The sequence below is a fragment of the Mytilus galloprovincialis genome, chromosome 10 (genome assembly GCF_965363235.1).
Source record: "Mytilus galloprovincialis chromosome 10, xbMytGall1.hap1.1, whole genome shotgun sequence".
Taxonomy (NCBI): domain Eukaryota; kingdom Metazoa; phylum Mollusca; class Bivalvia; order Mytilida; family Mytilidae; genus Mytilus; species Mytilus galloprovincialis.
Window position 1 is genome coordinate 78,325,183 of NC_134847.1, and position 288,358 is coordinate 78,613,540.

Here is a 288,358-nt window from a genome sequence, read left to right on the forward strand (position 1 = left end):
ACACAAAAACGATGTTATGTGGGGCTTTATCTGCGGGGACAACAACATATTTGTCATGGAGGTCGGATAGGTGTTTTGCAACATTTGGCTGTTTAAAGATTGACGTAGCATGGGCATTGATGGACCCATTCAGTTTCTTAATTCTGATTTGTATCAACGACCTCACTGCCTTAAATTAATCCATTCGGAAAGAGTGTCTACGTCTTCCTTCTCGCGTTTAGCCCATTGCCTGGCATAATCCTCGACTGAATCCATCAAAATTTTAAAGTTGTATTTCCAATTGATGGATTTAGGCTCACGATATTTGGGACCTTTCGATAACACATTTTGTAGAGAAGTGTTATTAACAATGTCAGGGCAACGGTAATAACGTGGCCAGCGTTATAACGTGACCAATGTTAAGGTCACCGGTAATAACGTGGCTAATTAAATGTAGATCAAACTGGTTGACCATTAGAAAAGCAAGAAAATATTGTACAGCATTGTACAGTCTTACGTATTTCATAAAAAAAATAAGTGTATTTTTTGTTTATCTATTCACTTACAAAGATAGTTTTTTTGGGTGACACTTGCACTCTATGTAAATTTAGCCAAAATGTTCTCCGAATAAGTATCAATATAATTCTGGTCAAAAATCTAAAAAAAAATTAATATGAAATCTTATCTCAGTAAAACTGTGTAATCAAGGTTTAACTAATATTGACATTTGTCTGATGCTTAAACAATGTGATTGATAATATTATCATGCATGCAATGATTTATGTAAGTAACAAACCTCATTCTGTATATATCTTTAGATTTAAATGCTAAAACATTAAAGACGTTTGCTACTCAGTTTCATAATAACAAGCTTTTTATAGCACTAGAACATATTGATAGGAGATTATTAAAGGAAACAAAATAGCCAAAAAGAATATAAGTCAATGGGCTTGTTTTCGAGATATTAGCCATTGAAATTTTGGAGGGAAATGCTCTCTCTTGATTTTTCATAGCTTTATCATTGATACCTTTAAGGTCTCAAAAACTATTAAAAAATAACAAAGAGTTTATAAGACTTTTACAGATGGCTTACAATTGTATATGTAAAAGATGTATAAAAAGAAAAATGAGGGTCAATGGGCAAAACTTTTTAATGCACTCAAAGGGATAAAACCAGAGGATTACAAAAATTCAAAACATGACTAGCAAACATCCTCAAATAACAAAAGACAAAATCAAAAGCTCAAAAACATCAAAGAATGAAAAACAACTGTCATATTCTTTGACTTTGTACAGGCATTAGTTAAAAAGAAAATGGTTGATTGAACTTGCTTTTTTTTAGCTAGCATGGTAATGGTGATACTACACAAACTTGAGTCATAAGCTTTACAAACTTGTGATGGAGTATTGTAAAACCATTTGTGAATATTTGAACAATTTTGATCATCTCAATTTTGATCATCTTCTCTATAAATTAAGATGTATTTTCAAAAATAATTCTTTATTAGACAAGATTAAAAATATATATAAATATATAAATATGTCATTAGTACACAATCATTCATCTTCTAGAGTAATTTTGTAATTCAGCACAATGAATTGAAGATAGACTTAAATCAACCTCTTTTGAATGTTACAAGATATTCAGGAAAAGCCTGTGAATCATGGAAAATGATATACATAATTTGATTATTCATATCATTAGTAACTGAGTCATATAAAATATGACTTCCAGCAGCATTTGGTTTGGCAGGAGGAACTCTCATTCCGCCTAGGCCATTACAATATTCTCCTGTCAGTACTCTACACAGGTACATTCTCTTGTGTCCACTAGGGTCAGGCCTAGAGTAGGTGTCTTGAATTGAATATCTTACTTCAACAGCAAAATAAACACCAGCTCCAAATGCAACAGCTGTAACAAAGAGAAACTTTAAATATGTTTTTAATAAAAAATTCAAGAGAGACCCTTAACGACTCTAAAATTCTTCTCATACAACTAATTCAATACTCTTGAATGGCATGGCTTAATTATTATTTTTTATTTCCAGTTCAAAATGTAATTCATTATACTGAAACTAAGGTGACAACTCCCTCAGGCTAATTTGATATAAAGCTATTTGCTTCTCTTCAAACACCTTTTCCTTTATCTGTATGACTGTGACCTTCAACTTTAACCTGTTACCCCAAAGTCAATTAAAATCGTAAGAAATCAAAATATTGGTCTGCTTTGAACACTATTCTTATAAATGATAATACTAGCATGGATATATTTATTTAACAAAAGTGTTTCACAAAAGGAACAAGTAATGTTTATAAATTAAAAATACAAAACACATTTGGTATTTACCATTTTTTCCACAATAACTCCTGTTAAAACCATATCTATTTATACTGTCCAAGGCATCTACAGAAAATCCATGCCATAATTGTTTTTCATTGTTGACAGTTTTAGGATTGGTGGCATCCATTGATTTCTTCTTTGCTACAAACTGCTGGTATAAAGTTTTGTTTTGTATTCTTTCAATCTATAAATAGATAATAAGTACACAGTTTGTAATACGTATTTAATGTTATACCCCTGTGAACAAAGTTTGGGGGCTGGGAATAAAGGACCAGATGTCTGTCTGTCAAAGCCAACTTAGTTAACCTTGGTTAAATTCACTTCAATAAAGTCTTGAGTATAGATTTCCAATCTTTAAACACATTAGAAATGTTTATCCTGTAAGGAACAAACTTGTCATCTAACTAATTCTTTATGGTTTTTCCCATCTACATGGAATTTACAATCCTAACATGTTGATGTGTATGAGGCTAAGGGTTTTCAAGTTCATTGGGTTTTTACTAGTTTTGAACCTTTGCTATAAAAAAAAAACTTGGAATATCCTAATATGCAGATTGGCATGTGGTTCATTGGGGTTTGATCAAGCGAGTCCCTTTTAATTCTAACTCATATCTAAATTTAACATGTACAATCATGTAATGTTATAGGAACTTTTATCTCTCTTCATGAGCTTTTGGGTTTGGTGAAGGTTGTGTGATAACTTTATAATATTTGAACTACTACCACATCACAAGAAATATATTTTCATGATTTAAGAATCTTACAACCAATATATCACGTGTATAAATTGGTGTTGAAAAGCGGTTATAAATTTTTAATTTGGCATGGAAAGGGATACAGTAACTTTCCTGGAAACAAATGCATAATTTAAAAAAGAACCAGCAGTATAGAATGTCAAAAGACTTTTTCTTCCCTTAAAAAGAAGTTGGCAAGGGTGAAGAGTAACCACTGGCTTGAGACTGAGACAAAGCTAGAGACACAAAAGTTTCTTTAAATACTTTGTTGAAGGATCCTCAAAAATTTACAAATTTTCAGAAGTTGCAACTTCTTGCTATTAATTCTCCCAAGGCTTGATACAGTTGAACATTGGGAAGTTTTTTTTAGTGTAGTTTAACAATTGTGAATATGACATCCAACTCAATAAATACATTGCACTGAATTGCAACTTGACAATGTAATGATCAATTATAATTCTCAAACTATACTGAGTAATATAGGTGTATAACTGATGCAAAAATGTTTGCATTGTTTAAATTGTAATGAACAGCTAAGCATAGCAAAAAGATTTTAGAAAACTTACCTTGATAAAAGTTACTTTTGTACCACCAGATGTAGTTGTAAACTTTTGTGAAACATCCTTATATTCTTGGTCTGTAGGTTTCAGCTGAACAATTTTTAAGTTCTCTTTGTCTCCCATTTTCTGCCAAGATAGTGGCAACTCAAAGGCATGATCTGTGGTAAAAACAACATTTAAGGCATGGTAAGCACTGAACTATTATTAACAGAAACACCGTATCAGGATAACAGGATAATAAAATTTTTGAATAAAGCAAAAATCACGAACTTATAAAATTTTAATTGATCACCTGATAAACAATTTAACAGTAACAGATGATTCCAAAAGATGATAAAAAACCAAAATATGTGACACTTATAGTTATAAAAATCTTTAAAATATTGTGAAATTAACAGGAAACTAAATTGTGGAATATAATTTACCTAGTATGAAATTGTCAGCAGAAATAGGTTGTATGTGCTGATGAAAAGTATATTTAAAAGAACAGAAAACAATAAAGACATAACTGCAAACTCATTAGACAGACTGAAAGGCAGATCCAAACTCATTAGACAGACCGAAAGGCAGATCCAAACTTCTTTATAGCTGAAATATACTCCTACAGACTGTAATACGAAATTAGTACTCACCAACAAGTTTTGACTTTCTTAGCACTTGAACTTTATCTGTCGGATCATCTGCAGGATATTCCTCATACGAGTTGAAATCCACCACATATCTATTACCATTCTGGTCATAAAATGATGCATCTGTTTTCTGATCTTTTAAAGCAATCTCCAGAATAAGGTTAACCTCAGGTGGATATTCCACTAGTTTTTTCTCTCCTTTATCTTCTGACATATAATGCCACTGTACCATATCAGTTACTAGTTTGGCCTTTTGCCTGGTTTGTTTGGCCTGTTCTGCTGTTCTGATAATATGGTTTGCATGTTCAATTGCATCAGAGACATGTTTTGTAAATCCTCTTAGAGTTATCTCTCCTTTGCCTGTGTCTACAGTAATTTCAACCTTATCAGTAGCCTCTAGTTTCTTAACTTCGTTTATCTATTTTAAAAGTACCATGCAGATAACACATATTAAATTTCAGTGTTTAAAATAATATATTTTAACATACAGGATTTGTAATAAATAATACAGCTACTATATTTGACAGCTTTAAATGTTCAAATGTCAAGTACTGTAAATTATTGTGTGCATTTATTATTGTACTTGTTTGGCTTTATAAATATTTTGATATGAGCATCACTGATGAGTCTTATGTAGAAGAAACGTGATTCTGGCGTACTAAATTATAATCCTGGTACCTTTGATAACTATTATTGCTTTTTTTTTTAAGTGTCAACTAAAATGAGAGATTATTTTTGTGATTTTATTCAGATATATGCATCAAATGTCAGAATGCGAGTTTTTATTTTTGGGATACTCACCCAGTTACATTATTTGCCTGAATAAAAACCCAGCAATTGAATAATTTCTATAGGAATGTATGCAGACTTTTGCAAAACCACAAAATCAAATATTCATTAAGTTTTCTTCAATCCACAAAAATTGGTTCCCCATGAAATAAATAAATCCACAGTATGAAATGTAGATTGTTGGAATATGTTTTCTTTACCCTATACTACTGGTCCATTAATTTAACATTTAATCTAACCATCACAATTAAGAATTCTTCATTACCTGATCTAGAGTAAATTCATTGATGATTTTAACCCTGATGGTTTTCGTTATCATGTCATCTTCTACAGATTTCTCCAGTAATTGAATAGCTCTATCTGCTGAACTTTTATCTCTAGCATAGATCACAAAGGAAACTATTGTGGCCATTTGATTGTTTTGTGACACTTGAGTTCCAATTAGATGGCGGTTATGTCTTGATAATTTCAGTGATTGTGCTCCTGCAATTCAAACAATATATTGCTGACTAGCATTGATTAAAGGAGTAGGTCCGGTAAGGACCGATTTTGGCCTCAAATTTCAGTTTCGTCTGACGAAAGATTTTGACCACTTTTTAAACACTTAAGTGTCTATTTCATATGATGCAATTAATTTATGTGAAAGATTTTAACTTATTTAGTCATTAAAAACGATCCGATTCAGGCTCAAATATGAGAAATCTGCCAAATATGCGAAAAAATGTCACTTTTCAGATGGTTTTTGTCAAAAACGAAAGTGGCCGCATCCGTGTTCATCCTCAATCTTTATATATGTTATGTATTATCATCAAATACAACTTCCATTTCAATATTTTGGATGAACACGAATGCGGCCACTTTCGTTTTACACGGAAACTGTCTAAAATTTAACTAAAATGCTGGAATTGTGAAGATTTCAGTAATTTAGCATGAATTAAGGGTGCTAGTTCTCAATATATGTGCATTGTATTGTCAAAAAGAGCCCATATGTATGTAGCAGAACCTTTCTACTATCCAATAAATGACTAAAAGTTTACATTTTAACAATTTTGTAAAACTGCTATATTTTGGGGCCAAAATGGGGTCTTACTGGACCTACTCCTTTATTTCAGTATTTACAAAAAAAATAAAATTTAAAAGCCAAGTAAAACTAATAAGAAATAAATTTGCACCTTAAAAATAAGGGTGTGCGACTCATACATTTTATTTCTAAAGGCATTTATTTCTAAAGGCATGTATTGTTGTTACAAAGACAAAATGTTAGAATATGATTTCAATAATTTTTATCTATTAACAGTAAATCTACTTAATTACCTCCAAGTCCTGTCCACTTCTAACAGTAAATCTATTTAATTACCTCCAAGTCCTGTCCACTTCTAACAGTAAATCTATTTAATTACCTGCAAGTCCTGTCCACTTCTAACAGTAAATCTATTTAATTACCTCCAAGTCCTGTCCACTTCTAACAGTAAATCTATTTAATTACCTCCAAGTCCTGTCCACTTCTAACAGTAAATCTGTTTAATTACCTCCAAGTCCTGTCCACTTCTAACAGTAAATCTACTTAATTACCTCCAAGTTCTGTCTACTTAATTACCTCCAAGTCCTGTCTATTTAATTACCTCCAAGTCCTGTCTATTTAATTACCTCCAAGTCCTGTCTACTTAATTACCTCCAAGTCATGTCTATTTAATTACCTCCAAGTCCTGTCTACTTAGTTACCTCTAAGTCCTGTCTATTTAATTACCTCCAAGTCCTGTCTACTTAGTTACCTCTAAGTCCTGTATATTTAATTACCTCCAAGTCCTGTCTATTTAATTACCTCCAAGTCCTGTCTATTTAATTACCTCCAAGTCCTGTCTACTTAATTACCTCCAAGTCCTGTCTATTTAATTACCTTCAAGTCCTGTCTACTTAGTTACCTCCAAGTCCTGTCTACTTCCTCCAAGTCCTGTCCACTTAATTACCTCCAAGTCCTGTCTATTTAATTACCTCCAAGTCCTGTCCACTTAATTACCTCCAAGTCCTGTCTACTTAATTACCTCCAAGTCCTGTCTACTTAATTACCTCCAAGTCCTGTCCACTTCTAACAGTAAATCTATTTAGTTACCTCCAAGTCCTGTCCACTTCTAACAGTAAATCTATTTAATTACCTCCAAGTCCTGTCCACTTCTAACAGTAAATCTGTTTAATTACCTCCAAGTCCTGTCCACTTCTAACAGTAAATCTACTTAATTACCTCCAAGTTCTGTCTACTTAATTACCTCCAAGGTCCTGTCTATTTAATTACCTCCGAGTCCTGTCTATTTAATTACCTCCAAGTCCTGTCTACTTAATTACCTCCAAGTCATGTCTATTTAATTACCTCCTAGTCCTGTCTATTTAATTACCTCCAAGTCCTGTCTATTTAATTACCTCCAAGTCCTGTCTATTTAATTACCTCCAAGTCCTGTCTATTTAATTACCTCCAAGTCCTGTCTACTTAGTTACCTCCAAGTCCTGTCTACTTCCTCCAAGTCCTGTCCACTTAATTACCTCCAAGTCCTGTCTATTTAATTACCTCCAAGTCCTGTCCACTTAATTACCTCCAAGTCCTGTCTACTTAATTACCTCCAAGTCCTGTCTACTTAATTACCTCCAAGTCCTGTCTACTTAATTACCTCCAAGTCCTGTCTACTAAATTACCTCAAGTCCTGTCTACTTAATTACCTCCAATTCCTGTCTACTAAATTACCTACAAGTCCTGTCTACTTAATTACCTCCAAGTCCTGTCTACTTAATTACCTCCAAGTCCTGTCTACTTAATTACCTCCAAGTCCTGTCTACTTAATTACCTCCAAGTCCTGTCTACTTAATTACCTCCAAATCCTGTCTACTTAATTACCTCCAAGTCCTGTCTACTAAATTACCTCCAAGTCCTGTCTACTTAATTACCTCCAAGTCCTGTCCACTTCATAAATTTGCCAATGTACCCCTCTTTCGACTTGTTAACACAGTTTTTGACAGCTTCCATGAAGTCCTTCATCATATCTTTCTGGAATATAACTACATGTACCTCCTTTACATGTTGATTGGTCTTGTTACTATGGAACTTTTCAATAACCTTGAACATCTCCTCTGCAATGTCACTTACTTTTACATTAGTATTGGTCGATGTGCCTATTTAATATTTCATTAAATAAAAATACTACCACATATTACACTCTATTCCTAACACATAGGACTACAGCATTTATATCCAAAATCAATGAGTGGACTTACATAATAGAATTCAACAGGATTTGGTTTCAAGAAGTACTGTAAAAACATCATGAATTGAAAATACTTTCTCACATAGAATCATCCTTTCCACACGCTTGTTTGACTCTTTCAGTCTATTTTTATATTAAAGATAGATTACAATACATCAAATTTTGTTAAAAAGTTCATTTAAATTGAGGTCCAAAGCACCTGCCATATAGATTTGAACTCAGACCCTCAGTTTTGAACTGCTGAGACAATTCCACCACCAAGGTCCACATGGTACTAGATGTAATTGAACAAATCAGAAAAATTTACTACAAACTCATTTTTTCAGTCAATCAATGCTTAGGAAATTATTAGTAGAAATCAAAACCACCAAAAAAGTAACATGTGTTAATGGTATACATGTATATAAAAGGGAACTATCTATAACAATTATATAAGATATGACATAATTTTCTTCATTTATAATTACCTAAAGCAGGAAATGCTACTGAAGCCATCTGTATTTGTTCAGCTTTGTCTAGTGCAAGTTTGATTCTATCCTTGAGTTTAACAGAGAAAGCTGAGGCAATAGAACCACCAAAGCCAGAGGGATTCACTCCGGTCATATCTAGATGGATGACAGCTTTACACAATAATCCAGAAGTATGTTTTGTTACAGCTATTCCATCCTTCTTCATAGCTTTTCCTATAATACAAGCAGGAATTGAAATAATTAATTGTATTGCACATGCTGTATTATATATGTGACATTATAAAGGGAAATAACTCAAGAACAGTATAAAGTGACCCATACAAATTCGCAAGTGGTCTAAGTTTTGCAGTAATTTAAGCGTTGTGTATAATATTCATAACATTAGTTTATATTAAAGCCAAATTAAGCTTATTTCATTTAATGCATGGACTTTCTATAATTAAATAATAATTGTCAGTGGAAAAAATCTGTCTAAATCTGAGTCTATTCCATACAAGTCCTCTCAATTTATTTCACTCTTTCTACAACTTTAAAACTGATATAGAATATGAACATGAAAACATTATCTTACTGTTATCAGCGAGTTGTTTATCCAGCTCCTGTCCTCCCTTCTGTTTAATAGCGTTAGCAACAGCACCTGAAACAGACAAAATTCTACCAAATAAAATTGAGAATGGAAATTGGGAGTGTGTCAAAGAGACAACAACCCGACCAAAATAAAAAAACACAACAGCAGAAGGTCACCAACAGGTCTTCAATGTAGCGAGAAATTCCCGCACCCGGAGGCGTCCTTCAGTTGGCCCCTAAACAAATATATACTAGTTCAGTGATAATGAACGCCATACTAATTTCCAAATTGTACACAAGAAACTAAAATTTAAATAATACAAGACTAACAAAGGCCAGAGGCTCCTGACTTGGGACAGGCGCAAAAAATGCGGCGGGGTTAAACATGTTTGTGAGATCTCAACCCTCCCCCTATACCTCTAACCAGTGTAGAAAAGTAAAAGAATAACAATACGCACATTAAAATTCAGTTCAAGAGAAGTCCGAGTCTGATGTCAGAAGATGTAACCAAAGAAAATAAACAAAATGACAATAATACATAAATAACAACAGACTACTAGCAGTAAACTGACATGCCAGCTCCAGACTTCAATTAAACTGACTGAAAGATTATGATTTCATCATATGAACATCAGGCACAATCCTTCCCGTAAGGGGTTTAGTATCATACCATCATAACATATATGAGAAGAACATAACCCGTGTCATGCCAACAACTGTTTTTAGAATAAATGTGTTTAGTTCCGATGCAAAGACCTTATCAGTGACTCAATATTAAAAAACCAAAATATGCAATCTTTAATGACTTGACAACAGTATCGTAATTATATCCCTTCTTAATAAGTCTATTCAAAGGTTTTGTAAGTTTATGAGGTGAATACTGACACCTTTGTGCTTTATAAAGAATATTTCCATAAAAAATTGGATGTATTATTATGCATAATAAAATTGGAGTCTTAGGCCCACCTGCCAGGTTAACGATAATAACATGCAAATTGGTAAATTTTAATGTGCAACTGATTCTAAAATTGAAAAAGGAAATGGGGAATGTGTCAAAGCGACAACAACCCGACCATAGAGTAGGTATTGATTCTAACATGGTTATCTCACAATAATTCAGTGAGTATCATAAGATTCATAACCAAATATTAAACAATTGATCTGGTTTTGATTAAAAATCTGACATTTCTAAATTCGATTATTGTTTCTTATAATAATATTACCAATGCTAAAATCCAAGTCAACATTAGTTCCATTTACAATGGCATCTACTTTGACAGCAGTTATGTCCCCTTGGTAAACTTTAAACACCATACTTCCCATGTTGACATTATACTCTTTATTTGAATCTAATGTGTCCTGATCCTGTGGAGTACCATGTGTCTGAGGCTTTGGTTGCTGTTGTTCTTTCTTTACAGTTTTGCCTTGAAAATAAACAAACAATAAAGGGAGGTTATACTTTATACCAATATCTGGTCTAAATTTTGTCCATTTAGAAATTATTTTTGATGTATTTATGAATAAAAGTTCAATTCTTACAAAATAATGTAAAACAGGTACTTTATTCACCACTATGTCAAAGAAAAAGATGTAACTATGTAAAGCAATTACTCTAATAACCACTATGCCACAGAAAATCATGTAATTATGTAAATAAACTTCTTCCCAGATGGAGCGCAGCAGGATACGAAAACAGAGGTCCAATGCTGAAGGTGTAATACCACCAAATCATGGTACGTCACTTCTGGTTGTATACAAAAGTAGGTCGAAAAAATATTTCCTTGAATTTGACAGTTGTAGGTAATTAATCTTACATTTTATTGCAGTAAAACATTTCTGTGTCATAAAAATATGTCTTGGGTATTTCAAAACACCATTATTTTTTATTTGGGATTTCTATAGAATATTTTGTAATCTTGAGGTTACAAGGTGACTAAACCATGTACACAGATGAGATAAGGGGAGAAATTTGATTGGGTAACTTCCAACGATGATTATTTTCTTATATGCAATGAAATGTTATGTGAATTTTTTTCTATAGTATTGGACAGGATAAAACTTTACTCGTGCCAAGTATTTCTTTATTTGAAAACAAAGGTAAATTTTACACATTTTTTGGAAAAGTGCAAATTTAACAAAGACTAATAGGGGAAAATCAATTGTGGTATTACACCTGAACACTTTGGCAAAAATGGACACAATATGCAAGCTTGATACTGACTTTGGATTGTTATTAAATAATTGACACATTATAGGTTTCTGAAACAGAATTTGTTAAGTCAATGAGTTTGAAATTGGTTATATGATTTGAATTTATATTCAATAGAAGATTTCTTGCTTTAGTACTTGTGCAATTATTAACACTTTGCTGTTGCACAATACTTAGTGAACCTGTGTATCTGTTTTCAGACTATATACATACAATTAGCATAATAATTTTTTTAATTACACAAACGTTATAAGCTTTCATTGACCCCAAACTTTCTTTAGACAATTAACAATCATCTGACCTTGACCTCATTTCCATGGTTCATTGGTCAATGTTTAGTTTTCAATAAAACAAGGTGCACATGCTGAAATGTCTTGCCTTCTTTACAAATCAATGATATTATGTTGATAGTCCTAAATATAAAACCTTACTACAACTATCACATAAATTTACATGATTCAAGATAATGAGGTCAAGGTCATATAAACCAATTGAGAAATACATGTACACCTTTAAATCATTCCATACACTAAATATAGTCGATCTATTGCTTATAGTTTCTAAGAAACAGATTTAACCAAGAAAACTAAACATTGACTAATGAACCATGAAAATGAGGTCAAGTTCAGATGAACCATTCCAGGTTACAATCCTTCCATACAACAAATATTGTTGACATATTCCTCATATTTTAAGAAAAACAGACCAAAACACAAAAACTTGAACACTGAATATTGAACCCTGCAAATGATGTCAATGTCAAATAAAACCTGGGAGACTGTCATGTACAACATAAAATATTTCCATACATGAAAAATAGTTGAGCTTATAATATAGCATATAATATTTGAAAAAGATCAAAACTCAAAAACTTTACTTTGTCCACTCAACCATGAAAACAAGCTAGGTCAAGGTCAGATGACACATGCTAGTTTGACATGTACACCTTACAATCATTCAAAACACCAAATATACTAGACCTATTGTTAAAGGTATCTGAGATACGTACTTGACCAACAAAATTTAACCTTGTTCACTGATTCATGAAATGAGGTCGAGGTCTAGTAAAAACTGTCTTGACGGCATGAGGATCTTACAAGGAACGCACATACCAAATATAGTTATCCTATTACTCATAATAAGAGAGAAATTAACATTACAAAACATCTTAACTTTAAATGTAAATAGGTCAAAGACAATGGACATGTGACAGGTGTAAAACTTTGTAACATGAGGCATCCATATACAAAGTATGAAGCATCCAGGTCTTCCATCTTCTAAAATATAAAGCTTTTAAGAAGTTACCTAACTCTGCCATCACTATAGCCGCCACTAGATCACTAAGAACAATAGGATTTCATAGAAACTAGAAATATCATGTTATTCTATTAAAAACTCAAACTCATATTCATTTCATAATTATTTAATCTAAATATTTCATCATCAATGATAAAACAATCAAATAGAGATACTGGATAATTTTAATAAACATTAATTAACTACTGTTTATTCTAATTATTGAGGTTAAATATTTTTAAGCATCTAAACAACTAAGAAGACTTATTTAACAACAATCACAAGTTTACTAAATTTCATTTTTTTCTTTCATTTAAAATTTAACTTTTAGAGTTGTTTTTGTTTTTGTTAGAACATATATGACATATGAGTTATCTCCCATTGTGTATCATTTGCTTTACAAATAAATTTTACTCAGAATACATGGACATAAATAAGTAAATAGAACCATTTCCATAACAAAGTTTAGCTTTTCTATCTTAAAAAAAAAAGATTTAATAATGGTTTTTTTTGACAGATTTATGGTCCCCTATGGAAAATAGAATAATTAAAGAAAGACAAGTGGTAAATATATACAATCCTTTTAGAATTCAATTATAAATTCACTAATTGCCTTATCACAGTAAGGTATATGGCATATGTATGCCACTCAGACAACCATGCATTCATAAAAGACTAAAAAGCATGAAAAAGTAAACAATTATACTATTACAGAAAATACATGAGGGTCTTGATTATGCTGTATATGGCAATATGCAAGGTATACTATAAACAATTCTTTTAAAATGTTGTATATTATACAAATTCACAGATATTGTGTATAACATGTGTATGGATATCAAAAGACATGGATTATTTTATAGGTTGTTATTCATAGCTTTTTCCTTGGAAAAAATTTATCTTCTGCCACATGGAGTCAAAAAAGGAAAATAGAACTTGTTATTAAGTGTTAATTATCACATATCATAAACCTTCATGACAAGATATAAACAGAAATGATCACAAATGAACCAATTGAATATATTCATATACTGAAATAAACTGAATTTAGTTGTTTGACTCGTCCTAATTCACATTGAAATGGTAGATGTGGTATGCATTAGTCAATGTGACATATTCAAAGTAAGCATGTTCAGTCACAAATGTTTAATTCTATAGATAAATACAAATGATATTCTCAGAAATGCCTTGCAATTTCTATTAGTTAATCAAAAGTATGGATTCTGATGAAACCTACAGGAACTGTAATTACAAATAATTAAGAATACTATTAAACACCAATTCCCCTACCTTAAATATATATTCCCAATAAAAAGCAAAGTGAATCAATATTAGAAAAAAGGAAATTTGTCAGCACAATATCACATAATTATGACACAATATATGTATTCCAAGTTTGTAATGCCCTTTAGTATAAAGATTTTCACAAATCTCTATGTTTTGTAAAGTGGTTATCTTTCATATAAAAGACACAATATAATAAATATCAGGATTTTTCATGAACTAAGTATTAGTACTTTCATGATTATATAAGCCAGTATTCATTTACTATGTATATAACGTCACTAATGTGACCTATTGTTTATGTTAACTATTGTATAGGTAAGGTTGACTTGTGCACAATGTCTCATTACATAAATAATAATAAAAAAGGTCATTTCCTCCATTGCAACAGAGATCAAAACTCTCACACTTTTTACCTGAAAATCTTCTTTTCTTCTTATAATTATATTATTGCAGTCTGATGCATACAAAATTGAAAAAGTTAATTAAAGTTCATAGGCCAATCAAGGAGTGGATAGGGGTTGGGGTGAATTGGGTGGTGCCCCCCCCCCCCCTTTTTGTTTTGCTGTTTATATGGGGAACCCTTTAATCACTTCTTCAACCAATAAAAAGTGGCCACCATGAAATAGCCTAAATTTGGTGCTTAAAAGTGGCGTTAAAACACAAAAACAACAAATCAAATGTTATATGATTTACATATGATAATTGATAATACTACCCAACGGCTTTGTTTATTCTATATTGAAATTGAACAAATCATCCAATATTAAAAGATATGCAGTTCTTAGTGGTTACATGAAACCTACAATTCAACATTTTTTAAATATAAAAGTTGAGGAAAGGTTAAATGTTTATTGGGAGCAGTGACTGGGAGCTGTATTCATTGTTCTAGGGATGGAAGTTACGGAAGGGGCAAAAAAAAGTTGCTGATTTACAAGCTTAAATATATAATTTCTTATTCTTTTTACTAGGTACTTGATATAAATTCACAGTCAAATTTGTATGTAGAGTATATATGAAAGAAAATCAATGTCTTAACAATACATCAAGGCTTAGGGAAAGACCATTTCAAGGGGATATGTTTTTTCCTTTAATAAAAAAATATTTTGATACCCTGCAATTTGATGACAAATAATATTGTAATCAAGCAGATGACAAAAAAATATACAATGTATTCTGAATCCAGATTTTCATCATACCTTATAGTGTTATTTCAAAATCAATAAATTGATAAAAAAAAACTATAAAAAAAAAATTCATGACCCTACCACCCCTCATCCCCACTTGAAGCGAAGGTAAGCGAACTCTTTAACCAAATGTCATCATCACGTCTTATCTCAACAATTTTTACAAGCTGGTTTATCTTTCTCACAAAACATCTGCTTGCAAGACGGACAAATAGTCAATGTATAAATTTTCTGTTGCAACATGCTTGGAGGGGAATCTTGATAAAGTGGAAATGGCGTCATCTGTGATTGGTTTAAGCATTGCACATAGTGAGTTCTTAACAATGTTGTGTCCCAGATAAGTTTTGAAGGATCCAATCCGTTAGCAATTGCCACCATAGATGCTGCAGCAAAACATCCACAATCTGCGTCATTCCTCTGTCTTTGGAATTGACATAAATCCACAACAACTTGACCCTTGCTATCTCTGTCCACAATAGCAAAGATAGCTCTTTTGGTATCACCCTGTAAATGTCTTTTCCAGCTATCAAATACTCTGACAGTATAAGGCGGACAACGTATATTAGATAGAGTTATCCAATGTTGACCACTGACATTTATAATTTGTATAAATTGACCTTTTGGTTTCTTATATCCTTCAGCCAAAGCTACAGTAACTGGTTGAAATCCATCAATATTAGCATGATTATTTTTAACTAGTTGCATGGCCAATTCAATCTCAATGTCTTCTAGCCAATAGTTTGGTTTCTTTATTTTCTCCCAGTTTTTTATAGTATTTTGTGATTTCGACTTCCTTACAGGTACCTTTGCTGGATTAAGATGTACAGGTGTAGACTCAACACGTTTTATAGGTCTTTTCGGACCCATGAAAGCTAAAGCCTGTTCCATTTTTGATCTTTGGTCTGAATCAACTCTATTTAAAACCTCTGACCTTCTGGAGGGTCTTGGACGAGTATACTCATCTTCATCTTGAGATGTTGGAGAACGAAAGGGAGCTGTCTTTGGCATTTCTTGATCTCTGTAGGAAATAACTTTCTTTTTTATCAGATCATATGGGTTGAATGCTCTCATCCTTGGTTCAATAGCATTAGTCACCTCATCATCAGAAGAGTCATCAGATTTCATTACTCCAGTGTTATCAGCATGGTTCAGATACCAACCTAACAAAATATAAAAACAAATGCTCAATCAAATTTGATTATAATTCTTTATCTAAATTTATTTGCTAATTCATTCCCTGTTCAATTCTTTTATAATAATTTGTAATTATAAAATAAATAATAATCATAAAAGTGAGCATTTGTTTTTATATATACGACTAGGTACCATGTGATAGCATAGCTTATGTAACTGGTCTTTAAGTGTGCTGCATAGTACTGTAAATCCAGAAATTATTGTGATGTTCTTATTATTGCGAAAAATGTGACAGGGTTATAAACGCAATAACTAAAACTCGCATTTTGAGAAATTTTTATATGAACCAGACAAGATTTTTCTGAATATCACAAAAATTAAAATCAGATTTCAGTCTATTGTGACAAAATCGCAATAATAATTAAATGCAATAATTTCTGAATTTACAGTAATATGTAGTGACTTGTTATTGAAATGACACATGCAAGGCAAGAAAGTTCAAAATACATGAAAGGCTCAATAGATTAAAAAAATATATAATATTAATCAGAAACTACTATTTCTATCAATGTCTACTTAGCATTTGTTCCAAAAAGGAAAAATGTACATCACACAAAACGAATGGATCTTCTAGTATTCTATTCTATTGGCCTAGGTTCAATAAACAATTCATTAAAAATAGAAAAAGCAGCTTTTTATTTCTCAGGTATCTGTGTCTGTAGGATCGACCTTAGTTTATTTCTTTATTTTTTCCCCTAAATAGAATTTTAAATTTATAGCAGATCTACCAAATTATATTTCATATCTATACAAAACGTGTCAGTAGTGAGAGCAAAATACCAACGAATGTATAACAGGGACAACTATGGTATAATGACATCAATTTGCCTTTTTCAGCTTTTATTGTCATGTTGGAAATCATCCTTGTTGTATAATTTGTTTGTCTTTTCATTAACATTTGTTTTAAATTTTATTTGGTAATTTTTTCCATGGTCAACTTTTGGGAGGTCAAGAACCTTACAAATGAAATAATTATTTAATCTGTAAACAATACTGACCTCTCCTGCCCTGGTATCCTGTTGGTTGTTGTGAATAGTCTCTGTCTTGTCTTCCACCACTTCTCTGTCTGTTTTGTTCTTCATCTTCAAATGCCTTCAAGAAGCAAGTAAAATATTTACAAATCATGTCAACAGCTAGCCTAGAAGAACAGACAGTTGATCAGTATGGTTATACTTGAAACTTTGGCATAAAATAATGTTTGGCATTAAATGTATGCTGTTTATTAATATCATCGTCTATTTGTTTACCAAGAGCATAAGGAAAAGTCAAATAATTTTTCAGTGAAATTATCTAAAGGGAAAATTCTGAAAAATTAAATTTTTAAAAGAAACCATTAATCATGTTAATAGATATTATTTTTTCTGATATTGAATATGAATCTCATATAGAATCAAACTTTTTTAGATGGTCAGTGAAAATCTAATTGTTGTGGCCAGTTTCTTAAATAAAGCCAAGAATGAAAATTAAAAGCATTGGTATGTTTTACCTTCACTGTTTGATGATCTTTATCATACAATACAAATAACACCTCAGTCACATTAGAACTCTGGTTCTGACTGGCAAACTGTTCTACAGATGAATACATGTGTTTGGCTACTATGTCTCTGGGATATCCAAGTTTGCCTGTACCCATGGCAGGTAATGCTATAGATCTACAACCATTACTATCTGCTTCTTGTAGACAACCATCAATAAACTTCTCCAGTATCTGTACAATAAAGACAATATCTCAATTAGCAATAAGAGATCCACATTGCACTCCAGAACTTCTATATAGAGTTATTAAATCTGACTGAACTTTGAATTTTTGAAGCATAAAATCACCAGGGTTTCCTCAAAATTTCATCAAATGATTAAAATTTCCACAAATTCAATTGATATCTTATATCAACCTAAGTAAATGAAACACCTTAAACATTAGGGCAATTACCAAGGTAGCTCGGCTGCCAAATATATAAATATATATTTATACTGTGGATTCATTTATTTTTTGGAGTTACCAATTTTTGTGGATTGAGGAAAACTTGCATTTTCTTGAATATTTGATTTGTGGATTTGCCAAAGTCTGCATACATGCATATTGAAAATTTGTAACTCGATCGCTGTACATTAGAATTCATGGTTCCCAGGTAACCACAAAATCCATGAAAAATTGTAGTCGGACAAATAATAATGAGTCCACAGTATGAAAAGCATCTGTAAGCTTTGAAATAATAAAATCCTACTGCCATTGATCCAGTGAGCCATGACAGACATAACTACAAGGATTCCTGGCCTAACTTACTTTAACTGAAGATCCATCCTTCCTCCATTGATCCAGTGAGCCATGACAGACATAACTACAAGGATTCCTGGCCTAACTTACTTTAATTGAAGATCCATCCTTCCTCCATTGATCCAGTGAGCCATGACAGACATAACTACAAGGATTCCTGGCCGAACTTACTTTAATAGAAGATCCATCCTCGCTCCATTGATCAAGTGAGCCATGACAGATATAACTACAAGGATTCCTGGCCTAACTTACTTTAATTGACGATCCATCCTTCCTCCATTGATCAAGTGAGCCATGACAGACATATCTACAAGGATTCCTGGCCTAACTTACTTTAATTGAAGATCCATCCTTCCTCCATTGATCCAGTGAGCCATGACAGACATAACTACAAGGTAAGTTATATCCTGATGTAACAGCTACTTCTCCATAGCCAATACCCTGTGGATAGTTCTGTTTACATTCATCTTGTAGTGCCTGTCCTCCAACTTTAAGCAATGCAGCAGAAACTGCTCCCTGGTTTAGCTGTAAGTCCTTTGAAGTGGTGTTAACAATAGCATCTACCTGAAATACAACAAACAATATGTATCACAGAGTCACACAAGTGATATTAAAGCTTTGTTAGGTTAAAGTACAACTTCCCAATGAAAGAGGACAAGTTAATATCAACCTCCCAATGTGAGAGCAGAACTTATCAAGCTTACTATAAAGACAATAAATGCTAAGGGGAGACAGAAAATAGACTTAAATTAGTAAAATAACGATATTATTGCGTTTTTGGTGATTTTCTTATTTAAAGAAATAACATAAAAAATGTGGTGCACACTGAATAACGGGCGTAGCAGGATATTTTACAGTGTGCACCACATTTTTTATGTTATTTCGAATAGACTGACAAAATATTACAGTTAATATTTCTTATAATTTAATTCTAAATTCCATTTTAAACCGGCGTAAATCATGAAAAGATGATGACAAAATTGTGTCTATGATATGATAAATAAACGAACTCAGCAAATTAGAAGATACGTTACATCCAAAATTAAATTACATAAAAACATTTACCACTCACAATATGACATCACTGATAACTTTTGCCCTATTATCAGATACATGTGAAAATACCTCCTGGTCCACCTTATTGAATAAAATTGAGAATGGAAATGGGGAATGTGTCAAAGAGACAACAACCCGACCAAATAAAAAACAACAGCAGAGGGTCACCAACAGGTCTTCAATGTAGCGAGAAATTCCCGCACCCGGAGGCGTCCTTCAGCTGGCCCCTAAACAAATATATACTAGTTCAGTGATAATGAACGCCATACTAATTTCCAAATTGTACACAAGAAACTAAAATTAAAATAATACAAGACTAACAAAGGCCAGAGGCTCCTGACTTGGGACAGGCGCAAAAATGCGGCGGGGTTAAACATGTTTGTGAGATCTCAACCCTCCCCCTATACCTCTAACCAATGTAGTAAAGTAAACGCATAACAATACGCACATTAAAATTCAGTTCAAGAGAAATCCGAGTCTGATGTCAAAAGATGTAACCAAAGAAAATAAACAAAATGACAATAATACATAAATAACAACAGACTACTAGCAGTTAACTGACATGCCAGCTCCAGACTTCAATTAAACTGACTGAAAGATTATGATTTCATCATATGAACATCAGGCACAATCCTTCCTGTTAGGGGTTTAGTATCATACCATCATAACATATATGAGAAGAACATAACCCGTGTCATGCCAACAACTGTTTTTAGAATAAATGTGTTTAGTTCCGATGCAAAGACCTTATCAGTGACTCAATATTAACGCCAAAATATGCAATCTTTAATGACTTGACAACAGTATCGTAATTATATCCCTTCTTAATAAGTCTATTCAAAGGTTTTGTAAGTTTCTGAGGTGAATACTGACACCTTTGTGCTTTATAAAGAATATTACCATAAAAAATTGGATGTGAAATACCTGAACGTATTAGAAGTCTGCATGTTGAGCTATATTTACGAATGATGTCTTTATACCGATGATAAAATTTAGTAAATGTTTTGACTAGTTTGTGATATCGAAAACCCTGGTGTAATAATTTTTCAGTAATACATAAATTTCTCTCGTTAAAATCTAAAACACTTCATATTTGCATGGTTAATGCATAGACTTTTTAATTGTCCCACTTCAAACCTTGACTAGTTTGAGGGCCCCAGACTCCCCTTTTTCAATATCTTATATTCCATATCATATTCATCACTTAACACATATATCCTTTACAATAACTGGTTATCTGTCTTATAATTGTCTACTTATTGTAAACCGTATATTAAATGATACAGACCTTTTTTTCTTAAATATTAGACTCATGAAAAAATAAAAGTTTAAAATCTTACTTTCATTTTTGCTAGCTCTCCTTTGACTATTTTGATTTGTACATTCCCAGTAGAGATAGGGCCAGCCTGTGCAGTAAATCCATCTGAAAAGACATGAAAATTACTGAAGCTGTAAATTGATATCATTTTATCATATCAAACAACAAACTGTAAAAAAAAAGATGCAAATGTAAATGGTTTTCAGACCAATCAAATTAGCTCAAAAAACAAAACAAAAACTGATATAAAAACAAAATAAACAAAGTAAACCATTATAGGTCAAGGTACGGCCTTCAACACGAAGCATTGGCTCACACCAAACAACAAGCTAATAAAGGTCCCCAAAATTATGTTCTCTTAGACAAAAGTATCAATCAGTACATATATCCAACAGATTTGTTGTAAAGACTGCAGTAACACTCTGACCAAGTGCAATGCCGAAAAATTATTTTGTTATAAATCTTGCTATTTTTTTTTATAGATATAGGAAGATGTGGTATGAGTGCCAATGAGACATCTCTCCATCCAAATAACAAATTATAAAAGTAAACCATTATAGGTCAAGGTATGGCCTTCAACACGAAGCCTTGGCTCACACCAAACAACAAGCCATAAAGGTACCCAAAATATGTTCTCTTAGACAAAAGCATCAATCAGTACATATATCCAACATATTTGTTGTAAAGACTGCATTAACACACTGACCAAGTGCAATGCCAAAAAATTATTTTGTTATAAATCTTTCTATTTGTATTTTTATAGATATAGGAAGATGTGGTATGAGTGCCAATGAGACAACTCTCCATCCAAATAACAAATTATAAAAGTCAACCATTATAGGTCAAGGTATGGCCTTCAAAACAGAGCCTTGGCTCACACCGAACAGCAAGCTATAAAGGGCCCCAAATAAGTAAAGTAAAACCATTCAAACAGGAAAACCAACAGTCAAATCTATATAAAAACAAGAAAAGAGAAACATGTATGAACTACATAAACAAACGACAACTACTGTGCATCAGATTCCCTTTAGTCTGAATATTCCATATTTTGTCATGTCAGGGCCTTTTATGCCTGACTTAAAGGTATGAGTTTTGCTCATTGTTGAAGGACATACTGTGAGGTATATTTACTTATCATTCAGACTATGTCGAATTGTTGTCTTATAAGCTATATCATATAACATCTCCTTGCTTTGTATCAACTAGAACACACCCGCTAAATTGCAGGCATTCAGAGCTTGGTTGAAAGTATGAAAACTGTTGTAGTGTGACTTTTTTGTAAAAGATTTTATCACTGGAGAATTTTAGGAAAGGTATCAAAAGTCAACGGTACATCGTGGCAGAACAATTTATTTTAGCCCTCCTCATTTTTTTCCAAATCAGTAAATTTTTTTTATTTTCTATTAATTTTCCATATACTGCATGTGAACACACATATATTATATTATTTATGTAATAAAAATAGAAGAACTTAGAAGAAGAGGAAAATATTTCATCTTCCAATTATGGGTCCCAAAGGGCATAAACATTACAACGTCAATCATTTTCATTGCAATACAAACAATAAGATAAAAAAGGATTAATGAGAATTATTTAAGTTCTTAACGAATAATTTTGTAGATAAAGAATCTATAATTATTTTTTATAAATATCTAATGCATTTTAATGCAAGTGTGGTTGATATAGATAACAAACAAACAGCCCAAAAAGAGAGAAAAAAAAATAATAGATATCCATATATGTATAGTACATAATAAGTTGAATCAAATAAGCATATAAAAAGTAGCTAAAAAGAAAATAAAAGTTAAGCATGTAATATATGAACGCCATTGATGATAAACTTGGAATATATAGTATTAATAGCAAATACAATGTGCACTTTATTTATAGTATATGTAAAGCAAAAAAATATGTCCTGTCCCCCAAGCACCTTTGAAAGAGAGTTATAATGCCCTTTAACGTCAGGTGTCAAACAGTCATTTCGGCTACAGGTAGCGTCAAATTGGTTAAAATTTTACTGTGATTTATCAAAATATACTTATTACGATTTGTCAGAGGTCTCAAATAATTATAGTTACCATCATTTTTGGATAAAAATTAACGTGATTCGTCAAAATCAGTCGATGTTTTTATCGTCTTAAAGAAAGTGTACATTTTATCGTCATACACCAAAAAATACCGTTTACGTCATTTGGCATGAACTTTTACTGTTATTCGTCATGAAGGTTCCCTTATTACAATCTTCATCAAAACTATGTGTAATTTTTTTTTAAACCATCCTTAACGGAAGTCTAGTCTATTACTTAAAAGTCCAACCGATGACGGAAACAATATCCGGACGCCTTTAGGTGTCATACCACCAATTAAAAGTCCCTATCTGTTCAACCAAATTTTGCAATTTTCACAGCTTTCTAAATATCCCAGAGGAACCAGTAATGACGCACCTAACGTTGTATTCGTCTCTGCATTTAATCAACCATTTAAAAGAAGTAGAAAAACGGAATGGAATAAAAGATTGATTACTTGTAAATATATTTCAATCATTAAACAGTAGATTTTTGAAACATTAAAAGCAATAAAAATCATGTTTGCTAACATTACAAACGGACTGTCAAAAAATGATGGGTACCAGTAATGACGCACTGTAAACAAACCAGTAAAAAACACTTGCTCGTACCTGATAATCGAAAAATTGCTTCAATCTGGATTCTTTAAAGTTAACACTGTTCAACAAATTCTATTTTATTTAGAAATTTTTAAATTTTCATACAATTTAATGATCATAGGGAAAGTAGAACAAAATTTTTAGCTATTTTTTTTTCTTTCAATTTTATAATAAAATTGTACAAAATTTATGAAACTGATATATGTATTCCATATATTTGAAAATAAAAAGTAATTGCATTCATAAAACACCAATGACAACAATACATTATCAATGTTTACCTCATACATTGAATGAAAAAAAAATCGATAAACCATAGAAAATCATATAAGCGACGATCATTTGTTCTACTGTGATTCCCGCTTAAATGTAAAACCATATCACATGACAGTCATGTGATTTCAAAAACACAAAATGGGGAAGCATGCGGTTACATATTTTTATTGGCCAAAGAGGATGCAGTACTGATAATCATCCAGGGAAGGGTAGAATGTTTTTGACCTTAATAAAATGGCGGAAATTGCATTATCTTTAATATTTCAAGTAATAATAACATTTCTGGGCAGAGTTTTAGGCATCTTTGTTGTAGTCAGATGACCTTCACCAACATGTTATGGAACGGTAAATCTTGATGACGTCACGGCTTTTGTTTAGAAATATAAAACCGAAAACTAAATCGGTGCGTCATTTCTGGTCCGCGTCAAAACAGGTACCAAGACGATATTTTACCGTAAGTTTAACTTCATAGAAACTAGGTATATCCTGAATTGTACAGGTGTCACCTTTCTGCATGCCAATTTTCAACATACATTCAAAATCATATAAGAAAGCAGAGAGCTTCCGAAAGGAGGTACCACTAAAAATAACCCCTGGTTTTCTGGAAATCTTAAATTAGTATACTATGGAGCGCATTAATCCTCAATTTTTAATGCAAACTCATAGACAGGTAAATTTTGGCTCAAAATGGTCTTAATATATTTCTCTTTCAACAAAACTTTCATTTCTGCAAATTTGTTAGTTAGTTTAGGTGAACAATGACATCAAATGCACTTTTTTTTGTCCGAGTAGGCCTACTTTCACATACGTTCTAAATTTGAGGGAGTAATTGGTGGTATGACACCTAAATTATCGTTTTTCTCCTAAAATAACCAAAACGGAATAATCATAAGTGAGGATGACAAATGGGACTATCCATGGTACATATAGGACACAAACACATGATGATTAATTTATTGTGGAAGGAAGAGATGCAACACACAAAATGATGTCTTCTTGTTTAAACGTATAGTTAAGGAAAAAGTTCAATCCAGAGTATTTCTATCTTTACAATTTTTGACATTTTATCTAAATATTGTCTGATGATCAAGATATTTCTTTGTGATCGTGCATAACAGAGACTGTCGAAGGAAGCCATTCCATCACTTTGAAAAAGATTAACTAAGAGTCATCTGATATTTTTAAAACATTAAGTAAATTTACCTGAATAACCAGCACGTGATGGTGTTTTTCCTCTTCCATCTTCTCTCTTCCCAAATACCTTGTCCCCAGCCTTCACAAATAGGTCTACAGAATTCTCATTGACATCACAAAGGTACACTCTCTGAACTGTGCTGCCCCTATTACTACTTAAATAATCATGAACTGCCTGGGCAATCACTCTGGTTGCCTGGTTTGCTGGGTAACCAAAGATTCCTGTACAAAGAGCTGGGATTGCAATACTGGTGTGCTGAGCTTGTTCTGTCTCAACTATTGCTGTTTCAACACATTTGTGAAGTAGGTCTTCTTCTCTATTAGAACCCCCCTGCCATACTGGGCCTACAGCATGGATAATCATCTGACATTTTAATGTTCCAGGTCCAGATCCGAAACATTCCCCCTCAGATAACTGACCGTGATAACTTATATACTGGTCACATTCATCTTGTATTCCTTTTCCACCTATAAAATTACAGAAAAAATTCAGTTAAATGCATCACTTCAAAAGCTAAGTAAATTGTCATTGATAATTAAAGGGTTTTCTTTCAAGCTTTTCTTACAAATCATTGACACTATGTAAGACTCCAAAAGGCCAAATAGATATGCTCAGAACACAATTTTGCTCCTCTTTGTTTGTCTATTTGTTTTGTTCACGCATTTTTGTCAATATTATGAAATTTGATGCGACTGTCTTACAAGTTAGAGTTTTAGCAAGCTATAAAACCAGTAGCAATCCACCATTTTCTACATAAGAAAATACCTGTAACAAGGTAGGTTGTTATTCATTTGTTTGATGTGTTTAATGTGTTTGAGCTTTTGAATTTGCCATTTGATAAGGGAATACAAGAATATGTGTCTATATGAATGTGACATCCCTGTGTTCAGTAAACTGTTTAAAAGTAATCACACTTATGCTTAAATTTATCCTAACCAGACTAAGGTAAACAGTATTCAGAAAATTAAAACAAATTTTACATTTAATGAGTTACTATGGCAACAAACCATAATGAAATTTGAATTTTTTTTTAAATTCTTGATTTTCCTTGTTTTAATTCAAATTTTAAGTATCTTTTAGATTGGTAAAATATGTGTGCACCCAAGAAACCAAGAAAATCTTTTGGTGAGATTATGTCAACACTTATAATAAGGATTCTCTTAAATTAATTTGTTGTTTCTTGGCTGCACACGTTGTATCAAATAAGTACTTTCTTATCCACAAAATGAAGAGCTGCTACTTACCTTTATTAACCAGCACCTTGGCAAGACCCCCACTATGATTCAAATCTTTATTAGCTGCATTGACAATAACATCAACATCCAGACCAGTAATATCACCCTTGACCACAATGACCTCTTGACCTCCAGCACCACAATACACTGCCCTCTCATCTGCACCTGCACCTCCTCTACGTCTAATTTGACCTGATGACCTTTTGTCTTCATCACTATCACTACTAATAACAACTCCCGCCTGTTTGCTAACTTGCTTCAGTTTTGTCTTTCCTTGGTTACTATTCATTAACTCCTGTAAACCTGGTTTGTCCATAGAATGTTTGGTTTTATATATTTTCTGTACTAGAGTTTCCACTTCATCTTCAGCATCCTTTATTCCCTCTGCATTCCCTTTAACTAGTATACCATCACTCTTAACAGCAACAATGATGTTTCTTTTCCTTAAATCTTTCTCCAGATTTTCTACATCATCTTTCATTTCCTCCTGAAGAAATTTCAACTGAGAAGGTGGTAAATCAATGGTTATCTCTTTTTCTGTATTTGTAAGAAAAAAATCTTGTAGCTTTTCTTTAATTTGTCCAGCTTCACCTTGTGTGTTACAATATACAGTTATTTGGCCTTGCTGGTTTGTGACAATCTCAACTATAACTGATTTTCTCTCAAGTTCATTCTGGATTGCCTGTACATGTTGCTTCCATTTTTGAGAATTTAGCATGGATTTCTGTACATTGTCAACATCCACCTTGACCTCTACCACACAGTCTTTTAAAATGTCTGCTGCAGCTACGGCTTCTTCATCAGACATTGAATACATAAGAATGGAATTATTCTGGATTTCCCAAACTCCAATCAGGTTACTGCTCTTGTGTTTTGCTGCTATTGATTTCTTTACATCCTGTCTTTTTAAAAACTGAATGTATCCTGGTGATTTCTTACCAAGTGGTGCTGATGCTATGTTATCCAACATTTCATACATAGTAACCTTGGCTTTGCCGATGTTTCCAGGTATTCCTGAAAATGTAATAGCTTGCTTTTTCATGTCTATCTTAACCTCCATTTGCTTAAACTCTTGTTTGATTTTGGTTGCAAAATGAGTAAATGACAAAACCAACAACTGGTGACGTTTTAGACTGACTTCCTCTTGAACTAATTGACTTTTTCTATCAAGATCTTCTGACACATCATGAATTATTCTTTTAACTTTATCAGAGACTTCTTTTACAGGGTCCAAGAGGCCAGTAATTATAATTTCACAAGTATGTTGATTCTCCAAATTAACTGTAACACCATCAGGATCAGATATGTGAATTTCCCGTAGTTTTTGCATGACAGGACCCCAAGCTTCTTGTAGTGTAGAGTGAACCTCTGTCACTAACAAGTTCACAAATGAATCAACAAGCATTCTTGTATCTTTTTCCCATGTTTTTGCTAGTTGTCGACAATCTTCTGTTTCCTTTGTTATCGTGCATTCTACAATTATTTTGTTTTCTTTGGGTGATACTGGCCAAGTTATTTTAGCATGAGATTTTTCCAACTGTTTTTCAAGTGTCACCTTTTTATGAGCTGAGTTTTTCAAAAAATGTATTTTATATTTGTTAATGTCAGTAATAACTAAAGGTGGCAATGGTTTGAACTTTGGTCCTTCATTATCAGCTGGGATGCCCAGACAATCATAGAAGACTTGTACTTTCAGTGTGCAGTTGTCAATGGTATGAGATCTCTTACAGGCCAACAGAGCATCTACAATACATGAATATGTAAACTGTAACATTGTAATTAAGCATCCGAAATATTTGAACTGACTGATTCCCTGTCTATACAAATCAAGTATGATGCATTGCATGGGTTCAGACAATACTAAATAATTGAAATTGAAATTTGCAACCACTTTTCAAACTTTATGCAACATGAGCAAGTCATTTACACATCCTATACTTTTCTAATACGATTCAGAATAATGTCCAATCTTTAAATCAAGAGTATTGACATAGTGTTAAAGATTACAGACAAAAAGTCACAAGACAAAAAGTCACAAAATTGAAAGGACAATAAAAGCTTCTAGGAGAGCCTGAACAAGAATGTGTCCATAGTACATGGATGCCCCATTCGCACTATCATTTTCTATGTTTAGTGGACCTTGAAATTGGGATAAAATCTCTAATTTGGCATTTAAATTAGACAGATCATATCATAGGGAACATGTTTACTAAGTTTCAAGTTGATTGGACTTCAACTTCATCAAAAACTACCTTGACCAAAAACTTTAACCTGAAATTTGCACTATCATGTTCTATGGTCAGTGAACCATGAAATTGGGGTCAAAACTCTTATTTGGCATTAAAATTAGAATGATCATGTCATAGGGCACATGTGTAACATGTGTACTTGCTAACTAGTAAGTATTTATTAAAATTTTCAAAATAAGAAACACAAATGTTTTTCAAGGGCAGCAACTCATATATAAAGTCAACTTATACATTTTTAGTGTAGGTCATATTAGTTTTGTTGTATAAATTGTATAGCTGATCATTTTGGCTGCTAAATCCAGATCTAGATTTTATCTTTTCGTTATAGTTTTTGAAATAATCGGCAAAAGCATGAAAATTGTTTTTAAATCTTTTTGAAGGACCATCTCTCCTTAATTATTATTTGATATGGCTTTATCTACCTTCTGCATTTTCAAAGTATATAACACAACAATTGTCATCTCTGTTCATCTTTACATCAGCGACGCCCTCTACACCAGATTTCCTTTTATTATCAAAGTAATATTCCAGTCCACTTTCTGTTGTTTTCTCACTGAAAGCTCTGACTACAATACAGTTTGTCACAACCACAGGGTGAACTGTTAGGTAGCTGCCATCTAATGCTCTCTTCTTACAGGCTGTCTGGATATCTTCAATGTCTTGGAAAAGAAATACAATCCATGTGGTGAAGATCAAAATATCTCAAAAACTTTTTATTTTACATGTAGTATATATATCGATGAAAAAGAAGTGATTCATTGAACCGAATCCTTACATGCCCAAAAAAATACCGATACAAAAGAACAGTTCTCTTCTTCATCTCAATCAAAGAATAGATTTCCTAAATCCCACAACTCACATTGCACATATTCTATATATCCAAGCATTCCAAGGTACAAGCATGACAAGGGCAATAAAAAAAAAGCTACTTTTTTCAATTTTTCAAACTTTTTATAAATACCTTAGAAAAATAAATAACGGCTTCAGAGGAAGTGTATTGTGATTTCCATTATATTTTACATTTCCATAGATTACTGATATATATATAACCTATGGTAGAAGTTTAATTAAATTCTAGCAATATTAAGAGCGCTAACAATGCAATTTTCCATATAATCAATATTTCCAAGGGGCATAACTCCTTCAAAATGAATTGATCAGCCTTGATTTTTTTATTTTTCAAAGACATTGATGAAGTAAACATATAATATAAATTTCATAAATATCTGGCTCAAATTGTAAACATTAGAGCTCTAGAATGCAATTTTCCTTATAATTAATATTTCCAAGGGGCGTAACTCTTTAAAAAATAATCGATTAGCACTGATTTTCAAACTTGTTTGAATATTGCTTATATAAACCAATGATAAAACTTTTATAATATTCTAGCAAGAATTGTACAAGTGAGAGGGCTTACAATTAATGCATTTGTGCACCTTATCAATGTTGTCAAGGGGAATAACACTTTTTTTCTAAATTGATCAGCACTGATTATCAAACTCATCCAAGACAAATTGTTGAAACAGTGGCAGATCCAGAACTTTTCCTAAGGGGGGGGCCCGCTCCAGTCATGCTTCAATGATTCCCTATATAATCAACCAAATTTTTCCCACGAAAGGGGGGCCTGGGCCTCCCAGGCCCCCCCCCCCCCTGGATCCGCCTATGATAAATCTAGGATATATTTAAGCTCTAACAAGTCCAGAAAGACGGACAGACAGATCTCTTTATTTTTATGTCCCTAATAACTGTCCATATATATTAATGGTTAATATTACAAACCTATCAGTTCACAAAATGTAACAATAGCCTTCCCAGAATCCTCATCACCAAAGTCTACTTCCTCCACATCAAATTTTGTCCTGGCTTCAAGAAAGTTTATTATTCCGTCTTTGGTTGTGTTTGGGCTAAACCCTTTGACTAATGCTTTATTTGGATATCTTTTGAGTGGAACATGTCTTTTTACTTGTAATTTGGCACTATCTACTATATGACTCTTTGACAAGACAGTATCAACCGCTGAAATAATAAATTTAATGTTTATCAGCAAACCATTCCTACACATTTTTGTTTCAGATCATTGATTAAAGATTAAGGCTTCTAACTTGAATGTATAACAGTATTTCTCATATACCTTATATATTAATAAATAATATTAATTATAATGATAATTCTAATGCAACAACGTTTGTAATGTTCACTTTGATTGGATCACAACACTAATTTGCATGGCTTCAATTGACAATTGATCCTATGGAACATACATGCAAGAATAGATGTTATATAACAGAATTTAAATACATGTTTTAACGTTGTTTTCTGTCAGTTTCATCAGAATGGAGATAACAATATTGTATTTTAAGCTCCAGCCGCATCAATTGGTGATTTGATGGTTGCAAATACCCGTTTACTGTCCTCGCGTCACCAGTTAACTTAATTTGTGACCATCAAATCACTGATTGATGCTGTCTGAGCTTAAAATACAATACAGTTATCTCCTAAATATAGCTGCTTGATATCTGCCATTAGCTAGATAGGTCTCAGTTCTATCAAATTGTATGCAAGTTTAATCATTATGTTCTATCTAAACTAATAGTAGCCAGTATTGAAGGCTTTAAGTTGATGTAATAAATTCAGACCAACTTTTGTTTACCTTAAAATCATTGGAGGTCATCTTGAATGTCAAGTATACACATAAAGGAAAAATGGTTTAAATTGATAACATTTGTTAGGAAAATATGTTTATGAATCTTACCAGGCTTACTGAAACAAATAGAATATGCAATATTAGTACAGTGTAGGAAAATATAACTTTATTTGGTGAACTTTAAAAACAGAGAGAAAATAAGGATCTCTGAGCTTTACCCTTATTTTGTAGCAATTACAAATTTGATATCCATTATATAAAATTATAGGGGTCCTGAAATATTTTTTCAATTATTCTGACCAAATCCAAGTCTCATTAAATCATACAGAATTTTGTTTACTAGGTTAAACTTTTAACTAATTTTCGCGACTTTCACAAGTAGAAAAACATCGCGAATTTTAATTACATCAAATATGTAAAAATTGAATTTTTCTAACTTAAGGGGGTTCGCGGGTCTAAATCATTTATTTAGGATTTCTCTATATTTTTCTATAAATGAACTTTATCTTATAGTTAATAGAAAAATAAAATAAAAAAGTGGGGTCACCGTTCATTTGCCCTCAAAATCTGCCTTCGAAAGAAGCATACATTTTTGTAAAGGTAATTCTTTTCTGTTGAAGGAATAGGAGAAATAAAGGTAGTATCGAGATAAAAAAAAGAAATTTATTACAGAAATCGCTTAAATTTTACAATAATTTAGTTTAAGTACAGCTTATATGGAAATTATATTAAAAAATATAGGTTATCGATGAGTTAAAAAAAATATTTCAATTTTAAAGCCAAAAAAAAAGCATATTTCCACCAAAGGGAGATAATTTGGAACTTTTTCAATGATGCATACATTTTAAAAGTCACCTGGGGCCAACACAAATTGATTGTTTTGAATGATTTTTGTACCATATGATAAAGTAACAACTACAAAAGGTAATAAATAAAATTTGAAATGAAAAACAAATGTTTAATTTTTTTCTGAAATTTTTATACCCTCAAGCCTCCCTTAACTACAACAAATAAATTTGAGAATCACAAAAATTAAATCGCTGTGAAATGAACTAGATAGGGCTGCAAAATAAAGTTGTTTTACCTTCTTCAGTTTCAAATGTGACAATATACATATTCTTGTCTTCTACAAATTCTATAGTTTCCACATCTGCTTTAGCACCTTTCTTAGACTCAAAGTAATACATGATAGTGTCCTGCGTTGTATTTTCCTTCATTCCACGGACCTCTATTGAGCATATGGGAACTTGTTCACCAGTATTTTGACTATAGTCATCTGGTTCTTCTTCAGGTACATCTGTTGTAGATTCTGCACCAACAATGTGGGCTTCCACATTGATAACTTTTTTATTGAATAAAATTGGTATTTTCTGTAATACTATGTCAACAGCTGAAAAATACAGATGTCAAATAATCAAGACACTTTTAAATATGCCATACTGATATATATTTTCACCTTTTATTTTTATTTTTCAGGAAACAAATTTAAAAAAAAATATATAGCTTTTGATGTGCATTAGGGCTTGCAAGTAAAGAATGATTTTGGTAATCAGTTGGGTATAAGTACTTATTGAAAGTGAAAGTATATAACAATTACCAGGGGGTTGAGTCGTTGAGATTAATAAAACTTTTTCTGTTATAAGCGATGAAACCAGCAAATTTCAGGCTTTGTTTAACCCCGCTACATTCTGTATGTATGTGTCTGTCCCAAGTCAGGAGCCTGTAATACAGTTGTTGTCGTTTGTTTATGTGTTACATATTTGTTTTTCGTTTAATTTTTGTACATAAATTAGGCTGTTAGTTTTCTTTTTAGAATTGTTTTACATTGTCATTTAGGGGCCTCTTATAGCTGACTATGCTGTATGGGCTTTACTCATTGTTAAAGGCCATACGTAGACCTATAGTTGTTAATTTCTGGGTTATTTTGGTTTCTTGTGGAGAGTTGTCTCATTGGCAAACATACCACATCCTCTTTTTTTTTATATTTGAACAGCTTGAGTGTTGAAAATGCAAGTAGATTCAGGTGAGCGACTCAAGCTGTTCAAATATAAAAAAAAAAAAAAGAGGATGTGGTATGTTTGCCAATGAGTAAGTTTTATAACATTTTGGTTGAAACAAACTTAAGTTAGTGAACAGGAATGAAAATTCAGCAATTCTTCCATTTGAAAAGAGGCATAACTCTGTAAGGGTAAAAGTGAAGCCTACCAAAGCCAAGCTTAATCTGTGTTTTGTTATAATTAGCATTCTGTATAAGTTTAATAATAGTTGGTTGAGAGGTAAGCTAAAGTTAGAGAACAGCAATCAATTTAACAGCCAACAATGATTAGTAATAGATACTGAGTGATGAGAATAGCTCAGACTGACCCTTTACAGCCAAAGCACAAAACCAAAAAAAAAGGCTGTCAGATGTCCAGCAAAGGAGTAGGTCCAGTAAGACCCTTTTTTGGCCCAAAAATATAGCATTTTTACAAAATTGTTAAAATGTAAACTTTTAGTTATTTATTGGAAAGTAGAATGCTTCTGCAACATAGACATGGGCTGTTTTTGATAATAAAATGCACATGTATTGAGTACTAGAATCATTAAGTCATGCTAAATTACTGAATTCTTCACAATTTTAGCATTTTAGTTAAATTTTTGAAGGTTTCCATCTTAAATGAAAGTGGCCGCATTTGTGTTCATTCTTAATATTGAAATGTCAGTTGTATTTGATGATAATACATAACATATATAAAGATTGAGGATGAACACTGATGCGGCAACTTTCATTTTTGACAAAAACCATCTGAAAAGTGACATTTTTTGGCATATTTGATTGATTTTTCATATTTAAGCTTGAATCGGAGCAATTTTAAGGACCAAATCAGTTAAAATCTTTCACATTAAACAATTGACATAGACACTTAAGTGTTTAAAAAGTGTCCAAAATCTTTCGTAAAATGAACCTTGAATTTGAGGCCAAATTTAGCCCTTACCGAACCTACATAATTAAACATCCAATACTTTATATATAGAATCTAATTAATTCAATGACAATCTAACTATACTGACAAAAATATCTCACATGAATTTTTTGAACCATTATTAAATTTACCTTCATCTTCCTCAAAGGTAACAATGGCCGTCTTTGTATCTTCATCATACTCTACATCCTGTACATCACCTCCACCAAACTTTCTCCTGTTCTCAAAGAAAAATCGTAAACCATCTTCTGTGGTATCTGATGGTAACTTGGTCACTTTAAGCATGTTTGTTGTTGTCTGGGCAGGTTCATCTGAGAAAAAGATGACTTACATAAAACTTGTGACATGTACCACTGTAAACAATAATCCAAGCATCTACATAGTCATTTGATTGTGTTCTAGTTTCTTCAGTATGTTGTATGTGCAATTATACTTTCTCTCAATAAATATAGAAATTGAAATAGTAGTTTACCCTCAATATGTTATCATGTTCCTCTGAGATCAATCTAAAACAGGACAACCTGGATACAGGTTCATTGATAGGACTAGGATAGTAATATGCAATACTGAACTCTAACAAGGACATATTTTAAAATTAAACTATAAGGACATTTTTGTATTGAAATATTTATATCTAAAGGAGTGAACACAATGTTATCTTTGAAACAACCAAAATGTATAGATAAATGTTAACATAATAAACTTTTACCCTCTATTTTTTCTTCATCTATGTCTTCCTCTCCATCTGACTTCACATCATTTTCCTCCTGTACAGTTTCAGAAGATGAAGATTGATAAGTTGTATTTCCCTGGTTTTCATTTCCTTGTCTGTATTGATTAGGATTTTCCTGAACAGGAAGCTGTTGAACTGGTTGATGAAAATCAAAATTTGATGGAGGATGATAGCCATATCCTGAATAGGAACTATAAGGACCAGGTGGGTAATATCCTGGATATTGACCCCACTGGTCAGCATGATGGGGCCTGTATTGGTCCTGTGGGAGATGTTCGTTTCCAGACCTTCCAGGATGATAGGGATTCATTGGCATTCTATATGGATAATACCCATGGGGGTAAGGGTTATGTGGATTTGGATCATATAATGGAAATCCATGGGCACTAGGGGAATCCTGTGAAGGGGGTACTGATGGATCTGTGGGAGAATACGGTGGTGGCTGTATTGTCCCTGGTGACACATGCTTGGGTGATCTTGCTGACTTTTCAGGTATAACTTCATCCTAAAACATTACAAAAAAAAAGTTAGAAATATATATTTTCTAAATCATTTGATAAAACTTTCTGAATACTTTTTCTCATCATTAATATTATTTACTTTTAGTATATATATATATATATATGTAAAATAAAAGGTGAAAATCCTTACTTTCCGAAGAAGAAGAAAAAGAATTCTTCAATCAATTCTAATGTTGTGTTAAAGTTATATAATAATTGGTTAAAGTGAACCTGAGATGTTGTTCAAAGTGTTTATTGAATGGACAAGCAAGATGGAGTATACCATAATATGTCCTGTCGTTGAAAGAAGTATACAAGTATACTTTTAGCCACCGCTTTACAAGCAGAGCCAAATACAATGAAAGTCCCAACTATGTATTGGCTTCCGAAGCTACACAAAACCCCTTACAAATATAGATTTATTTCGTCTTCAAGCCATTGTTCAACTACTAAATTGTCTATCCTTCTTACCAGCACACTTGGTACAATTAAAAACCTGACAATATTGTTCAAATAAGGCCTTCGAAAATAGTGGAATAAATTACTTTTGGAGTGTCAAGAACTCGTTGGAAGTATTTGATAAATTGCATGCTTATATTGGTGATTTTGAATCTGTTCAAAGTTTTGATTTTTTTACCCTGTATACCACATTGCCTCACATGCTCATTAAGAAAAAATTCACACACCTAATTAAATGGGCATTCAAAAAATCAGAATGTGAATATATATGTTCAAACTCTGTTAGGTAATTTTTTAGTAGCAATAAACAAAAAACTATGTTAATTGGACATGCTTTGATACTATATATGCCCTTGAATTTTTACTAGATAACATTTTTGTTCGCTTTGGGGATTCAGTATATCGTCAGATTATCGGAATTCCAATGGGCACTAACAGTGCACCACTTATTGCGGACCTGTTTTTGTATTGTTATGAGTTACAATTTATGACAAAAATAAGCAAAGACCCATCGAAACAACATCTGATAAACAAATTTAATAATACTTTTAGATATTTGGATGATATTTTGGCTCTCAATAATGACGACTTCAGTATGTATATTAACGAAATTTATCCTGTTGAACTTACTTTAAATAAGCTAATACTAACAATGACCACTGCCCTTTTCTCGATCTTGATATCTATATCACTAATGGAAAGCTGAATACTAAAATTTATGATAAAAGGGATGATTTTTCATTTCCTATCGTTAATTATCCGTTTTTAGATGGTGCCGTTCCCTTGTCACCATCTTACGGTGTTTATATATCTCAACTTGTACGATTCGCTCGTGTATGTAACAATGTTTTAGATTTTAACGAGTGAAATTTATGTATTACTGAAAAATTATTACACCAGGGTTTTCAATATCACAAACTAGTCAAAACATTTACTAAATTTTATCATCGGTATAAAGACATCATTCGTAAATATAGCTCAACATGCAGACTTCTAATACGTTCAGGTATTTCACATCCAATATTTTATGGAAATATACTTTATAAAGCACAAAGGTGTCAGTATTCACCTCAGATACTTACAAAACCTTTGAATAGACTTATTAAGAAGGGATATAATTACGATACTGTTGTCAAGTCATTAAAGATTGCATATTTTGGCGTTAATATTGAGTCACTGATAAGGTCTTTGCATCGGAACTAAACACATTTATTCTAAAAACAGTTGTTGGCATGACACGGGTTATGTTCTTCTCATATATGTTATGATGGTATGATACTAAACCCCTAACGGGAAGGATTGTGCCTGATGTTCATATGATGAAATCATAATCTTTCAGTCAGTTTAATTGAAGTCTGGAGCTGGCATGTCAGTTAACTGCTAGTAATCTGTTGTTATTTATGTATTATTGTCATTTTGTTTATTTTCTTTGGTTACATCTTCTGACATCAGACTCGGACTTCTCTTGAACTGAATTTTAATGTACGTATTGTTATGCGTTTACTTTTCTACATTGGTTAGAGGTATAGGGGGAGGGTTGAGATCTCACAAACATGTTTAACCCCACCGCATTTTTGCGCCTGTCCCAAGTCAGGAGCCTCTGGCCTTTGTTAGTCTTGTGTTACTTTAATTTTAGTTTCTTGTGTACAATTTGGAAATTAGTATGGCGTTCATTATCACTGGACTAGTATATATTTGTTTAGGGGCCAGCTGAAGGACGCCTCCGGGTGCGGGAATTTCTCGCTACATTGAAGACCTGTTGGTGACCCTCTGCTGTTGTTTTTTATTTGGTCGGGTTGTTGCCTCTTTGACACATTCCCCATTTCCATTCTCAATTTTAAATTGCTAACCGGCTACATCTCAACATTATCAAGCTACAGACCAAATATAAAATCATTTACTTTCATAGACGCCAAGAAAAGTTTGATAAAAGTTGTGTACCTCATGTCTTTCCCACAAACAGACAGACACACAGACAATCAAGCAGACACAAACCTACTTTAATCATATATGACGTACTAGTTAAAACCAGGAAAGAAGCTTGAACTTATTTACAGTGTTCATATATTAGTATATACACTACGTACTACATTGTCTAAAGAGATTTAATTTGGATATTTCACGCCAAATAAAGCTAATTTTTCTGACACTCATTGTTGAACAGATATGTTATTTTTCTGATCTATAGGGCAATCAAATATGATATATTTTACATTTTCTCAAAGTTTAAATCAACATCTAAGTCACATTATAAAATCAATAATGGATGCAATCTATAACAAACCTGTAGCCATGCATCTGGGATATCACATGGCAGTTTACAATCACTGATGTCCAATAGACCTTCTGGACACTTTTTTATTCTTACTTCTTCTATATATTTCTGAGCATCTGGAAATAATAGATAAAATCTTGTTATGCAATCATTTTCTTAAAGATCAGTAGTGATCAAATTGATATGATGTTTTGTTATTTTTGGGACATTAATATCCTTAAATATGTTCAAGAAACCTGCATTTCTATATTAACACAATCAACTTATCACTACTTGTGAACTTAATTAGACAGTTCATATCAACCAATTTGTTATGAATCCACAATGAAAGTGTAAATGAAGCAATGCCTTTCTTAGGAAACTTCTGTTAAGAATGATTGCATGCTTCAGGCAGTTCAGAGATATTCTTACAACTCTCTAGATTTATGAAAGCCTTAGCTAATACAACATGTACAATACCTGTAACATTCGCAAAGCCATATATATACAGGAATATTTATTTATTTTTTCTAACCATTTTGCTTTAGAATATTTTATGTTAGATTATCATGATTATGAACAATACTTTGAGATTCATTAAAATGTCTTTTTATTTCTAGTTTTCTCTGTAATTTAAGTCATCAAAGCAGATATTCAGTCAGTTATTACTTTCACTTTTTGATAGTTTAATATTCATATTTATTATAACTATTTCCTGAAATTTTTGCTATTACCTTACTTATTTTGTGACAACTTTCTTTCTTACCTTACTAGACTGAGAGAATGTTATTTTTAAGAAGAGTGAGAATACAAGAAAGTCATAATCGAACATCATTGTATAGTCACTGTTACATAAAATTGGTACTATGTTCTTGGTTGGAAGATTTTAAACCAACAACCACATTCATTCGAGATGATGTTTTTCAATTGCCTTTTAATGTCAGGCATCAAACAGGTACATGTATTTTTCAGCTACCTTTAGCGTCAAATTAGTTAAAATTTTATCTTGATTGTCAAAATATCCTTAACATGATTCACCAGAGGTCTCTTATAATTATTATTACCATTACTTCAGGGGGGAAATTAACCTGATTTGTTAAAATCAGTAGATTTTTTTTTATCATCTAAAAAAAAATTTTAATTTTATGGTCATCCACTAAAAATAACCGTTAACATCATTTAGCAAGAATTTTTACCTTTATTTGTCATGAAGGTACCCCCATTACGACCCTCTTAACTGAAAAGCTTCAACATGGAGTATATTTAGAGAATAATACATGGAAAGGGTATTATTCTTAGGCCCAAGGGCTGATATTGGTCGAGGGTGATACGGCATGTGATACGGATTTTGCCATGTATTATACACTTTATTATATGTTTAAACAGGAGAGTATAAAGGAATCGCTTACTGATCCAGAGCACCTGGACAGGAATTACCTTCGGATTTTTGTTTGCCATGTTGTATAAACTTTATTAGAAATAGGAATTACTTCTCCATCCGAGGCACGTTGGTTACCTTACAATTTAGGTCCTGTTGCCCATAGAAATATTTTGTTTATTGTATATTTTTGTTATTTGTTTGAGTTTTGTATGATACTATTTCAATGAGTTCTTTTTATCCTCCTTTAGTAATATGGTTGTACTGTATAAAACACATTTTAAAAAAACCTGTAAATAAATAATAAAAAAAGTAACAATAAATCAACAATTTAATAACAAGAATATAGAATAAAAACACTTTAGTCAGAATCACTACTGTCATAAATGACCCATTTTCTTTTTTTCTGGGTTTGTCTCTGATAATTTTCTTTTTCTTCAATGGGATTTCCATAATTAATTATAACATTCCCCTTTACAGTAGCACCTTGGAGAATGGACGGCACGGAATAATTCTCAGAGATACGGACAGACATATCAGTGTTTTTTTTTAACTAAGTTGCTAGATTTCTTGCAATTATCTACATGTATATCATTATGAATATCAAGTACTTCATAATTTTAGAAGTTTTCTATGTCAAGCAGTGTGTTTTCTATCATTTCTTGCGACGCTCTTACTAAAACCATGTCATCATCATCATCAGGAATTGTATCAACATTATTCAAGTTAGCAGTATTATCACCTGGTTGAATAGTATTCTGATTAATATCTGTAGTACTATCTTGGTTTGAAGTGAATGTACATAGCACCTTTGACATATCTTTTTGTTGTTGAAACGAAGCACCTGTATTTACTACTAAACATATGATAAATATATGTAGCATACATGAATATATAGAATAATAGGTAGTTTCGTTTTTGATACTGTCTATATCATGTGGAATATCTAGACGAGCCCGTTAGGGCGAGTTAAGATATCCCACATGATATAGTCAGTATCAAAAACGAAACTACCTATTATTCTGTTTATCGGTAATTATGACGTCACACAATGTATTGCCTAATATTTTCAGTGATACAGCCAGTACATTGATACTCGAAAATATTACGCAGTAAGATCAAAGGGAAAATATACGAATTACTGATAAATCTTAATTCCGAATAATTATGACATCTAGAAAGGCTATTTTATTTTTTGCTGTAAGGCGTCAAAGCAAAAAATAAAATAGCCTTACAAGACGTCATAATTATTTGGACCTTAAGGCATCAAAGCAAATAAACAGCTGTGCTGTGAGCACATGATACCCCCTTCATGTTTTCAAAGAAAAAAGTTCAATAACTTCTCAACGTCACATCAGAAAATTATAAAAATTAACAGGTAGCTTACCTCAATAGATATAAGCAATTCACAAAATTTTCATGAAAATGCTCATAGCTTTTTTAAATTATTGTCTTGTGTGTGAAGTTTTATGCAATAATCATAAATTGTTTCTAAGATACAGCATGACATATGAAAACCCCCTTTTTTTTTTACAAAAAACTCAATAGCTCTATTAAAAACAAAATTTTGAATCATCACCAAAATGTGTGCAGATAATAAGATTCATAAATCTAAGAAGTGTAAAGTTTGAAGCAATAATCATAAATCCTTTTTGTGATACGGTGCGACAGACAGACAGACAGACGAAAGGACAGATGGATGGACAAAAGGACAAACAGACATTTGTATACGATATGTCCCTTCAAAATTTACACGGGCATATAAAAAATTCCTAATAAAATACATTCATATTTACAGTTCTCATATGTTGATTGCCTTACAATGCCATACTTAAATTATACAAATATGTCAAATATTTTAAAATTATTCTTTTAAAAACTGTCAAAACGAAAGTAGAATGTTATTTTTGTTGAAAAGCTATTTATTAAGACATCTTTACGATCTCAGTTTAGTTATAAGTCAACAAGTTTTAGAGGTGATTAACACACCTGTCACAGACTGCAACTGAATAATCCATTCTTTATCCCTGGATGGTAGTGTAGCGGTTCTTGTCGCCAAGTTTATCCTTTTGGATTCGGGAAAACTTTTCTGTATTTGATGAAATTGAATTTCATTGTTGAAACCTCTAACTACAATACATTTTTCACAAATTATCTGTCGTATTTCAGCATTGTCCATCTTCTAAAATAGAACTTCAACTACGGTGATGTTTTTCCCATGTTTCCCATCGTCTTCCACTTTCGTTTTTAAGAAGTGGCGAGAAACTTAAATAACTTAGTTTCGTCCCCGGAAATGAAAAATAAAAACTAGACCAGTTTAAACAGATAATTTTAATACTTCAGTAGCATTATACACTATGTATCAACATTATAGGTTATCTGAGTTTTTTCTTTTCTTCACATAGTTGGTCGTAACTCAAAACATTGCCAAACATTTTCTGGAAAAAAGGGGGATGGGTCAGATTTTTTTTTAGTAATGTATGTATACATGTATGTTCTGCACGTTCCTCCTTTAGTAGGTATGGAGCAACACCATTGGTTATGGCGTAAGAAGGAAGACATTTAATACACTGTAATATATCCATGATATCCGGCCTAACATTTTGTTTTAATTCTAATATAACGTGCTTCTTTCGCACTTTTGAAAATCATTGAGGATTGGAAGAAAGCTATTGATGATAATCAATATATTGCTGCTGTGTTGATGGACCTCTCGAAAGCCTTTGATTGCAGTCTGCACGGTTAGCCACTAGTCCGATGCCCCAGACTAGTAAAATTTCATTCGGACTAGTAAGTTTTTGCAAAACTTTGTTTGGCCAAATAAGAAAAATGTCAGAATATTGGTCTACGGACTAGTGGTTGAAAGAGTTTTTGGTGCAGACTGTGATTGCCTTCCTCATAATTTATTAATTTTAAAACTAAAGTCGTATGGGTTATCTGAAACAGCTTTAGGCTTGATAGACAGCTATTTAAGTAAAAGAAAACAATATGTAAAGTTGGATAGATATAAGTACCTGGAAAGATATATATATATATATAGGTGTGCCGCAAGGCTCTATATTAGGACCTGTACTTTTTAACATTTTTTTTAATGACATTTTTCATTTTGTTTCAAGCAGTTCATTGTATAATTATGCAGATGACAATACTTTGTCATATTCACACTCTGATATTATAGACACTGTGGTAAATATTTTAGAAAAAGAAAGCTTAGAGCTAATAAATTGGTTCAGTCTAAAACATATGAAGGCCAACCCTGACAAATTTCAGGCAATAGCCATAGGCAAGAAAGCTGAAAATAAAAACATTTCATTTAATTTAGATGGTAATATTATACATTGTGAAAAAGAAGTAAAATTAATGGGTGTAACAATTGATTATCAACTTAAGTTTGATGCCCATATTTCCAATATTTGTAAAAAGGCATGAAGACAATTACATGTACTCAAACGTATTGGTAAACATTTAACAAAATTAGGTAGACTTACTATATATTATTCATTTATAATGTCAAATTTTAATTATTGTTCTGTAATATGGCACTTCTGTGGTGATTGTAACACCAGAAAAATAGAGAAAATACAGGAGCGTGCCCTAAGATTTATATACGAAGACTATTGTATTTCCTATCAACAACTGTTAATTAAATCAAAATTACCAAGCTTAGAAATCAGAAGAATTAGAATGATAGCAATAGAGGTATATAAAATTATTAATAAACAATGTCCAAAAAGAAAGATTTTTGGACGTCCAAATGAAATCAATGTCGAACAATTTGATATTTTACAATATTCCAGAAACTGAAGTTGAAAATTGTCCTGATATTATACTTGACTTTTGCAAAAATACAATGAAGCTCGAAAACTCAGATCAAATTCAGCTGTCAGATGCTCATCGTATTGGTAGAAAAGGCGGGAAGACCAGACCAATATGAGCCAAATTCTCTTCTTATGTACACCGTGAACTAGTGCGTAAAAACGCTAAAACATTGAAAAATTCTTCGTTTGGAATATCGGAACAGTTACCAACAGATGTTCAAAATCGCAGGAAAGAACTATTACCGCTCATGAAAGAACTCATAGACCAAAATGTAAAAGCCTACTTTGTCAGGTACAAAATTCATGTTGGCGGCCAGGAATATAAACCGTAGCGGTTACCCAGAGAACATGCTTTAAAATATTTATCATGGAACATTAATGGCTTAGAGTCTTGTTATGATGACAATGATTTCTTGAACTTAATAAATAGTTATGATGTGAAACATGGTTAAAAAAAAGACATTTTGATAAATATTGAAGGTTTCACTATGGTAACTTCTGTTAATAGATAGAAAAATATAGGCCAAAGAGAAGAAGGAGGTATTGCTGTTTTTTGTAAAAATAATATTTTTGAAGGTATTTCTATTGAAAAAGAATATGATCATGGTATTGTGCTTATAAAGTTTTCTAAGTTATATTTTAATTTGAATGATGATTTATATATATATGTTTTGTTTATACATGTATACCTCACGAAAAGTCTAATTTTAATCGAATTTGTGATAATGATTTTCATGATGATATAGAAAATATTTTTTTAGAACATAAATATAAAGGTTCAGTTATTGTTTGTGGTGATATAAATAGCCGCACTGGCGAGCTAAATGATATTCTTGAGACTGATAATTTAGAAAAGTATATCGACTGCGTTGAGCCCGATGTATCTCCTACAATTTCAAAACGATGCTCGACGGACAAAGTAATAAACGCATACGGACGCAAATTAATACAACTATGTTACAATACAGGACTAACTATTGCGAATGGTCGTCTCGGTAATGATTCTCTTGCCAATGGATCTTATACTTTTTGTTCATCTAGGGGTCAAAGTGTAAATGATTACTTGCTGGTTTGTCCCGAAAATTATGGTATTATCAAGAACTTTGGTGTAATAGTCTTTAATGAATTTTCTGATCATGCTCCTTTATCATACGAGATAGGTCTAAATAACAATATCAAGTGCAACAGTTTGCCTTGAGTGATCACAAATACCTTAAATGGGACTCTAGTAAAAACCAAGACTATATTCAACTGCTATCACAACATAATGAGTTACTTAGTTCGTTGGTCAGAAACATGAATAGTGCCGATGATGTTAATAATGCAGTTAACCGTATTTTATTTGACAGTGCTTTTGCTGTTTTTGGTAAAACTGTACGGAAACGTAGCGCAACATATGTGAAACGCCATGATAACGATTGGTTTAACCAAAACTGTTCTTCTGCGAGACGAGACTTTAACTCTGCTAGAAATTTTTACCAACGTCATCCAACTGATGCTAATCGCCAGCATTTTATTTTAGCCCGAAACAAGTACAACCGAACAAAACGGTTGGCGGTGACTAACTATAAGCGAGCTAAAGGTCAGGAACTATGCGAATTTGCCAAATCTGACCCTCGAAAATTTTGGTCGGCATTTAACCGATGAACAAAAATAAATGTCTTGCTGACAGTGACTTACTTATTAAACATTTCGAACAGTTACTTGGTGCAAACCCTCCTGATATCTGCGAAGAAGTTATCAATCTGATTGAATCTAACTCGTTTTTAAATGACATTGTTATAGATTCGCTGGATAATGAAATCTCCGAAAATGAAATTCTGCAGTCTATCTCAAAACTTAAAACTGGAAAAAGTGCGGGAAGTGACAATATTATTAATGAAATGTTTATTGCCGGGCCGAACTTTTTTGCTCCGATTTTGAAAATGATTTTTAATTTCATATTCAATAGGGGAATTTTTCCTGATTTTTGGACAGAAGGAATCCTTATAAAAGTTAAAAAAAAAAAAGTGGAGACTTATCCGACCCAAATAATTACCGTCCTATAATTCTAGTAATTGTGATGTCTAAAATTTTTACATCTATTTTGACTAACAGATTGATCAATTGGGCCGATGACGAAGAAAAGCTTATTGACAATCAGTTCGGATTTCGACCAGGCCGGTCAACTGTTGATGCCATATTCATTTTACATGGAATCATATCACACATATTACACCAGAAGTCTAAAGTTTATTGTGCTTTTGTCGATTTCCGCAAAGCCTTTGATAAGGTAATTCGGAGAATTCTCTGGTACAAGTTATTACAAAGTGGAGTCAGTGGCAAATTTATAACAATTATTAAAGCAGTATATGAAACCGTGCGTCTACGAATTAGAACGAAAGACGGCTTATCTGATGCGTTTATAAATTTTCTTGGAGTGAAACAAGGGGAACCACTCTCTCCTCTCTTGTTCCTATTTTTCATTAACGATATAATCAGTGATATACAAGTTGATAACAATGGTGACATATTCGAACTTAATGGTTATCTCATATATTTGATATTATTTGCTGATGATACAGTTCTGCTAGCAAAGTCTCCCGATGCATTGTAAATTTTATTAGATAAACTTTCATTCTACTGTAGGAGATGGAATATAACTGTAAATACGGACAAAAACAAAAATTGTCGTATTTCGAAATGGTTGGAAGCCCGTCACTGACCATTTTTATTTCGAAGGCCAAGAACTTGAAATCGTCAAATCATATATATATCTTGGTATGCTGCTACATTTTAATGGTAAATTTGTTCAAACTCAAAAAAGAATGGCACAACAAGGAGCTAGAGCTCTATCATCTTTAATCAACTCGATGAAAAGAGTATTCATTGGTCCAAGTCAACAGTGTTTTTTATTCAATAGTATGATTGGATCCGTTCTGAACTATGCGTCCGAAGTGTGGGGATTTCATCGGGCCAACGAAGTAGAATATGTCAATAATCGTTTTTGTCGATATATACTCAACTTGGGTAAAACTGTACCAATTTTGTTTTTATGTGGTGAACTCGGACACTTTCCGATGTGTATTTCAAGAAAATATAGAATTGTTAAATATTGGTTGCATTTAATTAAGGACCAACCAAATATTGTGTATGATGTATATAAAGTTTTATGTATTGATGCTACTAATGGCAAAACAAATTGGGCATCCAATGTAAGAGACCTTTTGTTTAGTTTAGGTTTGAATTATATATGGATTAACCAGGATCACATAAATGTGTCATTTGACCTTATTAAATCACGTATCAACGATCAATATTATCAAAGCTGGTATGCTTATATTAATGCTTGTGAAAAACTGTCTATCTATAAATGTTTCAAACTAGATTTTTGTATAGAGAATTATTTACAATATGATTTTAATACCAGTATACTTACAAAACTACGTAGTGGAAGCTTGAAATTATATTTAGAAACAGGTCGCTATGACAATATTCCTAGAGACAATCGTATTTGTAGATGTTGTAAAATGAATAATATTGAAGATGAATATCATTTTGTGTTGATTTGTCCTGCATATAGAACACTTAGATGTAATTTTTTGCCAAAGTATTATTGTTCATGGCCAAATACACGAAAGCTTATTTTTCTGTTACAAGCTGGGTCAAAAAGCTTAACTAAAAATCTATGTAATTATCTTAAAGCTGCATGGAAACTAAGATTGCAAATTATCAGTTAATATATTATTCATATTATTATAAGTTATCTCTGCATTATTTAATTTGTTTAATTGTTCTCTGTATTCTGTCATATTTGTCATATATGTATATATGTATTATGCTAAAGCAATGTTGTTGCTAATGCAATAAAGATTCATTCAATTATATCTACATGAACTTATTTTAGTGCTTTATAATAGCTATTGCATGAATGTTAGTTTATCTACATTTTATGTTTGCTTAATATATGCTTTAATTGTGCTTATTGCTGTGCTTGATAACATTATTTATTTTGCATGATGTGCTTTATGTTTTATGTGTTTTATGTATTGTGCTTGTCTTATATGTATGTCGGATAAAAGCTCTACAGAGCTTAGGTTGTATTGTTATATGTATAACCGACTTTAAATAAATCTTTTATGCTTTATGCTTTATGCTTTGCACATGAATAAACCCATTCTCTTCCAAACTCTTAAATGATGCACATGTTGTTACTTATTCATTTATTATGACTGTAATGTGTTGCAATTCGGAAATTGACATATTTGATATAGATACGACATCCGTTCATGCTGGCTGTTTAAAATGTTAAAACTACAATAAAGTATAGCTTGCATCAATCATTTCATAATTAAAAACTTGTGGCGGAAATCAATTATCTCTGACTGGTAGATTTCCGAGTCGGATACAGCATCGGATCCAATATCTTCTTCATTTGAACTAATGACTTTATGAAATATTGAAATTTGTGACATTGTGAACATAGCGTTTCAAATTTGGTGACTTTTGGAAATATAATAATATATTTAATGTTGTATTTGTCATCATTATACTGTTACATAACCCGCCCGTGCAAGAGCTGTATAGCAGTCAAGGTCGTTTTAAAACTTCCATATATATAACTCGATCGTTTAAACATCAACCCAACAATGTTAGATCGGTAAATTTGCTTTCGCAATTTTTTTGTTCTCAGTCCCTCGCCGGGATTCGAAACCATGTATCGTGACACCAAATCGCCGGCACTGTAACCGGCGCGCTAGACAACACGACCACCTGGGCTTCATTATGTATATATACATATGATGTTTAGACGAGTTGTATATATATATATATATAAGTACGTCTGAGTCAGTGACAACTCTACAACAGATGTATCCATCGGATCGCCATCAATGATGGTGATACATGGCTGTGTACATAATGTATATACAACTCGTCTAAACATCAACCCAACAATGTCACAGTATAGCATGGGTTCGAATCCCGGCGAGGGAAGAACCAAAAATTTGCGAAAGCAACCCAACAATGTTAGATCTGTAAATTTGCGAAATATATATATATATACAACTCGTCTAAACATCAACCCAACAATGTTAGATCTGTAAATTTGCTTTCGCAAATTTTTGGTTCTTCCCTCGCCTATACAACTCGTCTAAACATCAACCCAACAATGTTAGAGCTGTAAATTTGCTTTCGCAAATTTTTGGTTCTTCCCTCGCCGGGATTCGAACCCATGCTACTGTGATATCGTGACACCAAATCGCCTGCACTGCAGCCGTCCCGCTAGACCACACGACCACCTGGGCTCTCAAAAAAAGAGCTTTCGCTGGCCATGTGTTACCTTTCCACGTCAGTTTTAATCTAGCGGCGTACTACAGTACATGATATATAAGGCATGAAGATGTTATTGTTACAGATCAGCTAAATTATCTATAGTAAAGGATCCTACAAATTAATGTAAGATACAGTCACAGAAAATAATTATATTCATAAGTACGTCTGAGTCAGTGACAACCCTACAACAGATGTATCCATCGGATCGCCATCAATGATGGTGATACATGGCTGTGTACATAATGTATATACAACTCGTCTAAACATCAACCCAACAATGTTAGATCTGTAAATGTGCTTTCGCAAATTTTTGGTTCTTCCCTCGCCGGGATTCGAACCCATGCTACTGTGATATCGTGACACCAAATCGCCTGCACTGCAGCCGTCCCGCTAGACCACACGACCACCTGGGCTCTCAAAAAAAGAGCTTTCGCTGGCCATGTGTTACCTTTCCACGTCAGTTTTAATCTAGCGGCGTACTACAGTACATGATATGTAAGGCATGAAGATGTTATTGTTACAGATCAGCTAAATTATCTATAGTAAAGGATCCTACAAATTAATGTAAGATACAGTCACAGAAAATAATTATATTCATAAGTACGTCTGAGTCAGTGACAACCCTACAACAGATGTATCCATCGGATCGCCATCAATGATGGTGATACATGGCTGTGTACATAATGTATATACAACTCGTCAAATTATCAACCCAACAATGTTAGATCTGTAAATTTGCTTTCGCAAAATGTTTGTTCTTCCCTCGCCGGGATTCGAACCCATGCTACTGAGATATCGTGACACCAAATCGCCTGCACTGTAACCGGCGCGCTAGACCACACGACCACCTGGCCTTCAAAATGAAGCTTTCGGTGGCCGGGTGTTACATTTCCACGTCAGTTTTAATCTAGCGTCGTACTACAGTACACGATATATAAGGCATGAAGATGTTATTTTTTTACAGATCAGCTAAATCATCTATAGTTAAGGATCCTATGCTAGGCGCTGTTGTCGTAGAAGTTAGAAACAAAAGGTACAGGTTCCAGCCCTTGCCGGCCGGGGAGGACATCGTAAGGTTGATTTTCCAGGCACTTTATATATATATATTATATATATAAGTCTGAATATTACACCAAACAGTGTTAGAGTTAGATTTTCTATTGACAAATATTTGTCCGTCCCTTAGCGGGATTCGAGCTCACACCTTTGATACACTACAGCACCAATCGCTTAGTCTCATGTCCAGCGCTCTATCATACAAATAGTGTCCCATATTACTTATTTTAACCATAGTGTTTTATTCATTTCCTTATGCAATGCATGCATAAATATTATTCATAAATGAAATAAATTGTGTTTACCCGTCACATATTGGTGTATTTATATCATAATCATTTAGTTACTTATGAATTATTTAGATGCTTTTATAAATGAATATGCCATTGTTTTGTCATTAGGTTGCATATTAAATGAATTTATTGAATTGAAATGAAAAATAGTAAATCACAAACACAAAAAAATCTTTTTAATCGATATATATGTTTATTTTATACATGTTTTCGGTTGGATTATCTGTTATGTCTTACATTGTACATAATTATCGTTTTTAGTCAAAATTATAAAATTGCATTTCCGTACCATTATTGTCATGAAAATTGTTTTTGACGAGTATTGTAAAAATATTGTATAAAGTTCGAGATTGCATGTTAGTTACGTAAGCGCGTCACTGTTTTACTTATCCTGTGGTGTTTATCGTTGATGGAATATGTTCGTTGTTGTTCTGCGCGGTTTGCATGTTATGTCGACTGTTATATTATATTTTTTCGTGCGTTTCTCTGTGATGAAAGTTCTTGCATGTGTTTGTGCTGTATTTATACCACGTAGTTTTGTCTTAATAGCGATATTTTTGACATTGTCATAAAGCGGGGGGTTTGGCTAGCCATAAAACCAGGTTCAACCCACCATTTATTCTTAAAATTTCACGTTACAAGTCAGGAGTATGGCAGTTGTTATAAAATAGTTCCTTTCTATATGTGTGTTTTTGTTTCACTTCAGTGTATTAATTCTGTCTGTAGTGATGATTTTTCTATTGTCAGAACTTCCTCGACTTTTCATTTACGGGACTGTTTTCATAACTTTTATATTTGAGTCACGGAATGAAAACAAAGCATCAACAAAAGCTTATAAGGAAATAGAATTTGGAATGCTGGCGTGTCATCGGAAAGTTCAAGATCAGTTTATATCCGAATACAATATAAAAAAGGAGATGTCTTCATGTGTCCTAGTAGCGAATAGCTTTGATATACAGTTTGAAATTGAATCTTACGTGGAGTATTCAAGCGAATGGTCAAGTTATATGTGGTTAATATTAGAAAGAATCGAAGATAAAATCAAGAGAAATAATTATGACCTAGTAAGTAATGCGGGACAGTTGACAGACGCATTACTTGAAAGCAGCTCAAGAAGGACAATAGGAAATTTCTATACTACCTTGTTTTGCAACCAACTGAGTGAAGATGATGTATTTCGGATTGATATATATTATGAAAGCAGACACATTGATTGCGAAGTGAGCATATTTCGTTCGTTGTTCCACATTTTACCATTTTCAATTCTTGGATCTTCTCCTGATGCTGAGCCAATGAACTATATACTGAACATTATCTGGGGGAATATAAACATTAGTCTTGATCATTTGAAACTGTTAATGGAAGTTTTAAAAATTTCCATGATCATTGGTTGTGCGTCTAACTTCATAATCCATATGATTATGAGTGAAAAACTTAGATTAGCATTAAAAAGGAGATTCAGGTTGTTTAGATATCCGCAAAGTCGAAATGATGCATGAAGCTAGAACACAAGCAAGTAACACTATCATGCATAATTGAACATTGAAAAATAGAACAATCAACCTGCTTTTGTTTGTTTTTTTCACAAATACTCTACATGGTATCATTGTACGCCGTTCGATAGCCTTTGTTTAATTATCTACTAACCACATCTATTTGAATAAAACACTGAGCTCACGCACAATCTGTTTTTGACATGTTTTTTCTTAGGCTTTGTCATGAATTTTAGGTCCTCGATGCTCTTCAACTTTATACTTGTTCGGCTTTCTAACTGTCACTGATGAGTCTTATTTAAATGAATCGCGCGTCTGGCGTATCAAATTATAAGCCTGGTACCTTTGATAACTATTTGTTATCTATCTGCAAGACCAACGTGAAATAAGAAAACTTAATCTAGTAGTGTTATAAGAAACTTCCCAAAATGTACAAATGTATATAAGTAAGAAACAGATCCCGAAATTTTACACATAAAATTGAGAATGGAAATGGGGAATGTGTCAAAGAGACAACAACCCGACCAAATAAAAAACAACAGCAGAGGGTCACCAACAGGTCTTCAATGTAGCGAGAAATTCCCGCACCCGGAGGCGTCCTTCAGCTGGCCCCTAAACAAATATATACTAGTCCAGTGATAATGAACGCCATACTAATTTCCAAATTGTACACAAGAAACTAAAATTAAAATAACACAAGACTAACAAAGGCCAGAGGCTCCTGACTTGGGACAGGCGCAAAAATGCGGTGGGGTTAAACATGTTTGTGAGATCTCAACCCTCCCCCTATACCTCTAACCAATGTAGAAAAGTAAACGCATAACAATACGCACATTAAAATTCAGTTCAAGAGAAGTCCGAGTCTGATGTCAGAAGATGTAACCAAGGAAAATAAACAAAATGACAATAATACATAAATAACAACAGACTACTAGCAGTTAACTGACATGCCAGCTCCAGACTTCAATTAAACTGACTGAAAGATTATGATTTCATCATATGAACATCAGGCACAATCCTTCCCGTTAGGGGTTTAGTATCATACCATCATAACATATACGAGAAGAACATAACCCGTGTCATGCCAACAACTGTTTTTAGAATAAATGTGTTTAGTTCCGATGCAAAGACCTTATCAGTGACTCATTATTAACGCCAAAATATGCAATCTTTAATGACTTGACAACAGTATCGTAATTATATCCCTTCTTAATAAGTCTATTCAAAGGTTTTGTAAGTTTCTGAGGTGAATACTGACACCTTTGTGCTTTATAAAGAATATGTATATTATGATTGAAAAATCATTATTGATTTTTATATACTGCAATATATGTATATTATGATTGAAAAATCATTATTGATTTTTATATACTGCAATATAGTCAAGCAATTTCTTACTAAAAGATAACATTCTGTTAGAAAATAAAGAATATTTATTTACAAACCTTTTTGATTAATAGCTTTCTCTTTTTAATAATCTTTTGATTTTCAAATATCTGGGCCTCGAGCATCACTAAAGATACATTGCTTATCGACATGTGAATCTGGTACAGATACAAATAGGTACTGTTAATGTAATGACTACTACTGGCCAGACTAGTTCGATGCTTCTGCTGGTGGACTGATAGTCCCAGAGGGTACCATCAGCCCACGGTAGTCAGTACTGTTTCGGTACTGTAATTAAATACGCATGTTGTGTTATTGCAAATTGCTGTAACAAATGTTAGACTTTCATTCAAATGAGGCGAAGTCTCCTTATTTGAATTTTAATCAATAGACACTACATACGACACCCTTACGAATTGGTTGAACAACGTCCATTATCACTGGACTAGTATTCATATTTGTTGAGGGGCCAGCTGAAGGACTCCTCCGGGTGCGAGAGTTTTTCGCTACATTGAAGACCCATTGGTTGCCTTCGGCTGTTGTCTGCTTTATGGTCGGGTTGTTGTCGCTTTGACACATTCCTCATTGCCATTCTCAATTTTAATTCGATAAGTCGGTGTCTCAACTTATACTCAAGATATGTTTTCGCGGACTCAGAACAACTATCATGCAGGTAGGAGGTTTAGGTAGCTATGAAACCAGATTTAATTGACCTTTTACTTAGTAAATTGCCTATACCAAGTCAGCCGGAATATGACATTTGTATTCGTTCCCTTAAGTTAAAAAAGTATACGTTTGATTTTTTCAGTTTTTTGTCAATTTTATGGACTTTTTCCTTTTTGGAATTTACTTGGATTTCGGTATTTTGATATTCTTTTACATCTTCTTTTACATCTTTAGGTACCAGTGAAATCGTGTTAACTGTTTTTAACCGAGTGCGTTTTATTAATGATTGCGAAATTTTGACTGAGTGAGACTTGGCATTGCGGATGATGCAGCATATCTTGACAAGGTTTAGGCCTTTTTTTTAACACGCGGTCTCATTCCTCACGACTATTAACGTTTTGATTTGGTATACTTCCAAAACGGCTTTGTATTGTTGTTGTTCAAATATCTTTTGGTTGACATATTCATATTCTGCTTTCCTGCGTTATTTTTTGCATTCCTGTTGGTAGGAGCTGTAGTTGGACCATTTATTTGTTTTCCTGGCTTTTTACGATACTATGAGCCTGTTTTTTCTTCAACATTTTTTCTCTCTTTATGTTTTATCCATGTGATGTTGTATCTTGATCTTATTTCTTATTTCGTGTACCTAAGCTCCTTCTTGACGTTTTTCTTTGACCTTTTCCCATTGGTGTTTTAGGATAAATATATTTTAGGTCTATGATATCTTGACTTACATCTAGAAATTGACAATGAGGGTCGGTTGAAAACAAAACTTTACGACAAAAGAGATGATTTCAGCTTTCCAATTGCGAACTTTCCACTGATTTCTAAGAAGCAACATTCCAGCACCACCTGCATACGGTGTATATATCTCCCAATTGATACGATATTCCCGTGCTTGCATTTCCTATCATGATTTCCTTGATAGAGTGTTGCTACTCACAAGGAAGCTATTTAACCAAGAGTTCCAAAAGGTGAAGTTGAAGTCATCACTTCGTAAATTTTACGGACGCCATCACATGTTGGTTGACCTTTATGGAATAACCGTTTCACAAATGATATCGGATATTTTCCTTACGACGTAACTACAAACCCCTTCCCTTTCATGAATGTGACCTACCGAATTAGACTATTTACCGGATTTGTTATCACATAAGCAACACGACGGGTGCCACATGCATGTGGAGCAGAATCTGACTACCCTTCCGGAGCACCTGAGATCGGCTCTTGTTTGTGGTGGGGTACATGTTGTTTATTCTTTAGTTTTCTATGTTATGTTATGTGTACTATTGTTTGTCTGTTTGTCTTTTTCATTGTTAGCCATGGCGGTCAGTTTATTTTCGATTTATGAGTTTGACTGTCCCTCTCGGGTATTTTTCGTCCCTCTTCTTTTAATGTTATTCCATTTTGCTTTTCTATACATGTCATACATGTACCATTTTCTTGGCTGGATTTTTTGGTGGTGGACTTTGTTTCAAGGTCGCTGACAATAATATCATGGTCTGCTATGCCCGGTACGTTGTTTGAAGATTTACCCATAGTTTGGTTTGTTACAAATACGATATCTCGGAGATTACCTTCACGAGTTGGTAGTTATTGTCTCCTTTCAATCTATTTAAATATATTGTACTGCCGCCTTAATTATCCATTATAGAGACAATAACCGTGCAATTTAACGATTTGAGAAAAGTAAATATCTAAGTTATAGTAGAGACATATAAAAAAATAAAAAAAAGAAATCTCTAAACCCCAGTAAGTTTGCTGAAGCGTAAGATGAAGTTTTTGCTATGCCTTCCGACTTCAGAGGCCCAAAAGTTGGTTTGTACCAAGAGTAAATTGTTTTGAAAAACAAACAAACAATGTTTGCCAATGTTCTTCAGACTTTATAAACCTTCTAAGCAGAGAGTTGATATTACCAAAAATAATGTCAAAGAACATCTTATCCTTTTCATAAAATGAGCTCATCAAAAGATGCAGACATTGTTGACAAATATTCTCTATCAACTTAACGAATAATACATGATTACTATACTATATATAAAAATATTAATTTTCGCGAACCATTTAGGTCACGGAAATTCCAAAATATGGCATCAGTAAGGAGAGTTGTGCAAATAATGTGAATACACAGAACCCCCATCCAAATTATCTTTAGCTAAAAGTATTCATCATTTTCTATTTTATATGTACCAGCAACATTCCATTTTTCTATAATTTCGATTGAAATATTCCAAAATCTGAGTTAAAATCGATCGAATGCCCCAAATAAACATTGTCTGATTGGTTGAAGTACTGTGGCGTCAATGATTAGCATAATAAGCCTCGATGTAAAGAATAAGCCTCGATGTAAAGCACACGCACAGGAGAGTTTTACAAATAATGTGAATACACAGATCCTCCATCCTATTTATATTTTTCTGGAAATGTTGCAGTGTTCATCATTTCTGTTTTGATTCTGCTCACAACATTCCATCTTTTCTATAATTCCGATTTAAATATGTGGAACCCGCAATAAAAATAGATGGCCTCAATGATCTAATAGCAACGCAAAAAATTCCGTTACCCTGAGTTCTACGATGTTACATTAGACTGGGATCCGGCCCAATCTAGCTGCGCGTCGTAAGGTCAAGATTAGCCAGGATCCCAGTCTAAATTATGTTACATAAACCCAAAACCATATCACACAATTACAGAACTTTGCGCTCAAATGTAATTCTTGGGGAAGTATACGGGTAACTTCGTTTACGAAAATTTATACACACTTTATCATTAACAGATTACCTGGCTTTTGCATATTCACTATTTTTTATTCTGAACTGTAGTCGAATTCAATTCTATACATTTTTTTTTACATGAAGCAATAGGAGTAAGAATATTTATTTAGCGCCAATTTAACCAGCATCACAACAAAATTATTTACCGGTATTTTTGTGAAATTTCAGTTCTATAGGTTATCAATTAGAGAAATGTTGGCAAGTATTACTTATTTATGTTAAGGTTCTACTGATGTGATTCTCTAGACCTTTTTGACGGTCCGTTTTATCCCTTTTATCTCAATACTATCTCCGATGACAGGAATGTCAACTCGACCTATTCGTGTCGAAAGTGAAAATCCACTCTATTTGATGAAATAATTTCTTCTTCAACGGTTCATGCATTATTTTTGTATTATTTGATAACCAATCACATTCACGTTGCATGTTTGCATGAAAATGGTTATGTACATGTATTAGTGAATTGTAAGGGCGATGCAGCATGCGAGGTCAGTGCGCGATCACGTGACATTATTATATGTAAACAAACATGCTCCCCGTGTAACACGTGTCTGAATTATCCTTTTAAAGTGTTATGAATCTTTCAATCACTATTTTATGATATTTTTCTTTTTGTTTTTAGGTTTGCATATCAGTAGTCCAAGTGAATTAGAAATAGTTCCGAGTTGTGTGTGTGTTTTTTTTTAATAGTCTATAGAATTAGAAGGTAAGTCTACATAAGTTATATTTACATGTAACTAAAGTCTAAAAAGATGACTCCACTTTCCCTCTATATTTAAAACCCGCTTACCAATTTAAACAGCATTTGCTCCCCTTGAAAGCTAATTTGCCCCTTCCCCGTCATTTCCCTTTAAATTTGCTCAAAAGTCATACTTATAGTCCATTTACATTAACGGCTGATTTGTGATTTTACCAAATTTTCATATTGAACACATTTGACCATTCAGTATGAGTTCCCATGTTTTTTTGTCTTATATGAAGGAGGTTTTAGGTCATCTTTTTCTAAACACCTTATTGCTATTTGTCTGTCTGGATTGTTAAAACCACAAAATCAGATAGTGATGAATATGCAAGTTTTCAACAATCCCGGAAATTACACTTTATTTAATTATCGCTATTTAGTCCAATCTGGGCAAAACATTAATACACTGTATGTACAACTTTCTGTTTGGGTCATGCGACTGAAAATAAAGGTTTTTTACTAGAGAGCTGAGGGAGGAAAAACTTTAGAAAGCGATCATCAAGAAACTTTAATAGTTAATAATCCACTATTTTTCGAAATTGAAAATTGAAGTAAAAAATTATTTTGTTTTAAGTATTTACAATAAGTTAAAACGGGTCTCATTAAAAAGTATTGTGCATGGTGAATTGTTTCAACGGCCCCCAGATAGCTTCAACTGGATGAAAAAGTTGTGTAATTTTAGAATTCATCCGGTATGGAATAAATAGCGATTAGGTGTATTGACATCCACGAAAAAATATAGGAAGTAAGATACATGTAACTCCCCTTTAGGTTTTGATAAATATTGGATATGACATTAAGAAGTTATAAAACTGTATTCTTTGAATATGTTTCTAGCGTAACATGCACGCTTAGTACTGCTTTTTATACGTCCGTCAAAGACGGGACCTATTAAGGTATACAAATGTCAGGTGTCCATCTGTCTGTCCAGCGTAAACATGTGGCACCGTAACTTGAGAACGACTTATCCAAATTTCATGAAACTTAATATAGTTGTTTCTTATGATGGTCACATGATCTGTATACTTTTTGGTGAAAATAAGATTAAAACTTTTTGAGTTACGGCACATTGTAACTTAAACAGGGGGGTGTTTTTTTCACATGTCACACCGTATCTCAAAAACAATTCTTGATTATGGCTTAAAACTTTAAACACTTCTTAGTTACATTAATCTAAATATCTGTATACTTTTTGATGATGATTCAAAATTTCATATTTGAGTTATTAAGTATTTATCATGTTTTTTCCAAGTCCGGATCCATAATTAGTTTCAAAAACCGGAAGTGTGCCATTTGGCCACAGACCACAATTAATTTCTCTATCATTTCTTTAGAACATTTTGTATCATTAAAAAAATTGCACCATGCACTTTTGTCAAATTTTTTGTGTGTCTTATGTATAGCACTAGTCCAAAAATATATCCAAAATTCAGAAAGATTGAAGCAATCACTTTTACAAATTTAGCCGATATACATCCATACCCCTATGGACAAGTCAAGAGATGTTCCGAAAACTGTAAATATGACCTTTTTGCACTTGGCCTAATCACTCATTCCATATCAAAATGAGTTTAAATACAACATCCAAAAAATTATTTTACCTCTCATCTTTCATTTCCACCCAATAAATGTATTATTAAAGTACTTTGCTTTGAGCTCAGTTCATTGTTATGCAATTCATTCTTTGTGAAATAAAGATTTGACAGAAGACTCTCATGTACAAGGATTTGTCAAAGTAGTACCACCTCTATTTACAATGTAAGTATTAGGGAGATAAAAGCATTCTATTTTGATTTGAACCAAACATATTATATAAAAAAAGAACAAATTTACCCAAGAATGCTACTCCCACTACTAGCAATATGATGCTAGGTTGTTTTAATACATCTGTAGACTTTACTGCCTACTTATGACTCAGTCCTGAGTGTAAATGGTCCTTCAACTATGTGGGGAAAAAATTATAAGGCCTATCTAGGCTTATCAATTTTGAAACTATATTTCATTGTACATATTTGAAATTTTTATACAACCACAGAAATTTTTGCAGTTGAAATACATGTAGGTATCTTGTCGTCGTCTTCCCAAGACGGATGGTTTCCAGATAATAACTTCAGTATAAGTAAAAAGGAAGCCATTAAATTATAACATAATATTTATAATCATAAAAGGAAGCTTGGGATTGATTTGGGGCGGTTATATATATATAGTCCCTAAGGTTTATGAATAAGGGTTCCAAAGGTGCCCAAAACAAGCATTAATCTTGTGTCAGTACAAAAAGTTGTGTATAAGTATTTCAATTGTTTTGAAACTGTACCATAATATTTAATACCATAAGTAGAAGTTTGGGGTCTATTTTGTGGGTTATGGGGCAAACAGTCGAGGAATTGAGGGCCAAAAACAAACATTTTTGTAGATTCAAGGCAATAAATTGGAGTTATCTTTCTTTGTCCAGAATGGTTGTTGAATTAATATTACCTAAAACCATTGCTTTATGAAATCTTCTTTGAAAATTGGAGTTATCTGTCTCTGTCCAGAAAAGTAGTTGAATCGACTTGAAATAATGCTATGTATACAATATACAATGCAAAATTCACTTTACTACCAACTGATAAATTTAAGCAGTCTTTAATAGCCATTCAGTGATTACAAGCACTTTGATTATCATTCTAGGGTTATCCCCTTTCACAAATGGAAAAATTTCTCAAGTTTGTCTCAACTAAATTTAGTGAAATGTGTATACAAATGCTTATTACCGGTACCTCTAAACTTGGTTTAAGTTCAATTTTTAGCAGCTTCACTTTTACAGTTCTTGATTTATGTACCTTTATAACGTTATATGCTAGCGGAGGCATCATCACCATGACTGTATGACATTTACACTTTAATACTTTATGATGTATTAAAATGAGTAGTTGAATAATTACTGTTGCAAACTCCATTAAAAATTTGATTTGACATCATTTTTATACAACCGCAAAAATTGAAAACTTTTTGGTTGTACATTGGTATCACGTTGGCATCATCGTCTTCATCCAAAGACATTCGGTTTTCGCACTCTAACTTCAGTAAAAGTAAAATGGAAATATATGAAATTTAGACACAAGATTTATGACCATGAAAGGAAGGGTGGGATTGATTTGGGGTATTTTGGTCTCAACAGTTTAGGAATAAGGGGCCAAATTAGCATTGTTCTTGGTTTTTGCTCTATAACTTAAGTTGGTTAACAGAAATCTATGATATTTTAACATAAGGTCTATGGCCACATAAGGAGGGTTGGGATAGATTTTGGTAATTTTAGTTCCAACAGTGTAGGATTTAGGGGCCAAAAAACAGGCCCCAAATAAGCATTTTTCTTGGTTTTTGAACAATAACTTTAGTATAAGTTAATTGAAATCTATAAAGGTTTATGACCACAAAAGGTAGGTTTGGATTAATTTTGGTCCCAAGGAATAAGGGGCCAAAATTAAACTTTGTTTGATTTCATCAAAAAAATGAAATACGGTATTGTGCTTCTTTGATATGCCAAATCTAACCATGTCCAAATTCTTAATTTTAGGTCCTGTTTTCTAATTGGTCTACATTAAAGTCCAAAGGGTCCAAAATTAAAATAAGCTTGATTTTAATAAAAATTGAATTCTTGGGGTTCTTTGATATGGTGAGTCTTAACATGTACTTAGATTTTTGATTATGGGCCCAGTTTTCATGTTGGTCCAAATCGGGGTCAAAAATTATTATACTAACTGAGTATTGTGCAATAGCAAGAAATTTTCAATTGCGCAGTATTCTGCAATAGCAAGAAATCTTCAATTGCACAGCATTGTTCAATACCAAGAAATTTTCAATTGCACAGTATTGCACAATAGCAAGAAATCTCCAATTGCACAGTATTGTGCAATAGCAAGAAATTTTTAATTGCACAGTATTGCACAATAGCAAGAAATATTCAATTGCACAGGATTGTCCCTTTTTCAAATTGGTTTACATTAAGATCCAAAGGGTCAAAAATTGAACTTTGTTTTATTTCAACAAAAATTGAATTCTTAGGATTCAAACGCATTGATCTCAGGAATTTCTTCACTGTCGTTCCCTCAATAACTGCATTAAACAGTTTCTAATCATTATTCATTCGAAACCATTTTATTATACCAATGTCTCACACACAACATATTATAGTATACTGTTGTCTATCAGTCCATCATCCACACTTCAGACAATAACTAGAAAACACTTCCCCCTACTTTCGAGAAAATTTGTTGAAATGTTTATATCTATTGACATAAGCTCCACATCGATTTTATAAATTTTAGAATTTTCATTATCATGTTATGAAGAGAGATTTTATCCTTAAAAAAGAGAGAATTTTCCAATTTTGAACAATAACACAAAAATGCATCCATCACCTTTAATTAAACTTTGGTGAATTGTTTACACCATTGACCTAAGGTCCCTTTTGATTGTAATAAATTTCAGATTATACATTTCTGTGTTATGAATTTTTATATATGCTAAAAAAAGAAGGGATTTTATAGTTTTTGGACACCTTTAAGTACAGGAGTTTCTGGCTACATTGAAAACCCATTGGAGGCCTTCAGCTGTTGTCTACTCTATGGTTGGGTTGTTGTCACTTTGACACTTTCCTCATTTCCCATCTCAATTATTCACATAAACACTTCCACATCATTTTATAAAACTTGGGTGAATTGTCTATGTCTGTTGACTTCAGCTACATTCCAAAATTTAAAACAAGATTAACAACTACAGGTCCCCAAATAGCCTTCAACAATGACAAAAGCTCATACAGCACAGTCAGCTATAAAAGACCTTAAAATGACAAACATAAAACAACTGAAATGAGAAAACAAATAGACTAATAATTGTACAAAACAAAATAGTTCAACCTTTAAGCAAGCTTAAAAGGAATCAAGACATATCATGCGCTTACAGTGCAGCTATTTATTAACAAACTCCATATTCAAACACTCAAACAACTAATTCACAGAGAGGGGTGGAAGTTGAAGCCCCCCTTTTTTTTTTATCAGTCAATGCATTTGAATGAAGACATGTACACATCAACTCAATTTGTTAATACACATTTCCAGTCTAGCTTTCAATACATTTGTAACGACCTTTAACCCCACTGACAATTTGCGTCTGTGTCCATACTTGTAGTCTTGAAACATATATTTTATGTACTTATGTTGTGTACCATCTTAATGAAGTATTATAGTGTTATTATTATTCGCCTTTGTATATTTTTTACCTTTACCATTGTTTACTGCATGTTTATTCCATTTTTGGTAATATTCTTTTGGCGTGACTTGGTATTTATACACTCCAGTGTTATTGTACTAAGGCAATTTATGGTTTTCTTGCCTCTCATTTTTGCTTTAGTTTATTGAATAGATTGTCTTTATATTGTTTTATATTTTTAATGACATAGCTATTTGTTTTTCTAGTGAATGCCATGGACAATAGATTGGATACAGCTATACAAGTAAAATAAATAGCAGTTTTTTCTGAATTTTTATTCAAATATTACAACTTAAGTAAAGCTAACGTATATCTAGAAAATAATATGTATGTTTATATATATATATATAAATGCACCTCATCTTTGATGTATAACATCTTTGCTGCAAGTTTATTGTTTTCTGTTTAGTATAAAATTCATATTAAAATCCATTTTGTTACATCTTGTGATCAATTTATTTGGCAATCGCCAATGGCAGTCAGCAGTGTTTAAGAACATCAGTTGTTCGACCTGTTAGTCAAATGCTTTTTGTCAAAATATACTTTTTCACTTTTTAGGTCTTTTTGAAAATGTTGTGTGTGCTGTATTTAGACCCTTCTACAACGAAATTTGTTTTACATGCACGTATAAAAATTGCGGTTTTTATCCAACGCAATCATGGGTTTGAACGTAGTTTTCAATTTAGACTAGTTTATATATATAAAAGATATATTAATCAGTCAAGACAATAACTATGGCGATTCTTTCTTTTCAAATGATTATGTTTTTGCTTACAACTGAAATTAAGTAACTATTTGATTACCCTGTTATTATAAGCACACATGTAAGCTGTACTCAACATTTAAAAAAAAAGATAATTATCTATCTTATTATTCAAAGTAAACATTTCCTTCAGAGTGCTGTGTATTTCAACATTCCACCAAGTAATTTAAACATTGTGTATAATTTTGAGAATTAAAAACTGAAATATTGTAGGAACCAATATAAATTTATACATTTGTTATTGGAGTTGCAACCTTACCTATAATACATCTGTTAGTGAACATTCATAAACGGAAGAATTACAACCGATGGATAATTGCTGATAAGAGAGCTATTCACTTAAAAAAAATAATTTACCAATCTACATTTATATCTGTATGGCATCCATACATGTCTTTTTCAATTTTCAAAATCAATTTTAATCCATACAAAGCCTAATCATTTTACAACTATTCTATAATGCATAATCGCCAAAGAGACTGCTTAATTCACCAACAACCAGTACAAATGACGTTCCCAACATAAATAAGAAGATATCTACAAATTCTCACGACTTTAAAAACACCAACATCACACAAAGACATAGTTGTTAAGAACAAGAAAACAAAAGACAAAGACCAAATCATTTACAAAAGATAAGGACAAGAAGATTCCAAATGGACACACAAATCTATAATCTGAATATATAAAATATGATTTTATGATTTTATATATGATAACTTTTGTGCGGTTTAAATCGTTTTGTTAAAACTGCTTACAAATACAATCATAATATTTCTGATATATTATTGAGTTGGACTTCTGTGTAAACTTTGAACTCTCTTTCATCACTTATCAGTCTAGAATATAATGCAATGATTTGGAGCATAATTATGGTCTTAGTATAATTCACTGATTCTAAACAAACATACATGTATTTTTGTTTGTCATGCTGAATAGTAGATGGTGCCCTTGTCTTAAGTAAACATTAAGTCTATCTACACAAAAAAATACAAGGGGTTAATTCTTGCTGAAATGTAAATTTCTAGTTCTAGGTAAAAAGATTACCAAGATCTATTTTACAGTAAATCTATACAATAAATGTAAACTAGATTCTTTAGGACATGTACTATTGTAGATGGTTTTTTTTCATACTTATAAATTATTGTTCAACATTTTTCAAGAAATGATAATATACCATTGTGTTTATCTTTACTCTGTGCATTGTTTACATTTATATTAATATTAATTATAACATTTTCAGGTCAAAAATTGGCATACAAGACCAACATGCTGATGAACTCTGCTTCATAATGACCCAATCCAATTCTAGATTAATGAAGTAAATCCCCTTTAAATTCCTTAATTCATTAGTGTAGTCGCAAAATGAAATTCAGTTGAAATTAATATCTGTAAATCAATAAACATCTGGTGAAATATAATAAATTAGTAAATTCAAATGCTACCTATCATTTTAACTTGAATAAAATATTAAGATACAATGTTTTTTACTAAATATCCAGTTATTAAAAACCATCACATATTGCTGACAAAAGATTTTTAACATTTTCTTTACTGAAAACCAGAATTCAAATTAATATAATAGTCAAAACACACAAACTGCTACCTCTGCTAAACTTTGAAAGAATTAAATTTTAAAGCCTTCTTTTTGTTATTTCATAAATAACAGATTCGCTTTTGGTCAAATACCTGTTAGAACTGTATAAGTCAAAAGTAAGGGTCCAGTTAAAGAATGGGAAGGAAAATAGATGAGGGATTTCATATGTATTATCATAATTTATCACAATTGGAATTCATAAAAACACCATCATTTGTTACAACAAATATATATAGTATCTTAAACACAACCATTAAAATACAGTCAATGCTTTAAGCAGATTACAAATAGTGAAATAAAATATTCTACTGGAATACATTCTTTCTTTATGAGATAGAAAGCTAAATTTTCTTGAAGGTAACAAGATACTCGGGAAATGCCTGTGAATCATGGAATATAATAAACATTGCAGGAGTTGCCATATTATCAGTGACAGTATCATACAGGATATGACTTCCTGCAGCCTTTGGAGGAGGAACTTTCACATTTTGATTTCCCTGTGCATACTCTCCTACTAAAACTCGACACAAATACATTCTTTTGTGTTTGTTTTCATCTGGTACAGAGTAGGTGTCACGAATGGAGTAAGCTACTTCCACAGCAAAGTATACTCCAAGTCCATATGCTGTTACTGTAGATAAAAAGGAAAACAGATCATAAATCTATGATTAAATAAAGCTTACATTTTAATGACACTTCAACATACTACATGTCATATGTTGCAGTGTCAAGATCATTCTCAATCTTTAAAGTAACAAAATGTCAAACAAGAGCTATACAAAACATATAGCTTATAACTCTGCTACATCTATCTCATAGTAATTATACTGTGATAAGTCACTGGTATATAAAGACTAGGGGGTATGGACAATATCAAATAAATCATTACACCATTATACTTTTGAAGGATGCCACCTATTTATCTCAGATCTCTGCATTGTTTTTGTCAATAAATGAATGAATGAGAAAACAGATTCCAATTTGGTAAGATTCAAATGATTTTAGTAAAAAAATTTGTGATAAAGACTTCATTGTGAAACAATAATTCAATTCAACTCTAAATACAATTCAAAGTGAACGTCTATCAAATGCTAGAAAATTAACTTTTTACTTGTTTTACTTACAATTTTTACCACAGTAACTCCTGTTGAATCCATATCGATTTATGCTATCCATGGCATCCTTAGCAAACCCATGCCATAATAATCTTTCATTCTGATGCCCTGGTTTATTTGTAGCATCAACAGATTTCTTCTTAGCTATATATTGTTGGTACAGGGTTTTATTTTGCACTCTTTCAATCTCAAAGACAAAATGTGCAATTACATAAAGTAAAATGCATAAAATGTAAAATCTATTTATGATAGAAGTTAACAGATTAAAGTAAGACCTTCTTAATCAGTGACATATATTAAGGTAAGTCATTATTTTGTTTGAAATTAATGAAAAAGACATCAACTATCTGTAGCTGTATGGTATTAAAGTATTATTTTTTATTTCACAGCACTCGCTTCATAATAACAATCTTTCACTTTAGTAATTTGTAAAAATATTTTACCAGTTGACCAGTTTGCGGGAGAAGAATTCAAACTGCAATTTGGTAAACTGTTATATCTATTGCTATTGTGATACCCCTAAGCCCACTGAATAAGCACAGTAAATTGTTTTACAGAATTGTCAAGCTTAAAATAACAGTCGACAAAGAGTGTATGTGAATAGTCAGAATCCCCACAACACAATAAAAGCAAAGACAATATAAATATGTCAAAATTCATATTAGAATACCTTCACAAACTCTAATTTTTGTCCACGTGCAGTGTCTGTAAATTTCTTAACAACATCTTTGTATTCTTGATCTGTAGATACCAGTGGTACAACTTTTAAGTTTTCTTTCTCGTCCATATGTGTCCATGTTGCTGGTGGCTCAAATGTTTTATCTGACATAAAATTTCAAAAGTATCTCTTATGATTACTAATAATGATGAAATTAATTATTAATAATCAAAAGAATGTGTATACAAATAATTAATAGTATTTTATGTTTCGATCAATTTCAATACATACTGGGTTTTTTTTTTTAAATCTATAACTTTTTATCTATTCTTTTATCATTAGCAGAGTTATAGAGCAATTTTTTTCCAGACTTACTTTGTTGTTAATGTCTGTGTCATTTTGGTCTTTTGTGGATAGTTGTCTCATTGGCAATCATACCACATCTTCTTTTTTATATTTGTACCTCATTTTAGATATTTTTTGATTGACAGATAGATATTGACTGAAATGTACCATGCTGACTATTTCATATAATAAAACAATTGTTTTTCCCGCACAAAAAGTCTTAACTAAAAAACCCATACCCTATAGCGATTAAATCCTTGAATGCTAACAAATTTTAGGTAATTTTTATGAAAATACTTTAAAACAGCAGATTTGATGACAGACTTGTATAAGGACTTGTTTTTACATCTAAATAATGTCATATATAAGAACATGTATTTAGAAATTATGAACCTTCAGAACTCCAAATAATAGAATCATAATTCTCACCAACAAGTTTTGATTTCCTCAGAACCTTAACTCTATCAGTTGGATCAGCAGCAGGATATTCTTCGTAAGAATCAAAGTCAACAATGTATTTGTTTCCATCACTGTCAAAGAAGATAGCTTGTGGCTCTTGTTTCATCAATGCTGTTTCCAGTATTACAATAACGTCATCAGGATACTCCTTCAATTCCGTCTTTCCATTATTGTCATCCATAAAGTACCACTGTGCAATATCCTTAACCAGGGTAGCTTTCTGAATGTTCTGTTTGCCTTGTTCTGCTTTCCTAACAATATCATTAACCTTATCCATTGCTATAGCTACAAACTTGGTCATTCCTTTTATTGTTATTTTTTCCTTAGTTTTGTCAACAGTAACTGCTACTTTGTCTGTTTGTTCTAGCTTCTTCACTTCTGCAATCTGAAATTAATCAATGATTACTAACTTTAAAAATACAAGGTTATCAAATTTTGGTTTCTATTAATAATTGAATGCTTCTTATAATTCTATTGGGGTGTGAGAAAAGTTGACTGAAGCAAATTTTGTATGAAAGAACAAAAGCAGGACATATTAAAAGTGTGTGCATGATCAATGCTTTTAACAACACAATAAAGATATAAAATTTGTAAGGGTTCCGCGGAACCCAGTGTCTCGCCTATTTTTGCTGTAAATCACAGGCTCAACAACAATGAGGAAAAAAATCAATAAAAATATTCCTCTTGTTACTATTTTATGATTGTAAGAAAATCCAAGTCCATTTGAAAGTAAATTACAGAAAAAAACAGAGTAATCTTTTTACAAACTTTACTTCTGGATACAATCTTATGATCATAAATAAGGTTATTTCCAAGTTTGGTACAAACCCAGGATAGTTTAAGAAAGTTATTTAAATTTTAAAAACTTTAACCACAGAGTGAATGTAATGGTTCCCTGCAGAAAAAACTAAGTCCATTTATAAGTAAAATACGGAAAAAATTGAATTTTATTTTTACAAAATTTTCTTCTGGATACTATCTTATGATCATAAACAAGCTTCTGTCCAAGTTTGGTACAAACCCAGGATAGTTAAAGAAAGTTATTAAAATTCTAAAAACTTTAACCACAGAGTGAATGTAATGTTTCCCCGCAAAAAAAACTAAGTCCATTTATAAGTAAAATACGGAAAAAATGGAATTTTATTTTTACAAAATTTACTTCTGGATATTATCTTATGATCATAAACAAGCTTCTGTCCAAGTTTGGTACAAACCCAGGATAGTTTGAGAAAGTTATTAAAATTCTAAAAACTTTAACCACAGAGTGAATGTTTTGTTTCCCCGCAGAAAAAACTAAGTCCATTTATAGTAAAATACGGAAAAAATGGAATTTTATTTTTACAAAATTTACTTCTGGATACTATCTTATGATCATAAACAAGCTTCTGTCAAAGTTTGGTAGAAATCCAGTATAGTTTAAGAAAGTTATTAAAATTTCAAAAACTTTAACCACAGAGTGAATGTTTTGTTTCCCCGCAGAAAAAACTAAGTCCATTTATAGTAAAATACGGAAAAAATGGAATTTTATTTTTACAAAATTTACTTCTGGATACTATCTTATGATCATAAACAAGCTTCTGTCAAAGTTTGGTAGAAATCCAGTATAGTTTAAGAAAGTTATTAAAATTTCAAAAACTTTAACCACAGAGTGAATATTTGTTGACGCCGCCGACGACGCCGACGACGACGGAATGTAGGATCGCTTAGTCTCGCTTTTTCGACTAAAGTCGAAGGCTCGACAAAAATGAACCATTGTTTTTCCTTACATTATTTTACCATTGTCAAAGAAAATAATATCAAAGTGCCTTGCTGTTGTTGTCAGCCAATCAAAATTATGGATTCTAATGAAACAAACATGCAATGTAATCTTTTAAAAGTTTTGAATAAACAGGTTTTGAATGACATAATTTGACTTGAGTTATTTCCCTTGGATGCAAATTTGAAGGAATAAAAACAGTTGATTCTAATTTCACTTAACCACACTAAAACATGGAATACACAGAATTCTGTTTGATTATCTTAAAAAAAAAAATTTGTGTAGTTAAAATTCAATCTACAGGATAAATGTTTGAAAGCTTTACCTGATCATTAGTGAAATCTTTAATGATTTTGGCAGAAATTGATTTTTCAATATGATCCTCTACTATTGCTGTTTCTAACAATTTAATGGCACCATCAGCAGCCCTCTGATCTTTAGAGTAGATTACAAAGGTCACCTTGTCATCAATCTTTCTATCTACTAATGCCTGAGCAGCAGAATGTCTTTGACCCAATGCCTGAGCACTGGAACGTCTTTCTTCTGTAGAAACTTTTATCTCTTTTTCGCCTGTTCAAAATTCAAAGATTTGTTAGGGACAAGATGTTATATACTTTAAAAAAAACTAAAGTACCAGATGAATAAAAAGACAAATGAATCTAAAGCACATCTTTAATTCTGCAAAATTATCCAACAACTTGTTCTGTTTGCTTATATTTATTTCATCAGCTAGTTGCCGACTTTATCTATTTTTTATTATGCAGAAAAAATGAGGAAGATCAATTACAAAAGACTTTACTAATAAAATTCTTTCGAAAGACATTATCTGAAAAACCACACCACACAAAAGTTTCTAGAATAAACACATATCTTAACAAGGTAGGGAACAATACTTAATAATAAAACACTTGCAATACATGTCCTATGTACAAATGTTTAAAGTTTGTACAATTAACTGTTGTTAGTCTACCAAAAAAAAAGGATGACAGAAAATAATCATAGTATTTGTGGGCTAAGAGTAAACATTGCTTTCATTTTGCAATAATAGCACAATTTCATAGGCAATATTCATAAATTGTGTTATATCATTGAACAGTATAAGTATCATATACTATAATCAAAATTCAACAGCCTGGTCAAATCTTCATATGGCTAGGAGCAAAACCGTATATACAGGATAAAAAGTAAACAAGTTCCAATGTCTACACAGATACCTGAATATGCACAGAATGAAGAAATGATATTCAAATACTATCAAGTTTTCTAAATTTTTATTTTTGTAGTTGACAAAAGATTTGATCTGCTGTTTGGTGTTTTAACACCACTTTTAAGCACCACTTTCGGGCTATATGGTGGTCAGTTTTTATTGGTGGAGGAAGAAAGAGTACCAGGATAAAACCACTAACCCTCAATAGGAAAACTGACAATCCTAGTCAATTAAGATTGGAGTCAAGTGCACCCACTCCAATGGGTTTCGAACTCACAACTTCAGTGTTGACTGGCTAGAGATTACAGTAGTAATTACTTAGACCACTCAGCCACCAAGGCCCCCAATTGATAAAACAGTGGCTGTGTGAAATTGATATGACTTTATAACATGGTAGTATGTAAAGTACCTGCAATGTATCCTCCAGAAACCCAGTTGAGAAACCTTCCAACATAACCTTTATTGTTACTAGTACTGTTGTCAACACACTCTTTAATGGCTGCCATGAAATCTGTCATCATCTGCTGTTGGAATATAACCACATGAACTTCTTTGACATGGTGGATTTGTTTACTATTGAATTTTTCCACTGCTTTAAACATCTGTTCTGCTGCTTCTTTAACAGTTATATGACTGTTCGATGTACCTGGGTATGTTATATAATGGTTAAAAAAAAATCATTACACATATTACTGAGTTAACATTGTGATTTTTAGACTTATCAAAATACTTGTATCAAAATACTTGTAAAATCTTCAAATTCTAAATTTTAACAAGTGTTTTAAGGAGGCTCGCGGGTATGACTCAATTTTTTTTTAACATAGGATTTCACTATATTTTTCTATGAATGAACTTTATCATATACCTGATAGAAAAATGAAATTAAAAAAATGGGGTCACCATTCATTTAAGCTCACAATCAGCCTTCAAAAAAAGCATACATATTTGTAAAGATACTTATTTTCTGTTGAACTAATAGGAGAAATAGGGGTAATATCAAATAAAAAAGAACTAAATTACAGAAATCACTTAAATTTTACAACAGTTTAGTTTATTAAGTACAGCTTATTTTAAAAAATTAATGAAAAAAATATAGGTCACCAATGAGAAAAGAAGATGTTTCAATTTTAATGCCAAACAAGAATGTGTCCCCAGTACACGAATGCCCCACTCGCACTATCATTTTCTATGTTCAGTGGACCGTGAAATTGGGGTAAACCCTCTAATTTGGCATTAAAATTAAAAAGATCATATCATAGGGAACATGTATACAAAGTTTGAAGTCGATTGGACTTCAACTTCATCAAAAACTACCTTGACCAAAAACTTTAACCTGAAGCGGGACAGACGGACGAACAAACAGACGAACGGACGGACGGACGCACAGACCAGAAAACATAATGCCCCTCTACTATTGTAGGTGGGGCATAAAAATGGCATTTTTGCATCAAAGAAGATAATTTGGAGCTTTTTCAATGATATAAACATTTTAAAAGTCATCTGGGGCCAAAAAGAATTGATGTTTTTGGTTGATTTTTGTATCATTTCATAAAGTAACAACTAATAGTGTAGTAAATAAAATTTGTAATGAAAAAAAATAATGTCTAAATTTTTGCTGAAATTTTTGTACCCGCCTGCCTCCTTAATATTGTATTCCAATATTGAGTCTAATATAATATCCACTTTTGTAATTGATTTCTTGTATTACATTTCAATGCCAAACTTTGTCTTTTTAATGAAGATTTGACAGCCTAGTTGAAATTTCAGAATTTAATTATCTCCCCTTTACCAGAAGAAATACAATTATGTTTTTTTCAGCACAACCTCATGTCCTGTTCTACAGATTTAAAAGAATATATCCCATCCCTCAAAATCTGTTCACCAGTTTGTGAGAAATTGCTGTAACAAGGACCACTAAATAAACTGACATTAATATATCTTGTTTACCTAAAGCTGGAAATGCTACGATTGCTTTCTTTAACTCATCTGTTTTTTTCAGTGCTTTTTTAACCTTATCTTTCAAGGTGACTGGATTTAGAGCACTTGGATTAAGATCAGTCATATCTATATGTATCACAGCATCACATGGCAGAGATTTTGATGATGTGTTTGTTGTTACTGCTATACCATCTTTTCCCATGACTTTTCCTGATAATAAAAATTAGAATTATATCATTAGTAGCGTAATCAAATTCCCAACTGTCAGTGAATGTCTACAAGTATATTCAAAAACCCCAGTGAATGCAATTACTTTATTTTGCATTTTAAAATTAAAAGAAGACTCTATAGCTTTCAGCATCAGAAACAAAAAACATGTTTCTTTTACTACAAATGAACATAGATCTTAGTTTGAATGATGCATCATTTTTACTTCTGTAATATTATATAAGTAATAGAGTTTGGAGTATTGAAACTAAATACCCTTAATGTTTTGTATACTGTGAAAGTACTATTATCTATGGGTTCCAGTGTTCATGGTTTGAGCAAAAGTTTTATTTTGTGGGTTCTTAAATAAGTGGGTTTTAGTTTTCTGAAAAAGCTTTTATTTATCTTTGAGCAAATTAATTTGTAGATAAAGCCATCAACAAAAAACATGTAAATTTGACCCCCCTCTCCCCATGAATAAAAGCACTTTCACAGTATTTGTATCTTATTATCTTTCTGCTCATCGATAAGTGCAATAAATTGAAAATAACATTACTTTAACCATGAACTTACTCTGACTTTTTAGCTGGCCTTCTAGTTCTTTTCCCCCTTTGGTTCTGATTGCATTAGCCACTGCACCTATAAAAACAATTATAACTTGCAATAAATTCTAGTTATATAAACTATTGGAAAGGAAAACAATGAGCATCTTGACCTGGCTCTTAATAATTAGGTATAATTTCCCAAAATATGAAGTACATGTAGAAATTTTGGTGTTCATGCAGATTCTGTCAGATATTTCATAAAAAGGTAATTTTATTTTTTAAATCCTGATTTAGAATCAGTCAGTTGAAGACACATTGCAAAAAAGAAAGCTCTACAGAGCTTATGTTTGTATTTAATGTAACCCGACTTGAAATAAAATTTCTTATTCTTATTCTTATTCTTATTAAAGCTATCTTTACCCTTCATACTTGGGGGCACATTGATTGTGTCAATTATTTAACTTTTAATAATAATAAAAATAGATGTAAACAATATTTCTATAACATTTAGATATTTTACAAATTGTATTGTTGATAGTGCTATTACTATATTCTAATTTGAACAGTTTGTATTTGGATATATACTGTTGAAGTACTCTTAGATCAGTACTTTGTTTTAATAATCTACTTTCTTATTTTTCTGAGGAGTCAGCCCCTCCAACCCATTTCTACAGTCTGTTTTTATCTTGCAGTTACACCTCTGTACTAGGTCAAGAGAAGGGATAGGCACTCAAAACCATTTTTAACTCTGACAAATTCTGTATGTGCCTGTCCCAAGTCATGAGCATTTTTCTTGCTGGCTGTCTAGACCTGTAGTAATTGTTTCTAATTTACTATTTTGTTCTAGATTTTCTGGTATGAATTAGTGAATAGTTAAAACTGCTGATAAAATTTGGTCTCCGAAAAATAGTTGTGCATGTAACATTGGCAATCATATCACTCTTTTTCTTATTTCGATATCAAAATTGAACATGACAATGCATCAAGCAATGGTACAAATTTGATAGGAAATATTTTGATTTGGAGTTATCTCCCATTATCAATAATAGAGAACATAAACTTCCTTCCTTCTCTTAATTTTTACCAAAATTTGATATAAATTATTTACTACTCATATTTAGTAACTAAACAATACAATGTTGAACATTATTACAGTACATCATACTCTACCTACCCTTAGTCAAATCTAAATCAGTATTAGTTCCATTAACTATAACATCCACTTTGACAGCAGTTATGTCCCCTTGGTAGACTTTTAATACCAGATTGCCTATGTCAACACTATACATTGTGTTGGAATCTACAGCATGTGTTTGTGATGGCTGTTTTGGTTCATCTTTTGTTTTTTGATTTCCAGCTTTATCTGCCAAATATAAATTCACAAAATCATAAAAAGTGACTACTGTATTTCACATTATGAAAATCAAAAACGGCCTTTCAATTAACCTAATTAAAACCAATAATAACCTACATCTTAGTTAAGGTTGTGATTAAAACATGTCCAGTTATCTATTTTGTGTTTTGTGTACTATACTATGTCTATTGGTCTTTTTCTTTTTTGCCATGATGTTGTTTGTTAGTTTTAGACATATGAGTTTGAATGTCTCTCTGGTATCTTTTGCACCTCTTTCCAAAAGGTGGTGGTATAACTAGGGAGCACTACTAATTGTTTGAGTGTTTCAGAAAAGGCAAGGTTTTGTTTAAATATATAGGTGTCAGACTTAGTACAGTAGTTTTATATGAAAGTCTGCATGGGGTTTACAGAATAGACAATAATGGCCAAATTGTTCAGAACAGAGGCCAAACAAAATAAATTGTGAAAAAAGGCAAAAAATAAAGATAAGAGAATAATGTGGTGCAAAATAAATAAAAAATAAAAACAATATAAAAAAAATGAAGGATCCCAATTCAGACCTTTTCATGCAAGGATTACCCCTAAAGTAAACAATAAACCCATACTTCTGTGGTGAAATCCTGCTGACTGTTGATGTCTTGAATCCTGATTTTGTCTGTCTAATCCTTGTCTTCTTCTTTCCTCATCTTCAAATGCCTACAAAATCAAATATTCTTTTAGTTTAATAACTATTAAATAAGTTTTTTTATGATACTTTTTTCATATTGACAACTGTTGAAGTGACTTTGCAAAGATTCAACTTTCGATATTTTTCTAAATAAACAAATATGTATTTCATTTGATAGTAAAAAGCAAATTTTAATGTGTTTACAACAATTATATTCTCCCTATTTTTTTCTTCTAATGAATGTCTTTAAATAGTGGCATGCACCAATAAGTTGGTTTACAATATAATATTTGAATTCCATTATAACTACCATCTTTTCTACAGGGTCAAAACTTCAGCTTAGGCCTGGATTCTAAAGAACTGTCCCAGAAGTGTATATTTTAATTATTTACAACTTATTCAAGTATTTCTTATAAATATCATTTATTTTAAAGTTCCAACCTCTGTGCTGTGTAGACTAAACTGTGAAATAAATAATTGATTAAAACGGATGTTGGCCAGATACCATAACATTACAGCTTCATAAAGTAAAAGTTTACATATATAACAAAAACATTGTATTAGGAGCAGGAACTCAAGATGTGGTTCTTCCAAAATTAATCTAAGCTTTTTCTAAATTTTGGGAATATGTAAACAGAGTTATATTCATTTTGTCCAGGTTTGTATATGTTCCTGACCATATGAGTATTTGGACCATACCCATATGGTTCGACCGTACACGTATGGTTGGGGTAATTAATATTCTGTTACAGCTTACTTTTAATTTCTTCTAAACTCTTCATATGGTATGACTGTTCATTAAAAAGACGCTATCATATAGGTAATTTTATTATTATATTATGATAAAAAGATTTGGTAAATAAAAATTAGAAGTTTCACAAAGTTTATTTTACTTTTATGTCAAACCTATAATAAACACATTTTAAACCGATGCTTATTACTGATGACCATTGCCAATTTGTTATTACGAGTGAATGGCAATATGTCGACTTAAATATTTAAATTTCAAAAATTTCTTAATGAACTGTTACACAAGAATTTACTGGAAAGTAACATAGTTTATTTTAAATGTCTTGTGAATATGGTGTATTGCAGTCATTTTGCGATATTTGAGATCTAGTAGGAGCTTCTTAAAAACACCATATAGATCAGAATGGCCAAAGACCTTGGTATCACTGTACGCAGCTGCAAAAAGGCTAGCTTTTCATTCGCAAACAAAAGGTGTAACTGAAAAGGATCGTGCACTACCAAGACTCGTAAATGCAAAAAAAATGCATGATACGGTGTGGTAGTAAATGTCACCCCAAGCCTGCATGCAAGAATGTAACTATCGATGAAAACTAACTATGGCAACAATATTTAATTTTTACGTAATTTTTGAATTATAAACTTAACAAACTTTCATGTAACCATCATTGTTTGTTTAGATAAAGTTATTGTGTTATTGAAACGTTTATAATGTAATTTGAAAAAAATACCTAAATGGTTTAAATACTCATATGGTCCAGCCCGTTAATAACCAAACGAGTATCATACTCATATGGTCCGACCGTACACGTAAAATTAAATACTCATATGGTCCGGAACATATATAATAGAACATACTTCTAATTCTGTTCATATACATTGCCATATAAAAGAATTATAACATCCTATTTTATAATCTCTATGCATAACTAAATAAACTTTACCTTTACTACTTGATCATCTTTATAGTACAGCACAAACTTAACCTCCTTAATACTGGACTTTGGGGTCCGCCCGGAGAAATTCTCTACACAGCTAAACATATGCTTGGCAACTAGATCTTTTGGGTACCCTAAGTTGCCAGTCCCCAAAGCTGGAATTGCTACAGAGCTGCAATTTTTACTATCAGCTGTGGTTAGACAACCTTTTACAAATGTCTCAAGAACCTGAAAATTGATTCATATATGGTACTGAAAGACAACTTCTATAAATTCAATGTTATTGTGAGGTTTTTATCAATGTGTAAAATAAAATGCAATGGCCAATGTACTGGGTGAGTATTGCAATAAAAGGAATTTTAACTCCCATTCTGATATCTGATACCTTATTTGTATGAAGCTTTTCTTGAACCAATTAATCTCACATTTTTGTTCAGTCTTTAATATGTATATGGTAATAAAATAAGAAAACATTATAGCACTTATTTCTATTATCAAATACATTTCCCTTTCTATCAGATTACTTAAAACACACTAACAGGCATCCTGATTTATTTTATACAGCATAAGTCCTATTCTAAATACTTATAATATACCTTAATGGTTGATCCATCTGAATGCCATGGTTCTAAACAGCCATGAAGAACAATTTTGCATTTTAAATTACCACCTTTTGTAACGGCAACTTCCCCAGAGTTAATTCCCCTTGGATATTTATGATTACATTCATCCTGAAGACCAGAGCCTCCAGCTCTCAATAAAGACTGTGATACAAGTCCTGCAGAGAGGTTTAAGTCTCGGGATGTTGTGTTGACAATTGCATCAATCTGTAATATCAATATGAGTAAAGATTCACTACATGTATTAATAATTCTTGACAAACTTTTGCAATGCATAGTTTGTATATTGTAAATTTCGAAATTATTGCATGCATTTATTAATGCGATTTTGTCAGTTTAGACTAAAATGCGAATTTAATTTTTGCAATATTGAGAAAAATCCTGTTCATTTCATATACAAAATTTCAAAATGCATGTTTAAATTATTGTGATTACAACCCTGTTGCATTTAATGCAATAATAAAATACATCGCAATAATTTCAGAATTTAACAGTAATTGAAAGTAAGCACTGATTTGATATTTCACATGGGTTTAACAGTGAAAACTTGCACAATTATATTTCATGGAGCTTGTTTAGAGTACTTTAGAAGATACTGATGTTTGAGATCACTATTTATCATTTAGTGGGGGAAAATCTGCCACAAGATGTTTTGTAAACAACATATTAATTAAACATTTACTGGGGTACAGAAATATATAAAATGTGAAAATATTAAACTTCAAAATCTGAAAAAAAATACTAATTAACCCTTTCAACGCTACACAAAAAAATAGAAAAATGGCTGCTGCTGCTGCATTTTTTTTGTGTTCATTCATTAGAACAGTATATTCTTTTTCAGACTTGCTATATCTTTTTTATTATATGAGATACAGAGAAAGTTATTGCATGAAAAATGCTCAGGAGAGCATGAACTGTAATGTTAGGAAATTATATTAATGAAATTTTTATCAGGTTACCTGCATTTTCAGGTAATTAACAGGTAAAAGGTGTAATTTATTACATTTGTATTGAATTTTGAATAAAAACTACTTTTAGTCTTCATTTATTTTGTCGTTTTATCTGCCATATAATAAAGAAGACACCAGTTGCTCGATTCCGTAGCGTATTGCACCATACACAATGTTTTATGTAATTGTGGCACAAATAAATGCCTCCGTCCTAAAAAATTTCAGTCAACCTCCGTTTTTCCCCTTTTTCTACGTCTCGTAATGATCGATCAAATCATATTTCCCACACGAATTAAATGTAATAAACACATTGAGATAACAAGAAACCTTTTAACTAATCCTCGTTATTAGTTTCGCCATAAAAATGCTGAAATATTTCCATATTACAGCTTCGTTTCCGATTTCCGCCATTTGCATTTGTCAAAATATTTGTTTTTATTTTCCTTCTATTTTCCTCCTACTGCATGATTTTACAATAAAAATTGCCGGGATTTCAAGCGCAAATGAGACCTTGTATATCCTCGATTCAAACGAGGAAAAATTAGAGAGAACCCAAATGAAAACCGAATGGTTAAGAGTCCTTATGAAAAATCCTTTGTCATTGCGGCATATGCCGAGAATAGCAGTGGGGAACGGCGTACGTCATCGCGGCATATGCCGTGTATAGCGTTGCAAGGATTCAGAAAAATCATGAATTTCTTTTCCATGTTTTTTTTTTTTTCTTTCCCAGTTTACATACTCTTGACACTCATTTTCATGCTGTTTTACATGTCTAGTGTTGTCCTTTATAGAATAGTTGCTTTTTAGAATTATTAGAAACTTATATTATAAGTGGCTTCTCACAACACTGTTTTTTAGTGATAATATTAGGTTCAATGCAAAATAAATTTTAAACTTATAAAATCAGGCTTACGTCCATCTTTGCTAATTCTCCCTTTTCAATTCTAATTTTTATATTTCCTTTGGGAATACCTCCAGAGGGATTTGACCATCCACCTGAAAAAGTAGGTATAGATGTATGTATATACAGGTAACTAGTGGTACAGGAGTTCTCTTTAAAATTATCATATTGCAATTTTTTAGTGATAACTACATTAAGTGCATGTTTCTAAAATAAATATCTTATGACAAAAATTCATAATACTAGTACTAGTGTATTTTTACTGAAGTGTTCATGACTTAATAAAAGTATTTTACTCTCTGACGTTTTTTTGTGAAATTCATTTCATGTGACTGATTAACTGTAAATTCAAATATTTTTCTCTGTATTTAGTTAACTTTGAGCACTCTTGCTTTACCACCATAAAATAGCATAATAGTTCTGAAAGTGTCTTTAAGGGCATACGATACAGTTACAGGGGAGGTAATGACGTTGCTAACGTAAAATGTTATTTTCGCGACGTCAAACTATGACATATCGGGAAAAGATGCATTTTCGACTATTTTTTATCATTCAAACTGATTTAATTTGAAAACGAGTGCATGGACCCCTATTTTTTAAAACGACATTTTGTTTCATTTTGCAGGGAGATTATGCGGACCAAATTTTATAAAACTGTAAATAGAGGATTTTTTTTAATTTTGATAAATATACAGCAAAAAAATACGATTTTTTTTCTTAATTCATGACCATTTGATAAATATGAATTATTTCTGAATAAAAAATGCATATTTTTTTAGGATACTTATAAAATACAAAAATTACAAATTATCAAACAAAAAACAATTTGTGTTTATCTTTTAAAACAAAAAAGTTATGGCTTTCTTTTGAAAGGGAAAATACGGCCACAAATCCGAATTTTGAGCAAATATACAAAATTTCGACCTCATTTAACTCAAAAAGTAGCACATGAAGGTATATTTTTTATTACATATTTGATTTAAGCAGGCAAAAACTAGCCTATATGGAAATTTTCATCAAACTGTAAATACAGGTTCAAAACTGTATTGTATGCCCTTAAACACCAATCAATCAATCAATCAATATCTGCTTATTATTATCTAATTGCATATGCATGACCATTCAAATTGATATGTTAGGCCAGAAAATTGTAGCTAACAAAAACCAGTACAGATGATATTATTTTCTCATAGATTTATAACCAACATAAAATTGTATATTTTTCCAATTTATGAAAAATTTTCAAACAGCTATTAGTTATAAACCTGAATGCCTGTTTCCACCACCAGATGGTCTTCCCCCTCCATCTACTCCCTGACCAAACATCTTGTCCCCTGCCTTCACAAACAGATCTACAGAATTCTCATTGACATCACATAGATAAACAGTCTCAACTAGGCTTGTCTTGTTCCTCTTGAAATAGTCCCTAACTGCCTGGGCAATAGCTCTAGTTGCCTGGTGGGCCGGGTAACCAAAAATCCCTGTACACAGAGCTGGGATTGCGATGGTAGTATATTTATTCTTTTCTGTTTCAACTATTGCTCTTTCCACACACTTCTGAAGTAGGTCTTCTTCTCTATTAGATCCTCCCTGCCATGACGGACCAACAGCATGGACGATCATATGACATTTTAATGTTCCTGGTTTAGAACTGAAACATTCCCCCTCAGATAACTGCTTACAGTAACTTATATACTGGTCACATTCATCTTGTATGCTTTTTCCACCTATACAATCATAAAATTATAAATCAATCATATTAAAACAGTAATTAGGATCAATTAGGTGTGCAGCAAAATGGTAACCAAAATTCAAATTGAATATTAAAATACATATATATTTTAAGTTTCATAACATTCACAGTGTTCAAATCTAAAAGGTTTGTCAAACAAAACTTTTATGTGTAAGATTGCCTGGAGTCCATGATAAAACCAAATTTTCAGATAACTATGAGGCATTATACCTTTGAACTGTAAATGACAAAACCATTAATATCAAAGTTAACCTGTATTTCATGTAATAATTGATAATACCTCTTGAAGAGCATTGATAAGAGTACAAAATTACTGATAACTTTTAACCTGTTAAATAAAATATCTAAGTTTAAAAAATCTGAAAAAGAAAGATTTTCTTACCACATTTGGGTAAAATAAGACTATTTTTCTGAACATGTACATGATGTATTAACATTTTAGTAATTGAGAATGATGTCTACTTGAAACATATATAACAGATTTGTTCCTATGTTACAATATAGTAATATTACTATACTGTCATGACTGTCTGAAGAGCCAATGTAACAACTGCTGAAAACACTAACAGTTTGAAACATTGTAATTCTTAGTGGGTTTTTTTACCCCTTTTTTTTATTCTTCAAATATTTATGTAAAACTTACCCTTAAGTATCAAAACCTTTGCCAGACCACCACTATGGTTCAAATCTTTATTGGCTCCATTGACAATAACATCCACATCCAGCCCTGTAATGTCACCCTTGACAATAATGACATCTTGACCACCAGCCGCTGTATACACTGCTTTTTCATCTAAACCTGTTGATTTTGACCGAATATGTTTACTGTAGGACTTCTCATCTTCATTACTACTGATGACAACACTACCCCGTATACAGACTTGCTTTAACTTTGACTTTCCGTGGGCACTATTAACTAGGTCTTGTAATCCTGGTTGGTCGATGGAGTGTTTGGTTCTGAGTATTTTATTTACTAAGGCCTTCACTTGGTCTTTAGCCTCTTGTATACCCTGTGCATTACCTTTGATCAATACATCATCACTCTTAACAGTAACAATGACATGTTTACGTCTGAGGTCACTCTCAAGTCTTGATACGTCACTCGACATATGTTCAAGTAGAAATTTTAATTGAGCAGGTGGAAAGTCGATCCTGATCTGTGTTTCAGTATTGTGATAAAAGAAGTCTTGAATCTTCTCTCTCAATAGTCCTGCTTCTCCTCTAGATGTACAATACACAATTATCTCCCCTTGATTACAATCTGTCACAATCTCTATTATGACACGTTTGTCCTGGTATTCCTCATTAATTGCTTGGACATGTTGGCTCCATTTATGATTTCGCAGTAGAGGTTTCTGTGGAGTTTCCAAAGGTATTTCTGTTTCTATTACACAGTCTTTCAGTACAAGATTGGCAGCAACAGCTTCCTCATCAGACACAGCATACATTGTGATGGTGTTCTTCTGAATATCCCATACAGCAATGAAACCCTGTTTTTTTATTTCCTCTCCAACTAATGTCTTCACATCCTTTCTATTCAGAAACTTGATATATCCCGGTGACTTCTTACCCACATCTACTGACACTAAGTTCTGTACTTGTTCAAACATGTTTATCTTTGCATAGTTAACATTTCCTGACAATCCATGAAATATTATAACACCCTCTCTGGTATTTATAGATATTTCCATTTTATTGAAATTCTGTCTGATTTTGTCTATAAAGTCTGAAAAATCAAGATATAACAATTGATGATGCTTCAACGAGACTTTTTCTGTAACCAATTTCTTCTCTCTATCAAGATCTTCAGAAACTTCATTAATGAATTGCTTTATATTATCTGAAACTTCTTTTACTGCTTTTTTATGACCAACTACGATAATTTCACAAGCAGGTGGTTTCTCCACACTGACGCTAACATCTTCAGGATCTGAAATATTAATTTCCCGTAGTTTTTGCATGACACCACTCCAAGCTTCCTGTAATGTAGTATGTTTCTCTGTTATCATGGCATCAACATGGGTACTAAGCTGCCTTTTGATATCATCTTCCCAGGACTTGGCAAGTTTTCTACAGTCTTCTGTTTCTTTGGTTAATGTGCACTCTATAATAATCTTAGAATCACTCATGGATGATGGCCAAGTTATTTTAGCATGAGTTAGCTCAAGCTGCTGTTCTAGTGCTTCCTTATGTTGGGCAGAACTCTTCAAGAAGTTAATCTTATATCTGTCAAGGTCAGTAATAACTAAAGGTGGCAATGGTTTGAACTTTGGTTCTTCATTATCAGCTGGGACACCCAGACAATCATAGAAGACCTTCACATTCAGTGTACAGTTGTCAATGGTATGGGATCGTTTACAGGCCAATAAAGCATCTACAATACGATAATGGTTTCTTATTATGGTCATTTGTAACTTGAGGAATGATACACATTACATAATCATATTAAATCAAAAGTCTATTCAGAGTACACATTTCCATAAAGTCTTTCCCTTTTACATTCTTATTCAAAAGTGTGAATTAACAACCATGACAGATTCTTTTGATTACTATGTAAAAAATAAGTGTACTGGAGACTAGACAAAAAACTTATACTTTTTCTTGTAACCAACAAACATTTACATTTTAAACTGAAAATATATCACATATAAGCAACCCTAGAGTTAAAGAATGCAGAAAATCAAATATGCAAACAGAAATTAAAAATACAGTTTCTATCAAATTCTGTATTATATAAAACATAAAGACTCAATACTTTATATTTAAGAAATAATTCATGGCAGCTATAGATTTGTTTTCATTTAACCATGGGTTGGGCATTTATATTAATTTTCATTATTTTACCCTGAGTGTTATCGAGGGATAAAATACAAATATAAATGCACAACCCATGGTCAAATAAAAACAAATCTACGGCTGCCATGAATTATTTTGATTCTAATTGGAAAAATTTCGATAACTTTGTTAACCATGAAAGCCCTCTATATATATATATATATATATACATACAATACTGTTTTGGTTGTTCCGTTTTACCCAATTTTGATAATATTAGTAATATTATATAATTCAATGATTATTCTTTTTTAATCACATTTTCACTTATATATTTTCTTCCAATGTAATTTTATTCGTTTTGAGACGAACGAGAATCTTTAAAACACCCGGTATTTACATTTGAATTTTTTTTTACAGAAACATATTTGTGACGTCACTTTGTTTCGTTGCCATGTCAAGAAAATAACATCATTTCGCGGAATTTTCGTTTTATGAATTTTTCCATGATAAATAAATTGAAATTGACTGATTTGTTTATTTTGCTGTAGAATAGAGATAAATATATTGTATTGTATTGTATCTGGATCTTGGCCTTCTTAAGGATGTCTGCTGCTCTAATTTAAAATAACAAGGATTTCATGTGGTTGCTTAAAATGAAAACAACTTTGATATTTAAACAAAATAAAGTAATAAAATCATTAGTCTCGTGTGTAGTTTTCAAAATACGAGACATTTAGAAAATGGCGGGAAAAGGGTTTTCTTCAGACTTTACTATTTGTTAACATTGGAATTGTTTTTTACCCTTTAAACCAAGAAAAAATAACAAGGATTTCATGCCGCCTGATCACTAAATCTGAATTGATCTATTGAACAGATTTATGAAGACAAAAGTGGGGTGTCGTGTAAAAAAAAATTTAATACATTTGGATGGATAAAACCTGAGAAAATCGAAAATATGACAAGAATTCAAAAACATGACCAGCAGACATCCTTAAACTGGGGATTTTGATGTCGTAAATTAAGAATATCTAGCAGTATAAATAAGTTGGTCGTAATGCGTAAAACTGTTTTTGTGTGTTACTGCGTTTATGCTAAATGTAAATATATTGCGATTATACTGGTTGACGATAATAGGTCTTCAAATTAGAATCATCATTATACCTTCTGCATTTTCAAAGTATATAACACAGTAATCCTCATCTTTATTCATTGTAACTTCAGTGACGCCCTCTACACCAGATTTCCTTTTATTATCAAAGTAATATTCCAGTCCACTTTCTGTTGTTTTCTCGTTGAATCCTCGGACTACAATACAGTTTGTTACAACCACAGGGTGAACTGTTAGGTAGCTGCCATCTAATGCTTTCTTCTTACAGGCTGTCTGGATATCTCCAATGTCTGGTGAAATATTTAAAAAATATATTGAAATTTAAACAATTCATATCAATAAACAGATGATCTAGTATCTTTGAAAAATCACATGAAATTCTAAGATAAATCCATTGATTAGGTATATAAATATCATGACTTCTAGACAATTCTATAGATATTTCTACTAAATTTGATATAAAAGGTAGACATGAGATTATCTTCAAATCATCCATTCTTTTTTAAATTTTGCCAAGTTATAGGAAATTCAGTCTTGCAGGGTAGTCTCAGAGACATGAAAAAGAAAGTGAATGTTATGTGTTATGGAATCTTATGTCACTCGAAAACAATTTTCAAATCAGAGACCTCAAACTTTTTAAAATGTTTACATATATATACAGGTTTTACCTTGAAAATGTATATCTGACTTTTTGACTGTTCTTGATGAAAAAATACCACAAAACGTTGAAACAAACCTTTCATTGCCTTGTAAAACAATAGCTTAGCTCTTCATTTTTCAGCATTTTTCATTATCAACAATAAGTAACAGATTGGTTGATACATTTGTACATTAAAAACAAAAATGTGACCCTTATAATGGTCATTTTCAATCATTACTATGGAATTTTTCATGGCAACAACATCAATTTTAAAGGTGAAAAAATGTTCCATACCCTTAGCCAGGGGGTTTTCGGGTGGTTGAAAACAAATAAGCACTGTTAAAGTCAAAGTTCTGTTCGAATTGTGACTGTTAAAGTTGAGTTCGAGAGTCCAAATAACCCCCCTTTGGAAATTCCTGGCTACGGGCCTGAAATCTATGTAATGATTTTGCATATCTGCTGATTTCAAGACAAATTTTAAAATGTTTTTTTCCCCCACTTAACTTGATGTTTATACAAATAACCTCTTTCCAAAGAAAATTCATGCAAAAGTATTTTGGAAAATTAAAACGATAAATGCATATTTTTCTTCAATTTTAAGTTCAGGTTAAACATCGTGAACATAATGTGGTTGCATGCATAATCATACACAAAGGAGTATGTTCGATAAGGTCCTAAAATGGCCCACTTTTTTAGCGTAAATTTCAAATCGGATTTATTGACCAATATCACGATAAATTATAGCTAATACATTGACTAGATAGGATATAAGCCATTTTGTTTAAAATTTTACGTTTCTGCGTTTCATTATGACGTCACAAGTTGTACTCATATTGATTTTTCACGAAAAAATCAATGAAAATGGGTAAATTTCCAAAGATTATTTGACAGGAAACATAGAGCGCATACGTCGACAACAAAGATCTTTTAAAATAATGTTTGTGAAGACATTTAATATGTCTTATTTGAATTTTAAGCTTGTCGACGCCTGCGCTCTATGTTTCCTGGTCCTTTATTTGGTTGAAATCCCGCTGATTTGTCAAATTTCACCAAAATCCCCTAACTTGACCGTTTTTGAATGTAAAAATCGTTGTGTTAGAATTAAACTTTGACAAAAACAGCTCTGTTTAACTTTTTCACATGTCTTTAAGGCAACTTAAAACAATTATTGTCTTGTAACCATGAACTTTATAATTGGGGCCAAATATGGCACTTACCGAACTTACTCCTTTATAACATAATATATTAAGTATAATTTAACCTAAAAGTGTTATAAACTACCAAATAAGGCCTAAATTAAAATATTGTTTGTTTGCCCTTTTCCGACCCTATGTTTTGAAACAGGGTAGGTAGGTAGGTAAAATATTTTATTTTTTTCCCCAAAAAAATAACTTGGCTCGGTATATTATTTGTCATGGGTAGGCAGGTAGGTAAAATATTTTATTTTATAGATACAAAATCTGCATAATGTCATTTTTTTGTCCGTTTGTTTTTGCAAATAAGTTTTCCGCTGGGACTATTAGTTTTGAAAAAAAAAATATATAAGAGATAACTTTGTACTGGTAAGATAATGTCCGGGCAGACATAAATTACTAGTAAAAAAAGTCCCTAGAGTGTTACAAATTTCGTGTGTGCCTTTTTTTCCAATAAAAATGCTATAAGACATAAAACTCAATTGTCACGTATTTTGCATCACATTTATAAATGATCTGTATGGAAAACTTGGCGATTTTACTGCCAGATATTCTCCACTTTACAGGGTTTTGTCACTTTTGGTTCATGTCAGATATAAATAATTTAGCGGCATCGTTAACATAATCATTCTGATATGCGGATCACAAAAGGCCATCCCTACATAGAATACAACGTCCGTTTACAAATTAGTTTGTACAAACGTAAATACTTTTGTATCAAACGAACTTTTTTGTAAATGAACCCTGCTCTTTAAGTTTAAAGGTACAGAGTAACGTACTTCATATCATGATTTCAGAATGTCGGCAAAAAGCTCTACAGAGCTTATGTTTGTATTTAATGTAACCCGACTTGAAATAAAATTTCTTATCTTATCTTATCTTATAGCGTTCAACATCGATTTCAAACAAATGCTTTGAAACTTCAAATGCAAGTGTTCATGTCAAACGCTCAGGTGATACCAAACGGACTGGACCTTATACGTAAAGATAAAACCCGAGGATTCCGGTAAAAAAGTTTTGAGCGGGAAATACAAATATAAGATTTTTGGTAGGAACGAAAAAATAAAATAAAATAAAATCTTGCTGGTAAATACAAATAAAAGATTTTCATGCGGAACGAATTGATAGGGTCGGTCGGTAAAGGGCAAACAAACAATATTTTAATTTAAGCCTAAGCTCAAACTCTTAAATCTGATCTATAACATACTAAAAATATTTGGACAATTATCAATGAATGAAATCTTAATTTTAAGTATCAGCATTTCTTGGACATTATAGGACTAGACCCCACTGGTCACATGTTTTTAAAAGATATTCAATGGTAATGTTACCAAAAATAATCATAATCATAAATAGACAGATAAATTCTGTAGTTTATTAATTGTTCTCGGTCTGTTTGTTTTTACTTCATATATCAAATTGTCCGTTTATAAATTTTGAAAGAATTAAGAAACTAAGGTTTCAACTCCATCAGGTAAAGTTGGCTTTAGATGAATTTTGCTAGTATTTATTTTAGGTATTTTTGACATATAGCTCTTCAACAGTTTAGGTACTTATACATCTTTGATTTCAAATGTTTGGCTTTGAGAGTTCCTGATGAAGGTAAATCCAGAAAAGCGCTTCAGACGCAAGAAATTATTTAACATGTTTTGTATTCAATTTATCATTTTTTTTTACCTGTATGAGAAAGAAAATTTAAGGGCCTAATCAATTAACAAAGTGGGGCTTCCTTGTGGTTTCTCTCTTAAAATTAAACCAAAGTGGCTCTACATTGTGTTATTTCAAATATTTACCTTTCTATTCATATTTGAAAGAAACAAAATCCTACTTTAATTAGCGTTTGTCTCATTTGAAGCTTATGCCTGTTTAAGTGATTTTTTCAGGTATATTCAAATCAGGAGAGCACTAACATTGAGGAAGTAATTCAATCCATAGTTTTTCGATCCAGAGCCTTCAAATATTCTAGAATATTTATACGAACTTTCTTGTTTATTTTGCTAAACAACACAAAATACAGACCTATTGGTTCACAAAATGTTACAATAGCCTTCCCAGAATCCTCATCACCAAAGTCTACTTCCTCCACATCAAACTTCGTTCTTGCTTCCAGAAAGTTTATAATGTTGTCTTCAGTTGTCCTTGAATCAAAGCCTTTAACTAATGCCTTATTTGGATATCTTTTGGGTGGAATGTGTTTCTTTACTAGTAACTTTGTACCATCTACCATGTGAGATTTCTCCAGCACTCTATTAACAGCTTCAACCAAGGAATATACTTTTTTTTTAGATGTGTTTATTCTGATACAATTACACACCTAATATTACTGACTTACCATGAGTGGTTACCCTTCAACTGACATAATCACAAACCTTATCATTTAAACTAGCCAGAAGCTTTGAAGTCAATTCACATGTAGATCATGACTGACATGGAGAAGACAAATAACCTGAGATGGGCAAATGCTACTAAAACTCCATACCAAATATCATTGATTTTGACCTAGTAGTTCCCCTGACACTATATAAATCACAAACTATAATTATATAAGAAACTAATGACTCATCTGCCATGAATGGTAGAGACAGCATACTTAAATCGCTGCGAAAAACTTTAAACTTACACTGTATTGTATTTGTATGTCAACTGGAAAACTAGATGTGTCAAAGCGACACGAACGGCAACGTCTCAAAAAGTTGAAAAATTTCAATAACACATGTGGACACAAACATGATGGTAGTCTCACATATCAAAAGTCAGCTCAAAATCTGGATGCTTATAGGAAAAAAAGTCTGTATAAATGTGACTTTCAACAATCTTCAGAGTTGTAAAGCCTTAATTGTGGCAAAAATTAGCGGAGCAAAATGAAACTTAAACTTGATCTGTTACTCATCATGAGTAACTCACATACCAAAAATCAGCCGAATATCTGAAGGCGTTTAGAAAAAATGTCTGTATAACTGTGATTTTCAACGATTTATCAAAGTCCATAGCCCATAATTTTGGACAATTAGCCGAGCGGAACAAAACTTAAATTTGATCTGTAACTCATCTGGGTTAACTCACATGCCAAAAATCATCCCAATATCTGAAAGCTTTTAGAAAAATAGTCTGTATTACTGCAACTTTCAACAATTTATCTAAGTCCAAAGCCCGTAATTTCTGCAAAAATTAGCGAAGCAAAACGAAACTTAAACTTGATCTGTAACTCATCATGGTCAACTCACATACTATCTGAAGGCGTTTAGAAAAAAAACTCTGTATAATGGTTTGTTGCAGAATGACGGAATGACGGAATTTAGGACAAGGGTAAAACTATATGGCACTGACAACTTCGTTAGAGTGAAGATACATATATAACTGGGTATAAGTGACATGATTATGATTATCAGAAATTCTAACATGACGTCTTCAAACGTTTTGAGTTCACACCCGTGGTAAATTACGAATATATTGTTTGGGCTGTTCCAATCGTTCTACCACGTCCTTTGCATTTTTTACGAATGAGCTAACCGACGTCATAGGGCGATGAGGTCAGAATATAAGCATTTTACAGGAAAATACATGCTTGTGAAATCAAAAATCATCACAACAAGAAAACGTAAACATATTATGCTAAAATGTGTTATAATAAGCCATTTTTGTATACATATAAGACATATAAGTACAATTATCATTTAGATACATCCACACCTATATAAATATATTATTGTAAATGGTTTTAGCATGTCACTTATTCAGTTTGCTCTGTTCTTTTACGTCAATTTAGTAGTGTGTTTATTTTTGGGAACGGCAAGTAATGTCTTCACCTAGAGCGCTTCTATCCAAAACATTTGCAGTATTTGTCCTATAAGAATCAATATAATTCATGGGGCTTTAATATATGGTAATTTTTCCACGGGTTGCCCCTTAGTGCCGATATCTTGTCATATTAAAGGGCCAACCCGTCATAAAATCACGATATATTCAAGCCCCCATGAAATATTTCTTAATTATCTCAGGTAAAAACAAAATGTAAGTCACAGATGTACTTAATAGAGAGGTCATTCATCATGTGCATTATCATTGTATGAATTTAATAGTAGTTTCTTGAAATCCTTAGATCAAAACTGTCATATTCCAAACTTACCACAGAATTTGTATTATGACGACGATGGAAGTTTTTAACGACCTTGACTGGCTAAACGGTTTGGTTGGTTGTATGAACAGGATTTTAATTCTTTTTTGAGATATCGTTGCATTTCAACTATTCTTTCTGGTGCAGAAGGCACATTGTTCAAATTCAAACATTGTAATTGGGGTAAAACTTTAATATCTGCATTTAGCAATATGAAAATTACCTTCTTCATCCTCAAATGTAACTAAATACATGTGTTTATCCTCTATATACTCAATGGTATCTACATCTGCTTTAGGGCCTTTCTTAGATTCAAAGTAATACATGATGGTATCCTGAGTTGTACGATCAGTCATTCCTCTGACTTCTATTGTACAGGTCGGGGCTGGTTCACTGGTACTTAGGTTCCTCTCATATTTTTCAGTTATATCCATTGCATCATCTTGATTAATTATATGGGCTGAAACCTCTATTGCCTTCTTATTAAAAAGTATTGGTATTTTCTTTAATACTATTTCCACAGCTGAAAAATGTTATAATTTATTAGTTGTTTAATATTATGATTTAAACAAGAGGCTGTCACAACGACAGCAAACCGGATTTATTAACATTTATTTGTGTCCTGGCAATATCACAAGAACCATTACTGATGAATGGTGAAAGTGAAAATCGTCAATATCAAATTTGACCTCCATTTTGTCATCAGTATCAACATATTAAAATTTGAAAAGCTTAGATTGAATGGTTCATGAGTAAATGCAACAACCTGAATGGAAACGCCATTTTATGATCTTTCAAGAACCATAACTCCTGAACGGTAAAAGTCAAAATCGTCATTATTGAACTTGACCTCTATTTTGTCATCAGTAACAACATATTAAAATTTCAAAAGCTTTGGTTGAATGGTTCATGAGAAAATGCATGGACACGACGGGAAAAACCATTTTTCAATCTTTCAAGAACCATAACTCCTGAACGGTAAAAGTCAAAATCGTCATTATTGAACTTGACCTCCATTTTGTCATCAGTAACAGCATATTAAAATTTCGGAAGCTTTGGTAGAACAGTTCATGCATAAATGCACGGACACGACTGGAAACTCCATTTTTCAATCTTTCAAGAACCATAACTCCTGAACGGTAAAAGTCAAATTCGTCATTATTGAACTTGACCTCCATTCTTTCATTAGTAACAACATATTAAAATTTGGGAAGCTTTGGTAGAACAGTTCATGCGTAAATGCACGGACAACTCCATTTTTCAATCTTTCAAGAACCATAACTCTTGAACGGTAAAAGTCAAAATCGCCATTATTGAACTTGACCTTCATTTAGTTGTCAGTAACAACATATTAAAATTTTAAAAGCTTTGGTTGAACGGTTCATGAGTTAATGCACGGACAACATTTGATTGCCGCCCGCCCGCCCGGCCGCCCGACTGCCCGACCGCCCGCCCGCCCGCCCGGCCGCCCGCCGTACATCCCCAAATCAATAACCGACATTTTTGTCACAAAAATCCGGTTAAAAAAACCAAATATACCTTTATTGCTGTGTTGAAATATTTTCTAATACATTATCATTTCATCTTGTCCATTATATCATTTATATCATGACTAATCTAAGGAATGAACTATCATAGAATTAATGGAGAATGTGTCCATGGGACACAGATGATGCCCCCACTTGCATATAATGTAAATGTTATAAAGGGACATTACTCAAGAACACTTTCCAAATTTGTACTTGATCTGAGTTTTGTGGTAATTAAGGAATAACAGTACTGTAGTTGAAGAGTTGCCACCTTCAATTGTAGATTTGACAGTCGCAAATGCAGTTTACTGCAACGCGTAGCGGAGACAGTAAAATAGAGATTTTCGACCGTCAAATCAAAATTAACGGTGGCAACTCTTCAACTAGAGTACTGTTATTCCGATTCTAATGCATTACAAAAAGATGTAATACGATAAAACTTGGAAAAATGTCTAATTTTGACAAATAAAAAAAAATCCGCAAAACTTCATGAATGATTTTGGCACAAAGACGTCACGGTTAAACTAAAGTTAGAGAACAAAAAACTTAAGCCCCCTCTGCTACGGCGAGGGCATTATCAAAATACTCAATTAGTGACTGACCAAACCAATTCAGGAATGTGTGTAGCTTAGGAGTAAATTATCAGTGTTGTTCAGTCACAAATCAAATATTTTTTAATATTTCAATTCTTTTTATTACACTGATTATGGACTTTTTAATGGAAATAAGGTTGAAAATGAAAGGCACTAGAAGAGAAATTTTTGGATTTGATTCCCACTGAAATAATGTTTTAAAATTGACAGTTCCCTGAGAAATAAGGCTATTTAATTGCAACCAATATAATAACATCTTTTATCCGCTTTCCACAAATCTTTACAAAAATAAGAATGTGTTTAATTAAATCCATTTCAATTATGAATAAATAATACATGACATACCTTCATCTTCCTGGAATGTAATAATAGCAGATGCTGTGTCTTCATCATAATCCACATCCTCTATGTCTCCACCTCCAAACTTCCTTGTGTTCTCAAAAAAGTTTTCTAAAAATTCGGCTGTAGTATTTGGAGGCAGCTTTGTTACTTTAAGCATGTTTGTTGTAGTTTTTCTAAGTTTTTCTAAAACAAAAAGAGAGAAAAAAAAGATTCAAAATTTTTTAATCATGAAAATATCAAGCTTGTATCGAGATTGTAATATTCAAATGGTGGCTGTTAATTGGCATGTGATAAATATAAGTTTGAAATCAGATATACATATATATTTATCTTACCTCCTATACATTTCTAGGATTATGATTGGTTAAAAGCAACCTCGTGGTGACCAAGTATATTCCATATTAGGTTAGAAGGGAGGCAGGCCTTATTTCAATACACGATTTACGACTTAGGCACTGTTTGATTATTTAAAAGTATTGAAAGTTCTATTGAATGTTGTTATATCAAGGTTGTTGATAACAGCAGAGACATATAATACAAGAGATTGGCAACTCGGCGAAATCCCGTGATTTCACTCGGCCAGATTTAAATCTCGCGAGAATTCTGTGGTTAATAGAGTCTTTATCAAAGTATTAAAGGTACTCGAAGAAATGGTGAAGTTGAAGACTGTTTCAGTGTTAAATTTAACATGATAATTAATTGAATAATTTTAGTTCATACGTAATTATGTATTTCAATGTCATTTTAATTTTGATTATTTGTATTATGGAAAAAGAGACATTATTTGATTTTGTATTAAAAATACGATATTAAATAATTAATACGTAATAAATTGCATGTCTTGTATCAGAGTTAATTTTATTTGATTGTTTCATAATGGGTTTCTATTAAATATACACCTGTCTCGGAGACATAATGTCACAGTGTGACATGTATATTCGGCTTGAATTATCCGATGGTCAGGTAAATCACAACCTGTTAAAATGAGTTTTATTTGACACCTGGTACACACTAAGTAGTTACACCACAGGTGTACACACTCCTTCCGAAAATATTATTTACAAATTATAAAATTAAATAATGTGTAGAAAAAAAAAAATATTTGTTTGAAAAATATCGTTTATCATGATCGACTTTGTCTTATATTTATAATTTGTATAGATCATTAAAAAATTATTACTTTCTGGGTTCATTATTTATTTGGCTTGTATTGGGTTGATTTTTTTTAATTGTCTGTAAATTGTTTTCTAATTGTGTTTTTCGAAATATTATGAGCTTGCATCCAGTTGTTTTTATGATTGTCGGTAAATTTATGGTTTCTCCTTTTCACGGATTGTGTATTTAGTTAGGACTAATTACATTTAATGATCATTTAATAGAAAATTGCAATATAAGTCTCACTTTTGACCTCGAATAGAAAGGGATTAACCATATTGTAAGCGTAATGTACATGTTTCCCTTCTTTTTTTTAACTTTAAGACTAGTTAAAATCTCCTTTTAATTTTGAAACAGACATGGACATGTGTGAATAGTTAAACAACATTTTGACTTGATTGTTAGTTAAAACCTTTTTTTTTTACTTTATACAAACTGCACGAAAATGTGTCTTCCTTTGTTGTTGATCAGGCTGATTTAATTGATGTTTGCTTAACGTCCAGTGGCAAATATTTCATTTTTGTTGTTGATCAGGTTGATTTAATTGATGGTTGCTTAACGTCCAGTGGCAACTATTTCATATTCTTTTTTACATATTGATGTGCGAGTGTATAACATTCATTTTTTTCTGTACAGTATATGCAATATAATGTCTAACTCTCCACAAGAAACCAAATGATACAGACATCAACATTTTAAGGTGACCAAAAGGCTCTAAGCAATGCATAAAATTCACATTGCACTGTCAACTATACAAGGTCTATGTAAGAAAAAGGTTTAACACATCAAACAAGAAAACTCACTGTCTTATTTATGAACAAAATAATAAGAAAAAAAATCCAAATATGATATATACAGCAACACACAAGTGAATTACAGGCTCCTTACTTTGGGAAAGCACATACATACATAATAAAGGCATGATAATAGATTTAACCATAATCACAAGCCGTACAATTTTATGTTCTTGTTTGTTGTTTTTTCCCCACAGTAATCCTATTAATAAAACCTATAAACCAATTAATGTGGTGTGGTGTTTGAATAAACCAAATTACATCTGTAAAAAAAACACCTACATACATCCCAGTATTCTGAAATGAAAAGGACCAGTCAGACTGAGAATCAGAACATGTACATGTATTTATGTATACAATATATCTAGAATATCACTACACATTATTCCATCCTTTTTCAATAACTAAACCAAAATGTGAGAGAACAAAAACAATTCCAGGTATAAATAATATTTTTATTATCAAACATTTATTCATAATGTTACTGTCAATGATAACTGAGAGTTTTATGCTCATTTCCCTGCAACTGATCTGGTACAGTTCAACTATTGCAAATTTTGGTATCTGTACAGCTAAGGATATATACATGTATCAGCGATGGTAACTTGTAATAAATTGCATACAGTGAAAGGGAAATGGCAAGATTCTTCATCTTTATTGTGTGTCTCATTCACTGCAAATATCTCAATTTCTTGTGCAATCAGTTGCTCTGTGCCTTTCACTGGTGCTAGAAAAAGAAACAGCATGACAATCAAATTTAAGCGTTCATATTTTTTCATTCTCTTTCCATCTTCAGTGTGGATTGCAACTGGAACAGATGTCTCCTCCATACTGGTACCAACAGCTGTTCATGGTCGAGGATTACTCTCTTTTTAACTCCATTTGTTAATTTCTACATCTTTTCCTCTTTGGCATTCTAAATTAAAAATAAAAAGATAGAGTTGAATAGACTATTTGTCTTACTTGTAAACTTTACTTCCTACATGTATGTCATACAACATTCTGCCGGTTTTTATTATGCTAAATCAGAGACATATATTGTATTATATGTCTCTGGCTAAATCTATTTTAAATTTCATTTTGTCATGTATAGACCTTTCAAGCTTGCTATAGGTACACATTTTTGATCATGTTTGTCAATTGTTAAACGTGGTACCGTGAACATACAATGTAAGTTGCTGACATCAACGTTAACTTTATTTAGTCTCTGCTTCTACATATTTTGTAGGTCTCATGAGGGTCTAGAAGGGGTTTACAAAAGCATAACGGACTGAAAGTTGCAGGACATAAAGTCACAAATTTAGTAGAACAAAAAGTCACAAGACAAAAAAATCCCAAATAATCTTTTGATAATTGTTTGTATATATAAGAGAAATATCTTTAAAACATATATTCATATTAAAGTTACGAAATGTGTTATTATATTTGAAAAATGAAGATTTATTAAATTTTGATAATACAAAAGAAAGACTTATTGGCACCATGAAGCCATTTAAGTGCCAAACCAGTTTGACATTTTGTTTTTGGTAACAATTATTTGATCATCTTTGATATGTTGTGATAATTTTTGTATACAAAGTTGGTTTGTATACAATAGTTCAAGAATAGAAATAAGTGTTTTTTGTTCAAGGAAAATAATCAAAAAAAAAATAATTGTGACATTTTGTCCTGTGGCTTTCTGGCACTGTCCTTCATTCATACAAAAGAGTATCGGAATAACTGCATATTTGAAATCAGAGAAGTAAGGACAAGAGGAAACATCTTATCAAAATATCAAGATTGGAGAATGATGGGGTGCTAAAATAAATAAAGAATAGAGAATGATGGGAAAAATTTACAAAGAAAAGAGAAATAAATTGGGAATGTCTACATGTCCATGGTAATACAAATATATGCCCCGCTGATTTATTTTAACAAGAAAACATTTGGAATAAAAACAGGCTCATTAAAATGCATATTTATTCTATAATTTCTAAGTTTTATGAAAAAAGGTAAGTCCCGCATAGCCGGGTTTGGGTATCAATGTGAACAAAATAAATCACCTTTGATGGTATTTTATAAAAACACTATTTAATCAAAGTATACGAAAATAGTATCATTTTAACAAGATAACAATCGGGAAAAGAATAACACTATGGAATTGCATGTATAATCGTAAATTTCTAAGTTTTATGAAAAAAAGGTAGTTCTCGCATAGCTGGATTTGAGTATTAATGTGAAAAATAAATAAATCACCTTTGATGGTATTTTATGAAAACACTATTTGATCAAAATAAACGAAAATAGTATCATTTTAACGGGATAACAATCGGGAGTAGAATAACACTATAAAATTGCATATATTATCGTAAATTTTTAAGTTTTATGAAAATAAAATGGTGGGCCACACCGGTTCTACAGCATTGAAAGAGGGGAAGCTGAACGGACCGAATTTAAATAGGTCTGCATTGGAATATTATCATCATCTCAGGACATTATAGTATAAACAAATCGGTGGAACTAGTTAGATGTATCTTTTGAATATACTTACATGCTTAAGCTGTGAAGGCAATTGACATAAACGAGAAAACAAATCTGTAAGCGTATCGTCTCTCTTTACAACAATGGCGAAACTTTCTCATCTCGATCCTCCTTCATCCCAGGTCACATCATAATCCCAAGCACTTCCGGTGGCCAAGTGATTTCATTGGCCGTTATATAGACTCTACTACGAGTTGCCAATCTCTTGTATTATATGTCTCTGATAACAGATATTTATCATTTACATAAGTTTTTTAATGCAGACCAATTTGAAGAAGGTTCTTAAATTTGAACACTTGAACACTTTAATACAGAAATAAGAAGATGTGTTATTGATAGCAATTAAGACCACTTTAGTCTAAATTCAACAAATAAAGATAGTCAGTAAGATAAATTCGTTACATAGTGTGCTAGTGACCTAATATGATATATACAGGGTAAGTATAAATTCCATATGGGGTTCGAGCTTCTTCGAGCTTCGCTCTCACCGCATATGGAATTTACTGACCCTGTTTATATCATATTAGGTCACTAACACACTATGTAACTAATAATATTACTCCAATTCGAACTCTATTTATCCCTTTCCAGATCTGTTGATTATTTTTCATGTGCATGATGTAGTTATTTATTGGTCAAAATTTAATTATGATGTCAAATTTTCTTGCTTTCCTCTGAAATTCCTTTTTAGACTTAATGAAAAAGGGTGATCATGCCCATGATGACGTCACATAGAAAGAACACATCTTTTGCAGATCATTCAAAAAGAAGAATTAAAATTGTCTGCATATTGTCTAAGAATCATTAGAGAAAGATTCCACCACCATATCTTGTGCATTACAATGACTCTTGACAGTTTAATTTCGAAATTTTCAACTGTCTAAATTAAAAGTGGTTAAATATATCACACTTGATTTAGTAGTAGAATCTATATATTGTTTTGTATGAGCTAGACCACATTTAATTCATAAAAAAATGAAATAGCACTTTCTTGTGAAATTAGAGAATATTTCCGCTTAACATATATTTTAATCCTTTAATCAGTATTACACATACATCTATATAAGTATTATAAAGTTGAAATGCTTATTTGTCATCAGATACTACTACCATTTGAAACAGTATAGTAAGAAAATGAATTCAAAATATCATTTGACAAAGCAAGGGCTTGAATTGGTTAAAAAATGGAATGGTGGTGTTTTTCATTGATATTTTGGCATATAGACCTACCTTCTGGTTTTCCCTCATCCCTCTCTTCTTCTTTTTCTTCTTGTTGAACAGGATTTTCTTCCTTTAAATATTCAGTATTAGGTGATGATGACTGAGCTTCAGTAGGTTCAATGTTTTCTGTTTGTTCTGGATTATAACTAGGATTTTCATGAGGGACAAACTGCTGCACTTGTTGATGAGGGTCAAAACCATAAGGATGACCTTGACCTTGATATGGACCATAAGGACTATTATACATATAATTGCCTTGATATGGATGTGATCCCCACTGCCCTTGTTGTTGTGGTCCAGGGGGTCCCTTTTCCTGGTTTGGTGATGGGCCACCTGTATTGGGAGTTCCTGGAGGATACTGGTTCCATTGCATTCCATATGGATACAATTGTTGCTGATGAGGATTTTGTGGACTGTGCCCATACTGCTGCATGTATCTTGGATCATACTGTGGACTACATTGTGGAAATCCCTGGGGACCAGTAGGTTGTTGTAGAGGAGGAGCTGATGGATCAGTCCCTGGTCCTTGGTTGGAAGGATTAGTTGGTAGTCCCGGATATATCAAAGAATATGATGGTGGATGTTCCAATCCTGTGAATGGACCAGGATGATTTGTTGGCCCTGTTATTGGAGAAGATGATTCACAGTCAGGTGTCTATAAAAGATAAGGAAATATAAGTACTCAAATGCACATAGCTGTATGGTTAGTTCAGATTTTATTAAGTAATTAAATATTCCTTCCATTAAAAAAGACTAAAAATCTTACATATCAAATACAAACTTGACAATCAAATGACAACTGGAACAAGTCAGGGTGTGCTCATGAGAATTCAGATTTAAATGACGTTAAATTGGCTTTAATTTTCCTACATAATTGCTTGCAATTTTTTTTGCATTAATTTTTCTTTTGAGTGGTTGGAATGTGCTGCTGAGAATCAGGAATTAGGCCATAAAAAAGAATAGGTTTGTTTGCCCAAACCCTACCTACCCAGAAAAAAGCTGCCTACTCAAATTCTTTTATTGTCCTGATTTGAAGAAGTTTTTTTTTAATCAGATCTATAGGCATGAAGACTAATAAACACCAATACTTCAATTTCTCTTTTTGAAAAAAAAAAAGAAAATGCCTACCTACCTACCCACTGTCTCAACCTTTGGGTAGGGTTTGGGCAAACTAAAATATTTTTAATTGTGGCCTTAAAGGAACTTAAATTGGCTTTAATTTTCCAACATTGCATGTATATTTTTTTCTATTTATAGTGGTTTACATTTTAGCATTACATAATATAAACTGTCACATTTACATTTAATCATCACAGTAAATCCCTACATCAAATATTCATATCACAAATACCTACTGACATTCAATTCAATATTTTATTTGAAAGAACACAATAGAGTTATGATGAAAAAATACAAATTGGTTTTTTTTCATTCAGTAGTACAGCATGTGTAGAATGTATTTAAAATTTCCAATTTTTTACTTAAAAATTATTTGAACTTTATACTTTCCTTTTTAGACCTACGAGAGATGTTTGTAAAATGAACAAGTGTAAGCAATTTGTGTGTCAAACCTGTAACCATTCATCTGGAATGTCACATGGCACCTCACTAGCACTTACCTGTAACCATTCATCTGGGATGTCACATGGCACCTCACAAGCACTTACCTGTAACCATTCATCTGGGATGTCACATGGCACCTCATAAACATTTACCTGTAACCATTCATCTGGTATGTCACATGGCAGCTCACAAACACTTACCTGTAACCATTTATCTGGGATGTCACATGGCAGCTCACAAACACTTACCTGTAACCATTCATCTGGGATGTCACATGGCACCTCACTAGCACTTACCTGTAACCATTCATCTGGTATGTCACATGGCAGCTCACAATCACTTACCTATAACCATTCATCTGGGATGTCACATGGCAGCTCACAATCACTTACCTGTAACCATTCATCTGGTATGTCACATGGCAGCTCAGTCACTTACCTGTAACCATTCATCTGGTATGTCACATGGCAGCTCACAATCACTTACCTGTAACCATTCATCTGGGATGTCACATGGCAGTTCACAATCACCAATATACAGGATCTCACCAGGGGAATGTTCTATTTCTTTTATTTTTCTTGTAAATTTCTGTGCATCTAAAGATAAAAAATATAATTTTCGATATTATAAAGATTATTGTCAATCTTTCACGCACTCTTCATGTATTGTGCAATCAAAAATATCTCTCCAAAGTGTGTTATCAGATTTCTTCATTCCTTTACTGACTGACTGTTACAACTTATTACTTTTAAAACCAATTTGGCTGAGAAGCAACAATAATGTCTATTTCATAACTTAAAATATCAATTCCATAAGCTTATAAGCTACAAGTCACAAACATAAGGGACAGAATGTTGTCAGATTCATATGCTGCAAACAAAGGTGATTACATTACAGTATTTATACAAGTAATTATTTTTTTAGTTGATGACTGATCTTTTGAGACTCTTAAAGCCATTTTCTATATTTCCAGATCCTGGGCTAATAATCATGATTATGTTATGGCTTCAAAAAGGTTTTAGACAATTCTATACCACAATTCTATAGACAATTGCAACTTTCCACTAGAGTCCAAATGAAGTGGTAGTAAGCAATTAAAGATGTAGTTATATAACAGGTATAACAATGTTTGTAAGTGCACTCAACCTGTGACAATGATTTAAAGGGGCACTAGCTGCCAAATTCATGTTCACTGTTTGACTAAAATTCTCATACTTGATTTATAACAATGTAAAACATTTATCTAAACTATAAAAAGTATCAAATAAACAATTTACAGAGCATATTTAGCTTCATTTCGTGTGTATTTCAGTCTAGAAGCCATCTTATAAACTATCGACTTGACCTCTGAAGACCTCTGATGTTCATATAAAGGATACAAACATAAACATACTGTAGATATAATTTAGCAAACTTGTTCAATTGTTTTTCTAGGTCTGTTTAATTTCAAATTAAGTATTAAATATATTATGATAATCATTGTTTTTACATGTATAACAGTGTTTTTTGTGGATCAAATCAGTCAATCAAATGATTTACCTTTGTTTCACTTTCAATGTTGATATCCTTTTCCTTTTAAATAACTTAACACGCACAATTCATGTGTTATTTATTTGTAGCTAAGGGGTCTAATTAAAGTTCACATGAATACAGATTCAATGAGGTTGAAATTATTGTCAAAAGTACAGTGATCAATCAGTATGCTAGAGCCTATAACATCAGGATGAAACTATCCACCCTTTATAGGATAACTTTGTACTGTAGCAGACAGAGTTATAAGTTAATTTTTAGCTCCCTTTGGTAAAACTCTAAATTTCATATTTGATGTATTTCATTGTTAATTAATTTACATGAAGCTTAATATTAAGGATATATTTGTTAAATTACATAGCTTTTGCTATTTTAATTCATTGGTTAAAGATATTTATTTATTTTGTAAAAGTTTAATATTTGCATCGTTGCAAATTCTTTGGTTACCTTCTGTGAGAAATTTATATATTTTATATAACTAGTTTTAGATTCTTATTTTAAATCCTCTCAGGACTGTCATTCAGTCCAACCAAGGAAAGCTACGCTTTCCAACCAGAGTTTAGGTTAGTGCATTTGCTACATGCCTCCATAGTACGATAGTGCATTTGCTACATGCCTCCATAGTACGATAGTGCATTTGCTACATGCCTCCATAGTACGAGTTAATTTGAAGACATTGAATGCTCCATTTCTAATTATTTTTGGCATATGATAATAAAAGTTGTACTTTGTTGATTAAATTATATATTGTTTTCAGTTTTTGGTTTTCATTTACTTAGATATATTATAGCGCATCACTTTTGGCATCAGTCGTTTTCCGCACACATCAGTTTACAAACTAGAATTAGCTGTGGTCCGCATCCCCGAATCTTATGCAGAATTGTGCCTGCTACAGTACATTTGCATTGTTTGCCATTTTCTTTTTTTGAAGTATTTTTTATCTGTAATTAAATAATTTTATAAAAACTAATCTAAAAAGTAAATTTTGAATAGCCATATGTCAGATGAACAAAAGTTGGCCAGTTATTGAAAACATATAAGGTTTGGTATAACAATTAAGAAAACTTCTATAATGTTCAAAAATGCTTCTGCACCCCCCCCCCCCCTTGCTTCAAGCATGTCTATATATTTTTTTCATTAAAGAAATTATTTTCCTGTGACCCAGGAACTAACTAGAGGTGGATTTTTTTAGCCCCCCCTTTTTTTGTTGGAAAATTTTGGTTGAATTTATGTTTTATAATCAATGAAGCATGACTGGAGTAGGCCACCTTTTAAGCAGTCAGTGATCATCTCCAACCCCCCCCCCCTCACCACCCCACCCCACCCCCTGCACTTCCTTTTGAAAATGTCTACAACATGTGCATGTCCCCTGTGACCTTTAAATCTTTGTCTTTGATCTTTGTAAGTTGTCAATGAAAATATCTCATGACTACCCTTGGCCTTGGAGAGCAACCATTGAAATAAATATTTGTTTTTCATTAAATTGGGTATCAGAATCTATTTTAGACAGACCCCCCCCCCCCCCCCTTTTCATCGATGGGGGGATGGAGCGTACCTTCTCAAATTAATGTTCCGTGTCTTAGTCATGTGTACTCATTGAAGTAAAAATGACTGGTTATTATGCATTCAGTAAAACCAGTTCATGTACTTTGCTGCCGTCTGTTCAGTGAAGAAAGAAAGTAAATTTAGAGTTAAGTTACTTCCCTTGTCAAAATTTTCCGGCGCAGTCGGTGTAAGTTTTGAATGTTTCATTTTGACCTATTCTATACAAATCCTTGATGAGGCGCACGTGAAAACTTTTAGCAGAGAGAGAATCTGTCAACACTTTAGCGCGGGATTAATCCGGTACCTGTATTTTTGATAGCCCATTATGATTATAGCGAAAACTTACCTGTTTGAAAAATACGGTATCGGGATCGTTCGCCCTGATTACATGTTCACCCTAGGTTCGTTCGCACTGGCCAAGTTCGGATGGATATCTAGAGTAGATTGAATTGACATGGTCATATATAACACCTGTTATGATTGGATAAAGCTTTTCCGCCATTAACACTCGAGGAACCCTGGTTGTGGCAGGGTTGAGGAACCCTGGTTGTGGCAGGGTTCCTAGAGATCGACTCGATATCCCGGATGTTATGACGTCAATCCAATCAAATTTGAATGTAAACATATTCAGAGTAGGGGCCTTGTACTTCCGGTAATCTAGAGACCTTACTCTTCAAAATTATTTACCGTTCATATGGAACTCTAGTCAGAACTCTAGTTCCATCCGAACTTGGCCACTGAGTTTGTTCGCCCTGATAGCTTTCTATTTCTATTATGAAAGCTAATGTAAAAGCTAGACTACTTATAGGAGTGTATACACTGCAATCAAATCGTAGTAGATTTAATAAGTACGAAGTAAGTGCGATATGTCCGTTGTGTATGGATGAGATCGAAGATACTGAACATTTCTTACTACAATGTGCTAGTACAGATACTGTGAGGAATCAATTTATTCCAAAGCTAAGAACTTTGCTTTATGACTTTAATCATGAAATAGGAAATCTTGTCTTCTCGAACAATTCAATGCTATTGAGGGTGATTTTGGATGTTTCTAGCCCGCAAGTTCCAATTTTAATACAAACTTTCTCATTTATGGAGAAAATTGAGGCCATAACAAGAGGAATGGTATATGCTCTACACCATAAAAGATGCTCTATACTGGATCTAGTTGGCAGTTAGGAGAGCAAAGTCATTTAAAGTCATTTAAAATCTTTAAATAGTTTAAAATAAAATAAATAAATTATTAAGTTACTATTAATCAAAAGTTTAAGGTTTAATATGTCAATTAAATGTTAAGTAAGCCTTGTGTTCTGATATTTTTTATTTTTTTTTTTGTAATACTTAAATTTAAGTTTGTAAGGAAACTTAAGGGTTGATACAAATGGCTAAGTTGTTCTATTAAGTTAAGAAATTACTTTTCTATTAAGGTATAAAATTATTATACTAGGAATAAACCTACTTCAAATGCAACAAGCGATCAAAAAAAGGAAGACCCATGGGAATGCAAAATATGCCAAAAGATATATAAAAATGAAGACGCTAAACTCCTTGAATGTCAAAGATGTAAAGAGCATTTTTGCATAAAGTGCTTTAAATAAATCAAAAACTGAATATGAAATATTAAGCAACTCAGACACAATGTGGTTCTGCGCCCCATGTAGACAAGTAGTTGAAGAACACATAGTTACTGATCTGAAAATCGAAGAGAGATGCCGAGAGATCATGGACAACTACGAGCAAAGAATAAATGATATAGAAATCGCCATAGAAAAGAAATGTGATAAAGAAGAAGTAAGAGATATAGTTAGCCAGGAGATTATAAAACACAAATGTGACGAGGAAAGAGTAAGAGAAATAGCTAAAGAAGAAGCATTAAATGGAGGGGCAGTAGCTAATGTTGTATCCGAGGATATTGAAGGTGGAGTGCTACCAAATCAAGGAACAGTAACCACAGTATTAGAGGAAATAAATGAGAGAAAAACAAGGGAAAATAATCTGATCATATTTGGGATAACAGATAATGAGTCGGAAAATAAACAAGAAAGAATAGAACATGATGTAGAGAATATAGTCCAACTCTTTAAAGATGCCAAGATAACATTGGATATTGAAAACATCAGAAAAACACAAAGACTAGGGAAATATGATAAAGAAAAAACAAACAGACCTCTATTAGTCCATTTGAAGAGCATAGACTCAAAACTAACCCTATTTAGAAACATGCATTATATTAGATCATATCCCAAATACCAAAAAGTAAATGTCAGCAATGACCTTACTAAAAGTGAGAGAGAAGAAGAAAAGAGACTGTGGGCTGAGGCAAAAAAACTTCAAGAAAACAACTCGGGGGACTTCCTGTTCAAAGTGCGAGGACCGCCATGGGCGAGGAAAGTAGTAAAAATAAAAAGGTGAAAAGAGACACAAAAAATGTAAATATAAATGTACAAAAGAAGGGAAAGGTTTTTAACGGCAATGTAAATAACTTTACAGTTCTACCAAAATTGAACTGTTTTTATACCAATGCAGATCAGCTATTAAACAAAATGTCAGAATTGATCGTTCGTACAAGAGACAATAAACCAAATATCATTGGGATAACAGAAGTAAAACCGAAAGCTAATAGATATAAACCATCAACAGCGGAATATTCAATACCAGAGGTAGGAAATTACAAAATGTTTGAGAAAAACATAAAGTCAGATGAAGGACGAGGCCTTTTAATGTATGTAGACTCCAACCTAGAAGCTACAGAAATTACAATGAAGACAGAGTTTCAGGAAAATTTATTTATAAAAGTAAAACTTAATCAAAATGACAAACTCCTTGTGGGTCTGATATATAGAACCCCATCCAACAGTTCCAAGGAATACAATGATAAGCTAGTAAACCTAATGTCAGAGGCAACAGATATGGGGTACTCACACATACTCATCATGGGAGATTTTAATTATCCTGAAATAAACTGGGAAACATGGAACACAAAGGGGGATAGACCAAACAGCACTGAAAATAAATTTCTGGAAGCACTACAAGATAATTTTCTGTACCAACACACAACAAAACCAACAAGATGGAGAGGAGCTGACACACCCCAAACACTTGACTTACTAATCACAAATGAAGAAGAGATGATTTCAAACCTAGAATATATGAGCCCGCTTGGAAAAAGTGACCACTGCGTCCTATCCTTTGATTTTAACTGTTATGTAAATATAAAAAGAGCACCGAAAATAGCTAATCTGTACAATCATGGAAATTACAAAGAATTTATTCAAGAGCTGAATAAAATAGACTGGCATAATAAGCTTAATGTGGAAAATTCCATTGATAAAAATTGATATTTTTTAACCATTTTTAAAAGAATTAGAGAGCAGATTTGTACCAACAAAAACTATGACACAAATAGGAAAAAAGAGAAATGTATTCCCCATAGATAAAAAGACGAGAGAGTTAATTAGAAGGAAAAATATTCTATCCAAAAAAATTATAACTAAACAAGATCCAGAAACAAGAGCTGAATACAATAAAGTCAGAAACCAGGCCAAAACATCCGTCAATAAACAAAAGAAAAGAAACAAAAGAAAAAGGATTATCTGAAAATGCCAAAAGAAACCCAAAGGCTATATGGAGCTACATAAAATCCAAATCAAAGACCAGGGAAGGTATAGGGGACCTACATGTAGATACAGAAGATGTAAAATCCGAAAAAACAGATGACAATAAACAAAAGGCCGAGATACTATCAGAATATTTTACAAGCGTATTCACTAATGAACCACAAGGCAATATTCCAGAGCCTAAGCATATTCCATTAGATAAAAAAATAGAGGAATTAAATATTGGCACTGATTTGGTTTTGAAACACCTACAGAAAATAAAAACGGATAAATCACCCGGCCCTGATAATTTACACCCAAGACTGCTGTTTGAAGTCAAAGAAGGTATAGCTGAACCACTTGGCATCATTTTTAGCCAATCTTTAACACAAAAAGTAGTTCCAAAGGATTGGAAAAGCGCCCTAGTGAGTGCAATATTCAAAAAAGGGAATAAATCACAAGCTAAAAATTATAGACCAGTAAGTCTCACATCAGTCGTCTGTAAAATAATGGAGAAAATAATAAGAGAACATATAATTAATTACATGAAAGAAAACAAACTATTTTCAAACAAACAATACGGATTTATCTCTGGGAGATCGACATCACTACAACTATTAGAGGTAATAGATAAATGGACAGAAGCTATAGACAATGGTTATGAGATTGACTGCATATATACAGACTTCATGAAAGCCTTTGATACGGTACCCCATAGACGACTCGTTAAGAAAATCGAAAATTTTGGGATAACTAATCCATTCCTAGAGTGGATAACAGATTTTCTATCGTATAGAAAACAACGAGTTTCAGTTAATGGGGAAACATCAGAGTGGAAAGATGTAACATCAGGAATTCCACAAGGCTCAGTATTAGGTCCCCTGTTATTTGTTCTATACATAAATGATTTGCTAGATTGCGTGACATCAGATGCCTACTTATTCGCGGATGACACAAAAATCTTTAGAATTATTGAAAGCAAATCAGATCAAACTATATTGCGAGATGATCTAAAAAATCTCGAGAAATGGAGTGATACATGGCTGTTGAAGTTCCATCCAGAAAAATGCAAACACATAAATATAAGTAGAGGGGTAAGAGAAGAAAAGACAAGTTACAAACTATTAGGTCATGATATAAGTAAATGTCAAGAAGAGAAAGATATTGGAGTAGTAATTGATGAAGATCTAACCTTTGAAAGACACATATGCGAAAAAGTGAACAAAGCTAATTCAACTTTTGCCGCAATTAGAAGGACATTTAAAAACTTAAACGAAAAAATCTTCATACCTCTATACAAAACATTAGTGCGAACACACTTAGACTATGCTAGCTCTGTATGGTCACCTTTTAAAAAGGAATCCATCGACAAAATCGAAAATGTACAAAAAAGGGCAACACGACAGATACCAGGATTCAATAAACTGAGCTACCCGGAAAGACTGAAAAAACTCAAGCTGCCAACATTGTCATATAGAAGGGTCCGAGGGGACATGATTGAGACATATAAGATACTAAATGGTAATTACGATCCAGAAACAAGTTCATTCCTTAAATTAATTTCAAGCACTGAAAATAGACATAGCACAAGAGTAAACAGTAATAAAATCATTCACCAACGATTCAAAACAAGTCTGAGGAAAAACAGTTTTTCTATAAGAATAGCCAAATTATGGAATAAGTTACCAGATAAAGTAACTAAAGCGCCATCTATAAACTCATTCAAAAATAGACTAGATAGATACTGGGAGTACGAAGAAATCTATTATTCTGATTATCGAGCTGAATTAACCGGAAGCAGCATCAGAAATAATGGAGACAATATTCAATTATATGAGTCTGGTGAAGAGGAACCGTGAGGATCCTGTACCGGAAAACATCATTAAGTATCATTAAGTAAGTATAATAAAAATTTTGTCCCAAATAGGTGATAAAGTAACTATTATGTAAGCAACTTTAATTGTTGTGTGTTTTTTCTAGTGAAGTAGGAGATATAAGGCTACTGGTGCAGTGTAAGGAAACTTGAGTGAAGTACCAACAAAGATGGCATATTGGTTTAATTCAGAATGAACAATAAAAAGCTGAGTTATATACTGAGTAACAAATTGCCACAGTAACATTGATAATTTGGTGGTACATGAAGTAATTTTAGATTTTAGTATATGCCACAGTGCATGAACTTTTAAAGTAATAGACATTGATTAGTGTATAATTGATATAACGTATGTGATTTATATGGAGTTCAAATGTATATAGTATGGTGATGGAACAGTTTCCTGCACGTTTACAAAAGTGATTTGACATTAAGTTATTTTAAAGTTTTATGTTTGAATTGAGCTCCTAGCTGGGATCGCAGCCTTAGCTCAATTTGGATAAGACCAACTGTCGTTGAGTTGTAAATTGGTGGTGGGTACGCCAGGCTGTGTTGACATCCATTACACCAGTATCTAGAACAATATATTTAGGCGAAATAATACTGGTTTTATATGCACCGATCATATACACTGTATAATATTCCTGCACATGCACACAGTTGCTTACAGTAAATCAGTTGCTAATCCGTGCACGTGCTACACTACAAAAGTAGTGGTACTCCAGATAGTGGAGGAAAGAATAGAGAAGAAGAAGATAGTCCGTTCGCCCTGGGTTCGTTCGCCCTATATTCATTTATGATATGTATATGTTACATCAATGAACGAAATATATATATATTAAAATTTATTAAAATTTATATATATCTATTAAAAGTTAAATACAGAATATTTGCCAAATTTATATTAATTAAATAAAAGTCTTGGCTGCATTGTTACACTTTATTTTATAATTACTTTTAATATTACTGTTGATGGAATTTGATTGCTGAGTAGGTGTCATTTGAAACCATTGATATCACTGATTGTTATATAAATTGTCTTTGATGGATTAATAATGAGAATAACATTTTTCTCAAATAAAATAGTCAGCTTGGATGGGTAAAATTCAGTTTGAAATAAAAAAAAAATAAATAAAAAAAAAGGATGGGTAAAAACACTGATGACAAGTGATAATGTACAGCAGTGTGACTGTGTTTTTGGTATTTGTTTCACTAATAGTAATTCTATTTAGTGCTTTTAAATATTTGTTTAGGAAATAAATGTGTGCGACGTACAGTTCGGAATTGATCTTGTTATAACTGTTACTGAATATTTTCAAATTGTTAAAATGCCGGTATCAATAAAGTTAAATATATAAATAACTTAGTCATGTTAGTCTTTAGTTGTTTTATGTCAGGTATAAGTCAGAAACTTATCCTCGTAGAAGCAAGACAACAACTTAGTCTTCAGTTGTTTCACATTTAAAAATACTATGCAGTGCTGAAATTTCGAAAAACTTATTTCCTTATTTTCGCGGGTTGTAAATTCAGGCGCGTAGCTACGTTTACGTCAAAACGCCCGGGCGTACACTTGAATTTTGTTTAAAAAAAATGTAATCTCAATAAATTAAAACGATCTGGTTTAAAGCACACCAGCCTTTTAAATCTTTCCTCAATTGCTTGTAATTGCGAATAAAAGTGACATTTTTTTCTTTCGATCAAATGGTACTATATATCATATATTTGTTCATTTTTCTGTCAGTCGAAGTCTGAATCTTCTGGGAATTCTTCTTACTTTCCTTTCGTTTAAAGCATTTCATAATCAGCTGAGATTCGATATATGCTTTGAATTTCAGTCGAGCCTACATTTATGACGCGAAAACAAGAAATATAAGAGAACCTAGATTTCATTGGAGGCGACAACATTTAGGTTCAATATGTTGTAAAAGTTTGTTTTTTTAGTATCAATGATTTTGTCAAACCTTAATGAAATTTTACGAAAGTTGGACAGAAGCTTTTTATTCTCAAAAGAGTATTCAGACCATATAAATGATGATTTTATATTTTTAATTTTCCCGGATTCTACTGATAAAAGGAACTTCTGTTTGCATATACAGTCTGTCAATTAATGATGACAGTGGTTGAAGTTTGTTACACTTCAATTACTTTGTTAACCCTTCATTGAATTTTATGAAACTTTGCAGAAGTTTTTTTATGATTAATGTCTGAATCAAAATTTTGAAAGTACATTTTTTTTTCAATTTTCAATTGACATACGGACTTATCTTTTAGCTTCTAACAGACGCTCTGTGATTATTATTTTTTACATGATGATTTTGAAAACCTTCAGATATTGTCATGAGACTAGGGTAGAAGTTAATATACCAGATCAAGAAAAAAAATCTAAAGAAAATGTTTGATTATTTAAAATCCTATTATAGACTGATAAAAAGACTCAATTTTCGCGGGAAGCGACAATCTAGCGAGAACCACGGTTCTCTCAGTGGCGTAGCTAGGCTATTTTTAGGTGTACGCCCCAACCACGGCGATGGTCATTGGTGTTACAGTAAATATCCAAACCAATTACTTTAAAATGTGTTTAAAGGAACCGTGGGATAAGGCCCGTTGTTGTGCAAATGTCGTTAATGGATAATAAATGATTAATTTGCAAAGATGTTTAGACATGTTAGATGCATTATGAAAAATCGTAAAGGGTTCCGCAAAACCGTGGTTCTCGCTAGATTGCCGCTTCCCGCGAAAATTGAGTCTTTTTATCAGTCTATAATAGGATTTTAAATAATCAAACATTTTCTTTAGATTTTTTTTCTTGATCTGGTATATTAACTTCTACCCTAGTCTCATGACAATATCTGAAGGTTTTCAAAATCATCATGTAAAAAATAATAATCACAGAGCGTCTGTTAGAAGCTAAAAGATAAGTCCGTATGTCAATTGAAAATTGAAAAAAAAATGTACTTTCAAAATTTTGATTCAGACATTAATCATAAAAAAACTTCTGCAAAGTTTCATAAAATTCAATGAAGGGTTAACAAAGTAATTGAAGTGTAACAAACTTCAACCACTGTCATCATTGACAGACTGTATATGCAAACAGAAGTTCCTTTTATCAGTAGAATCCGGGAAAATTAAAAATATAAAATCATCATTTATATGGTCTGAATACTCTTTTGAGAATAAAAAGCTTCTGTCCAACTTTCGTAAAATTTCATTAAGGTTTGACAAAATCATTGATACTAAAAAAACAAACTTTTACAACATATTGAACCTAAATGTTGTCGCCTCCAATGAAATCTAGGTTCTCTTATATTTCTTGTTTTCGCGTCATAAATGTAGGCTCGACTGAAATTCAAAGCATATATCGAATCTCAGCTGATTATGAAATGCTTTAAACGAAAGGAAAGTAAGAAGAATTCCCAGAAGATTCAGACTTCGACTGACAGAAAAATGAACAAATATATGATATATAGTACCATTTGATCGAAAGAAAAAAATGTCACTTTTATTCGCAATTACAAGCAATTGAGGAAAGATTTAAAAGGCTGGTGTGCTTTAAACCAGATCGTTTTAATTTATTGAGATTACATTTTTTTTAAACAAAATTCAAGTGTACGCCCGGGCGTTTTGACGTAAACGTAGCTACGCGCCTGCCTCTGGAAGAATTCATTAAACATGTTAAAGGTTTTAAGTAATTTGTGGTAACGAAATCTCTGAATTGATAATTTACCAGTAATACAGATTAAGTTCATTAATGTCGAAAACGTCACACAATACACGCGCATACAGCGAACGAGTGGTGAAGTATAAACAGCATAAGATCTTGAAGATGGTGACAAAGGAACATTACCATCCCAAAGAGAATCAAAGTACAGAAGTACTGAACATCGGATGACCACAAGTTCTTGTGGATGGTCAAATGCACTTGTCTCAGAAAAAAATCACATATCTCTTTACCTGAAACTGAGGTTAATGTACAGATATATATTTTTTTTCTGAGACAAGTTCGTGAGTGGATGATGAATAAATGACAGGAAATTCAACTTCACCGTAATAACTATTATATTGTAGTGAAACAAATCAGTATGTATACACTGATTTGTTGTTATATATTATATTAGAATAACAGTTACATGACTGTATATATGATTTCCATCCATTTGTATATCATTCCATTCTACTACTCTTATAATAGTGCAATGCAAGTGCATGGTGGACACTTTTCTGTAAAAATTCGACTTTTCTAAAAGATGGGATACGAGAAGGCATTTATATTTTCCCGCATAAATAATTACAGAGTTACCGGTCCTTGCCGGTATTGTCACAAAACGTTCTTGAGATATAACACAATTGATCGGTTCGTGTGCAAAAAAAAGTAAGTACACAACAAACCCAAAACTAATTTACAAAATGGAAATCTAGGCGATAACAATACATCAGAATGACCTCAAGGTCATCCCGATGTAAAAATTAGCAATAGGGAACGACAACTCGTCTCTTTTGTCGTAAATTTTAGTGTGTAGTTTCTCGTGTAAAACTGAAAAATCTTAATCAAGGAAAGGACAGTTATAACATCATATATTACCATTATAGTTGATTTTTTTTAAAGTTATATATTTTTGGTAAATTTCGGCAGTACATTTAGGGGTCTTTTCTGAGTTTGGTCATAAACTGTAATTCAAAACAGTACAAAACAAGTCTGCTATAAGGGGAGCGCAATTATTGCCCATAGAAATACACGACCAGGAATACATACACTTTCTCCAGCGATTAATTTGTTGCTGAAACGTACATAATGTTATGAAGGAGAAAATTAATCATCATCACAACTCAGTCCAGTAAGTGGATCTAGCATAATTTTTTATATACCTTTCTCATTAGAGAAGAAGGCTTTAAATGAGTTGCAACATACACATTTGAATTCAGATTTACCAAACGACCATTTGTTCAAATAGGCACTTGAAATGTTTGTTTGATAAGATGGTGTAGAAGTGTAGTGTAAAGAGTTGAAAAGTCAAAACTTTCCGAACAGAATCAGAAGGACCATCAAAAACACGTAGTTTATCTATAACATCCAAAGATTTTTTTACACTCCAAAAATAGTTTGTTTCACTATTTTCATATATTTTATTACAAAATTTAATGCTAAGTTCTCTGATAGTAGTTTATGAACTAGTTAAAATCACAGTCACTGAATATTTTACATGATTTGTTTTAGCTAAATTCCCATCCCAATTTGGTCCTCTGAAAAAGCGCTTATGAAGTACCCTAAAAAATGCCGTGAATTAAGTAATTCAAATGTTTAATTATGCTTCCTGTTAATTTCGTAAGTTTTCTTTAAAATGTAAATTGCATGGTCACTGTACAAGTATTTGCATTAATTTATCATTTCAGCGAAAACCGATAAAGATCAAGGAGGAGGAAATAATGAATGATCCAGGAAGTTCAATAGAACATATATATAGATATTAACAAAGATTTCAAGCTCCAGAAGACCGTTTTTATTGAAAGCTTTGAAGAAATTATATTTACTAAATTTAATTTAAAACATTAATTTTGAGAAAACTTTGTATTTCTGTATAAAACAAATTGATTTCACACTAAAACGAAAGTAGAAAAAATAAAATATTAAATTTTCTTTGATCTAGAATAGATAGATACTATTTTGTATGAAATGTAACTCAGAAACATTACCTTCTATTGTAAAAAACTGAACTATCCATTCCTGATTTTTGAAATCATAGTTTTCTGTTCGAGTTGCTCTAGTTCCTCTCCATGCGTTTGTAAAAGTCTGTCTTACGTCATTAAAAGCAGTTTCTCTGTTAAAACCTTTGACCATAATACACTTTTCACATATTTTCTGTCGTAATTCAGCATTGCTCATCTTAGCTTCAGGACTGATTAACTTCAAATCAGCGAGACCAAGGTACGGACTTCCTACTTTCACTTTCGTTTTAATACACTACCTATTATATTATAATGAATTTGAGAAAATATCAATTTACTAGGAATTTAAGAAAATTTGAGATTTCAGATTCGCTCCATTGTGTCGGAACATTTAAATACCATAGTCCTGAAAAATATTGTGACAGTATATAATCGGATTTATATGCAATGCCTTTTTCAAGTTTGTATTGTTTATGATAATAATAATAATAATCTATTTTATTATTGTGTCACATATTGATTGACATGTACATATCATACAACAATATTAAAACATACATAGAACAATCAATACCCAGCCATATCATTTGGCTTATGCTGGCTTATGATAATTAATGTCTATCGTTTTGTCATTAATATATGGAACGCCGTAGCTGCCTTATGTGTACTTGTTTTTAGATACGCTTATACTTTTCAATATATGCACATAGTTTTTCTATATATGCACATACTTTTTCTCTATATGCACATAGTTTACTTTATATGCACATAGTTTTTCTATATATGCACATAGTTTTTCTATATATGCACATAGTTTTACTATATATGCACATACTTTTTCTCTATACGCACATACTTGTTCTCTATATGCACATAGTTTACTTTATATGCACATAGTTTTTCTCTATATGCACATCTGTTACTTATTCGTTTTTAATGCGCGGAGTATACGGTTGCACTTTGAATTAAATCGTTTTTCAATTGTGTTCATGTCTCTGGTGGTAACAATGTGTTCTTACAGATGAAATGACCCTATAAGCGCGATTGCAACCGTTCCAGTGCTCGGTTAATAACCTGTTACTTATTCACTTATAATACGTTTGTTGTACGTTGCACCTTTAAAAAAAATCAATTGTGCCCATGTCTCTTGGTGTAACAATGTGTTCTTAGAGATGAAATGACCCTATTAGCGCGCATGTACACGTTCCAGCGCTCGGTTGACACCCTGTTGTCTATTCGTTACCTATTCGTTACCTATTCACTTATAATACGTTTGTTGTACGTTGCACCTTTTAGAAAAGGATTTTCAATTGTGTTCATGTCTCTGGTGGTAACAATGTGATCTTAGAGATTGAATGACCCGATTAGCGCGTATGTACCCGTTCCAGCACTCAGTTAATACCCTGTTACCTATTTGTTACCTATTCGTTACCTATTCACTTATAATACGTTTGTTGTACATTGCACCTTTTAGAAAAGGATTTTCAATTATGTCCATGTCTCAGGTGGTAACAATGTGTTCTTAGAGATGAAATAACCCTATTACTGCGTATGTACCCGTTCCAGCGCTCGGTTAATACCCTGTTACCTATTCGTTACTTATTCGCTTATAATACGTTTGTAATACTTTTTATGTGTAGTGTAGTATGTTCAGACTTATTTTTGTTTGTACGTTTTGGATGATTTTGTTTAAATATTCCATGTGTAATGGCAGTATAAACATTCAGAGTTTGAATTTATTAGAATAGTAAATTTAACATTTAAGAGAAAGCTGTACTTGTCACAAAGCTGCCACCAAAAAATAGGGACATTGCTTTAATCTACAATTTTCTATGACAATGATAAATGTTCATTAAGAAGAGCAAATTTTTATCTTTTATTCATCATATTTGATTTTCAACCATATTTGTCAGGGTTCTCCAAGGAAAATATGTGCAAAAGCAGAAACATGTAAATACTTTAATTTTATATAACAGGTAACAGGTTATTTACCGAGCGCTGGAACGGGTACATGCGTGCTAATAGGGTAATTTCATCTCTAAGAACACATTGTTACCACAAGAGACATGGACAAAATTGAAAATCCTTTTCTAAAAGGTGCAACGTACAACAAACGTATTAAAAGTGAATAAGTAACATGGTATTAACAGAGCGCTGGAACTGGTGCATGCGCGCTAATAGGGTCATTTCATCTCTTAGAAAACATTATTACCACCAGAGATATGAACTTAATTGAAAATCCTTTTCTAAAAGGTTCTACGTACAACAAACGTATTATAAGTGAATAGGTAACAGGGTATTAACCGAGCGCTGGAACGGGTACATGCGCGCTAATAGGGTAATTTCATTTTTTAAAACACATTGTTACCATCAAAGACACGGACACAATTGAAAATCCTTTTCTAAAAGGTGCAACGTACAACAAACGCATTATCAGTGAATAGGTAACGAATAGGTAACAGGTTAATTACCGAGCGCTGGAACGTGTACATGCGCGCTAATAGGGTCATTTCATCTCTAAGAACACATTGTTACACCAAGAGACATGGACACAATTGATTTTTTTTTTAAAAGGTGCAACGTACAACAAACGTATTATAAGTGAATAAGTAACAGGGTATTAACCGAGCACTGGAACGGTTGCAATCGCGCTTATAGGGTCATTTCATCTGTAAGAACACATTGTTACCACCAGAGACATGAACACAATTGAAAAACGATTTAATTCAAAGTGCAACCGTATACTCCGCGCATTAAAAACGAATAAGTAACAGATGTGCATATAGAGAAAAACTATGTGCATATAAAGTAAACTATGTGCATATAGAGAACAAGTATGTGCGTATAGAGAAAAAGTATGTGCATATATAGTAAAACTATGTGCATATATAGAAAAACTATGTGCATATATAGAAAAACTATGACTTTTTTTGTGCATATAAAGTAAACTATGTGCATATAAAGTAAACTATGTGCATATAGAGAAAAAGTATGTGCATATATAGAAAAACTATGTGCATATATTGAAAAGTATAAGCGTATCTAAAAACAAGTACACATAAGGCAGCTACGGCGTTCCATATTAATATGCTTGCCTGTCTGTTTGTTTTTAATTGGTTTTTAATTGGTTTGTTTATTTAGTAACAATCCTATTGTTTAGATTTTAAACTAATAAAATTCTTATTCTTATTCTTATTCTTTCCATGTGATGAAATTTCTTGAAAGTGTTTTTTAAGCTGTGAAATAACTAAATGCATAGAAAAAATTAAAACGTTTGTTTTATAAATATAAAATTAAATGCTTGTGTCCCTCTCATTTCAAAATTGTTTCTCTAATGTTATGATCCATCTTTTATCTTCTAAATAACAGTATCTTCATCCCAAACATTTGTCCATGTATAACCATGATAACGGGACGAATGTACTTCCAATTGTTATTTTCCTTTCCCTGATGAAGATGTCCCGTTGGATATAATACTCGTAGAGTGTGTATAAATCATAGAGGTTACTCATGTGGTTCGTAATGCAAACACAGGCTAAATGTGATGAGCATTATATTGTCAACAACATTAATTTTATAACAAAGATACATTAAACTATATTATAAATTGGTCAAATCTTATTATACAAATCGGGTAAATCACAAATAAGGAGATTCGACAATTTTGTTTGAAACAAGACTAAACTCTGTCAAAATTTTGCACATTTTTTTTTATTCTAATTGTCATTTTACGCGCGATCATGGTGTATCTGATAGTTGATGACGCTGCTGTAATATGCGTAAGGATCTCCTCCGAAGTTCAGTCACTAATATAAAATTGCTAGAAAACAAGATTTTTGTATCGCCTGCGACGAAAGTCGTATTATGCGAGACATAGGTACTAGTATAACTATCGTGTAGCGGCGGCGACGGCGGTGTAAACTATCTGTATAAAGCTTTATATTTCAGAAGGTAGAATACCAGGATGCTTCATATCTTGTGTACAGGACCCACATGACCGCAACCTCATTTCACAGATCTGTGGTGTATGAAAAGACTGTAATGAGTACATGTCAGTCTGGCAGTTATCATTTGGCATTGACCTCATGATTTTCATGGTTCATTGGTCAATATTAAGTTTTGTGTTCTGGTCTGTTCTTCAAGTACTATAAGCAAAAGGTACACTATATTCGGTGTATGGATTGATTGTAAGGTGTATATGATTGTCTGGCAGGTATCATATGACCTTGACCTCATTTTCATAATTCATTGGTTATAAATGTTAAGTTTTTGTGTTTCGTCTGTTTTTCAAGTACTATAAGTAATTGGTCAACAATTTTAGTATATAAATAATTGTAAGGTATATAAGTCCTTCTAATCAGTATCATATGACCTTGACCTCATTTTTATGGTTCATTGATCAAAGTTAAGTTTTTGTGTTTCCCAAATTCTTAAAGTAATATGTCAGCTATATTTGGCGAATGAATTAAATGTAAGTTGTTTGTATATTTGCCTGGCATATACTATCTGACATTGACCTAATGTTAATCACCAATGGTACATTTTAGTAATATTATCAGTCTATCAAATACTATAAGCAACAGGTCAACTATGTTTGAATGATTGTAGATGTAAATGTCTGTCTTGCCTGGTTCATCTTACCACGACCTCATTGTCATAGAACATAAATAAAGTAAATTGTATGTGATACTTGTAAAATCTTCATGTTACAGACTCATTGATAAGTAAAACAGGCGGGACAGTTTGAACAGCGTGTGCACTTAGAATTGCTATATCAACAGGTACTTTGAAGTTGCTTTCAATATATACACGAGTGTGTCATTTTTCACTTTTCATAAAAATGTTTGTTAATTGTTTGGGTTTTCTTTTGTAATTTTTGGTCTAATAGCTGTGACGTTACGCACGTTATTGCGTCAATACCGCGTAATTAATCAGTCCACACTAATAAACAGCTCTTCTATAAGATCATTACAGTTAAGTTATATAAAATTAATATCCATGCATAGACTAGACAGGTATATACTATTCCGAAAAAAAACACTGCAAATTGTGTTATAATATACTTTTCAATAGTCTAAAAAAAAAGGACAACATATTGACAAAACGTCAAAAATATGCGTGTCAGACGTAACAGACTATACGCATAGCAACTTAAGCAGGGGTGTTTGTGTTCTTCAAAAGAGTGTTATATCCGCGATAATTCGAATGAATGATAAGCCTTATAAGTATTACCAAGGATTTGTATAGTAGTATCTTACATACAAATCCTTGGTATTACAACAATACTGAATATGCGTTCCTGTAACGATCAACGCATTATTTTTTTGGCAAAGAAAATAGTGTTCATTATGGTCAGATTTAGGAAAATGTTAAGTTATCAAAATTTATAGGTTTTATAATATAAGATTCTATGAAAGTTCGTTTGTGTAAATTATGCTTACAAAAGCACATATTAGATAGACCATATCAAAATCGAATTTTTGCAGCACTCACACCACCGACATAAAAATCCAACGGCTTTTGGCAAATGTCTTGCAAGATGTCCAATGTCGGAGACGCCGCTTTTTACAAATAAACTGTCCTTTGACACGTTATTTATTGAAAATTTAAATTTATTGCATGCTGAATAGTGCTTTTCCGTAATTGTACTTTTACTCTACCAAACAGCTACATATATACTTTTTGATAATTTGCGTAGTCAAATAGCTACTTTTTCAAAGAAATGAAATATCTTGCAAGTTTAAAATTGTCCACTGGACGATTTTCATACGTTTTCAACGTTGTCGATTCGGGACGCTATTTTGGGTGGATTATCTGTATATATTTCATCAAATAGAATTTTCTTGGTCGTCAGATACTATCAACAAGACCACAAAGTATAAAAAAAAAATCCGATTGCTTGAGTTGTTCGTTTAAATGAGGTTCTTAAGTTGTGAAAAAGTTGTGTATTACGAGAGGATAAAAAAGTCATCTTTTTCAAATTTTCAAATTTGGGAAGTGTAAAACTGCGATTTTGTATTTCTCTGCAATAAGATTCATATGTGTAGAACTCAAGTTGAAAGTGAATTTAAAATTGGGACTGAAGCGTGGCTATATACCTCTCCATATCATAAAAAGCTTGTAAACATATGAGATGAATATAATTAACCTATTTTTTTCTTACAATCGTTTCGTTTCTTAATCTAATTGTTCCGTTATTAAAGTGAAGTGCTCTAGTTTAACTTGTAATTCCCTACAAACTTTATTAATTAAAGCAAAATATATGTCTTTTTCCCAGTTTTCGGATCTAAATGGAGAAACATTGCATTCTATTACGTTTTATGTCAATTGGTCTCTAGTAGAGAGTTGTCTCATTGGCACTCATTATACCGTATATTTTTTTTATATATATATATGAGTCATGTCACATAGACTTATGCATTACCCAAATACGATATATCTTGTTGTTTGTTGCTCACGTTACTTTCAGTTGGAAATATTTCATGCATATTCAAAACAACCATATTGATCATATGTGCAAAACAAAAATTGCAAGCGAAATAAAAAGATATCCCCAATACTCATTAATCGCCGTAAAACGTAAAAATTTGAGACGCAATCATGCGTAACGTCTACAACTACAACTGTGATCAACGGATTTTTACAGAAACCTTTGTCGTCTTTTGTTATTCATCCGATGGAGTTGGGCGATAGATAAAGCAACAAAACCACAAGCTGTTCACCTCACACAGTTTGTATGAAAATATCGTAGTTAGACTAGGTGTTTTGTGTGTGTGTGATATTTTGGTATTGCTGCACAGCTTTGACAGTCTCAGTACTACTGCGGATGCGTCGAGGGAGTTGATCGCGCTGACCATGCGGAGTGTGAGGTTAGAAGCACTCAACATGCGACCGGGTAAAACCAAATATTGGTATTTGTTGCTTCTCTGTTAAGTACCGCATGACATTTGATAATGACAGGAGAGATTGTTCGGCTCTAAGGCAGAATAGTATATCTGGGTAAGGTGGCATGTTTATATAACTTTGTTTTTACATAAAATATCTTATATACCTTTGTAAGATATCTCATATATTTGATAAGATATATCAATTATAAATCATTGGTATGTATTAATATGCTGATTACTATTAGTTACATGTATAGTGTGCTAGTGACCTAATATACGGTATATATGGGGTCAATGTAAATTCCATATAGTGTGAGATCGAACATGGCTCAGATGGTCAAGATTTCAATTTCGTTAGCATTTCATTGATCATACAAAAACAGTTGCCAACATTAACAACTTGTTAGCCTAAATGTGTTTTTAAATTTATTTCAATCTTCATCAATTTCTTCGTCTGTTGAACCCTTTAAGATATTTTCTCAGTACCGTTTTTTTATAAAGGGACAGAACACCATTACTAATCGTGTATTGAAATAAGCCCCACCTCCCTACTAACCTAATATGGAATATACACGGTCTCCACGCGGACGCTTTTTAACAAGCGTATTCCTAACAATGTATATATAGGAGGTAAGACAAATAACATTACACTGTCTGCTGGTATCCACCAACTCTAAGTAAAGATCCATGTTAAGAAAATATTTGGTGCAATTAGAACAACATGTTAATAAATCCTTCAAAAACCACAAGTATGCTAAAAGCTAGGACACTATACAAATGTTTGGCTAAAAGGTACTCCCTCGAGATAGCGGGAAAAATATATCTGGACAAGCAAATGGATATACCGGTTAGTATAGATGATAAACTAAAAACAAATATGATATACGGCAAAAAAAGATTACAGGCTTCTGACTTGGGACAGCCACACTCATAATGTGGAGTGGTTAAACTTGTTTGATGGTGCCATATACCTTCCCCTTTAATAAACAGGCTATCCTGCATGGGACTTGTATGTACTATTTCATACCATTTTGTGCTTACTTTATGAGATTCCAAGTAAGAACATGAACACTAATAAGGTTACCCTCTTTAAATAAAGATTTAGAATATTGATTTAAAAAATTGTTAGAATCAGACAAGCTTTTTGTAAAGCTTGAGGTGTAATTTACAAATCACTGAAAACGAAAGTGAAAGTAAAAGTAAAATACGCAGTCAAAAGTCAAGAATGGATTTTCACAAGTAAAAAAGTTGAAGTTGAAGTTGAAAGGGAGTGGCAGAGTAAAAGGAAATCTATATAGAGAGTTAATATGAGCAATGCTGACTTACGACAGAAAATCTGTGAAAAGTGTATTTTGGTGAAAGGTTTTAACACAGAGACAAATTTCAATGCCATAAAACTAAATTTCACCGAGTCTTGGCGGGGAACGTTAGCTACAAGGACAGCTGGCTTTAAGTCTAGTGATCAAGAATGGATTATTCAGTTCCATTCAACAGAAGGTTAAAATTTAAATTTACTTGTTTACAATATAATTATTTTAAATGCATATTTATTAATTTTAAACTGAAACCTATATGATCTACTTTCGGTTTAGCTTTGCAATAACCAGTATGAATACATGTGGAAATGAAAGTAAATTTTTTATTCATTGGATTAATAAAAGATGTTTCTTAGCATTCCATCTTTCCTGTAATAAACTAATCGAGATACAGCCTGATCAACAGGATTAAAAAAAAAGAGCTATAGGAGGGTTACAGGAATATGCCCTTAACCATCAGTAGTCAAACGGTCATTTCACAAGTTGGTTGACCGTTATGGAATAACCATTTCACAAATGATACCAGATATGTTCCTTACGTCATAACTACAATCCCTTTCCCTTTCATGAATGTGACCTACCAATTTGGACTATTTACCAGATTTGTTAATATAACATTATTGAGGAGGGGGGATAGGACCTTTATCGGGACTCCGGGATCGGGTGTTTTTAAGCTCAGGATTTCAGGATTGTCCCTTTTGGGATCCGGGACGTCTTTTTATTGGATTTCGGGACCTCGGGATTTCGTATTTTTGAGCCCGGGATTTCGGGATTTCATGTTTTTAAGCCCGGGATTTCGGGATCAGTACCCCTCCTATCCCCCCTCATTGAGCAACACGACGGGTGCCACATGTGGAGCAGTATCTGCTTACTCTTCTGGAGCACCTAAGATCACTGCCCCTTGTTTTTGGTGGGGTTCGTGTTGCTTATTCTTTAGTTTTCTATGTTGTGACATGTGTACTATGTTTGTCTTTTTCATTTTTTAATAGCCATGGTGTTGTCAGTTTATTTTCGATTTGATTATGAGTTTGACTGTCCCTCTGGTATTCTTTTGTTCCTCTCTTATCATGATTCATGAAAGTATCTGTATCATGATTTGTCAGAGGTTACAATTACTTAACCATTAGGTTAACTTTTGGAAAGAATTTAACTTGGTTCATCTAAATCAGACAACCCTGCTTCCCCCCTCTACCCCTAAAATCTGTCTTCAAACAAATTGGCAAAATAAAAAAAAAAATAAAAAAAATTGAACAATGCAGAAGTTAATGATACATTATAAAAAGCAATGACAGCCGGAAAATCTGCAAAGAGCATCAATCTGAAGTCAACCACCAGGTTTTGACAAAAAAAGCAGGTAAAATTTGTAATGTTTGGTTAATGCAACAAAACTTTTTTTGTTTATTGTTTTATTTTAACTGAATTTGATATGGAAAGAGTGATTATGTCAGGTTATAAAGAACTAATAGAGGAACTAAAGTGGTCTGTGGCATAAGAACCCCTATGAATTAAGAAAAAAACAAACTCAACAAAATACGTTTATACCTGAAAATTGTACATTGATGATAAAATTGATCAATTATTAATGCTATTGTTTTTTTTCTTCCTTTCTTTACAGTTGCACAAGGATATATCACATTTATAGGCTCACTAGAAACATCAGAAGGAAATCTATCCATAAGTGATTGTGAATTACCATGTGATATCCCAGATGAATGGTTACAGGTTGGATATATTCATGATATTCTAAAATGTTATTTTATTTGTTGATTCTACTATAAAGTTTTTGTTCTCTTGCAGTGCCATATACTACCAATAGTATATCACCTTTATATTGATATATGATATATAATATGAACTGACTCTTTACAGGTTTTCAAACCTATAAAGTCGACTGCTTCAAAATTTTAAATAGATGGTTCTTATAATAAAAAAAAAAAATCATTTTTATAAAATTGCAAGAGTTGAAGTGTCAAGAAATTATTATGCAAATTTCATAATCAGATTACTTTCTTTTTTAAGGGGGCTCGCGGGTCTAAATCAACTTTTTTTTCTAATATAGGATTTTGCTATTTTTTTCTCTGATTAAACTTTATCTTATACCTAATAGAAATATAAAATAAAAATATGGGGTCACTGTTCATTTAAGCTCACAATCTGCCTCCAAAAGAAGCATACATTTTTGTTAATGTCATTTTTTTCAATCTATTGAACTAATAGGAGAAATTTTGGTAAGGCCACACCAATTTAATTTCTTGTTCTACGGATTTTTGGACTCCAAAATTTGGGGCGAGCGAGCGAGCGATTTGAAAATTTTAATAAAAAAATATTTAATTTGCAAATTTTTGAGGCGAAGCTTGAAAAGTAAAGGCGAGCGATTATAATTTTTTTTTGTAAACATAAAATAGTAGGTTTTGACAATATTAAAACTTGATTTATCATTTGTACTTTGACATTTCTTTAATTTCTGAAGTATTTTTTCCCTGTTCACCATGAAATAATTAAATCTAGTCTATGTATATGTGACTGACAATGAGACAATTCTCCATCCAAGTCATAATCAGTTTTGGGGCAACCCCTTAATGTTATAAATATCCCTTTTACATGTTTTATGAGGGATCAATATAAGTAATAATATATTTGTTTGTACAAAAGGGCTCATATTTTCTCAAAGAACTATATATCTATCTGGTATTAAATGGTCAAAACATGTCCAAGAATTTTGTCATATTCCTGGACTTTTCACCATGTTAAATTAACACATTTACTTTAACAGTTTAATATTATTAAAAATAAGTCATGTAAGTGGACCCCTCTTTTAGAAAGAGTTGTTTAAAATATGATGAGTACAAGTTTTCAAAGGTTTTGTATAGAAGAACTATACAAATCCTTGGTATTTCTATTTTCTTTTCTACAGCAGTAAAATGACCCCTCGTCTGAGGGAGGGTTGTTCTCAACCTGATAATAACAAACACAGGTCAAAGTACGACCTTTTACACAGGGCTTTGATACAAACCAAACAGCAAGCTATAAAGGACCCTAAAATTATTAGCGTACACAATTCGAACAGGAAAACCAACGATCTAATTTATAATCCAAACGGGAAAATACCAATGAACAACATCAACAAATGATAACTGCTGAACGACAGGCCCCTGAATCAATCAGGACAGGTGCATAAACATGCAGCGGCTATGGATAGTTTTGTTTCGCCAGCATACAATATAATTGCAGTTGAAGGCAAATCCTTCAGAAGTTCTTTGTTCTTTATTCTTTATTCTAACAACGAACATTTTTTTTATAGGGAATATAAGTAAGGGGGAAAGAAACCAATTTTTTGTTCTTTACAGGTAATACCGCTGTTATAAATTCATATCGGAGCACTCCCATTTGGATAAATTAATAGGTTTCATACTGAAACAAATATTCTCACAGATATTTACACAGTGTGGTGGGGTGCTTTTATGTTTGAAATCGTTATATACAGGTTAGACTGTGATTTTAAAAACAAATGTTGATATCTTTTTATAATTATTACAAAAAAAACGGTGCGGGAAATGGACAAGATTACATTTCCTGATGCGGGAAGCGGGAATATAAAAAAAATAGAAAAAATCTGTTTTGAAAAAAATAGGTGCGGGCGGGTCCGTGGTACAAGGAATCAAATTGGTGTGGCTCAATATCGAAATAAAAAAAGAACTAAATTACAGAAATTGCTAACATTTTACAATTATTTACTTTATGTACAGCTTGTTTGAAAACAATAATAAAAAATATAGGTCACTGATGAGTTAAAAAAGATATTTCAATTAAAACATCAAAAAATGACAATTTTGCACCAAAGGAAGATAATTTGGAGCTTTTTCAATGATATAAACATTTTTAAAGTCATCTGTTGCCAAATTAAATGGATTTGTCTGGGTGATTTTAGTACCATATTATAAAGTAATAGCTAATAGTGTAGTAAATAAAATTTGTAATGAAAAAACAAATGTTTAATTTTTTGCTGAATTTTTTATACCAGCAAGCCTCGTTAAGATGAATTTGAATTTAATAGTCAAAACATTGTACACTATTTAGTGTTCATGGTGTTCATAAGTCATTCCTTATGAGATTTACATGATACAAAAATCTCAATGGGTCTCATTTGGGTCTAAGCGTGACGCGGGATTGCAGATTATTTGGCAGCATGACACATGAAAGTCATGCTTACAAATAATCGGTTACAAATAATATTTTATTTGTTGATTCTATTATAAAAATACAAAGTTTTTGTTCACTTTGCAGTGCAATATACTACCAAAAGTATATCACCTTTATATTGATATTTATATTATAAAAATTATTGTGCCGTGAAAACGGGAAATGAAGTCTAGTGGGACACCAAAAATTACATTAAAATGAGTATTGCTTGCATACATAGTGTAAGCAGGATATAGGAATCTGACAAAATAGTAAGCAGGATTCGGGATCAGAACCCCCCATTGAGACCCCCTTATGAATGTCAAACTGTATAGCGTCTTTAAGATTGAGAAAAAAAGTAAATATGGCCATATTAAATCAAAGTAACTTAACCTAAATATCAATAGACTGTTAATCATATTTTATATTTGATTTGTAAATATGAAACATTAGTTACCAGTGTTAAGACAGTAATTTACATTGATGATTTTGTTTTCCCTTCAGACTCCAGATATCAATGATCCTTCAGCATCAGCTAACAAGGGGAACAACTCTTACACAGACCACACACAGCCTCCACCATATTCTGAGTATGCCAGTCAAGCACCAGGGACCAATCCATCAGCACCACCCCTACAACAACCTGGTGGTCCCCATGGATTTCTACCATTTAGCCCACCTTTTGATCCACAATACATGACACATCATGGACCAAATCCTCAAAATCCTTATCAGTTCTACCCTCCAGGAATGGGATGGCCACCATATCAGCCTGGACCTACTGAAAAAGGAGATCCATCTCAAGACCAAGAGAAAGGTCCACATGTTCCTGGATATCCAGGGCAGTATGGATGGCCACCATATGTCGGTTATTATCCATATGGTCAATATCCTGGCGCTTATCCAGGCTATGGCTATACTCAAGAGTTTGTTCCTCAACAAGATCAGCAGCCTGGTGCCAAGCAGAATCCGAATAATAAACCAGAAATTTCTACGAAAGATGGAGAAAGAAGTGATATTCAATCTGCATTTGCTGAACAGTCAAGTACAGAAACTCCTGTTCAATCACACGAAGAAGGATTGAAAGAAGAACAGGAAGAAGAAGTGAAAGAAGAAGTGGAAGAGGACATACTTGAAGAAAAAAATGATGGTAGATATTATAATGTTTTTAAAGAGATATTTCAGGACCTCCATAATTTAAAATTGAGGATATATATAAGTAATTGAGGACTCCCAAACATCTTAAGACCTCCACGATTTGATTTCAGTATCTCCACAATTCTGTTTCAAGATATCAATCAATTTATTGCTATCCTGAATTAGATTTATAGAAAATTTGTCGGTTCCCATGAAAATAAATGAATCCACAGTATATCTAAAGAAATATAAAGAAATCACAAACATTGAGAGTAAAACTTCTTTTTACACATGACTAAGGACAAGTGAATCATATACAGTAGATTCATTGTTCTTCGTTGGACACCAATTTTCATGGATTTCAAGGGTAAATGTTAACCATGAGATTAAATGTGCAACGAATTACAAATTTTGTTAAGGGTTTTTAAAGATCAAGGCAAAGCCACCAAACCAAATATTCACGAAAATGCAAGCTTTCCTCAATTCAAGAAAATTGGAACCCACGAAAATAAATAAATACACAGTTCTACAATTGTGTGAACCTTGGAAGTCAGGCAATTAATGATTACATGTTTGAATGTATGGGACCCTTGCTATGGAAATAATTACATACAACCCTACCACATTCTGTATCTGACTGTTCCACGTAAGGAGCCTGTAACTCAATGGTTGTCATTTGTTGCTGAATGTCTAATTTGTTTATTGTTTTATAAATGTAAATCTAGCTGTTGATTTTTTTTGAAAGATAAGAACTTGCTCTAAATCTTTAATAAGGCACCAGCCTCCCTAACAACACGACAGGTTAGCTACTGTTACTAAATGTATTCACACTGAAATATAGTTCCCTATGGTTCTTATGTATGTGCACACAATACACATACATTTTGAAATAAATTGGTATATTATTTGAACAGTTCATTTATGTAAGAATGTATGTCATTAAGGTGTGTTGATGTGCAGGCTTTTTTTAAAAAACATTTTGATTAGGTAATTGAGTATTGATACAATACTAGTATGATTGACAACTGTCATGATCACTAAACAATCAAAGACAAGGTAGACCTTTAATTACAATGCCCGGCCTCCTAAACTGTCAATCAAATTGACCACATTACTTATCAACCTCAGTCTTGTATATTGCAGGGTCTGTATAATTATGTAAGACTTAAAGGGAAACTTTGCAAAAAAATCAAAAATTGATATTATGTCCATTCTGTATAGAAGTGCTCAAATTCATAGACATTAAAGTTTTATTCGGCTAGATAAGAGATCACCATTGATTTTAAATTTAGAGTGTCAATTCCCTGTGTGCCGCCATTTTGTCATCACCTTCGTTTTGAGACCACGATATGTCTAAGGACCAAAACTAGAGTAACCTGATGTAGTCGTAATTGCGTGTCGATATCTTGTCAATCGTACGGATGTTTTATCCGACTAACTAACTTGATAAGGAAAATGTTATTATTTTTTAAATAACCATGGTCTGTCATTTTTAAACTGTTTATATTGGAATTAGTTAAAAAGTCATAGTTCATCATAAATACGTGTATCGTGAAAATTGTTTTCGAAAATCTAAATTGTTCATGATATTACATTCTTTTATGTGATTTAAATAAATTCGGACCTTCCCTCAATTGATCAGCTGATCACCAGCATGCCTAAAGGTATTACCCCCAAAGGTATTGTGAGGTGACATGTCAAGGTATTCAAACAATTTCCTGTCGGACTTGCAAGTTCATGCATCGTTTCACTTCTGAGGGTATTGAGGAGTGTACACGGCCGATAACTTGTAACTCTCCATTTTTAACTATCAGGTGTATAATATACATCTCTGTCTTGCGTGTCCTAAAGTGATATACTAGTCATTACTAAACTCATACGCTTGTTTATAAATAGCATTTCTGGTGTAAAGAATATTATTTATAAAAATCTAAATAATACCAAATAAAAAAAAGATTTGAGTAAATAAAAATCTATTTACATATTTTTTCCAAGAGTAAATTTAAGAAAATGTATATATATACTCGTTGTCAATAGTGAAGGACAGATTGAAACATACCAGAAATATTTATTTAAAAAAATGTACGCACTTGTTGACCATTCGTTTATACGCCTGGATATAAAGTTACGGAACTATATATATATATAGCGCAATTTAAAATATATTGCCAGTTAAAATGACTTATAATTACACTTAAAAATAGCGAAAGATGACATCAAATTCGTTCTTTTTTTTAAAAACATTGTTGGTCAAATAACTAAAGTATTATACGTTGTGAGACAAAGGCTATTTTAATAAGGACATTCCCGATTATGTATAAATTTTGTTGACGTTTTCACACTTGAAAAGAATAGCTGTTCTTTATTTTTCGATTCCATTCCAAGAAGATCCTTAAACATGTTAAATTTCCTGTCAATTTTTTAAACATATTTTTTTTCAAATAGCTGAAGTGACTCACTATTTGTGCGTTGTGAGATTTAAAATATTTTGATGAGAACATTTATTCCTGAATATGTAAATAAAGATCGCTTTGGATGGACTAAATTATATAATTGCAATTGGTTATGATCTGTTTCAAATATTAAAGGTTACCGATTCTAATTTAAATATAAAATAGTACTATTTTTAGTTCATACACTCTTGTTTAGAAGGCTATTATTATTTATTAATTTAATCAATTAAATTAATTAAGTATTTCAACGTTACAAAAGTAATCAGAAGTCATAATTCATGTAAAAGTGAGCTTATGCACTCCCGTTTTTCATTCATACGAAATGCTGTTCACACCTGGAACCGTGAATTCACTGATTGAAGATCAAAAGATCAGAATGACATAATGCTAATGTTTTAATTACCTTGAGTTTAACCACCATTCAACATTCACTAAGTGTCACATAGCAATACACATTGTATTTCCACATTACAGCAGAAAATGTTTGGACTGAAGCAAAAAGGTCAGAATACAAACATGTATTTTATACACTATCGATCATGTCAGTTTCATATGTTTGTTTAAAGTATTTGTAGAAAAAAAATCATAAAAATGTTCTATTGTATCGATTTACTTTTATTACTAAAATTCGTATAAAAAATCCACACATAAATTCTACAATCTAATTTTAAAAGTTGTATGGCTATATATCACTTGTTTTTAGTTGGTTGATAGCTACACCAAAAGTCGTCAATGCGCTTTAAATCGGGTAATTATATGGTTAACGAACAAGACTAAATGAGATTTATTTCACTCCTGGCATGCAAAAAAACTTACACTACATCACATAAGTCAGGAAGTTTGAAGAAATGAAATTAATAATTCCCTATTTTCTTTACATTTAATAAGTTTTCATATTAAAATAAAACTTTGTGAATATGTTTTTTATGGTGTTATGAACATAATAAGATGATAAGTGAAAAATCGTGAAGTTTTCCTTTCATATACAAATATTTTACCTCATAATTGAATGCACAAATGTATATATTAGATGTTTGATATATATAAGGATGATAGATTTATTTATTTCCAATTACTTTTGATCTACATTACATAAAGTGATTCTGTGAATTATATCTGAAAAATAAATTATTAATGGATTTACAAGATCTTTAAAAATCATCTGTAATTTTTAAATCAACAATTTTGATTAGTTCACTTTTTTTTTTTACTAGGAATTGACTTGAAACAGTTTTAAAATTTTAAAACTTTTGATTATAACAAACCATTGTTTATTAGTTTATTCCCCATCAATCATTATGTCTTTTTAGTCATTTGAATTTTTATTAGAAGTGAATATATATTTTTGCAATCCAGAAAGAATCCATATTTCAATAAAATAATTTTTTTTTAATTTGTTTACATTGAAAAGGTACATTTTCAATGCCCTGTGTTGAAAAATACTTTAAAAATTTATCCTAGTTGGTAACATTTTCTAGAAGAATTTTTGATTTGCAATTTTTTGTTTTTTTGAAACATGTTCATAACAGGCAACATTATTTCAATAAGATATAAACTGCTGTTTAGATGAAATTGTGCAAATTAAGAGACCTATATTATTTAATGTGAGCTCATTTTATTCTCATACTGGAAAAGCATGTAAACTTTCCTTCTAAAGACCTGCTGTTAATGCTTTATAAATGTTCATTTTCCCCCACCATACCTTAATATGAAATAATTCAAACTACTCTTCTAATCTTTCCATGAGTGATTTCCATCACTTTGATTAGTTCTCTCATTTTTTTATTTTTTTTATTTGTCATTTTGGAGCCTTTTATAGCTTACTTTACAGTATGGGGTTTGCTCATTGTTCAAGGCTGTATGGTAAACTATATTTGTTAACTTCTACATCGTTTGGTCTCTAGTTGAGAGATGTCTCATTGACAATAATGTCACAATTTCTTATTGTTGAACATATGCATATTGTGCATTGAAATTTTGAAAAAAAAACACATGATAAAGTGTGTTTATGCATATATATGTAATTTGTACATTTTCAACATTTTATGCTTTTTTCATTATATTATATTTGATATTTAATTAGAACCAAAGAAAACTACCACTAATATGCTGAAAGTGACGAAGTTGCCTTCAAAAACTACAGAGGATGGATTAAGGTTCTTTTTTGAGAATACAAGAAAGTCTGGTGGTGGTGATGTTGATGATGTAGAATACGATGAAGACACTGCATCAGCTATTATTACATTCATAGAAGATGAAGGTACCCGTACTTTTAACATTTATATTAGTATGTGTGGCAGAGTCATATTTGATTGATATATCAAATATGATATTGATGGTATTAATTTTATTGGAGTGTTTGATAGTTTGGTTACTCATGGTTTCTATTTCTAGCACTATTGTTCTAGTATCATTCTCTTTTCCCTTTGGTGAACCTCTTTTCTTTCATATCATTTTGGAGGGAAAATTCTAACCTTTTGATTGGTCAATCTTTAGGCCAAAGGTCTTACTATATGTTTTCTTTGTTTCTGGTGGATTTAGACTGCAGACATATTGGAATGCAGTGATAATAACCTGCTTGATATATTCAATTCTGACATTGATGATATTTGTATTATACTTCTTGGATTTTCAATATTCTTATATTCAGGTCAGTTTATTAACCTTATTTCTAATTAACAAACTAATAGTATGTCATTTTAATACTTTGTGAAAGGATTGATTGTATGTATTGAATGGAGGAATATTTGGAGTATGAAAGAGTAAAAGATTAAATCATTTTATAAAAACACAGAGTCATATTAAACATTTTAATATAAAACATTCTAGTACTTTAAATATTATAAAGTTACAATAAAAGTGAAAGACAGATAAATTTGGAATTTGAATAATACAGAACTCTGAAACTACATATTTTAGATGTAGTTGTATATTTTATTTAATTGGTGAAATAGTCCTGCCACGTTGGGCGCCAAATGTAACGGGGTATTTTCTGGTCAAATACAACGAAAACTATTCTAGGGTTCTGTTCTTTTAATACACAAATATTTAAGACCCTACAACATATAATAACAAATAATAAATATTCACATGACAAGACAGTACATATAACATATGGGCAAAGGGGAATAACTACAATTGATATTTATTCCTTTAAATATCTATATACTGAAATAAGTCCTAAAAGCACTCAAATCTAACTCTTTGGTTCACTTTCCAATACATTATTCATATGTATCGCATAATAATTAATAATTATATACATCTCAAATCTATTAATGAGTTGTCCATTTTATAAATATATTTGTATACAAAGTATACAAATTCTGACCAACATAAAGATATTACATAAACTACACTTCACATGAACAGACAATTACTTGAATAAAACATAGACAGTACAGACATTACAAATAAACAACATAGAACACAATGCTTACCATGTATATGGTACAAAGGTCAGTGTACTAGCTGGAATATCACAGTGCTGTGTACATTAAAATCTGAGCACTGCTCATTTGACAACTTGATAAGGTATCAATCCATATCCTGAATAAATACAAATATAACATTCATAAGTCCAGTGGCAGGACTATTTCACCAATTAAATAAAATATACAACTACATCTAAAATATGTAGTTTCAGAGTTCTGTATTATTCAAATTCCAAATTTATCTGTCTTTCACTTTTATTGTAACTTTATAATATTTAAAGTACTAGAATGTTTTATATTAAAATGTTTAATATGACTCTGTGTTTTTATAAAATGATTTAATCTTTTACTCTTTCATACTCCAAATATTCCTCCATTCAATACATACAATCAATCCTTTCACAAAGTATTAAAATGACATACTATTAGTTTGTTAATTAGAAATAAGGTTAATAAACTGACCTGAATATAAGAATATTGAAAATCCAAGAAGTATAATACAAATATCATCAATGTCAGAATTGAATATATCAAGCAGGTTATTATCACTGCATTCCAATATGTCTGCAGTCTAAATCCACCAGAAACAAAGAAAACATATAGTAAGACCTTTGGCCTAAAGATTGACCAATCAAAAGGTTAGAATTTTCCCTCCAAAATGATATGAAAGAAAAGAGGTTCACCAAAGGGAAAAGAGAATGATACTAGAACAATAGTGCTAGAAATAGAAACCATGAGTAACCAAACTATCAAACACTCCAATAAAATTAATACCATCAATATCATATTTGATATATCAATCAAATATGACTCTGCCACATATGCATTAGGAAATAAATGTAGGAATTCATATATATTAGGCAATATTTTTTATTCAACCATCTGCAAATTTTGATTAAATTTGGTAAGGCAAATCTATGACAAGGCTTCTGAATGTTTTGCAACATTTGTATGCCTTAGGCTGATTAAGAGCTTTACATTGAATAGATACAATTGTCCTTAATTGATGAACTCTGCATGTTGACCACTAGATTATAAGTGAAATTGGGTTGCTGTCTCATTGACATTATGCATCACATTTCCTTTGATCAATACTAATACCAGATTGTTTACAATATAAGATGATTAAGATTTCAACAAGTGTCAATCAGAGATCTGCCATAAGAAGGGGGACAATCGCCTCAATTTTATAGAATGTAATGTCACGTTTATGTGTACTGCTTTATATGTTACCAGTGATTAAAGATTACACAGAATTAGTTATCACTAGCAAATTTGTAAATGCTCTTTTGTTCAGATTTTGGAAAGTTCCGGGCGGAAAGAACTATCTAGCCGAAAAGCTCCGGAGGAACTTATTAACTAGTAGCTTTGTTCTTCCTCTGGTTTAAAAGTTTCAACAGAACATATCAACTAGTTAGAAAGTTCCTTTTTGCCAAATTAGTCAAAACCGGAACTTACAAACTAACCCAAAGTTCCAATGGAACTTATCAACCAGTCACAAAGTTCCATCTGGAGAATTAATTCAAAGTAAAAGGGCAACATATTATATTTGAACCTTTCAAAGGGGAACCAAGATACTGATTACAAAAGTTAAAAAGAACTCATCAACTAGTCACAAAGTTCCTCTTTTGCAAATTAGTCAAAACCAGAACTAACAAACTAGCCCAAAAGTTCCTCCTCATGTGGGTACTTTTAAAAATATCAATTTCAGATTAATGTATACCAATAAATTAGAACTTATTCCATTATGAAGGCAACATTCTGACTGGATTAACTAGTTGTCTTGTTCCGCCAGAACTATTGAACTAGCTACATTGTTCTGGGACTTTTCAACTAGTTACTTTTTTCCGGACTTTTTGACTGCACTCGGAATAAAACAACTAGTTGAATAGTAACTGACGGAACATAGTGGCTGTTACAAATATACCTTCCTATTGGTAAATTTAACGTCTGGATAATAAGGGACATTCTGCAAAAGAAATGGATGATCTCTTCTGTATCGTATGCCCTTAAAATGGACTCATCATGTTATTTAAATCTTAAAATAAAAGATAACTTTTATACATACTTTTTTTTAGCTGTTGACATCGTTTTACAGAAGATGCCTATTATGTTTAATAACAAAGTTATAGAAGTGGAGGCCCACAATGTGAATGTGGAAGAGCCTATGGAAATAACTGAAGAATATGAGAGTAACCTAAGTACCAGTGAACCGTCCCCGACCTGTACAATAGAAGTGAGAGGAATGACAGATCGTACAACACAAGACACCATCATGTATTACTTTGAATCAAGAAAAGGTGCTGATGTTGACGTAGATACCATTGAGTATATAGAGGATAAAGACATGTATTTAGTTACATTTCAGGATGAACAAGGTAATTTATTTTTTTGTTTTCTGTTCTAAGGACTGATGTTATGTGGACCTTTTTTTTTTTTTTTTATTATGTTTTCGATTTTAGCAATGGTAATTTATCATTATTACCTATTGCATTCCCTTGGCATCTGTGTTGATTTGGCCACATGTCTGATTTGCTGTCCATTAACTTAAATTTCCTTTAAAAATCTTCAACTGTGAAAGTGATCAAAGGATTAAACTAAAAGTTTGTCTGCTTCATCTATATAAAAGTCAGCTATAAACTTTGTGAGTTTTTGTCCAGGTTGATCAACCAACATGGCCACTGTGGCTATATAAAGTAGAACATAGGGGTCAACTTATAGTTTTTCTCTTATATCTTTAAAACTATAGCAATCAGAGAATAATTAAAAGGTTAAGTAAAATTAGCAAAGGCTCTGTGTTGACAGCCGTAGCTTGACCTATAATGGTTTACTTTTATAAATTGTTATTTGGATGGAGAGTTGTCTCATTGGCACTCATACCACATCTTCCTATATCTATCTAATATACTGAATAAGTTCTAACTACCCTGAATATTAAAGAAAAAAATGGAGATCCTTTTTTGAGTTGTTTCCCCTGAAAGGTTAGTTTTTACAAAGCTTTAAAAACTATAGAAGCTATCTAACAAATGCTTTTTCTATTTTTTTTCTTTTTTTCAGTCTTTTGTCAATGTTATCTTGAAAACAGTATGAGCTACGGTAAAAGTTTAAAAATCAAAAAATGCAAAAAGTGATCAGCATGACTAGACCTAACAATTCTGAATATTTGAAGGAAATTTGACAACCTGATTTGTAGTTGTTACCCCTGAAATGTTCAGACGCCTGCGGGTGCGGGAATTTCTCGCTACATTGAAGACCTGTTGGTGACCCTCTGCTGTTGTTTTTTATTTGGTTGGGTTGTTGTCTCTTTGACACATTCCCCATTTCCATTCTCAATTTTAGTTTTTAGCTCTTATCAAAACAGTATGAGCTAGGTTATATGTGTAAATTTCAAGAATGATCATAAATTTATACAAGGAATAACTTTTGATGTGCATTCAAAGATATTTATTAGCAGACTGGCACTTTTTCACTAGCTAAGCAATACAGACACAGGTGTATCTGTTTGCATTTCTGTCAAAATCCTTCAGTCATCTTGTTATGTTATGGTTAAAGATGTCACATGAGTAAGCCAATAGGTAGACAACAATCTTCCACTTTTGAGAAGATAAAAGAAAAAAAAGCACACACACAAAATACACACAAAATACCCTTCCAAAAACAAAACTGGAGGGATTGTGCTTGATTTTCATATGAAGAAGACATAATTTTTCAATCAATTTAATTTAATGAGACGACATGTCAACCTATCAAGAGACATTATTTCGGGTGCAAACTGACTAGTCTTTGGTTATTTGTAATGCTTGTATGTTTAGCGAAATAGCAGCAAACGACAGTTTTAACATCTTGGGTTTGAACCAGCTGAATTCAAACCAACAGCCCCCTAACATTTTACCACAAGAACACAGAGTCAGTTTTATAACAGAAAGGAACAATTATCTGGTACCTTAATGTATACAAAAAAGTGTATAGTGTATTTATTAGTGATGAAAAAAGGTCGTAATTATTTTCTTTTGTTATTTAACAAATGTATTTTGATTTTTAAAGCTGTGGATAGGACATTACAGAAAAACCATACAGTAGATGGTTCAAAGTTACAAGTCAAGAAACACATTCCACCCAAAAGATATCCAAATAAGGCATTAGTCAAAGGCTTTAGTCCTAGGACAACAGAAGATGGCATTATTAATTTCCTGGAAGCCAGGACAAAGTTTGATGTGGAGGGAGTAGACTTTGGTAACGAGGATTCTGGGAAGGCTATTGTAACATTTTGTGAACCAATAGGTGTGTATATCTTATACCTTATAAGCATAAAATCAAACATTAAGTATTCATTCAATCTGCTAGATCTGTTTAAGTTAACATAGTATACTTAAATAGGCATTTGAGAAAAGCACATGTATTACGATTAAAAAACATTGTAATAATTAGAAAACATTATGAGAAAACATCATTGTAAACACTAAAGTAAATTCTTCTATGCAAAAACTTTGCCATTTTTATACAAATTGCACATTGCTTAAATATAAACCCAAAGAAAAATCATATTTGCATTCAAGATAATTTTAAATCATTTAAGGTGGTACCAAACAACTTCACTAAATTTAATTTGGTTTGTTTAATTTTCATAAAGTTTTGACAAAATATTTACTTTGCAAATAATATGAAAATTTCAAAAAAACGACCCTAACATTTTGTCAAAAAAATTTCATAAGATATATTTAGCAGTTTGACAAACACTAATTTTAATCATTGAGAAGCTTAATATTTTCTTAATAATATATCGTGATTTAAATGTTCAGCTAATTTTTTACAGAGTTATCTCCCTGCAGTGTTATGTACCTTTTTTGATCATATTTTGCAGAACAAGATGTATATGTTACAGTGAATTTGTATAATCAGTGATTATGTAGAATCCCTTAAATTTTCAGGGATTATGTAAAATCACTGGCCAGTTTAGGGATTATATATAATTGCTAAAATTTTCAGGGATTATGTATAATCACTAGAAAAAAAGTCAGGGATTATACATAATAACTGAAATGAAGAAATAGTTTTAATTTATAAAGAAAATGAATAAAAGTCAAATAATTTATGCTATAATAAAACAGCATTACACTGTATAAACATAAACTGTAAAATGTTAAGAACAAAATATCAAAATGATAACCCAATTTTTTTTAAATGCTAGGCACAATATATTAAAATGTTAAACACAATATATTAAAATAAATGCCTCTCATCTGTTATTACCACAATATCCACATTTTAGAAACCATTTTCATTCACATATCGAATCAGATTTTATGACCAGCTTAAGAGAAATAAAGTGTTCAGTAAAACATCTGTAGGTACCCCTCAAAAAGGAAATTAGCAACACCGATGTGGTTCGAGCAAGAAACCATGTTTTTTGGCCAGGCGATATCCTTTTTCAGACTTTTGGTGAACAATTATCATTAAGTTTTTTGGTATCCCCTTTCCTTTTTTACCCTGTGGAATCAAGCTAAGAGAATATTACACCAAATGCCAGCTTCCTCTAAACGTTTGTTCTAATTGTCAATCCTTTAGTTTTTCTATACATTTAGATTCGTAAGTTCTCTCTGTTTAAATTTCTTGTTCATTTGAACAAAAAAAAAACAAAAAAAAAAAACAGATGTTCCATAATCGTTTTCACCATTTGTTTTCCATGTACCACAAATAACATGCTCTGTGGATTTACAAATAGAACATGAATATCCATTGGACTCTGGCTTTTAATATTCAAACAATACATGTAAAGTTATCGCTTTAAAGTGAATCTTGATAATATTAATTTTGAAAGTCTTCAACTTTATCTCTAAACCTTCAGTTGGTTGTATCTTTAAGATCATCCTCTGTGTTAAAAGGCAAAATTATTTCATCTACAAGGAATATGAAAGTATGATTTACTTGTGTCTAATCCATTTTGCTTTAATTCAGCAAATAAAATATGTTTAAACTAAACTATGAAAGTAAAAAATGATGATTAGTCTATATGTATTATTCGTTTTTATCAAACAAAGCAACCTTAAATTATTCATAATCCCTGAAAATTTTTTTAGGGAATTTGTAGAATAATTATTAAAATGTTCAGTGATTATGTAAAATCACTGGTCATTTTCAGGGATTATATATAATTACTAATGATTTTAGTGATTCTACATATTCCCTGAAAAATCAGGGATTCTACATAATCCCTGATTATACAAATTCACTGTAACATATATATGACTTATGTTTATTATTCTCATTATGGCAAAGTACATTTAATTAATGATTTTTTCCCAGATATTGGAGATATCCAAACAGCCTGTAAGAAGAGAGCATTAGATGACAGCTACCTAACAGTTCACCCTGTGGTTGTAACAAACTGTATTGTAGTCAGAGGTTTCAGTGAGAAAACAAGTGAAAGTGGACTGGAATATTACTTTGATAATAAAAGGAAATCTGGTGTAGAGGGCGTCGCTGATGTTAAAATGAATAGAGATGAGGATTACTGTGTTATATACTTTGAAAATGCGGAAGGTACATATTTTTAGCTCACCGTTCAAAAGGAACAGTGAGCTTTAGCCATCACTTGGCGTCCGCCATCGTCAATTGTCGTTGTCCTCGTTGTTGTTGTCCTTGTTGTCATCATCCGTCTGGTGTAAACTATTTCAATCATCTTCTCTGAAACTACTGAACCAATTCCAACCAAACTTAAGCTGAATGATCCTCAGGGTATCTAGAATAAAGTTTGTGTTTGATTTTCTGGTTCCTCAAAAAACACGGCATTCATAGCTAAAAATAGAACATAGGGGTAAAATGCAGTTTTTGGATTATATCTCAAAAACCAAAGCAGTTAGAGCAAATCTGACATGGGATTAAAGTGATTAATACATGCATTCAGTAATTTTTAGGAACTGGACAGAAATGGGATTTCCCCACCAAAGTATTGATCTGACTAAAACAATACAGATAAAGAAATATCAATGATTACATGGCTAACAAAAAAAACCCAAAAAAAACAAAAAAACATCCACAATGGACACAAACTAAAGGACTTTTTTTTTAGAAAGCCTGAGGTTGTCAATAGTATGTTTTTTGTTGGCTTTGTTTTTGCCTATTGCCAATCACTTTATTTTGAGATCTGAACATTTTGCCATGTTATTGTGATCCAGTTGTTCATATACTTTTGAATTTTCAATGTCTTTTTTTTTAGCTCACCTGGCCCAAAGGGCCAAGTGAGCTTTTCTCATCACTTTGCGTCTGTCGCCCGTCGTTGTTGTCCGTCGTCGTTAACTTTTACAAAAATCTTCTCCTCTGAAGTTACTGGGCCAAATTTAATTAAACATAGCCACAATCATCATTTGGGTATCTTGTTTTAAAAATGTGTCTTGGGACCCGGCCAACCAACCAAGATGGCTGCCATGGCTAAAAATAGAACAATGGGGTAAAATGTAGATTTTGGCTTATATCTCTGAAACCAAAGCATTTAGAGCAAATCTGATGTGTGGTAAAATTGTTCATTAGGTCTACATCTATCTGCCCTGAAATTTTCAGACCAATTGGGCAACTTGTTGTTGGGCTGCTGCCCCTGAATTGGTAATTTTAAGAAAATTTTGCAGCTTTTGGTTATTATCTTGAATATTTTCATAGATAGAGATAAACTGTAAATAGCAATAACGTACAGCAAAATAAGAGCTGCAAATAAGTCCACATGACCGAAGTGGTCAATTGACCCCTTTAGGAGTAATTGTCTTTTATAGTCAATTTTTAACAATGTTCATAAATTTTTTTTAATTTTTAAAAATTTTTACAAAAATTTTCCACTGTCACTTCTGGGCCAATTTCATAAAGATAATTGTAAGCAGCAATATTGTTTAATAAAGTAAGATCTACAAACACATCACCAACACCAAAATATAATTTTGTCATGAATCCATCTTTGTCCATTGTTTAATATGCACATAGACCAAGGTGAGCGACACATGCTCTTTAGAGCTTCTAGTTATATATACTGCAGCTGTGCTATTTGTGCAGTCAAATAGCATTGACCGTATATTCATATACGATATACAATCACTGACCATATATTACCTTGTTTATGACTTTGACAATGCATTACCGTAGAGTTTGATTTATGACGTCAATAAAACATACAGGTTCGCGGAAATTTTACGTTGTCCACTCCAAATTACAAAATGGTGGTGTTTACCCTGAATATTTCATTTAGAACAGTTCTAAGAGTTTCAGTTTATAAAGAATAACGATACATATACACAGCCTAGCTTTCTAAAAGTTTCTAAACCTAATCTACAAATAATATTTATATTGATAGTCATTGTACGGTTATTCTACATATATCTGGAACATATGGCTAAGTAATGTAGGAGTGATGGAGTACAACATTTACTTTTAATTGATGCACTTATTTAGTATCATAGTTTTACGGTACTAAATCTTTCTGTAAATTTTATGTACCAATATTGTATCATCATAGTGTAGTACTATGAAAGTACAATAAATCTATAGTACTCCACTTTATATAATAAAATTGAGAATGAAAATGGGGAATGTGTCAAAGAGACAACCCGACTTAAGAGCAGACAACAGCCAAAGGCCACCAATGGGTATTCAATGCTGCGAGAAACTCCCGCACCTGGATGCGTCCTTTAATAGCTGGCCCTTAAAATGAGAGGAAATTTAACTGAAAATTCAATACTATGGATTCATTCATTTTCGTGGGTACCAATTTTCTTGGGTTAAGGAAGACATGTTCGTGGATATTTAATTTGGAGGTTTTGCCGAAATCTGCATACAAGCCTATTGAAAATTTGTTATTTGTTGTACAATTAATTTCGTGGTTTGCCTGTAACCACGAAAGACACTAAATTGGTAACCAACAATTAATAATGAATTCACAGTAATTCAAAACTACAGGACTTGTACATAAAGGGTTGTACCTTAAATGCTTTGCACATTAAGGAATACAACTTGTTACTTTAAGCTTAAATTATGGTGCTTAAATAGTGCAATACTTTTGAAATTTTAAACAGTTCTACATTATCAAAGTAATATTCAGTACTTTAGATATAAAGTACTACATAAGTATTTATCATTTCTTTAATCTTGTATTGTAGATGCACTAATAGCTTGTAAAAGATCCCATACCATTGACAACTGTAAACTAAAGGTTCAGGTCTTCTACGATTGTCTTGGTGTCCCAGCTGATAATGAAGGGCCAAAGTTCAAACCATTGCCACCTTTAGTTATTACTGACATTGACAAATATAAGGTTAACTTCTTGAATCATTCAACTACAAAGAGAGATGCTATTGAAAAACAGCTGCAGGACATCTATGCCCAAATTACATGGCCATCGTCCAACAATGATGGCAAAATAAGTATTGATTGCACTTTGACCAAGGAAACAAAAGATTGCCGGAAACTGGCAAAGTCTTGGGGTGAAGAAGTCAGGAAAAGTATAAAAACCTTTGTTGATGCACTGGTTACTGAGAAGCATTCAATATTACAAGATGCTTGGGGTCCTGTCATGGAAAAACTTCGGGAAATTAACATTTCTGATCCTGATGGTGTTACTGTAAGTGTGGAGAAACCACCGGTTTGTGAAATCATCATTGCTGGTTATACTGTACCAGTCAAAGAAGTTTCAGTTAAAATTAAACAAATAATAGATGAAGTTTCAGCCGACCTTGACAGAAAGAAACAATCAATTCAAGAAGATACTAAACTGAAGCATCACCAGTTGTTGATTCTGGTTTATACACACTTCAAAGACAAGATCAAACAAAAGTTTGAGAAAATGGATGTGAAAATAGACACAAAAAACCTTGTTATAACTTTTAATGGGTTATCTGGAAATATCAGTTCAGCCAAAGTTATGATGTTTGAAACAATTAATGACATAACATCTGCATCTATTGGAACAAAATCACCAGCTTATATTCAGTTTTTACAGAAACAGGAAGTAAAGAAATATGTTGGGAAAAAAATAAAGGATAAAGGCCTGATTGGAGTTTGGGATATCCAAGGTAACACAATAACAATGTATTCCATGTCTGATGCAGATGCTGTGGCAGCTTCAACTATCTTAAAAGATTGTGTAGTGGAGACCCAGGTCCACGTTGACAATCTACAAAAGTCTGTAATGCGGTCTACTAAATGGGCCCAATATATTCAGGCAATACAAGATGAGTATGAGAGAAAATCAATTATTACAGAAATTATAGAGGACAAACAAGGGCAGATAATCCTGTATTGTACTTCAAAAGGAGAAGCAGGAATGATTAGAGAGAAAATACAAGATTATTTCCTGGATAATTCTGAAAAAGAAATAACAATCAACTTGCCTCCTGCTCAGTTGAAGTTCCTTCAGGAAGAAATGAAGGATGAAGTGGATGACCTTGAGAAAGGTTTACGTAAACAAAAAATCATTGTGGCTGTGAAAGGTGATGGCATTCTGATTAAAGGCAATCCTCAGGGAATAAGTGATGCTGAACAGGAAATAGAGGCATTAGTAAAGAAAATATATAGAACTAAGCATTCTATGGACAAACCAGGTTTACAAGAGTTAATGAATACTGGCCATGGAAAGTCAAAACTGAAGCAAGTTAGCAAACAGGCGGGAGTCATAATCAGTAGTGATAGTGATGAAGATGAAAGGTCATCAGGTCAAATTAGACCTAGGCAAGGTGCTAGTTCAGATGAGAGAGCAGTATACTCTGCAGCTGGAGGTCAAGAGGTCATTGTTGTCAAGGGTGATATTACTGGACTAGATGTGGATGTTATTGTAAATGCAGCCAATAAAGATTTGGCTCATAGTGGAGGTCTGGCTAAAGTTCTGGTTAATAAGGGTATGTACCAGTTGTTTCCTTTTTGTAACAGAACATTGAATGTTCAGTTCCTTAAAATAGGATTCTGTATTAAGATATAAGAAGATGTGGTATGAGTGTCAATGAGACAACCCTCTATGCGCTGATTTACAATCCCTCTCATATTAGTATTGTTAAAATTATTTTAGATTGTTTAAAAAGTAGACCTATAATATATATTATATGAAGAAAAAGACAAAATTTAATGTAATGGTTATTAAATGTCATTTAATAGGTGGCAAGAGTATTCAAGATGAATGTGACCAGTTCATAAGTTATAAAGGCCAGTTAACAGAGGGTGAATGTTACTGTTCCAAACCAGGCATGTTGAGCTGTCAGATGATTGTCCATGCTGTTGGTCCAGTGTGGCAAGGTGGCTCTAACAACGAGGAAGACTCACTACAACAGTGTGTTGAAACTGCCTTAGTTGAAACAGAGAAAAATAAACATACTAGTATTGCCATACCAGCACTGTGTACAGGAATATTTGGTTACCCTCCACATCTGGCAACTAGAGCTATTGCCCAGGCAGTTAGGGACTATTTTAAGAGGAGCAAGTCTAGCATAGTTGAGACTGTTTACCTATGTGATGTCAATGATAATTCTGTAGGTCTGTTTGTGAAAGCTGGTGATAAGATGTTTGATCAGGCAAAAGACAGGAAACCAAAGTTTGGTGGAAGACGATCAGGTAACTATCAATGTTTTCGGTATGAAGATATTTTGGTTTAAGTTATTTCCCATGACTATTTAACCAAACTAACACTTGATGTGCAAACAAGTCTGATAAGAGATAGTGATTAATTAAGTAATGCTTAAAGGGAAATTAAAACTGTTTAAAAGTAAAGTGGTTAGTACAAGTTGAATTTGGCTGATTTATGAAGAAATTTGTGCTCATGAACCTCAAAAATAGCGATAAAAAGGGAAATAACTCTGAATTTTTCCTTCAATCCATTCCTCCTTCTGTTCATTTGTCAAATAAATGATATTGTCCCACTTTCCTCTGGTACTAATGAACATTATTGTATAGTTAGCAGTCATAACTGATAAGTCTTTTAAGAAACAGCAGTGAATGCTGCTTCCATTTTGCCTTTACTTTAAATTTGTTGATATCAGGTGTTAAATGAACCTAAAAAATGTTTGACTTTTTCAATATTATACATGGTTCAAATTAATGTTATTTCTCTTGACAGGTGGAATGTCGTCTAGACATTCTGATCCCATCTCAACAGGAAGTATAGAGATCAAGATTGTGAAAGGAGAATTAGCAAAAATGAGGGTGAGCAAATTTTAGTAGTTGCATGTCTACAATTCTATGTTACAGTTTTGTGTTTGCTGGGAACCTGATTTCAACAAACACTTTGATTGCATGATATTATTTTTAGCTCACCTGGCCTAAAAGGCCATGTGAGCTTTTCTCATCACTTGGCGTCCGTCGTCGTCGTTGTCGTCGTCGTTAACAATTTTTCAAACATCTTCTCCTCTGAAACTACTGAATGGATTTGAATGAAACTTAAAATGATTGTTCCTTAGATTATCCTGCACAAAGTGTGTGCTTCGATTTTTGATCCGTCAAAAAACATGGCCGCCGTTACTTAAAATAGAACATAGGGGTCAAATGCAGTTTTTGGCTTATATCTCAAAAACGGAAGCATTTAGAGCAAATCTGACATGGGGTAAAAATGTTCATTAGGTCAAGATCTATCAGCCCAGAAATTTTCAGATGAATCAAACAAACCATTGTTTGCTGCCACTTAATTGGTAATTTTAAGGAAATTTTGCAGTTTTTGGTCATTATCTTGAATATTATTATAGATGAAGATAAACTGTAAACAGCAAAAATGATCAGCAAAGTAAGATCTACAAATAGGTTAATATGACCAAAATTGTCAATTGACCCCTTAAGGGGTAAATGTCCTTTAACGACAATTTTTCACAATTTGTTCATCCTATTTGCTAACTTTAAAAAAATCTTCTCCTCTGAAACTACTGAATGGATTTGGATGAAACTTAGCATGATAGTTCCTTAGATTATCCTGCACAAAATGTGTGCTTCGATTTTTGATCCGTCAAAAAACATGGCCGCCCTTACTTTAAATAGAACATAGGGGTCAAATGCAGTTTTTGGCTTATATCTCAAAAACGAAAGCATTTAGAGCAAATCTGACATGGGGTAAAAATGTTCATTAGGTCAAGATCTATCAGCCCTGAAATTTTCAGACGAATCAAACAAACCATTGTTGGGTTGCTGCCACTTAATTGGTAATTTTAAGGAAATTTTGCAGTTTTTGGTCATTATCTTGAATATCATTATAGATAAAGACAAACTGTAAACAGCAAAAATGATCAGCAAAGTAAGATCTACAAATAGGTTAATATGACCAAAATTGTCAATTGACCCCTTAAGGGGTAAATGTCCTTTAATGACTATTTTTCACAATTTGTTCATCATATTTGCTAACTTTAAAAAATCTTCTCCTCTGAAACTACTGAATGGATTTGGATGAAACTTAGCATGATATTTCCTTAGATTATCCTGCACAAAGTGTGTGCTTCGATTTTTGATCCGTCAAAAAACATGGCCGCCCTTACTTTAAATAGAACATAGGGGTAAGTTTTTGTGTTTTGGTCTGTTTTTCTTATACTAAATGCAATAGGTCTACTAAAATTGGTGTATAGAATGATTGTAAGGTGTACATGTCTAGCTGACAGGTGTCATCTAACCTTGACCTCATTTTCATAATTCAGTGGTCAAAGTTAACTTTTTTAGTTTTGGTCTATTTTTTTAATACTTTATGCATTAGGTCAACTATATTTGGTGTATGAAAATATTTTATGATCTATATGTCGGTTACGCAGGTTTTATTTGAACTTGACCTCATTTTCACAGTCCATTGCTAAGTTTTAAGTGTTTGTGTTTTGGTCTCATTTTCTTTATTTATAAACAGTAAGTCATATATATTTGTAATATTGAAGAATTGTTAGCTGTACATGTTTGCCTGGCATGGTTCAATATGTTCAATAAGGCATTGTTTACCAGGTGAGCGATTCAGGCTCTTGAGAGCCTCTTGTTTCGGGTTGGAGTAAATATGCAACAGCATAGTGTATTGCATAAAATAAAAAAAAAGGGGTAATTTTTTTTATTTTTGGGAGGGGGAGCAATTCACAACAGCAGTATTGGACAAAGGGAAAACTTATTACCAATTCTAAGTTCTTTGAATACAGTTGTTCTGTGTCTGAACCTATTATGTATCAATTAATTAATTACAATCCAAATTCAAACCTGTATCAAGCATGACAATAGTGTCCATTTTTGCCCCAACATTTCAGGGTTGGACCTCTGTGGTCGTATCCAGGTGTGCTTGACGGAGCAATTTATTTAAAGTTTTTTTGATGTCTTATTGATTAGTTAATTCATATTAAAGTCTATGAAAATAACCAATGAACAAAAAAATGTTTTGTATTTGATAGAAAGACATCTTAAAGTATTTTGTCATACTTTAGGTTGATGCTATTGTGAATACCACATCTAAGGGACTGCAGTTGAATCAAGGTGCAGTTTCAGCTTCCCTACTAAGTGGTGGAGGTAAAGGATTACAGTATGAATGTTCCATGAAATATCCTCAAGGTGTTGACTATGGAGAAGTAGCTGTAACAACTGGAGGAAACTTAAATTGTAATATTGTTTGTCATGGATGTTTAGACCAATGGAGTCCAGGTGGTATAAAGGTGAGATTTTTACCCTCATTTAAAATTGTTTGATATAGATCATGTACTGTTAAAAAATTTGAAAATTTAACTCACATCATTGCTCGCAGTTGATATTATAAGTAACAAATGTGCTAGTGACCTAATATATATACAATATATATGGGGTCACTGGCACACTTTGTAGCAAATTTATTTTGGCTTAACCAAATGCCAACAATATCAACTTGTTAGCTTTAAAAGTGTTTTATGAATTTATTTCAGTCATTCATCATCAATTTCTTTGTCTATTGAAACCTTTAAGATTTTCTTCAACACTGCATTGTTTTTATAAAGGGACGTAACACCACTACTAAACATGTATTGACAAAAGCCCTGCCTACTTACCTAATATGGAATATACACAGTCTCCTTGTGGTTGCTTTTAACCAATCATAATACCAGAAATGTATAGGAGGTAAGATAATTAAAGATATCATTGTTTAGCAAATCAGATAATCTATACATAATAGACAATACAAATTTAGTATGCTAATACTTATAGGTTCTGGAAAAGTTCATTAATGGTTGCCTCTCTGAAGCTGAAGGCAAAAGATGTAAATCTATAGCAATGCCTGCCATGGGTACAGGAAAACTTGGATATCCAAGAGCTCTTGTAGCCAAACATATGTATGACACGGTACATCAGTATTCAAGTCGGAACCCAAACTCCTGTATTACCAAAGTGATGTTTGTACTGTATGATAAAGATGATCAAACAGTCAAGGTAGGAATAGTTTACTTAAAATAGATAGATTAAACTAAATCCCTAAAATGGAAAGCAATATTCTTGTTAGATAGATTGATTCATTTCATCAGTACATGTTCAAAACAGAAAAGTTATTGATTTAACAGAATAAGATATAGTTCCATGTCAGATTCTAATATGATGTTCTTCTTAAGCTTTGGGTACAAAGCCATTTTCTAATTCAAATAGAACATGGGCTGCACGTGATTGATGTCACAATTGAAATTGCAACGTCAGATGAATTTTGAACAACACCAGAGATCAAAATGGACATTTTTGTTGGTGTTGGTCGCTAGGAAATTTAATGAAAACATTCTGTTCTTTTTTTTATTGATAAACTGCTGATTTTCTATAACGTTTTTGGTTCTATAGGTCCGCTTCGAAGTGAAAACGTTCAAATATTCCTATTAGAATCGAAATAATTCTATCCTGCCATGCTCTATGCTCATTTTAACATGGGTAGGCATTATATTTGTAAACATTTATACCTCGCTAACGCTCGGTATTAAGATATTAACAAATATAATGCCTACCCATGTTAAAATGAGCATAGAGCATGGCAGGATAGAATTATTTCTTAATTAGAATATTAGATACATGTACAATATGCTTTTATAAAATGACTTTTTATTCAGAAATAAAATATTTTAAAACAACTTTCAATTTTTTTTTACTACAGTAAATGGTTTTCATAACAACATTAATACACTGCTTTAAAAAAAGTGGGGGTATACTGTTTTACCTCTGTTTGTCCATCAGTCCGTCCATCTGGTCGACTGTCTGTCTGTCCCATAAATATTTTTCATCGCATCTTTCTCAGGAACTACATTTCAAGGATTTCTGAAATTTGGTTTCAGTGTTTATATAAGTTAACTATACCATTTGATGCATTTTGAGTTTCATCACTCAACAACTTCCTGTTTACCGAAAACATCATTTTACGCATGACATTCAAGTTGAAAATTTTCATCACACTTTTCTACAAAATTACATTACAATGATATCCGAAATTTGGTTTCAGGGTTTATATAAGTCAGCCATACCATGTGATGGGTTTTCAGATTCATCACTCAATAATTTCCTGTTTACTGTCAAGTATTTTGGTGGGGTATCATTAGTGAGCAGTAGCTCACAGTTTTACTTGTTGTACCTACATTACCATTAAGGCTAAAGAAGGTCTATTAACTGCTTAAGTCTGTCTTTTATCACTGTTATATCATTTTAACAGACTTTGAGTTGAAAATATTCATCAAACTTTTTTTGGCTTCTATGGAAGGAAATGATTTTATATTTGGTCTGAGGCTTGGCAAGGTTGAGTATGTAAACAACTTTTACATCAGCCATGGATTTATGGTTACATATTATAATGAGAGGAAAAAGCATGTTTAATTTTTGGTCAATGTGTCTGAGGTCAAAGTCAAAAGTACCTAAAAAGAGATTTACATTGTTGGAGAAAAAAGGTTTCAGGATGCTAAATTCAATTCTATATTGGATTGCAGCATTACTTGGATACTGAGAGTAAGTAAGCTTAAGGTTCATTAAATCTAAGGTCAAAGTCACTGTTAGTTAGAATTATGTAGTCTAGTTAATTTAAAGTATTGACTCTTTCGAATTCTTAAATGATGTTGGCTATGGAATATTGTAGGCATTTGAAGCTGAGGAAGGAAATAGACAAGGCAGTCATCATGGCAGACATGACAGGGACTTTACAGATAAACCTACAGGATACCAAGGAAGAGGTCAGAAACATTTATAGACTTATAACACTGAATTTAGTTTGTAGCATTACTCTGTTAGACAATCAGTGGCGGAACTTTTTATATAGGGGGGGGGGGGGGGGGGGGGGGGGAAGGGCTCCAGTCACACCTTAGCAATTCCCTATAGCTATATAATCATCCAAATTTTTCATCTGAAACATAGTATAATATATTATAACTTGCATGTTGCTATAACACATTAAAATGTACCGTGGTACATACATTTCAACTAATTTCAATGTGTTGTTTTAAAAATGTTCAATTAAATCTAGAAGGTCGACAGCTTCCTCAACCAATAAAAACCATGAAATAGCTTAATAGTGTTGAAAGTGGCATTAACCATCAATCAATCAATTAAACCTAAGGTTGCAAGAGAAGGAATAGATTAATCTTTTTAGTATAAAGGATGGTCTAAACAAAATTTTCAACATCTATGAATATATGAGATTTAGAATAGTGTAACAGGAGACTATGAATTTCATTACAAAATTGCTTATCGCTGCCATGAATCAAACCCAGGACCTCTGTGTTACAAGGTAGCATGTTAACCAACTGATCTAAAGAAGTACTTCCTTAGCTCAACTGCTTACTGCTGACTAAGTATCTACCACATTTACTAATTAAAAGCAATCCCGTCACACTCCCCCACCTCAAGAGTCATCTTACCATTATGACTCTAACACAAACATACCCTAACTAGAATTCCTCTCTATCCACCGTGTGTTTTTTAGTTGGGCGTGAATGTAACTGAAGAGTATGAATTTCATTACAAAATGGCTTGTCTTTAACTGTGCTTGAACCCAGGACCTCTGTGTTACGAGGAAGCGTGTTAACTGACTGAGCTAAAGAAGTACTTCCTTAGCTCAACTGCTTACTGCTGACTAAGTATCTACCACATGTTTTAAGGGAAGCAATCCTGTCGCAATAGATTAAGAATTAATTGATTAATGAACAAGTGCAATTTTCAGTAAACTAAAGCTATATTATTTAGGCAGAGCCTTAACAGGAATACATTCAATTTATTACACTCATTTGGAATATGAGAGTAGCTATAGATAAATGAATTGAAAAATAATTATCCTTTACTCAAATGCCAAGACAGACATCTGCATACAGAGTTATCTCCCTCGGTATGAGTTTAATAAGGCAATCTATAGGACGTTAACCTCACATGGTAAAGGTCAAAATGGAAAATATTGCATAAATTCAAATATTTTTTTATTCCTGAATAAGAAATTAGTAAAATTTAATGTTAGGCTTTGACCCACAAATACCGCTTTTCATGATTCTAAAAAGGGCATGTACTTCCTAACTTATATGTCAGCAAGTTTTTTTTTTGTTATTTAAAGCAGAATGTTTAAAGCATGATTAATTTTCTATTCCTTCCAGTAGTGATAAGTGTGTCCCAGTAATGCATCCTTGAGCATACTGATATTTTGAGAAATAATGCCTAGAATGTTTTCGTTACTTCAATGCTGTTACTTTGATACACTTATTTCACAACTATCTAATATTCAAACTCACTGCACTTTTATGACTTGCTTTGTGCAGAAATATAAAAACAAATGCTCATTCTTTTTCTGTTTTGACAGTGAATATTCAAAATCACTTTGCAAATTAAATAGAAATTTTGAATAAATTTAAAGAAAGGGTATATTTTAATTGAGCATTTGTTTTTATATTGTTTTAGGTTCTTCTCTGGATATGGGGGAAGAGTTGCAACCCAAGCCTCGACAAGGGTTTAATTTAGATGATGAGTTTAGTCAATATTTAGCAGATTCAGAAGTAAAAAATGCTACAGCGCCAATGTTTAGAAGGCCTGTGTTTGGTTTGGAAGAAGAAGAAAGGACCCCTTATACCACAACAGGGATTAAGACTTTGCCTGTGGATGTTAGAAGGAACAGGATGGATAGGCCAAAAGAAAATGATTATGACAGATGGCAAAGAAAGACAAATGTGTTGAACAGAGTTAAATCAGACGAGCTTTCAAAAATGAAACGCGGTTTAGCTACTGGACAAAAAAGACCTCAGATTAAGCGTATGCAGTCTGCTCCAGTTATTTCAGTGCCAGCATATACACCTATACCTACATCTAAATCTCAGAATAGTATTAAAACATGGGAAAAAATTAATAGAAGTGACTATTCAATAGAAGACATAGAGATAGAATTGGCCATGCAATTGATTAAAAATAACCATCCAAATATAGATGGACTTCAGCCAGTCATTGTAGCACAGGCTGAAGGATTTAAAAAACCAAGAGGCCAATTTATACAAATTATAAATGTCAGTGGTAAACATTGGTTAACACTGTCTAATATACGCTGTCCCCCTAATACTGTCAGAGTATTTGATAGCTGGAAAAGATATTTACAGGGGGATACCAAAAGAGCCATCTTTGCTATTGTAGATAGAGATAGCAATGGCCAGGTTACTGTTGATATGTGTCCATTTCAGCGACAGCGAAATAATGTTGATTGTGGATTATTTGCTGTAGCTTCTATGGTGGCAATTGCCTATGGAACAGATCCTTCAAAACTTATTTGGGACACACAAAAATTAAGATCTCACTTTGTACAATGCTTAAACCAATCACAGATGTTGCCATTTCCACTTTATCAAGATTCACCTCCAAGCATGTTGCCACAGAAAATTTTTGTCTTGACTGTTTGTCCGTCTTGCAAGCAGATGCTTTGTAAGAAAGATGAAACTGTATGTAAACAATGTTCAGATAAATCATAAGAGATATGTGGCTTGTAAAGTTTTTAAAATTTAAAGAATGTTGTGATTGTGCAACTTGCATTGTTTTCTTGTTGTTTGACATTATTCTATAATTTAATTAGTAGTTGTAACTGAATAATTATGATGAAGCATGATTATATAACCTCTTCTTTATGCTGTGGGATTTTTTTTGATAAACGGGTACTAAGTTTTATTTTATGGAAATCATAGGAGGCTAGTATATGTTAAAGTTGTGCTGCACTATTATTTTACCAAGTTTTTACATTGAATTTATATATTTTTAACAACATAAATCATTTCAATCTTTAATCAATTGTTGAATTTATAAAGTTTTGTTTCCTGTACGTATCCTTATGGAAAATTTAGCAAAATAAAAAGATTAATTATGAAGCGGAAAGCTCATAAAACATATTTGATAACATATTTTTGAGATCTCAATATGTTTATTATATCTGAAAAAAAACATTATTTTGTCTGTTGTAATATTATTTTGATAAACTTACACAATCCTTTAACATTTGAAATTTAATTTAAAAGCATTGATTCAAAATCAAACTTAGCCACAGTTGTATTTCAAGCTATGAAACACGTTTCTGCATACATAGGGATCAGTCTTAAGAGAAAAGAAAACAAGTAATCTGTGATATTTATATTTATTTGTAGAAAGATTGGTTTATAAATGATGTCTGTAATATACATGTATGTAACCTTTAAGTAAAACATATTATGTATTGATTTTGAAAAATAATGTTGAATTTTTGGTGATGTAGCTTTGATATGTATTTATATGAATTTATATGAACATGTTCAGTATATGACTTTTGTGAATGAACATTTTTGGTCAGTTTACTGTAAATTGGCATTAATCTTTACACATTTTTAAAAGTAGTGAGGCTCATTTTATCTTTACAATATGAGTTTAAGAAAATTGCATTTACAATAACTGATTTACATCTCATGCCACTTGAAACAGTTACTTTACTGAAGAAATTGTCTGATTGATCGATTCTTGCTGTAGTCACCATTTTCAGCACTATTGGCTTTGTCGTGTGGGTCATTTTTTATTGGTGGAGGAGGCTGGAGTGCTCATTTGCATTGATAGCTGAAACCTTTGGCCGTAAAATGGAAGTAGTGGTCAATTTAGATTGAAACTGAACACTTTTGCCATGTGCCATGATGTGGGATTGAACACATAATCCTAGTATTAATAGGCTAGTGATACAGTAGATGAACTATTTGAATCACTTGGACACTGAGGTCCCTTGTTAAAATTCAAGAAATAAATTGGGAAATAAGTTAAATTATCACTCTAAAACCTCGAATCAAACAATAGACATAATTGATCTTACTGGTTCAAAAAGACAGTTGAAGGAATTTGCTTCAGTAAATAAAATTAAATACTTGCAATCCAAAAGCATTTGGTTTGCATATTGAAAAAAAGGACTAGATTATTCTATTACAGGGCTTTCTATTATTAAATTATTATATTGTTGATTTTTTTTCTTATTAAATGAAGTAGAAATTTGTTTTTTTATTTTTCCATGTTGTCAAATGATTGAAAAGGATAGTGGTATAATATGTAAATGAGACAGCTAATTATTATGATGAGCAAAAATTGAAGTGTTAAATTTTATTAGAAAATTAAATTTTCTTGAACAGTATATTGAAGCTTCATCTGTGTTTACCTTAGCTATCTTCCTAAAGTGATTTACACTTGTCCTTGCTTTCTAAAATTACAAATGTGCCCTTTTTTTAATTCCTTGTTAATTAATGGTCATAATGTTTGTAGCTTATTGTATTTTTGTCCATCTGATGAGTTAAGCCTTTTCAATTGATTTTTATAGTTCGTTCTTTTGTTGTACTGTTATACCACTGTCTCAGGTTAGGGGGAGGGTTGGGATCCCGCTAACATGTCTAACCCAGCCATGTTACTTATGTATGTGCCTGTCCAAAGTCAGGAGCCTGTTATTCAGTGGTTGCCGTTTGTTTATGTGTTACATATTTGTTTTTTGTTCATTTTTTTATACAAATTAGGCCGTTAGTTTTTTCTCGTTTGAAGTGTTTTACATTGTCATATCGGGTCCTTTTATAGCTGACTATGCGGTATGGACTTTGCTCATTGTTGAAGGCTGTACAGTGACCTATAGGGTCAGGTGAATCCTGTCTGACAGACATGTAGTTTATAGGATCCTATATATATACAAAATGTGGGTATCCTATAACTCCTGATAAGTGAGTGCTTCACATGACAATAAAAAGCTTCATCCTACAATCATCCAACTATTTTACATTTCATTTTCTGAAAATATTAATACTTTGAAAAGCTTAAACCTATTGAGGATGTTGACCTATATATAGCTTTTCTCAATACCAATAACAAATATTAATTATGATATAATTGAAGAATAATTTGAACGTCTTCCTAGCATCGGATCTTTCACGATCCTTTTCACGATTTTCAAAAATGCAGTACGTGATCTTTCACGATCCGAAAAATCATTTTTTGTGTAAATAGTTCTTTATTTACCAAGTTTCAGATTATGTTTATACAAAATAACTATGAGAACCATTTGATTAATTCAAATAGAATGCCCTTATTCGTATTAAAGTAGTATTTCTAGTCGAATTTGTGAAAAAATCATGTTTGTTTACACTTTTATGTCATTGAAATGTCGAGGGCAATCTGCCTTTTGATGTTTTGTAATAACTATGTACTTTTAAAACTGGATATTCTCACATACTGATCATAATGTTGAACCAGTTTGACAGACAGTTTTATTTTGTCGTAAATTTGTCTGTGTAATTAATTAAATTAGAATATGTATTGACCTTTCATATGTCTTCTCCATTAAATGTCTTTCACGATCCATTACCAGAACTTTCATGATCGTCTCTCAATACTTGACCGCCGTTAGATTTTCTTTCACGATCATTTCTCTCGTTAAACCGAATGACACCTGTGTTAGAGGTCAAGGTCTTTTACCATAGAAAAGTGTCTTGGAATTAATATGTGAATTAATACATTTAACATACTGTGGAATCATAATTTTTCGTGAGTTTCATTGGTACAGGTGAACCATGAATTTGAATGTTCAACAAATTACACAAAATTTTATGTGCTTTTGTCTAGAGATATAGGCAAAATGTCGAAATCACACATCTACGAAAATGCAAATTTTCCTCGATACACGAAAAAATTAATACCCACAAAAATGATTGAATCCCCAGTATATGTAATTCTGTAACCAGATAGTTAGATTTAATCCAAGAAAACCTGGGCTAATTAGGGCTAAATATACTAGTTTTATGCCCCACCTACGATAGTAGAGGGGCATTATGTTTTCTGGTCTGTGGCTCTGTTCATCCGTCCGTCCGTCCGTCTGTATGTCCGTTCAGGTTAAAGTTTTTGGTCGAGGTAGTTTTTGATGAAGCTGAAGTCCAATCAACTTGAAACTTAGTACACTTGTTGCTTATGATATGATCTTTCTAATTTTAGAGCCAAATTAGACTTTTGACCCCAATTTCACGGTCCACTGAACATAGAAAATGAAAGTTGGAGTTTCAGGTTAAAGTTTTTGGTCAAGGTAGTTTTTGATGAAATTGAAGTCCAATCAACTTGAAACTTTATACATATGTTCCCTATAGTATAATCTTTCTAATTTTAATGCCAAATTAGATAATTACCCAATTTCACAGTCAATGGAACATGGAAAAGGATACTGCGAGTAGGGCATCCGTGTACTTTAGACACATTCTTGTTTGCTGTGTAATTATTTTCATGAATATGGCAGAAAGTATATTTTTTATTATAATCAGTTTAAACAACTATACATTTTCTCCATTGAACCTTGAAACACCTGACATTATCCAGACAGAAATTCAATCAAGAATTTTAAAAAGAACTGAATGTAATATGAATGGGTGATGTGCAATGATTTGGATCAAGCATGACTTAAAGCCTGATATCAGAACAGGAATAATTACTCAAATATTCATAGGATATGATGTTACAGATCACATCAGACACCAAATTATATGAAAAGAAAGACCTAGAATAATGCAAGGAACCAATAAATTTTCTGTAACTGACTCGTTACAGGAATAACATGTGTTTGGGTTAAACTCAAACTTAAAAAGAAGACCAAACATTAGTATATCAATAATAAACATTTGCTATATTACAGCTAACAGTGCAAAGAAAGGACCTGACAAAAAGAATCAGAAACAGACTCCACCAGGAAACCAGTACAGCTCAGCTGCAGATAAAGAGTACAGTGTAAACATGGGAAATGTAGTGTTCAAAGTCTACCAAGGGGACATAACTGCTGTCAAAGTGGATGCCATTGTTAATGGGACTAACACAGATTTAGATCTTACAATTGGTAAAGAATTTTACTTCACATAAAAAACAGCAAAATTGAAATAGGATCATCTGTTTTAAGGCAGTTAAGCTGCCTTATGCGAGCAACTTAGATTTGTCTTCTACCCAATAAATGCTGAAATACGTGCCATTGTTTTCATCTAGCTGGATATTATGTTATTTATAACTAATTGGACAGTTTTTTCATACTTTTAATTCTAGATTACAAAAAATATGACCAGAAAAATCTTAAATGATCATCGAATCACCCAAAAGTTTTGAAGTTGCACATAGGAATTAGAGCACATTAGAAATCCTTATGTAGTTTATTATCCCCTGAGCTTTTGGCTAGGATGTCAAAGAACAAATGTATGAAATATTTAATCGCCAAAAATCTCTAAAGACAAGTAGTTTAGATTTCCCAAATGGCAAAAGACGTAGGAATATTGTTTGTCGTCAATACGTAGTCAACTACGTCAGTATATATTAAAATAAATTCAACTGTTCATGCTGTTGGCGGCAATTAAAATTAGAAGACGAAATTTTCGTATCTTTTCAATTTGGAGGCAGGGTTTCAAATTAACGGTGGAGTGAGGTCTGCGACCTTCCACTTTTGCAGTCGGACTTTCAACTTGGTTACTAGCTATGCCCGACGGATTCCACTTGAAGTTGAAAGAAAATAAAAAACAACTTTGCAAACTTTTTACCAAAGTCTCCTTGTAAACGATCTCAAAACTTATTTTCATCATTATTATTCATGACAGCAATGTTCATTTTGTTCAACTGCTAGCTTTATACAGAAATAGCCGACAAATAATGTGTAAATTAAAATAAAATCGTATCTGACAAAAACAACATTGAAAACAAAATGGTTGCCGTAATTACAATATCGATTCTGATTCCGGACACAGATAAGGGTAATTCCGGGTTTTGGCAATCATCTAAAAAAAAATCCAGACAGGTGATAAAATACATAACATATTTTGTACAGAAACTCAAAATTACTTTTTAACAAAACTTAATGTCATAATCCAATACAATGTGACAGCTGGGAACAGTATATCTAACAATATTCATAATTTTGATGGGTCAGTTATAATAGCTGAAAGTTTCTTACTTTATTTTCACAAATAGTGCAACTACCTGTAGATTATATGATACCTGAATGTAAGCAAATCATATGATATAATATAGGTAGAGTCCTTTGGGCCACTCAACTCCCTCCTGTTTGATAACTTTGAAACAGATGAGATCCCCACCCCTCAACCATATACATTCATATATAGGACTATATAACTAATCAAATGAAATATAGGGGAAGTCCCTAGGGTCACCTCACCCCATCCTGTTTTAGAGCTTGGAAACAGTCGAGATCCCCAACTCTGAACCATATTTATTCATGCATGGGACAATATAACTAATTAAATGAAATACAGGGGGAGTCCCTGGGGTCACCCCATCCCTCCTGTTTGGGAACTTTGAAACAGTCGAGATCCCACCCTAAACCATATATATTCATGTATAGTACCATGAAATATAGGGGAGTCACCCCTGTTTGAGAACTTGGAAATGGTCAGAATCCCCACCTCTAAACCATATATATTCATGTATGGGACAATATAACAAATCATATGAAAAAAACGTGGAGTTTGTGGGGCCACTTCCTGTAATTACAGGGGGAGTCCCTTGGGTCACTGTACACCCTCCTGTTTGAGAACTTGGAAACAGTGGAGATCCTCACCCCATAACCATATATATAGATATAGGAAGATGTGGTGTGAGTGCCAATGAGACAACTCTCCATACAAATAACAATTTAAAAAGTAAACCATTATAGGTTAAAGTATGGCCTTCAACATGGAGCCTTGGCTCACACCGAACAACAAGCTATAAAGGGCCCCAAAATTACTAGTGTAAAACCATTCAATCGGGAAAACCAACGGTCTAATCTATATAAACAAAACGAGAAACGAGAAACACGTATATATTACATAAACAAACGACAACTAATACTTATGTATGGGACTATATAACAAATCAAATGAAATATAGGGGGAGTCCCTGCTGTCACCCCACCCCTCCTGTTTGAGAACTTGGAAACAGTTGAGATCCCCACCTCTAAATTAAATGAAATATAGGGGGAGTCCCTGATGTCACTCTACCCCTCCTGTTTGAGAACATGGAAACAGTCGAGATCCCCACCTTTGAATTAAACTATATATATATTCATGTATGGGACAAAAGAACTAATCAAATGAAAAATAGGTTAAGTCCTTAGGGTCACCCTACCCCATCCTGTTAGATAACTTGGAAACAGATGAGATCCCCACCCCTAAACCATATATATTCATGTATTGGACAATATAAAAAATCAAATGAAATATTGGGGTAGTCCCTAGGGTCATCCCACCCTCTCTTGTGTGTGTTTTGAGAACTTGTAAAAGATTGAGATACCATATTCATTCCTGTTTGTCATTTCAAAAAGATTGAATGACATACAAGGTCAATCTCATAGGCGTCACATATGCATATCACTTTGCTAGACTTAACCAATGTGTACTAGACTTTGCCAAATGTCAGGCGACCATGGGAATGAATAATTATGGGAGCTTTGTTTGGAAGACTTCGTAACAACATTATGTTACAATTATTTCTTGTTTATTATAAAATTTTATTGATGGAAAAAAATGAGTAGGTTTAAAGAATTTTCATTTTAATATGGCTCATTTTAAAGAATAACATATCTTTCAAGCCCAAGAATTTTTGACCAACTGTTTTATAAGTACCTGACATTTTATTCCAAACTTAGACATCATGGACTTGGGATGAATGAAGGTGGGGTAATTTACATTTACTATGAGCAGGTCAGGATTTTTTTTTAAATATTTAATAAAAAAAAATGAAGCAACATTGCCACAGTTTTCATAATTATGTTTGCCTTGGTTTTTGGTTAACTGCCTACAGTGCTTACAGTGATTTGATTTTTTAGGAATTATTTGAAATACTGTTAATTACCTTTTTCACCATCAAATATATTTGGTATCCTACTGTGATATTACTGGCAAGCAGATGAAGTGTCCAATTTTCTTCACTGCAACTTCTCTTATTGGGACCATATATCAATGAAATCTAGCAGTATAAGGCACTCAGAATGATTGTAATGAGCAATTCAGTGCATGCAGCCTTTACCGTATTTCCCGTTGTGAAATATTTTTCGAAAGCTCTTGATCAATTTAGATCAATGCAAATTATTAAGTTAATGTATGTAGAAGAATGTGATTTGTATTTTATATTGATTTTAGGTGCTGTGGCAAAGGCTATAAAGACTAAAGGAGGACATGAACTAGAAAAACAACTAAAGGATCAAAGTAATATAATCTAATATAAAATAGTCACTTTTTTGGTTATCATTTGTTGATGTGTTACATATTAGTTTTTCATTCATATTTTGTACATAAGTTTGGCCGTTAGTTTTCTCGTTTAAATTGTTTTACATTTGTCATTTCTGAGCCATTTATAGCTGACTATGTGGTATGGTCTTTGCTCATTGTTAAAGGCCATACAGTGACCTATAGTTGTTAATCTTTTTGCCATTTGGTCTCTTGAGGACAGTTGTCTTATTGACAATCATACCATGTCTTCTTTTTTTATATTTTTATACAATGCATAATTAAAATTTTTGTTGAAATACTTTTTGTAAAGAATTTTGATATCGACTTAAATAATATAGATCTAAAAACTTTTTATGAAATGATTTTGAGAATTTTCAGAAAATAATTACTATCTATGACAATTTCAACAAGATATTAATACTGTTGTCATGTGTTTCGTGTCTAGCCATTGTATAATATTTGATATAGCACAAATGTCAAAATGTATTTTTAGCTTATTTCTTGGAAGAATCTTATGTAATTTAAAAAGATTAAATCGAAAACAATTTTTTTTTTTTTTTATGTTATTGAATTTTTTTAATTGCAGGAATTATTATTTAGTCATATAAAATAAATAGCTTATTGATAGTCCAAACTTCATTAAGGCATAAACTTGATACACGTTAAAACTTTTTCCGTTCAGTATGCTGTACATAATTGTTGCTACAATAATACAACTGTTCATAACAAACCTATATTCATTTAAGAAAAACAAATGTCAAAGAATGGAATAGCTGTAACAAAACACACTCATGGAATGTTGTGTGAAGCTGTGATCCACCTTGACATGACAGGAGTGAACCCATCAAGTTATGGAACTCCTTTCGCTAGTGGTTCTAAACTTAAAGACAGAATTAAGCAAGCCCTTGATAAAGCTGAAGAAATCAAGATGGCCACTGTTGCATTCCCTGCTTTAGGTAAGTAATTTGAAACTAGTAAATAGAATGTATAACTTGTACATATACATGTATCACATTCTCAAATATGAATTAATTTAGAACAAATTCCCAATAAATAGATATAGGACTTCATTTAAAATCACATACATTTTAATGCCTCTTGGCACTCCTCAGGCAAATTGCAGTTGTTGCTTCTATCTTCATTGTCAACAATGCAGGAAAGGAGAATAGTTTGCATAATACATGTACAATTCTTAAGGTGGTACCAAACACCTCGAATAGAATTGATTTGGCACTTTTACGTTTTAAAGAAAACTTTGATCCATTGAACATGTTGATAACCCTTACCAAAAAGTGCTAACACGTTGCACATAAGTTGCACATAAGATGCTCACGTTAGAAACTAACATGATTGCACACGAGTTTATTAACATACAAATTAGGTGAGCATTTTGTCAGCAAAAAAATTGCACATATGAAACTAACCTAATTTGCATGTTGAAAACCTCACGTGCAACTGCTCATATGAGCTTTTGTTTCACATGTGCATTTTATTAGATTGCTCATATGAGCAGTTGCTCACATGTTGCACACGTGAATATTATAGTTGACCAAAACAAAATGGCTGCTTTAAAAAATGAATATTTTTCAAATTTAAATGAAAATCTTTTATAATTCAGTTGAAAATAAAATAACTGATACATCATGTTAAAAGAGTTATTCTTTAATTATTGTCAGTTAATTATGATTTTCATATCTTTTTTTTTTTTTTTATTTAAACAATAATCATGATCATGACTAAAAACATAACATTACATTATAAAACTAATAGAGGGACTTGCAAGTTTAGTACACAATGAATGTCTTTGATTAATAAGTACTGTATTTCAAAAAGTTTAAAAAGGAAAAATCTTTATACATGTAGTACTTATTTTGAAGCAACCTGTATATATATTCCCATAAAGGACTTAAAATTGTAATATGTTTCAAAATCTGACACAAAAATGAAAATAATGAAATAGAAATGATAACTTACAAAAAATTAACCACAGCCACACTGGTTTTATCAGATTTCACCAATGCCTTTCTTCAAATAGCACAATATAGGACTTAACATTTTCCATATCCATCTACCTCCATTTATTGCATGCTTTTCATGAATTTGAATTTACAGGAAGTACATGACTGGGCATGTCATTTTGAAAAAAGCTCATATGAGCAATGATGTAGGTTAGTTTTGAATGGTTAGAAGAATGGAAAAACTTTTCAAAGTACAAAACTAACATAAAACTAACATGGATGATAAAAGCTCACCTGCGGTTTGAATTGCACATGTGAGCATTATGTTAGATTTTTGTGGGCACATATGAACTACCAAACTACACATATGAGCAACCTGATTTGCATACAATTCTTACTTGCATCTCATGTGCTTCACATGTGAAACTTATGTGCTTTTGTTAGCAATTTCTGTACGGGCATATAGCAGTTTGACAAACACTAATTTTGATCATTGAGAAGCTAAATATTTCCTTTACAATAGAATGTGATAAAAATGTTCAGCTGATTTTTACTGAGTTATCTCCCTGTAGTGTTCACTTGTACCTCTTATTTAATATATGAACAGTCATTAGACACACAAACTTGTTAATCATCATTATGTGATTAATTTAGTTGTGATTTTGAACCCCCCGAAGTGTAGAGAATAAAAGGATGCTACGATATAAAGAAGAAAAAAATGAACAAATGAACAAATAAAGAAATGAAAGACTTCCAAACCATGCCCTTGTTTATTGCTGACATTTTATTAAAAAAGTGATGTTCATTATTATATCACATGGACAAAACATTTTAGTTAAATATTTAAAATGATTGATGTTTTTCTAGGTACATCTGTGACAGCCAATGTACCAGTTAGTGATATAGCAGAGGACATGTTCAAAGTTGTAGAAAAATTCCAGAGCAAAAGCAAACATGTACAACAGGTACATGTAGTTATATACCAAGGAGATATGATGAAAGATTTCATGGCTGCCATACAGAAGTGTGTCAGTAATACTAAAGAAAAAGGCTACGTAGAAAAGCTGTTTGGTTGGACTGGACTTGTTGGTGGTAATTATTGCAATAACATGATTGCTTATTGCCTGGCAACTATTTTAAATCTTGTAGCCGAAAGATGACATACCAATCCATTTACCGAAGTGGGAAATACAGATGATACTCAGCTCTTGATTTTATATACTAATAAATGCAAAGTAATATCAGAATGACTAGTGTAAAACAATTCAAACAGAGTTTGATTTAACTAGTAAATTAAATGTTAAAGGGTACAGCATTGGGGTAAACCTAATTCTTTCTTTTTTGATAGACAAAATTGAAAACAAAATACTGTATTTTCTTTTTTAAATTAAATCATTTGAGTAATCTCCCTTATGATCCTAAGTGATAAAAGAAAGTTTTCTGGTATGTGCCTCTGTTGGTCTGTTCATCCCTTTCTTTATCCATTAAAAATTGTACGTTTATTTGGTTCAAATATGAAAAATAATTTTTCATTTTCTAATACTGTAAATTTAGAAATTATTGATTATTGCGAAAGTTGTAAAGTTTTTTAACGCAATAATTTAAACTCGCCTTTTGAAATATTTTATATGAATTAAACTGGTTTTTCTTAAAATTTAAATCACATTTAAGTCTAAAATGACAAAATCCTAATAATAAATGCACACAATAATTTCTGAATTAACAGTATTACATTTATTATTCAAACAGGTGACAAGAAGTTAAGTATATCCAGACATGACCGTAAACTTATTGGTGCACAGACACCAGTTGATAAAGTGATGATGACCTCTGTGACATTTGTGATCTATGCCAGAGACAAACATGCTGCTCAGAAGGCCATTAAATTACTGGAAAAATCAATTGAAAGTGAATGTGACGAAAAAACAATATCTTCAAAGATAATAAAAGAATTTAATGCTGACCAGGTAACAAAAACAAGTTATTATAAATCATGCTTCTATAAATCTCCTCCATCTTAAATTCTTGTGATAAAAGATCATAAAAGTATTCCCCATGAAGCAATTAGTAGATTGAAATTCAAGTTGATCATCTGATTGATTAAGCTACATTTTTTGAACAGTGTTTAAGATATTGTTGTGGATCAACAGATTGTAAGACACATTAATAGGAAAAGGGGATGTAGTTTGCTTGCCTATGAGATATACATCCACCAGAGACCATATTATGTAGATGAAGCCAATTATAGATCACTGGACATCTTTAACAATATGCAAAACACATACCGCATAGAAAGCTGTAAATGGCCCAGACATGATAAATGTGTAAATCAATAAAAAAACAGAAAAACAACAATGGAAAAACAAATATTATATTGACAACAACAAATGACAACCATTGAATTACAGGGTCCTGACTTACGATATACACATACAGAATGTGGCAGGGTTAAACCTATATATGTGGACTTCTAACCCTCCCCCTTATCTGGGACAGTTTTATAACAGCACAATATGAGATCCATTCAAGTTTCTGTGTTTGAGCTTTTGATTTTGCCATTTGATTAGGGACTTTCCTTTATGAATTTTCCTCTGAGTTCAGTATTCTTGTGATTTTACTTTTTGCTGAATATAAAGCTTAATCTGTTTTTATTTGCAGAAATCTGAAATGAAGAATTTAGAAGCAGCTGGAAAGATAAAAGTTACTATAGATACTAACAAAGGTGAAATAAAAATCAGAGGCTTGAAACATCATATCTCTGAAGCATTTGATGAAGTGCATCATATTATTAGAGATGCAGAAACAGCCAAACAAACCATGCAGAAAGCAAAGTTAGTCACAGACATGGTTCAGTGGTACTACATGGAAGAAGACAAGGGGAAGAAAAAACTTGTGGAATATCCTTCAGATGTAAATCTTATACTGGAATCAGCCTTGAAAGAACAGAAAACAGTGGCATCTTTTTTTGATACAAATGGAAATAAATACATAGTTGATCTTAATGCCTATGAGGAGTATCCAGCTGATAATGTTAATGATAAAGTTCAAGTATTGAGAAAATCTAAGCTTGTAGGTAAGAAGTATGTTTTATAATAATGTAGATCTAAACTAAAATAAAAATCTACATGTTAGCAGTATTATGTCAAATTATACCCCTCTTAATAAGTAGTTGCTATAAATTGCATTTGATTTGTCTGAACGTACAACAATCATCTTCCTCACAATTTTTCCCCAGTACTGAACAATTAGCCTTTAGTCAGCAGCTTGCTAGAGATGAACTGTTAATTGTGAACACTTTTTTCATCTGTTGGAAATCTAAATTTTGTTTGCCAATACTTTGATTTTTTCAATACAGTGAATGTACTTAAAGTTTTTGAACACACATTTCTCCTGTACTACTAACCAGTTTGATTCATATTTGGACTGCATTTTATCCATTAAGGGAGATTAGTGGTCAAGTATATTGGTTTGTATGCCCTCACCACAGCAGAGTGGGCTTTAAAGTTAACCATGTTCCGTCCATATGTCTGTACATTCGGTGTATGTATGTATGCCCCAAAATTAGTTTCTGTTCTCTAACTTTAGTTTACCTCAACCAAATGTGATAAAACTTATACACAATGTTTATTACCATAAAACTAAGATCAAGTTCGAATTTGTGTGGCGTCACTTTTACATATCTCTAGTTATGTACCTTTATTACACTATCTAAGCTCGTGATCATTTATCTATCCATCCTTTCTGCTTGAGATTTTTACAACAGTATTTCCTATATACCCTTTGGGGAAAATAGTATAAAATTTAAATGTATAGGTAAAGGTAATTACAACTCGCAATTTATGTAAGATGGGTATTTTTTTTCTGTTTACAATTTCAGAAAATTTAATGTTTTACATTTCTCTTTTGGCCAAAGAAACAGACCAATTTAACCTATATTCTATGGTGAGACAAGATTTGAAGGGGTAGAAATTTGAAAAGTGTATTTCATTTCAAGGTATTGAATATATTTATTGAAAACTACAATTATTTTGTTTGGACATTAGTGTCTGTAATTTTCTCATTAATTTTTTGTAAAACTAATACAACCTTGACATTACCGCAGATAAAAAAAATATAATATCTCTGATTTGTAAACATGCAATAAAAACTAGCATGTTGAGTTTTTTTTCTTTAGATCAAGCATATGAACCACCAGTGACATGGGTTCCCATGGATGAAAAAGAAAATTTGAAAGTAGTCCCATTACAAACCAAAGACAAAGAATACCAAGATGTAACAAGTCAATTTCTGAGTACAGCTGGTGGGACGAAATTAGAATTTGTAAAGGTGAGTTTAAAATAAAATTGAGAATGGAAATGGGGAATTCCAACAAAAGCATTCCCACATGTTTGAAATGTGTTGAAGTTTCTTTCAATAGAAAATTGATTGACCTTTAGAAATGTTTCATGGTACAAAAGATAAAGTTTGCAAAAATCAAAAATGTTAAAAATATATTTTGTTTTATGTCTGATTAAAATAAGTTTCTGCATTGTAATTAAGATTATTTGGCAATATCATTTAGGATTATTTCTGTAGATTTTGCATGTTCTGAAATGTAAAGGGTATAAAACATAAAAACCTGAATAGTACATATATTTCCATATTATGGTTCCTGAAAAAAAATAAAGAAGCAAAGAGTTATGCAATTTTTTATTGTCCTGTAAATGATAAAATATTTTCCAAATGATACTTTATGTATGATATTTTATGTTCACTTCGGAATACCACCTTACAACACATACTGCAACATATTTGCTATCCTGAACTTGTCCAAAGGAAATGTGAGTTTTGCCATCACTTGATGTCTGTCGTTGAGTTTTGGTGAATTTGAAGTCCAATTAACTTGTTACTAATAGTACAAATGTTACCTATGATAGGATCGTTCTAAGTTTAATGCCAAATTAGAGTTTTTACCCCAATTTCACGGTCCAATGAACATAGAAAATGATAGTGCCTCCTTCAGGTTAAAGCTTTTAGTCAATGTAGTTTTTGTTTAAGTTGATATCAGCTTCTATTTAAGGCTGATTGAACATTTAAGTGTGCTTCTTTAAGCAGACAATACTATTAGTTACATAGTGTGTAAGTGACTTAATATGATATATATACAGGGTCAGTAAATTCCATATCGGGTGAGAGCAAATTTAGGTCACTAGCACACTATGTAACGAATTTATCTTACCGACTATCTGTATTTGTTGAATTTTAACTAGAGTTGTCTCATTTGCTATCATAATTATAGCCTTTGTATGAGGTCAATACAGGATATATCAACCCAAAGAAGTATGTCCACCTCAGCTAAAGTCTGTGACTTGTCCTCAGTATATTTACTTCTTTCAGTACAATATATCCTTGTATCAACCTCAGACAACGGCTATAAATGTATAATATCAATTGCGAGTCACAAAATGAAGGTTTTTGTTGAGTGAACAGAGCAAAAGAGTGTCAAGCATCTGATATTTTACAATCTCAATATGCAGACAAATTGATAATTGATTTATTAGGCTGTATATACCTTTTTTGGAAGTGTTTTTGGTTGTTTCATCTTATTTGACATTACAATGCTGTGCTATGCAGTTTTATTAAGAGCTGAGCAAAGTAATATAGTCAGTGGGAAGACAGATAAGTAGTTTTATCGGTCGTCCAACTGTCTATATTAATCTGCTCAGCTCTTAATAAAACTCCATATCACGGCTTTGTGACGTCAAATACGTTGACCTGGCCTTAATAACTTTGACCCGGACATATCAGCGAGGTCATAATGTTTGAACCGACGTTGATAAGTTTGACCCGAACTTATCAAGCCAACTTCCGGTTGCTGGTGAAACTAAGACAATACTTCCAAAAGACGCAAATACAGCCCGATAAATCGATTATCAGGTTATCGGCATATTAATATTGTAAAATATCGACAACCTGATAATCAGTACGTATGTTGAAAGTATTCTAAAAAAAACATTCAAGTATATGCAATAACTGTAAATAGTAAATTGTCCACCTACCATAATAATAGTTTAGCCTTAAACAGTCTTTTTCTCTCTCTCTCTCTCGGTTTAAAGATTAAGTCTGTTTTTTGCCAATATTTTAGGTTGAAAGAATCCAAAACAAAGTACTTTACCAACAATTTATTGCCAAGAAAAAGTCTATGGATGATACTAATCCTAAGACAGTACAGAATGAAAGATCTCTTTGGCATGGCTTCTCAGTAGATGCTCTTGATAGTATATGCAGATATGGATTTAACAGGAGTTACTGTGGAAAAAATGGTATGGAATCTTTAAATTTATAAAAAAAATTCTTAGCTTCAGATATGAATAAAAGTTTCAGGCATACTTTGTCTTTAACATTCTGTCTTATATCGATAGTGCAATAAATTGGCACCAAAAAAGGAAATATAGATTTCAAATTAACTATTTTGGACAAGATACATAATTTTGTCTTAAAATATGTAATGTATGTTTACTAATGCAATACATAAATTGAAACTGTTGAAAAACATTAGTGGATTTGAGAAGTTTCAACATATGTTCTTGTAGATGTATTTTTCTATTTAAGGGAACTACCATTTGACTATCAAGGAACACAGAAGTCAGAGCAAAAAAAAAAAGTGCAATTTTATTCCTGTGATTTTGTTTGTGAGATGTTTGAACAAAATATGGAATAATTTCAGTTGTTGATTCAGTATTGAAAATATGACTAAATTATCTCTTATGGTTTTATGTGTTTAATTCGTGTTTCTTTTTGAAAGAGGTCAGTGGCTCTAGTTCATTCATAAAATTACTATTCAGGATAAAGTAATGTAATTTTATATTATATATCACATTATTTGAATTAATTAAAAGTAGCACAGTTTTTATTTATACGTCCATCAAAATTTTGACTGGACGTATTATGGTATACAAATGTCCGGTGTCCGCCTGTCCGGCGTAAACATGTCGCACTTGAGAACGACTTATTCAAATTTCATGAAACTGAACATAGTTGTTTCTTATGATGGTCAAATGATCTGTATACTTTTTGGTGAAAATAAGATTAAAACTTTTTGAGTTACGGCACTTTGTAACTAAAACAGGGGTGTGTTTTTTTTCACATGTCGCACCGTATCTCAAAAACAATTCTTGATTATGGCTTAAATCTTTAAACAATTCTTAGTTATTTTAATCTTAATATCTGTATACTTTTTGGTGATGATTCAAAATTTTATTTTAGTGATATTTAGTTTTTTGTAATAAAAAAAACAGGGTTGGGGGTTTCACATGTCCCGCCGTGTCTCAAAAACAATATATGGTTATTGCTTAAAACTTTCTCGGAAACTATTTATGATTATTGCATAAAACTTCAACACAAGACGTCGGGCTTATCATGCGCTCATGGCACAGCTGTTTATTAATGAATCTTGACATGTTTTAATACTTCCTTGTTGATACTGATAGACTCCGTTCTGTAAACAAATACATTATAATGACAGTGTCAATTGTTATAATAACCCTTATGATTGAAAAGTCAATGTTATCTTTGTTACAGACTCACCAAGTTGTCTTCATCTGTTGGGCTCCCGCTTGAACTCCACGTGAATCAAGAATAACAATTCCCGCCTCCTGCGGGTCTAGCTAAAAACCAAACTACGGAACATGCTAATATATGGAACTTAACAAACTCCCCTTCTTTCTTTTGAAGGAACTAACTGTTCAATAATGCAGTCAATAACAGGTAGACGTTCAATTCCTATGAACACATTGGCTTTAGAAAGTTACTCATCCAAACACCTGTTCCCTAAGACACCATCTTGAAGTGCCCTGAGCAGGTTATGGCAACCACGCTCTGCTACCATGTTAAGTCATGTTATCTATGTTACAGACTCACCAAGTTGTCTTCATCTGTCGGGAGCAGGCTCGAAATCCATGTGAATCAAGAATAGCAATTCCCGTCCCCTGCTGGTCTAGCTAAAATCTAAACTACAGAACATGCTAATATACAGAACTTAACAATGATTACCTGTAATCTAAAAATAGACACACTTAACTGACCTCATTTCTATTTTTGTTTGCGCAAATAATTTTGCGGAACAAAACCTGTGTTAAAACACATAACAATAAGTTGGTTTTTCTTTTTTGTCATAATTCTATAACATTTATTGATCACCTTATTAATTAAATAGACCAGTCCAGACATGATAGACGCCAAATCAACATGAAGAGATATTCAATAACAATTTGGAATTTTCTTGTTTCATAGATTGAAAAACAGTTCGTCCGTTTTGGATATCAAAACTGGGAATGCAAGAAACAAAGTTGTCAGTGCAATATAGTTTTACCCTTGTCCATCATTCCGTAATTCCGTCATTCCGTCATTCTGCAATTCCGTCATTCCATCATTCCGTAATTCCGTCATTCCGCAATTCCGTAATTCCGTTATTCCGTCATTCCGTCAATCTCCAACAAAACATTATACAGAGTTTTTTTCTAAACACCTTTAGATATTGGGCTAATTTTTGATATGTGAGTTAACCATGATAAGTTTCAGATCAAGTTTAAGTTCCGTTCAGCTCCGCTAATTTTTGCCGAAATTACGGGCTATGGACTTTGATAAATTGTTGAAAATACAGTAATACGGAATTTTTTCTAAACGCTTTCTTATATTGGGATGATTTTTGGCATGTGAGTTAACCAAGATGAGTTACAGATCAAGTTTAAGTTTTGTTCTGCTTGGCAAATTTTTGCTGAAATTACGGGCTATGGACTTTTATAAATTGTTGAAAACAGTTATACAGACTTTTTTTCTAAATGCTTCCAGAAATTGGGATGATTTTTGGTATGTGAGTTACTCGTGATGAGTTACAGATCAAGTTTAAGTTTCATTCCACTCCGCTGAATTTTGCTGAAATTACATGTAGTGTATGGAATTTGATAAATTGTTGAAAATCGCAGTTATACAGACCTTTTTAAAAGGCCATGTGAGCTTTTCTCATCACTTGGCGTCCGTCGTCATCGACGTCGTCGTCTGTCGTCGTTAACAATTTTTCAAACATCTTCTCCTCTGAAACTACTGAATGGATTTGAATGAAACTTAGCATGATTGTTCCTTAGAGTAACCTGCACAAAGTGTGTGCTTCGATTTTTGATCCGTCAAAAAACATGGCCGCCGTTACTTAAAATAGAACATAGGGGTCAAATGCAGTTTTTGGCTTATATCTCAAAAACGAAAGCATTTAGAGCAAATCTGACATGGGGTAAAAATGTTCATTCAGGTCAAGATCTATCAGCCCTGAAATTTTCAGATGAATCAAACAAACCATTGTTGGGTTGCTGCCACTTAATTGGTAATTTTAAGGAAATTTTGCAGTTTTTGGTCATTATCTTGAATATTATTATAGATAAAGATAAACTGTAAACAGCAAAAATGATCAGCAGAGTAAGATCTACAAATAAGTTAATATGACCAAAATTGTCAATTGACCCCTTAAGGGGTTATTGTCCTTTAATGACAATTTTTCACAATTTGTTCATCATATTTGCTAACTTTAAAAAATCTTCTCCTCTGAAACTGCTGAATGGATTTGGATGAAACTTAGCATGATTGTTCGTTAGATTATCCTGCACAAAGTGTGTGCTTCGATTTTTGATCCTTCAAAAAACATGGCCGCCGTTACTGAAAATAGAACATAGGGGTCAAATGCAGTTTTTGGCTTATATCTCAAAAACGAAAGCATTTAGAGCAAATCTGACAGGGGTAAAAATGTTCATTAGGTCAAGATCTATCAGCCCTGAAATTTTCAGATGAATCAAACAAACCATTGTTGGGTTGCTGCCACTTAATTGGTAATTTTAAGGAAATTTTGCAGTTTTTGGTCATTATCTTGAATATTATTATAGATACAGATAAACTGTTAATAGCAAAAATGTTAAGCAAAGTAAGATCTACAAATAAGTCAATTTGACCAAAATTGTCAATTGACCTCTTAAGGAGTTATTGCCCTTTAAAGACTTTTTTCACAATTTGTTCATCATGTTGACTTACTTTAAAAAATCTTCTCCTTTGAAACTGCTGTATCAATATCAGCCAAACTTAGGCTAAATGAGTTTTAGAGTTTCAGAGTATCTAGTATAAATTTTATATTTCATTTCCTTGTATGTCAAGAAACATAGCTCCTATGGCTAAAATAGAACATAGGAGAAAATGATTTTTTTTTTGCTTTTGAAGAAAATAGGACGATTCAAAGAACATTTAAATAAATTGAAAAGCCAAAATAATCATTGATGAGAGATTAAACCAAAAATATTCAGGTGAGCGATTCAGGCTCTTGAGAGCCTCTTGTTTCTAAATGCTTTCAGATATTGGGCTGAATTTTGGTATTTGAGCTTACCATGATGAGTTACAGATCAAGTTTAAGTTTCGTTCCGCTCCGCTAATTTTTGCCAAAATTAAGGGTTCACAACATTGAAAATTGTTGAAATCACAGTTATATGCACATTTTTCTATACGCCTCCAGATTTTGAGCCGATTTTTGATATGTCAAACTACCATCATGTTTGTGTCCACATGTGTTATTGAAATTGCAGATTTTCTAAGTTTTTGATTTGTGTTGCTTTGACACATCTTGTTTTCATATGGATCTTGAAAAGTCGATATGTTTGCAATTCTGTTTCACAGGTTTTCAATCTTGAAGATTATTATTAGCAATGTTTCCTGAAAGTTGATAATATTAAAACAAAAAGATGGTAATTGAAAATAGAGACTGACATTCTTATACATCTGGATGAAAAATAAAAGTAAAAAAAGCATTAACTTGGCAAATTGCTTTAACAGCCCTAAGGCTTTGATTAGTTAACTGTCTATAGCGCTAACATTGCTTTGATTTTTATTTCAGCTACTGCTTGTGGTGCTGGTGTATATTTTGCAGTAAATGTCAATTATTCAGTTCAAGACACATATTCAAGGCCTGATCCACAAGGGCATAAGCGAATGTTTTTGTGTAGAGTTTTGACAGGAGAGTATTGCCAAGGAGCGCACACTATGAAAGTACCACCAGCTAAAAAGGGAGCTGCTGGTAGCCATATTTTATATGACACAGTTACTAATGATGTGAACAATCCAATAATGTTTGTGATATTTCATGATTCACAAGCTTTTCCAGAATATCTGGTTACATTCAAGAGAAAATAAAGATACTGAAACCTGATATATTATTTAAAGAGAAAGATCAATTTATGTGATGACTTTAATATATACTTCTTTTATTAACTTTTACATATACCCTAGTGTATAGAAATACTTATAGATGTTTTTCAGTGTTATCAATTTTTCTTCAATTGTTAAACTCATGTGTTAGACAAGGGATTTGTTGCAAGTTATGATCATCAAAATTGGGGAGAGAAATCCACTTAAACTCATGCTTTAAACTAATTTATTCCTTGGCATATAGATGCAATAAAATTATTTTAAAAATCGATTATGGATTAATTTTTAAGCCCAACTTAGTTGCATTATGTTTTTAGTCTGTGTGTCTGTTTGTTCATCCGTCTGTCCATCTTCAGTTTCTTTGGTACTTCAGATTAAAGCTTTTGGTTATGGTAATTTATGATGATCTTAAAACTTGGTACACATGTTCCCTATGATATGATCTTTCTTATTTTTAATGCCAAATAAGAGTTTTGACCACAATTTCACGGTCCACTGAACACATAAAATGATAGTGTGAGTGGAACATCCTAGTACTATGGACACATTCTTGTTTCCATTTTTTTTATTTAAACAAGAACTTCATTGTAAGTGATTCTGCCTTTAGATCTGGTCTCATGAGCGTCTGGCAAACAATTTTTTTCAGTTTTCAGAATACAAATGTATGTTTAATGAGATTTTTTCAGAACAGTCTACCTAGTCTACTTAGAATTAGTAATACTTATTTGATGTATCCTTTTGAATATTTGAAAAAAAGATAGAAATCCTTTTAGAATTTATCAAGTAATACATCTTTCAATTATAAACTTCTGAGTTTTAATCTCAGTAACTATACGTGAACGATATTACTATTAATCTGACAAGTCAACAAAAGTAATGCAAACTGTATTTTATATGAACCCTTTTCTATATAATCTGCAGAGATTGAAAACAGTTGATTCTTCAATATAGTTTATCTTATGTTATTGTTAAAGACCATATTTGTACTTCTAGATGTTGTTTTAATGATGTTTCCTTTAGTTGCTGTAACTATCATTGACATGAGCCTTATATCCATGTTTTTATATCGTACATAATCTACACATTTGTCAATATTTTTGTTTAGAAAAATGTTTGTTTTATTTAAGAATTGATTGTTAAAATGTGTCTCATCTGCTATTGTACCTTAATTGTCTTTTCTATGTCTTTAAAACACAGTTTTGGTTGTAAATATGCAAAATAAAATTGTAAACATTTCTTACACAAATTTAAATGAATCTATGATTGAATTATAGTTTCCACATAATTATTTAGTAAATATGAGAAAAAAAAATTGAAGTATTGATGCATATATAAGAATGAAGATTACAAGCAGATCATACATTTCCATCTTGAAAATGTTCTATTGATAAGGTTGTCCTTTTTACGGATGATATAAAGAATGAAAGTTTGTCCTATTTGCTTTTTGTATATGCAAAATATATTGGATGTTATCTAATGATGGTAAGTAATGAAAACCAGTCATAATAGCTATTCTATATTGATAACATAAAATATGTGAAATTAAGTGAGTTATTTTACAACAAATGCTACAAATATTTATTTTTTTAAATATATATGTCATCAAGTATATCCGATATATTTTGAAAGCTTTGTTTATTTCTAGTAATATCACACAATAATCAATTAAAGCTGCATGAACATTCTCATATTAAATATTAAGCTGGTGGCAATTACTATGTATGTTATAAAACACAATTTAAAACAAGACGTTTTGTCCACAGATTATCAAGTTAATAAAGTATTAAATCAGTGTTTTAAGTCTTTTATTTCAAGCTATTTTTGGGTTATGAGCCTCAGTGGTACAGTGGTCTAAGTATGTCATCTACTGTGTCACTAACTTTCAACACCGATGTTGTGCGTTCAAACCCTACTCGTGGTGTGGGTTTGACTTCAACTGACTTGACTAGTATTGTTGGTTTTCATGCGAGAGGTCATTGTTCTCTTGGCAACCAGACCTCCTAGTCAATAGTTGTGAAAGTGGCATTAAATACAAATATCCATTCAGTCAATCCTTTGTTTTGTTACTGTTCACTGGCAATATTTTATAAGGTTCATGTTCCTTAGTTATTTTGTACTGTTGTTTGACCCTTTGTCTTCGAGTTATGATTTTGCATGTGGTAATTTTCGCACTCTTTCATAAGAGTTTTTGGATATATTCGAATTACTGAATGAGTTCATCCTCTTTTATGTGTTTATTGACAAATAACATTTATTTAAGCAACACTTATTACACAACTAAATGAACAATGTTCGGTCTCAATTTTTGTCGAGCCTGCAAGCTCGACATAGAGATAGTGATCCGGCGGCGGCGGTGGTGTTAGCTCACTTCTTTAAAGCTATATATTTTAGAAGGTGGAAGACCTGGATGCTTCATATTTTGTATATAGATGCCTCATGTTACGAAGTTTCCGTCAGTCACATGTCCATTGTCCTTGACCTCATTTTCATGGTTCAGTGACCACTTGAAAAAAAAGTTCAGATTTTTTGTAATGTTAAATTCTATCTTACTGTAAGTAATAGGATAACTATATTTAGTATGTGCGTACCTTACAAGGTCCTCATGCCCGTCAGACAGTTTTCACTTGACCTCGACCTCATTTCATGGATCAGTGAACAAGGTTAAGTTTTGGTGGTCAAGTCCATATCTCAGATACTATAAGCAATAGGTCTAGTATATTCGGTGTATGGAAGGACTGTAAGGTGTACATGTCCAACTGGCAGGTGTCATCTGACCTTGACCTCATTTTCATGGTTCAGTGGTTATAGTTAAGTTTTTGTGTTTTGGTCTATTTTTCTCATGCTTTATGCAATAGGTTTACTATTTTTGTTGTATGGAATGATTGTCAGGTGTACATGTCTAGCAGGCAGATGTCATCTGACCTTGACCTCATTTTCATGGTTCAGTGGTCAAAGTTAAGTTTTTGAGTTTTGGTCTTTTTATTTAATACTATATGTCATAGGTCAACTATATTTGGTTTATGGAAATATTTTATGATCTATATGTCAGTCGTGCAGGTTTTATTGTCGAGCCTACAACTTTTGTTGCAGAAAGCTCGACATAGGGATAGTGATCCGGCGGCGGCGTTAGCTAACTTCTTAAAAGGTTTATATTTTAGAAGGTGAAAGACCTGGATGCTTCATACTTTGTTTATAGATGCCTCATGTTACGAAATTTCCGTCAGTCACATGTCCAATGTCCTTGACCTCATTTTCATGGTTCAGTGACCACTTGAAAAAAAAGTTCAGAATTTTTGTAATGTTGAATTCTCTCTTATTATAAGTAATAGGATAACTATATTTGGTATGTGCGTACCTTGCAAGGTCCTCATGCCCGTCAGACAGTTTTCACTTGACCTCGACCTCATTTCATGGATCAGTAAACAAGGTTACGTTTTGGTGGTCAAGTCCATATCTCAGATACTATAAGCAATAGGGCTAGTATATTTGGTGTATGGAAGGACTGGGAGGTGTACATGTCCAACTGGCAGGTGTCATCTGACCTTGACCTCATTTTCAAGGTTCAGTGGTTATAGTTGAGTTTTTGTGTTTTGGTCTGTTTTTCTCATACTTTATGCAATAGGTCTGCTATTTTTGTTGTATGGAATGATTGTAAGGTGTACATGTCTAGCGGGCAGATGTCATCTGACCTTGACCTCATTTTCATGGTTCAGTGGTCAAAGTTAAGTTTTTAAGTTTTGATCTTTTTATCTAAAATTATATGCCAAAGGTTAACTATATTTGGTGTATGGAAATATATTATGATCTATATGTCAGTCCCGCAGGTTTAATTTGACCATGACCTCAATTGCAAGGTTTATTGGACAGTGTTAAGTTTTTGTGTTTTGGTCTATTTTTCTTAAACTATAAGTAATAGGTCAACTATATTTGTTGTATGGAAGCTTGTTAGCTGTACATGTCTGCCTGGCATGGTTCATCTGACCTTGACCTCATTTTCATGGTTCATTGGTCTTTGTTTAACTATCTTGTTTAATGTTAAGTTTATGTGACAGTTGTAATTACGCTTTATACTTAGGACTATCAACATAACATCAATGTTTAGTAAAGAAGGCGAGACATTTCAGTGTGTGCACTCTTGTTAGATTATTGGTAAAAGATTTATAAAAATGTCAGGACTTTCAAAGAAGAAGGAGATTGTAGTATGTCCATGTCAGAACAATTGATGTTTTAATGACAAATTGTATTGTTTTTTACCATTCGTTTCCTAGAAAATATTCATATTAAAAGAAACCATGTATGTACCCAGTGTTCTGTTTTATACCCTTATTGTAGTATAAGAATAAGAATATATTGCATGAGAACACATACCCCATAGCAAGCTATAAAAGGCTCCAAAGTGACAAATGTAAAACAATTAAAATAAGACAAAAATCACTCTGATTGTGTACAAAACAAGAAATCAAAAACGTGATCTTAGCAACAAAGACAACCACTGAATGGCAGACTCACGACTTGGGACAAGCACATACAGAATGTGGCCCTTTTTCATTTCAAGTTGCGTACTTTCAGATTAAATTTCTATTAACATTAAATATTACTAATTGCTATCTAAACATTATAAGTTATATGGTTTTGGTGCTGATCCCTCTCAGATCCATAGAGGTTTAGTAACATCCATAGGAACCGTAGTGAACTGTATACCAAATGTATTGCATACATGACTTTTCCTCCCAAACTTTGTATAAAAATAAACAATTAAATACAATAACATTGATAGTAGACATAACGTCATGAACTCCATTTGAAATCTACTGACCCCATACAGATATATAAGGGTTCGCCACTTGCACATAACAGAATTAACCAATCACAACTTAACTAATTTACCCGACGTGCAATAAAGGAAATTATTACGTATATTCCCACTAGTAATTTTAGCATTTTTAGTTGAGGGTATATTTATTGATAACTAGTCCAAAAGAATTATATCGAAACGCTCTATAGCATTGTAAGCAAGATATTTGAAACTATCCTCCAACAAATTATTTAGTAAACTTTCACAAGCTATAATAATTATGCTCAAGATTATAAAAAAAATTACAAACCAATATTCATTTCATGCAATCATTTTACCATTAGCATGTTTTCCATATTTGTTTCTACATATTCAAGGTAACAAATGTATATGTTATATTAATGTCTGTGTAGTTTTGGGGTGATACACATGCCTCTGTGTAGATTTGAGGTTGTTTACAAGTCTCTGTGTACTTTTGAGGTATAGCAAATTTCCTGTGTAGTTTAACAGTGTATCACATTCATGCCCTTATCAGATTTGTTTTGTTTTTCACAACACCCATTATGTCATGCCTACTGGGGAAATCTTGGGAATCTTTTGCCATAACATCAGGTTTATCTACAATTTTGTACATCAGAAAATGCCTGTACCGACCGAGGTACCGACTTAGGATTATGACAGTTGTTATTCATTCGTTTGATGTGTTTGAGCTTTTGATTTTGCCATAAGATAATGAACTTTTCAATTTCAATTTTCATCCGATTTTGGTATTTTTGTTATTTTACTATTTTTCAGTGGTTATATTTATTTGTATGCCAATTTAGGGGCATTATGTTTCCGGTCTGTGCGTCCGTTCGTTTGTCAGTTCTTCCTTATGTCCTGCTTCAGGTTATAGTTTTTGATTAAAGTTTTTTTGACCAAGGTAGTTTTTGATGAAGTCCAATAAACTTGAAACTTAGTGCAAATGTTCCATATGCTATGACCTCTCTCATTTTAAAGCCAAGTTAGAGTTTTGACCCAAATTTCACGATCAACTGAACACAGAAAATGATAGTGCGAGTGGGGCATCCGTGTATTATGGACACATTCTTGTTTAATATTTTTTCCTTAGGGCCGTTGCTGTAAATGCCTGATATTTAATGTCTTATTTATATTCAACCTTTTTGTTCCCAAAATATTCAATTGTTGAACATATTTAATGAGTCTTGTCTTTTCTTGAAGACCGTATGCTAACTTGATTGTTTGTGTTTGTTGTTTGATTGCTATCCCTATTTATGAATGCGCGATATTGTTTCATATTTTACTATTTCAGCTACTGCCCAAGGGGCTGGAGTATATTTTGCAGTAAATGTTGGTTACTCAATCAGTGATACATATTCAAGACCAGATTCAAATGAACATAAAAGAATGTTTTTGTGTAGAGTTCTAACAGGAGAATATTGCAATGGAGCCAGTACCATGAAAGTACCACCAACCAAACCAAATGCTGCTGGAAGCCATATTTTATATGACACAGTTACTAATAATATGAGCAATCCAATAATGTTTGTGATTTTTCATGATTCTCAAGCTTTTCCGGAATACCTGGTTACATTCAAGAGGAAATAATAATACAGACACTTGACATATACTTTTAAAGAGAAAGAGATATTGGAAGAAACACTTATGACTAACGCTTCATTATATTCTTCTTAAAAACTTTTACGGTAATACTACTTTCTAGATATACTTAATAAACTCATCATAGATACCAGGACTAAATTTAGTGTATACATCAGACGCGCGTTTCGTCTACAAAAGACTCATCAGTGACGCTCGAATCCAAAAAAAGTTAAAAAGGCCAAATAAAGTACGAAGTTGAAGAGCATTGATTACCAATATTCCTAATGTGCTTTTACAAATTTCATTGCCTTGATTGGTTAAAGTTATTTTTTTGCAAATTATAAGTCAGGGTGGTTGAAAGTAAACTGGATGTAATTGAAAAAATCTAATGAGGATTCATTTGTCAAATTAATAGCATGATTAACAAATTATAAATGTATTGGCATAGTAAGTCAAATTTTGATTTATGTCTCCTGATTCTTCATTTTAAATACAAATTTACCTGTAAGGAGACTTTTTCAAAACAGTCCACCTAGTATATTGACATTCCAGTTTAACCAGAATAAGTAAGATTTATTTGATGTATCATTGAATATTTGAAAAAGTTAGAAATCCTTTAAAACTATTTAAATATTGCACTTTGAAATTGTAAATTTCTAAATTTTAGATCTCAGATACTACAAATTAGTCACACTGTATTTCATATGACATATTTTGTTTTTTTGATCTGCAGAGTTTGAAAACAATTGATTCTTCGATATAGTTTATCTTATATTATTTGTGAAGACCATATTTTCGTTTTTTGGATGTTGCTATTTATTTGTCCTTGGGTCGCTGTATCATTCACATGCTCGGTATATCAATGTTTTATATCCTATATAATCTATACACTTTTGTCAATATTTTCACTAGAAAAATGTGTGTTTTACTAAAGTATTGATTGTTAAAATGTTTATCATTTGCTTATGTCATTTAATTGCATGTTTGAATATCTGTAGCACACAGTTTTGGTAGTAAAAAAGCATATAAAATTAAGTATTAAACGTTTCTAACACAAATTTAAATATTTAAATATTTCTGCATATGGTTATTATGAAAAATAAAGTTTGAAGTATTGATGCATAAGAATGCAAATTACAGACAACATCTACATCAATATAAGAACGTTTGCATATGTTGTAGTCATTAGTTGCCCTTTTTACAGATGACTTAAAGAATAAAAAATTGCCCAATGAGTTTTTTGTAATAAGTTATGTCTACCCAAAATAAATTGGATAATATCAAATGATGGTGAGTAATGAAAACCGGTCTTGATGTCTTCTTTAGTGATTTTGTAAAAATATGAAACATTAAGTCAGTGTACATTTTTACCTATTATGTCTGTCTGGTGTTATTTACACATTGTTGTCAATATGATGGAACTTTATGCAACTGTCATACAAGTAAGAGGTTTAGCTAACTATTAAACCCGGTTCAATTCACCATTTTCGACAACAGAAAATGTCTGTTCCAAATTAGGAATAGGATAGTTGTTATCCATTTGTTTGAAGTGTTTGAGCTATTGATTTTGCCATCTGATAAGGGACTTTCCATTTTGAAATTTCATCAGAGTTTGGTATTTTTTATTTTAGTTTCTGATGTATCACTATCCTTTTAACACTGAGTCTGTGAAATTAAACCCTGCTCATGACGTGGTTTAACCTCCAATATGAACTGACCCTAAATGATTGTCAGTTTATAGGCAAAAGGCAATTGTTCTTTAGGCTTTCGCAAAGATTGAAGTCTGATCACAATAATAATGCTGAAAGTGGCAGTTAATACCAATAATCATTATATCAATTAATGTTACTTTGTTTAATAGATTTATCATTACTCGTTTTGTCTCTCACGTGTTTTTTGTTGTTGTAGAAACTAAATTACGATTTTTCCTTTTCCTTTACATTTATCTTACTTTCATTTCATCCTGTTCCATCAATGTTTATATCTGAATAATAAACTAATCACCAAAGATGTTATATTTCAATTATAGAAAATGACAGCAATGACAAAATTGTTATTCATTTAAAAGATTGTTGCTCACAATGCACCTATTTAACAATGAGTTCTAAGTAATGCAGTTGAAATCATCCCTTTAAAAATTTAACGGACGCTAGATCACGAGTCTTTTAACCGTTTAGGAATATCTGTTTCGCAGATGACGACGGATATGTCCCAATTGTCCAAACTACAATACCATCCCCTTTCCTTAAATTTCATTTACGGAAAACGACTTATCACTCGGTTTGTACTTGCATGAAAATCTCTAACGGTTCCACATGTGGAGCAGGATCTTACCATTCCGGAGCACCTGAGATCACCCCCAGTTGTTACTCAGCCCTGAGTTTTCTATTTCGTGTAGTGTTTTGTGTGTTGTTGTTTGCTTGTTGGTTTGTCTTTCTCTTTTTTAAACCATGGCGTTGTCAGTTTAGTTTCGACTTGTTAGTTACATGTAGCATGTTGGTATCTTTCGCATCTCTATCATAGAGCATTTTGAAAGGTTGAAATTACAAAATGGGTTTTGAATGGAAAATCATCCTCTTTTAAATTTTTCTTCCAACACTTTTACACAACTCAATAAACAATTTTCGAACTTAAAACTTTTTTTTGTAACAATATTCATTTTATGATAATTTCGTTCAAAGTAGAAAGAGTCTCTTTAGGATTGCACTCCTTTCATCTGTTTTCTGGTCTGAAACATATAACATGTTCTCTTTTGGTTTAATATTTGGAAAAAAGACATTTCAAATATTTATCAAAGGTGCAGGCTAATAATTTAATACGCCAGACGCGCATTTCGTCTACATTAGACTAATCAGTGACGCTCAGATCAAAGTAGTTAGAACACCAAACAAGTACAAAGTTGAAAACTATTATGATCCAAAATTCCCCAAAAATGTGCAAAATACGGCTAAGCATATATTTTTTCCTGGGATAAAAAAAATATCCTTATTACTTCGAATAATTTGTACTTTTGTAAACAGTAAATTCATAAATGACCATATAATTGATATTCATCTCAACACTTATGTCCTGACAACTAGGCTAGTGATAACCTCGTGGACTAAACGTCGACCAGCAGTGGTATCGACCCAGTGTTGTAAATAGTTATCAAAGGTACCAGGCTTATAATTTAATACGCCAGACGCGCGTTTCGTCTACATAAGACTCATCAGTGACGCTCAGATCAAAATAGTTAAAAAAACCAAACAGGTACAAAGTTGAAAAGCATTTAAGACGTAGTAGAATATTGTTCCTGCTAAACAATATTGATGTAGCTGTGGCTATAAGAAATTGAAACTTAGAATTACAATAATGTAAAAGAAAATTAAAAGATAAATATCTTGCATCGCTGCTAGGCCAACGACATCAGCATTTTGTGTAATTTGATCATGCATGTTAAAAAATAAAATCACATCACTTCATATTGTTCCCAATATTATTGAATCAGTTTGGTCACTGAGTGACACCTGCTTATCCAACTAAAAATGATAATGTGGCATATGAAATTAGTACATATTGGAATAAAACTATACACCACTGTGGAACACCATAATTCTAATTTGTGTATTTAGAAGTTGACAGAAGTTAGCATCTATATGCCACTGTACGGCCTGCCACAATGAGCAAAACCCATACTGCATAGTAAATTATAATTAGCCCCAAGATGATAATTCAAACAATTCCAACAAGAAAATCAGCAGCCTGATTTATGTCAAATCAATAACGAAAACCAAATATGATATACAGTAACAAATGACAACCACTGAATGACTAGTGACAGGCACACCCATAATTTGGCAGAGTAAAACATGTCAATTGGTGCCAGGCAAACCTTCCTACAGACAGATTGTAAAATGACAACAAAAAGGTAAACGGTTTTATTCAGGAGAATACATTTAAAGTGAAATACTAAGAAGAAAAATCAAGCAAGGCAAACAAAAACTGAAGGAATATCGCATGAACTCCAAAAGAGGCGAACCATATTAATTAGCCTCTCCTGCTAAACTATATGTCAACCTCCATATGAATCTCAACACAGTCAAAATGTCCCTTAAGGTAAAATTACGGATACGACAACTATTCTTTTTTCTAAAGACAGCGAGCAAATGCGTCTAGTGAATGGAAAAATAAACGTATCTTATCTGTTTACTATTCTCGATGGTGGCTGCAAAATTTATGTAGTGTCACTTTCAGTCATACTTTTTCCTGAATTAGTTGAAACTGTTTTGTATAAGGAGCACACACTGGTACGTTGCTGCTGAGAAATGGAAATAGATATAGGAAGATGTGATGTGAGTGTCAATGAGACAACTCTCCGTCCAAGTCACAATTTATAAAAGTAAACCATTATAGTTCAAGGTAAGTTTACATTTGAAAATTTGAAATCAAAACGTTTGTGATAGATTTTAATTTGTAGTAGTCAAAGTTGAGTAAATGATCGAGATAAAAAACATACCTCATAGTTTCGGTTGTTTTCGCTATCTCAAGATAACTTTGATAATTAATGTAATGAGGTTATTATAGATTTAACTGATAAATGCACATTAATCATTTATGTCTATTGCATATATTGCATATATTAGGTGTCAGTATCTTTGTATTTTCTTCTTACTTGATATTCATGAGACATAAACATGCACCTGTTTACTTATTTAGTCGCTATGCTTTTATTGACTGACGACCTTTATGCGACCTCTATTTATCCAAATATTTTGACATATTTTTTAAATTTTATTTGTAGACGAAAACAGCGATTAGTTTTATAAATATCGTAATTTCACTTGTAATTTCAGTTCAACTTTCTTCGAAAACTCCCAAAACTAACTGTTTAAAACATGAAATACCTAAATTCATAGAAACAAAAATGTGATATGGCAGACAGGTGCCTTTAACGACTTCAGGATAGGATGTCCATATAAATAATATTGGTTTACAGTGCAGAATATGTTGTAATGTACACGCAAGTTCAGGAAAAAGATAACTACAATATATTATGTTATGTATGATCAATTCTGTAATTAATATACCATGCGCCTTAACCATTTATTGTTGATGAGTTTGTGTGCTAATAAAAAAAAATGTATTTGAATATCTGTTATCTCTAAAAAAAAAATATATTATCAGCATCTACATAATTTTAATGCAGCAATATAAATGTATCACATACATGCTTTATTGACTTATATATATCACGGGTCAGTCACCAGTTGTACCTGAACATTACTATAATTGACTTTCATATTCATTTTCTGAAAATCAAAAACATGCGCACAACATAATAAGAAGTAGGAAGAAAAATGAATGCGAATGAAAAACGGCGGAATGTTTGTTCAAAATGTATTATTGTTACAGGAATTCATTCGAAAACACCATTCGACCAAATTCAACCAATTTTCCCAGAGAGTAGATGCGGACAACCGCTAATCTCTGCAGGACTTAGTATGTCCGATAACAGATCTTGGATATTGAAATTTCATACTAATAAAGGTAATGGATATTGATTTAAGATACGTACATTGACATATAACCTAGCGCTTTTTACTGCATACACTTTATCTAATAAATGTGACACAAATAGGATTTTTCGCTTAACTGTTGGTGTGTAGTTACTTTTATTTATGTACAAAATTATATATATGTTTGTGCCTATTAATAGCAGTCCATGACATACAAACCTATCTGAGTGTAGATTTATCTGTACAAACAAACAAATAACTTATAGATTGCATATTGATGTTATTGTAACATACTTAATTTTATGTAAATGGTTAATTGTATATAAACTAAAATTTCAATCTGCATCCACAATTAAAAATACAAAATATTCACTAAAAATCCAATATGCATCCACACACGTAGAATATGGATTTTTATAACATTTATCACTTTAAAAAATGAAACATAATAAGCGTATCTGATGCAGTCAAATGTTCACCTTGAATTTTATTAACACGTAAAATCATAAAGGGGATAAGGCCAAAATATCAAAAAATACAAAAACCAAGTCTAGATAACTTTGAACTTGAATAACAAAATAAATCACAAGAAAAAAATATCTTTAAACAACTTTATCTAAATTTATATCCGGTAAGATAATCATCAAAATATCAATTTGAGTCTGTCACCAGATCATAGAACAAACATCGATTCAGAAGAGTTTGCCCAATTTTTCTATGGCCGGTTCAGTCAAATTGATTCAAATTGATTCAAAATATTTGGTCTGCTGAAATCTTGATTGCGATGAACATTGAGCATGACAAGACCGCACAATCTCTCGCCACTCATGCATGCTCTTTCCCAAGTTTTAAGTCGTTTCAGGACAGTCTATGTTTCTAGAGGTAGCACATTATCATCAACACAATGAACAATGTCTTCTTCCTATTACTTCTCCATCGGCAATTCGGTAGCAGCATCGGTAGTAACAGTTTTGTTTGCAAAAGGGAATTAATTAAGCTTTCCTGTAAGCACCATCATACAGTCGCAGTTACAAAATATTAAAGATCATTAAACTCGCTTTTATGCTGACAAAGTGTAAACAAACTAGGGATAGAATGAGATAAGATACATGTATATATATATATGAATCTATCTAGAGTAAGTGTATATGATATGGGTACAGGGGAATTGGAATGGAGTTTTTCGACGTTTACATGTAGGTCCGTTATTTCAAATTATTTCTGTAAATAGTCGGTGGTATTTTAGTTCCGGAATCTATAAATTGAGGGGTTAGGGGTTGGGGCGTCCGATTCCGAAACCCCGCTTATAAGGACACGAAATTTCGTTAAGTCCCGAAAAGTAGACAAAATCCTGGTCCTACCGTTACTCAATAATGTCAAATTGTAATATAGGATGTGCTTTTTAAGGTTAAAGAAACATGAATAAAATCTTATCCTTGCATGTTTCGTATAATTTATATTTATTTAACTGTAAAGAGAAAGATTAAAGTTGGTGAATCGAAGAAATGAATATGAAGACAGGACTGCCCCCTTACAATGCCCAGTACTAGATTTGTCAGTCTACTTATCGTTTTTGGATTATTAGTTCTAATGAAGACTAGAATTATTCCTCCTTTACCTTCAGTATCGCTTGTCCTTTTTATTTGCAAGAGCCTGTTTTTAACCAGAGATCAATGATGATTATCGTTACTAGGTAAATGTAATCGAGAAACATCACCTGTTGGGATGCCGAGTTATATCCAGGAAGAATAATTTAGAAGGAATGATGACAAGTTATAGAAATTAAGGTTAAGACAACAAATGACTATTATATTTATGTATGTGTATAAAAAAAAAAATCAGTGTCGAAGTTTTAGTGAGGTAATTGCCTCACTTGCCTAAATGGTAGTTACGGCCTTGTTAATGCTTTATTTGCTACGAACAAAATATAATTTCACTGCAATTTTTAATGTAAAGAAATTGTGTGATAACTTTTATAGTACTTTTTCGGTAGCAGTCTTTGCAATAACTAAATAATAAGAAGCAAGAGTAGGTTGTCGATGTTGAAATTAATCCATAAAGAGGAAACACCTAATTCATTGAAAGATCCGAAAACAGACCATGAAAGGGAATGAAGTAAAAGTAAGCATCATGATTAGTGTGCATCAGTCGCCATGTGAATCCAGACTTAGTTAAAATGTTAACGTAGCGAGTATTTAAAATGTACATATATGCAATGTAATGTAAACTAATATGTTTTTCTGTATACCTTTGTCCAACTCAGGTGATACCAGAATAAAATAATATATATATAAAACATAATTGGTTAACATACAGATCAGACGAAGAATAGTCCGATATATAAGGATCTTATGCAACGATAATATTTTGCACATGAGTCGAGAACGATCGTATTGTAAACGTCTGCTTATACAGAAGTTTCATGGAACATAAGTTCCTTTCTAATGTTTGATCTATACAGAATAAAGTTTATATCTGTTCACACAGGATCTGAAATTTGGCATGGAATAGATAACCTTTGCCGTATTTAGCACAACTTTTGGGAATTTTGGGTCCTCAATGCTCTTCAACTGTGTACTTGTTTGGCTTTACAACTATTTTAATTTGAGAGTCACTGATGAGTCTTATGTAGACGAAATGCTCGTCTTGCGTATTAAATTATAATCCTGCTACCTTTGATAACTACTATAACAATTTAGTTTAGATAAACTGCTTTTAGGCTGAACAATTTGACTTTACAAACACTTTTCTGTAAACAAAATGTTTCAAAAGGAACAAGAAAAATTATGTTTTTAAATTTACAAAACTTAAATTTGGTAAATAAAAACCCTTTAGATATTGCTTGTTATTATTGAACAAATACTTGGTCTAATTGAACTATACACATGGAACAAAGTATTGCAACATCTTGAATTTTTATAAATTGAGAAATCAGCCTCTTATTTTGGATGGAATATGATAAAATATTTGTAACATAATATTGAAACATAGTTTATGATAACAATGGCATTTAAACGAATAAAAAATGTATGAAAAAGAATGTTTTATCCAACCACAATTTTAATAACAAAATAAAGTGATTTTGGAACAAAAAAATGCATTTTACAACTTTTACTGTATGACTGTAGTCGAACTTTACAATATCAGACATTTCAAAATTAATCTTAAGATGATTGTTCACATCATGGTTGATCGTTAAACGCCAAAGAATCAGAACTGTGTGCACAGCCTCCATTCAAATGGATAACCGCCTCTTAACGTATTCTGATTCCAGCCATAAATCGACTAAATTGTTGCTACGGTAGCAGCAACCATTTTAGAAGGGCGTTGTTCATTTCATGACGTATTTGAACTGGGGTGTCCTTTCGTGCACTTTACTTTATAGTGTCCCATATATGCTCGATATGGTTCAAAGACGGGCTTCGATCGGGCCAAAAAAAAATCACCCGAATTCCATTGGAACAATGAATCTTCCTCCACTATGCTAATTCTCAACTTTGGCGAGCTCTGCACTACATTGGATACGGACAACTGAGTGTCTGTTCGTAAGCAAAGGTCCCCGAAATGGTCTTATCGCACGATAACCAGGCCTCATGGTCATAAAACTTTCGAGCATGATTTGTGTGCTCAGAGCACAAAGCAAAGTTTTATGCCTTCAAGGCCTGGAGTGATGAGTCGATCTCGAGCAGTTCTTATTCAAAGGCTCCTGTATGGTCACCACTCTCTTTTTAGGATTGTGTTGTATGCAATGATTTCCTTCTGACCAACCTTCATTATGCTTGATTTTCTCTATCAAATGGTATTGGGGGTCTTCTTGATCTCGGAAGGTCTTTAACATCGTTTGTTGCCTGATTTTTATACAGAAAACGACTTATAGTGGAATGGTGATGACCAACAATACGTGCAATTGTCACAGCGACATACCTGTTTTTCTCATGCTGATAATATGCATCTTAATGCAGTTAAGAGTTGATAAGGACCCATTGCAAGGTGTCAATGAAATAACTTTATAAAATTGGTTATTTAAAGTGTTGAAAACAATGAAGATGAAAACATCTGTTTTGTTGTCTACGGGTACAGTAGCTGCATGCGCAGAAACGAAATTATCGAGGTGATATTTATTGATTTAACTCGGGTGATATTTCAATAATGTTCCATTTCAACAAATTATATCCCAAAAAAATAAAGAGTGTTTTTTGAATTTTAATTTCAATTTGGTGTTGCAATACTTTTTTCATGTGTATATAATGGGAAAGTGCAACATATCTTAAGTTAACTTAATAATATCGTAGAAATCAACATTCCTCTGTCAATCTTAAAGATCGTTTTGAGTATTTTTTTCAAAACATCGAAAGGTTCAACTGAATCCTAATAATAAAAAAGGTTTTATTCACAGTTTAATCCAATCTTACGCAATATCGGTAGTCCATCCTATTTCATATTCACGAAAAATATCGAATTTGTGTTTGGTATTATAAGCTTTTACTCATGAAACAGCCAAGGATAGTTAAAATTTTAAACTTAATAATTAAAAATGATTGTTATGTAAAATATTGTGCCCCCATTGCATATGATTTTTACTAATCCATTTAAAGTATGTAATTATTAAAACTACAAAAATTTAAACATGAATATATTAAACTATCATTCCAGACGTTGATTTTAGTTTCTGTGATTGTAAAAAGCAAATTTAGATAATAAAACAAAACGTAATTACGTAATTACACAAATGATGAAGTCAACGCATTAGAACTGATAAAACATGCGATCGACAATATAAACCAGTGACTTTTGGGAAAATAATCGTCAAACTACTGACTGAAAATCAACAGATATGTTCCTCGTTATCGGGGTATTGTCTTGTTTCAAAAGAACCTTACTTTTCAAACTGGAGAAGTGTTTATCTTTAATACAGGAATCTTACAATCGATTACCTTCTACTATACAGGGATAAGATATGCTTACCTATGGAAAATTCCCCAAAGAAACCAGATTTATCGTTGTGTTTTAACACTTCTTACATACTATGCAAAACAGCAAACTGTAAAACAGCCTGATTTTGATATCTTTTGAGATTTATTTAGAGAATTCAACGAAACTGACATCTTCAAAATATAAGATTTTCTGATTGCTAACATTTTTGTTACCTTAGGAGGGCACACATTTTAATAGCCAATTAAATCTCATATTGTGCCCTTCTGATTGTCGAATTGTTTTGTTTTGCTTTATACGACTGCACGCAGAAGATCCTAAAGAAAAGCGAAACTGGCTTAATTCTTTAATTCCTACTCCGTCAAATAGATGATGAGCTCCAACTTAAAAATTCACAATTTGATTGTTATGTTGACCGCATCTATATGAAATAAAGGAAACCACAGATACAGGAAATTCTGCCTTATATCTTGACTTACATCTAAAAATTGACTTCGAGGATGGTTTGAAATTTACGCTTTACGACAAAAGATATGATTCAAATTTTGTATTGATACATTCTGCATTTCTATGTAAATGAATACTATACGCAGGTTTTATGTATCATCTTGAAAACTGCTATAGACATATAAATCTGATATTTACGATGTTGTTAGAATCTTGTTATCTACCTATTGTCAAATATACACCAAAAAAGCCAATCGACTTCTTAAAGGTGTAATTGTCCCTACAAATCGATTTTACCCTCTTAATTATAAATTGCCAGTATACTTTATTAACTTTAACAAATATAAAGAATCTTTGATTGCAAAAATGACTGCTAGACAAAATTTGGGTAATTATGAAAACTGTTGGCCGTCTTCTTTTAGTAGTCTTTTTTTTTTACCTAAGCATGCTATAGCTTTAATTATTTTTTTTTGACTGCACTACTTAGGTCTGTTCACATCCATTTCATTCAAACTTTGGTGGGTGGTTGTCTAATTGACAATCATACTACATCACTTGTTTTTATTTTAGAGATATTAATTATTTTATTGGTGTTTGCTATAGTAAAGTTTGTTAATATTAATTATTTGATAAAGATGATTAACCTCTGTCACATATTCTTCAAGATTTCTAATACACACCTCTATACCTGTAAATATCATAAATGAAAACGGGCACTTTTTGACAAAACTAAATGACTCATATTTTTCATAAAAAAATAAAGTTATATGAATCCATGTAATAAATATTGTGTAGTCATTTATTGACGTTGAGAAAAAAAGACTGTGAAAACTACCGGTATAATTGTTTGTTTTTATAGAGATTAAGATGATAACCAAATGTTGACTGATGTACTGTGTAATCATTTTTTATTCGTTGGATACCAATTATCCTGGAATTCTAGGGAACATTCGAACCACAATTTAAAATGTTCAACGAATACCATATTTTCAATACGCTTTGTATACAGAGATTGGCAAAACCAAGCAATATCCACGAATATGAAGGTTTTAAGCAATCAACGAAAATTAATACCAACGAAATAAATGAATCAACAGTACCCTATTTTTTGACATGTTTACCTATCTTGTCTGTTTGTTTTGTTCATACATCGTTGTCAATATGATGGAATTTTATGCGACTGTCATGCAAGTGAGAGATTTAGCTAATTATTAAACCAGGTTTTATTCGCCATTTTCTATATCAGAAAATATCTGTATCAATGTAAGTTAGGAATATGACAGTTGACAGTTGTTGTCCATTCGTTCGATTTGTTGGAGATTTTGATTTTGCCATTTGATAAAGGACTTTCCGTTTTGATATTTTCATTGGAATTCAGTATTTTTTGTGATGTTACGAAAACTATTTATAACAAGAACTATCTTTTAAAAAGATATCCGACGTATTTAAATTTGAGTATATGTTTAAAACTATCATTTCGATAACCTTCAGAAGCACAAAGATATCATTTAAATAACGTTTTCTCTGTTTGTGTTCAGTATTCTCGGTCCTCGTATCTTTCTGTTTACATTCACCAAAACCCCGCGGAAATCTCACATGCGTAGGTGCGTTCTAAAAGTCATGCACGTTCGTACAACACAGTTTACATTAAAAATTATATAATTGTCCCGAATAAACAGCTGTCACGGATGCAAAGAGCTATTGGAGAAACAATTATTTTAATAAAAATATAAATCTTTGTAAGATCTAGTTCAAATATTTATAGTTTTTCACTTGCTTTCTATCACGATATAATTAACGAGACGTTTTTTCAAACACAACCAAATCACCCACCATGACAGCATTTTTCCAATCACAGAAAGGATTTTCGAGCATGCGTATTCTGTTGCCATAGTGAAGCGTCCTTAAGTGCAAAGGGCACAAACCGAAACTAATACCGACTACGTCGGAAAAAAACAAACACGACAGCCATGAACCAACGACAACCACTGAAAAACAGGCACATTAAGAATGTGGCGGAGGTTAAACATGTATTTGAGCGCTTTATTCTCCTTTTAACAGGGTTCAATGGATTAATGAATGACATAAAAACAAATGTTTAATAAAATGTGTCGCGAGGGGCTGTTTGATACAAGAAACATAATGTTGAAATGCTTCTGAACTAGAAACACAATTCAATAAGAAAGTTTACAAAATTTGCTTTGTTTCAGATGCCAGAAGCTACATAGATAAGAAATCTGTAAACTGTTCGGAAGGACATATGGTGATCAGCTCATGTGACTGTCCTTGTGACATACCTGAACAATGGATTCTTGTAAGTCCATGTCACCTACAAATACCCAAATTAGCTTATTGTTTACCAGACCTTATGGTCCTAAGATTAAGATTTGTTAGATTCATATTAATACTTTGAAACTTTTGTTAAAAATGCAATGAAAGATATTAAAGGTATTGTAACCACAGTATCGTAAATAAATTCCCACTGTATCTAATCACATTAAGTATTTTACTTTTAAAAGTAGTTTTCGCTAGTAAAGCCTGTTGGAAATTCTCAGTGTACATTTTTAAGAGCTTAATTTATAATGCACAATATTGATAAAAACCAAATGAAACAAATATCTTTTCCAATGCTGCTCTTGTTTCTAAAGTAAGACATTCACCAAAGAGCGAAATACACATTCCCGATATCAATGACAATACATCGCATATTTATCAATTGACATACTAAATTCTAGGGTGATACAAATAAATTAAAAAGTAAAATAACAAAAATACTGAACTCAGAGGAAAATCTAATCGGCAAGTCCATATCACATGGCTAAATCAAATGACAAAACACATAAAAAACGAATAGACAAGAACTGTCATATTCCTGACTTGGTACAGGCATTTTCAAATGTAAAAAATGGTGGATTAAACCTGGTTTTATAGCGCTAAACCTCTCCATTTGATGACAGTCTTATCAAATTCCGTTATATTTACAATGATGTGTGACCTAAACAGGCATAATAAATAAAATAGTCAACTATAGTTGATAATTTCTGTGTCATTTGGTCTCTTGTGGAGAGTTGTCTTATTGACTATCATACCACATCTTCTTTTTATAAAGACTTTAACGAGCAAAAACGTTCTTATAAAAATGTCATAAGATGCATTAATACTTATAACAATAGAGGCGACGTTCATTTAAGAATTGAATGCTTCTTTTTGTAACTTCATTGGGGTGTAAAAGCGTTGGCGGACGCGCTTCATTCTAAATATATGCGCACGGTCAACGCTTTTACAACCCTATGAAATTACCAAAAGAAGCATTCAATACTTATAATTACATTTTTTCAGCTAGGATCATGAAAACACGAATTTTATAAAAAAATTATTTAATTCACCTGTGGACTTTATTGTGGGACCTCGTGTTATCATGCATCATAAGTTTTATTGAGTAATGCAATTGCTTAAGGAATAACACGTGATGTGCAGTTAGCCAATCAGAATAACGTATTATAATGAAACATACATATAATGTAACTATTTAGGGAAAAACTTTTACCATGTTATATAGAATTCGTAATTTCTTTTCAATCTCTGTGTTATATCATTTATTTTGTAAATACAGGAGGAGAGTGATTCAATGCCTTCCTGTGAAGATGTGAATTCTCAAGGACGACCGGCACCAAGTGGAGGTTTTATACCCGCTGAACATTTGTTACAACAATTAACTAACATGGGTTTCTCTAAAGACGATTCAATAAAGGTTTGTACTATTTATTCATCTTTCGTACAATATACTATAATAGATAAACTCATCCTAGGTAACAGGTTTGAAACTTTGAACTAGTATGCCGAACGCTTGTTTTGTCTATAAAAACTCATCAATGATCGTCTAATCAAAAAGTTAAAAAGACTAAGAAAAAAAATGAAGAGCATTGAGGACCATCGGGTAGCATTGTGTTATAATGACAATAAAGTTATAATTATACATTTTATGAATCTATTTATGAACGCAATAATGTAGGTGAAAAAGTAAAATCATAAAAATACTGAACTCCAAGGAAAATTCGTAGCGGACAGTCCCTAATCAAGCAAATACAAAAGCCCAAACACATCAAACGAATGGACAACAACTGTCATATTCCTGACTTGGTACAGACATTTTCTTATGTAGAAAATGGTGGAATGAACCTGGTTTTATAGTTAGCCAAACCTCTCACTTGTATGACAGTCACATCAAATTCCATTCTATTGACAACGATGCGCGAACTAAACAAACAGACATAAAAAGTTAAAATGTCAAAATACAGCAGTCAACATTGTGTCATAATCTTAATCACTTACAAAACAAACAAGTATGTAACAAAGAAGCACAAAATGGCAAATTGATCAAACATATTAGCAGAATATTTGATTTTTTCGGGCACTTTCATTTTCATGAGTAAACAAAGGATTAAGAACAGAAAAAGACGATCGCTATTAAATCTGTTAAAAATCCTGCTGTATAAGACAAGGTAAGTAATGAATTTTTGACAGTATTTGTAATACATGTACATAAGCTATGAAATTGAACTATAATATAGTGTGTAACAATAACTGAGTGATTTTTAAAATATTCATGTTATTTCCTTATTTTCAGGGACTGTTTCACACAGGAAACAGAGATGCACACGTGGCAACCGATTGGATAATTAACTATAAAGACAAAGATTCTGGACTACCGTTTCCCATGATCCAGGTTTAGATTTATATGAAACTATATAATATATTTATATTTGGAACACAAATCATGGTTTGGAACAATGGTCAATGCAAACTGTGTGTACACCGGGAAACATTTATAAAATCTAAACTGAAAAGGAAAAATGGTAAAATAATGGGTTTGTTATCAGCTTGTTGTTCTCCTGCATACTACAAATATGTTTTCAAATTGACCAGAAAAAAAACAAGATGTTTCTTATCCAAAAATGAAGGAAGTATACCGCTAACATCGATATAACCATATTCCTTTGAATTTGACATTCAATTAATAACATAACCCTTTTTAATGTTGTGATGAATTGGTTACACGAATATGGTCAAACCCGTTGTTAACGGAGAAATTAATCTATTAGCATTGCATAAAGCGGACAGTAAGTTTAAAAATACATATCGTCTTTTGTAGAATCCTGCTTTACCTTACCCGTATGCACATAATTTTCCTCCAGTTCCAATGTTAGATCCTAGATACAGTCCACAGGGGTTTGTTAATCCTCCAAGAGCTCAGTTTCCTGGTTATCCAATTGGATATCATCAGAACGTGCGGATACAGTCACCAGCATATCAAATACCTACAGTAATGAGACAACATTCAGTTGAAAATCCGTCTGTCAGCAAAGATTCGGCTGTTAATGTAACGGTGCATCCACAACAAGACTCTCCTGAAATAATTTACCGTCGACAGAAGTCACAACAAACAAATATAGTTCAAAATATAGGTAAGGCTGAAGTAACGTATTGGAAATAAAGTAAAAATAAATAATTGATGATAATAGAAATGATACCAATAATGATAACTACAATAGTAATAATAAAAATAATAATAATAATAATAATAATAATAATAATAATAATAATAATAATAATAATAATAATAATAATAATAATAATAATAATAAATAAAAAAAATACTACTACTAATACTAATAAATAAAAAAAAATAATGATAATAATAATAATAATAATAATAATAATAATAATAATAATAATAATAATAATAATAATAATAATAATAATAATAATAAAAATAATATAACACATGACTTTGACTCAGATGACATTGCCTTGATGTCCATACAGATTTTAATTTTAAGCTAATATCATAAAAAAGACCAAATCAAATTATGTTAAAATATCATTTAACAATACCTGCCGGGCGAGTAAAATGTTAGTATTTCTCTTCCGAACTGACATGTGATCCCACTGATAGTTCTTGAATAACGTGTACATCAGAGAAAAAGGCGGATTCTCAGGTACTTGATTCGGGTACTTGATATGACAAAAAGGTAACGAAATGATATGTGTCTTGGTAACACCAGCAAACCAACACAATAAATCTGTAGCAGACATTTAGACGTAAACATACGGCTGTAAACGATGAACGTGCTATATTGCCTTGTTTTACAAACTTAATCATCAAGTTTAGCTGATATATTTGCAGAAACTTCATCACAGAAGCAAACAAGATATAAATTGTCAAGGTTACTTACTTGCGTTAACATTTACGTGTGGCAGAGTCATTAATTTTCGGAAACGACTCCTAGATACCTTATTTGTCATAAGCAGTTATTGCTTCTCTTTATTTTATGGTATACTTGCATTCAATCTGCCTACCCTATCACCAGGTATCACATTATGTTTTAACTCTGATCCCTTTTTATTGCAGAACAAAAGGAAATACCAGAGAAATCAAAAGCAATAAAGGTGACAAATCTTCCAGTGGAAACAACAGAGGAAAATTTAAGACTTTTCTTCGAGAATGAACGGCGATCTGGTGGAGGGGACGTAGATGATGTAACCTACGATTCCCATAATGCATCAGCTGTTGTTACATTTGTAGAAGACAATGGTGAGGTTATTTTGTACAATGTATATTTCTTATACAACAAAATATTTCATATCTTGTTAAGGTGGTACCTACAGTAAAGTTACTATATATTCTAAAACAATTGTCCTCCCACATTATGTTTACTTTCAGTATCGTCAATTTCAGTGATCATAATTCAATTAATGTGTTACTTATCGACAGGCTAAAAACAAGAGATTAACAGAATTAATTAGCGTGAATGTTTTAAATAGTTAAAATAAAAAGTTTTTATTTCAATTACAATTGAAATTTTTTAATATTAATTTGAGAGTTAAGTTATGTTGATCTTTTATATGTATTTGTAACTTCTAAACTTAACCAACGTCTTAATATAAGTCAGATCGTACGCGTACGGTCCGAACGTATGAGTATTTTGAAAAAGTACGCATACAGTCAAGAACGTACGCGTACGGTTCAAATGCTCATACGGTCTGGAACATATATATGTATCTGTATTTCCCACTTCTGTGAATGGATGGGTACGTCCCAGATTCCTATCGGCTATTGTTTGACAGGAGATGTCAGGATTGTGTAAATATGTGTGTTTGTGTCAATAGTGTGGTCTTCTTATATAATTCTTTTTTTCAGTCGTCGAAACCATTTTGGCAAGATCCCCTCTCCAGTTTTTGAAAGCAGACATTGGTGTTGAAATTTACAAGCCTTTGGATTCGTGCAAAGTGCATGTAGATTCCAGAAAAGACTTGAATCAGGAACACTGTTTATCTAAAGATATTTCCAGTTGTGTTGTAGAAGTCCGCGGAGTGAAAACATCGACTCAACAGATGGCTTTACAATATTATTTTGAGGGCAAACATGGAGCTGATGAAGATATCAAACATATTGATTTTGATGAAGAAAAGAACATTTACCTCTTAACTTTCGAATCAGAGTCCGGTAAGATTTTTTTAAACTTAAATGTTAAAAAGTATACGCTTAATTTATAACAAGAATTGTTAAGTATAGATCATGATTTTGAAAATATACCATCAGATTATACGATTTTCTTTATAGTGAAATAAAGGACCTGCAATCATGTAACATGTATAACGATCAATATGCATTGAGGAGTGTAAACAATCCCACATACAAGTATAGTTCTTTTGCCAAATGTAATGCCTCATTATCTTTATTACGATCATGTCTGAGTCAATATGCCAAGCAGCCTGCACTCACGTGACGGTGGTAAGAAACTGCATATTGCGATGAAAAGCGTTTTTTTTACTCGTTAGTGATTTCATTTGAGTTTTAATTTCGAGTCTCAGAAAATATGTGAATTGAAACTGTAAATATGTTTTTAAGACAGCTTCAAGCAAAAATATATTTAAGTCTGACTAACTGTTTATGATTCTTGTTGTGCTTATTTAACATTTGAGTTCAGTTTTATATAGAAAGTGGCATAGTTATATATATAACGTTATGTATTTGTCTGATTCATTCATTTAATACTTATGACACTTACATGTTGGTAACCAACACTATGGTAACTTTTTTAGAATTTTATGAGATTGATTGAGTTTAATTTGGGTAGATCATGAATGTGATTATTTAGATAGGAACATATAGTTACAGTGCATTCTTTTATTTTTTGGGGTTTATTGAATTTGAATTCGTATTTTCTTTGATATTTGATTCCATGGTTTTGCCGAAGTCTGAATTAAGGCCTATAAAACATGCAAACTTCTTTGAATATGTAAATTAATTGTTTGCATTTACCAACTAAATCCACGATGAATAATAATAAATCCACAGCATGTCATATCTGTTAAAATGTAATAGGTTCATATGTAATAAACTCAAAATGAAGTGGCACCCGGTTCGACGATAAAGATTACGTTAAGAATATGTTGTTATTCATGCCTCATATTTATATTCATATTCATTATCAGACCAAACCATCAATCCCTAACTACAATTTAATCACTTCAAATTATGTTAAGCCTTATGACACATATTGATCTGCCCTATAGATCCGTATAAATAAAACAATTAACTTTGTTACGACATTTTCTTTTCAAATCTTTTTATATTAGCAAAACGGGTTCGGTATCACCATAGTTTTTGTTTTATTTTCAACGCCTATAAACGTGTTTTATTCCCTGTCGTAGCGCGAGGGGGGCAATAAGTTTTACCCGTGTCCGTCTGTTTATCCTTTCTTCCGTTCATACATCCCAAAAATTGGTATCAACTATCTAACAGATGATTGTCTCAGCAGAATGTTACGAAAGTAAGATACTGCGCTAATTACCACATAACACAGACCAAGTTTGACTTTTTGATGGTGTCAATTTTACCGTTCTAGATTTATACCCATTTATAAATGGAAAAAAATGGTTAATTCTTCGTTTTCATTGTCTAACTTAGTTTTGCCTCAACCAGATGTTATGAAAATTATACACAATGCTTATTACCACAAATATCAGATCAAGAACGCTTTAGAGTAGCGTACCTTTCATCGATCTCGAATCATGTCCCTTTTAAACATTATATGCAAGAGGGTATCATCTGTGTCTCAGAAACGCACATTCCAAATTTATTTTTAACGTTTTAAATACACATTGTCTCAATGGCACTCATACCATACCAGTGACATATCTGGTGCAGAAAAATTGGTACCGTTAATGTTATTATGTACTTTTTCAGCTGTAGACAAAATAGTTGGAAAAACCCATACAATAGATAAAGCCTTATTAGAAGTAAGAAAATATGTCCCTCCTGACAGATATCCGAACAAAGTTTTAGTTAAAGATATAAAGTCTGCAGTAACTAAGGAAGGATTGATAAATTACATGGAGGGAAGAACAAAGTTAGATGTAGAAGATATCAACTTTAGTATAAATGACCCTTCTACTGCTGTTGTAACATTTTACGAAGATATTCGTAAGTATAGATATTTATGAATATTTATATGATAATATATGAACACAGTTCCGCACATTTTTTTTTGTGGTATTATGACCTGTCTAAAATTGAAAAAAGCCTAGGATGTATGTTTCCAGGGTTTGTACTGATTTTGTATGTTCGTTCTTTCTGCTTCGAGTTAGAGTTTTAGTTTAAGCCCATTAACAAATAAATTGTGGTTACATCAACTGAGCGCAGAACGATGTTAACTTCGAAGTATAATAGGGATCAGTCAGTAAATGATACGAACAAAAAACCAGCTGTCAAGTTAACAAAAGATATAAAACAGCGAAAGTGTGTCGAGTAAGTAAAAATACACAAAACACTTCGTATCGGCCAACCATTTCGATGGAGACTTAAAAACTTATCTCGATAAAAATCGTTTATCCCAAACACTGTTTGATCAGATTTTGTTTAATGCGCACAATCCTTACAAATTTTTTTTAATCAGGTCCATTAGGACAAGTATGAGTCACATTTGATTTTTATGTAGACATAACTCGCCTCTAGCATACAGATTTGGAAGCCTGGATTCTTTGATGAATAGTTGAAGGCTAGTTATATTTCCTCTGAAGTCATTAAAATTGAGAATGGAAATGGGGAATGTGCCAAAGAGACAACAACCCGACCATAGAATAAAAAACAACAGCAGAAGGTCACCAACAGGTCTTCAGTGTAGCGAGAAATTCCCGCAAACTTCAAATAAATCTATTATGATGTTATGTTTGATGCAATAGGCAACTTTCGAGTTCGATGCATTTCAGTCAAAAACTCTGGTTTAAGTGAACATCATTTCGTGCGTTAAGGGGCATCGTCACTTACAACACAATGTTGAGCGAGTGGTTGGAAAACTATGATTTTATGAATTATTCGGCAAATTAAATTCTCATAATTGACAATAAGCACTGCTGTCAGTAGGGAATTGTGATATTTTTTTACAAAACAAACACTATTTCTAGTTTAACCTGCACAATGACGCTCACTAAGACGCTTGATGAACGATAATAGTGCAGGGATACAGACGATCCCCTCTATATTGTAAATGACGCCATAAAGGCACTCATAATTGACGAGTTTTTTTCCGGTGACGGTTGAACTCGAAATTGGTCTATAAATTCTTGTATATTTTACACGTTTATAACAACATTTGTATTTACAGAGATCGACGAAATTCAGCAAGCATGTGAGAAAAAATCTTTGGAGAGAGTTAACTTACAAATTAAACCAGTTATTATTAGTAACTGTATAATAGTTAGTGAGTTTAGCGAGAAGACAACAGACAATTGGCTAGAGTACTATTTTGACAATAAAAGAAAGTCTGGTGTTGAACGGGTGGAAAATGTACAAATGGAAAACGGTTATTGTTTGGTTTACTTCGAGGATCCAAATGGTAATAACACTAACATTAGTGGTATAAAGAATATAAACAACTCTTTGTAATAGAGTTTATATTATATCTAACATGAAACGTATTTCTTATCTTAAGGCTCAGGTGTCATTTTATAGAAAGAAACAAATCTGATGACTTATTTTCCGATCTGTTGAACTGTTGAACTTCAATGAGAAAGTTTTTTTGTATAATCAAAGTTCCATGTTCCAGTTAAGATTATCAAATACTTTTGATGAAAGTTTCATAATAACTTATTAATTTGGAGTGCAGTCAAATTAGTACCGTTCATGTTCATTTAACCTTTCATTATAAACGATTGGTATATCATGTACATGTGGTAATGGAATGATATACTGAGGTACATAACTCATCGAGGTTATAATACCATACAGAAAAATTACAAGATGTGTGATATGTTCATTTCATTTTTATCAATATGCGGAAAAAAGGTTATACATTAAAGTAGTAGATAACATGGATAAGTAGTAGCAACTGTATGAACAACAGTAATAGTATATTATAGTTTAAATTGACACCTTTATATCACTATGTGCTCCTCGTCAGTCCTTCCTGAATATTTTCAAAGAACACATTTTTAAACGATTTTTTTAAAACAAATCATCTTCATAAACTGGTAGTTCAACCTGCAAAGGGAAGGTTACATGCTACTTGAGTGGAAGGCTGTATTTAAATTTACATTTTAAGTAAGTATGGAACATCTCTTATATACTTGAGATTGCTATATGGACGAACAATTTATGTTTTACTTGTTACTGTTCTAACTTGTCATTGTAGATGCAGAAGCTGCATGTCAGAGATCTCACACAATCGACAACTGTTTACTAAAAGTTGGAATGTTTTATGAGTGCTTAGGACCTCCATTGTCGGATGCTAAGGAGGAGGATATTGAACCTGTGGTAGATTATGTGGCCACTAATATTCAGCCTATAGTTCTCAGCAGTATTAACCCTAACGTACTTCAGTTTCTAATGAATTCTAGAACTTCGCAAGACACTGTCAGTCGAGGAATGAATATTGTGAATGCGAACATTGCATGGCCTTCATCGACGCTTGAACCAATCAAACTAGAATGTTCGCTTTCAAGAGATAATCCAGATATTAAACACATTGCAGAGACATGGGAACAGGACGTACGATTTAGTTTTGAACAGATAATTCGTGATATAACAGTACAAAGACATTATACAGTGAGGGAAATATGGGACGGTGTTTTAGATGAAATTAATGCACAACAAATTAAGGATACTGACAGTGCTATTATATCATTCAATAATGAAGCCTGTGAAATTCATGTTACTGGTCAGAAATCTGTTGTCTTACAAATATCAACAAAGATTGAAAGAATCCTTACAGAAAAGACCGATGAAGTTAACAAAACACGACAGCTTATTTGTGCGGACGTGCCAATAGAACAATTCCAGCAATCTATTCTGCAAAAAATAAATTTTTGGTCTGATATGGAAAAGAAATACTCAGAACTAGAAATAGACGTTTTAATGACCAAACCGCTGGTAAAACTGAAAGGAATGATTAGTGATATAAACATGGTAAAAATGGAAATGTACGAAAAACTGTCATGTGTTAAACAGCATTGTATTGGACAAGTATCTCTAGATTTTGTAAAATTTCTAAGCCAGCCAGAAATAGAGACATTGATTAAAAATGAAATTATAGCTTGTGGGATAAGTGGTATTTGGGAACTTGATGACAATAGAATTACTATATACTCATTTACGGCAGATGATGCAACAACAATAGAAAAGATTTTCAAGAATAAGATCAGATGTATAAAAATTCCGGTTGAGGATCAAAATAAAACATTGTGCTATTCTAAAGACTGGAAGCAATTTGTGGAAAATATTAAAAAAGAATATCAAGATCAAAATGTTTTTATTCAGATAACTGCACATCACGGTAAGGAAATTATGCTTCTTTGTACAGCGCACATAGATGCGAAAAGTGTACGGGAAAGAATACAAGATTTCATATTTGAAAATGGAAGAAGTGAGCAAACTATTCATTTTTCAGCCCACCAGATGAAGTTCATTAAACATCGTCATCAGGATAACATAGATTTAGCTAAAATGCATCTCCAGGCAAATAATGTTGATGTAGAGTTTGAGTCTGACCGCATTGTAGTAAAAGGAAACAAAAAAGGTAAAAAAGCTGCAATGGATGAACTTGGTCCATTAATAAAATTGATGCAATCACAAATGAAGAAGGAAGATGTTAAGCCAATGGTTCCAGGCGGATTAGGTTTTGGCAGTGCTGTTGCGTCATTCATAACAGAAGATGGCCAAAGTGTGATGGTACTGTGTTGTGATATATCTGGATTAGATGTCGATGTCATTGTAAGCCCTGCAGACCAGCAATTGTCTAATAGTGGTGGACTGTCTAAAATCATTGCTGAAGAAGGTATTTTTCGTTGGATTGAGATGTTAATTGAAATCATATTATTTTTTGTTGTGTATCAGTTATTCTTAGTTACATGCCAATATCTTTTGAAAATATAAACTGTTATGCAATAAGGATACCAAAACATTTGAGAATATTTAAAACTTAATAGAAATTTATTTATTTCTAACTTTGACAAATAGTTATACAAAAATCAGATATGTATTCGTTTGATGTGTTTTACCTTTTGATTAGGGACTTTCCGTTTTGAATTTTCCTCGGAGTTCAGAATTTTTGTGATTTTACTTTTTTTTAAACTTATATCTGTTCGTTATATTTATTAAAGGTGGTACACATATACAGAGAGAGTGCAAAGATTACCGACGTAGTCATGGACTTTTGAATGAAGGCGAGGTTTTTAGTACAAGTCCTGGAACACTTAAATGTAAAATGGTAGTTCATGCTGTTGGACCTGTGTGGCAAAACCAACGGTCCAATGAAAAAGTACTCATGACAAAATGCGTTTATGCTATTTTAGGTGAAGCAGACAGAAAACATTTTAAGACGGTAGCCATCCCAGCTCTTTCTACGGGCACATCTAACTATCCAATTAATGAAGCTGCTAACATAATAGCACTGGCGGTTGGAGGATATTTTAGAAAAAATCCAGATAGTTCTTTGAAAACTGTATATTTTTGCGACATTGCAGCTAAAGTAGCGGATATTTTTGTCAACGTTGCTAGCAGAATATTTAAGAGTTCTGATAAAAGACCAATATCATCCAGAGGTGATAAAGACGGTTTAACAGGTATCAATGTATATTTATTGACTTTTATCAACCCATAGATAGTTTTTAGCAGTTGCTAATTTTTAAGTTGAAGTATGCAATAACATTTAGTAAAAATGAATAACATCGAAAAAAGAAGATGCAGATAAACCAGAATGTTCGTAAAGTCATAAAAGTCATGAAGCGTTGTTGTTGACGTTGCCTTTTTAAAATAAAAATTAAAGGTAAATTTAAGTTGTTCCAAATTTTATATTTATTCATTTAGACTACACTATGTGTGAATTAACCAGCCTTTCATCTTAAAAAGGTTCTGCTTTTATTTATAAAACTGATAACTCTCACTAGTGAAATAAATAACACTGTCTTCTGTATTAGTATAACATCACACTTTAAATTAATGTGAGAATTTTGCATTACAAAAAATGTTGGATTATTACAAAACCTGAATTTGTAAACAAAATGCAAAAATGAAGAAGATAATTCGATAAATTTTGATAACTGTGCATATGTCTTGAAGATACTAGTAACAGTAAAAGTTACAGCCCAGGTTTTTGGAAAAGCTTTACATTATTTTGTTTGTTATACTTTAGTTGCACAACATATACCACAGATTCAAGTTGTTATAAACGATTTAGCCAAGATGCAGGTAAGTTGCCTGAGTGTTTGTAATTTTTTTGTGTTAGTAATCAACAAGATCTGTAAAGAAATGTGAACTTTATGATTTTGTTAAAGGTGTTATTATGGATACTGCTCAAAACAGATGCATCACTAATAATTCTCTTTCTTTTAATATCACTTTTAGGCTGAAATTAGATATCTGATAAGTGAAACTCATTTTACTTATAAATAACAAAAGTAACACACATGTATGGATAAATATGCTTTTATTGTAAACGAATTGCACGTCTATTGTACAAAATTGTAATCCTGGTACCTATGATGAGTGTGTATACTTGATTTGATGATCCAGAAATCAAAATATACAAAAACAATATTCTGAAAATAAAGACGATCATTTAATAGCAACTCTGTTTTATTTAAAATCAGTTTTGGTCCTTTTTATCTTGAAGTCTTCTTTTGGAATTTTATTTGTAATTTGGAATGTGCAATAGTTATCAAAGGTACCAGGTTTATAATTTAATACGCAATATCAGTCCAATAATGTCACAAAATATGATTAAAAATACATTTTAAAAATCTTGAAACGAAATGTGCAACTATTCATTTAAACTAGAATATGGTATCAATGCTGATAATGGTACCTTTCACTTTAAAGATTTATGTTTTAAGTATTTTGATGTATTGTTGCAATTATTTAAGCATATAATATTATGAGTGTTGTACCTGCTTTATAGCCAAAATAGTATAGCATTGAAAAAATTAAAATATTGCTTGCAATTAACGTTTTGGTGAAACGTTATCTCAATTAACCGAGCAAGAGAACGATATCATTTATTTGAACAAATTGTGTATAGTGTGAAGATCTCACATAACATATGTAACCCTGCCGCTTTTTGTGCTTGTCCTAAGTAAAGAGAATCTGGTTTTTGTTTGTCTTTAACTTTCGTTCATTTACATTACTCCAAGTTTAATGTAGCGTTCATCCTCCGGATGCGTGATTTTCTTACTGTGTTGAAGACCCATTAGTGACATTGGGCTGTTTTCTGCTCTTTAGTCGGGTTGTTGTCTCGTTGATATTTTCCCGTTTCCATTCTCATTTTTTCTTTTCATGGAAATCCTTTTCAATTTTTCATTTTCAGTTTCCTCTCTTCTACTCACTGTACATTTTGTCATTGATTCAAAAAGTTCAAAAGACCTAATAAGTGACTCTTTATTTCCGATGTCGTTATACAATATACAATTTAAAAAGTTGATTCAAATGAAAAGTACATTGAAGTAAATTTTAAATTGACAAAAAGTTCAAGCTATTATCGTTGAAATTCAATCTGAATAAAGTCAGATGTTGTCACAAGCAAAACTCCCTCTAAGGGACTAACGAACAGCTGATATTAATGAGATGTAATCATCGATTTGGAAATTTCACAACGTCATGATCATGATTTGATTTACACTTGTTTGGTCATCCTTGAATATGGTGAATTTAACCGTATATTTACACTTTGGATATTGGATCATAAAAGGTAAAAACCGATTTCATTTTTGTGTAGTTATTTGACAACATTCGTTCCGTGACAGAAACCTTTGATGTGTCAAATATCAAATCAAAATCCAGATTCAGAACGATATCAAGCTTAAATGTAGTTTCATTCCTTTCCCCCAACTGATCATCAGAGCTCGACCCCTTAAACCTGTTAAGGAAATCATATCATGTCCGATAGGCTTGAATAATGTAACTTAATAGAAATTTCAAAGGTATAGTAATAGACAATTTTGGTTCAAATTACCTGATCAGTATGTAATATATATTGTGTGTGTCCCACTTTTTATGCAAATGATAAACAAGTAAGTAAAAAAATGTATCTTATTGAATACTTGTAGGTGAATGTCATTGTGAATACCACCAGTCAAGATTTACAACTTGATCGAAGCGGTGCAGTGTCTGCTTCGTTGTTAAAACATGGCGGCAACTCAATTCTTCAGGAATGTCAGGGACAGTATGGAGGTACAAACCTGGCGTTTGGAGATATTGCTGTTACCTCGGGGGGTTCACTCAATTGCCAGTATATATACCATGGAGCTTTGCCACAGTGGAAAAGAGGTGGCTCGTCTTTACAGGTAAAATTTTTAAAACTATTCAAGATTTTCTCTATACAAATTAGGTCATTTGATAACACCACCTCTTTCATATAATATGTAAATACAGGTGATGACTTATGTTATGTATTTAAAACGCTTTTCTTGATCAAACTATAGGAAGTTGAAAATTCATTTTTATACAGCATGCAATATGGATTTTGCTATCTATTATTATATATGTATCAAAGTAAATAGACAGAACTGCAACGCGGCCATTTTAGAGTAATTCTGTTTTGGATGTATGTCAGCATTACTAGGGGTTAATGTGTATATGACATATTTCGCTATATAACCAAGATTTCAGATGACCAATATAGTATAGACCAAGTAAGGGGCTGAGGCGTCCTCTTTGTGGAGTGTTATATATGATAACTATGCAAATACAAGTATCACTTTAATTTTGGCTTGCCATCAAACCCCTTTTTTCTTAATCCTGAATCCTCACTTGCATAGATATGTAACCAGTTCCTCTATAATAATTTCATTCTTGCTTAATTAGATTTGATATGAATTTGCTTTTGCAGATACTTAGTAAATTTATTAATAACTGCATGGTGACAGCATCTCAGAATGGATGTACTTCAATAGCGTTTCCTTCCATTGGTACTGGTAGGTTAAATTATCCACCAGGTGAGGTAGCTAATGAGATGTTTAAGGCTGTTGGGCAGTATTTCCAGAATCCTTTACAGGCATTCCAAAACAGTACCACTTACCAACAAAATATGGTACAAATGTACGGTGGTATGTATCAACATCAGCCACAGCATGTACCCACAGTCAAAGAAGTTGATTTTGTGTTGTACCACAAAGATGTTACTACTATCAAGGTATGCTAATTTGACCAGAGGCGGATTAAGAGGATGGTCAGGGGGCCCAGTCCCCTCCTGTCCAGGAAAATATTTTGTTGATTATATAGGGAATCACTTAAGCATGACTGGAGCGTGTCCCCTCTTAGACAGTCAGAGCCCCCCTCCCCCCCCCCCACTTATTGGAAAATTTCTGGATCTGCCATTGTTGACTTATATTTGATACTTAATGTATATCCTTAATGATTTATTGGTAAATATGTATACAAGATTATAATACAAGTAAGTTGTTTATTTTCACAACTTCTCGGAAATTTACTGTGCTTTCAATTCGTAACTAATTCAGACTTCTAACTTACTAGCCTCAAGCGTCTGGAGTACTGCAATTTAAAGACAAAACTTTCTTGACCTATTTAACGTTTTGGTCGGAGAATATGAAATCATAAAATTTATATTAGTAGAAAGTTATCTTGCAAACAAATTCATTTTGTGTTATACAACACAATTGCATGACATGTATACACGTACATACGCACCATTTGTTGTGCAATATAACTTATTGAATACCGAAAACTAGCGTTCAATAAAATTTATGTAAAATGGTTTGTATTTTACCTTCTTGTATTTTAATTGAATAATGTTTTTTTCAGTAATTTTATTTCTATGCGTACAGGTAGTGTTTAAAACATATGCTATTTTATGTAATAGGAATTGAAAAATTTGGAATCAAATGAATTATAATGCGCGGATTCTTAACTTCGCAATAGATCTATATAGTACTTTAATTAGAATATGAAATTTAACCATCCAGACCATCTGAGATCACCACATTTGTGATGCACTCTAAAATATTTTGCGGTCGTAAATTGGTATCATGTCGTCGTCGTCCGAAGACATTTGGTTTCCAGACAATAACTTCACTATAAATGAATAGAAATTTGTGTCATTCAGTCACAAGGTTTATAACAACCAAAGGAAGGTTTGGATTGGGGGTCTGGTCATAACAGTAGAGATTGGGGGCCAAAATGGGAGCCAAATAATGTTTTTAGTTTCCAGACAATAACGTGTTGAAAGGTGTATGGATCTCTCTGAAATTTTACCGCAAGGATCTATACCAGAAACGGATGGTTATGATTAACTTTGGGGGAAGGTGGTTATGGCTCTAACCGTTTAGGAATTATGGGAAAAAAGGGGTAAAACAAGAGTGTCCTGGTTAAATGACAATTACTATTAAGTGAAATTTTTAGTTTAGATTACCTCCCTTACACTGCTTTAAAATTTCAAACGGGTAGAATATAAATTCATATCATATTACCAAATCTAATTTCTTTGGCTACAGTTATTTTGTGTCAGAAACCTATTATGTGTCAAATATTTAATTACTATCCAAATTCAGACCTGTATCATGCGAAAATGTTGTGCCCTCTTTTGCTCCATCTGTTCAGGGCTGCGCTCGGCGAAGATATTTATTGTATTCAGTATTGATTTATTGACTTCTTTTTGTCGTCTTTCATTTTTGCCGTGGCTTTTCAATTTCCCTCCAACTTTTGTATTCAATTTCAGATGATACCTTTAGATAGGTATTAACCGAATTTGAACTTTCAATGAGTAATATGACGAATGCTTATAGTAAAACACGAAATGCCTGCCTTTTGAAAACACTTTGATTCACCATTAGATTTTTATTGGGTTCGTGTTGCTTGGTATCTTTTCGGTGTAGGATCGTGCAGAATGATTGTCCTGGTTTTTTTTTTTTTGGCGGTTAATGTTGTCTGTTTCTCTTTTTAAATGTCATGGAATGACGCTTTAATCCCTTTATTCACTGTAAAAAGGCAATTATTACATGTATATCAGGATAACACATGTTAATATCATACCAATATGAAAATAGTAGTAAATACACATGTTAATATTATACCAATATGAAAACAGTAGTAAACACACAATTAAACATAACCATATATAATAAGAACATCGCGAAATGTGCAGTCGCAAATTCTGATTGACTCTAATCTTATCTGAAAATTTATGTATTTTATCATTGAAGGCCTTTGAGGATGAAGAAGCAAGGCGAAATCCAAAGGCCTCTTGGGATGGAGACGCAAAACCAAAACCAAAGCTAAGCACAAGAAGGAAAGATAGACTTTCATAGCTCCAATGAGATACATTTAAAATTTAACTGTAGTTTGAAAACGATTACGGTTACAAAAATAAATATTGCTATTGCAACAAACAACAAATTGCATGATTAACTCTTATGTTTAACATTATGTTACACAACCTCAAATTGAAATATTTGTTGGCAAAAAAATAGGGGAAAATATTTGTTGAAGTTGTAAAAAATGTGTATATAGTATAAAGGCAAAACACATGTATGTGTACAGTAAAAATTTGATCAATAAAAGCTATGATAATTGCAGAATTTTGACATTATAAAAAAGTATGTGTGTGTCATGAAATAATTTCAGACTCGAAATACTTGAAATAAGAATAACACAAGGGTATTTACCAGAACAAACGATAGACCAGCACGGTCATAAAATATCACAGAGAGAAAACTAAAGAATACGAATACTTTATTCCTCATAAAACTACAATTACATAGCTATAGAGAACATACATAAATGTTACTATAATGTACAATTATGACAAGCATGTGTGAACAATACAATGAAATTAACTTGGAGGACTGACTTTCACATTTATAACTTTGATAAATTTACATAGTTTTTCTAATATTTCACTATTACATGAATTAAACAGTTAATCAAATTTATAGATATTAGGGTTTGACCAGCAGTATGTAGGTAAAAATTTCTTTTTTTCAAACTTAAAAGATCCACAATTTATAATATAATGGTACTCGTCACTAGTGTCGTTTGAGTCACAGAGACGGCAAATTCTGTCTTCTCTCGGTAAACTCTGCCACCTTCCAGACTCAATCGGCAAGTGGTGACTACCACATCTATACTTGCACTTTCACTAAATAATTCACAATTAGGTGACTATGGTGAATCCATCTATCCCATCAAACTAGTTATAAAGTATACCACAGATACAGTTATGTCGGCCTCATAGCTTGACCTACATCTAGAAATAGACAATGAGGGTCGGTTAAAAACAAAACTTTACAAAAAAAAGAGATGATATCAGCTTTCCAATTGTGAACTTTCCATTTCTAAGTAGCAACATTCCAGCAGCACCTTCATACGGGTATATATCTCCCAATTGATACGATATTCCTGTACTTGCATTTCCTATAATGATTTTCTTGGTAAAGGGTTGCTGCTCACAAGGAAGCTATTAAACCAAGAGTTCCAAATGGTGAAGTTGACATCATCCCTTCGTAAATTTTACGGACGCCATCAGGAGTTGGTTCACCGTTATGGAATAACCGTTTCACAAATGATATCAGATATGTTCCTTACGTCGTAACTACAATCCCCTTCCCTTTCATGAATTTGACCTACCGAATTAGACTATTTACCGGATTTGTTATCATATAAGCAACACGACGGGTGCCACATGTGGAGCAAGATCAGCTTATCCTTCCGGAGCACCTGAGATCGCCCCTAGTTTTTGGTGGTGTTTGTGTTGCTTATTCTTTAGTTTTCTATGTTGTGTCATGTGTTCTATTGTTGTCTGTTTGTCTTTTTTTCATTTTTAGCCATGGATTTGTCAGTTTATTTTCGATTTATGAGTTTGACTATCCCTCTGATATCTTTTGTCCCTCTTCTGATAATGTATAAATGAATTTGTATTAAGGTAAAACAGAAAAATACTTTTCAAATTGAAAATTATTTTTTAAAATACGATAGTATAAAATTTTAGTTGATTCTGCAACAAATGAAAAGCATTCTTGTTGAAACTGATCATTTTGACACCCATTTATCAGCAGACTATGCATTCCATATATTGGACATACCACAATTAAAAAAAATAATTAATGTATGATATCCACTTAGTGTCTATTCCGTGATCGTTATAATATAAAAATACAAGTCAATCATTATACAAAATTGTAAATATACACGTTCAAGTATATCTATGTTTTCAAAACCCCATATTTTCTGAACAAATATAACAATATTGGTAAAACCATTTTATCAAGTAATCAAGTTGACATTCTGTTGGCACATGGTTTTATCTACCTTATTAAAAACACTATACATAGCTTTTGTGGCTTGTTGTTTTAAATATTTTTTATTTGATAAAAAAGATCCACTACTAGAAAAAAAATACCTAAATATTTGTATTTTTCTACAATATTAATGTCGTTACAATTAACTGTAAATTTGAGATTTGCTGGCATTCTGCCACTCGAAAAAATCACAACTTTCTTATTTACTTCATTCTGCAATAGTTTGAACAGAAGTAAATTTCGCTGTAGAGATTCAAACGATTTTTCAAGGTCGATAAAAGCACACTTTTTCTTTCCCAATTTTAATAATTCAAATAAACTATGTCATAGTAAAAATATGTTCATTCGTAGAATAATCCCTTCTGAAACCTGCTTGGTTTTCATTTAGTTTACATAATTCATCAAGATAAGTACATAATCTTGTATTCAATATTGAGATAAAAATTTACCAAGAGTAGATAATAACGTTATTGGCCTATAGTGTTGTTGATCATTTTCAGAGCCTTTGTTTTTAAACAATGGAACTACATTTCCTATTAACCATGCAACAGGCAACAATCCTGAGTCAAAAATAAGATTAAAGATTAAATAAATACACATAAACATCAATAAAAAAATCAATAGACGAATGTTATATACAATATAATTGCTTCAAAATGCATTCCCTTGTACCACTAGTGACACCTGTTGTGTTGATCGGGAGAAGCATTCATACGATAAATAAGTTATATTCGATGACGTTATAAAATAGGAAAAAGTAAAATAGAAAATACCGATCTCCAAGAACAATTCAATTCGAAAAGTCTCATATCAAATGTCAAAACCAAAATCTCACAGGAAAACAACGGTCATATTCCTTACCTGTTACAGGCATTTCTTATGTAGAAAATGAGTGATTAAAACATGATTTTATAACTAGTTAAAACTCTTGTATGACACTCGCATACAAGTTTATTATATTGAAAACAATGTGTAAACAAAACAAACAGACATAATAGAAGAAGAAGAAGAATAAGAAGAATATTTATTATTCCAATCAAGGGCCCTTGATGGGCAGCATAACATGTACACATAAAACAATACATCATGATTTGTAACAGAAAAACATTTCTATAAACTAGGTAATAATGTTCAAAAATAGGGGTACAACAGTCAACATCGGGTCACAATATTAATCACTATAAAAACAAACAAATATGTCAACAACGAAAAGCAAAATGACATATAGACAACGCACATGAAAGACATGAATACAAAAGACGACCACAGTACAAAAAAGGAGGGATATGAAAGGAATGTGACAAATGGGTCATAATCCTTGTCACTTATTAAACATATGTTCCATACTGGTTAACACTTATAGCGTGTAAACGTTAGAAAAAAGGAAAATAACAACAACAACAAAAAAACGGAACTCAGAGGAAAATTCAACACGTAAAGTAATTAATCAAATGACAAAAAAAAAGCTCTTACACATCAAACGAATTGATAACAAAGTCAAAAGCTAAATGGAAAACAAAGGTGGTATAGACCAAACAGTTAAAGTAATATTCACAAAGACAAATAAAATAAACAACGTCTATCTAGACTCTATACTTCAAGACCGTCGTGTATATTTGTGAAATTATAATCCTGGTATCTTTGATTTACACCACTGGGCCGATGCCACTGCTGGTGGACGTTTCGTATCACCAGCCCAGTAGTCAGCACTTCGGTGTTGACATGAATATCAATTATATGTGTTTTTTTTTTTTGTTTTTTTTAATTAATTTCCTGTTTACAACACTTTGTTTTTTTGAAAAACTACGGATTTTCTTATCCCAGGAATAGACAACCTTAGGTGTATTTGGCAAAACTTTTTTGGAATTTTGTGTCCTCAATGCTCTTCTACTTTGTACTTGTTTTGGTTTTTTTAAGCTATTTTGATCTGAGCGTCACTGATGAGTCTTATGTAGTCGAAACGCGCGTCTGGCGTATCAAATTATAATCCTGGTACCTTTGATAACTAATATGGAATAATTATCAGCAAGCTTTTTGTTATCTCCCGATGATAGAAAAAGGAGAAGACGTTCTTTGAGAGAAGAGTGATTTCGTGTTAATCAATTAATCGGAAAAGTTTGATTCAAAAGCTTCCTGGTGACAAGCAATTAATTTTCAATCACTAGAATCATGACATAAAAGTTAGCCTTGGAATACTGCATCAACTTGGCGACATATAATGCAGATACAATCTAAATGAGAGTCATTATTCGGATTACAGTAAATAGAATAGTTAAAACAATCGGATGTCACATATGGCTTTTAGTGTGTCTTTATATTTAAAGAAACAAGCTATTTTCATTTAGAATACACGTAGAAATGAACAAAACATATTTTTTGTTCTATAAATGATAACAGAAAAATAAATGCAGCATCATACAAAAACAAAAAACCCAGAAAATACTGACACTGCATGTCTTTAAAATGATTGTTTTGATTTACTTTAGACATTGTTCGTATCTTTATGGGTCGCAGATGTCTCTGGTTGATAAAGTAATTTGAAAAAAATTTCAATCCTTGAGTCTATGATGAGTTTATTTAAAACCATAGGGTCGATGATACTAGTACTGATGGTGGAGTTTTAATTCCTCGAGTGTATCACCATCCCATTAGTAGTACTTCTGATTTGACATGAATTATCATTGATATGCATGGTGATATGTATAAATTAACTGTTTACAAAATTTTTTTCAAAATACTAAAGGATTTTCTTCCCCTGGAATAGATTATCTAAGATTTATTTGGTAAAAGTAACTTTTTTTGGAATTTAAGGTCTTTAGTGCTCTTTAATTTTGTATTTTATTACTGTTTGACTCAAGCATCACTGGTGAGTCTGTTGTGACGAAACGCGTGTCGGCGTAGAACATATAAATCCTGGTATCTTTGATCAATTAGTTTATTTAACACTCATTTTCTGTGCGTTTCTTGATAAAGACGTTACATCTGATAGTCGTCTGTTGATAGATAAATAGCAGTGTTCAATATCAAAATAGTATACACGTTTATATTATTTCTTCAGTTGAAAAAAAAACGAATACATTTCTTAACTGCTTTCGATAGAATATTGTACAACCGCAATATAAAGATTGCAACTTTGATAAATTGAAGAGTGCAATTCACTTTCCATTTTATATTTAGACAATGTAAAAACAATCTTACCTCATCTAAATAAGGATAAGAAATCCAGCAACATAATTTGTGTCTAATGAACTAAAAAAATATCTGAACTGATAAGTTTGTTTCATACACAAGCCGGCGCACTTTGTTAATGCAAAGAGAATTCCTATATTTTGTTAGGCAGAAAGATGTTAGTTTTATTGATATTTCTGAAATATTCTGTTGATGACATATTTAGATATCCAAGACGTTGATACACAGATTGACATAGACTGTCAACAATTGCTTTGGTATCTGTTGATAAAACTGTCCGCCACTTCATTGACGAGGCGTACCCGTTACTTTTAAACGGGTTGAAATTTCCCTCTCTGATCCTTTTCCGTTTGGAGTCCCAGTTCGATAAACTATTAATTTGATTTTCATCCGATTTTGTGAATTTAAGATCCAAAAATTCAAACAGTTTACGTGAAATATCAACCGGATCCTTTGCAATACTTTCTGCAGATACTAAAATAACATTTTGTGGATATTTGTTCGCCATCTGAATAACAATACTGCTATCTATGTCCATCTTATTACAAACTGCGGTCACTAATTCTCTAATTGGTCTGGCCTTACTTTTCAATCTTGAAGATGTTATTGCTCTAGGATCACGATACAAATATACTATTTGTAATTTAGGATTTATTTGAAGAAGATTTTCAATAAATTCCGCACTTATTCTCAGCATTTTCGTAACTCTATACTTAGCTTGTTTGCAGATATTATGTAGTTTTGGGACATCCTTATTCTTGAACGTTACCCTGTTCCTTGTACAGGAATGTTCTGATTGGACACTTGATACAAGTTTTCCTATTGTATCGGAATCACAGTCATATAATGAGCTAACCAGTCTAGAAATGTTGAGTGTGCTGTTATCATAGTTTCTGAAATATAAACAAAATGATATGGTGAATATGAATTTTTCATACTTCTGAACCAAAGTTTAAACAAATGGGATATTTATTTGTTTTACCATGTTTTTTTAAGACATAATTTTTATCTACGATTATGTCAAGTTTATTAAATTACCCTGACTGGAAAATTTCTACATATTTGATTACTTTCAGCATGCTAAAGAGAACCATATTATAAAGACATGGGATAAACGCAAATGTATATATATCTTTATTTACATGATACATCAACCCATGGCCGAAACTAGAGTTCGTATTTTCTATAAAATTAAAAACATTTAAGATTTCTCTGTCAATTTTTTCGGTGGTATGTGGTTTTTCTTAGCTCTGTTGTCATTTGTTTGTCATAAAATTGAGCATTAAATCGGGAATATGCCAAAGAGACAAAAATCCGACCAAAGAGCAGAAAACAACTCAAGCTACCAATGGGTCTTCATCATAGCGAGAAAATCCCGTACTCGGAGACGGTCTTCAGTTGACCCATAAACAAAATATTGATTGATATTTCAGTTAGTCACTGTTTAATACTACCTACCTACATACGTCTTTGTGTGTGTCACACTTCTGAGATTTCGTAAAATATTGTTGTCTCGATATTAACCAGAAAGGCTCGTAAAAGTAGAACGTGTCCTTTCTACAGCCAAGAATATGTCCAACAAATGTTGTTTCTCCTCTTTGATAACCGAATAATAGAATGTCTCTTGGAGTATGTGCTGAAATCCCTTTTTTATTCTGATTGATATGTGTGTCAGTATAACTGTTAATAGACGTATTTAGAAAAGTACTCTGCACATTAGTGCTGCTTTGTAAATTTCCCATCGTGTTGCGAGAAAATATGTTGTATCCTGAAATAAAAGTGTAGAATGAAGATAATACAATTGAGAATGGAAATAGGTAATATGTTAAAAAGACAACACCCCGACCAAATAGCAGTGAAAAAACAGTCGAATGCCACCAATGGGTCTTCAATGCAGAAGAAAAAATACCGCTCCCAGAGACGGGCCTCAGCTGGCCTATAAATAAAATGTGTACTAGTTCAGTGAAAATGGGTGTTATACTTAACTCCAAAACATATAAATGGACTAAAATTTAAAAACATACAAGACTAACAAAGGCCATAGGCTCCTGACATAGGACAGGTATAAAAATGCGGCAGAGTTAAACATGTTTTGTTAGATCTCAACCATCCCCTCTCCAGAATTAAGAAACACACAGCAATACACACAGTAAAACTCAGTTAAATAGAAGTCCGTGTCCGATGACATAAAAGGCAACAAAAGCAAAATAGCAATATAACAATAATACAATCTGGCAATAAATTAAGAACTTACAGAAAATTTAAAAATATTTTTATGTTTGAACCATATTTAAAAATGAATTCAAAAAAAGACAGGTAAATGATCACAAGATTTAGAACTAGCTGTCATGATCTTGAAATCGAAAGAGGGAGGTATATTGGAATTAAAGCTGAAGACAGAAAGTGTAAGCTATGTAAGAACGCAGTTGAAGACGAACTACATTTTCTTTTAAAATGTCCTGTTCTAAAAGATACTCGATCTCAACATCTATCTAATTTAAATTAAAAATTCAAAAATTTTTCAAGATTATCTGATGAAATGAAATTTGTTTGGATTCTTTCATCTGAAGATTTGTTTGTTACTTCAAACTTATCTAATTTATTGCACTCCCTTTTTGAAGAACGAAAGAAAATTATAGAAAATATTGTTGTTTGAAAAAAAAATAGAAGAAAAATATATAGATATATATATATATAGGAAATGAAATTGATCAGGAGTTGTCTCCCATAGACCTAGACCTATAAAGATTTATGTAACTTCTCCAGGTCACAGTGGCACCCATAACTCATATCTATCTATCTATCTATCTATCTATCTATCTATCTATCTATCTATCTATCTATCTATCTATCTATCTATCTATCTATCTATCTATCTATCTATCTATCTATCTATCTATCTATCTATCTATCTATCTATCTATCTATCTATCTATCTATCTATCTATCTATCTATCTATCTATCTATCTATCTATCTATCTATCTATCTATCTATCTATCTATCTATCTATCTATCTATCTATCTATCTCTCTCTCTCTCTCTCTCTCTCTCTCTCTCTCTCTCTCTATCTATCTATCTCTCTATCTATCTATCTATCTATCTATCTATCTATCTATCTATCTATCTATCTATCTATCTATCTATCTATCTATCTATCTATCTATCTATCTATCTATCTATCTATCTATCTATCTATCTATCTATCTATCTATCTATCTATCTATCTATCTATCTATCTATCTATCTATCTATCTATCTATCTATCTATCTATCTATCTATCTATCTATCTATCTATCTATCTATCTATCTATCTATCTATCTATCTATCTATCTATCTATCTATCTATCTATCTATCTATCTATCTATCTATCTATCTATCTATCTATCTATCTATCTATCTATCTATCTATCTATCTATCTATCTATCTATCTATCTATCTATCTATCTATCTATCTATCTATCTATCTATCTATCTATCTATCTATCTATCTATCTATCTATCTATCTATCTATCTATCTATCTATCTATCTATCTATCTATCTATCTATCTATCTATCTATCTATCTATCTATCTATCTATCTATCTATCTATCTATCTATCTATCTATCTATCTATCTATCTATCTATCTATCTATCTATCTATCTATCTATCTATCTATCTATCTATCTATCTATCTATCTATCTATCTATCTATCTATCTATCTATCTATCTATCTATCTATCTATCTATCTATCTATCTATCTATCTATCTATCTATCTATCTATCTATCTATCTATCTATCTATCTATCTATCTATCTATCTATCTATCTATCTATCTATCTATCTATCTATCTATCTATCTATCTATCTATCTATCTATCTATCTATCTATCTATCTATCTATCTATCTATCTATCTATCTATCTATCTATCTATCTATCTATCTATCTATCTATCTATCTATCTATCTATCTATCTATCTATCTATCTATCTATCTATCTATCTATCTATCTATCTATCTAATAAATAAATTAACAAAGGACTACTAGCAGTTACTGACATGCCATTTCTAGACCTCAATTAAACTGATTGAAAGATTATGACTTCATATGAAAATCAAGCATAACCATACAATCATGTACATATTTGTTGAGTAAATGTTCTTCGTAAAACTATGAACTAAGATAAAAGACGATAGTGGGAAGGACGAAAATCTTGTATAATAGGATAATTTTACTGAATCGATTTCGCAATACTCCGTATTGGTGAAAAATCAAATGATCACTGTTTCATTGGCTAGATATAAAATTTCCCTTTTCTAAAATTGAACAATTTTTGTGGATTTAAATATTTTCATATATAGTAGTTATTGAAAACACATCTTTCACTGAAAAGTCATAGGACTTTCAAAGAAATTACATGAAACCGGTAGAGGTAGTCAGACAATTTAATAAAGTCAATATCAGAAGAAATGAGTTTACGTACCTTGGTTATGCATGGTATAAATAAGTGCTGATGCAAACATGAGGGTGAATACAAGTTTTCGTCTGTTGGTACATGTGCATATTTTGAAAACATCCATGACTAATTTGTTTTCATAGTACTAATATAACATACTTCCATCAGTGTAAGTAAACCTCCGTAAATTTATAGGGATAAATCCCAACAGTTGATTAACTTGTGAATGATTGGCGTGCAAGTCTGTGAGTTACTACTTTCAACAGTATTGCAATGATCGTAAACAACTGAAAGAGAGAGACATCATGAAGTTCTTTAATGGAAAATCTCCACATAGTTACAAATGTAAAAGGAGAACCAAAACGGATACCAATGTCTCTATCATAGCAGTAACTATATGGTAACCGCTGATTTTTTGGTGGAAATGCCACTTTGTTTTTTAAATAAAAATTAAATCGAGTAGATTGGATAGAATAATAATAGAAAATTGTCAAGGACTTGTATCGTAATGTTACATTATTATATAGATTTTAAAAAGGCATATCTTCAGAGGGAAAATGTATGAAAAGTCCATGATAATTAATATTTGTTCAAACTTACGCCTGGGAGTAGAATATCTGTTCCTGCTCACGTTGAAACCACAGACAACAACTACAATTTTTACTTTGTTTTAATTTTATAGTTGTAAGTAAAACTATATGATGTACCTATCCATCAAGAATGGTTCCAATAATTGTATTGTGCTATTCTAAATCTTTAGTCCATGTTCACTTATTCTAATAAACTAACAATGTCCATATTTCAGGACAGAAAGGAAGTAATTGTTCGGATGGCCCGAGGGTAATGGACATCTTCCTTATATAATCAGAAATATGTAGTACTGGACACAATTATCATGTCATTATTTTATCGAGTTATATTTGAATTTGTTAAAAAGAAAAACAGAAGCTTTTGACGTGTTTAAAATTTTAAACAAATATTTATTATGTAAAAGTGTATTATTATATTTGTTGTTATATGTATGTATCATACGGACTTATGTTTCTTCTCAACTTTCTATTCGTTTTTATAAACAGAAATGAAATGTGATTACAATATTTCCAAATGCAGTTTCAATTTCAGATTAACTATTGTGATGTTTAAAAAATAATAATGTATCTATTTAGAGTTTTTATTCAATTTTTTATCAATCAATCAATATTTATCAATTAATAGATGTTTTGTCAGTAAAATCCCACTTAAACTATCTGATGTTATTTGCTTCTGTTTTGTCTTTGCTTCATTTGATATATGCACGTCTTTTATCTTCTTCATACAAGATGTGCAAGAAATGTTCCTTCACTGATGCTCGAGACCGAAAATCCGAAATTTATTAAAATATGGAGGGGCGTATGACATTTGCGCCGATTTTGAAAATTTTCATTCTTTCATTTGCGCCGATTTCATTTTTTCATTTGCGCCGATTTTATATTTGCTCCTAATTAGATTTACAGGTAAGTTAAAACTTGTACATGGCCTGTGCTGTACCATTGGTAAAATCTGGTTATAATTGTTTTTCATCCATGTTTAAGTTAATTTTGATTCATATTGTTCTGGAACTTCGTTGTAACTTGATGGTCATATTGCACTTTGAAACGGACCGAGAAGTAAATTCTTTAATCATCGAGGGCCATACATATCGGAAGGTCAGTGTTCTCAAACATAACTACATATCTTACTAATGTATCATAAAATCGTGTAAAGCCAGAGTTACCTCGGATTCTATTGTCAAAACACAGATCGAGCATAACCATGTGGTAAATGTCCGAAAGACAGATGCTAAAGAACTACGGATACGGTCAACAAGGAAAACAGTCTGGAGATGTATCTTGTAGGCCTTCTTCCACCTCCCAGTGGTGAGCAGGGGACAACACTTATATACATGTTGTGATTGACAATTCATTACATTTGTACAACTGGCAAATGGAAGAGGTCTATAATGATAAATGAAAAATAACATGACTTGGATGGAGAGTTCTCTCATTGACACTCACATCTTCTTATATCTATTCACCTGTAATTCACCTGTAATAAAATCGGCGCAAATGAAAACAAAAATCGGCGCAAATGAAAGAAAAAATCGGCGCAAATGAAATGCAGATCGGCGCAAATGCAAAACGCTGATATGGAGAGCTTATAAAAGCTGGGCAAAGAATCAGAGCTCTGTACGAGGAAGATGTATCCTTAATTTGAAATAGTTTCCAAAATTATATTACTTTCATATCACAGAATCCAAGAGTTTTTAGCCATCCTACAAATATTTTTATGAATTTGCGTAACGTGTTTGTTCTGGCGGATACTTTTTGATACGCCAAAATATAAGACAGTTATTATGTTAGTGAGCACGCATGTATATACGTAATGCTTAAAAATAAGGGTTTTATCCCGAATCACAGTTCTAATTACCACGGGAAAAAAAAGATTCTTTAACCAGGTAATATATTTCTATCTAAACTTAACCCAATCCAATACATGTGTTGATATTTTATAATATATGATCTTCTTACTAACCAAAAGGTGGTGCAGTGCCGACAATTACGAACATATGCTAAATATTTTTTAATTCCACATAAAACATGATCGACCGAGGTATCAAGCAAAAATTAAATGTTCGGCTTTATAGCTTATCTAGTGCGGCATGTTCCACTGATAACATACCTGATCTTGGCTAGTTCGTTCTAATGTTTGTATCCTTATCATGTTATCTTACGAAGAGAAATTTGTAATCAAAGATCACTACCTTTGTCGACTAAACACGAAATAAAGTAACAACAAATATAGCGTTTATCAGTTAGATTATATTTTCGATTATCATGCACATATTGTTATATCCTGTAAATATTCCTGTTACGTTTAGTTATCAATATCTCTAACACTTGCCTCTGATTTTTCAATGCAATCGACTTAGTTTGAATACCGACTGCGAAAATCACACCAAAATGAACCACACACAAACAAAGGTAAGCGGAGTGACAGGAGAGGCTTTATTTGTATTAGTACACTCAAGAATTATTAATTTGTATAGTGACCATATAAAAATCCTTGTACAAATAAAGCAAAATACATATCTTAAACCTAACTGTTTACGATGGAATTCTATACTCATATAAGTAAATTAAAACGATATCCTTGTACAAAAAAAGCAAAAACATATCTGAAACCTGTTATTTTTATGATGAAGTCTATACTGAATTATACATGTAATGTGGAACTTGGAAATATTTGACTTTGATATTTTTAAACAAATAAAAGCGTTTGGTTTACAGTAGTATTTATTATTGTTTTTTCTTATCATGCTTCACTGTTTTATTGAGTTTTATTGTCCGAGCCTTGGTAAACAAAAAAAGACAGTTCGCATTAAATAATAAGCTTAAACCAAGGGTTTGTATAGTACTACTATACAAATCCTTGCTTAAACGAATTCTTAAATATTTTTTTTTAATAAAACCTGTCGGAAAATGTGCATATCCAGACCGGATATATTCTACTTTTTAAATACTATTAATCAACTTCCGGTTAAATTTGTACTTTTTCGTTGGGTTGGATTTTGACAGTTTAGATATATATATATTTAGATCATCATTTATACTATATATTTAATGGAAGCAAAGCCAATCGTAACATGTCAGTTTTAATATATGCAAATCTTAGAAAAATAACAAATGCATGGCATCTAATCTTGTAACTTGTATTGCATAACTTCCTCCAATAAAGGAGCACCTCAATCAATGAGTATTCCACCACCAGTTCGAAAGTACATATATCTTAATCTTTAAAATATAAAAGTCACACAGGTAGATAACTATCATCATTAAAAGGAATATTTAAAATGTTTTGTATATACACATGTATCGGCATAAAAATATGAGCTAGTTCAACGTCATTAAATTTAAAATTTAAAATACTTCCTCGATATTTACAGTTTATTTACATGTATATATATATATATGATCAGCATAAATCGTTCTTCTGCATGTTTGCTGATTTTATTTAGGATAGTTAACCTTTATCTGTATACAGTGTAGTGTGGCCGCGTACCCACGCTTACTGCTTCATAGGACTTTATTGGGCTGAGTTGTAGTATTATAGTTTCATTAAAGTGTGGCGAGATCCACGCTTATTCTCTGATAACGATATATATTTAGCATCTTCAGTAAAGTCATGAAAGTGTGGCGAGATCCACGCTTTAGAAGACATTATAGGCTATGGTTGAGTTAACAGGTGTGGCGAAAACCACGCTCATTTTGTATTAATGTCGAGATTCCTTTATCGATGTGTCTGTATACAGTGTAGTGTGGCCACGTACCCACGCTTACTGCTTCATAGGACTTTATTGGGCTGAGTTGTAGTATTATAGTTTCATTAAAGTGTGGCGAGATCCACGCTTATTCTCTGATAACGATATATATTTAGCATCTTCAGTAAAGTGTGGCGAGATCCACGCTTTAGAAGGCATTATAGGCTATGGTTGAGTTAACAAGTGTGGCGAAAACCACGCTCATTTTGTATTAATGTCGAGATTTCTTTATCGATGTGTCCGTAGAGTGTGGCGTAACCCACGCTCACGGTGTCTTTTAAGCTAACTTGATGTTGGATCGATATCATTGAGAATTCTCGACCTGCTTGTGTGTAGTAGAAAGCATAGTCTCCTTGATTGAAATTCTATGTCCATTAGGATTGAATTGTCACAACTGGGTTCCAGTAATCCAATTGTGCTTGAATCAATTATCACTTGGATAAGGTCTACTTCGCTACCGTTGTGTTTGAATTGAATACTGAGCTTTTCATGTAGCAGTTGGATATTGCTTAAGATTGATTTTCTCTGGTTCGACAGTGCAGGACAGAGTAGTAAGAAATGTTCCAAGGTTTCATCTGATGTTTGACACAAAGGACACGTTGCCAATAGTCCTTTGTTTTTTGAATGCCTTGTTCTGTCAGCCATGAGTATATAACTTCCTGTTGCTATTCTTAATTTTACGGGTATTCTCATAGCTTCTTGCATGGAATTACTAGCAGATAGGTTTACTAATACATGTGTCTTTCCTGGTATATATTGACTATTTAAATACTTTAGTGAGGGGTACAGCTTACAATGACCCTCTATAAAATGTTTCCAATACTTTGATACTTCTTTATTTACCATGGTCTTCCATTTTAATTTTTGAATTTGACTGTCTAATAGATATAAGGCGGATGGTAAGTTGTATTTCGCTAGAATCGTTTTAACAATAATAAACCAGCTGTTACTATCATCTGTTTTCATAAGTAGTTGCCTATATGCAATTTGTTTTTCTAAACTATTTTGTGGTTGTCTAGATATATTTTCAAATAATGATAAAATCTTTTTATGTATTTGGCCCTCTATTGGTAGTTGTCCAGAAAGAATATATATGGCGGGCGTAGCTGTACTTGTTGGTAAAGAAAGTAATTGTTTAATGCATTTTTTGTGGAATATGTCAATAATATCCAAGTTTTTTCCTGTAGGAGTTACTAATTCCAGGCCGTACAGAAGTACAGGAATGACATAGATGTTAAATATATGTAGTAAGGATTGTATGTCCAGTCCATTCTTCCCATGCAAACCAGCTGGCATTAAACTGTACATGGCCCGTCTAGCTTTTTTCACGTTTTCATACAACGGATTAGGATCATCTGGTTTTGATGTGCGTAAGACCCCCATATGAGTTGTTTGGCTAACTATTGGCATTATTGAGTTACCTATACTCCATGGAAAGGAAGGTTCTTGTTGTTTTCTACGATTTGGATAGACTGGCAGAATAACACTCTTCACTGGTTGAAGCTTATATCTCTCCCTTTGACTGTAGTTGTATGCCATGTTAATAAGTACCTGTAGTTCCTCAGGGTTGTCGCTCATTAGTGCCACATCATCTGCACAAGTCGGAGCTGCGCAACAAATGGATCCTATTTTTGCTCCCAATCCTGAGTGCTCGATATCTGTTAGGAGATTATTGATGTACAGCTTGTATAGGTCGGCGCTCAGTATACCACCTTGTTTTACGCCTTGACATATTGAGAATGGTTCAGATATTAGACCATTAAATTTGACTACACTGCTAGAGTCCATGTGAAGACTATGTATAAGTTTCCATAGTAGCCCCTCTACCCCTGCTATGTATAGCTTTCTTAGGATACTTTCATGCGTTACCACATCAAATGCCGATTTAGCATCTAGAAGCGCTATATATTATTTTACCAGCATCCCTGCACTCTCTGATAAATTCTTCTATAAAGAAGGAGCAGTTCATTGGAGCTGAGTTCACAGTAAATCCTCTTTGTAGTCTATTTTGTTCCTTCAATATTTTAGGTTGGACCTTAGCCTTTGCTACAGACTCAATTAGTTTCAGCAGTATTGGCATGATAGTTATCCCTCTATAGTTAGTGGCGTTCTTGTTACTTCCTTTGTTCTTGAATACAGGAGTGAGGAGACCCATTTTGAGTATTTCAGGTATTACTCCTAATTTGAATGATGATACTATCATATTTTTTATAACTGTTTGCAGCTTATCACCACCATATTTGATATTTTCAGAGGATATGCTGTAAATGTCTGGAGATTTGTTTATTTTCAACCCATTTATGGCATCTTGAACATCTTTTTCAGTTACAGAGATGGTATTAGTTTGATTGTTACATATATCAATTATATTGTCTAGATCTAATGCTAGCTGTTTGTAATATTCGTCGTCATATTCAGGATCATTTGCTGGTTGAGCTAATTTATTGAAATGCTGTTTCCATCCAACTATAATTTCATTGTCAGATTTATATATATTATCTTGTACATTAAGTTCGGATATACAATTCTTCAGCTTTCCTTTTTTTTTACCAAGCAACTTATAAAATACTTGATCATGTTTAGTTCTAGCATCTAGAATTTCTTGTCTATCGTTGAGTACTTTTATCGCTATCTCTATTCTAAATGTTTTTCGAAGTTCGTATTTCGCAAATTTCATATCACAGTATATTTTGTTGTTCGGTGATGTTGGTCTTTCATTTGCTTTCCATTTTGCAAAAGCTTCTTTACATCTTTTACTCGCTTGATTTGTTTTAAAGGATCTTATCTTAGGTTTTTGTTTCTTTCGGTTGTATACCTTGGCTCTAGGTGCTGATTCTATTGCTGCATTTTTCATAATGGTATTAACTTGTGTTATAACTTTAGTTAGCTCCTGACCCGATTGAATCTCACTTGAAATAGCTGTTAGTGACTTGTTAACATTTTCCTCATATAGATTCACGTCAATAGTACTCCATTTAATTTTCCTATTAGTAGGCAATATTTTTGTACTTTGTTGCCTATGTTCTATTTTGACATTTAGTCTGCAGGTTATAGGATAATGATCAGAGACTAAAGAACTACAGGAGTCAAGTTTAAGATAACTGGAATTGTTCTCAAACAGCTCTTTATCTAGAAATATGTAGTCAATTGAGGATATTTCTTCATGCTTATAGTTTATGAATGTTCGGCCCAGATCTTTTGTATATAAGCAGTGGTCATCCATTAATGTTCTGACTGCCTCGTAGCGTTTTGATTCACTTTTATCAATTATATTTTCATTTATATCGCCACCTATAACAATATGATGTGTATTATTGTATTGAGAGCAGAGCGAGTGAAGTTGTTCAGTACAATCTAGAAATTCAATCAATTTTTCAACTCTATTATCCTTGCATGGCATATAAACGCAAATCACCAGAATGTCTTTACCACATGTATTTGTTATTTCAATACATTGAATTCTGTTATTAGTACAGTCTACCTTAGTGATTTTGTGATCGATGGTCTTTTTCCATAATATACAAACCCCCCCGTATCCTCTTGGTAAGTGGGTAGGTGGTAGCGGATCATCAGAATCAACTGCTTTTCCAATACCATTAAAATCAATATGAACATTATCTAAAAGTGGTAGCTGACAGTCGAATAGCCAGTGTTCTTGCAGCAACACAATATCATAGTTAAAAAGAATTTCAGAGAATAATGGATCACAGGTTTTGATATTTTTACAGTTAAAAGATAAAATGTTTAAGTGGTAAACTTTAAAATCGCTATTTACATTTCTCGTTATTGCTGGTGCTAACTTCCGTTGTGTAAGAGTCTTTCCTGATGAAAAAAATTTTGATCCCTATAATTGTTTAATCCTGGCCTGGGCATCTCGGTAGGTGTGTATAAAATTGGACAACCATGAACAAGTTTCGTTCTGTCTTGCAAGTTTATCATACCCGAGGTAAACATATTCGAGTTGTTCATTAAAGAGGGTGGATGTTGTTGCATTGCATTCCCTTCTTTATTACTTGCTGTGTAATATTGATATTGCGATGGTTGAGATACACGACTCAGAGGAGGCTGATGTACAACATTTATTGCTGGAGGTGGATGAGAGACATGATACTGCGGAGGCTGATGTGCGCCATTTATTGTCGGTGGTGGATGAGAGACATGATACTGTGGAGACTGATGTATGACATTCATTGCCAGAGGAATAGCCTCAGAATTTCTAACAGTGCCTCTATGTTCTGTACTTGTGTTGGTATACACATGTTCCTTTACAAGTGTTTCATTTGTATTACCTTTTGGCAGCATATCGTTTGATACGGTTGACTGTATAGGTATTTGTTCACTTTCAAGTTGGTTTATTTGAGCATCCACCTTCTGCAGTATTAACTTTGTCATTCTTTCACGCATAGCTAGTAGCAAATCATCTGTTTCAGTGACACATTTCTGGTGACAGCAGTTTTGTACTGGTGAGTTGGCATCTGTTCTTTTGGATTCAGACTCAGTATCTTCTAGTACAACTATTTTTCTGTTAAGAATTCTTATTGAGTTTTCCAATTCTTTTATTTTAGTTTCTTGCATGAGCATGGTGGATTGAAGGCGGATATTTTCAGCGTTAAGTTCTGAATTTCTCATTTCCCTCAATCGGATGTCATCTTCTCGTTTCTTCAGCTTTAACTCAAGTTGTCTTAAATCTTTAAATTTTATTTGTGCATCATCAGTTGTTTTGCTCTGGTTTATACACACATCTTCTGTTTTGTTATTAGATCTTGTACTTTGTTCAACAATTGTGCCGTCTTGAGGTTTGCTGTTTGTATTTAAGTTCTTTTTTGATTTTTTTGTTCTTGAAATATTTTCTACTTGTTCTTTTTCTACTGTCATTTTATTGTCAATACAGATTGATGAAGTTTCAGTTTGTACAACATATGGTGTTTTCATGATTGTATCGTCATGATCATTATCAAGTTCTTTTGATGTATCATAGCTTGAGGCTTTCTCAACTTGTTCATTTGTGTTGTTGATCTTGTATTTCTAGGCCAAAGCATGCTTGACATTTTTGTGTTGTGCAGTTTGTAGCTATGCATGTTAAGTGTACAACATTGTTACAGCTATCACAAACAGTTTCATCAGATTCTTGTATATCATTGTCACAATTAGAGCATATTTGCATGGATCTTTCTTCATTCAGCAGTATCTCTGCACTAGTTGGCATTTGTGAATTTACCAAGGCTAGACATTTTTGTGTTGTATTTATCATGCTAGCGCTAATGTTGTCAATTTCACGACTGTTGATTTGGGGTGATGTACTTGAACAAATGTTTTCAATAGCAGTGCTAGTTGGATTTGGACAGGATGAACATGTGTATGACGTATTGTTATTACTTTCAATTTTGTCAATATCAATCGGCCTAAGACCTTCACACCTGTAGTGCACCCACATTTGGCAACTGTTGCACTGTACAGCCCTTGAGATAACATTTCTATTGCATTTTCTACATCTAGCTTTCATGTTGTTATTGGTTGATCTGTTATCCAATATGTATTGCAATTGTTCTTCCAGCAATTTATTAATAGTGCTAGTATTCATTTGTTGGTTATTTACATAGGTATTGCATATCATGCCGTGGATTGTTGGTAATTCATTTTCAATAAAATGAGTTATAGATTTTCCATTAATCAGTAAGGTAGCTTTTGTTGTATAGGCATTTATGGTATAGGATTGGCTGCTTTTTAGTTGAACCTTAAATGTTTTTTGAACTAATACACCTCTTCTATCATGTTCAGATTGAAATGTAATTTCACCTGCTGAAAGTGGATAACATTGATAATAGCTGGATATTGCAGCAATAAATAACTCAAATGTTGCTAGATCTAATGTAACAGTGAGCCCTCCACTAGTCATTTTATATGAGATTTCAGTCCTCTTTGCTGATTCTAGTTTATTTTGTAGTACTTTATCTATATCAAGAGAGTATGTTTTAGTTTTAGTTTGATTTTGTACTTGATTGACATGGTTGTTATCCTTTGCGTTATCCTGTATAGTTTTTGGATCAACAATTATTTTTTCACTGCTATTTGTAACTAAGGCCATTCTGATAATTCACTTATTTCAAAGTAGAGTAATTTGATTCAGTTAAGTGTGGCGTAACCCACGCTTACTATATGTTGTTGTTTTGTTGTTGTTGGGTTTTTTTTTGTTGTTGCACCAGTTCTATTGTTTTGCAGTATAGTGTAGTGAAACCTACGCTCACTGCTCTAAAGTGTTAATAGGGAATATAATTCCAGGTAATTCATAGCATTGCATATAGCTTACAGCAAAAGTATCTATTGGCCAAACTCCTGTTGGTAAATTAAAAACTATGTACAGCAAAAGTATCTATTGGCCAAACTCCTGTTGGTAGATTAAAAACTATGTACACATATATATATATAGCGCTAATATCATTCAAGTGTAGATGCAGATGTTAATTTCAGTTTTGAACGTGTACCAATTTAGTGTGGCGTAACCCACGCTTGCTATAGATAAATAAACAGCTTAACTAATTGTTGTATTTATTGGTTGTATCTAAAATATGTTATACAGCATAGTGTGGCGTAACCCACGCTTACTGTATTGTACAATGTAGGTATGCAGGTTGTTCAATTAGAAGTTTCCCAACAGTCCTTAATTATTTGTTGTTCAATTTTTCTTAGCCAAACTTTCGACAGTAGCTGTCTTGGGTGTACACCATCAAAGTACAGTTCAAACCTATGCTGCACCCGTCTTGTCACTCTGTGGCGATCACCTTTCCTGTGCTTTTGTATTAATGTAAGATCAGAGCTAAACTTTGGAGAGTAGGAGATATTGCTTGTGTTAACTTCTCTGATTTTTCTGTTAACACTGACTATTTGTTCTTCTAAGTCTTTGTTGTGTTGATAAAAACTTTGAATCTGATTTTTACTTATTCCTGCAGCCCAATTCCAATTGACAATGGAATATAAAGGTATTTCTAGTATCGTCACTTTAGACCCTGGGTGTGCTTCGATGCATTGAGTAATTAGATTAGTTTCGGCTATTATATCATCTACAACTGAATCGTCATGGGTTCTTAAAGATATGTATCGCCCGTTTTTTATAGTAAAGTCACAAGTACCAGCCCATACATATACCCATATGTTGCCCTCTTCTTGTATTAGGGTTTCTATGGAGCTCTCCAGCCACTCTCTACACTCTCTAATTCTAGCACCTTTTCTACAGAACCAAGTTATATCACGCTCAGTTGTTGTTGATGCTTGGGATTCTAGGTTATACCCCTTACTGTCAGTGATTATAATGGGAGTATATTTTTTTGTCCCATGGGGGGTAAGCCTGCTCCTTTGCAGAAATTTGGTTAATTTTCTTTGAATTAACATGTATGTTGAGATATGATATGGAATATATATGTTTCTGTTTATGGTATTGTAATCAAAGTATGAAGTATCTTAAAAGTTTGTTTTGAAGTTCGCAGACAGGAAGTGCACAGACCCCGCGAAAGTCAAATTGAGTTTTGTGATATTCGTCTCAACTGCTTCTATTTCAGATAAAAAGTGTTTATATATTGGCTTGTTTTGTAGTTTTTCATAAATGTCATAGAAATGTTTTTTTATATGTTCAATTGCACACTATACAACACAAAAATCATTGAATTTTCCAGATAATCGTTTAGATAAAACCAAGATTTTATGATGTCAGCTTTGCCTTTACTTATAATATGAGAATAAAAGGAGATGAGATATAAATGCTAGTCAGTTAAACAGCAACCAAACAGCTTAAATGAAACCATTGCTCAATATGCCTTAAAACTTATAAATATTGTGGTTGGTATTGAGACATGCACGAGGGGTGAAAGATACCAGAGGGACAGTCAAACTCATACATGTAAATTGTAGATTGAAAGTAAGATAAACTGACAAGGCCATGGCTAAAAAATAAAAAAAATAAAAGACAAATGATAGTACACAAGACACAACATAGAAAACTAAAGACTAAGCTACATGAATCCCGCCAAAACCTGTGGTTGATCTCAGGTGCTCCGGAAGGCTAAGCAGATCCTGCTCCACATGTGGCACCCATCATGTTACTTACATTATTACAAATCAAGTAAATAGTCTTATTTGGTAGGTCAAATTTGTGAAATATCTCCTATTATTATGATTATCTTGACATGTATTGGGATGTAAAGCTTAATTTCTTTTAGGATTCTGATGTCAGCCAAATCAGAAACTTGCTCAAAACAAAACAAAAAAATGAATTAATAAAGTAGACAAAGATGTGGACACCTATATCAATGTATACAGTACATGTATCATGTGTAAAAAATATTTCATCATGGGACCTTTATCAAGGAAGAAAACTCAATCCTACATAAGGTATAGCATTTCAGGATGTTGGCATTTAAAACAATTACTTACAATGCAATACCAACATTTATGACCAAAAGATTTTTTTTCCAGGTCATGGTGACCAGACAATATTCTCATCATTACATCCGACTCTAGTACAAACATTGCCAAAGGAGACTACCGAGTGGAGAAGGTAATATATTACATACATTGAAGTTAGTGAATTTAACTAGAAATTAACAGTTACAATGTTCAAGTATCGTTTAAATCATATCCGTGACCAGAAAAAGCCTAGAGACAGATGATACATGTCTCCTCCACGATACTTAGGTGTGCCAGCAGGCAGCAGCAGTATTAACCGTGTTATCCAAGACACTAGAGACTGGTAGTTTGGAATCTCTAACATGTCTAATGCATAAATTTATGACAAAAAAATGCCAGTATCTTTGTTTAGTTATAGAATTGTTAACCAAATACAGTGTTCTCCATATAAACTTCACGTAAAGCATTCTGGTGAACAGAACATTATGAAGTATCATCTTGTTTGTAGAAATTAAAGCATCACATCCATTACATTATCTATAGGGACATCATTTCAGAATCAGCATTACATTGCCATGATACTGAAAGTAACTTTTAAAAGTCCTTTTAGAAAACACTGAAACACTTGACATATTTAAATATGAACCAGCTATTCACTTCAAATTCTGTTTGATATATACATATTATAATATACTTGTTAAGATAATGTTGATAATAAAATATGTTTTATAAAACATTTGTATTTTTTATAGGTCATATGGTAGACCACCAAAGACGGTACACATAGAAGCCAGTTTTGTACCTTATGATGAAGATATACTACCCAAAGAAACAGACAAAACATTAGTCAGCAGGCCGTATTTCCATGTTTTCTGGGTAGATGCTGTACGTTGTAATATTTACAACATTTTCTTTAAAAAGACTTTACTGTTGATTTGATACTATCTGTTTCAGTATAACTCTGTCATTGTCTGTACAGTTTAATAGCATTTGTTTATTAAACAAAAATACTCAGAATGTTACTATTCCAAATGTATTCTTTCTCTGCTAATAATATCAGCATAATACAGCAGCTTTTCCATCAAAATTTCTTTGAACTTGAATTGATAATGATGAATTTTCTATGACTTCAATACTTATAAAAAATTGATTATTTGCTCCTGCTTAATTAATAAGTTGAAATGAGCAGTTAATGTGCCATTGTTAAATGGAAATAATTGTTGGCTATCTTTTACAGAGTTTTTTTACAATGTTAGTTCTGTAATTTGTTTTTTTATACTTTGTTAGGATTTAGAAACCTACAAACAGACAGCCAAAGAAGAGCTAACAGAATGGCATACTGCTCTGAAAAACAATAACATTCCTGATTGGCTGATTGTGGTTGTTAGTAACGATGATTCTAAAGCTAAAACTAAACTACTTCCAAGGTCATCTGTGATAGACAAGGTCAAAAATGATTTCTGTGGTAAACAACCAGATAGGTACATGTAGTGTATAACTGAATTTAACTTGATGATAACAATTAGCACTTTGTTCCTTTATGCTGTGTCCATGCTTTAAGATGAAAAGCATTATTTAAAGTGCAGTTCCTTTATGCTGTGTTAAGATGAAGAGCAGCATTTAAGTTCCTTTGTTTTTGGACTTGTCAAGGGATTATACATCTTGAATAATTGCACCACCTCTGTTTTAACTTTTCTGAAATAGCAATCAAAGGTGTTACAAAAAGATTTTGAAAACATGCAACAATAAGTGCACGGCAACATCAACTAAATATTGTATATCTATTTAGTATTTTTTAAGGTACAAATGAGTACAAGAAATAAACACTGTAGTTATTAGGACCCAGTTTCTTAGTTTGCATATCATTGAAACTGATTTGTTTATATTTTGAATGTTCATACTTGCAAAGAGGGACGAAAGATACCAAAGGGACAGTCAAACTCATAAATCTAAAACAAACTGACAACGCCATGGCTAAAAATGAAAAGGACAAACAAACAACAGCACACACGACACAACATAGAAAACTAAAGAATAAACAACACGAACAACTGTCACTATTTGCGGGGGATTTCCCCCATGAAGGCTCCCAAATTGAAATTTTGAAAGATCGATGTTGTCCACAATTTTAAACAAAACAATTAGTTTTACAATGACTTTAATCTTATAAAAGTATGAAAAAGGTAAAAAAACAACATTAAAATGTATTTGAAGGCCCCCTCAAAGGTATTTATGACTATGACAGCCATCTTAAGCTTGCACGCAAAACCCCCATGGGAATTTTGAAAAGTTGGTAGGTATGAATGTTATGTACAATATTTACACTAACGTATCAGCTTAAATTTGGTAGTCATACTATAAGATTTAAGGTTTTATTATGAAATCTAAGATAGGTCTTGATAAAGTCTGAGACCTAATTTATCAATTATTTCACCAGTGCAGTTTTACGAGCAAATGTTGCTTCAAAAGTGTTAGATATATATAACTCCATACCTACCAACTGTCACTATTTGTGGGGGATCAACCCAGATTTCCTCCATGGAGGCTCCCTATTGGAAATTTTGAAAGAGCAATTTAATGTTCTCATTTGACAATATCTACAGATGTATTGCTATCACAGATCCATTGAAACAGGAACAAAAAGGTCAGGAGAGCTGGACAGCTTTGTTACAGAGGCTGAGAAACCTATTACTTCAGGCTTATAATAGACATCTATCTAAATATGAGGAGAACATGAGACTGATGAGGGAGAGGAGGAATGAACCTGGATGGGGATTCATACAGTTCTTTCTAATACAGGTATCTGGGTCAACCTAAAATTTATAGTGTGTGCCGTTTGGAATTTTTTCTATTTTTTTTTTGTGTAAAGTCAGAGTAGTTTTCTGGTTTGTCATCAAAGTAATAAGACTTTTAAAAGTACCTGTAAAGTTTGATGCAGTATTATATGCTGTATGATGTCCCCATGCATGTTTAACTAAAGAGAAATTTTATTTAACTTCTGATAAGATGCCTCTTAAAGATTCCATAGCTATTCTGGCAATAAAATTTTCATTTTATTCTAAAAACATTTCGATACTCACAAGACAAGTGTATCATGCATTCTTTCCACAGGTGTTTTTTTCTACTTTTTGGAGGAGCACTTCATGTTTCAGATGTTTATTAGATCTAGAAAATAGTTAAATCAATTCCAAGGAGGACCTGGCTGTCATATTTCTATTTAAATACTGATGTTTTTGCAAAAAATTGACATTCTTTTTTCATGTTTATGAATATTTTGATGTATTATAATGTATTTTTAGGAGGAGCTTGCCTTCATGTTTGAGATGCTAGGTCTATATGATGATGCTATGATACAATATGATGAGTTAGATGCCTTATTTAGCCAGTTTGTCATTACTAAAGTATCAGGCAGTAAGAATAAATTGGCATATTGAATATAATATTAAAAGACAAGAAAAACCAAGCTTAAGAGTACTGACAAAAAACAACTGGTTTTTTTTTAAGATATTGGTGGGTTAAACCTGGTTTTATAACTAGCTTCAACTTCCATCTTCATGTTAAACTTCTGGTTTAATTTTAGTTGCTAAAGTTGAGTAGTTAAGACTATATCTTGAATTCAAGTAAAGTATTGCTTTCAGTTCAACTTTGACAACTTTTTTCATGAGTTATGTCCCTTTCAGAATTTCAAGATAATAGGACTATTTTGCCTTGAACAAAAGTATTAAATTCAACCAAACAAATCAACAACCATCAAATAAAATTCTGCTCCAATTATTTAAAGGACTTTTGACAATTGTTCTGGATAATAGTTTTAGTCTACTTTGATCAATAGACTTAATATTTTTAGACATCATTATCAATCATATTTTTTTTTCCATCTCAGCAACTATTTGATAAGTAAAAACACTTCTTTGTCTTTGATAAACTATGTAGTAATTTATTTATTTTTTTTAAATAATGTTCTTTTATTAAGATATTATCAATTTCATAATTGTACGGAAAAGTGCCATATATTTTGTATATTGACAACAAAAAAACTTGACTAGAAAAAGCTTAACGTGAAAAAGGTATTCACAAAACTTTTCCAGTGTTTAGAAAATGTGTTATACTTATACATCTTTTTGAATGTCAAATTTAGGGTAACTTCTCAGACCTAGGAAAGCAAATTCTATACTAAGTAGATTGTCATATATATGATAAAGGAAAATTACAAATGATGAAAAAGGGAAACTAATGAAACAAACTACAATTAAGAATGTCAAAAATACCTTAAACATATTATTATTGAAGTTGTTCAATTTTGCAGCTGCTGTACCCTGGCTGACAAATAACTTCTTGGAGTGTAAATCATGGGCTGGTATCTCACTACAGAAAGCTATCAACCGTGACAGGCGAGACCAAATAAAAGACAATAAGGCTAGTCTGATAGAGTTTAGGAATTATTTATTCTCTAGACAGTGTGCATTGTTGTTCTTATTAGGGAAGCCATCAGAGGTGTCCAGAAGAGCCATGGAGTTCCTGTATAACACTGTTCTGGAAGTCATTAAACTTAAGGTAGGAAATTCTAAACATTTCCCTTTGTCTGTTACTGAACTTTCACAATTTTCTTTTCCAACTTGTATTCAGCAGGAAACTGTTGAAAGGATCGCTAAACAATCATCCCGACTTCTAAGTCTAATACATTAACTTAGTCTTAGGTCAATAATTTCTGACATTATTCCTATTTTTTGTTTCTATGCAAACAAATACATATATAACTATTTGTGTACGTTTACAAATATTCTGTGAAGTCTGTTGAATTAAGATATAATATATCAAATCTAGCTTGATAAATTGTTTTATATTTGAATGATTAAAGGAACACATACCTAATTATAAAAATATGTAATTTGCATAATGCAGATAAATAATACACAACGTTATATTAGAATAAACCAATCCTTAATTTTAATGAATTTTTTTTAGATAAGTGTCATTCCTGGAGCATTAGATTGCTGGTCATTTGTGAGTGCATTAGAAGTTCTTCAGACCTGTGAAAAATATGAGGATTTGTACAATCCAGAACTATTCTATTTATACAGAGCTACACTTTGGGATCATGCTAGGAAAAAGGTAAGAATTCCTTTATACAGAGCTACACTTTGGTATTATGCTAGGAAAAAAAATCATACTGCAGTTAAGGAGGCTCGCGAGTATAAGATTTTCAGAAAAAAATTAAACATTAATTTTTCAATTCAAATTTTATTTATTACCTTAAGTAGTTGTTACTTTATCATGTGGTACAAAAATCATTCAAAAAAATCAATTCGTGTTGGCCCCAGCGGACTTTTAAAATGTAGATATCACTTAAAAAGCTCCAAATTATCTCCCTTTGGTGCAAAAATGCCATTTTTTGGCATTAAAATTGAAATATCTTTTTTAACTCATTGGTGACCTATATTTTTTATTGTTGTTTTCGAATAAGCTGTACATAAACTAAATAATTGTAAAATTTTAGCGATTTCTGTAAATTAGTTCTTTTTTTATTTCGATATTACCGCTATTTCTCCTATTTGTTCAACAGAAAAAAAGGACATTAACAAAAATGTATGCTTCTTTCGACAGCAGATTGTGAGCGTAAATGAACGGTGACCCCATTTTTTTATTTCATTTTCCTATTAAGTATAAGATAAAGTTCATTTATAGAAAAATATAGAGATATCCTATATTAAATAAAAAAAAATCATTTAGACCTGCGAGCCCCCTTAAACAGGTGGTTGAGGGTGTTATCTGGCTTTCCCAGAAAAATAAAAAAAAAATATAAAAAAAACCTAAAAAAACTTTGGGATATTGCTAGGAAGAAGGTAAGAGATTTATTTGCATAGAACTATTCTTTGAATTTTTAAATTGAGAGTCAGATTTAAAACAACATTATGTTCTCCTCATACTGCCATATCTGCCAGAAGATAAGACAGAAAGAAAAGACCAACATTTCAGTACATTAAAACAAATGTATTATTTTATATTGATAGCTGTACAGTTTGGGAGAATTATGTGGTTTGATGCCTGAAGATGATGTGCAGCCTAGGTCAGAACAATTGACAATGGTGTTAGACCTAACCTCGGGTATGGGAATAGCGGAAGAAAATGATGCAGGTATATTTTATTAAGATTTATTTTATAGATGGAAATTGAAATGTCAGAAGGACAAGAAGGAAAGATACGGGAAAAAAGAATCCTAATATTAAATGCATTCTATTACTTCTATAATTTGTTGAATTAATTGCTCCCATCTATATTAACAAGGTGTACTGACATCCATTTAAAAAAAAACATGTTATATGACATGAAAATGGCAGTACAGGACTGAAATGGAATTTTTAAATGCTTAAAGTCAGCAATTCATAAACCATGCATTTTAATGTATATTGAATAAAGAAAATTCATCTACACTTAAAAAATTTCATTCTTATGTTATTGAATATCCATTTTATGTTTTTTTATCTAGTTAATGTAAACAACCAGCCAAGACCAAGAGATAAACTGAGGGAAGCTCTTTCATCAAAAGACTCATTCCAGAAAATTTACTTGGTAATATTTCCAAAAGCTTTAGTACAACAAGTGTGTAGAATTTTCAGAAGTTAGGTTATTTGTTTTATTGCATATGATTATTTGATATAGACTTTTAAAGTGATAGTCTGATATAGCTTTCTCTTTTATGAACATACAGAAAATATAAATATATGTTTCATGATTATTTTGTAACGAAAAGAAATCCGTGTATAATATGTTTGTACATTGCTGTCTGGTAAAAATATTAAATAATCTGAAATGAAAATCTAATTTTAATAATGGTCTTTTTGCTATTTTGTATATAATCTTTTAAGAGTTTGAAAAATGGTTTAAAATCTTCTTCAAGTAATTCCTCCTTTTATTGTGAAGAAAATATAGCAGAATCATATCTTTGACATTAACAGAGTGCTTTCTTTAATTAACATATAAGGTGTCATTTGAATCTTTTGGTTAAAGGAATATGAATATATTTGTTTTATTTATAACAGGAGCTGTTAGAGCAAGCCATGGGAACATTTAAACATATCGGGAGATATAGATGTGCTCGTCTAATAACAAAAGATTTAGCTTTGTTTTATATGTAAGTTCTAACAAGAGTTAATATGCCTTTCTGATGATGTCAGCAACTTTTATTTAATTAATATTTCAGTTTCTGTGAATGCTTTATAATTTCACACATAAACTTGTTGTTTAAAAAAATAGATATCAAATAAAGAATAAAGAACATTATTTTCTTTTAAATTACACAGTTAATTTCAATCAAATTTTCCTGTTGTTAAATAAAATTTATTGGCATGTGAATGATTGATAATTACTCATATTAGAATATACACATAAATGACACCTTGTTTTAATTCCTAGGCGAATGGGTCATCCAGAGAAAGCTGAGAATTATTTATCAGAGGCTGTGAAGAGCTACCATCAAGAGGGATGGTCCCAGTTGAGTGAGGGTACCAGACTTGACCTAGCTAGATGTCAAGATAAGCTCAAAGACAAGCATAAATATCCTTTTGTCTACAGTAACAGATGAAATTAATTATTTTTTTCCACTATAGTCCAGTCAAACAAAGATTGAACCTCAAACTAAATGCAACAGAAAATGCTTTAGTTTTTATCGATAGCATTAAGCCCTATATATATATATACAGAAAAAAGTCCCATAAAATCTAACTTGAGGAAAACTCAAAACCTGCATTTTTAATTTCATATGGAAATTAACATTGGAAAGGGAGATAACTCTGCAAAAATGAGTTTTGTGTCAGCTTTAGTTGGTTTACTTAAAATTCATGTAAAGTATGATACTTTGATGGGATTATAAGTTCATATTTGACTATATTATATATTCTTCTGCTCATGAAATGTACAAAACTGAAGTTTAATGGGTATTTTAATTTTATTTTGCACATTTGTCATTCAAGAATTTGTGACCATTTTGAAAAAAAATATGTGAATATTAAGTATTGGTTATATCTGTAAATTATATATGTTCAGCATCTACCTATTTAAAGAAACATTAAACCACAAGGAGAAAAATATATGCTTAACCAGTTTTATTAAATTCGAGATTCTTTACCTTGACATGCTGAAAAATCTAATACTGGTAAATGGTCAACTTATAAATAATGGTTGTAGCTTGATATGAAAAACACCTTAAGAGTTGTTGGTTATACACTAAAGACGGCTAAAATATCAAGAATCAATACATTCTGTTGAATAGTAGCGGTAAAGTTATAATTTTGTATCAATTTTATTGATATTTCTGCCTTTTTTGCAGAGTGATCTCCCATTCAATGCTAATCTCCATAGGAATTTTAAAATCATGTTTTTTTAGTTTTTCTCAAGTTGGATTTTTTCATTGTATATTTGGGGTATAATCACTGATAATGCTAAAGATTAAAACTTAAAAATCTTCTGTTGCAATTGCTTCAAGGTAAAGGTCAAATTTATGCTAGATAGACTAGACTACTAGGCTTATTTCAGAGCAAAAGACTCGTCAATGACATTTGAATTAGAAAAAAAGTGAAAAAGATGTATTGAAGTAGAAAGTGAAAGACGAGATAAAAGTTAATATTTTTTAAAGATTAACAGTACAAAACATTTTACTCTATAGAAATTGTACTGATAACTTTAGCATGCAATTACAACTATTGCAATAAAATTTTCAGTCTGTCTCTGACCTCAGCCATTTACATGGTGCATTTATAAGTCTTAAAGTAACTGGTATGTTGTTTTTCCCTCTTGGTTGTCTTTACTGTGGATTCATTTATTTTTTATGCCCCACCTACGATAGTAGATGGGCATTATGTTTTCTGGTCTGTGCGTCCGTTCGTTCGTTCGTCCGTCCGTCTGTTCGTTCGTTCGTCTGTTCGTTCGTCCGTCTGTCCCGCTTCAGGTTAAAGTTTTTGGTCAAGGTAGTTTTTGATGAAGTTGAAGTCCAATCAACTTGAAACTTAGTATACATGTGCCCTATGATATGATCTTTCTAATTTAAATGCCAAATTAGAGTTTTGACCCCAATTTTACGGTTCACTGAACATAGAAAATGATAGTGCAAATTTCAGGTTAAAGTTTTTGGCTTCAGGTTAAAGTTTTTGGTCAAGGTAGTTTTTGATGAAGTTGAAGTCCAATCAACTTGAAACTTAGTATACATGTGCCCTATGATATGATCTTTCTAATTTAAATGCCAAATTAGAGTTTTGACCCCAATTTTACGGTTCACTGAACATAGAAAATGATAGTGCAAATTTCAGGTTAAAGTTTCTGGCTTCAGGTTAAAGTTTTTGGTCAAGGTAGTTTTTGATGAAGTTGAAGTCCAATCAACTTGAAACTTAGTATACATGTGCCCTATGATATGATCTTTCTAATTTAAATGCCAAATTAGAGTTTTGACCCCAATTTTACAGTTCACTGAACATAGAAAATGATAGTGCAAATTTCAGGTTAAAGTTTTTGGCTTCAGGTTAAAGTTTTTGGTCAAGGTAGTTTTTGATGAAGTTGAAGTCCAATCAACTTGAAACTTAGTATACATGTGCCCTATGATATGATCTTTCTAATTTAAATGCCAAATTAGAGTTTTGACCCCAATTTTACGGTTCACTGAACATAGAAAATGATAGTGCAAATTTCAGGTTAAAGTTTTTGGCTTCAGGTTAAAGTTTTTGGTCAAGGTAGTTTTTGATGAAGTTGAAGTCCAATCAACTTGAAACTTAGTATACATGTGCCCTATGATATGATCTTTCTAATTTAAATGCCAAATTAGAGTTTTGACCCCAATTTTACGGTTCACTGAACATAGAAAATGATAGTGCAAATTTCAGGTTAAAGTTTTTGGCTTCAGGTTAAAGTTTTTGGTCAAGGTAGTTTTTGATGAAGTTGAAGTCCAATCAACTTGAAACTTAGTATACATGTGCCCTATGATATGATCTTTCTAATTTAAATGCCAAATTAGAGTTTTGACCCCAATTTTACGGTTCACTGAACATAGAAAATGATAGTGCAAATTTCAGGTTAAAGTTTTTGGTCAAGGTAGTTTTTGATAAAGTAGAAGTCCAATCAACTTGAAACTTAGTACATTGTATACATGTTCCCTTTGATAAGATCATTCTAATTTTAATGCCAAATTAGAGAATTTATTCCAATTTCACAGTCCTTTAAACATAGAAAATGATAGTGTGAGTGGGGCATCCGTGTACTGTGGACACATTCTTGTTTGGTCATTAATTTTTGTGGATTGCTGAAAGCATGCATATTGGTGGGTATTTGATTTTGTGGTTTTGCCAATTTCTGTAAACAAAGCCTATTGAAAATATGATATTCGTTGAACATTTGAATTGGTGGTTCACCTTTACCCACGAAAACCCACAATAATTGATATTCAATGAATGATAAGGAATCCACAGTATTTGGAAAAATTAATGAGATATATATTTGTCATTAAACTCCACAGCAGCTATGGACATGCAGTTTATTTTGATTGTCTAATTAAAAAAAAAATGCTGTTTTGTTCTGAAATTAGAAATAACTATTGAAACTGATGTAGAGATTATTTACCTTAACAAAGAAACATTTTTACAGACAGCAATATACATAGCAAGTAGTTTAACATTACCAGAGGCAGATAGAAGAAAGTACTTGGAAAGGTTATACGAAGAAGCCAAAAACAGTACAGGTATAAAATTACAATGCAAAAAAGTGTAGTTTAATTTTGTGCATATAATGTTTGTGTACGGAACAGGAAATATCAGGCATTCAGTATTGAATAAATGCTATATTGTGAAAATAGAGACTTTCATTGTCATCATCTCTGTACATTTAATACTGGTATATTTATTTTGCTGGAGTTATTTCTACCATTGCACATTCATGCCTACATTTCTGACATCATTTTAACAGAGCAACTTACTTTCAGAATCACACAAGATTATCTATGTAGTGCAAATTTAGAATAGAATTAAAAACTTTTATGTCATTTAGTATGGTAGAGAATTGTCTCATTGGTATGACATATGAAGTGCAAAAATAATATTTTGTTAGTAGTTCAATCATAAAAGGCCAAAAAACTTAGAACAAGCTTACAGCAAAAGCCATATGCATATGAATATTTTAAAGTGATAAATTCTGTTTTAAATATTAAACTGTAAAAAATGTTCTTTTCTATTATAGAAACTAGTCCCCTGAAAGCAAGTCCATTAATAACTGTGGAGGACATGTCATTTACTAAACCTGAAGTATATATAAATCATGTGGTAGAAGTGGAGTTAAAAATTAAAAACAAAGGACCATGTGATGTATCATGTGATAAAATATGTCTGTCATTCACTCAAGTCAAATCTAGTCAGAATACTAAGCCAGTAGTCAGTCGACAAGCAAGCGACACAAGTCTTACAGAAAATGTAGCAAACTGTAGACCTATATCTAAACCTACTGCTAATATGATACCGTTACAAGAGAACATCGAAGGGAGTCTTAAAAGTCCAGTAATGTGTGGGGTGTCTTGTTTTCAGTCTAAAGATTTACTTAGGAGGGTAGATAGTGCTGGTAGTAAGACAGTAACCAAACAGCCAGCTGTAAAGAAGGAGGATTATGCACTGTGTATTTCTGGACAAGATATTATTCTTAACCCTGGAGAGAATGTCATTGTTTTGTCAAAGAAGGTAAACTTTCTCATTTTGAATTCTTACTTGTACAGTACCTTGTCTGTTTATAATTCAACAAACTTTTTCCTCTCGGTCAACTTATTTAAAATCTCTTCTACAAAACCAATTTGTACATATTAAACATGCATTTTTAATAGATCATGATCTGGGCCACTAAAAAATTCAAAATGATTGAAAATTTATCAATCTAAAACATTTATGTTCTGATATTGAAAAAGATATTGTTGTTTTCTTTGCAGATTGAAAAAGTGGGAGTGTTTAGAACAAATCAGTTTTGGGTAAAGATTGGAAACCTAGATTTGATTAAGACATTGGATGTACAGACCAGTTTTACCTCATCTTACCATCAGCCTCTTTGTCAGATTAACCCTACTTGTAGAGGTACAGTTAAATAACACAACTTTTAACTTTAGAATAAAAGAAAATAATTGCATATAATACCAAAGGAATCTGCTTAACAAACTATTTTGATGTTTTACAAGTATGTATTTGATAACTGGAGAGTCACAATGTTTATAACTATGGATGGGAGAATTGGTGAGATATGTTTGATATATTGTCAATGTTACTTGCTTTTTGTTTTGTTTTTTCAGATAAATTGATAATGGGTATAGAAAATGAGGTGGAACTCAGCATAGAAAATAGCAATCTTAATCTGGAAACTGGACAGCAATTAGAAGTTGTGACCTCCTCTGACTTAAAAGTTAAAACATCTGATGGTAGCAGATTTCTTACTATTGATGAAAGTACAAAAGACAAATCTTTGAAATTTAATTTCACACTCTATCATGATATAATTGAAAGTGAAAGTATTGATTTTATGGTTAGTTCTTGTCATATTCATTACTTTACATAATAATTATTTCAAAATTTAAAGCAATGTTTTTTTTAAATGTGAATAATGTCATTTGAGGAATATTGTAAATGGTGTGGTGTTTTAATTTTTATGGAAATACGGTTCTACATTATAAACACGAGTCACATTGATAAATCTGGCATTTTTGTTTTCGTGAAGATTCACTGTTACAAATGCAAACATCTCATTTTGAATTAACACTAGGTATTATGACTTAGTTATAGTTATATAATTTCATTAATTTAGGTCTGTTGGTGGTAGATAAATCATTGTACCACAATTTTAAAATTAATTGTTTCATACAAATCAAAATATAAAATTAAAGAATGATTATAGTTGTTAAAGTTATGTTTCCTGACTTACAGAAATGAAAACTGGTTCCATATAATTTAAACGCTTTTTCATTGTCTTTTGTTTATTGTTTTCTTTGTAGATAAAAATAGCCTGTGACAGATTTCCACAGCCATTGCTCACAGGTGTAACATTTGTCTCACCTCTGCTTGCTTCACATAAAGTACATACAGCCAACAAAAGGTAATTATATTGTGGGTGTTTAAGTGCTTATAGAATAGACTTTATACTACTTTTAAATTTAAAATTTAAAGAAAGAAAAATGTTTTAAATGGCTACTCCAATTTCAAATTATTTTCCTTGATCCATGAAATGTGGAAAAAATTAACTGGATCATTATTTATATATTCTAAGTTTATAACAATTTAAAGCCCAACTTTCAATAGAAGCAGACTTTATGTATTATTCAGTTTGTGAGTCTGTCTTATTTCAGGTTTAAGTTTTTGTTTTATTGTCGAGCCTGCGATTTTTGTTGCAGAAAGCTTGACATAGGGATAATGATGTGGTGGCAGAGGCGTTAGTTAACTTCTTAAAAGCTTTATATTTAAGAAGGTGGAAGACCTGGATGCTTCTTACTTTGTATATGAATTAAATTCTGTCTTATTATAAGTAATTAAATAACTATATTTGGTATGTGCGTACCTTGCAAGGTCCTCTTGTCTGTCAGACAGTTCTCACTTGACCTCAACCTCATTTCATGGATCAGTGAACAAGGTTAAGTTTTGTGGTCAAGTCAGTATCTCAGATACTATAAGCAGTATGTCTAGTATATTCGGTGTATGGAATGATTGTAAGGTGTACATGTCTAGCTGACAGGTGTCATCTGACCTTGACCTCAGATTCATGGTTCAGAGGTCAAAGTTAAGTTTTTGAGTTATGGTCTTTTTATCTTATACTATATGCAATAGGTCAACTTTCTTTGGTATATAGACACATTTTATGATCTCTATGTCAGTCCTGCAGATTTTATTTGACCTTGACCTCATTTTCACGGTTCATTGCTCAGTGTTAAGTTTTTGTGTTTTGGTCTGTTTTTCTTAAAATATAAGCAATAAGTTAACTATATTTGTTGTATGGAAGAATTATTAAAAGTACATCACTGCCTGGCATGGTTCATCTGACCTTGACCTCATTTTCATGGTTCATTGGTCAATGATTAGTTTTCTTGGTTAATGTTAAGTTTATATGACTGTGTTCACTCTTGTTTAGATATCACGAGGTTGCGGTTTCGATAAAATATACGCAGAACTAGGGTTTTGACTAAATTTCATGGTTTACTGATCAGGTAAAAGTTTTGATTAAAGGTGGTTTACCATTAAGTTGTGGTCCTATCATCATAAAACTTAATACATATGTTCACTATGATGTGAAATAATGGACAAATTATGGTTTTAACAAAGGTTTATGGGTAACTGTGGCATGGTGTTTTATGGTCACATTTTCTTGTTTCTTAATTTATTTTTCTTAAAAAAATACATGAAATCCTATAGATAGATTTAGCATGTTTAGAAGCATTTCTGAAAACATTTTATGCTTGCATCTTAATTTTTCAGGAAATACCTACAGATAGCTCTGGAAGGACATTCTGATAGTAGTTTTACTCTACAGGACCCAACAGCTTCTACAACTAACAAAGATGTAGAATTTATATGTCTCAGCAAGCCGGATCAGAAATGGGTGAATATTGAAAAACATATATATGTTATTGGTGAATAATTACTTCAGTAAAAGTACAACACAATGTCTGGGTTATTCTTTTAGTTTGATAACATTTAAAAAGTCTTTGGCATGAGAACTATCACATTTACTATATTTATATCATTTACGATAATACCACATCTTCTCATGTTTATTTATAGAGATTAAAAATGCTTTTGAAATATAGTAATCATTTTGAAGTCATGGAGACTTGTATTAAACAGTATAAGCAAAACTATTCTTTGAATTAATCTTACATTTGACTTGGCACTTTAATGTCATGATTTAAAAAGAATACAATCATTTAGGTATATGCTGTAATGGGTGGGAACAGTTTAAATTTTAACATTATACCCAAACTCTAATCCACATTATTATATGTTTTAGAATGTGTATAAAAGCCAACGTGTGTCCTACCTTTGGGAATTGAAGTGTAATACAGAAAGTGTGATGTCACTTCCTGTCTTCTTCCATGTCAACTATATCTGCTCTCTAGAACAGAAACAACGGACTTTCAGTTACACATGTCAAATTGATAACTTTAGGGTAAGATATTAAAAGATTTACCTCATATGGTGTTTTTTTATCAGTGTTGTCAAAATATACTTCTGTCTAAAATTTTAAATGTTTGATAAGTTTTCCTCATTTAAGTGTTTATCTGCATTTTCATAGTCTACTCATTTCATCTATGGCATGTGCAAAAGGCTTTTCAGATTTTTTATGGAAAATTTATTTTTACATATTTTATGCGTAATAACATGTGTGTATTTTAAGATGAATTATATAAATCTGAAATTTTATAATGTCTTTTTATTTCAGACTCAGTACCATGTGAGAGTCACAGTTACACCACAAGGAGAAAATAAACACTGTCAAATGAGTGTCCTGTCCTGTATGAAAATAGAAGTAACATCAATGTACTCCAATTATACTGAGGACAGAGTACTATATCGAGTAGATGATGACTCATTCTGGGCGGTCTCTGGTAAAAGTGCAGGTAAACTCAAAAACACTCTATTCTTCATATTCATTGAACATTATATCTGTAGATACAATGTCAGGACTAAAAGAATATGAACAATAAATGTCCTGCCTTTGTTATCTAATACATGATTTAGTTTTCTAGATAAACATACTGTGTGATAGCTTGATTGTCTTGAGAGCAGGTTGTTGAGGGTTCTATAAGTATTTGCTTCTTCTCTGCTAAGCACATGTCATTAATGAGTAAGATCAAAGACTGGTTAGCTAATCACCAAAATGTGTGCAAGTAGAGTGACATGCCTTTCCGAGGACTGTTTCCTTGTGTACAAGCACGTGAAAAATCCTGTTCCGCATGTTGGTCTAGTCCATAGCAGGTTTTATATTTATATCTCATTAACAGGTGTTTTAATTTGCTGTTTGACATTAAAGAGTTATTTTCCATCAGCACCATTATAAATAAATAGATTGTTATTGCATTGCTGTTTAAACTATTGTTAAAAAGTCTTTTTCTTTTTTAGTAATACATTATAAAGAAATCAATGGGAAAGCATGATTTTGAAAAAATATAAATGTAAATAGCAGTTATCTATTTTGTAGGTTTACTTAACATAGCTAATGGTCACGGCTCTATAGAGATTGATGTGATGGCAATAACTGCAGGTCACCTGCCTTTACCTAGAGTTACTTTATGTCAATATAAAGAGAACACAGGTTGGTACTTAGGTGCTATTGCAAGTTACAGAATTTATAAAGATATATGAGTAAATATATGTCCAAGCTTATGAAATGATCTCCCCTAATACCTGAGTTATATCCCCTTATGTGGCAAAGTTGAAAAAATTGAATCAAACAAAAATAATGTATTTCATAAAAAACAGTCATAAATCTGATAAAACACATAATTTTCTATATTAATATGAAAAATCTTACACATGGATAACATACTACTTTCAAAGTTTGAAGATCTAGACTTAATTGTTAGCTGCTACTTAAAATTCCTATTGTTATCAATAAATTTTCAAATTTAAGCTTATTTTTTTTCCACATATGTAGATGCATAGAAGATTATTGGTTCTAGTGATATGTTATATTTATAATCATTTTTTTTATTACAGAAATAGTCAAACAGGAGAGTGTTGATTCTGAACCTCCACCCTCACCATTACCACAAAAGACTGTTCAAGACAATTTATTTCCATTCCAGCAGGGACAGGTCTACTATGCCAGTATTGCTAAACAAGTGCATGTGTACCCAAATTCTATAAATAGTCATATGGAAGCTGTAATAGACAATAAGTTAACAGATGTAAAAATATAAAATTTATTATTATAAAACTTTATACATATTTAATTCTTTCCATTTTATCTGTGATAATATAAAATAAAGATGTACACATTTGTTGTATTTTATTTCACACATGGCCCTTTAGTATTAGATTAATGTAGATGCAGTATTTTAATAAAATGGATTTTTCTAAAAAGCCAGATCACATTTAAAAGTAAAATGAAGTGATTCTATATGTGCTGTCCAAAGTCAGTAGCTTGTAATTGAAAGTGATTCTATATGTGTTGTCCAAAATCAGTAGCTATTAATTGAAAGTGATTCTGTATGTGCTGTCCAAAGTCAGTAGCTTGTAATTGAAAGTGATTCTATATGTGCTGTCCAAAGTCAGTAGCTTGTAATTGAAAGTGATTCTGTATGTGCTGTCCAAAATCAGTAGCTATTAATTGAAAGTGATTCTGTATGTGCTGTCCAAAGTCAGTAGCTTGTAATTGAAAGTGATTCTGTATGTGCTGTCCAAAGTCAGTAGCTTGTAATTGAAAGTGATTCTGTATGTGCTGTCCAAAGTCAGTAGCTTGTAATTGAAAGTGATTCTGTATGTGCTGTCCAAAGTCAGTAGCTTGTAATTGAAAGTGATTCTGTATGTGCTGTCCAAAATCAGTAGCTATTAATTGAAAGTGATTCTGTATGTGCTGTCCAAAGTCAGTAGCTTGTAATTGAAAGTGATTCTATATGTGCTGTCCAAAGTCAGAAGCTATTAATTGAAAGTGATTCTGTATGTGCTGTCCAAAGTCAGGAGCTTATAATTGAAAGTGGTTGTTGTTTGTTGCTTTATATCTTAATTTAATTTGTTTTTCATCTATTGTTTTGTACATAAATTTGACTGCTATTTTTTTTCTCAGTTGAATTGTTTTGCTCATGTCATTTTGGGGACTTTCATAGATTAATTACTGTGTGGTATGGTTTTTGTTCATTGATGAAGGCCATATGGTGATCTTAATTTATTATCTTCTATGTCACTTGGTTTGTGGTTGAGAGTTGTCTCATTGATAATCATATCACATCTTCTTATTTTTTCTCATCATTTTCTTATAAAAGATTTAAATTTTTTGTTTAATAGGAAATCTTCTCCAAGAGTAAAGGAATAAAGTAAGAGTCCTCATACATGTCATGAAAAAATTCTAAAACATAGAGAACACCAGCATAAGTGTAAGACCTGGAAATCTAGGAATCCCAAGTATAAGATTTCTATGTTAGAATCTGAGATGAATAGCTTGGAATCATAAAATAAAAGAATCTTTGATTTCAAAATCTTGTCAGTGTTTAATTTTTTCTTGCACCCATTTAACATTGAAGCAGATTAAAAAAAAATCAAAAGAAGAGGGAAAAGGTAGTTTAAAGTGTGTATGCTGATCACTAGGAAGTTGGATGGGATGAGATAACATCTGTCTATACCAAATATGTACTTATACATGTATATATTTAAAAGATAACAGAGAAACAAAAATACTGTCCAGTAGAAAAGACCTCACAAACTATCAACACCCAATTCCCCTGAATAAAAAACAGAAATACAACCAAATAACACATGTATGACATGGTCCAGATAACCAATATAAAAAATAGATGTGGTATGAATGCCAATTAGACAACTCTGCACAAGAGACCAAATGACACATAAATTAACAACTATAGGTCACCATATGGCTTGCTTTTACCACAAAATGTGGTGGAGTTAATCCATTTTTTACATGAGAACACAATCTTTCATTTGTCCCTCTGAAGTTTTTCTACAAGATGTAAAAATGAAAATATAATGAAAAAAACGGACGTTTAATAGATTTCCAACAATAAGATGAGAAATGTTTTCCTGGTCAAATCTTTTTTTTCAGATGTTTACATGTAAGTCTGAAATCAAACTAGCACACAGACCAATTTGTGAAAGAAATATGGCAAATGACCATTATTTAAATTTTACTAAGTTTTATAATTTTTAAATGAATATTTTGTGTTGGATATGCTTTTAAAAATGAATCATTAATTCTTTAAAAAAAAATGATATAAAAAAAAGGGGGGTAACAATAAGTTTATTTCTTTGGAAATTATTAGGGAGTTGCCAAGTGATTTTTATGCAGGGCTAGGGTGATTTTTTTTAAAGGGGGACAGGAGTTTTTGATTTAAAAAAATGGCAGGATGAGCAACTTGGCAAAAAAGGCAGGATGGACAAGTTATGTAAAAAACAGTTAAGATGCAGGACAAAATCTCTCATCCTAACCCCATGTTATTTCATATCACTTGATTTGATGTAGATCCAGAACTTTGAAAAAAGGGGACCTCGCAAAATATAAATAAAAATTTCATAGCTTACTTAGTTACAACATTAAGCAAATAAGAAGCAGAGACTGCATAATAAATAAATAAGAATAATTTGAGAAGCTAATTACATGATAATTACTTTATTGCTGTATTCTATTTAAATTTCTGTGGCTCAACTTGTTTCTCTATTCTTTTAATTTTTTTTCACCATAGTCTGATGAGGAGGAACTGGGAGAAGAACATTTTAGCAAAATGAGAGATTGACAAAAAATTTTACTCCAGTAGTCAGTAGTAGATTATTTCTTGGACTACTCAACTATATAAGTTATATGAATCATTCAAAAAGTCGGGAGAGTTTCCAATAATATTAATATTTCAATGAATCCGGAATTGTAAACGTTTCGCTCCGTTTTTTGTTTAATTTTATAATAGATCATCAGTACGTTTGTAAAACACTAAGTTTACTGTGAAATATTAAGCTTTTTACTAACTCCGAAAGCTATAAACAATGGAAGAAAAAGAAATCGAACTTTTGAATAAATTGGAAAATGTGAAGGAACTCAGGTATATTTTTATACATTAAACCCTTAACAAGGCGTTTTTTTTGTAACGGATATGACGTTTAAATATCACAGGGGCAGTTTTTGCACAGTTAACTCCACGTTTTCAGACCTTGCATGTTCATGACTAACTGGAGATCATTATAAATTATTTTGTCCTTAAAAATTACCACTGTACCAGTCGGGTTTTCCAATTTACCTCTAGCACAATAACCAATAGCTCTACCAACAAGAATAAAGGAATACTTCAAAGAGCAACTATGGAATGTGGTTTTATATCAAATAGGTCTGAGGGAAGAACCCCTACACCAACGCTTTAGTACATTGCTCATATCTTGATCTACAGGAGTACAGGATTTCTTATTAGATGTGTAGTGGGGTTGCTTCTCCTTAGTACAGGTAGAACATATAAAGCCAGTCTTAATCAACTGAGCTAGGGAATCGATTCTTTGGCTCAGTGGGTTAACTCACTGACTGTCACACAGGCGACTGGGGTTCGAATCCTGGTGGTGACGATATAAATTTGTAGAGTAGATACATGCTCTCCGGTTACATTTGGTGCCAAACAAAAAATTACACAATGGTTATCTGGAGTATAGCCAGGGTTTGTGTTAAGACATTGTAAGAGTCATATATAAAGATATGATGACTTGTCATGCTTGTGGTTGGGGAAAAGTGTAGCAGGATTGCTTCTCCTTAGTACAGGTAGAACATATAAAGCCAGTCTTAATCAACTGAGCTAGGGAATCGATTCTTTGGCTCATTGGGTTAACATACTGACTGTCACGCAGGCGCCCGTTGTTTCGAATCCTGGTGGTGACGATATAAATTTGTAGAGTACATTTGTAGATACATGCTCTCCGGTTACACATGTTTGAAAAACAAGTGTCTATTTGTTGTTCAGATAAGGAAATAAACCATTTACAAAACCAAAATTGTGACCAAGGCAAGGGAAGTTACTCAAACTGAAACCTTTATTAACATAAATTTTGTAATCAATGAAAGGGTAGTGTCATTAGAAAATAAAGAATTCGATTTTGAATTCGTATTTATCTATCATGTCTATATCAACTCAGTGATACAGTCAAACCTGATTAAACCGGACCCTGAATAAACCGGTTTCCTGTCCATTCCGGCCGAAAATGAAAGTCCCATATTTTTCCATTCAAAGTCTTTGTTAAAATACCCTTTGTAAACCGGACCCTGTGTATTCCGAATTCCGGTCTAATTATGAAGTCCCAATACTCTTAATTACATTAATTATTACCTGTCAAAACCGGTTTGTCTAATTAATTTCAATGATCGATATGCAATCAAAACATATTTGTTTATACAATTATATGGCTTTTCGTGATAATCAATTAGTCAGGTGTCAAATTGTGAACCTACAATCGTACAGTAGTGAGCGTATTATTTATTAAAACATTATAAACGTGTCAATTAAACAAAAAGAAACACCGAATATATCTCGGATTGAACTTACGTTTTAACTTGGATAAACAAATTAAAATCGCGGAGTAAGAAATTCACATCGTGATTTTGAAATCCTGGGTTCCCTATTGTGAACCCCTAAACAAATGACCTTGATAATGAAAAACACCCGGATGACAACAATCAATGGATATTGTACACTGTACGACAACCTTTCGAAAGTGATGAAATTACGTTTGATAATATTCTGGCTTTTTAATCGGCCATTCCAACATTTCAAATTATTGATCATGGGAGTAAATCGAAACTCTCGTCTTACAATCCAAACAACGCGAACATTAATACTGAATATGATGCAAATGCAAACAATGAAAAACGAAGTGAAAGTATTTTAATTTAACAGATATAATTTACAATCAGAGAGAACTTTTACATGCAAAATGTCGGACGTCACAAGTCATTAACTTCCGGTCAAAACGGAAACCTGAATGAATAAACCGGCTCACTGTCCAAACCGGCCCCTTTTCATAGTCCCGTAGCCGGCCGGTTTATACAGGTTTTACTGTAATAAAAAAACTGAGCATATGATTATGAAGAACTTATATTTTAACTAAATATCAAAATTTGTTGTAAAGTCTGTGACAATTGTACACTATTAACAAACAAATGATTAATGAAGCTAACAGTTGTCATGGTTGTATAGAATTTAGAAATCTCAGTTTTAAATACATCGTAAATAGTTATCAAAAGTACCAGGATTATAATTTAGTACGCCAGACGCGCGTTTCATCTACATAAGACTCATCAGTGACGCTCATATCAAAATATTTATAAAGCCAAACAAGTACAAAGTTGAAGAGCATTGAGGATCCAAAATTCCAAAAAGTTGTGCCAAATACGGCTAAGGTAATCAATGCCTGGGATAAGAAAATCCTTAGTTTTACGAATATTTCAAAGTTTTGTAAACATGAAATTTATAAAAATGACCACATTATTGATATTCATGTCAACACCGAAGTGTTGACTACTGGGCTGGTGATACCCTCGGGGACGAAACATCCACCAGCAGTGGCATCAACCCAGTGGTGTAAATAGTTATCAAAAGTACCAGGATTATAATTTAGTACGCCAGACGCGCGTTTCATCTACATAAGACTCATCAGTGACGCTCATATCAAAATATTTATAAAGCCAAACAAGTACAAAGTTGAAGAGCATTGAGGATCCAAAATTCCAAAAAGTTGTGCCAAATACGGCTAAGGTAATCTATGCCTGGGATAAGAAAATCCTTAGTTTTACGAATAATTCAAAGTTTTGTAAACATGAAATTTATAAAAATGACCACATGTACAAAATTAAAGGTAAAAAATGAACTTGAGTTTTCTTGAGTTAATAGTGTAGAATTCATCTTGATTTATTGATCAGTTAGATAATTATTTTATCAGTTGTCATGATTGTAACAAGTGCAGGGTTCTCACTAAGGTGAGTCCATGAGTCCTGGACTCATCAAAATCTGTCTGGACTCACCATTTTCAAAACTGATGAGTCCACAGATGCATCAAGATTGAAATATTGAATATAAACTGAACACAGTTAAACACAAATATCATCATTTTATAGCAAACAGGGGCGGATGCAGGAATTTTCGAAAGGGGGGGTGCTAACCCAGGGCACCATGGGCAAAGGGGGGGGGGGTGCAAAACATATGTCCCGATACAAATGCATTGATCGGCAAAAATAAAGGGGGGGTGCGCACCCCCCGGAACCCCCCCCCCCCCTGGATCCGCCACTGGCAAAAGTTTAAAAGTGATCTGAATTTAATGTCATTTCATTGCTCTATTAGGATATGGAGACTATAATATTACATTATATTGCAATAAATCATTTTCTTCTAGCTGTTGGACTCATCATGGCCAAAAATGACGAGTCCCTGGACTCGCCTTCAAAAATCCTTAGCAAGAACCCTGCAAGTGTCCTATAAGACCTGTTTGAAAATGTTCTCAGTTAAAAGTTCTTTTGAATACTATGTTTTTAGAAGTAGGACAGTTCAGTTAGAGAAGATCCGTGGGAAGTTAAGACATGAGATTGATGGGTCAGAAACAGAGGAGAAAAGATTGGAGGAATATAAACAGGAAATGGATCTCTTGTTACAGGAGAAAATGGCACATGTTGAGGAACTCAGACTTATCCATGCTGATATTAATCTGGTAAATATTTAACTTGAAAAAAGAATATAAGAATTATTTATTAATAATTTGGGGTTCTTCAGTATACATGGTATATGTAATGAAAAGTTGCATGAAGATTTAAAGTGCATGAATAAAATCCACTTTTCAAAGCAGTATCAGTGTTATTGTTAAAACAAATATATTGTTACCAATCCAAGAATTTAAAGATCCAATCGACAAAATAACTCAACAAATTTTCATTGTGCCCACATGCATGACATGTGCATGCTCTTTTTCAACATGTTAAATAATATAGAAAATGCAAGAAATAACATCTTTAATTTTCAGTGATCCCCAATATAATTTTAGTAAAGAAATATACATATAGTCAGATGATACAAAAAAGTTGTTAACATTTTGAATTGATGAGCAAAATTAGAATTACCCTTATACTAAAGCAGAAGATGCCACAAATTATTTCGGGTGATGTTATGTTCATGATTTTTTTTATCAATTTCATAATACTTGTACTTTATGTACTATTGCATGTATTGATGAATATCTTATAATGAAATGTCTAATTCCAGATGGAGACCACCATCAAACAAGCTGAAGAGGACAGGAATAGATGTCTAGATAATGCTAAGAAAATGTATGAAGAATTTAAACCCTTAAAAGATGATATAGACCACATGAGAAATTTGATGGGAATGGAGAAATTACCAAGTCTGAATGAGGATGAAGAGAAACTTACTCCAGAGTTAGTCTTTTTCATTATAAATTTCAAATATTACATTTATATAACTTTCATGACTTTAGAATTGTATGAAACTCTTTATAAAACTCTCAATTTGGATCAAATTTAAAACATATTAGTCATTTACTGTTATTTCATTTATTTGAACAATTGTGCTAAAGAACCCAACACCAGCTTAATGCAGGGACATGAGGCACATGCAATGTTATCTAAACAGGTTTTCTCTCCAGTTATGAATTTTGATATGGACAAAAACAAAATTTAAATGAATTCAGAATAATGATACATTTTTGTGATAACAGATTTTTTGAGAAGCAGAGTACAGAATGGAACACAGAAGCCCCTCCTGAACCTAACATTCCTCAACCATTGAACATTCCAGCACCCAATACTCAACCAATACCTGTACCACGGAATAAACCTACAGAGAGACAGCCTTTTAGACAGCAACCTCCTCCAATGAAGGTTTGTTAATTGTGTTGTGGTGTTTCCCTGGTCAAATAAAACATGAACAAGTTGCATGAGTCGAAGATTTTTTATTGATGTCGATATTTAAATTGAAAACAACCCTGAAATAATAAGAAATAAAATTCTTATATAGTACAATCAATTATCATAAGATAAATATTTTAATATGCATACGATAAAACTGTTTAGTTTCTTTCACTTTATAATACAAATGTAACGGTTTTACATGCCACACTAAACAATCTTATAAATTCTGTATAAAATTATAACATAATACGCTTGTTGTTTGGTGTGAGCCAAGGCTCCGTGTTGAAGGCCGTACTTTAACCTTGATGGTTTACTTTTTAAATTGTTATTTGTATGGAGAGTTGTCTCATTGGCACTCACACCACATCTTCCTATATCTATTTGCATTTCATGCTTTAACTAATTAATGTTCTACCTGAATAGACTAGGAGACACAAATTATGATTATTGTAAAAAACATAAAAAGGTATATTCTGATTCATAAAATGTAGCTCTTCTACATTGTTAAAACTTTCTGCTTGTGCTCACCAGGCCACATTGATACATGTATAGCTGTAAAAATCATGCCTTCAGAAGGTTACAATGGGGTTTTCTCCTGGAGTGCAAATGGTTGGAATTTAATTAATTTTCAAACATTTTGGCCTGAGCATCACTGAAGAGACAAAAAATTTTATGCTACCCCCTGTAGTGGAGGGGACATTTAGTTTTAACCATGTTCCTATGTCGAAATGGATTTCCATTCTCTCAACTTATATTTGCCAACACCAAAGGAAATGAAACTTATTCTTTAATATAAACAATACCCTAATTACCACAAAACACAGATCAATAGTGAATTTGGTTGGCTTAACTTTTATAATTACCTTATTCAAATTTTACAAATGTTTCCTTCCTCTAACTTAATTTTTCCTCAACCAAATAATATGAATCTGAAACAAAATGCTTACTACCACAACACACAGGTCAAACTTGAATTTTGGTGGTGTCAATTTTACCATTTTTAAGTTACGCTCGCCCCTTTACATATGGAAAATTACAATATTTTTTTATTTCATTCTCTAACTTAGTTTGCCTTAACCAAAGGTTATGAAACTTATACACAATGCTCATTACTAAAACTCAGATCAAATACAAATTTACAGTCACTTTTACTGCTCTTGCTTGATGTCCCTTTGAAATTTTATATGATGCAAGCAGCATTAACTGTGACCAATGGACACATTCCCCATTTATCTTTAAATGATTCAGTAAAACTATTATTGTTAAATGCATTACAACTTATCAAGTTATGAAATCTAAATTTAAAAAAACTTTTAAAGAGTTAGAAAATTAATATACAGAAGATGCTATAACCAATGAATTAAAGGATCAAACACAGAGCTGTACACAAAATGATAAGTATAAAAAAGTAAAATCACAAAAATACTGAACCCTGAATTGTTAATGTCTGTGTCATTTTGGTCTCTTGTGGACAGTTGTCTCATTGGCAATCATACCACATCTTTTTTATATCTGAGGAAAATTCAAAACGAAAAGTTCTTAATCAAATGGCAAAATCAAATGATAAAACACATCAAACGATAAATCACATCAAAGAAATGGACAACAACTGTCATATTCCTGACTTGGTACAGGCATTTTCTTATGTAGAAAATGGTGGATGGAACCTGTTTTTATAGATACATGTAGCTAAACCTCTCACTTGTATGACAGTAGCATCAAAACAGACATAATAAGTAAAATTGTCGAAATAGGGTAGTGTTTCCTACAGGTGGTTTTGGCGTGTAATGGCGCCCTGCCGCGATTTCTCGACGCCCGGCCCTTTTTGGGGAAAAAATTTGGCGCCCTGCCCTAGTTTTGTCGAAATTCCTGACGCCATGCCTTTACGGTACTGAAAGACATATTTTATGAATACCGCTCGAGTTATTTCCCTTCAAACGTAAACAAAAGTTCACTAGGACGCCATTTTGTAATCGATTTCGTAATCAGCTGATTAGCAAACTGCAATAGACTGAATAGTGAATACAGATACTAATCATGCGTCCTGATTGTATCCCCCAAGTCCCAGAAACATCGTTTTGCCTAGAAGATTAATGATATGACATTGTTTTGACAAGAAACTAAACCGGAAAACGATTTCAAAACATCGATTGCTTAGATCAATATTTTTGACAGCTGATAGATTTCTAATTTACATAATTAGACAATATATGTATAGTGTCTTGAAATATTAAATTTATTTGTATGAGGCTTAGAAACGGGGGAAATGCGAGGTTCTACCGAGCATTTTCCCGTTTCGTGCCGAATACAAATAAATTTCATATTTCAAGACACTATACGTATATTGTTTTTATACTGAAATCGATGAAAAATTAAAAAAAATAATAAAAATATGAAACAAATATTTCCCTTTCACCGTAGTCCAGGCGGTACAAAATTGACATTTTAAGGAATAAGACAGGGAAAATGAACTTTAATTAATATCATTTGATAAATCATGGTATATAAATTACCAATTTGAAAACATAACAAGTTTAAATTCATAAAAGTTTGACCATTGTTACTACACGTTGTCATGGTTGTGACGTGACGTTGTAAGTAGGCGGGGCTTATAGGTGAGTTGAGGTCATTGACGTATAAAGCTAACGTTTATACGTATAGCTTTATCTGTATAGTAAAATAGCTGATTGCAGTATAATATACATTGTTTGCATGGTTGAACAAGCCAATGAACGGCGATCATGAGACATTTGTCAAAGTGAAAAGTAAAAATTCTTTGCAAACTATTTTTCAATACAAATGCTTGACTGTACCTTAAATGAAATGAATAAAAATCCAAACTAAATTATTAAAAGCAGAATAATCCAGAAAATAAATGAATTCCTTGATGAAATGTTGTCTTTTGTTTACAAACATGTCACATGATCATTTTAGGCGGGAAAAATACTTGGGGAAAACACCTAAGTAACAGACAACTATTTCTGGCTATTTATAGACATTTAAAATAAAAAGCTGATATGGTAGTGCCATGAAAGTAATAAACTTGGTGTATCTATATTAATTTAATTTGGAAAAGGGTGTAGAGGGGAAGGGGTTAATTTGTAAAGTTATTTTTTTTTGTAATTTACTAAATTTTGGTTACTAAAAATGACCAGACAAATTCTTTAAGTTAATCATTTTAAATAATCCATTCATATTTAAAAAAAAAAACCAACCTATCACCCTGATCTTTTTTATGGAAATCTGGCTTTCACAAACCAACATTTTTTTTTCAATGTGGCCCAACATCAAGAATATGATAGACCCAGAAAGAAGTCTGTTACATGTATATATTTTGAACAATAACTATTAAGAGGTCATAAAACTAGTATTTTTTAAATGAATCCATTTTATAGAAATTGCCTGTTTATGTTAAGTAAGTGCCCTAAAATTGTTGTCTATCGCGCTTAATGTGCCCTCTGAGCTAACAATTACCCTGCCCTTTTTAAAAGCTGCAGGAAACACTATAGGGGTACAGCAGTCATCACCGTATCAGAATCTCAATTAGAACAAAAACAAACAAATATTTAACAAAGAAGCACAAAAAAGCATCTATCAAATTTAAAAGATACAGCTTTGATAAAACTTGCTACTACTGTTTTGCTCTATATGTATTAGTAAAATTGTTATTTATCATGATGAAACCTAACTTATTATATTGTGTTACTTTTTGTCTTTAGGCTTGTTTATCTTGTCATCAACAAATCCACCGTAATGCACCAATCTGTCCTCTATGTAAAGCAAAAAGTAGATCCAGAAATCCCAAGAAACCAAAGAGGAAACTCGACGAATGAGAGATTATCTTTCAAAACCAATGGTGCTGACATGATGGTTGTGAAAAATAGGGTTCATTGTCCCAATATGATGTCCTTAGCTTGTAGGCAGTAGTGATATGTAGATCTCAGACTATTCGTAATAAACAGTAGTATACACATTTTGTTGAAATGATGATACCACATCAGCATTGATCAAATAATATAGAAATGTTGTAATGTATTTATTTTGTTAAAGATCATTTGAATTGGCAAATATTTTGTATGTAAGATCATGGTTTTATGTTTTATTCATCAATCAGGAATTACTATGGTAGCATTTTAGCAGCTTGATTTTTTATATCTTATTTTTTTTTTATAAATTTTTGTTCCTTATAAATGTAAAATGTTGTGTTAATGGCTGATATTATGAAGGTATTTGTTCTTTGATGAAAACAACTTTAAAAATTTGGTTAATAAAATCTTGTAAACAAATATTTTAATGCTTTAATAGGGCCCAGCAAATATATCAGAGAAAGGCCTATGGTAATCAGTGTGATAACATTCCTTGTATTGTTGTGTCCGTTCTTGCATCTGTCTGTCACAAATCATTTCTGATCTCTGAACTTTCAAATCAATTGGATTTGGGTATTGTAACTTTGTATGATTAGGGACGACATCCAAAGTTCAATGTAGGATAAAAAACTTAATTCTTATAGTCTTTTCACTACCCCCTCCCCTTTCTTAATTTGGGAAAATGGATTGACCAATATGAATATATGTAAAATCGATTTTGAAAAAGCAAAAGGTAAAAGAACGGCCTTCAACACAAAGCCTTGGCTCACACTAAACAGCAAACTATAAAGGATCATAATATGACAAGTGCAAAAGCATGCAAACAGAAAACCAACAGTCTAATCTATATCAAAAGTGAGAAACGAGAACCACATCAATAAACCACAACCACCATGACCACTGAACAACAGGTTCCTGATTAAGGACAGGTGCAAAACATATGCAGTGGGTTAAACATTTTAACTGGCACCAGCCTTCACCCTAACCTGTATTAATAGTGTTCACATTACAATATAGAAAGACACACTATCAATTGAAATGGCTTAACTCAACCAATAAAAGTATTTATTAACAAAAAACAAGTAAACATACACTGAACAAATAAATTTGTTCTATGACACAATGTAAATACAAAATTAATAAATAAAGGGGGAGGCAAGATGTAAAACAATAACAGAAAGACAACAATGAACTTGGACAAAATACCATTAAATAAAATAATGACACGGGTAAATAAAATAATTCTGTTGTAAGGAGTACAAAAAGTACAGAAATGTTTTTTTACAAAATAAATAAATTTGTTGTTCATAGTACCAGAAGTGAAGTGGAAATTTATTGTCATACTAAATACTAATCAAAGGTGGTATATATTAAAAAAAGCACGAATAGTGAGACAAGATGGAACACAAAATAAGTAAATATCAAATAACAAAAATGCATCACAAATTGTATCAACAGACCAAATTAACACAAAAGTATGATTTGAGTGCTAGCAGTTACTGAAAGCTAGTTTGTACAAATTAAAGGACACAACAATGAAGGTCATGCAAAACATACCTTTAAATTACTTGTAGTCTCAACCCTGTACATATGTACAAAATCGTTTCTGCTCTCTAACTTTCAATCACCTTGGATTTGGGGAATATAACCTGGCAAGGTTGTTCATCTTTGCTAGAAAAAGTATGATCCCATGCATGGAAAAAAAACTGTACAGTCAAATTAACACAGGCCTATTTAAGGGGGGGATTTGGTTGATTATATAGGAAATCACTGAAGCATGACTTGAGCGAGCCCTCTCTAAGGCAGTAAGTGGGCCCCCACTTCTGAATTTTTTTGGATCTGCCACTGATTAAAGACACTGCGAATAAGCATGGTAAGTAAACAAATTGTTTCTGCTCTAAATATAGTTCATACATATTATCCTTTTATGTATTATTCAAGACAACCAAGGTGCAGGAGTTTCTCAATGCATTGAAGACCCAATGGAGGCCTTCGGCTGTTATCTGCTCTTTGGTCGGGTTGTTGTCTCTTTGACACATTCCCTATTTCCATTCTCAGTTTTATTGTTCTGAACAAATGCTTTGAGGAGCAGTTTTTATTTTGCACTAATTAAGAGCTCAATACTGTCAATGAGGCCTGTGTATATGCACATATTTAACGTAGCAATTTTTTGTAATTCATGTTTGCAGGTGCCACTGAGTGAGGCATATCGTATATTACTATTTGAAAAATTTTAATTTTACAATGAGAAAACTCTTAAATTTCAAGTTTGTAATAGATTCTAGTTTGAAGATAACATGTGACAATTTTGATTGATTGATTGTTGGAGATTAAGTCCACTTGCAGAACTACTGGTTATAATACAGTATTGGTCAGTTTTGATTGAGCTTCAGAAGGAAAACTTGCAATTCTTGTCAACTTTGAATTGAGTAGATGAACCACTTAGACCTCTCTGCCACCAAACCATGTATTTCGTTTGAAATATTGTCTTGATGATTGTAAGGTAAAGACAGAGATAAAAACTTTCAGTAGTAATAATCCTTAAAGCTTAATTATTAACTAGTATATTTAAGATGCAAACACTCATCTCGAACCACAAGCTCCTACACTTAAGGCAAACAGGCTACCACTATATCTGAATATGATCCATTAAATATTAAATCTTGCTTTTACTGTGTTTGTGTTTGAAAGACGCAAAACGTCCAGTGTGAAATATTTCATGTATATCAGAACAAGAACATGTTGATGTGCAATGTTTAAAAATATGAACGCTGCTTTGAGCTTGCTATATTTTGTTTATTAGCTCAAAAGCTGACTATAGGACATGTAACCTTAAACGAAATATTACATTAACCTCCAGATTTGATCTTTAACGAAAATACCACGTGTTTAGCACGCAAACTTCAAAAATAAATTCGGATTTGATTAGGAGGATCGAACGACCTAAATGTAAGGAAATAGTATATTAATATTGCTAGAATTGTATGAATTATTAATGCGTACACTGTCAGATGATGTCATAGGTTTTTGTGGTGATCTTTGCTTTGAAACATGCATGGTATTGTGCCTTCTTCAATCGGACTTGTATTATTAAATTAAAAACTTCTGAATAGGAATTTGCTTTGGATATAAGAAATTTGAATAGAAATGCTACCATCAGCTGTGTGCTCCAGATCTCATGGTATAGCCAGCGGTTAGCTATTGAAGATGGTTGAATAAGGGTGACGAATATTTGAACAACCAGGCCGCTCGAAGAAGAAGTGATAAAAAAATTCAAGATCATTTCCTCAAATACATGACGGTTCTGGCACAATGTTTGTGTAAAGTTATCTCAATTGAGTAATGATTCTGAAATATAATCTTGATAAGAATGACATAAAGCTTTCTCAATCCAATAATCTTTTGGGTCCGACAATAAAAGACCTACAATCGTATAACTTGACATAAAGATAACTTTAAAAGGTTTTAACAGCCTCTCATTATTAAAAGACATGTCACTCAATTTATGGAATCAAATGTCACAAAATAATATTAAAAGCATATAATTTTACTTCTAAAATACATATACTTACACCTCCGCATTTTCTACTTAATCTACGCTTGATACGGTGCTTTTTGTCCGCAATTCGCTTTTTGTCCGCTTTTGCTTTTTGTCCGATAATTTTGCTTTTTGTCCGAAACTTTTGCTTTTTGTCCGTTGCTTTTTGTCCGTTTTGCCTTTTGTCCGATTATTTTGCTTTTTGTCCGAAACTTTTGCTTTTTGTCCGTTGCTTTTTGTCCGTTTTGCCTTTTGTCCGATTATTTTGCTTTTTGTCCGAAACTTTTGCTTTTTGTCCGTTGCTTTTTGTCCGTTTTGCTTTTTGTCCGATAATTTTGCTTTATGTCCGATATAAAATGTGTATATTTTTGGCAGGTTTCATTTTGAACTTCAAAATACCATGTCCTTTTAGGAGTTAAATACAGACCATACTCACATTATAAATGATTTGTACATGAAATTTCATGTCTTTTACAATATATCGCATTACCTCTAAAATGGCTCGAAGCACTAATATCCTAGACCCGTAGGTGTTGGTCAACAGAGGGCAAGGGGAATACTCTTGTATATCCCTAAGTCTAAAAAACAACTATTGAAAGCTGGCTAAACTAAGACATACTCCAGGTAGGCCATTATACCAGAAGAAGAGGTAGTCAAACCCTTATAAATGGCTTATAGCACTTATGTCCTGGATCTACACGAGTTTATCAGCAACGAATTAAAAGGGGCATGAGTTTCGCCGGTATATCACGAAGTAAAAATAAACCTCATTATTGCCAGCTCTTCAAACTAAGAGATTCTCCACGTTGTCCATTATACCAGAGGTATAGGTAGGCAGTGCCTCTTAAATGGTCCATGGGCCATGGCACTTATGTCCTCGACCCGTACGAGTTGGTCAGAAGAGGGTAAGGGGAATACGCTAGTATATCACACAGTCCACCAAAAATAGTGACGGCTGCCCAAACTAAGACATTTTTAGGTGCGCCCTTATACTAGATGTTGGAGTAGTCATTCTCTTAAAAATAGCTCATAGCACTTATGCTATAGACCCGAACGAGTTTGTCAACAATGAGTTAAAAGGGGGATGAATTAGCCCGGTATATAACGAAGTTGAAATAAACTGTTGCCCGCTGGCTAAACTAAGAAATTATCCACGCGGGCCATAATATGAGAGGTAGAGGAAGGGATTGCCTCTATAAAATGACCATGAGCACGTATGACCTAGACCCGTACGAGTTAGTCAGCAAAGTGTAAGGTTGGTACCCTAGTATATAATAAAGTCGAACTCAACTATTGCTGGATGGCTAAGAGATTCTCCGCGTGGGCCATGATACCAGAGGTAGAGGTTGTCATTGCCTCTAAAATGACCTAAATCACTTATTCCCTAGAGAAGTACGCGGTATCATCAAAGGGTTTAAAAGGGAGTTGGAACCTCTGTTTACAAAGAAGTCGAAATAAATTATTGCCGGCTTACTTAAGTACGAGATTCTCCAAGTTGGCCATTAATCCTTGGTTAAATGTGTGCATTGCCTTTTAAATGGCTGATAAAACTAACGCCCTAGACCTGTACGAGTTTGTCAGCAAAAGGTTAAAGGGGGGATGCGATGCCTCTTTTTACAACGAAAATATAAATTAAGCCGACTGGCCTAACTAAGAGATTCTATACGCGGGGTATTATATCAGAGGATGAGGTAGGCATTACCTCTAACATAGCCATAACACGTATGTCCCAGACCCGTGTAAGTTAATCAGCAAAGGGTAAGGGGGTACCTAAGTATATCACAAAGTCGAAATAAACTATTGCTGGCTGGCTAAACGAAGAGATTCTCCACATGGGCCATGATACCAGAGGTAGAAGTGGCCATAGCCTCAAAAATGGCCACTTATGCCGTAGACCCGTACCAGTGCTTCAGCAAAGTGTTAAAAGGGGAGGTGGTATCTATGTTTACAACGAAGTCGAAATGAATTATTGCCGGCTGGCCAAACAAAGAAATTCTCAACATAGGCCATTATAACAAAGGTAGTGGTGGACATTGCATCTAAAATGGCCCATACTTCTTATTCCATTGATCTGTACGAGTTTGTCAGCAAAGGGTAAGGAGGGTACCCTGGTATATAACAAAGTCGAAATAAACTATTGCCGGATGGCCAAAAATAAAAGATGATCCACGTTTATCATGATACCAGAGGTAGAGGTGGGCCTTGCCTTTAAAATGGTCTATAGCACTTATGCCAGCAAAAGGAAAGGAGGGTATTCTAGTATATCGCAAAGTCGTTATGAAATATTGCCGGCTGTTCAAACTACGAGATTCACCACATGGGCCATGCTACCAGAGGTATAGGTGGTCATTGCCTTTAAAATAGCCTATAGCACTTATATGGCATATACCCGTACGAGTTTGTCAGTAAAGAGCTAAAATGAGGAGGTGGTACCTCTGTTCACATTAAAGTCAAAATAACTGTAGCCGGTAGGCCAAACTCCGGGATTCTCTACGTGGATCATTATACCAGAGGTAGAGGTTTATTTCGACTTCGTTGTAAACAAAGGTAACACCTTTTATTTTTAACCCCTTGCAGGCAAAATCGTACAGGTCTTTGGAATTAATGTTATATGCCATTTTAAAGGCAATTACCATATCTATCTCTGGTAAAATGGCCTACGTGGAGAACCTCTTAGTTTGGCCAGCCGGCAATACTTTATTTCGACTTTGTTGTAAACAGAGGTACCATCTCCCCCTTTTGATTCATTATTGTCAAACTCGTACGGGTCTAGGGCATAAGTGCTATAAGAAATTTGTATGGCAATGCCCTCCTCTATCTCTGGTAAAATGGCCTACGTGGAGAATCTTTTAGTTTGGCCAGCCGGCAATTATTTAAGTGTATTTCGACTTCGTTGCAAACAGAGGTACCACCTTACCCTTTTAATTCATTGTTGTCAAACTCGTACGGGTCTTGGGCCTAAGTGATCTGTGCCTTTTTTAAGGCAATGCCTACTTCTACCTCTGGCATCATACCCCACGTGGAGAATCTCTTGGCCAGCCGGCAATTGTTTATTTCGACTTTTTTTATATACCAAGGTACTTCCCTAACCCTTTGCTGACTTACTCGCTGGCTTATCCCTTATTGTAAGTAAGTAAGTTCAATAAATATAAGACTATATGCCAGGTCTTTCTGACAACCAATTACAAACAAATTGGGGTTTATCTAATGAGGCTTTTCCCAGGATGCAATTGCTCGTAGACTGTATACAGTTGACCAAATAATCCACAAATTCCGCAAAAGGATCTTTTAATTATAGGCCATGTCCATTTAGACATTAAGCAACAAAAGCCCAGCATGACCGATGCATTTGTCTTTAACATCTCCGATATTGATTCCGCGTGGCCTTCCAATTGACATGAGTGTCCATTGGTGTTCATTGTTAAACCTTTGGAGCTATATCAGTTTGTGTGGAAATTAAGAGCACGATGACCTTCCCTTGGTGATAACAACATGACCAACAACCATATCGTGTGTTACCAAAAGCCGTCAGCGATAGTCACACCGACAATTTGCTACCTTCGTGGACAAAAGCCTGGCTTTTCGCTGGATCCTAATTAACATCTAGTGTTGTCACTACCATTTGCTGTAGAGATTTAGTTGCACAACTTAACAGAAACATTCTTTGTAAATACTCTATGTTGATATTTTGACATTTGGATGGTTCATATACCAATTGTAGCCGAAAAATGATAATGAAACATTTCTGTTTAATATCGATCTATTGTTGGAATTGTAAATTTTCATATTCAATTTTTGTTTGTTTAAAGATGACCATTTTAAATAAAGATTTTAATTTTTTAAAAAGCAAGTGTTAGACTTGTGCTTTTATTGCCACTCAGTTCATATAACCTGTCATTTTAGTCGAGCCTGTAACTTTTGTTCGACATATGAATAGTGATCCGGCGGCGACGGCGGCGGCGGCGGCGTAAGTTAACTTCTGAAAAGCTTAATATTTTAGAAGGTGGAAGAATTGGATGCTTCATACTCTGTATATAGATGCCTCATGTTACGAAGTTTCTGTCAGTCACATGTCCAATGTCCTTGACCTCATTTTCATGGTTCAGTGATCACTTGAAAAAAAAGTTCAGAATTTTTGTAATGTTGAATTCTCTCTTATTATAAGTAATAGGATAACTATATTTGGTATGTGCGTACCTTGCAAGGTACTCATGCCCGTCAGACAGTTTTCACTTGACCTCGACTTCATTTCGTGGATCAGTGAACAAAGGTTAGAATAAGTTTTGGTGGTCAAGTCCACATCTCAGATACTATAAGCAACAGGGCTAGTATATTCGGTGTATGGAAGGACTGTAAGGTGTACATGTCCTACTGGCAGGTGTCATCTGACCTTGACCTCATTTTCACGGTTCAGTGGTTATAGTTAAATTTTTCTGTCTTGGTCTGTTTTTCTCATACTTTATGCAATGAGTCTACAATATTTGTTGTATGGAATGATTGTAAGGTGTACATGTCTAGCGGGAAGATATCATCTGACCTTGACCTCATTTTCATGGTTCAGTGGTCAAAGTTCAGTTTTTGAGTTTTGGTCTTTTTATCTAATATTATATGCCAAAGGTCACTATATTTGGTGCATGAAAATATCTTATGATCTATATATAAGTCTCCCAGGTTTTATTTGACCATGACCTCAATTTCACGGTTTATTGCACAGTGTTAAGTTTTTGTGTTTTGGTCTGTTTTTCTTAAACTATAAGTAATAGGTCAAGTATATTTGTTGTATCGAAGAATTGTTAGCTGTTCATGTCTGCCTGGTATGGTTCGTCTGACCTTTACCTCATTTTCATAATTCATTTGGTCTTTGTTTAGCTATCTTGGTTAATGTTAAGTTTATGTGGCAGTTGTAATAAATCTTTATACTTAGGGCTATCAACATAATATTAATGATGAGTAAAGTAGGCGAGACATTTCAGTGTGTGCACTCTTGTTTAAATGTGCTTATTTATCCGAGTCCTGGACTGCATTCCAGTGGCTTTCATTCGTTTACTTTTGTGTAAATTTTATACAGATCAGTATTTTTTCAAATGTTTTACCAATATTTTAGCTGCATGTAACATCTTGAACACTCAGAACAGCAAAACAAAATTTAGATTTAAGAAATAAATAGCCTTTAGTCATCGACGAATAGCCGATGATTTCAAGAGTTGTTTCCGTTAAAGGATGATTCCTTTTTTTGTGCAATACTTGCTCTTTCGGAGGCTCGAGGGTAATTTCAGCAAAAATTTTATCATTTTTGTTTTCATTACAAATTTTATTTATTACACTATTAGTTATAACTTTATGAATTGGCTCAAAAATCAACCCAAAAAATCGAATGATTTTGGCCTCAGATTTATTTTTCAAATGTTTATATCACTGTAAAAGCTCCAAATTGTCTCCCTTTAGTGCAATAATGACATTTTGTTTTGGCATTAGAATTAAAATGTCTTTTTCAACTCATCGGTGACCTATAGATATTTTTCAAATATGCTTTACGTAAACTAAGCAGTTGTAAAATTAAATCGATTTCTGTAATTTAGTTCTTTTTTTATTTCGATATAAATATCTCTCTATTTCTCCTATTAGTTCAACTTAAAAAAAAGTACCTTAACAAAAATGGTTGCTTCTTTCGAGGGCAGATTGTGAGCTTAAGTGAACGATAACCCCATGTTTTTATTTGATTTTTCTATTTAGTATATGATAAAAGTTCATCTACAGAAAAACAAGCAAAATCCTACATGTATATTTAAAAAATAATGGATTAATACCCTCCAGTCCCCTTAACGACAAAAAAAATAAATAGAACATTACGTTTAAGTATCACCTACAGTATTTTACAACCTCCATTGGTGATACATTATATGTATTTCTGCTGTTGTTTTATATAAATTATTGTCCTGAATAAACATCTTTATGCGTTTTTGCGTTTCAGTTTTTATTGTGAAATTTCTTCAATCAGCCAAGACAAACTTTAAATTTCGCCTAAACGATGTTTTCGCGAGAAATCCATGTATTATTATCGAATTACTACATTTAATCATTGTCTAGTGCCCTAAAATGAGATTTTCCGAGACGCTGGGTTTGAAATGGGATACCCTATTTAATTTAAACAATATTTGCAATCTTTTCAAAAAGATGCAGATGGAAATTTTCGTTCCTTATGAAAGTGTTCGCAAGGAGTTAAATTATAAACTCCTTATAGGATTATCAAAAAGCAACTATTAAGGACCCCCTTGGAATAAAGATCTTCCAAGACAACGTGTTCGAGAGTTTGAGTTTAATACATGACTTTTTAAAACTTAATGGACGGAGCAGGATTATCTTAATCTTCCAGTTAACCATACATCATCACAGTTGCATTGGTTCTTGTTGCTCAGATTTTAAATTTCAATGATTTCGTCCGAGACCACAATTGTCGTCCCTTGATTTTCGTTATTAGTCCCTAGTGATAACAGTGGGTTACTTGCCAATAATTTTTATACCCCTTCCAAATTTATTTCTCCTTGTTTAATGCCTCACATTGGGGGGGGGGGGGGGGGGGGGGGGGGTGAAATTACACTGTAGAAAAATTTGGGTCCAGAATTTTACAGGAAAGTAGTGATTTGGTCCAGCTGAAAAGGTTAAAAATTAGCACTTCGGAAGCTGTCAAAAGATTTCAAGACACCCTAAACACAAAATTGTCCATATTTTGAGTTAGACGCGATGAAGTTTTCTATAATTTTGATATAATTTGTCCCAAAATTAGTACAACACACTGTAAAAGTTTCATTGAGAAAGCGCAGGTGGGATTTTTTAAATTTTTATTTATGTTCTAAAAGAAATGCACTACGAATTAATTGTGTTCTCGGACCATTTGTTTTGTGGACTGTTGTGTATCTTGTTGTTTTTCATTCAGCTGCGGCTTTGTTAATTTGTTTCAACCCTTTTTAGTGTGATTATCCTTTGGTACACTTTGCCTCTCTCTTATATATGATATCGCAATAATTATATATATGTAAGCGTTCATATACATTTATATGGATACAATATTGAATTAAAATAGATATAATAATTAGATGAGTGAAAAAAAGAAAATGAAGTAATAATTGTACGTGTGAGGAGTTGGCATTCTTATAAAAAAGAAGATGTGGTATTATTGCAAATGAGACAATAATCCACAAAAGACCAAAATGACACAGACATTAACAGCATTAGGTCACCGTACGGCCTTCAACATTGAGGAAAGCCCATACAGCATAGTCAGCTATAAAAGGCCCCGATAAGACAATGTAAAACAATTCAAACGAGAAAACTAACGGCCTTATTTATGTCAAAAAAATAAATGAAAAAACAAATATGTAACACATAAACAAACGACAACCACTGAATATACAGGCTCCTGACTTGGTACAGGCACATACATAAATAATGTGGCGAGGTTAAAGTCTTTTACACTAGAAATATTTTAGATCTTGTTATATAGACTAATTCTTATTCATTCTGGTCGTAAGTTAGTCTGTCATCCTCAAACGTGTGAGCAATGGTGTACGTACACCAATTTGTAGAATACATGGGATATTCAAAGACTTAAACGAACGTTAAGTCTCAGAGGCATGACTTTTTATTAGTTGTTAGTGGCTTTGAAATAGCTGTCAGATAACTGCGAGTACTCTCAGATCTGTTCATTGTGACTTTTTGTGTCGGGATGTATAAGTACCCGGCCACGTCCACTTGTATTTGTGTCTATCTGATGAGTTAAGCCTTTTTCAACTGATTTTTATAGTTCGTTCTTATGTTGTACTGTTATACCACTGTCCCAGGTTAGGGGGAGGGTTGGGCTCCCGCTAATATGTTTAACTCCGGCACATTATTTAAATCTGTGTCTGTCCCAAGTCAGGAGCCTGTAATTCAGTGGTTGTCGTTTGTTTATGTGTTACATATTTGTTTTTCGTTCATTTTTTTACTTAAATAAGGCCGTTAGTTTTCTCGTTTGAATTGTTTTACATTGTCTTATCGGGGCCTTTATAGCTGACTATGCGGTATGGGCTTTGCTCATTGTTGAAGGTCGTACGGTGACCTATAGTTGTTAATGTTTGTGTCATTTTGGTCTTTTGTGGATAGTTGTCTCATTGGCAATCATACCACATCTTCTTTTTTATATGCTCGAAACTTTAGAATAGTTTAGAAATTTATCAAATCAAATAATCCTTGAGTGATGGTTTCGTTATTGAAATTCTAAATTGATGTTTAACCGCGCTAAATATTATATATGATAATCATACGAATAAGTCAGGAACGGAGTTTCAATCTGCAATTCAATAGTTGTTGTTTGTTTCTGTATTTGTTTGTCGTATAGTGTTTTGTAAATCAATGGTTTTCTCGTTTGAATAGTTTTATCATTATGTTAAATGGTGTCGGCGTTTGCTACATGTGGAAGTGCACACATTTACGACATGTTATTGCTTAAACGCACAGTTTCTTCTTCCCGCTAATAATATATAGTCACCATTTGCACTTATATGCGAATGGCCGATTGACAGTCGCTCCAAAATATTTTGCAACATTTCAGTTAAAAAAAAACTTTTTTAAGTCTGGTAATATTTTCGTCATATTTCCAACAACTTTATTTTTCTTAAACATTACAAATATTACAAATATAACAAACAAACAAACTTCATTTTTGGAACACTATCACAAAGTTTACGTAATACATGACATTTGTGTAGCTATTTATTTAGATAAACTGTATTAATCCATACATTTCGGAATTATTTAGCAACTATATCCAAATGACGAGGAAGTTCGAGGTTATTCAAGTAATAAGATTAAGGAAACTTTGGTTAACACAACAGCATTTTCAACAAAGTAGTTTATTTTTGTTTGACAAACTCGAAAAGAGGGGGAAAAGTAATAAAATGGTTACTTAAGCATTTACTTAATTTCTATCACGAAATAAATGCGTTTAATATTTTAGATACAGATACAATATAGTGCATTCGTAAATGTAAAACACTTTTTAATAGAAAATTTAAAAGAGATACATCAACAGTGTTTATTTTAGAATTGCTCAAGTCTGTAGGGCTTATTCCCGATTGTCCCACTTTTTTTTAAATTAAGAGCTCATATTGTCCCACATGAAAAGTTCTGACTGGTCCACATTATTTTATGAGGCGAAATGTTCTTATCCCTTGTTAGATTGTCTCTATGGTTTTGTTTCAGATATATAAGCCAAAATCTACATTTTATGCGATGCTCTTCTTTTAGACATTGCGGCCATCTTAATTATTGGGCGGGGTCATCGGATACTTTTTTGAAACTAAATACCCTAAGGATGATTTTGGCCATGTTTGCTTTAATTTTGCCAGTAGTTTCAGAAGAGAAGATTTTTGTAAAAATTAATGACGACGACGAATAATGAGAAAATGAGAAAAGCTCACTTAGTCCTATGGTCCAGGTGAGCTAAAAAGCAAAACGGACAAAAAGCAAAAGTGTCCGAAAAAAAGCAAAATTATCGGACATAAAGCAAAACGGACAAAAAGCAACGGACAAAAAGCAAAAGTATCGGACAAAAAGCAAAATTATCGGACAAAAAGCAAAACGGACAAAAAGCAACGGACAAAAAGCAAAAGTATCGGACAAAAAGCAAAATAATCGGACAAAAAGCAAAAGCGGACAAAAAGCAAATCGCGGACAAAAAGCACCGTATCATACGCTTCTATTGACTAAGTTTACATATATGTATAAAGTAAAATATAGAAATAAAAAGATGTGGTATGATTGCCAATAAGACAACTCGCCAACAGATACCATCCATGGCTAGCTATAAAAGGCCACAAAACAAATGTTAAACAAGAAAACTAACGACCTTATTCATGTACAAAATTATGAATGGAAAAATTGGTATATATGTTAGACTCAGATCGACGTCCGGCCTCTAATCGACGTCCGTTCCTCAAATCGACGTCCGTTTCTCAAATCGATATCCAAATCTGACGTCACATTTGCAAATCGACGTCCAATATTTTGATACTCTAATCGACGTCCAATGTGACGGCATATATTGCTAAAACTACGCCCGATTGAGTGTAGTCGTCTTTAATTGATGTCCAATATTAATAAATAATAATTCAGGATTTAATTGTTTACACTTATACATGTACATGTTTTGTAGGGTTCAAGCATTTATGCATACTTTCCATATAGATTTCTTTCAACCCGAATTAGTTATCATGCATATTAAAGTTTGGGTAAAACTTATACATGTACATGTTTTGTTTATGCATACTTTCCATATAGATTTCTTTCAACCCGAATTAGGTATCATGCATAAAAAGTTTGGGTCCAAATCTGACGTCACATTCGCAAATCGACGTCCAATATTTTGATACTCTAATCGACGTCCAATGTGACGGCATGCATTGTTAAAACTACGCCCGATTGAGTGTAGTCGTCTTTAATTGATGTCCAATATTAATAAATAATGAATTCAGGATTTCATTGTTTACATTTATTATAAAAATTTTGTAGGGTTCAAGCATTTATGCATACTTTCCATATAGATTTCTTTCAGCCCGAATTAGGTATCATGCATATTAAAGTTTGGGTAAAAAGTTAATTGAATCGATCTACATAGTAATGTGTCATTCCTATGCATGTTGATAAATGACATACATGTAAGTGTATGTCAAGGAGAAAACAACATAACGTCAAAGAAAAACAAACGACATCTTGAGGTCATTATTCAATATTCAACAATAGACAAAATAAAGAAGTATAGCCATTGTTTTAAAGAGTATTATAATTCGGACTTAGCCAAGATATTTTTATCACATTTTTTAGTTTTACACCTGGAGTGAAACATATACGCAAGAAATCAGCATTGTGTTTCATGTTGTGCTGTTACACAACTGTTCTCCGTCATATTCGCAAGAAATTGGTATTATGTTTTATGTTGTGCTGTTACACAACTGTTCTCATATACGCAAGAAATTGGTATTATGTTTTATGGTGTGCTGTTACACAACTGTTCTCATATACGCAAGTAATTGGTATTATGTTTTATATTGTGCTGTTTCACAACTGTTCTCATATACGCAAGAAATTGGTATTATGTTTTATGTTGTGCTGTTATACAACTGTTCTCATATACGCAAGCAATTGGCTTTATGTTTTATGTGTGTTGTTACACAACTGTTCTCATATACTCAAGTAATTGGTATTATGTTTTATGTTGTGCTGTTACACAACTGTTCTCATATACGCAAGTAATTGGTAGTACGTTTTATATTGTGCTGTTACACAACTGTACTCATATACGCAAGTAATTGGTATTATGTTTTATATTGTGCTGTTACACAACTGTTCTCATATACGCAAGAAATTGGTATTATGTTTTATGTTGTGCTGTTATACAACTGTTCTCATATACGCAAGCAATTGGCTTTATGTTTTATGTGTGCTGTTACACAACTGTTCTCATATACTCAAGTAATTGGCTTTATGTTTTATGTTGTGCTTTTACACAACTGTTCTCATATACGCAAGTAATTGGCATTATGTTTTATGTTGTGCTGTTATACAACTGTTCTAGGTTGAGTGCTTACACACATGTTTATAACCCCGACATATTCTTTATGGGCCTGTAGTGCAGTGGTTTTCGATGGTTTATGTCTGTCATTTTTCTTTATAAATAAGACCGTTATTTTTCTAATTTGAATTGTTTACATGATTCATGTCATACTACATCTCCTTAATATTTTTATATAATCTCTAAAATTAAAAAAAGAAAATGATATCACAACCTGTTTACATATATTTAGTCTAGTCTTTTATAAATCTTTAAAAAAAATCAAAAATATAACCTATATGTTTAAAGGTCTAAAGGTTTCAGCTGCTGTCGGTTCGGGTCAATTGTGTATTCTTTGTCCAAAATGGACGTTGATTGGAGAAGCTAGAAATTGGACGTTGATTAGAGAAGAAAAAAAATAGACGTCGATTAGATAGGCATTACATTGGCCGTCGATTTGGAGGATATTTTATTGTGACGTCAGATTTGGACGTCGATATGAGGAACGGACGTCGATTAGAGACCGGACGTCGATCTGAGTCTTACATATATAGCAACAATAACAACCACATAGTTACATGATCCTTACTTAGAACAGGCACATACAGAATGTTGCGGTGGTTGCTCATGTTTGCGAGGTCCCAACCCTTCCAAAAACCTTAGACAGTGTAGTACCAGCACAACATATGAACATACTATAACAATCAGTTGCACAGGTTTATCAGGCAAATTCAAGACAGTTAGAAGAAAAGCGAACTCTTACAAAAGGGCCAACTCGAAAACAAACTCACTGGTAACGCTATGACGAAAACAAAATGGTAAGCGACAAAAAGAAAAACAATAGTTCACAAACGCAAAACTAAAGACTTTTAATAGCTTCATAAACCTCACTAGAACACCGGGGTGATAGCAGGTGCTCCGAATGGAATAAATAGACTAAGATACAAACAGCAGCCTCAATAACCAGTGTAAACTATTTCCACCAGACATAAAACATTGCACACCATTTATGTTACCAGTTTATACTAATTTGCAATAACCTTTTAAAATGGAAGAAACTGTGTCTTCGTGTGGTATATACATTTATACATATATATAAATACTATACTAGTTCTTAATCAAAATGATTTATTCTCAAATATTTCGATAAGAATATATAAGACTGAAGGAAGGGCACGTTCTTATCAATATTGTGCGTTCTAGATCGAATGTTGACTAATATTGAAATCGGAGAATAAACATGGAGCATATTTTTTTATCTGCTTGTTTATTGAAAGTGCTATTGGTTTGTAATCTCTGTTTTGTAGTAACTTGTTCAAATTTGGAAAAAAGATTGCTGGTAAACGATGGTGAGTACGTGGAATCTCGTTTACATCAAATTGATGTTCAAATTCAAACTTTGATGGCGCAGTCTTCGTCAAAGGATCAGAAAATAGTACAGCTTACGAACCGTTTAAATGAAAAAGATGCTCAGGTAGGAAAAAATCATTTTTTCTGGTTTTAAAAATAGTCAGTAATTAGCTATAGGATTCCAATATAATCATGATAATGGCAAGACAATGAACCATAGGGTTAAAATAGTAAGAAAAAAAAAACCCGCACCATTCATTAAATATAAGGCTTTTCGATCAATGCACTGGTACTCTAGGTTTGTTCTGATATCTTCCTTTGATGATACATTGGGTTTATTGTTCATTAACGTCTGAAAGTTACTAGGTCACGGGACAATGGCTTAGGACAGAAAACATAAGAGGAAGATATAAATTTCACAAGAACGAAACTTAAAAAACAGTCGGAGTAGGCTAAAGAAATCAAAAATTCAAAAGCGAAAAAAATATGAAAACAAACATTAAAAAATAAATTTTTGACCCCCCTTTTTTTAAGACCAATGCTCTTGAATGGGGATATATAGTTGGACCCCGCGTTATCCTGGGTTGGAGCCTCCTTTCAAAAACTGTTGGATCCGCCCCTGGCATGTGAACCACCCAAACAGGAAATCCAACGGTCTAATCTATATAAAAAAAACGAGAGACGAGAAGCACTTATAAACCACATCAACAAACGACAACCACTGAACAACCGTACAGGTTTCTGATTAAGGAAGGGACAACCAAATACAGCGGATTACAGGTGCCGAACAACCCTAAATTGAAAATAAAATCACAACATAGAAGTCTTTATTATACTAATAAAAAAAGCATGGCTGTTTTGGAATGCGTTCGAACAAAATGTGCACATCTTTCTGACTGACTGTACAATTGTTTTAAAAGTTATGCACTATTAATTAAAAACAAAAAGAAATTCAAAATAAGCAGCCATTCTTAATTTTTTTTAGTCAGCGATACGAAATGATATGACTTCATTCATATTAGTGGTTGCTTTTGTCTACGTATAGTTTGTGACTATTCCGTAATTTCGTCTCTTTAAACCAGTAGTTAGATGATACGTGTGTACAAAAAGAGGAACAACAGAACAGATACTAGAGGGACAGTCAAACTCATAAATCAAAAATAAACGGACAACGACTTGCTAAAAATGAAAGAAGACAATCAAACAATAGAACACATGACACAACATAGAAAACTAAATAAGCAACACGAACCCCACCAAAAACTAGGGGTGATCTCAGGTGCCCCGGAAGGGTAAGCAGATCCTGCTTCACATGTGGCACCCGTCGTGTTGCTTATGTTATATAACAAATCCGGTAAATAGTCTAATTCGGTAGGACACATTCATGAAAGGGAAGGTACAACGTGCTTATATAATTCAATTCTGTGATTGCTGATTGAAAACTTTGGATGGTAATTAAGTTTGGATTTGGTGCCGAAGTTGACAAAATCAACACAAAAACATACGACAGAGTATTTGAAAGTAACTACAGACACATATATATTCTACGACTATCTCGAAGAATGAAACATTCTATGATCTCAACGGGATTTATCAACAAGGTCACATTTTAAAACTTTAAAATTTATATAAGTTGTCTTGAGTATAAAAATAGCATATCTTTTTATGCGACAAGGTGAAATCTAATTGTAATCTACATTTCAGGACATCCTAGTCAGGTTGTTGCGTTTACAGCCCTGCTTAACCACAGTATTACCGCTGGGGCACAACAGATCATTCGTTACGATACTACACTAACAAACACCGGAAATGCATACGATTCTACCTCCGGAATATTTGAAGTCCCAGTTAGCGGAATTTATAGTTTATCAGCCAGTTTGATGGGAGACCCACACAATGGGATTCATTTGCAGTTAGTTCAGAATGGTAAAGAGCTGGTACGTCTGTGGACCGGAGGTGGGGATAGCTACGAATTGGCTTCACACACAATAAACGTCAGACGTGACAAACATGATCGCATTTGGGTTCAAAATCTCCACCAAGCTAGTGTCTATGCAAGTGAAAAATATAACATTTTTTCAGGAGTACTACTTTTTGAAGGACAGTTTTAAACGGTGTGATAAACAATAAAAGTATAAGACTATGTTTTAAGGTCAATGTTTAAAAATATGTAACAATATTTTTGAAGTTGATGCGTTCGAAGCGCTCTCTGGATTTTAAGTTTCATTTGAATAAAACATTTCGTGAGATTAGTAGAAGGGGAGAGGTGTTTGTTACAGGTCTTAAAACCTTGGCGCCTTTTTGGAGGGGCGTGACCCTATGATGTTACAGGCGGTATCTGTTCATGTATGTTGGCCTTACACCATATGAGTCCTACACATCATATATATTCTTATAAACGGAACAAAACCCCATGATAAGTAATACTGGATTTTATAGGATTAATGCTTAAAACAAAGATAAACATACTTATCCATACTTAATGATAAATACAGAATGAGTCATACATGATCAGTTAATATAGGAAGTTTGACCATAATGTCATGAACGGTCAATAAATCATACCATACGATAATTTAATCATTCGTCCTCTGCGATTATCAAATGAATACACGCCATATGCGTATTACTACATATAAGAACACACGCAAATATGTTTTATCTTAAGTACACATGCCTGCATTAACATCTGAACAGTAAGTTAAAGGTCTTTTATAGTACCAACTGACACATTAAAATCAATATGCATAATCATCTTGTATCAAATAACAAACATATGACAAAATCAAAAGTTATCGACAAACGGAACGAGTGAAAAACAACTGTCAAATTCCTGACTCAAAAAAGGTACTTTTCGAAGCATATGGTGGGTTAAACTTGATTCTATTGTGTCTTTTGCGTCAGAATCACATCCCAGCCAAACCAATCTACATCAGGAACGTTCAAGCCCATTCGCTGGATGCATGAATACCGTGCCATTCTAAAAGTCCACTCAATCAAAACATAATAGCACGAAGACAAATAAAGGGAACACTGTAAAAAAAAAAGAATAAAAAGATACGCAACTGCTGCACATATAATCTATAACTCATGACCATCTTTTATTATTGATGAGGTAGATACTAAATATTTATCTATAAGGTTAAGTTACTTTCCAATTAACTTCTTGGGAAAAAGTACGAGACGTTCCTTGAAAAAACCCGGCTCGTTGATTGTTAGGTAAGTGATACAATTGCTGTGTCCACGGAATCCTCGGATGTTTTTTTGTCATCTAGAAACCACTTATCCCAACGAACATGTATTCCTTTTATATTTGATTAGCATTTTAAACTAGTGACTATGTGTTGTGCAACTCTTGTTCCACCAAAATGATAATTATTTCCGCTTTAATTAGAACAGTATTAGCCATACTTACATGGTTTCGACGTAAACTTTCTTTTGTTAATAAAATTTTGTGCATAATTCAAGATTTAAAGTCAAACTCCTTCCTTTTTCAAAATTATAAGAAACGGGTCCAGGTGAAAGGGTCCGTTTCTAATAATTTTGAAAAGAAAGGAGTTTGACTTTAAATCTTGAATTATGCCGTTGGTTTTGGTGGCAGTATCCGTTTCCGCCAGAAGTGGCCGTTATGGTTATGCACATCGCATTTTTAGTATATATTCACAAAACAATACATTAGTAGCATATGGCAGTTGTTATCAAATAGTTCGTTTTTATGTATGTTGCATTGTCGTTTGTTTTTGTTGCATTTCAGTGTTTCTGGTGTTGTGTTGTTTTCCACTTACAGTTGATGTGTTTCTCTCGATTTTTTTGGTTATACCCTGATTTGTTCTATCTATATCGATTTACAACTATTGAACAGCGGTGTACTACTGTTGCCTTTACATGGGAGTGGTACATCTGAAAAAATGGATTTGAAAGAGACAATGAAAAATTATAAACAGCAGACTAAACCTTTCCACTGTAATTTGTTCAATTAAAATGTTGCATTTAAATATTGTAATAACATACAGGATCAATGTGACCATGGAAAACACAATAGCAACTAAGTGAAATACCATTTGTTTCTTAATATTTGATAATAGTTATCAAATTATAACAATACGCAAACAATCCTCGACTGCGTGCCAAGCTTCAATCTTGACACTTTGATGTTAACAGAGAATTGGTATTCAATTATTCAGTTTATATTCTGTGACGATTGATATCTTTTGTAAAACAAGAAATGAAATATCAAGGGAGCTATATGTATCACATTTGCAGAAATATTTTATACAAACGATACCATTAACATTATTCGCTGTTATCTATTAAACATAATCCAAAATTATGTAATGAATAACTTTTAAACACAAGGTCAGCATTCTTACAAATCAATAAAAACATCAACAAATGCAAACTAACAAAAATGATTATGAATCATGTTAACTACTTGAATAAATCTCCGAATAACCGTTCCTCAATTGGTACGTTAATGTAGATGATCACTGATACACAACACCGACCATTCTAATTTATTGAATACCTATACGTCTGTATTCCACTTTTGTATATGATCTGACTTTCCAATAATTATATTCAAGTGCCACTGAATAGTCTCAATTAGATGACACGGGGGTTTGGCGTACCAAATAATTTTCATACTATTTTAAATACTGTCTATTTTATAATTAAAATTACAATACAGCATGCAGATATATATCCGATGTATCAACAGGACTAATGTTGCCAAATAAATAAAGTGCAAATTATAGAATTCATGTTTACCTAAACATGCTAAACTAGTAAATATATGTTACATATTGCACATACATATTCATCATTCGCACATTTTTGATATTGTATAAAATGTTTCTCCAATTACAACGACTATGCTGAAACGTTTCGATACATAAGATATCAGTAACATTGTCAATTTGTAACAGTATTATTGATCAACTGGAATAGCGATATAGATATCTTATAACCATTATACTATATTTGCATACACAAATTATAACAACATGCGTATTTTAATGTTTCTGTAACCAGATTTGATCCAGGTAGCACAAGGTTTTAGATAGTCAACTTTTTGTTTTAAAAGTTTACATTTATTTTTCATTTAAAAGATACAGAAAAAGAAAGTGTACAGTTACATATTTTATTTTTTATAAGTTATTGATCGATTGATTTTTGCTTGGTTGAAAGCAAGCACCATCGTTACAGGAGAGAACATGACGTCACTAAAATGTCAGTTTCGTTTTTGGGAAAAGATGTATTTTTGACTACTATGATTAATTGTATTGAAAATGACTGCAAAGATTCCTCGTTTTTAAAATGACTTTTGGTACAATTGTGTAAGCAGATTATTTGCGCGGAGAGTCCTTTTAGAACTAGATGATATTCCGAAAACCTGTTTTTTTACAAACTCCTTAATTAGGTTTATTCTTTAAAAAAAATGGATTTGCAATTTAAAGTAAATAAATGTAACAATTAGTTGAAAATAGCTTGGATGCAGATGATCGTAAACAAATTTCTATTGGATCCAAACTTACCATACGCCTTAAACGTCCATTTGCAATTAATTAAATTTATTTATAAAATAGGTAGATCGCCCGGAGTAAAAGGCAGTGAAATATGAACGTTCTTAACTTAACACAGTAATAAAATACCGTTTTATTGGTATTAATATTGATTTTGGATTTGCAAATATAAAACATTATTGAATGTACTTTTATATATATTATCCTACATCCTGTCGATACTTTTATTATACTTATACTTTATACTTAAATCAGCTTTTGGTTAAATACTTGGTCTAAATGCCATTTTGTGCTTCTTTGTTGACTATTTGTTTGTTTTTTAGTGATTAAGATCATTTTTTAAGATCTTTTTTTCACACATCGTTGTCAATATAATGGAATTCGATGCGATTGTTATACAAGTGAGAGGTTAAGCTAGCTTGAAAACCAGGTTTAATCCATCATTTTCTACGTTCCTGTACACAGTCAGGCATATGACGGTTGTTATCCATTCGTTTGATGTGTTTGAGCTTTTGATTTTGCCATTTGATAAAGGGCTTTCCTTTTTGAATTTTCCCGAGAGTTCAGTATTTTTGTGATTTTACTTTTTGGATGTGTAATGATTTAAACTTAATTTTGAGAGAGTTGATTTATCTTTGAATATTACTTGGATTTGAACTAACGTTTAGTAACTGCGAGTACGCGTGTTTTGATGTTTTGTGTCTCATGTTTTATTATAGTTTTAGATACCCGGCTTATAATTTGATACACATATGCACGTTTCGTATACATAAGAATTATCAGTGACGACCAGATCAAAATAGTTAGAAAGCCCATTACAAGAGCAAAGTTGAATAGTTTTATGTTAGTTTTTTTACCACGTATCTATCTTTTGAGTTAAGCCACTGACTTTTACAGTTAGTTCTTATGTTGTGCTGTGTGTTACTGTCCGAATTTAGGGGTACGATTATATGCTCACAAATATCTTAACCCCACCATACTCTTTCTTTGCCTGTCACACACAGGAGTCTATTGTTCAGTGATTGTTATTGGTCCTTTTATAACCGACTATACGATATTGGTTTTTCTTATTGCTGAAGACAAATCGATTGCCTATATTTTTAACATAAACGTATTTTGAACTTTGGTGGGGTAGTTGCTTCATTGAAAATCATAACACATTTTATTTTCATATGACATCAAAACTAAATAGTTTTATAATAAAATTGATTGTAAAATGTTGTTATACGGTAACTATAATAACATTTACTAAATTTGAATTAATAAGTTTTAAACTATGAAATTGTAAGCTCAAGCAAATATTGATGTATATAAAAAAAAATAAGCCAATATGTATTATTTAACAAACAATTAGAAATTTAAATCCCGTAACAATTTACAGATAATTAATTTATCTAAGATATCAAAAGTATTCCAATGATACAACCTCACTAACAATTAGCGGATTTTTTTTATTCAAAAAGTTTATTAGTAGAATTAAAAGATCTGTTTCCATTAAAGTCATAAATTTAGGTATGCAGATTTCAAATTTAAAATCAACTTAAACACTACGAGCCACTAACTCATAGTCATGTATCAAGTGGCAAAATCAAAAGCTCATACAGCAATTGAAAGTAAAACAACTGTCATGTTTTTGACTTGGTACAGACGATGTTCTTTTTGCATTAACTTCAGTCGAGTAAGACGCGAATAATTCCATATATTATTTGAAATGGTTCGAAGTGCTGAATCCTTCGGTAAATGTTTTTCTAGTCTTTCCAAACTTGTTCTGTTGATCAAGAAGCTATCCGTTTTTCTCCGAATTTTTTATTGCTCCTTCGTCACGATCGTATTCCCCTTTTTGAAAAACTTTTTTTGATCGATTTGTCATTTTGTCACAATGTAGGTAATATGATAAATCATCATTTTGTATGCTTGACAAAACCATTGATTCTTATGTGATGAAATAAACGAAACTATCTATTAGTCACGGGTGTTCATTTATGAAGTATAAGTGCTTTAAAGTATTGGATAACAAAACTGGTTCAAACTTTACTTTCAATAACTGCTTAAAGGAAGAAGGAAAATGATCATAAACATTAACATAGATATGACGACCTGGGCCTTCGTGTTTATTCTGTCAAATGTATCTGCAGAAGAAAGTAGAACAGGCATCTTCCGCATAGAACCTGACACATTGAACACAAGGCTCGATGGATTGGTATTTCGCACTTTTGAAAAAATATCACCAAGGTTGTGCTTTAACAAATGTATACGAAGACCAAAGTGTCACTCCTACAATTATAACAGAGCCATGTTAACATGTGAACTTAATGTGAAACCAATGTCTATAGCTGATTTCCTCAATAAAGACGGATATGTCTATGTAGAAATAGATCGCTTTAGAGGGGTAAGGCATGCTTAGCTTACATAAAATAATGAAAAATTCTTTATAAATAAATTTGTATTAAGAGCTGGTGAAACGTTGAAATAAAACATCTCAAATATTTCCAATTCAACGAGAGCAAATATGTTGTATCATATTGATAACAGAATCATTTTACGACAAAATGAAATGAAACAGACTCTGTCACACGGTTAAATAATATAAACTTTAACATAGAAAATAGAAGACCACAATAACATGATTCTACATCTATGCACCAATTGCTATTTCAAAAAACTGTGAAAGGAAAGGTTAACTTTGCACTTGTTTGGCTTTCTTTACTATATTGATCTGAGCGTCACTGCTAAGTCTTATGTAGACGAAACGCACGTATGGTGAAATAAATTATAACCCTGGTACCTTTGATAACTATTTGCCTGTCGAAATGTTCTATTATAATGTTTATTTGTGTTTTTATGTGTCCTTAATGCTCTTGGATTTATTTGTACTGTAGTCCTGTCCTGGAATGTTGTCATTTTAATGTTATATTCAACATTGCCATAGAAACGCGTGGTGTGGCTAGCCGCAAAACTAGGTTCAACCCACCATGTTTTACTTAATATGTCATTACCAAGTATTACACTTTAGCGTTTTGTTTCTGTTGTGTCATAGTTCTCTTCTTATATTTAATGCGTTTCCCTATTTTAGTTTATAACCCGGATTTGGTTTTTTCTCTATCGATTTATGAATTTCGACAACGGTAAACTGATGTTGCCTATACTTAGTTATTGTACAGAAGTAATGACCAATCAAGTAGATGATTGTGATCTTGGGATATCAAATATTGTCCAAACATACTAATGATTTTTGACATCGCGATAGCTCTATACGTTGATCGGTTGCAATTTTACTTCACTTTCCCTTTTAGACGTGTAAGATAGTCATGCGATGCTCTAGGTTCATGCACTTCTTAGTCTGATATGGTTACTTAAGGTATGATAGCTGATGAATCATTATATATGAGGTTGTATAATTCTGCTACTATCTTTAGTCTGAGTCCATTGTTTTCTTTGGGTTTATTTATTTCCTTATGCCAGTTATGAAACTTTGCTCTT

At 32.3% G+C, this 288,358-nt stretch overlaps 6 protein-coding genes and 3 long non-coding RNA genes across 13 annotated transcripts in view; 5 read left to right on the plus strand and 4 right to left on the minus strand.

Moving 5' to 3' along the window:
- Positions 1-1,463: 1,463 nt before the first annotated feature.
- On the minus strand, positions 1,464-41,962 carry LOC143048465 (protein mono-ADP-ribosyltransferase PARP14-like). 2 transcript variants are annotated; one of them, XM_076222153.1, is made up of 22 exons: positions 41,680-41,962; positions 38,343-38,449; positions 35,076-35,604; positions 34,498-34,677; positions 32,488-32,793; positions 30,539-30,775; positions 29,182-29,418; positions 26,520-28,253; positions 25,284-25,742; positions 21,162-21,244; positions 19,099-19,329; positions 17,977-18,198; positions 17,489-17,582; positions 10,544-10,744; positions 9,325-9,390; positions 8,751-8,966; positions 7,967-8,191; positions 5,298-5,515; positions 4,247-4,661; positions 3,621-3,772; positions 2,327-2,504; positions 1,464-1,891 (listed from the first exon to the last, which is right to left on the minus strand). In XM_076222153.1, exons 1-22 carry the CDS (start codon positions 41,867-41,869, stop codon positions 1,596-1,598), a joined length of 6,576 nt encoding a protein of 2,191 aa, XP_076078268.1. In that variant the 5' UTR covers positions 41,870-41,962; the 3' UTR covers positions 1,464-1,595. The 2 variants fall into 2 exon arrangements, with proteins under 2 accessions (XP_076078268.1, XP_076078269.1); XM_076222154.1 differs by lacking the exons at positions 1,464-1,891; positions 2,327-2,504; positions 3,621-3,772; ... (4 more) ...; positions 9,325-9,390; positions 10,544-10,744 and adding an exon at positions 12,937-16,456.
- A 21,342-nt stretch (positions 41,963-63,304) lies between these two features.
- On the minus strand, positions 63,305-115,063 carry LOC143048464 (protein mono-ADP-ribosyltransferase PARP14-like). Its single transcript, XM_076222151.1, has 22 exons — positions 114,784-115,063; positions 101,038-101,147; positions 98,998-99,643; positions 93,302-93,481; positions 91,058-91,357; positions 88,740-88,976; positions 84,941-85,177; positions 81,645-83,375; positions 80,514-80,975; positions 79,261-79,343; positions 77,374-77,604; positions 76,784-77,005; positions 75,031-75,121; positions 74,246-74,434; positions 73,100-73,165; positions 72,329-72,529; positions 70,791-71,027; positions 69,500-69,744; positions 67,389-67,803; positions 66,627-66,778; positions 65,966-66,143; positions 63,305-65,472 (listed from the first exon to the last, which is right to left on the minus strand). Exons 1-22 carry the CDS (start codon positions 114,971-114,973, stop codon positions 65,183-65,185), a joined length of 6,693 nt encoding a protein of 2,230 aa, XP_076078266.1. The 5' UTR covers positions 114,974-115,063; the 3' UTR covers positions 63,305-65,182.
- Positions 95,691-97,960, minus strand: LOC143049361 (uncharacterized). The gene is made up of 2 exons (XR_012970197.1): positions 97,778-97,960; positions 95,691-96,163 (listed from the first exon to the last, which is right to left on the minus strand). It is a non-coding gene; the product is annotated as an uncharacterized LOC143049361 (long non-coding RNA).
- A 7,773-nt stretch (positions 115,064-122,836) lies between the features above and the next one.
- On the plus strand, positions 122,837-181,384 carry LOC143048466 (protein mono-ADP-ribosyltransferase PARP14-like). Of its 3 annotated transcripts, none has more exons than XM_076222156.1 (22): positions 122,837-123,140; positions 124,575-124,681; positions 127,643-128,288; positions 132,812-132,988; positions 136,241-136,540; positions 138,207-138,443; positions 140,466-140,702; positions 143,300-145,033; positions 145,287-145,739; positions 146,242-146,327; positions 148,553-148,777; positions 149,301-149,522; positions 151,189-151,282; positions 158,227-158,424; positions 161,705-161,770; positions 162,541-162,750; positions 164,620-164,844; positions 165,502-165,719; positions 166,411-166,825; positions 167,927-168,078; positions 169,877-170,054; positions 181,074-181,384. In XM_076222156.1, the coding sequence occupies exons 1-22, from the start codon at positions 122,951-122,953 to the stop codon at positions 181,367-181,369; spliced, it is 6,666 nt and encodes a 2,221-aa protein (XP_076078271.1). In that variant the 5' UTR covers positions 122,837-122,950; the 3' UTR covers positions 181,370-181,384. The 3 variants fall into 3 exon arrangements, with proteins under 3 accessions (XP_076078271.1, XP_076078270.1, XP_076078272.1); XM_076222155.1 differs by lacking the exon at positions 181,074-181,384 and adding an exon at positions 174,656-176,760; XM_076222157.1 differs by lacking the exons at positions 158,227-158,424; positions 161,705-161,770; positions 162,541-162,750; ... (4 more) ...; positions 169,877-170,054; positions 181,074-181,384 and adding an exon at positions 152,991-154,740.
- A 5,263-nt stretch (positions 181,385-186,647) lies between these two features.
- Positions 186,648-212,143, plus strand: LOC143048467 (protein mono-ADP-ribosyltransferase PARP14-like). Its single transcript, XM_076222158.1, has 15 exons — positions 186,648-186,889; positions 194,448-194,551; positions 195,851-195,988; positions 196,865-196,963; positions 197,390-197,702; positions 198,650-198,832; positions 199,439-199,744; positions 201,491-201,727; positions 202,908-203,138; positions 203,934-205,574; positions 205,900-206,361; positions 206,931-206,986; positions 208,840-209,076; positions 209,622-209,924; positions 211,951-212,143. The coding sequence occupies exons 1-15, from the start codon at positions 186,700-186,702 to the stop codon at positions 212,053-212,055; spliced, it is 4,605 nt and encodes a 1,534-aa protein (XP_076078273.1). The 5' UTR covers positions 186,648-186,699; the 3' UTR covers positions 212,056-212,143.
- Positions 212,144-212,462: 319 nt separating this feature from the next.
- Positions 212,463-224,351, minus strand: LOC143048468 (uncharacterized). 2 transcript variants are annotated; one of them, XR_012969848.1, is made up of 5 exons: positions 224,233-224,351; positions 221,710-221,969; positions 218,692-219,001; positions 217,243-218,126; positions 212,463-212,993 (listed from the first exon to the last, which is right to left on the minus strand). It is a non-coding gene; the product is annotated as an uncharacterized LOC143048468 (long non-coding RNA). The 2 variants fall into 2 exon arrangements; XR_012969849.1 differs by lacking the exon at positions 224,233-224,351 and adding an exon at positions 222,390-222,504.
- Positions 224,352-225,236: 885 nt separating this feature from the next.
- Positions 225,237-251,407, plus strand: LOC143049584 (trafficking protein particle complex subunit 10-like). Its single transcript, XM_076223187.1, has 22 exons — positions 225,237-225,345; positions 234,485-234,566; positions 235,168-235,300; positions 235,703-235,896; positions 237,019-237,214; positions 237,715-237,826; positions 238,722-238,969; positions 239,381-239,527; positions 240,427-240,550; positions 240,903-240,985; positions 241,456-241,547; positions 241,829-241,986; positions 244,983-245,135; positions 245,630-246,120; positions 246,363-246,504; positions 246,717-246,946; positions 247,413-247,513; positions 248,884-249,007; positions 249,416-249,574; positions 249,848-250,025; positions 250,607-250,720; positions 251,125-251,407. The coding sequence occupies exons 1-22, from the start codon at positions 225,321-225,323 to the stop codon at positions 251,325-251,327; spliced, it is 3,489 nt and encodes a 1,162-aa protein (XP_076079302.1). The 5' UTR covers positions 225,237-225,320; the 3' UTR covers positions 251,328-251,407.
- Positions 251,408-254,056: 2,649 nt separating this feature from the next.
- LOC143048469 (zinc finger C4H2 domain-containing protein-like) lies at positions 254,057-263,304 on the plus strand. Its single transcript, XM_076222159.1, has 5 exons — positions 254,057-254,171; positions 257,634-257,805; positions 258,354-258,526; positions 258,826-258,988; positions 262,738-263,304. The coding sequence occupies exons 1-5, from the start codon at positions 254,116-254,118 to the stop codon at positions 262,849-262,851; spliced, it is 678 nt and encodes a 225-aa protein (XP_076078274.1). The 5' UTR covers positions 254,057-254,115; the 3' UTR covers positions 262,852-263,304.
- Positions 263,305-286,884: 23,580 nt separating this feature from the next.
- Positions 286,885-288,358, plus strand: part of LOC143049362 (uncharacterized) — a 6,695-nt gene continuing 5,221 nt past the window's right edge. The window contains exon 1 of the long non-coding RNA XR_012970198.1: positions 286,885-287,267. This is a non-coding gene — a long non-coding RNA (uncharacterized LOC143049362). The remainder of the gene's footprint in view (positions 287,268-288,358) is intronic.

Bases quoted from the DNA above. Each gene is read 5' to 3' on its own strand.
- LOC143048465 (XM_076222153.1), bottom strand. From the start codon at position 41,869: ATGGACAATGCTGAAATACGACAGATAATTTGTGAAAAATGTATTGTA. The intron at 29,419-30,538 runs GTTTGTAATATT...TTCTTTTCCAAG, and splicing joins TACATTTTGTGAACTGATAG to ACATTGAAGATATCCAGACA. The intron at 8,192-8,750 runs GTAATTATAAAT...AATATTAAATAG, and splicing joins AGTAGCATTTCCTGCTTTAG to GCACATCGACCAATACTAAT.
- LOC143048464 (XM_076222151.1), bottom strand. From the start codon at position 114,973: ATGAGCAATGCTGAATTACGACAGAAAATATGTGAAAAGTGTATTATG. The intron at 69,745-70,790 runs GTACTTTACATA...AATTTTGAACAG, and splicing joins TTCTGGAGGATACATTGCAG to GCGAAAAAGAGATAAAAGTT. The intron at 66,779-67,388 runs GTGAGAATTATG...ATTTTATGTCAG, and splicing joins GAGGAAATCAAAACTTGTTG to ATAAAACATTTGAGCCACCA.
- LOC143048466 (XM_076222156.1), top strand. From the start codon at position 122,951: ATGAGCAATGCTGACTTACGACAGAAAATCTGTGAAAAGTGTATTTTG. The intron at 136,541-138,206 runs GTAATTTATTTT...TGATTTTTAAAG, and splicing joins TACATTTCAGGATGAACAAG to CTGTGGATAGGACATTACAG. The intron at 145,034-145,286 runs GTATGTACCAGT...GTCATTTAATAG, and splicing joins TAAAGTTCTGGTTAATAAGG to GTGGCAAGAGTATTCAAGAT.
- LOC143048467 (XM_076222158.1), top strand. From the start codon at position 186,700: ATGAATGCGAATGAAAAACGGCGGAATGTTTGTTCAAAATGTATTATT. The intron at 197,703-198,649 runs GTAAGGCTGAAG...TTTTTATTGCAG, and splicing joins AAATATAGTTCAAAATATAG to AACAAAAGGAAATACCAGAG. The intron at 198,833-199,438 runs GTGAGGTTATTT...TCTTTTTTTCAG, and splicing joins TACATTTGTAGAAGACAATG to TCGTCGAAACCATTTTGGCA.
- LOC143049584 (XM_076223187.1), top strand. From the start codon at position 225,321: ATGGAAGCAAAGCCAATCGTAACAT. The intron at 239,528-240,426 runs GTAAGAATTCCT...TTATATTGATAG, and splicing joins GGGATCATGCTAGGAAAAAG to CTGTACAGTTTGGGAGAATT. The intron at 249,575-249,847 runs GTAAGATATTAA...TTTTTATTTCAG, and splicing joins GTCAAATTGATAACTTTAGG to ACTCAGTACCATGTGAGAGT.
- LOC143048469 (XM_076222159.1), top strand. From the start codon at position 254,116: ATGGAAGAAAAAGAAATCGAACTTTTGAATAAATTGGAAAATGTGAAG. The intron at 254,172-257,633 runs GTATATTTTTAT...CTATGTTTTTAG, and splicing joins GAAAATGTGAAGGAACTCAG to AAGTAGGACAGTTCAGTTAG. The intron at 257,806-258,353 runs GTAAATATTTAA...GTCTAATTCCAG, and splicing joins TCCATGCTGATATTAATCTG to ATGGAGACCACCATCAAACA.